This window comes from Euleptes europaea, chromosome 10, assembly GCF_029931775.1.
Source record: "Euleptes europaea isolate rEulEur1 chromosome 10, rEulEur1.hap1, whole genome shotgun sequence".
Classification (NCBI taxonomy): Eukaryota; Metazoa; Chordata; class Lepidosauria; order Squamata; family Sphaerodactylidae; genus Euleptes; species Euleptes europaea.
The window spans coordinates 77753524-77997316 of record NC_079321.1 but is presented as its reverse complement, the minus strand read 5'-3'; the positions used below and the strand labels follow the sequence as shown (position 1 = coordinate 77997316).

Here is a 243793-nt window from a genome sequence, read left to right as displayed (position 1 = left end):
ACAACAACTTTGTGAGGAAGATTAGGCTGAGTGTGCAGTCAGCAGTTGATTAAATGGGATCCAGGACCCTTGTCATATTTCATTTGACTCTTGCCCTCTGCAATTCCAATTACTAATCTTTGCACACTATATATTCTGTATATATTTGCAGTTTGTCCTGGGGTGAAAGGCTACGGTTTGTATTTTTGTTTGTGCTATTTGTGCAGTTAGATAGGATTGTAGAATGGATATCCTAACTCTGCCAGTCTAAAATCTGTTGCTTCTGAAATAATATGTATGCATATTGTTTTTATAGCATCTTCAGTGATCATGACGACTGAAGTTGGTTCAGAAACTAATGTAAAGGCGTCAGAGAAGCTGGAAACACCTGCAGTAAAGGAAGATGCTGGGGATGCACCAGAAAGTCCAAAGGAGCAGGAGTCTGAAATAGCAGAAGGTTCTCCTGTTCCTCAGAACCCACCTAGCCAAAGTAGCCCTAGACGTTCAAAGAAGGAAAAAGATCTGTCTGAAAGCAAGGGTATTTCTCGCTTCATCCCGCCTTGGCTTAAGAAACAAAAGTCATACAGCTTGACAGAACCCAAAGATGAAGATACAAAGAAACACTTGGCAGTAGCAGAGGAGGGTGAATGTCCTCTTCCAGGAGAAGCAGCTCAGCCTAAAGAAAAACTGGAAGACTTTACTGAGAATCGGCAAGAAGTGAAAGGGGATGACAAAGAAGATGAAAAAGATTCTGTTAGTAGTGCTGGAACACAGGTATATATTGGAAAGAAAAGTAAATGAATGAAAGCTTACCTACGGAGGATATTTAGTGGTTTCACTGGCGGTTGATTGTCATATTCTGTTTACACATAACTAAATCTGTAAAATGTGGATATGAGGCTACTGACATTCTGTGATTCTCAGTATTGTCAAGTGTATTAGGACTAGCAAGTAATGGGGTTTGGCTTATTGATTTGTGTGGGTTAGCAAAAGCTTTGCATGTTTTTGAAAGGCTTATAGCATTTGGGAGGGCACTGAAGGATCAGAAAGTACAGAAGCCAGTTAACAGTTCTTGTTGAATAAAAAACAAACACTAATTTGTAACAGTAGAAAAAAGAAAGAGTCCAGTAGCACCTTAAAGACTCTTGCTTTTTTCTACTGCTAGTGACAGACTAACATGGCTACCCATCGTGAACTAATTTAGAAGGCTTTGTTGAAAGCATCAAAGTAAGGATGCTTTATGTATAACTTTTTAAAAATAAAAATGGGTATTGTATATACACATAAACATAACCCTGTAGCTACTTATTAGTTCGTTTATTACCGGCTTTACAAATAAGTCCACAAAAAAGTACTAGTCTACAGGTCCACATATGCATTACAAAAATCCTGTAAACTTGTCTAACTGGGTTCTGAAATTTCAATTTTTTTACTGCCAGAAAGGGTTTGATTCACCAAGTGCAAATTACTCCCCCCCCCCCAAATCTACACATACAACTGTCTCGTCATCCATACCCAATCATAAGTAGGTTTACACATCATACATGGCTATATTGAACAGCTTCTTGGTTTAACTCTGGCCAGAATTGGTTTGATAGGCAATGATTATGCTCTTTTCTACTAGGTTATATAAATTCTAAGGTTTTATGAGGAGATATCTGTTTTTTGTTCTGAAATTTAAAACAAAAGTAATCATTATAAATAATAATGATTTTGATTTACCATGCTGTGGACAGCCTTACAATGCATTAACATACACTGTCTTGTACAGCCTGCGAAAGAAGGCAGTAAAGATACTGTTTCTGAAGAAAAGGAAAACAAACAAGGGACTGAAGAAGGCAAAATGGAGACCAAAGAAGTGCAGACAGCTGAAGTCAAAATTGAGAGGGCTGTTCAGAAAACTCCTAAGAAGATCAGAACTGTCCAGTGTAAAGTAGTACTATTGGATGGCACAGAATACAGCTGTGAACTTGAGGTGAGCCTGTCAGGATCCCTTTTCTGAAAAGAATGCAATTAGTACTGTATGCCTTTATAGAAATAGGAGTATATTTGTAATTTTTTATAATAGAGCATTCACAACACTATGGTTTATGACTAGTGAAGGATGTCATTTTAAAGCCATTTTTATTGCTACAATTAAGCTATTTGAATATACTCTGAACAGTAGTGTAACTATCAATATTGCCAGCACAACAGTATCTGCAAATGTATCTTCCCCTATTCTAACCTTCTCTTTTTCAGGTTATAAATAAGGTCCCATTTTTAAATCACTCTGTGCTTCCAAAGCTAGATATTACACGTCACAGGCGCAAGTTGAAGATCAGTGTTTTCTGAATGCAAGGCTGAGTTTGCTACCTCCTACATGCAGAGCCAGTGAACCAATAAGGATAGTCCACCCTCAGGGACTGATGGACCGTTATGGTTTCCAGCCCACTCTGGGGGAATTTTGAGAACCTCTGTAGTAATTCTTTGGAGATACTTGTAACCACATGAAATTACAGGCTGGCTGAGCCAACAAACAGGGACACTCCTTGACATCTTTTCCCAAGTCCTATGAGGAAAGGTTGAAGGAGCTGGGTATGTTTAGCCTGAAGAGAAGACTGAGAAGGGGATATGATAACCATCTTCAAGTACTTGAAAGGCTGTCATAGAGAGGATGGTGCCGAGTTGTTTTCTGTTGCCCCAGGAGGTCGGACCAGAACCAGCGGGTTGAAATTAAATCAAAACAGTTTCCGTCTTGACATTTGGAAGAATTTTCTAACAGAGCAGTTCCTCAGTGGAACAGGCTTCCTCGGGAGGTGGTAAGCTCTCCTTCCCTGGAGGTTTTTAAGAAGCGGTTAGATGGCCATTTGTCAGCAATGCTGATTCTGTGACCTTAGGCAGATGAGGAGAGGGAAGGCATCTTGGCCATCTTCTGGTCACTGGGCGTGTGGAGGTAGTTGTGAATGTACTGCACTGTGTAGGGGGTTGGACTAGATGACCCTGGTGGTCCTTTCCAACTCTACAATTCTATGATTCTATGATGTGGCAGGACCTATCCTCATGGTTTACCAGGGAGGCGGGGAGTGTGAAGTTGTCATTGGTGAAAGACTTGGGATGAATCAGACCATGCCATAGAGTCTGTCTGTAGGCTTATGAAGTGGCAGTGGGTGATACAGCATATGATGCTGGAGCAGTCTCCAAGGTTACCTGAGTGGCACATCTGCCCTTGATCAGTTTCAACCTGGCTTCAGCTTGGGCTTCAGCTTTGGGCTCAGAACTGGCTTTAACTGCAGCTCACTTATGAAACCCATGTTCAAGTTACTGCATTGACTGCCTGTTTGTTTCCGGGTTCAATTCAGGTTGCTGGTTATTACCTATGAAGTGTTTCATAGCCTAAGTTGTAAAGATACCCATGAACCATCTTTCCCAATATGCTCCTGCGGCAATAGCTTCAGTCATCAGGCAGTACTTAAAGCGCCATCATGTAGGCAGAGTCAATCTGCAGCCATCCACTCTAGATGCTTTTCAGGGGCAGTTCTTTTTTGGTAGAATAGCCTTCCTGTGCAGGTTTGCTCCATGTTAATATTTTGTCAGCAGCATAAGACCCCATTATTTAGATGGGCACTGTGCTTAGATTTTTGTTACTTAACAGAATTTAGTCATAAGGCAACTGCAGTTTAGGCACATATGCTAAAGTTGTGGCCTCTCATATGCAGATTAAGACCAGAAATCTTATTTTAGCTGTAAATCCCTACTTTTTGATCTTGTAGTACATTCTTAATCTTATAGGTAAGAAAATATTTTCACAGACTGTAATGTATCAGAATAAAAATGATTTGTTTGGAGTTAATTCCTAGAAGTGGTCCTGCTGGGCCCTGGTTATTAATGTTTTCCAGGTTCGTTAAAATTTTATTTAATGTCTGAGATGTGCAGGAGCCAGACAGTCCTGCATCAAAGAGATTTTCCTTCTAATTATGAACTGGATTGTGCTATGCTCATAAGTGCATCATTTTGTGCATGTAGAGGGTGGGACAGAATTACCTGAAAGAAGGGGTCTCCTCTTATTTTCTGTAGCATTTGTGCCTACAGAGGTTTTGGGTATTATGCAGCTGTTCTAAAGTGAAGAAGTATCCTTAAACAGCCAAGAAATCAGCTGTAAGCTTTTAAGCTTTAACTTTGTGCATCAAATCAAACATTTTGGGGGATAAAATATATTTTAGTCTATATGGTTTTGTTCCCATAATCTGCTAAAAAGGCTAGTATGCTAACTTAAAAATGATTTCTTCATAGATGGGAACCTTAATCATCCAGCTGAACTGTTCTGATCCCTAATGGTTCTGATATGAAGTGCAGTAAATTCAAGACACAGTTGAGGTTCTAGTAAGCTGAATATAAATGAACAAAGGCTCCTGATAAGGCTTGTAAACCTCCTAATTAAATTGTGAGGTGTCATGTTTGGTGAACTGCATTGCTGCAGCAGTTATCCTGGGATTCTGCTGTTACCTGTGAAGACCAAAGGGTCAAGTCTGTTGTGCATTGACTGCAGATTGAAATTATCAGTACAGTTAGCACATTCTCTAAGCATAGATGCGTTCCTGTGCTTTACTTCTCTCAGGCTGAGGCTTGTTAAGCAATCCCAAAAATCTGCAGTCTATACTGTCTTAGCTTTGCCTTTTTCTCTATTGCAATATGGGGCTGTTATGAGGGATTTTCAGAGGAAAGAAGTAAAAGTAATGTTGTCAGATTAGTATTAAATATTACTGGTTAGCATGAGTACTAAACATTATTTGTGTTTAATGCATGTTCGACCAAAGCTTTTATGCCTTATGAAAGGATCTTAAAATTCACAACCATATTAGTGTTTTTATTAATATGTAATGTTGTGTTACTGTGAATTGTATAGAAGAATATTGTCGTCTTTTTTGATCCATGTTATTAGTTCTTAGTTAGACGTAATGGAGGTAATGACTGAAAGATCAGACTTTCTAATATCTATTTCTTCGGTATTCTTATTCTTTTATACTTAGTCTTTTGTTTTATATACCGAATGAGAGAGAAACTGCTTTCCAAAAAGTTCGATTGGAGTTTTAAATTTTCTCCTTAGTCCCTTTACTTATTTTACCTCAGTAGAAATGAGACACCAGAGGCCTTTTCAAGTTAACAACCAGGTAACAGAGATTTATTAAACACTGTACAAGAGATAGACTTGCAGGGAAAATGGTAGGTAGGGAAGGCATAGAACCAGAGCTAATTTATAAGTTTTACTACAGAGAAGGCATAGATCTTAGATGGCTTAGTCAGAATTACAATTCTTAAATTAAGTTCCCAAATTCAGTTCACAGAACTTCCTATAGATGTTTCTATTCAGACTCTGCCACCTGGCTAACAGGGAAGTATGGAGATTATACAATCTCTCCCGCACCAGAAAACAAAGAAGTATGGAGATTTTTCTCAAATTGCTCTTCCAGTTCTCTATAAATCTGCCCCACTTTTGAGGCAGTAATACCTTACCAAAATCCCGTATCTGGAATATCTCCTTCCCAGAACCTGATCCCTTTCAATGACCTAAGAAAGGGTCCATTTCCTCCCAGTCTCTGCCTGTCACTCCACAGGAATTGTTTCATAACTGCTTAGGCAAATCTGAACCCTCAGGTTCCCAGAGTCAAAAACAGCTACTGAACATGCAGGTTACCAAAAACAGACTCTCTCCCTTTTTTCAGAAAAGAGACAATGAGCTCCTTAGCTCCACCCACTCCCTGCCATGTTTTTTCCCCTGAGCTTCTCTCAGAGATTTTTGTTCAGCCCAGCAGTCCTCCAGGTATGTTGGTCCCAAACCATATTGTGTTTTGAAGGTCAAAACCAGCACCTTGAAGATGGGCCAAGGCTAGAGTGATATGATTTCTATGACCCACTCCAGTCAGCGTCCTGGATGCACCCTTTTGTACCAATGGAAGTTTCTGAACACTTCTCAAGAGCTTCCCCATGTAGAGTGCATTGCAGTAATGTAATCCAGATATAACCAGGGCATGCACCTCAGTGACCAGATCTTTTCTGCCCAGGAAAAGTTGCAGTTGGTTAACCAGTCAAGGGTGGTAAAAGGCACTCCTGGCCACAGCTGCCACCTGCTAATTCAGCAGTACATGTGGTTTGAAGAGCACCCCTAAACTAATAGCTTGTTCATTCAAGAGGAGTGTGACCCTATCCAAAAAGGGTTAATTCCCGCGTCAGACCTTCCGCCCACCAATAGCACTTCTATCTGGTCAGGATGAAGCCTCAGTCTATTAGCCTGCATCCACTCCAAAACTGTCTCCAGGCACCATTTCATTATTAATGTAGCACTACAACAAATACAGAAAATGTTTTATTAAGTAAGCTTACAGCTGGCTCAATTATAATTTGGCAAATGACTATTCAAGCAAACAGTTTAGTCAATTAAGCTCCCATCAATTTTCAATACCTGTTTGACAAGTGCAATTGAAGTAGAAAAACAAATCTGCATTGTACATGTGGCCGCACTGCTGCTCTTTTACATGAAGCAGCCTTATATGAAGAAATAATTGGTATTGTCTGCTCCAATGATAACTCAGTGGCTCAGGAGTCACATATGGTTTTTTGACAATATAGGACCAGTCTCCTGTGTCCAGAAAGTGGGCAAGGCCAGTGAAGCTTGTGGTTTGTAGGCAATTCCCACCTTGAAGTAGCTGCCGTTGCATGAACCAGCAGTGGGGTCAACTTTGAGCCTCCTTGAGTTAGGGCCTGGTGCCAGGTATAGAAGTAAATGGCTCATCCTCTCCAGCAACTTTTGCCCTACTCCACAGCCTCTGCCCTTTCATCCCAGCACCTGGGAAGCTTTCAAGAGGAAAGCAAGCTGGCCACAGACGTGCAGTGGTGGTTTTATTCCCCCTTCACCATGGCTGTCCTCTGAGCACCTTGGCAATCTCACTCTGTCACCTGAGCTGCTGTGCCTGATTCTGAGAAGATAGAGCAAGAAGGCAGAGGGGTATGCTGGTTTCTTGTGAAGAGGGGCTTCACAATGCCACTGGCTGGCTCAGAGCAGGTCTCTGTAGTGGGAAGCCTGTACCCTTTATTCCCTTTGCTATATGTTTGCTCTCTCTCCATGGGGCAGAGTGGCTGTGGCCATCTTGCTCTTACCTGAGCTATGGGCCTCATGCTGGAAAGAAAACAAGATGATATGAAAGGAGGTAAAGGGAACACAGGAGCCAGAGGAGAGAGAAATTATTCCTACCAGTCAACAGTGGCTGAAATCAAAAGTTAGTAATTAACTCTACTCTGGAATGATCTCTCAGGGGAGATGAGGCAGACTTCCACCTTGCTTTTATGAGAAGCTGAAAAATTGTATAGTTTAACAAAGTATTTGGCATGGACTGAGCAGCTTTTTGGCACAGCATTAGAGTGTTGCTGGATGCTCGTTTATTGTGTTAAGTGTATTTTAGAATTATTGTATTGTGATTATGAGGTTATATACCATGGGTTCCAGTTGTACTGAAAGAAAGGTGGGTTTATAAATATTTTATATACATATTTCATAAACCTAGATAAATGAGATTCCCACATCTAGTATCCAAGATAGCATGATGTCCTCCATGACCTGCCTAACATGGGGCTCTTTAATCCTTGCTACTGCTTTTCGAAAACTAGACTTGAAGAGACTGGATTTCAACTGCTCAGCTTTGTCATATTCTGGTCTGGTTGAAATGCAAGTCCCTTTTCATTCAGGAGTCTTCACTGGAGGAGCTCTACAAGGTACCGTGTTGTCCGGCGTATAAGACGACTGGGCGTATAAGACGACCCCCAACTTTTCCAGTTAAAATATAGAGTTTGGGATATACTCCTCCGCAGCCGAGGCCCGCCCCTCGCGCGCTCCCTGCCGCCCCCCTTTGCTCGCCTTTTGCACAAGGGCCGGGAGCCGAGCCAGGCCGGGGGGAGGCGGCTCCTGTTCCTGGAAGAGCCCCCCCTGGGGAGTTGGTCACATTCTTGGCCGCGCTGTGAGAGCGGAGCCACACGCACCAACGCGCAGGTGGGGAGGGAGGCGGGGAGGGAGGGAGGCAGGGGGGGCCGAGGAGGAGGAGGAGCACGCAGCCTGCCCGCATTCGCTCAGCCCCGAACCACCCTCAGTCTGGGCTGGAGCGCGGCACAGCTGCAGTCGCGACGCCGGAGCGGGTGGGCAGGAGGCGGAGAAGGACGTGGGGAGAGCGGCCGCCCCGGCCAGCCAGCCGCCTGCCTGCCTGCCTTGCGCCGCCGCCAGAGCGCGGCCGAGCACTTCCCTCCGTGTGCCCCGGCGCGCCTGGCTCTGACTCCCAGCCGGGCAGCGAGCGCCCTCGCCGGGCTCGCCTCCCCTCCCTCCTCCGGCGGACATGGACAGAACGGAGATGGCTCCCCAGGCAGATTCTCCAGTCCGGCTCGGAAGTTTCAGCACCCGCCCTATAAGACAACACCTGGCGTATAAGACGACCCCCGACTTTTGAGAAGATTTTCCTGGGTTAAACAGTCATCTTATACGCCGGACAATAAGGTAACAGTGACAGCAAATTCAAGGCTGTCAGGTTGAGGAACTTGCTGTGGGAACTCTTCTGCCCAAGGTCCAAGAGGCTGGAACCATACATTGCTGAAGCTTCAAGCAGCATGACTCTTACACCCAAACCTTTACCTTGAATTAACTAAAGGATGTATGTATTTAAAGCAGATGCTTTGAATATATAAATTGATGCCATCTGAAAGGTACTTTACTTATACTTTAATGATACTGTTCATATGGCCAATTTGGCCCTCAACAATGTCACACTAAGATCAAAATTAAAAAGAAATATATATATATATATATATACACACGTGTGTGTGTGTGTGTGTGTGTAAGCTCTAGCCCTGCGGCAAACCATAAACAGATTCCAGCAGACGGCAAATCCACGAAAGCAGTTTTATTGGTTATCATCGACAGGTTTCAGAAGCCATATTCAAAAGGACACTAGTAAGGGGCAAAGGCAAGGTGCAGAGCATATATGGAAAGCAACAGGAGATAACTGGTAACCTAAGTAACCCCCTCCCAGAGGCAAGAAGGGCAATTCCTTGGCAATTCCCACAGTATGGGAATTTATGAAGACTAAACACAGATTGGCCTTGGACAGAACAGCACAACAGCACCTGGGAGCAGCACAACTGCACTACTGCATACCATCCTCCTGACATTCTTCCCCCCTAAAGACCCCCCTCACCCTCCCACCGTGGGTTTGTGAGGGTAGGCTGCATGAAATTCTTGTACTAAGCGGGGGGCGGAGACATCACAGGCACGCACCCATTCATCCTGGGCGGGACTAAAATGCTTCCAGCGGACCAGGTACTGTCTGTCCCAAGAGATCAGAAATGAAGGGGATGGGATAAGTATTTGTTTGGGTAACAGCACTGAGTTTTCGAAAGTCAATACACAAACGTAAATCTCCTGTTTTCTTACGTACGAAGAAACTGCACTACCGCATACCATCCTCCTGACAGTGTGTGTGTGTGTGTATATATATATATATAAACAGATATCTAGATAAACAATAAAAGAATTGTATTTTTTATCTTGATTGACTGATATAAACACTTGGCAACTGCCAATGTAGTATTAAAATCCACCCCTGTTAAAAGAACCCTCAAATTTTCCAATTCACTAGCAGATTCCCAGATAAAAGGCTTTATCTATCTGTCTCTTGCTTTGTTGAGCAGGTCACAACTAAACAAGGAATGCTGAAGAGTGTCTATTTGGCCAGAACCACATTGGCATACTCTCTCATAATACGGTACCCTATTTAGATGACCCATTAACTTTCCTGATGGAATGGCATTCAGCCAACATAAATAATCGTCTGTATCGCGAGATTGTCAGAAAATCAAAATACATTGGAAGAAATTGTGGCAAGTTTAGACCTAGGTATAAAAGTGAGCATACTGTATGTGCTCTTATTGTAGTACTTCCGAAATCCAGTTTTTGCAAGCAGCTCAGGATTGAAGAAAGGTCTGCTGATGACCCGCAATCTTTTAGGTCAGAAAAAGAGATTCCTAATGACTGGATGTGACGTTTAACCAGTTTACTCCATGAGGTCTGGTAGGAATCAACTTGAAGTACATGTAAATGTCCATTCTCCTCCGTGGAGAAATAAATCTTGACCCAGAGTCTAAAAGCCGTGGCCCAAATCCGAGCTTTGAGGGAACTAAGGCCCAATTCAGCACGCAGTGATACCCCGGCAATGCAGTTGGGAACACCAGTAATTTTAAGCAGAAAATAATTCAAAAGAGAATCAATAGTTTCTCCACAAGCTTCAACCCAGATGGATGCACCATATAAAAACTGTGATCTTACTTTACTGTTGAATTTAGTGATAGCAGCTGGAATGTATTGACCTCCTTTAGAGTAGAAGAAACGGATTATTGCCTTTATGGCAGTAGGTGCTTTGGTCCATGCATTTCTAATAAGGTTTGTCCAGAACATATTGGACTGGAAGTAAACCCCAAGATATTTGAACTGAGTGACCTGATCAGTAAGGTTGCCACTAACACGCCAAAGATATTTCTTTTGACGTGAGGACCTAGAGAACTGCATCACTTTGGATTTACTATAGTTTATAGCAGCAGTATTCTGCGAAAGAGCTCAGAAGTCGATGTAGACCCACTAGGGATCTAGAAAGTAGCAATGTGTCGTTCAGCATACAGTAGGATTGAGATAGGAGATTGTGCCAGTATAGGGGGATGGAACTGTTGGTTGTTTAATCTAGAGGCCATGTTACTAATGTAAAGATTGAACAATATGGGGGCCAGCAGACATCCCTGTCTTACTCCCCTCTGTATAGGGTAGGAATTGGACAGATGCCCTTCAGAAGTGCAGCGAACCTGGGCAGAAGAAGAAGAGTTGGTTTTTATATGCCGACTTTCTCTACCACTTAAGGCAGAATCAAACTGGCTTACAATCACCTTCCCTTCCCCTCCCCACAACGGACACCCTGTGAGGTAGGTGAGGCTGACAGAGCTCTTAGAGAGTTGTGAATAGGCCAGGGTCACCCAGCTGGCTTACTGTGTAGGAAAGGGGAAACCACTCAGACCCTGGCAGGCAGATATTGAATCCAAAACCATCCTGTTTGCTTATTCCTTTAAGGGAAGTAAATTGTTTGGGGACAGATTACATAAAATGCTAACTGACACCAAAGACAAAAGGCTCATGATGCAGACACAGACGGGACAACAGGCCTAATCAATCATTTCAGTCTTTTTGTTCATTCCACACCCTACCTCGCTTTCACCAGGAGCAAAGACAGCCTTCATGGCCAAACTCGAGAGTTTCCTTTCGACACTTCAACCATTTCAACTGTCCCTCTCAACCCCAACCAAAAAACACCAAACAGTGACGCCATGACCCTGATGGTGGGGGGGAAGACTGCAACAGTTCCTCCCACAGTGGGTCAGTTCCCATCTGGATGCCTGGGTCCTCCAACTCATACAACAGGGATACCTGAAAGAATTTCTTCACAACCCCCAAATCGATTTGTACCTTCTCCAAGGTCCCCGCACAAGAGCAGGCACCCCAGGACTATGGAAGCCATAAACCACCTGCATTGAATTGGAGCTGCATTGAATTGGCAGTCCCAACAGAGGAATGCTCCTCGGGGGTATATTCCATCCTGTTCACAGTCCACAAGAGGAACGGCAACTGGAGGGCCATCCTCGACTTAAAAGTTTGTCAGCAGGTGTCAGGAGCAGGCCATGAGGACAGTTGTTTTGCAGTTCTCTCCAAGGCCAGTCCGTGCCCCATGTTTAGTCTTCATAGAGTCCTTCATAGATTCCTTTCGTGTGCGAAATGCCAAGTACTCCTTCCTGCCACTGGGAGGGGGGTTGCCTAGGGTTACTGCTTATCTCCTTTTGCTTTTCCATATATGCCATGTGCCTTGCCTTAGCCCCTTACTAGTGTCATTCTGAATATGGCTTCTGTAACCTGTCGAATCTAATCAATAAAACTGCTTTCGTGGACTTGCCGTCTGCTGGAATCTGTTTATGGGTTTGCTGCAGGACTAGAGCTCACAGCAGGTTCATCCAGAAAAAACACTTTCGGATGGAGATCCTATGGTCCATAGTCGAGGCCCTTCGTCCCGGAACCCACATGACTTCCATAGACCTTACGGAGGCCTACCTCCGTATACCCATACATGTCTCATCACTGCTTTCTACGGTTTGCTACATGGATCTTCACATGCAGTTCAAGGCTCTTCTCTTCGGCCTGTCCTCAGCTCCAAGGGTGTTTACAAAGGTTCTGGTCACCGTAGTGGCATCGTTGAGAAGGGAGGGGATTCAAGTCCACTCCTACTTGGATGATATCCTCATTTGTGTCCCTTCTGCGCAGCTGTCCACCAAGCATACCAGAAGAGTCATTGCTATCTTGGAAGGCCATGGGTTCTTGATAAACAGAAGCAAAAGTTCACTTGTACCTCAACAAAGAATCCAGCATCTCGAAGTTATTATCAACTTGGTCACCAACATGCTGTTCCTTCCCGAGGACAAAGCTCTCAAGATCTCTTCCATGGCTAGCCAAACTTCCAAGTCACACATGATTCATCTCATGGTCCTCACAAGACTCAGGGACTAGTGATATCTTGTCCAGGAATCGTTCCATGGACTCAGTTTCAAGCCAGACCTCTTCAAAACCTTCTGCGACAACACCAAAGTTGCGTCACTTTCAAAATAGACAAGGTCATTCCATTGAACCCCAAGGTAAGAAAAAGTCTCATCTGGTGGGCCAACACTGTTTTATCTCAATTTCTTCGCCCAATAAGGATTAAAAAATGTGTAGGGCAGCCCTAAGCAATGCCATCTGGTTGTGCATCATAGAAGTCTATAGAGCAACGGGTCTAGCCATCCCGGTAGGCATCACTGCCCACTCCTTACATAGCGCAGTCCCCATGGATGCCTTTGACAAACATGCATCAGTGAAGGACATCTGTAAGGCTGCCACCTGGTCAACAGTATCAACATTCATTAGACATTATCGCATCGACTCTTATGCATCCGTTGATGTGGCATTCTTCTGAGCTTGTATTGCAGCATGTGGTGGAGGAGGATGAAGACTAGTCCCTCCTGAATAAACATGGCTCTTGGACATCCCAAGCTTTCAAGATGCCCTTCCTTCAGAGCGGGAATGGATCCTTGAATACTCATTGAGAAGGTCCTTTTTGCTCTGAAGTAGAAGGGCATCTTGCCCACCTGAGGATAATTAGTCTTCATAATCATGGATGGAAAAACCTGAATGCCTAATTATCTCAATAGATAATGCCTAAATATATTAAGTGTCTGACTTTATTAAGCATCATACTTTATTGCTGAAGTGGAACCAAAGATTTCATTGGCGTGGTCTCTGTGCAGCTCCACATGGGGAATGAACATGTGCAGGCCAGCCGCGGAGAATTTTATGCTGGAAAGCTTCCAGAAACTTTGTTCCGCTCGCTCCCCTCCCCCATCAACAGCTCTTCCTGCCCAAACAGTCATGTGATGGGGAGGGGCGAACGGCCGTCCCTCCAGTTCTGTATTCGCCACCACGAGAGATAGAATGTGTCTGGTGAGCTCTTGTGTTTTCTTCTGCTTTCTTCCTTCATGGAGAGCGGGATGGCACTTTTCAAAAAGTGTACATCCTGCAGGATAAAAATGTCTCAGATCGACGAGCACAGTGAGTGCATTTACTGCCTAGGAGAGGGGCATATAGCGGCTTCCTGCCAGCATTGCAGTTCACTTGCCCAGAGAGCTAGGCAGGATGGGGCCCTCAAGCTCAAGGCCCAGTTGTATGAACAATCCTTACGGCCTTTCCTCGAGGGCACATCTAAGAGGTCTTCCTCTACAACCTCTACAACCAATTTTAGTTCGAGTTGTAATCTGGTTGAATGGAATTCTCTTTTTATTAGAGCAGGGGTGTCAAATTCATTTGTTAGGAGGGCCGGATATGACATAAATGTCACTTGGTCAGGCTGAGTCATGTGTGCATAAATAAATACATACGAAAGAAAGGAGAGAAAGAAAGAAAGAAGGAAAGAAGGAAAGAAAGAAGGAAAGAAAGAAAGAAAAGGGAGAGAGGGAGAGAAAGAAAAGGAGGGAGGGAGAGAAAGAAAGAAAGACTGGGAAACGGCCTCCACCCCACCCCCGGCCACACCAGCAGCCTCGCGGCCTGGCACTACCCGGAAAAGGTCTCTCCCTCCACCCCCGGCCTCGCCAGTGGCCTCACAGCCCGGCATGACTGGGAAAGGGCCTCACCCCTGGGCGCGTCAGCGACCTCACGGCCCGGCGCAACCGGGCGAAAGCCTTCCCCAATCCCTCCCCAGCCACGCACGGGCCTCGGGAAGCCCAGAAAAGGCCGGGGGGAGGGGGACTAGGTGCCTTGGCTTCTCAGGCCGGATAAAAGCCCTCCGGGGGCCGAATCCGGCCCGCGGGCTGCATGCTTGACACCCCTGTATTAGAGGTTCTGTACTTCCAGCTTATTATTCAGAAAGAATGTCATGAAAATAGCAATACGGTGGTGCATCTTGCCTTTGAAAATCATGAGGATGTACAGTGCATCTTCTAGTTAATGTTGTTTTTGTGACCAGGATAATGCTGCTGTGTCACCCCTTCTCCACTCACACAGAGTGCCTACCATCCGCCACACCTCTCTCTCAAGTTCAGGGTTACAAGTAGGTTAGGCTGTCACGTGTCACTATCCTTCTTGTCTCTTTTAAAATCTCTAGAGAGCCATGCCTATTTCACCTCTCAGGTACTCTCTTTCAGAGACATCAACAGACATGGTAGCCCAACCCCCAGCCATCACTCAAACACTTCACTGAGTTATTGTGGTGAGGGCTCAAACACTGTTCTATTCACATGCTGCCACCATTTATTTGTAATAATATATAGAGACTGAGATATTAACTTGTGTGTGTTTCTTTCCCTGAGACTCAAATCCCATAGGGTTAAACAAATAAACAGTTAACTTTTATTTAAGGTTTGGATATAACCCTGAAGAAAGTATGGTAGAGGTTACAACATTTCTTTTCCCTTGAATTTTGGACTGTTTCCCTGTTCCAGCTTTTGGGATCATTTATTACAAATTGACTTTTTGTTCCAGTTTAGTTTTAAGAGGTTGTTTGCCTCAGCTTCACTGAAGCCTACTCTTTTCTCTCTAACGCTCTCCCTCAACACCCCTCTTAACTGCTATTTTCCAACTATCTCTCTCTGTGTAACATTCCGTCAGCTCTCATCGGTCGCTCTAAGGGAGAGGCAGAACCTAACCTGTCTGTCACATCTGTGGTGAAATTGCCCTAGAGCATCACAGGGCTGCAAATTTGTTGCACAAAAATATCTTGTTTTGCCTTGGCTGATTTTTTTCTTCCAAATTATGTGGTTACTATAGCAAGGCAATATCAAGATGTAGTTCTTAACACACATACTGGAAGAAGTGGGCTATCCTGCAGAAACAAGTGGATGGAAAATGTTTTTTAAAAAGTGTTTTAATTATACTTTCTACTGCACAGAAAAGCCTTGATACTTACGGGGTCTATATTTGAAAATATTCATTTGCAATACAGTTTAGTATATTCATAACAATAGATGATATACATTTGAATTTCCCCCCTCTGCGTATCTTATCATTTAGAAAATATATTGTATACACCGTTTCATAATCGACAATCAGAGGAAGATTCATTGTGTATGTGACATTACAATGTCTGAATAAATCACAGAAGGTAGAATTACCCTGACTTCTGGTAAAAATATAGGGTAAACTTGTCCATATCTCCCCTCCCCCCAACTTGGCTAGGCCTTGGGCATTCCTGCCTCTGGCAGTATTAACAGAAGTCTTGGAGAGCTGAGAACTGAACTGCTTTCTCTGCCAAGCCAACAGCTGCTAATTCATTTGTCCTCTGTCTACCTGCTGCCCACAGCTTTTTCCCCCATCCAGCCAAAGGCCCTTATGGCTGTACTCCCATCAGTCTTGTGAAATAGGAATAGATGGCCATATTTAGGGAGTTAATGGGATTTTGTTTTGTTTTGTTACTGCCAGACTAGAGAGCTGTTTGATTTTCAATAGAGTACAAGACATTTTCTCTCTCAACAAATATAAAAAATGTTTTGTAAGACATTGTTGAACTACGCCCTAATAAAACTGCACATTCTACTTATTCATCTAAAATGTCTGCATATATATTTGGGATGATGTAATTGTCCTGATGTAGAAAATGAGAAAAGATCTGAATAATTTTAAGGACTTTGTTTTGTGAGGATGTATTCAGTTCACTAAAGAATGTCATGTGACCTAAAGTGCTATCTAAATACTAGGGCTGTGTAAAGTAAATGAGTATTGCATTAGAGCCATTTTTCTACACAGAGGCACTGTTCTAATTAAATCTTTATAACAAAAGGCATTTCAAAGATGACTGCATGACCATATTTTATGCACGCCTGAACAGCTGAAGTGTATTGGCAGTGATATAAGAGTTTAATGATTTCATGCAGTTCATGAATATGACAGCACTTGCAACCCTAGGAAGAATTAAACATTCAAATATCATGGGAGGTGGGGTTTTTAGTCTGATCCTGGGGGACAGAGCTGCAGCCTTTATCTTTTTCTGGAGGTACCGTATCTGGCCCCTGTTGTTTTGAAAGCTGCATTGCAAGCAAAGTAACTGATGAAGCATTCCCCATCACTGAAGTCCCATGCCAGGCTCCAATGTTATATCATTGTCTATCAAGATATTTCAAAAGCTGGGGAATTGTTCTAGGACTTGAGAATTGTCCTAGAAGGTGGCAGTCTCACCGAGAAACAGCTGGATGGCAGCTGGTCGTTGCTGCTGTTGATCTTGCTGCAGTCCATATTTGTAAATTCATAATGTCTCTATTTAGATATTTACATCCCTTTTTCCTCCATAGGGTCCCAAAGTTTGATCTCCCCTCCTCTATTTCTGTGCTCACAAGAACCCTGTAAGGTGGACGAGGAAGAGTTTAGGATCAGGACTGAGCTTGTTGTTCTTCTGCTTTTGCTATGTTCTAGTCCCTCCCATCCCCTCCTCCTTAGATGGGTTTTTGTTAACCCTTTGGAAAAAGCAGGAGTATTGATTATTGGTATTTATTTTACTTGTTCTCTGGTTGTTTGCTAGTAAGTGCATACTGTTGTTTGTGTTTCAACTGATAAAAAGGATCTCATTCAAACTGTAAGAACTTGGATATAAATTGAGCAGTTCAGTCTTGTATGAATGTGCTTTGATTCTTTTTGAAGGAATAAACAATGTGCTTATTGTGTTGGGTAGTAGCATTGCATACCTTTCCCCCCTTCTTGTCCTTTGTATTTGTACAGTGTTACTCACAAATACTGCATAGTACATAGCTCACAGAGCATAGCAGGCTTGTTCAGTTATGCACTTTCTATCAGTGACTGCTAGGCACAATAACTTTAGTGTCACAAGAGCCTACACATAGGCAGTTGAAGGGGTTTCTGTGGAATTGCAGTGGCGTCTTCTGAAATCTGCATGATGAGCAATTTCAAAAATTCTTTTCAGCTACCAGGTTTTTAAAATGTCATGTTTTGGCTGCTTTACTAAATGCCACAAAGAGCAGAACAGGGATGTAGGATTTGCTTGGCAGTGTAGGGTAGCATGCGGTTTGTTGCAGTGTTTCAAAGCATTAACAAAAACTGCAAAAGCTAATCTCCCTACCCTTGATTATATATTGAGAGCAAGCTGTTCTTTGCTTTTATATTTTGTATGCTGCTGTTTGGAGCAACAAATTCTGTGCTAAATGTCTAGTACTCTGAAAATAGAATTTCTGCCTGCTTTTGATCATTGCCAGAAGAATTGCATGGAAATAACCAATTTGTGATGCAGAGGAAAGAATAAAGCTACTAAAATAATTTTAGTATTTGCCAACCTCATGATTTCAATTACCACAACCATTAAAAGTGCCTAAGTGTTTACAAAAAATGCTGTGCTTATATAGATTGCTATATATGTAGCTTCTGGAAATACCAAAAGTAAGAAGCAAGTAGAATGGTTTACTGGAAAACAAATATTTCTAGTAGGATGCTTTCATCTGAATTATTGTTATAAAACCGATAATCTGAGTCTGTTTAGAATACCACCAAATAGGTTGTGGGATCCAGGATGTCTTATCTGTGGATAAATATTCAGGCAATTTTATTTTATCCCCTCCAACCACACTATTATGTCTCTCCTATCAGAAATCCTAGTTCTAATGCCCCCCTGGTCATTTTGTCTACCTACTTTCTTACTTTTTGGGCTGCATGAACCACAGAAACATGGAATTCTTTCTATAATTATAGTATCTGTTGGTCGGCTTCCAGGTGGGCACTCTTGCTGCTTTATACAGTCAACCATTTTATTGCTTACATTTCACTTCAAATTGCCTCTTTTCAACCACACCAACTACACCAGCGTGGTGTAGTGGTTAAGAGTGGTGGATTGGAGCGGTGGACTCTAATCTGGAGAACCGGGTTTGATTTCCCACTTCTCCACATGTGCGGCGGAGGCTAATCTGGTGAACTGAATTTGTTTCCCCGCTCCTACACATGAAGCCAGCTGTATGACCTTGGGCTAGTCACTCTCTCAGCCCCACCTACCTCACTGTTGTGGGGAGGGGAAGTGATTGTAAGCAAGTTTATATGTCGACTCAAACCTTTCGACATATAAAAAACAACTTTTCTTCTTCATTTATCTACCACCTTTATAACCAATTCAAATGAATCACTGAATTTAGAAATGTCTCATTCCTTTTTATGATATTGCCTGTAAACATGCCCATGTATACCTAGAAGAACATGTACCGGAGTTGGGGCATGCATGTATGAAGGCCTCATTTGTACGCAAGAAAAACAAAACAAGGACCTCTAAACAGAAAAGCAAGTAATATGAATATTTTTCTTGAAGTGTTGCAATATAGCAGATGCTATATTTTTTTTGGAAGATGCCATTGACATCACAATTCTATTGAATTTGCCATAATTTAATAATTGATATATATGTTTTACCTCAGCTACTGTAAGACCTATAACAGAACACAAATGCAACTGTGCCAGCACTTTGGCTATTGTCTTTGTTTCTTCTCATATTTTGAAGGCATGAAGTTATTACTGAATAAGATATTAATTACCGTCAGTATCAAAATATCAGGACCTCACATTTTTTGTACAAATATTATTCATGTTCCTTTTGTTACGTTCTATTGTTGTTTTCTATGGATACATATTAATATTTATGCTTTTTTCTCTTTCATTGTTAATTTTAGTATTTACTTTATGTTAGATGGTTTATGTTAGATGGTTTTGTTACACACTCATTCATCACTGATATCTGTTACACAATTTATTTGATTACAAATATGTTTCATTTATATAATTATTCATATTATTATTTGCCTTTCTGTTTAGAGGTCCTTATTTTGTTTTTTCCAGTTTGGAGGGCCTGTTCCTTTTGTTTGGTTGCAAAGATAACAAGGCAACACCTCTTGAAATATTTATTTTTTGAAAGCTCCTTATCAAACAATGTGCATTGTGTATCCTTACCAAGTACCCTTGCTTTTATGTTCTTATTTTTTTAAAATAACTTGCTTTTGTCTCATACTGTGGGCACAATGTGGTAGTGGATTGCAAATATCGTTTAGTGTCATGTATTGAAAATGTAGCTGTTCAACAGTTCTTAATTTTATCCGCATATAACCTGTCGGTGATTGAATTTGAGAACAGACGTATCCCAATACTGTACAACATGATAACTGAATAATTTAAGACTTGCAATGAGGAGTTTTAGCAGGTTTTTTGCTTGGACTTTTCTAATAATGAAAAAGGACAACATGCTAAACAATTTTATTTTGTGTTAACAGGTTTAAAATATAAGAATTTCTAAATAAGTGTTACTAATTTTATTGCTGTTTTGATATAAAAACTTAAGTAAACTACCCTATTACTGATGGGTTTGTGTGTATGGGCTTAATTTCTAGAAAAAAGCTAAAGGCCAAGTGCTGTTTGACAAGGTGTGTGGACATCTCAATTTACTGGAAAAGGACTATTTTGGTTTGTTGTTTCAAGACTACTCTGATCAGAAGGTAAGTATTACATTTCTGTGGGATTTTCCATTTAAATTAGTTTGTAATTTTTATTAAGAAATGGGAGGTACATTTGTATTCCATTTTATACACAGTTTCAATCCTAATTCAGATTAAACTCCTGTACATAGCCTATTTGGAGGCTTATCTTGAATATGGTCATACCTTGAAATGAGCAGGGGCAAAAGGGGCAGCAAATAAAGGCTTCTCCCACAAATCCCTTTAGCTCCAAAGCATAAGCAAAGAACTCTTTGGCCCTGTCTTCAGTTGTTTTTCATGTTACAGATGCTTTGGCAAAGCATTTCATTATGTATCAGCTGTTGGGTTCTATTTGTCAGTGTCTTGACTCATAAGTAGAAATACAAAAAGAGGGGAGAATGCAAATGGAAAAGAACTTTACATTCTGTTTCTCATCTACAAATAGAAGATTCTGCATCACGTACAAATACTTCAAATATTATTGGTAGAATTGTTGATCTCATTAGGAGTGCCTTAACTGATTTTGCCCAAACTTAGTCCTTTATTTTCCTGCATTAGGGTGCCCTGTACTGAAGACTAATTACAGGATTTAGACCGGGGGACCATAAGTAGATAGACAAGACCAGAAAAAGATTAGAAGGGAAGAGTTTCTGCACGGAGAGCAGAGAAGGCAAAGACCTAATATTTATGAGACAGACATACTAGATAAGGGGTGTCGAATTAATTTGTTACAAGGGCTGGGTGTGACATAGATGTCACTTGGTTGGGCTGGGCCATTCCTCGCCAGCGCAGATCAGGAGCTGGGTGGTGATGGTTGCCTCAGCTGGTGAGCCAGCAGTGGGCTTGCTAGCCTAGATCCAGGGTTAGGGGTGGCTCCCTCGGCTGGCGAGACCACAGCAGGCTCGCCTGTCCAGATTGGGACTGTGGAGGTTGGCAAGACCGCAGTGGGCTACCCAGCCCAGATCAGTGGGCCACCTGGCCCAGATCAGGACTGGGAGGTGGTTGCCTTGGCTGGTGACCCCGCAGCAGGCTTGCCAGCCCAGATCGAGGGGTGGTGGTGGCTGCCTCTGTTGGCAAGCCTGCAGCAGGCTCCCCAGCCCACATCAAGAGTGGGCGGTGGCTGCCATGGGTGGCTCTCAAGGGCCTTTTGTTTGACACCCCTGCACTAGGTTGTATAGAATATTTCCAAAGCCAGATGAAGATCTCTGAAGTTATTGCCTCCATGAAGGCAGGGCAGCACTAGACCAGGACAAATACAAGGGAGAGTGAGACCCAATAAGCAAAATTCTGCTACGAGAATATCTACACACAAATTTCTTGCCTTTTTCCCAGCAAGTATTTCTGTACTTCAGAGGAATATGTAACTGTTTCAGCCTTATAACTTATCAACAGTTAGGTTTAACTTAAGCAGAATCTTGATTATAAATTGTGAGAAGTCCCAAACTGATACTTATATTGTGTAAGTACCCATTGTTAAGTCTCTGAGGAGGAGGGCATCTTCAGATTGGGTGATTTCCTTCACTTGCTCAGGGAGGCAGGAACTAGATCTTCACTTTCTGTCTCCTGAGGGAATCAACTTCCCTCCTTCCTCACAAAGGGAGAGCAGCTTCTATGCAGCTCTCTGCTGCCTGCAACTGCCTTTAGGAAACTTCCCTTTTTCACTATTTCTAACTCTATCCTATATATTTCTCCTTTCCTTTTGGACTTGTTTCCATTTGTCCCTTTTTCTGTCCATTTGTCCCTTTTTTCACTAGTTTTTTTTCTGTTTCTCATTGCCTCAATCGACTCACTAGTTCCTGCCAAAACAAGATGGCTGTCATGCAAAATGACCAGTACATTTCCCCAGAGGATTTGGATCCAGGCCTACTAGTGGCTATGCCGCAGCCCCTAGTAGAATCCTCTTGCAGCCACTCTAGCAGCCTTAAGGAAAAGGGAAAGGATGCGGGGGGGCACCAATAAAAGAAAGAAAGTCGGTTTCTACTTACAAAAAAGGCACGAAAAAGGCCCCACCTGTGGAACATTCTGCTGCTGCTTTCAGCAGTTCCCAGAGTGCTCCACAAAGCCTGCCTACAGCTAGTGCAGCTACAGCAGAGCAAGCCTCAGTCCAGCACGCCAGCTTGGAGACTGCTACGGCCAGTAATGTACAGAGTCTTTTAAGATCAGAGCTCACGAAGCTTGTGCAGAATGCTTCTGTAGAGGGGCTGCAGGCCATTCAGTTCTCTTCTCCAGCTCCTTCAGTGCATGGCTCTCAAGGGTTGTGCCCTGATCCCCCGCAGTTTGAGCCCAGGGAGGGAGGCTCCCCCTCAGAAGAAAACTTTCAGGGTGGAGAGAGGAATAGATGGCCCACCATCTATTGATGTGTTGAAGGCTGGCACCTTCTTGGCTGATTCCACTCTGAACACTATGTCATTTGCAGCTCAAACCATTCCACAGTCAGGAGGGCTCTGAGACTACGCACATGGCAGGTAGACCTGCGTTCTAAGTCTGTATTAATGGAGTACCCGTATTGGAGTTAGGCTCTTTGGTGACATGTTAGATGAGGTTTTGGTAGAAACCAATGACAAAAAGAAGGCTATGCCGAAGAACTTGCACAGAGAACAAAGGTTTCCCTTCTCCATCCTCCTTTTCGCTCCTTTCATGCGCTTCTCTGTTACAGGTCTGATCAGCAGAGGGGCCAATGGCCATCAAATAGAAGCTTCTTTCATCGAGGAGGCCATTTCTCTAGACCAGCTAATTTCTCGCAGTACCACTCTGAAAGAGCTGACAAGAACCCTTGTTCAGGAAAGGAGTGACTCCATGTTGCTACTGGTGGGAAGACTGAATCGTTTTGTCCATCGATGGGAGGCCTCCCATCCAGATCATTGGCTCCTTCAAATCGTCAAGCACAGGTTTTTTTTCCTCAAGAACCCCCCCCCCCTTCAGTTTATCATCTCTCCAGCCTCAGCAAACAGGGGCAAGCTCTTGAGAACCACTGCATCTTTTGGACATTCAAGCAATCAAAACTGGACCCATCAGAATGGTGTTTAGGTGTATATTTGGCATTTTTCACCTTGCCCAAAGGGAATGGAGATTGGCATGCCATCCAATCTGCCATCCGTGCCCAAAAGGAATGGAGATTGGCATGCCATCCTGGACCTGAAACATATAAACAGGCACATTCTCAGGATGGAAATGCTGTGCTCAGTCGCGGAGGCTCTAAGACCAGAAGCCTATCTCATGGTCATGACAGAGGCCCACCTCCATATTCCTATTCACCCACACCACCGGAGATTTCTGTGGTTCATATATCAAAATCAACATTTCCAGTTCCGAGCCCTTCCATTTGGCCTGGTCTCAGCACACAGTGTTTTTACGAAAGTCCTGGTGACACTGGTGGCCCTGGCCAGCAGGAGGGATGTACCTGGATGACTTGCTCATCTGTGCCCTATCCAAAGATCTGAGTCTGGCACACACAAAATGCTTCATACACCTGTTGGAGAGTCACGGCTTCCTGGTGAACTGGGACAAGAGCTTCCTCAAGCCCTTGCAGAAATTGCTGCACCTAGGAGTCTACATAAACACCATTTCAAACTCCCTCTACCTTCCAGAGGACAAGATCTATACAAAAAGCATCCTCAGTTCGGCTCATGGTCCTTACCAAGCTCCAGGGACTTATGATTTCTTTTGTTCCGACAGTGCCATGGGCCTGGTTCTGTGCGAGGCCCCTGTAGTGGTCCCTAAGGCCATTTCAGCAAGACATCCTGAGAAAAAGAGACAGAAAGCTGCTTCTTAACTCCTAAGTCCTCCTAAGCCTCAGTTGGTGGTCCCTTACTTCCAACCTCACCAAGGGTCTCCAATACATACATGACCCTCCAGCCCAACTCTTTACCGATGCCAGCCTATCGGGCTGGGGGGGGACACTCTCCAGGACCAACTAGCACAAGGTCTGTGGAGCTCTCAGGAAAAGATGCTGAACATCAATGCCCTGGAGATCAGGGCCATCCTGAAGGCTCTTCATCACTTCCATCTTCAACTCAAAGGAAAGCATCTCTTGATCAGGGCCAACAATGTAGCCACCAAGGCTCATGTCAACAAACAGGGCAGGGCGGTTCAAGATCATCCACCCTGCACAAGGAGGCCAAACTGGTTCTGAGTTGGGCGGAGTCCAGCCATCTGTCCATCTCGGCAGAGTACATCCAATGGGTACTGAATGTGCAAGGAGACTGGCTCAATCGCCAAAGCCTGGGCAAGTCTGAGTCGGCCTTATATCAGGAAGTTTTCTATCAAATAACACAGCGTGCAGGGAACCCAATAACAGATCTCTTTGCCTCGCCCATCAATCACCAGCTACCGCAGTTTTTTATACATTACCGACATTATATGGCGGAACAAATGGATGCCCTGGCCATCGGGACTTCTGTATGCCTTCCCTCCGTTCCCACTACTCCTGAGGGTCCTACAAAAAGTCTGGCTATTAAAGGCCACAGTCATTCTCATTGCTCCCGACTGGCCAAGACGCCCTTGGTTTCCGGCTCTAATGGAAATGTTGTTCAAGGACCCATGGAGGCTACCGGATCGTCACGATCTTTTACTCCAGGGACCAATTTGTCATCTGGATCCAGAGTGGTACAAACACCACCTGGTCATTGAAAGGGATCTTCTAGGATTTGGTTACAACTCCGATATAGCTGACACCATCCTGGCATCCCGCAGGCCTTCCACTCGTTGCATATACAACACCTCTTGGAAGGCTTTCGCCCACTGGTACCGTTGCAAGCAGGTGAACCCTTTCAAGCTGAAGGTTGTCAATCTGCTATGCTTCCTACAGCATGATAGGCGACAGGGTCTCAAGACCGCCATTCTCCACAGACAGTTGGCAGCTATACCCCTTGGTTCTGAGAGTTTCCGGTTTCACCATTTCCAAACACCCTCATGTTAAAGCCTTTTTGCGGGGTGTTAGCTTGACCTCACCAGTGGTGATCCACAGATTCCTACCTGGAGTCTTTACACAATGCTGACAGCCCTAAGTCTCCATTTGAGCCTCTGCAAGTGGTGGACCTAAGGCGGCTTAGAATGAAGACACTGTTCTTGACAGCAATTACTTCGGCATGCAGTCTCAGAATTTGGCACTCTATCCATAAGGTCTGGCCTCTGCATCTTCCATAGGGACAAGATGATCCTTTGACCAGACCCATCCTTCGTGCCAAAAGTCAACACGCGTTTCCATAGGGAACAGGAAATTGTTCAGCCATCCTTTTGTCCGCACCTATAACATGCTAGAGAGAGGGAATGGCACTCCTTGGATATAAGAAGAGCCCTCTGCATCTATATATAATGTACTGAGAGCATCAGGACCTCTGATTCCCTGTTTATCACCTTGATGGCCCCTGATAAGGGCAAGACCATGTCCGGGGTCACCATCAGTTATACCATCAGGCGCTGCATTGAACAGGCTTACAAGTCTAGTAACAGGCTTATACTCACTGGAGTCACGGCTCATTCGGTTAGGAGCGCAGCTACATCTACTGTATTCAATAATCAATTAACCAATGAGGAAATTTCCAAAGCTGCAATGTGGTCTTCCATTTCCACGTTCGTCTGTCACTATAAACTGAGTGTATATTCATCGGCGGACTCTGCCTTCAGACGAAGGGTGTTGCAGAGCATAGTGCAAGCGGAGGGCATCTTCCCCACCCAGTGTAGGAGAAGAACAAGATGAAGAGAATGTGGAAAGGAAGAAAGGTTATGTTAACCACGGAAATAATTTAATTTAAAAAAGTTTATAGGTAACAATGAAAGGCGTCAACACCAGTTTTAGAAATTTGGATAAGTTTAGGACTGTCATGGCCCAGCTGGGTCCAGGGGACACTGATGACTCCTTTGATGAAGAGTCAGCCAGCAACCCTGGCTTCTATACACAGCCAGCAGAGGAGGTGGCACAGGAAGAAGCAGCCACTGCGGGGCCCAACCCAGACCCGCAGCCAGGAACCAGCACAGTAACTCCTTAGCTCTCCAGCTCTGAGCCAGCTGCAGAAAGCCAGCTGCCTCTCTGCTCACCCCCCTCGTCACCAGAGCCTCAGGAACGGCAGAGGAAGTGAACACGTAGGACCTTGCAGGATTGGAGGAGAAGTGCTAGACTGGCAGCTAGGTACCGACCCAGCAGTGACAGTGGGGATGAGTGTTTGCAGGAGCAGGTCTGAGGTGGCTGGCAAGTGCATGGCATTACAGGCTGCCTGAGTGGCATGGTGTTGATAAGCAGCTGGAAAGGGCGAAGCTGTGTGGAAGCATCACATCTATCGACTCCTGACCTTGCTGTGAACTGTTTGCTCTGTCTGGACCTCGGCTTGAACCCTTGGATTTGGCTTTTGGATTACCTTTGGACTTGCCCCTGTGAGGTTTGAATCTGTTTGCTGTGTGTGTATTGGGGGGGCACAACAAGGACAGTTCATTCTGCCTACACATTCTGTTCTGCCTGTTTTCTTGTTCAGACTTTGTTGTCTTTCAGTGGTGTTGCACTGTATAGTCTGTTCTATGTGTTGGTTAATTTCATGTGGATCCTTCCTGTCTATGCTTAGAGTTTTTAGTGATCAGAAAGTATTAGAATTTAAGAGGTGGGAGGTTGATTCCTTCAGGAGTCAGAAAGTGAAGATCTAGTTCCTGCCTCCTTGAGCAAGTGAAGGAAATCACCCAATCTGAAGATGTCCCCTGTACCTCAGAGCAGAAGGAGCCTTCAGGGTAAGTAGTCCAAGGCTTGTTTCATGTGATGCCTAGATGGGCCTGAAAGAAACATGTCATGTCTGTGTTAGGCTGGTGGATTCCCATCCAGGTTTCACCTTTGCCTTCTCGTTCTGCCTTTGTTAAATTTAGAAGATAGGGACCAACTGGGTTTTTTTTTGTTTTGTTTTGTTTTGCTGTACAGTTCACCAATGCAAAATCCCCTCTCCCTCCCCCCCCTTTTAAAGTAAATTCTGACATTGGTTTGCTATGATTTGGCATGGTATCTCAGTTCAGTTAACATGTTTGTTAACCCACCTTGAGTCCTGAGATGCTTGGAAGACAGTCAGGTATATAAATATTTAAAAAAAAACAAATAAACATGTTTGTTTGGGGGGCCCTAAAATACGTAAGATAATCACATACCCCTTTTCATGCACTGAGCGGCTTCACTGGATAGTGATTAGTATGTTTATGTAGTCAAATAGGGGAGGCTCCCTCCCCACCTCACCTCCAGGATTTGCTCCGGCCGGGCCAGGTCGGCACACACTCTTCCATGCCGGGAGGTCAGCCCCCGGCCTCCTCCTGTTCCGCCAGCCCCGCCTCCCGGCGCGCTGCCAGCTCGTCCGGCCGCCTCCGCCCCCTCTTTCTCCCACCCCGATAAGTGGTGTTGTTTCCCCGGGGGTTGAGCTGCCCCAGGAGGACCGGGGGTGGCCGCGGGGTTGGGGCGCAGTCCCGAGGGCCGGCCCCAGGCCGCGGACTCGGGTTGGGCCGCTCCAGGAGGTCTGGGGGCGGCTGCGGGGTTGGGGCGCAGTCCCGAGGGCCGGCCCTAGGCCGTGGACTCGGGACAATCCCAAACTCTATATTTTAACTGTAAAAATGGGGGGTCGTCTTATACGCCCAGTCGTCTTGTACGCCGGAAAATACGGTAATTTCAGATCTTTTGCATATACTTGAGGTTTTCATGAAATATTTTAAATTCCTGTTAGATTTCCCCCCCCCCTGCTTCTTCATGTTCATACTGATTTTGTAATTAGAGGCTGATGAGCACATACTACTATATGCTCCAAAACAGATTTTACAGGCTGTCATTATTGCTGCTATTACTACCCCTTCTCCCCAGTATTAAAAAACTTAAGATAGAATTGGTTTTTTTTCCCCTCATCTTGGCACCAGCATGCTGTGATTCATTTTTTCCTGCTGTGGCCATTGCCTCCTCAGATTAAAATGCCACAAAACTCTGACCTGCAGTCCAGTAAGGGCTGAATGATGTGTTTTTCTCATTCTTGTACACTCATCACAAGCCACCCGTTTATGAGCCAGCTGTTGTGCTAGACTGCAGCTGCGGGGTGTAGAAACTGAATACTATGTTCTCTTTTACCAGAGAATTAGATTGGCTCACTAATTCAGCATTGGGATCCTAAGACATAGAGAGCTAACTGACCATTCTGTATAAAGGACCAGGGTGATAGATTTTGGGTTAAGCTTACATTTATTTAGTAGTTTTCTATTCATTGTTTCAGATGCTTTCACCATAAGTAAAAGCAGCCATGTTTTTGAATTGCTGGTGTTTACAGAGACTGTGAATATTTGCAGTTTTTAAAATGTGACTATGAATATACCTACATTTAATGTAGCTACATCATTATACAATTATTTAATTTCTAATTGAGTGAAGGAGTGCTTTCTGCATTCTGACAATGAAACATTGATATTGTATGGGGGGGGAAACTAATCCTCTGTGAACAAGTAGGTATCCTCTGCTTACTATGACTCTGCATAGATACTAAATAGAGCAGGCATATGAAATCTACAGGGTTCTGCCAGTTCTGACTGATAGAAAAGTAGACAGCCATCATATATTTACTCAGAGCTTGGGAAAAAATGCACACAATTTAGACATACAACATAGTGGACATAATTTGTTAGAATTGCTAAGTAGAATCCTATCAGTGGGTTGGTGCCAGTACTTTAAGCTATGCACTTACATCTCTGATAAAGTGAGAAATCACCAAATGAATACTACATTGATATCGTTAGAGAAGTTAGAGTTCTGTATTCATTTTCAGTCTTTCAAAGATGATTCTAAGAAAACAGGAAAACTGACTTTTTAGTGAAAAATGTGTGCAGTAGAAAGAAAGATGTAAAAGGGGTAGACATATAATAATTTATAACAATAATATGCCCTGATAAATTACGCTGATTTAATTGTATACAACTTTATATAAGATTCATGTTAAATGTTATGCACTCTTCCCCCTCCCCACAAGTAATCTTCTTTTTTCCTTTTTTTTTTTTAAAGAATTGGCTTGATCCGTTAAAGGAAATCAAGAGGCAAATTCGAAGTAAGTAGTTCTGTGTCTGAGTGTATGTTAAACCAGTCTTCAAATGAAAGTTGAATGTGGAAGGGGATCTTCTATCTTAGATTTGATTCTCACCAACAGGGAAGATCTGGTTGATGAGGTTAAAGTAGGCACTCTGGGTAGTAGTGACCATGTAATCTTGGAATTTACAATCTTGGGGAAAGGAAAAACTGTCTGTAGTCAGACATATATGTTGGACTATAGGAGAGCATATTTTAACAAACTTAAAATTATGCTGGGTAGAATCCCATGGTCAGAAATACTTAAGGAGTTCAAAAAGGGTGGGAGTTTCTTAAAAATGAAATACTGAAGGTGCAATCACAAACTATTCCAGTGAGAAGGAAAAATGGGAGGAGCCTAAAGAGGCCAGGGTGGCTCCATAAACAGCTTTTTAAAGAGTTGAGAAATAAAAAAGACTCCTTTAGGAAGTGGAAGGAGGGCCTTATAACCAAAGTGTCACCTCTGGATCACCAGCTAAATCCCACAAACGATATATTACGACCACCCGAGCAGAGCGACGACTAGCCTTTTGCGGCTGGCGAGAGCCGATCACCCCAGCAATATTCCACAAGACGTTGGGGATTACCCGGCCGAGGAAGACCTCGGTGATTGGATTACAAACTTTCAAGGGCCTCAATCCGGACAGACCGGGGGGGCCACGGACGAAATCCAACGTCTGCAGGATCGAAACCAGGCGTTGGAGGAGCAAATGGCCCAGATGCGTGACCAAATGTGGTGGACGTGATGTGGTGGGTGTTTGGCAAGTTGCAACGGGCACGGCCTCCCACACCAGTCCGACCAGGGCAACCAGGCCAACAAGCTCCGCCGCTACCAGGCTAACCAGCCCCGCCGCTGCCAGGGCAACCAGGCCTACCGGGAGCCCCATTACCGGGACAACTTGCTCGGCTGCCGCCTAGGCAACTAGGCGCACCACCGCCGGGACAGCCTGCCCCGGGGCTACCCGGCATGCCCGTACCGCAACCGATACCACGTCCCTATGCTCAGCACAGAGATCAGCGAATAACTTTTGATTGTTCGGTGGAGGGGTTACAGTGTTTCTTACATCAAGTGGACAGCTTCATGAGGGAACAAGGGTCCACCTTTCGCACAGAGGACAGCCGGGTCAGATATGTGTCGTCCCTGCTGGAGGGAGCAGCGGCGGAGTGGATGATTCAACAATTTGACTTGTGGACCCGATCCATCCTGACTTTAAAAGACTTCATGCAGGCGCTGCGGAGACGCTTTGAGGATCCTTTCCGGGGTGAGAAGGCGAAAGCGACCATTCTCCAACTACGCCAAGGCACCAGTTCCATCAGGGAATTTGCCAGTGAATTTCAATGACTCGCTAGCAAATTAGCGGACTGGAGCGAGGCCACACAGATATAATGTTTCCGGGAAGCACTGAATCCCGAAACCTTGTACTGGGGGTTCATGCAAGCAGACCCACCTACCCTCGAAGAGTGGATTCTGCTTGCGCAAGACGCAGAACTAAGGAAACCTAATCTTGTAGGGAGCTTAGGCTAGCGAGAGATGCTAAACCCAACAAAAAAGGGTTATTTTCCTATGTACAGAGTAAGAATAAGGACAAGATAAGCCCATTGTGGGGACTGGAAAGGGAAATTGTAACAGGAGATGAAGAGAGGGCAGAACTGCTCAATTCCTACTTTTCCTCAGTCTTTTCTTGCGTGGGTGCTCAACATGGCATAAACAGAACACATTATGAGGAAAGGGATTTGCAGCCGAGGATTGGCATTGGGGTAGTGCACAAATAACTAGTTTCTTTAAATGAAACAAAGTCCTCAGGGCCAGATGAATTGCATCCAAGGGTACTCAAAGAACTTGCAGATGTAGTTTCTGAGCCTCTCTCCATTATTTTTGAGAATTCTTGGAGAACAGGTGAGGTGCCAGCAGATTGGAGGCGGGCAAATGTTGTCCTCAACTTCAAGAAGGAGAAAAAGGAGGATCCGGGTAACTACTGACCCATCAGCTTGACTTCAGCACTGGGAAAAGTTTTTGAACAAATCAGCCAGTCAGTCCTTGAGCATTTAGAAAGGCTGGATCTGATCACTAAGAGCCAGCACGGGTTTCTCAAGAACAAGTCATGTCAGACTAATCTTGTCTCCTTTTTTGAGAAAGCTACTACCTTGCTGGATCAGGGAAATGCTGTAGACATAGTTTATTTTGATTTCAGCAAGGTTTTTGATAAGGTTCCACATAGTATTCTTGTTGACAAATTGGGAAAATGTGATTTAGATCCTATTACTGTTAGGTGGATCTGTAATTGGTTGACAGATGGCACCCAAAGAGTGCTTGTTAATGGTTCCTCATCCACTTGGAGAGGAGTGACTAGTGGAGTGCCTCAGGGATCTGTCCTGGGCCCTGAGTTGTTCAACATCTTTATAAATGATATGGATGAAGGAATAGAGGGGATCCTTATTAAATTTGCAGATACTAAATTGGGAGAATTAGCAAATACAGTAGAAGACAGGGCCAGGATACAGGATGATCTAGACTGGCTGGGGAATTGGGCTAAAACTAATAAAATGCACTTCAACAAAGATAAATGTAAAGTTCTGCATTTAGGTAGGGAAAATCAAATGCATAATTATAGGATGGGGGAGACTTGTCTGAACAGTAGTGTGTGTGAAAAGGATCTTGGGGTCTTAGTAGACCAAACACTGAACATGAGTCAGCAGTGTGATGCTGTAGCTAAAAAGGCAAATGGGATCTTGGGCTGTATCAACAGAAGTATAGTGTCCATATCACACGAAGTGATGGTATCGCTTTACTCTGCTCTGGTTAGACCTCACCTAGAGTACTGTGTTCAGTTTTGGGAACCACAATTTAAGAAAGATGTAGACAAGCTGGAACATGTCCAGAGGAGGGCAACAAAGCTGGTGTGGGGTCTGGAGACCAAGTCCTATGAGGAAAGGTTGAAGGAGCTGGGTATGTTTAGCTTGAAGAGGCGAAGACTGAGAGAGGATATGATAACCATCTTCAAGTACTTGAAAGGCTGTCATATAGAGGAGGGTGCCAAGTTGTTTTCTGTTGCCCCAGAACAGGGGTCGCAAAAGCGCGGCTCCCGAGCCTCAAGTGGCTCTTTGAGCCCCTGAGTGCAGCTCTTCCTACGTGCGGAAGCAGCGCCCTAGGCCGGCCGAAGCAGCGGGAGGGTCTCCGAGAGAGGAAGGAGTGGCCCTTCCTCCTTCTCGCCCCAGCGCCCTGCCCGCCTCCCACCATTGCGGCGGCGGCCGGAGAACGACAAGAGTCCCTTAGCTGCCACCCCCCGTCTTTTCTTGCCACCTGGCTGCGCGCCTTGGTTTGGCAGAGAGGGGGCTCCTCCCTCCTTCTCTCCTCCTTCCTTCTCTCCACCGTGAGGAGTGAGGCGTGGCTGTCCGGTCCTCGTTTCGGCCGCCGCTGCCTTCCCTCCTCTGTCTCTATGGGCGACCGGAGCTGGGCGACCTCTCATCCCCCCACCTCCTCCTCCTCCTGTTGGCTCCGCCTGGCCCCGGGCGGGGAAGGCGACAATGCTTCCTGGGCCAGGACCGAGCTCGCTTCGCCCTCCCCGCGCCTCAGACTGAGATTTTGGAGCCAGTCCGGCGCATCGCCTTCCCGCCCCCCACGCAGGCCGCGTCTTGCCCGGCCGGGATCTTGTGGGGGAACTTCCAGGGCGGGGGCGGATTTCGCGCCTTAATCACCGGCCCACTTGGAAGGGGTAAACTCTCCTCCTCGCCGCCTTCCTCCTCGTCACCCTCAGGCGGCTCCCAAAAGTCCAGCTCCAGGCTGCCTTTCTTCCCCAGTTCCTTCCTTCTCTTTCCTTTCCCAGTTCCTTTCTTTCTGTCCCTCCCCCACTCTTCCTTCCTTCTATCCTTCCTCCCTTTCATCCTTTCTTCTCCAGTTCCTTCCTTCTCTTTCCTTTCCCAGTTCCTTCCTTCCTCTTTCTTTCTCTCTGTCCCTCCCCCCACTCTTCCTTCCTTCCTTCCTTCCTTCCTTCCTTCCTTCCTTCCTTCCTTCCCTCCCTCCCTCCCTCTCTCCCTCCCTCCCTCCCTTCCTTCCTTCCTTCCTTCCTTCCTTCCTCCCTCCCTCCCTCCCTCCCTCCCTCCCTCCCTTTCATCCTTTCTTCCCCAGTTCCTTCCTTCTCTTTCCTTTCCCAGTTCCTTCCTTCCTTCCTCTTTCTTTCTCCATCCCTCCCCCTTTCTTTCTTCCTTCTTTCCTTTCCCAGTTCCTTCCTTCCTTTCTCCATTCCTCCGCTCTCTCTCCCTCTACTAGCGTTTGCTGTTCTTTCCCTTTTCAGTTCTACATATTCATGCAAACAATCTTTTTCAAGCATGAACCTTATCAAGAGTAAATTGAGAAGTCATCTTATTGATGAGAACCTGGAATCATGCCTAAAATTAAAAACAACAACATACAGACCTGATTTACCCAAACTTTCCAAGGAGATGCAAGGCCATTGTTCACATTAAGTGTTTGTCAGTCATTGTCATGATTTAATTTTATGGATACCTTACTTACAATTTAATTTTTATCAATAAATAAGATCATTATTAAGTATGATATAAAGTTTTATTCAGTGTACCTATAGTTTAATTAAGACTTAAAACTTTAATTAAAGTTTATTAAGTTAATAAACGGTGTACCTACCTATATAGTTTAAGTTTAAGAAATTTGGCTCTCAAAAGAAATCTCAATGGTTGTACTGTTGATATTTGGCTCTCTTGACTATTGAGGTTGCCTCTCTTGACTATTGATTCTATGACCTTAAGCAGATGATGAGAGGAAGGGCATCATGGCCATCTTCTGGGCATGGTGTAGGGGTCACTGGTGGGGCAGAGTTTGTTGTGGATTTCCTGCATTGTGCAGGGGGTTGGACTAGATGACTCTGGTGGTCCCTTCCAGCTCTGTGATTCTATGATTCTATAGAAGAAAACTGATCTTGCTGATTCATGAGTAGTAGTATACTTCTGCTCCAGCCATAAGACTAGTTATTGATTATCAGCCCATTCCGAGTTGACTGCGTACGGAGACGGCAGGGAAGATGCACAGCTGTGCCTCCTCCTAAGCCGTTTCTTTTTTTAAAAAGAAGTTTTGCGGCTTTTTTCTGTTTAACCGGGGCCTTTCTCCCCATAGGGAACAGTGAGGCTGCGCCTGCTAAAAAGCAGGCTCAGCACTGTGGTTCCCGGCACCGGCATACCGGGCCGAACCAGGATAGGAAGCCACCTAACCGGCTCCTCCCCCTGCCCCTCCCCTGGAACACCCCCTGCACCTGCGCGGCCACTCTACGCTGTGGCCTGCGCCACAGAGAGGCCACACTGGCAGAGGAGCGAGGCGCAGTCCTGTGGTGCTCAGCCACCAGCGTAAGTGCGTGTAAATCAGTGATTACACACACTTACGCTGGCGGCGAGGTCACGCCGCCTCCTAAGAGGTTTCGGCCAGAAACCTTAGGAATGTGCAGTTAGAAACTGTGTTGATCATATTTATCTGTAGTGGACAGAAGCACTGTTGTATGTATTGGATTTCAACCAGCGATCTGTTAAGCAGAAAGCATTGTCAAATATTTGCTGTATTCTCCTCCCCCCATCAATTCCATCTCACCCCAAAAAGTTGGTTCCTGGGGATGAGAGTCCTAACAGCCATATGGGTTTTTCAGGGCCTCAGTGAGGAGGGGCAAAGGAACAAAATCACCTCCCTTGAGTTACACTTTGCTTGCAGACAAGATAAGTTATTTTATACTCTTCCCCCTCACCGCAGCCCCGAACCCACGTGGGTCATGCAACCCCAGAAATCAGCTATTCAAAACGAATCAGCTGTTCAGACGGGCAGGAGCCAGGTGCGGCGCCGACCTTGAGCGGCGCAGGAGAGTTGGGCAGCCCCGCCCCGGGAGGAAACAACACGAAGTGTGCAGGGGAGCGGCGCAGAGGCGGCAGGGCGCGAGGGTGCGGCAGCGCGGCTCCGACGCTCAGCTGTAGAGCTGCAGATCAGCGGAGAGGTGGGCAGGCCTGACTCGGGCGCGGCCGCGCAGGCACCTTGCAGGGGCTGCGTCCTGAGCCACCGGGGAAAGGGGAGGCTGATTGGCCCTGGCCGAGAGGCGGGGCAGCGCAAAGGGGGGCGGGGACGGAGGGAGGGAGATAAAACCAGCCAAGGGAGCTGAGGCCGAAGAGGAGGAGAGTCAGAGGTCCTGTCGCTGGAGACCGACAGCAGTGTGGCCCTGGCGTCTTCTGAGGGAGAGGGTGACTCAAACTCTCCCTCAGAATGGTCTGAGGCCGAGGAGGCTCCCTTGGCTCAACCCTTCCAGCTCTCTGAAGAGAAGAAAGTGGTTCCCCCTGAAGCGGCCAGCCCTACAACTATAACCACATACCAAACGCATTTCGGCCTATGGGGCCTTCATCAGTGGTTAATTAAAACCCTTTGTAAACCTGCACACATTTACAGAAATACATTAATAAATACAAATACAAACACAAACAGTTCAAACCCAACCAGGCATGTGTATATGTTGTAAATTCTATTCTCAATTACTCAAACATCTGGTATAATAGGTTCTTGTTGGAATACTGGTTAGTATAAGTCTCTCAAATACTATGTGTGCAGGTATCAACCTAGTAAACTGCTTTTCACATCTTCTCTGAGTTCATTTCACAATTCTAAGAGCTACTGGAGTACATTCAGGCAGTATCAATGTGAAATACCTGTACCTCACACTTAAGAGAGATGCTAGCGTTCAAAGTCAACAACACTGACTTTAACAGACTGACCCAATATAGGGCACCTTCATGCATCCAACAAATAAACAGTTCATGAAGAACAGGAAGAATAGTTTTATGAAAAAAAGATGTTTGTGGCATTCACAAAATATGCTTGATATTTATTTTTTAAAAATCTCCTAGACATAAGACCTTGGGAGAGTTAGTACCATTTTAGCCACACTTAAAGATAGAAAAATACATTGCCTTTATGCACATCTTCCTCTTAAACTTGGGCAATATATCCTTTGCACAAACTTCTTCAGTATCCTCGTGGCAGGATCAATATGTGGTGCATCATCTGACAAATGGCAACACACCCCTTCTAGTGAGCTATGCCTAACTGAGGATGGGAAGTAGCAGGATTCATTCTTGACCATCTGTTCTCAGGCCCCATACTTGCTTTTATGAGGTCCTTTTGTTTTAGTATAATATTGGAATAAAACACACTTTTAAGAAATAAATAAATGATGCCCTACAAAAAGTAAAAATATTTCTGAGCCACTCCATCTCACACGATATTCATTATATTGTCGAAGGCTTTCACGGTCAGAGTTCATTGGTTCTTGTAGGTTATCTGGGCTGTGTGACCGTGGTCTTGGTATTTTCTTTTCTGACATTTCGCCAGCAGCTGTGGCAGGCATCTGAAGGACAGTGTCTCTCAGTGTTAAGTGTGTAGGAAGAGTAATATATAGTCAGAAGGGGGTTGGGTTTGAGCTGAGTCATTGTCCTGCAAAAAGTATCAAAGGTAATGTGCTAATCATTGTCCTGTAAGTATCAAGATAATGTGCTAATGAGGGTGTGGTATATTAATATGGAACCATTGTATCCTGAAATGATCTGTTAACATGTGGAGTCCAAAGCTAATCCGCATGGCTATTGTGGACTGTAGTCTTTGTTAGTCTGGAGGTTTTCAGGACAGGAAGCCAAGCCTTATTCATTCTTAAACTCTCTTCTTTCCTGTTAAAGTTGTGCTGCTGATTATGAATTTCAATGGCTTCTCTGTGCAATCTGACAAAATAGTTGGTAGAATTTTCCAGTATTTCAGTGTCTTGGAATAAGACCCTGTGTCCGGTTTGGGTCAGTCCATGTTCAGCCACTGCTGATTTCTCAGGTTGTTATTTTCATTTTCTCTAAAAGAACTCTAGGGATGATCTTAGGCAGATCATGAGAGGGAGAGCAGGAAAGGTTGTGTCAGTGTTTGGCCCTCGTGGCCCTTTCTTACATGCCCAGGGTAATGCTGATTGCCACTTTCTGGTCAGGAAGCAGTTTTCCTCCAGGCCAGATTGGCCAGAGATCCTGGAGGATTTTTTTGGCTATCTTGGGCATGGAGAAGGTGTCACTGGTGGTGTGTGTGTGTGTGGGGGGGGGGAGGTAGTTGTGAATTTCCTGCATTGTGCAGGAGGTTGGACTAGATGACCCTGGAAGTCCCTTCCAACTCCATGATTCTGTGATATTTTCCTGGTTGACATAAGGAACTAGAGGAAAAATAAAATTCTTCAACCTTTGTGCAAATTTGCATAAATTACTACTTGCAGTCATGAATAAGAAAGAAAGTGGTAGGGCCATGAAGTGCTGTGCTTTGTCCTATGAAAGTCTTAGTTGGCGGCGACTCTGGCTTCTGACCAACAGAGGCACAAGCCAATGTTTATAAGCATAAGAATTCGAAGCAGGGAATTCTCAGACTTTCAGGGATAAGAGTTTTAATTTGTATCCCACTCCCCACACTGTTTCCTCTTTCCTTGTGGCAGCCACCCTATTGTGAGGGTCTCTGTCTTTGTGTCTCTGCTTTCCATCACCTGCGGTGTTATCAGTGAACTCGTAAAAGCAGTTCACACCTTCTGGTCTCAGGCGCCAGGCCTGATGGCCCATGTATCTTCCCCCCCGCTGTTCTTCCTGCCAGTACTCCCTCAGGCCGGTGCGGCCTTGGAAGTGTGATAGCCGCACCAGACTTCCTGGGATCCGTCTGATGTTTTGTATTATGCCAAGCTTGTAACTTCCCATAACAATAAGTGTGAACCCCAGTGCCCCAGTGCCCTGGAGTCAATATATTCTGTAAACCCGTATAGCCCCTCACTTGCAACTTTCTACCTGTGCCTGTCTCATCTCCTGAAGGCTTCAATAAATCTATTGTTTCTGTATCAACGTCTGAGCAACTGATTTGGAGAAGCAACCTCAGAGAGGGGGATCTCTCACATTAAGTTGCAAGTCCTTGCCTCTCGGACTGCAGCTGTACCGCTTTGGACAGAATGTCAGCCGACGAGGACACCACCCCTAACCCCGATGCCCCCAAGGAACCGGACGAGCCGGAGAAGCCGGACCCGAAGGAGGAGGGAGCCAAGCCAAAGAAACCGAAGGGTCGCGCCCCCGACCAAGATCGGGACGGACGTCCCCGGGGGCTTACTTATTGGCTGGACTCTCCCAAGGGCTGGTCGCTCTCGCGGACTGCGGCGAAGGATCGCCGGTTGGCCTTCCCCAGCACGGGACTCGAAGGGGACCCGGCCCGCAAAGAGGCCCTCATGGAGGAAGAACGAAAGCAGTGGCAGGAAGACCGCCGGGCTATGCAGGAGCAGATGGAGATCATGCAACGCGTAATGGGTGAGATGGCCACGACCCTAGATGCGCTGAAGTTGCAACCTCCAGCCGGTGCTCCCCCAGACGGGGCGCCGGTAGTTCCGCCCGCAACCCCTGCCCCCCCGGCCCGTCGGGACCTGAAAGTCACGTATGACGGGTCGGGAGACCAGTTGACCTTTTTTATGGTCCAAGTAGACATTTTTATGCGGGAACAAGGCCGAACCTTCGTTTCTGAGGAGTCCCGGGTGCAGTACGTGGCTTCCTTACTGCAAGGGGAGGCGGCTGCCTGGATGGTGTTGCAGTATGAACTCCGCTCGCCGGTGCTGCGAACCCTGGACGAGTTCATGGTAGCACTCCGAAACCGTTTTGAGGACCCGACTCTGGGTGAGCGGGCTAAAGCCTCCCTGATGCAACTGCGCCAAGGGACTAAGTCGGTGGCGCAGTATGCAAGTGAGTTCCAGTCACTGGCTAGCCGAATTCTGGACTGGAGTGAAGCTACCTTGGTACAATGTTTCAGGGAGGGTCTCAACCCAGACCTCCAACATTGGGCCTTCATGCAAGGGAACCCCCCGGATGTGGAAGGTTGGGTTCGCCATGCTGCTGACATCGAGAATCGCAAACAACTCCTGAACTTGTCCAAGCAACGGCTTGGGCGAGACCCCAGGCCCCGAGGTGACCGTGGCCGGGAACTCCGGCAAGGGGGTGGCGGGGGTCTCTCGGCCGCGGAACGCCGCAAGCGGTTCGAGGCCGGCGTCTGCCTGATCTGCGGGGGAAAGGGTCACTTTGCATCGCAATGCCCCTCTCGCTCAGGCCGTCCGACCCCCCCCCGCCAAACCCAGGCCGAGCCGACGAAACCGGCCGCCGACAGCCAGCCTCGCCGCAGAAGTGGACCACTGAGCCGGCGCTCCGGCGCACCCTCCGCTCTCCACGCGCGCCCCCAGGATGGGGCATCCGACTCTACGGTCCCATCGGGGTCCCGGATTACAAATACCGTCTTTGATTCGGACGGCTCCCCGGAAGCCACCACCCCGTCCCCCTCTTCCAGCGAGGAGGAAGAGTGGGAACAGCCGGCAAAAAACGCCGTCGGTCTGCTGTAGAGGGGGCTCCGCAGCAGACCGTCCCTATCGTTGTGCAAGGAGCTCCACCGATGGTAAGCGCCCAAGAGGACAATGTATTTGTGCGTGTTCATCTGTCCCTACCCAAAGGGGGTCCCCCGTTAGGGGTCCCCGCGTTGGTCGACTCGGGGTGTGCCCGCACCATGATAAATGAGGAAACTGCCAAGAAGTTGGGTGTCCGGCGCAAGCGGCTTCCGGGACCCCTCCGTTTTTCCCAAATGGACGGGAGTGACTTTAAACGGGGCCCTGTGACCCACAGAACTGCAGCCGTGATTATGTCCGTGGGGGAACATTGGGAACGGTTGTATTTCACCATCGCCCCTATTGTAACCCCTGTGGTGTTAGGGATGAACTGGTTAAGGGGACACAATCCCTCCATTGATTGGGTTAAACGGGTGCTTTCCTTCCCCGAAAACCCCTGTGGGTTGCATGACAAGGAACGGGTACTCAGAACTCCAGCCGCCGCACTGGTAGGGTCCCCCGCCCCAGTCTCTCCTCAATTACCCTCTGAGTACTCGCAGTTTACTGATGTTTTCGATGTTAGAGAGTGCGACGAACTGCCTCCCCACAGAGAAACGGACTGTGCCATCGAGATTGTAGGGGAAGGCAAACTGTCTAAGGGAAAGGTTTACCCCATGAGCCCTAGTGAAAAGACTGTATTGCGAGACTATCTGGATGTCAATCTGGCGAGGGGTTTCATACGCCCCTCCAAGGCTCCTTATTCAGCCCCAGCTTTCTTTGTAAAGAAAAAGACGGGAGATTTAAGACTGTGTATTGACTTTCGCAGACTGAACGCAGTCACCCAGTCTAATGCTTACCCCCTCCCTCTTATTCCTGACCTTCTAGCACAATTAAAGGAGGGCCGAATCTTCACCAAACTGGACTTGGTAGAAGCCTACCACCGCATTCGCATCAAAGAAGGAGACGAACCCAAAACGGCCTTTTCCAGTTGTTTTGGGATGTTTGAGTACCTGGTCATGCCGTTCGGACTTTCGGGGGCTCCGAGTGTCTTTATGCAATTAATTAATGAAGTTTTGCATGATTTACTGTTTCGGGGGGTGGTGGTATTTCTCGATGACATTCTTATTTACTCTGAGACCATGGAAGAACATGTGCGCCTAGTGCGAGAAGTGCTCCAGCGGCTGCGGGAGCACAAACTGTATGCTAAGGTGTCCAAGTGTGAATTCCACCAACCTTCTATTACATTTCTGGGGTATGTGATTTCCCACCAAGGGTTGGAAATGGACCCCGCCAAGGTCCAGGCGGTGCGGGACTGGGAAACCCCCACTACCCGCCGCCAACTTCAACAGTTTTTGGGGTTTGCCAACTTTTACCGGAATTTCATTCCCAACTTTGCCCAAGTTGCGCTTCCCCTCACTGCCCTGTTGCGTACCAAGGACAGGGGGGCTAGCGCCGCACTCCCCTCAGCCCGTCTGCAATGGTCTCCCCAGTGCCAGCAAGCTTTTGAACGTTTAAAGCTACTTTTTTCATCCGAACCCGTTTTGGCTCACCCGGATTGCACCAAGCCCTTCGTGGTGCAGGTGGATGCCTCGGATGTAGCCATGGGCGGGGCCCTATTGCAGAGGGATGAGGGGGGACGGTTGAGGCCATGCGCCTACTTCTCCAAGAAGTTTTCCCAGTCCGAAATCAACTGGGCCATTTGGGAGAAGGAGGCAGCAGCGGTCAAACATGCCCTTACCATATGGAGACACTTCTTAGAGGGGGCCGAGCTGCCGTTCGAAGTGTGCACAGATCACAAGAATCTTGAGGCTCTCAAGGGAGCTAGAAAACTCAATGCCAAACAAATTCGGTGGGCCCAATTTTTTGCAAAATTCCGGTTCACCCTCAAACATGTCCCTGGCAAAGAAAATGCCCTAGCTGATGCTTTGTCACGACTTCCCCAGTATCGCAACGATTTCGATCGCCCCGTCGACTCCCTGTTCACTCCCGAACAGCGAGGGGAAGTCCCTGGCTTGGCCGTCACCACCCGATCCCAAGCCCGCCAACCGGAGACCCCCCCTACGCTCAAAGGTATCCCGGAAGCATTCCAACAGCGACTCCGGGACGCCTCCTTACAGGAGGAGGAGCACCATCTCCTCCCCACTGGCTTGGAACGAACCAACACTTGGTGGGTGCAAGGGGGGAAACTATATGTCCCATCTTCCCTTCGCAAAGAAGTATTGGGACTTGTACATGGGGCCAGGCTAGCGGGTCATTTTGGTTTCATAAAAACGCTTCACCTGGTTCGAAGGCAATTCTGGTGGCCCGGTATGAGATCTGATGTAGAGTTGTATGTGCGCAGCTGCCCCACCTGCGCCACAGCCAAGAAACGGATGGGAAAACCCCCGGGGCTTCTCAAACCGCTTGAGAACCCCTCCCGTCCCTGGGAAGTCATCGCCATGGATTTTATCACCGACCTACCTCCAAGTCGGGGGAAAACGGTTCTCTGGGTTATCACAGACCTCTTTTCCAAACAGGTTCATTTCGTTCCATGTGCAGGTCTTCCTTCAGCCCAGGGCTTAGCTAAACTGTTCATCACGCACGTCCTCAGGCTACACTCGATCCCGAGGAAGGTCCTCTCCGACCGGGGGGTCCAGTTTGTTGCCAAATTCTGGCGGGCTTTCCTAAAGTTAATGGGAGTGGAGGAACAGGGCCTTTCTTCCGCCTATCACCCCCAAACGGATGGTCAAACGGAACGAGTAAATGCGGTAGTAGAATGTTATTTGCGTTGCTATGTAAATTTCCACCAGGACGACTGGGTCGACCTGCTGCCATTTGCCGAATATGCGTACAACAATGCGCCTCATTCCTCTACCGGCTTTAGTCCCTTCCAAGTTATATACGGGACGGATTTTGGCCCTTTCGGTTCTGCCCCCGTCTCGCCAGAGCTCCAGTCTACCCCTGATCTTCAGGAGTGGATTCAGGTGGTTAAATCCACCTGGCCATGGTTGCTCAAAAATCTGGAAAGGGCAAAAAGCAAGTACAAGGAACAAGCAGACAAACACCGGTCTCCGGGATGGGAACTCAAGGTGGGGGAGCAAGTCTATCTGTCCACCAAAAACCTCCGCTCTCTTCGCCCCTGCAAAAAACTGAGCGACCGTTATGTAGGACCTTTCCCCATTACCAGAGTAATCAACGAGGTTACCGTGGAACTGAGTCTCCCTAAGACTCTCAAGGGAGTTCATCCAGTCTTCCATATAAGCCTCCTCAAACCTTATGTAGCAGCTCCCCAGTTCCACCCCCCTCCCGCTCATGAGATTCCTACCGTAGTAGGAGGGGATACCCATTTGGAAATATCCAAGGTTTTAGATTCCAAATGGAAGAAAGGGAAACTGTTTTACTTTGTTCGCTGGAAAAACCTTGGCTCCGCTCATGACGAATGGGTGGCCGCACCCCACATGGCAGCTCCTCGCTTGGTCCGAGAATTCCACCTCGCTTATCCCGATAAGCCTCGTCCTCTCGGAGGGGGGCCTTAAGGGGGGCAGAATGTGAGGGTCTCTGTCTTTGTGTCTCTGCTTTCCATCACCTGCGGTGTTATCAGTGAACTCGTAAAAGCAGTTCACACCTTCTGGTCTCAGGCGCCAGGCCTGATGGCCCATGTATCTTCCCCCCCGCTGTTCTTCCTGCCAGTACTCCCTCAGGCCGGTGCGGCCTTGGAAGTGTGATAGCCGCACCAGACTTCCTGGGATCCGTCTGATGTTTTGTATTATGCCAAGCTTGTAACTTCCCATAACAATAAGTGTGAACCCCAGTGCCCCAGTGCCCTGGAGTCAATATATTCTGTAAACCCGTATAGCCCCTCACTTGCAACTTTCTACCTGTGCCTGTCTCATCTCCTGAAGGCTTCAATAAATCTATTGTTTCTGTATCAACGTCTGAGCAACTGATTTGGAGAAGCAACCTCAGAGAGGGGGATCTCTCACACCTATCCTCTCCCCATTCCTTGCTTCCTACTCACCAACCAACCTTTCTTTTACCTGCCCCCCGACTTCAGCTTTATTTATTTATGACTGCATCATTTATTATTTATTACTTCACTTAAACCCCACCATTCTCTTCAGTGGGGACCCAAAGCAGTTTACATAATTCTCTTCTCCTCCACTTTTCCGTCACACCAACCCTGTGAGGTAATAGATTATTAGGCTGTGGAAGTGGCTGGCCCAAGGTCACCCAGCAAGATTTGATGGTAGAGTAGGAAATTTAACCTGGGTTTCTTAGATCCTAGTCCAGTAGTCGAACCACTACAACACAGTGGTTTTCAGCTTTCTCTCCTTTCTCCTGCCTTGCACCCTGGGAAAAGTCTGGCCAAGATGCAAAAGTAATTTGGTAGCAAGTTGTGTGTTGGCCACTTCCAGGCTGGACTGAATTGCACAAGTTGTGTGGAGACTGCTCGTGGACCCAGTCATCTGCTAGACTCTGTTGTACCTTGGTGAGTTGCACAAATTGCATAGCAAGCAGTCCATAGTTGCCACTGGGACTAGCCCCATTTAGTGTTCGCTCCTAGGCAGGAGGAAGTGGGGCAGGGGTGGTCTGGGAGGCTAGAATAGCCCTGGAAAGATCACTCTCCCTGCCTTTTACTGACAGAAACCAAGGTTTGAAAGCTGGTAATGTTGTTGTTTAGCAACCCCCACAATGGCTCTTCGAGGGCATTCATTTCTTAAAGGTACAGGCAACCATTATTTTTAACTGCTTCATTAGTATGTGTACCTTAATATTTTGGTGGTGACTGCACGAAACTTTATTGCTGGGTTCACGGGATCTACATGGATTAAAAGCCATGAGGTTTCCATGGGGAAGAGGAAGGGGGCAAAATAGATCTCTCCTGTCTCTTGTATAGGCAGAGTTCCTATAACAGAAGACACAAAATGGATTGATTGTCCCTTCCCCCTCCCCACAGCAGCTTCCTGACCTGTGTGGCTATTATTTCATACAATTCCTGTGACACCCCCCCTCCCAAATACATTTTCCCAGGGTTGGAAATGGATGCTGGAGGGAGGGGAGAGCCAGGAAGACCAGAGAATCTTTCAAGGTTCTTGTGCTGGTTCTACCCATTGTATAGTACTTTCCCTACAACTTTAGTTAAGTATGATTGCTCATGCTTTTCTCATTAAACTTTACAATTGCAGATTTACCCTGGCTATTCACCTTTAATGTGAAATTCTATCCACCTGATCCTTCACTTTTAACAGAAGACATTACCCGGTATGTTTTCAATCATATGTATTTTTTTCTGAATTGTATTTATTTTTGACATCGTGGAAGAATCTCTGGAGTTTTACATCACTTGAGAAGGATATGAATCAAGGCTTGAACTTGTAAAACATTTAAGCATTTCAATCCTGGGAGTGAGAAGGATATCATGACCAAGAGGCACAGATTTTCACAACTAGTTCATAACCTATATTTATAATATTTATGTTTTAACAGTAACATATCTTGAGTCTGGATTCCAAGATATCTTTCTTGGGCCTGAAAGTTAAAGTAGCAAGTAAAACTGCATTGCAAAGGACTTCTTTAGATGAATTTAATGGATTACCGTATATACCCGTGTATAAGCCGACCCGCGTATAAGCCGAGGTGCCTAATTTCTCCCCAAAAATGGGGAAAAATTAGGCAACCGCGTATAAGCCGAGAGTCGGCTTATAACCCCTCCCTCCCCCCACAGGCTTACCTGGGCTCCCGGCAGCAAGCTGCGGGGCCTGGCGGCGGCGGTGGCGCAGCCCGGCAGGGGCCGGGGCAGCCTCCCTGCAGCCGCAGGAGGCCGCCCCAGGCCGCTCTCGGCGGGGAGAAGCAGCGGCGCGGCCGGGCAGGGGCTGGGGCAGCCTCCCTGCAGCCTCAGGAGGCCGCCCCAGGCCGCTGTCGGCGGGGAGAAGCTGCGGCGCGGCTGGGCGGGGGCCAGGGCCACCTCCCTGCAGCCGCAGGAGGCCGCCCCAGGCCGCTCTCGGCCGCGAGAAGTGGCGGCAGGGCCGGGGCCGCCTCCCTGCAGCCGCAGGAGGCCGCTCTCGGCGGGGAGAAGCAGCGGTGCGGCCGGGCGGGGGCCGGGGCAGCCTCCCTGCAGACGCAGGAGGCCGCCCCAGGCTGCTCTCGGCAGTAGGAAGTGGCGCGCGCCCAGCGGCGGCGGCAGTAAGTTCCCTCCTCCCTCCTCCCTCCCCCCCTTCTCCCCTACCCTACCGTATTGACCCGCGTATAAGCCGAGTTCGGCTTTTTCAGCCCTTTTTTGGGGCTGAAAAACTCGGCTTATACGCGAGTATATACGGTATTGTTGATAATTGAGGAAAGGTTTTAGGGGAAAAGAAAAAAAATAGGATCACCTGAAAAATAACTTTTCAGACAACATGGGGCATGAAGGATGAGGAACATGTACCCTGGGTTGTTTTTTTTAAAATGCTTTCAACAAATGAGATGTATTTTGACATGAGCTAAGATATCACACACAGTGATTTGCCTTGATCAGATTCATATCTGTATTTCTATACATGTCTGGAGAATCTTGAGCTAGAACCGCTGTATTGTCCACTGCTACTTCGAGGAAATAACTCCTTTTGACTTTGATCAGGGGCTTTTATTCTTATGGCTAAAGTATTTAGTTGAAATTATTTTAAATTATTAAGTGAATTAGAAGAGTAGTGCTGGCAGACTGTCTTCCTTTCTTATGTCTCAGTTTGCCAGTATTTGGAATTTATTAGATTCAGTAGCAACACTGATTTGTTTTTTCATAAGAATGATGCATTGACATGCGGCTAAATAATAAAGGATGTTGCAAGAACACTGCCAAATGCAAGGCAGAGGATATAGTTTTGTTTCCATACCAGCTGTACATCTGTTTCCAGGCACAATTTAGATTGCCTATTCTTTTGTTGTCAACCACCTCAAGCATATCTGGAGAGGTGGCATAAAAAATTCCTAAATAAATAAATAACCTGTTCTACTTTGCTATTTCACAAGTGTATTATTTATTCAGTCAGCCTCTCATAATATGAAAATTTTATTTTCAAATGGTTGAAAGCCATATTTTAAAATAATTTAAACGTAACATTTTTAAGCTGTTCTATATCCTGACTTGAATATTATATAAAGTAATACACAATATAAGAACGGCCTATATCCAAGTGCATTTTTACTTTTGGCCTGAAAGTAAGCATATTTGTGCTAGAACAATTCATCAAAGGTATATTAATATCTCATAAAGCTCCTCTTTCTTTCAGGTACTTTCTGTGCTTACAGCTTCGTCAGGATATTGCTTCTGGCCGCTTACCATGTTCTTTTGTGACTCATGCTCTGCTTGGTTCATATACTCTGCAAGCTGAACTAGGTGACTATGATACAGAGGAGCACAACAGTGATTACATTGCGGAATTCCAGTTTGCACCCAACCAGACAAAAGAGATGGAGGAGAAAGTAGTAGAGTTGCACAACACACACAGGTATGTTACTTCTTGAGGTCTGAGTTATGTTTCCCCTGTTAGCACCATGTAGTAGAGGACAGTGGGTGGAAATCTTAATAGCTAGAATGCCTTTTCTATTTCTTTTCACCCTGGATTTAGAAAACTTGGGAAAGCTAGGACTGAAAGAGCTTGTTCTTTGTTAAAGACTCAGTAGACCTCTCTTTTAAAAGTCAGCCAAAGGCGGGTCCATTTATTTAGCCAATAAAAATAGCAATGAACACTTTGGATAGAGAGGTTTAGATAGAACTTAAACACAATAACAGCAAGTGATTATTTGCTGTCAAGATGAACTTTTGTAACTGTGGTTGCAAGGCATCTTCAGTGCAGTTCTAAGCAGAGTTAGGCCCTTCTAAGTCCATTGAGGTCAACGGGCTGTAACTCTGCATAGGATTGCACTATAATGCATTTTCGTAGGTTTTTTTTAAAGAAAATTTACTTTGACTTAGAGGTAATAGTCAGTGGGTTTTATGCACAGTGGGTTTTATGCACTTCCGTTGGGATCAAACTCAGGTTTGGACTGCAGTACTGCAGCTTATCACTCTGCGCCACGGGGCTCTTCTTTGTTCTATAACAGGACATGAAATTTATTCATGTTTCCACATCAAGGGCTTTATGGATAAGTTCCAGAGGCAATCTCTAGCAAAGCATTATGTCAGAGAGCATATTATGGTAACACCTATGCATCTTTTGGAAATGAGAGGATAGATGCCAGGTAAGGATTTCCATAAAAGTAGAAGCTTGCCATCTGCTGGATGTTTGCCAACACATGATGTAATAGAAACAAGCTTTCAAGATCCTTGTTCTGTTACTTATTTAATAAAATATTTATGTACCTGCATATTTTGGGATATAAATCTAATAACTATAATAAATACATATATTACATCATTAAATACCTCCTCAGAGCACAAGGCTCGTGAGATATCAAGATAGCATTAAACCTGGCATTCCGCAGGTGAGGTGTGACCACGAAAAAGGCCCTTTTTCTTACGGCCACCCACCTGTGACATCCAGAAATGGCAACATTTACAATGCAGATCTGAACATTTAAGCAGCTTCGTCTAGGAAGAATGGGTAATTATGTTGGTTCAAGAGACTTACTTGCCTTATTGTATAGATGTGTCAGATACTAAGGACTTGGATCTTTGAGCTGTTTCTGTATTAGTTACTGAATATGTATGACTATGTTCTAGTATTATTAAGATTTGTATCTAACTATGTATTGCTAATCAATTTCTAAGCATAAATTGAGATTTAAGAGATTTAAGAGTTAAGAGATTTCCCACAGAATTAGTAGCTCTTAGCCAGGATTGAACACTAAAGCACCTTGTTACTTAGTACTAGATGCTTGGGATAAGCTGGATAGCCATTACTGTTGTGCCTTTCAAAGATATCTGACTTGCTACTGTTGGAAAAATAATCCTTGACTACATGGACTTTGCTTTGGTCCAACAAGGCATTTCTTATGATGGCATACATACTGATTTTCCCCTTTTGACTTTTATTTCTTCTTTCAATACTTCCAGAGGCTTGACACCAGCACAGGCAGATTCCCAGTTCTTAGAAAATGCGAAAAGGCTTTCTATGTATGGAGTAGATTTACATCATGCCAAGGTATTGGCCTTTGCTTCTATAGGAGATATATGCTAGACATAAGTACTCCAAAATTCCTTTTGCACTATTCTTAGGATGATGTTTGTGAGACAAAGAAGCTAGTATTGGGATGGAAAAGTGGCACCAGTATGTAATGTAGTCCCTCCACACCATTGTTTTTTTTTTTTTTTTTTTTTTTGCATTCAGTTAGATGGTAGAGCATCAGTTGCTGGGGAAGGGGGAAATAGTGATTACCTACTACTAGGTAATAAAAGAACAGAGATAACCATGTCCTCTGTGTAAATACACTGAATCTGGTGCTGGAATGAGAGGGAAGAATGCAAGTCATGCACATCAAGTAACTTGCAGTACTTCTGGGTGGGCTGTGAGTAGATTTTTCTGAAAGTTCAGCATATATAAATTAAAATGTATGTTTACTTGGCAGAATGCTTTACATTTTTTCTGTGCTGCTGGCATAACAATCATTTTGCTGTTCTTGTTATAAAATATATAGTGCAAGTGGTCGACTTGAAGAGTCACAATTTGTAATGATATTTTGGTTCCAGTAGTGTGTTCTAATTGTAGTGCCTCACACTAGATTCCTGCTAGAAATGATTGAATTATAGTAAACGATCTGTGATCTGATAATTGATTATCCAGAATGCTCAGTTAATCACCATCACCCCAGAAGTAGCGTTGAAGGGTGAGGTTTAGGAAGGACAGGGACCTCAGTGGGGTACAATGCCATAGAGTCCACCCTCCAAAGCAGCCATTTTCTCCAGGGGAATTGATCTATATACTCTGGAGATAAATTGTAATTCTGGGAGATCTCCAGGCCTCACCTGGAGGTTGACCGTCCTTCCCAGAAGGCAAGCTCCTCACCCTTAGCTACCATACTCAGTCTTTGGGTTAGGCTTGCATGCAACGTACTCCACTGCCAGCTGATGTCAGGTACCTCCTTCCCTTTCAGACTGCTGGAGCCAGTTCTGCCAGAGGGCTGCCTGTTTTGTAAGACTGCTTGCTCTGTTTCTTAGTGGGAAAGATTCCACCAGGTGTGGGGCTGTTGTCATAGCATTTCCAAAACTTTTAATGATTTGGATTAAACATTGCAGAAGCATAAACAGACTTAAAGCAGTTCCAGTTGTGCAACACCTAGTGCTTTCACCTGTATATATTGTCTTGCTTAGAAAAGGGTTGCCCGATGTCTTGCACAAATGAAAATGTAAGTGGGAATACAATAGTTGCACCTAGCGTAAACAGCTATCATGTTATTTCCCCCCCCCCTTTTTGTATTTCTGCTTGTGCAAGAGCTTTAGTATAGGTAGAATTTTTGTGCTTGTTCTAAATTTCAGTTGTGGTTTCATTTCATGTTTGTTATTTCAGCATCATTTTTGTTGGTATTTCTGCTTCTACTCTTGAAGCCCTCCCTTTTATTTTGTTGCTCTGCTAATTTTCCCTGAGCGGATAGGTGGGTACATAAATATTTTAAATAAATAAGAGTAAAATAAATGCTTCTGAACTCCTATGACAAATTACTATTACGATTACCTTTATAGGATTCTGAAGGTGTGGACATCATGCTTGGCGTGTGTGCCAATGGGTTGCTTATTTACAAGGACAGACTCCGAATAAACCGTTTTGCCTGGCCCAAAATTTTGAAGATCTCTTATAAACGCAGCAATTTCTACATTAAAGTTAGGCCAACTGAGGTAAGCATTTGTCTGCCTGAACGCAAAGCTTAGAAGTTCCAACTTACACTGCTCTGCCTCTGCATGGAGGTATTGACCCACTTGAATTGATAAAGAAGGTTGAGAGACTCCTGGCAAAGGCTGCCATTCAGGTTGGCCCTCCCTCTGGATCACAATACGGTTTTTACTCCACATACAGGATACATGATGATCTTGACAGGCTGGAGAATTGGGCTTGAACTAATAAAATGCATTTCAACAGAGATAAATGTAAAGTTCTGCATTTAGGTAGGAAAAATCAAATGCATAATTATAGGATGGGGAAGATTTGTCTGAGCAGTAGTGTGTGCGAAAAGGATCTTGGGGTCTTAGTAGACCAAACACTGAACATGAGACAGCAGTGTGATGCGATAGCTAAAAAGGCAAATGCAGTCTTGGGCTGCATTAACAGAAGTATAGTGTCCAGATCACATGAAGTGATGGTATCGCTTAACTCTGCTCTGGTTAGACCTCGCCTAGAGTATTGTGTTCAGTTTTGGGCACCACAATTTAAGAAGGATGTAGATAAGCTGGAACGTGTCCAGAGAAGGGCAACAAAGATGGTGAGGGGTCTGGAGACCAAGTCCTTTGAAAAAAGGTTGAAGGAGCTGGGTATGTTTAGCTTGAAAAGGAGAAGACTGAGATGGGATATGATAACCATCTTCAAGTACTTGAAGGGCTGTCATATAGAGTATGGTGCCGAGTTGTTTTCTGTTGCCCCAGAACCAATGGGTTAAAATTAAATCAAAATAATTTCCATCTAGACATTAGGAAGAATTTTCTAACAGACCGGTTCCTCAGTGGAACAGGCTTCCTCGGGAGGTGGTAAGCTCTCCTTCCCTGGAGGTTTTTAAGCAGAGGCTAGAGGGCCATCTGTCAGCAATGCTGATTCTATGAACTTCGGCAGTTCATGGGAGGGGGGGCATCTTGGCCATCTTCTGGACACTGGGTGTGTGGGGGGGAGGCAGTTGTGATTTTCCTGCATTGTGCATGGGGTTGGACTAGATGACCCTGGTGGTCCCTTCCAACTCTATGATTCTATATGATTCTACTTTTTGGTGGACAAAAAGGGAGGTGGTAAACATCCCATATTGGACCTTAGGGCGCTTAATAAGTTCATGCACATTAGAAAATTTAGAATGTTGTCCTTAGTAGAGGTTTTACCCCTACTTTCAGGCCACATGTGGTTTGCAGTGCTAGACCTGAAAGATGCCTACTTCCATGTAGCGATGCAGAGGGTGCAGGAAATTTCCCAGATTTACCTACAGGCTGACTGAATCAACGGAGAGAGAGGAGACACTTGGTGTGGAGAAAGGGTTGTGACCACTTACTTGATTTATTGGCACTGAGTCAAATAAGCGTTGACCCTGACGGCCCTCGCCATCAGATATCCAGCAAGATCAGCGGGCAAAATAGATGCTCTTTGTGCAATAATTACATGGTTTTTTGAAAATATTTGAAATAGTATGAAGGTTCTGCCTGTAGAACTGCTTGAATGTGGGGAAAAAATAAACAACCAATACTATATCAGGTAACAAACGCTGCAAAAATATTACATTGTTACTGCTACATCTCCTTGTTGTCCAGGGAGAGTAGTAGTTACCATGTGTAATTCAGGTGGTACAGTTATTGTAGAAATACACAAACCTTTGAGTTTGACTTAAGAAGTAAGGCGTTCTGTATGCTGCATTAATTAAAATACTTGCACTTTTAAAGTTGGTATTTTATTTATTTAGAAAAAAATTGTGCCACTATTCCATGAACCTGCCTGAGAAAGCTTACAATATTAAAATAATAAAAATAAATATTAAAAGATATTAATTAAAATCCAGCATAAATCCCAGCCCAGCATAAAATAATAGACAATAAAAACAGACTATTGACAGCTTAAAATAAGCTTCCAGACTGAAATAGTGTTTTTTAAAAAATAAACCCCTTAATCAAAGCCTTGGTAGGCAGCAGTGTTTGGCCTGGCATTTGAAAGAAAGCAATGTAGGGGGACAGGCAAGCCTCAAGGGGAAGGCATTCCATAATAGATGTGCCACTACTAAAAACGCCCTGTCTTTGGTTGCCACCCACCTCACCTCTGAAGGCAGAAGCACAAAGAACAGGTCTTGAGAGGCAGATCTTAACTGGTAGGCCAATAGCATGACTTTCAGACAACGTGTTAACTTTTGGTATATCAAATCTTTCCAGCTGGAACAGTTTGAGAGTACTATTGGGTTCAAGCTGCCAAATCATCGGGCTGCGAAGAGATTATGGAAGGTTTGTGTGGAGCATCATACTTTTTATAGGTAAAAGTTTGTATTTTTAATTGTATATGAGGTCCCCATATATTTCCCCTGCAGGGAGGAAAGTAGGGTTAGGGGGGAAATTCTGGTCATAGAAGTATTAGACCGATTAAGCATTTTCTCAGCCCTACTGTTGCAATGATCAGATTTGTGGTTTCCTGTGCATTGCATTGTTTAAAAAACAAAAACAAACCAAAAGTCTGCTCATGTGTCTTACATGATTGCCTAGTTTGGCCTAAAAAAATCTATGTACAGAAACACATGTTCTGAGTTACTCCCATTGTTCTAGGGTATCCTGTTCCCTTGTATTTTAAATTCAACTCTCAATGTGCTACCGTTAAGCATACACAATTTTTTTTTAAAAACCTTTCAAAGCATTGGGGTGAGGAAGAATTCTGTAGGAGAATGGCTGTGTGTGCATTTTCTTTTGTCTTGTTTTCAAAGAATTCAAATTAGGCAACTTGAAATTGTTTTAGACTGTGAGTTTATGCACCCTTGAAATAACCATGTGTAACCAGCAAGAAAAACTGTGCAGACAAGCAAAGAAGTGACTAGGAATACTGAAACATTGCTGGAAAGGTGACCTGATCATGTGCAGAGATTTTTTTGTGCTGGGCCTTAAATAGCTCTGATATACACATCCATACTAATAGCCCCTCCAATCATACTTGGCCTGTAGAACAAATTGTCCTCCTCAGTTTCCATAGCAGCCTCCTAAAGTTGGGAATGACAAAAAACCATTACTGTGCAATGATATAATGTTAACTTTGCCAATGAGGAGTCAAGACAGTATAAAAGTCTGAATTTTGAAGTTAAGACTTCATAGATTATACTTTCCTTGCTGGTCCAGCTCTCTCCACGTAATCTGGAAAGCGCTGTAACAGTGCTGCTTTGGTGCGCAAAATGTCAGTGCTGTCTGCTTCATTTCTAGTCAGGGGAATGGACGAGGGGTAAAATGGGAGCTTAAGCTGTCCACCAGCTGACTATTTGGGATCAGTCTCAAGCAGGTCAGGCAACTGGTGGGGCTTTCAGCAAGCCTGCAGACATGTTGATACCACACTGGCTCTAGCCTCACTGCAGCCTTATAGAGGGTGTTTCCCTGCAGGTGAGCCTGGTCCCACATCAAACTCCTCTCCACAAGCTGAGTCAGCTCCTTTGCTGATGAGGAGTTTCCTCCAGCATTCCCTCAGCGGAGGGGAGACCTCAGGCTGCCAAACACACATTCCTGAGCCTGGTTCAACCTCAGCCCTTTGCCTTCTCTGCTCCTGGGGGGCCTTGAGGAGACCGTGGTGGATATGGCAGTGGGCGGCCCATGCTGGAACCTTCTGGCTTGAGGGCCCTGCTGGATCAGAGGGCGATAATGAAGACATCTTCCTACGCTAAACCAGGATGGTCCATGGCATACAGCCATTGAAGTCGAACAGAAGCCATATCATATCTATGCATTTCTAGACCAAGCATGTCAGGCATAAAATACACTCAGAATCAGGGTGTAGACTGTAGATGAATGACCAGGTCACCAGTTAGCAGTATGCTGTAACCAGTAATGTTAGTAAACCAATACCAAATACATTTTGAATATAATACTCTGATTATGTGTGTAGCACAGTTTATTGGTTCTTAAAATGTTTTAGATCCTGTCTACTTTAATATAGTGGGTATTTTTTTGTAGTATTGAAATAACAGAATATGGTGACTTTGTTCTTGTGTTTCAAGACTGTTATCGCCGGAACAGCCTCCAAAGGCCAAGTTCCTGACATTGGGTTCAAAGTTCCATTACAGTGGACGTACACAAGCACAGACACGCCAGGCTAGCAACCTCATAGACAGACCTGCTCCTTACTTTGAACGCACCTCAAGCAAACGTATCTCCAGGAGTCTTGATGGTGGTAAGACAAAACCAATTCCCTTATTGTTTGCTACTTGAAGCACCAACCCTATAATACTTGAGTTAGGTAGGAATGCTATTCAGTAGCATCCCACTCTTACTTCTGGTTATTTTAATTATATAACTTGATAACTGTTCAGTCAATCAGTAAGCAAATTACAACATTTGAATGATAGCATTTGAATCTGACAACAGAGATTCCTACTAAAACAAAGTTATTCATTCAGTCAGCAAGCTGATTACAAAATGTGATAACCTTTGAGTCTGGCAGGAAAGAGTCCTAGTAAAGCAACATAATGCAGTGGCGTTGAAATTGAAGAAATGGAGGGGGGGAAACGCATTATCCCTAACAGAGGTCAGCTGCGAAGCTGATACATTACACCATAGCTCTACAAGGATTACCTCCTGAACAACTCTGATTTGCACACTTTGCAAAATGATTGCTAATAGCCTCAGGCACACCGTTCCATAAGGTGGGAGGTATCACACAGAATGTGCGTAAATTGGCAGTTGCCAATTTTACTTTTTTGCAGGGTATCACCTTCAGAAGGCTTTGTTCTGATGGATGAAGTCACAGCTGAACATAGCAGGAGAGGTGGTCCCACAGGTGCGTGGGCCTAATGCCATTAAGGTTTTGTAGGCAACAGAACCTTTAATTGAACCTGGTAACTGGTTGGTAATTGGTAGAGTATCCGGAGATTGGGAGCAGTATGCATATTCCACCTAGCACTCAGTAGTAGTCCGGTCACAGCATTCTGTACTAACTGGAGTGGCAATAGTAAAACATTTTATAATGTTTACATGTCTTTTTGTTAGGTTCTATGAATATCTTTTCTTGCAGTACTCATTCTTCCTTTCTCTGCCCGTTAACGCACTAGCAACTTAGCTCGCAAATTACACGCATCCAGTACACAAGTATCCACAACGCCTTTAAATTCCTGTTCCCACCGCGCCTCCTTTTCTCCGCTGGACTTGAAAATCCCCAGACCGGCACGCTCCACGCATGCCCAGTCAGTGCTCCAAGCAAGGACTGCAATTGGTACAGCGTGAGTAAGGGAGGCAGGGGGAGTGCGGGGGTTGGCTGGCAGCAGGAAGTGGGCTGATACCAGGAAGAGGATCGAACACAGTTTGCATGTTCCCATTGTAAGGCACCGGGTGTGGAGGGCGCTTAATTTTTTTAATTCGCCGTATAAGCGGATACGCTTAACGCAGCGAAATTGCGCTCTAGAGACGCCCTCGGAATCCTTCGGGTGAGTTGCAGTGGGAACATGCAAGGAAAGCCCGCGGAAGCTGGCGCCCCAAATGGTAAGTGCAGACACGGCCTCTCTGTGTCCCTCTGCAGTTCTGATTACCTCTCACACAATAATAATCTTTAGAAGAGGAGGTGTAAGCTACTAGCTTGCATATTGACTTGCTTCTCTGTTTTTTTGGTTTCCTTTAACCAGAGTTTGATCTCATACCTGAATCAGGCAATTATGGCTAGCACAGAGATGTGACTTTCTAGACATTTTGAAGCATTTTTTTCTAGGAAAAAAAAACTGGAGAAGGAATCGAAGTGTTCCCCACAGCATATTCTGGTTATTGGACACCTTTAGTTGGCAATAACAGAACATGATGTCTGAACTGGACCTCTCCTGAAATGGCAGTTTATCAGGGATAGAGAATGCCAGAAATGCATTTTTCATTGTTCAACTTTTCCCACCTTATCCCATGTCTCACTTACCTTTCTGGCTCTAATATAGACTTTACACCAAACTCATTCTTCTAAATCACAAAGGAGCTAAAGCAATTAACAGATCTCTTTCCCATTCCATAAAATTTTGAACTCCTTCACAATAGAGATATTTCATAGAATCATAGAGTTGGAAGGGACCACCAGGGTCATCAAGTCCAACCCCCTGCACAATGCAGAAAATTCACAATTACCTCCCCCCCACACCTAGTGACCCTCTCATCATCTGCCTAAGGTCAAAGAATCAGCATTGCTGACAGATGGCCATCTAACCTCTTCTTAAAAACCTCCAGGGAAGGAGAGCTTACCACCTCCCAAGGAAGCCTGTTCCACTGAGGAACCGCTCTAACTGTTAGAAAATTCATCCTAATGTCTACACGGAAACTCTTTTGATTTAATTTCAACCTGTTGGTTCTGGTCCGACCTTCTGGGGCAACAGAAAACAACTCGGCACCATCCTCAATATGACAGCCCCTCAAGTACTTGAAGGTGGTTATCATATCCTCTCTCAGTCTTCTCCTCTTCAGGCTAAACATACCCAGCTCCTTCAACCTTTCCTCAAAGGACTTGGTCTCCAGACCCCTCACCATCTTTGTTGCCCTCCTCTGGACACGTTCCAGCGTGTCTACATCTTTTTTAAATTGTGGTGTCCAAAACTGAACACAGTACTCTAGTTGAGGTCTAACCAGAGCGGAGTAAAGCGATACCATCACTTCGCATGATCTGGACACTATACTTCTGTTGATGCAGCCCAAGACTGCACTCGCCTTTTTAGCTACCGCATCACACTGCTGACTCATGTTCAGTGTTTGGTCTACTAAGAACCCAAGATCCTTTTCACACACACTACTGCTCAGACAAGTCTCCCCCATCCTATAATTATGCATTTGATTTTTCCTACCTAAATGCAGAACTTTACATTTGTCTTTGTTGAAGTGCATTTTATTAGTTTTAGCCCACTTCTCCAGCCTGTCAAGATCATCCTGCATCTTGGCTCTGTCTTCTACCGTATTTGCTACCCCTCCCAATTTAGTATCATCTGCAAACTTAATAAGCATCCCCTCTATTCCTTCATCCCAATCATTTATAAAGATGTTGAACAACACAGGGCCCAGCACAGATCCCTGAGGAACTCCACTGGTCACTTTTCTCCAAGTGGATGAGGAACTATTAACTAGCACTTTTTGAGTACGATCTGTCAACCAGTTGCAGATCCACCTAACAATAATAGGATCTAAACCACATTTTCCCAGTTTGTCAACAAGAATACTATGTGGAACCTTATCAAAAGCCTTACTGAAATCTAGATAAACTGTGTCTACAGCATTCCCCTGATCCAGCAAGGTAGTAACTTTCTCAAAAAAGGAAATAAGATTAGTCTGACATGACTTATTCTTGAGAAACCCTTGCTGGCTCTTAGTGATCAGATCCAGCCTTTCTAAATGCTCAAGGACTGTGATGATTTGTTCAAACACCTTTCCTGGTATAGAAGTCAAGCTGATGGGTCGGTAGTTACCTGGATCCTCCTTTTTCCCCTTCTTGAAGATGAGGACAACATTTGCCTGCCTCCAGTCTTCTGGTACCTCACCTGTTTGCCAGGACTTTTCAAAAATAATGGACAGAGGTTCAGAAATTACATCTGCAAGTTCTTTGAATACGCTTGGATGCAATTCATCTGGCCCGGAGGACTTTGTTTCATTTAAAGAAACCAGGTGTTTGTGCACTACCCCAATGCCAATTCTAGGCTGCAAATCCCTTCCCTCATCACATGTTCTGTTTATGTTGAGCACCACTTCCCTCACGAGTAAAGACTGAGGAAAAGTAGGAATTGAGGAGTTCTGCCCTCTCTTCATCTCCTGTTACAATTTCACTTTCCGGTCCACACAATGGGCTTATCTTGTCTTTGTTATTACTCCTACTCTGTACATAGGAAAAGAACCCTTTTTTGTTGCGTTTAGCATCTCTCGCTAGCCTAAGTTCATACTGAGCTTTAGCTTTCCTAACACTCTCCCTACAAGCACTAGTTATTTGTTTATATTCCTCTTTGGTTATAAGGCCCTTCTTCCACTTCCTAAATGAGTCTTTTTTATTTCTCAACTCTTTAAAAAGCTGTTTATGGAGCCACCCTGACCTCTTTAGGCTCCTCCCATTTTTCTTTCTAATAGGAATGGTTTGGGATTGCACCTTCAGTATTTCATTTTTAAGAAACGCCCACCCTTCTTGAACTCCCTTTTTAAGTATTTCCGACCATGGGATTCTACCTAGCATAAGGTTAAGTTTGTTAAAATTTGCTCTTCTAAAGGCCAACCTATATGTCTGACTACGTACAGGTTTTCCTTTCCCCAAGATTGTAAATTCCAAGAGTACGTGGTCACTACTACCCAGGGTGCCCACTACTTTAACCTCATCGACCAGTTCTTCCCTGTTTGTGAGAATCAAATCTAAGATAGCAGACCTCCTTGTTTCCCTGTCCACCTTCTGGAATAGGAAGTTGTCAGCCAGCTTTATGTTGCAGCTTCTAATGGATCTGCCCATGGACTCTGAGAGCAAACAGATTTTTATATAGGATCTGAAGCATTGTTGTCCTGTGTTGCTGATGAACTACTCCTACTCATCAACCTGTGGGGACTTACTTGCCTGGAAAATGTTGCTACATGAAAATTATAATGTAGGGATTATAATATACAGAGTATGCCTTCTTTTATACATAAAACTGAGTTGTGGATTGTTTTTAAGAAGGCTTAATATGGTGTTTTGAATTACAGTATGTTTTGACATAGGCTTTTTAGAGTAGAGTAAGTTAAATTTCTCAAACTTCATATATGAACTTATTTATAAACAATACAGGCAGTTAACCTATAAAGATTATTAAGGCATGCTGGAACAGGAGCAGCTACAAGACCATTAAATGTGTGTAGAAGTACAAAATTCTGGATAGTTCTTTGTTTGAAGTGCATTCTAACATTTGAACTGTTTATACATACGTAACTTTAGGGACCTTTAATTCCAGTGTCTGTCTCTAAGCCCCTTCCCCTATGAGCATTATAAGAATATTACCAGTATCAAACTGTTAATACTGGGTATGTGAACAACGTATTAGGAATATTTTACATCTTCTGCATGCTATAATATGCATTAATTGTTTAGTTGGTAATACCTAGGAGACCAAGTTGGATTAGCAAGGCACATTTCCTTCAGATATGCTGTTTAAAAATATAACTTTACTTTGCCTTGCTTAACCCTTCCCCCCCACCCCAAATATTTTATTTGGCATATCAAGACCCCCCCACCCGTTGCTATCCTTATTGAAACCAGAATCTTGTAGAACCTTCTAATACGATGCTGAGTGAAATAAATCTCTTTATTGTAGCTCCAGTAGGTATCACAGACCAGAGCCTACTTAAGGACTTCTGTGGTGCTAGGAGTTTTGAAGCTGCTGGACAGTCCAAATTAAAAGATGGAGAAAGTAGAGATGAGGATGGAGCCATAGCCAAATTGCCACAGTTTGATGATGGAAAGGTATGTTGACTGATTCTAACTATGTTTTCTTGCTGTAGTAAATAGTAGAATTTTTAAATGTATTTGAGATTTATTCAAACCAGAGTGTCACATGAGTTGTAGGAAAGCTGCATTATGGCTTTAATTTGTATTTTGTAGTGCTTACCTTACACAGTAATCTGCCTATCTATGGACTTTGAATAAACTGATAGAGAGAAACTGGGGAGGAGGTATGTTGCACTGGTCTGTACCTTCACTACAGAGTACGTTACCTGGAAATGCATTTCCCTAGAGTGGAATCAGAGCTCTCTGGTTGAACAGAGCACTAGCTAAACAGAGAGCATGAACCGTGCTGCTAACAGTTTTCTCAGTAATCTGTCCTGGCACTCAGCTTTGCTTAGAAACCTTTTGCACTTGTAAAAGAGGGGATCAAATAAGCAATCCATGCTTAATTAATTACCATGTTTCGTTCTCTTTATACCTACATGTACATTCTATTATAGATAATTATTTGAAGAAGCACAAAATTAGATGTGACATGTTTATTAGTTTTCACAGTTAACTTACTTCAAACATAAGCTATGCATTATAGAATGGATATATAGAACAAGTGCAGCTTGAAATCTGGACATTCAAATTTGTTTCCAGTTAGAGTAGTAAGACTACGTTTTAGCATTCTGTCACATAAAGGACATGGAACCAGTTCTTTATGCTTCTTTTTGTAAGTTGTTGGTAGCATCTTAAGCTGTTTTTATTTTAAGCCAATTTGAACAATGAGTAAGTTATATAAGAATGGAGTTTAAGTAAATTTAAGTTGTAGTCTGTTAAATAGTCTCCTCTTGAATTGAATCATCTGTATAGTGAATTCTTGTACTTTTTCCATTTGATATTACTTGCTATTTGATAAATAGAAAATGTCTAATTAACCTGAGAATCTGTTTTTTCCTGCTATTTTGTAAGTAATGACCTTGAGGGGGGGTCTCAACTCCTAAGGAGGAATGAGATGAAAGCTATAGCCAGATTGTTTGACCTCCTGTACTGCGGTCTTTCCTGCCCACCTTCTGCAAAAGCTTTGAAATCTGTGTGTTTCCATCTGTTGTGACGTTACCAGTCCCAAAGTAAAGAGCACTTTGCCAAATGTTTGGATTTTATGTTGGCTGATTTTGAAAATACTTGGAGGCTTTTGAATGTTTATGGCATCCATACTGTAATAGCAGTCCTATCCCTGCTTTTGAATAACTGTGCCCACTAACAGTTTCTCCTATTTTCCCTTTCTTGTGTATTCCTTCTGCCCACAAACGTACACTCATGTCATGGTCTCATCTGAATCTGTGGTTGGACTATTTTCTATTTCTCCAGCCTGCATATGTGCATCTACAATCCCTCCCCACTTACTCTGTTTCATCTTGTCTCCCAAACCTTACCCACTATAAAATGAAATGGCAATGTTTTCAGACATTTCTAGGAAGGACTATCTTGGTAGACCTGTACATTCTCCCTCAGACAGTGTGAACTGCAGTCCCATGGGGGAAAAATCCTAGTCTATGGCAGAAACAAAGGAAAGCCCCATACTGCCTTGAAACCCATGAGTCTCTTGGTGACTGGCCATCTTCTTCCTCTTGTGATAGAGACAGGAATGCCTAAAAATAGTTGTTGCAAAAAACCAGTTCCTGTCCAGCTTTCCATGTAGTTTGAGCAAAGGTTTTTCTTTTAATTTCCCTTCACTGCTCGGTAAGGATGGTTGCATTCATTTTCCTAGCCTTCCAGTGATTTGCATCTCATTCCTGATCTTCAGCATTATGTCCCTATTACTTCTCCCTCATTCATCCCTTCATTTCTAGCCATCTTTGTACTGCTTCTATCACTTTACAATCTATTCCTTTTTCACTCAAATTGTACCTTCCTGTCACTCTGTCCCTTTGCTACCTGGAGCCTAAGGCAACTGCACTGAATGCCTCTAATGACACTAAAGACAAAGCTGAAGAACAGGAAGTGTGTAATTTTGTTGCCTAAATGCCACTTGCATGTCAATTTGCTTTTCAGTACTAAGACGTTAATTCAGTCTTGCAGACTTCTAGCTCAAGGCCATTGATTCCCTGTTTTTTAAACTGCCATTGATGTACATTTCTGCATAAATACTCTAGTGTTTTTAAAAATAATACATCTACTAGATACTGTACTCAAAGAGGCTATAGAGCATACGAACGCCGTGTTAGGGCCATGTGGGTTCCACCCATTGATTCCTGTACAGTATAGGACCACTGGAAGGTGTCACATAAAGCCATGTTTGTGTGAACTGGCATTTTCATAGGAGAGCTGTATTTTTGACTGTAAACGCTACCATTGTGGCAGTTTGTTAAAAAGCTACAGTGATCTCTCAAATTATTGGCTGTGGCCTCTGCACGTAGGTCGTGTTTCTTACAAACATGTCTCTTTGTAAGCCCACACGTTTGGTCCTTGTACTCCTGAATGTAATCAGCATGGGCTGCCAGATACATCAGCCCTTCTTTAGACACAATACTTAACATAGCGTTCCTGTGTCTTTTGGTCCTTCTTTCCCAATACAAAAAACATTATAGCATTGATGTAACCATTTAAAATGCAAGTCTGTTTTTGTTTAGAATTTGACTTTTGGGGCGTTTTTTGTTTGGGAATGAGGATAATTATGATTTTTTTAAGCTTTCAATGCTCTTAACCACTGCTTAAGTAGAAAGTTTTAAAGTATAGGCAAGTTCATCTTGTATGAGCAATATCTGGATTTAAAAAACCATTAGAATCATAGAATCATAGAGTTGGAAGGGACCACCAGGGTCATCCAGTCCAACCCCCTGCACAATGCAGGAAATTAACAACTACCTCCCCCCACATCCCCAGTGAGTCCAACCCTCCCCCTGCCATGCAGGATCCCACAATCAAAGCACTCCCGACAGATGGCCATCTAGCCTCTGCTTAAAGACCTCCAAAGACGGGGACTCTACCACCCTCCGAGGCAGTACATTCCACCATCGAACAGCCCTCACCGTCAGAAAGTTCTTCCTAATGTTTAGGTGGAATTGCTTTTCTATTAGTTTAAATCAATTACTCCATGTCCTAGTCTCTGGAGCAACAGAGAACAAGCTAGTTCCCTCATCAACATGACAGCCCTTCAAATATTTAAACATGGCTATCATGTCACCCCTCACCTTCTCGTCTCCAAACTAAACAAACCCAACGCCCTAAGTCTCCTCATAGGGCATAGATTCCAGACCTTTGACCATTCTGGTTGCCCTCCTCTGGACACGCTCCAACTTGTCAACATCCTTCTTAAATTGTGGAGCCCAAAACTGGACACAGTATTCCAAGTGAGGTCTGACCAATGCAAGTATAGGCAAATTTAAAGGAATGTTACTTCATTAAACCATTTTGATTTTGTTGTAAATGCTGGCTCTTCTCTGTATGTCAAGCCCAATATAGTGTAAAAGATTTTGCCTTGAACTTAAGTCAAAATTTAAAGCTGAAAAGTGTGGTCTTTTATATATGAAACTATGTTATGATGCAGCTGCTTATAGTTCTTAATATGAGATTTACACTTATATCTTCAATGTTACTGGTTACCTGAATTTATGAATTTACTGGTTTCCTTCATTTACAAACAACCAGTGAAGAAATCCTAAAGTGATGTAAACAAACACTGCCTATAACCTGGGACCAAGGCAACCTGCTACCAGTCATGTGCACTGAGTCTGATGCATCAATGCTCTGACTCAGTACAGGGTAGACTGATGTTCAGTTCATGTATACCAAAAACTGCTCCAACTATTTCCGCAGTGCTACAGGTAGAAGACGTCTGGGGTTTAATAACTTGAGTTGTGTCTGAGGCCAAAACAATGAAGGTTCGTGAACAGAGCACATTGTTTGCTGTATTTCAAAACAAAGTCTCTGTGTTGCTCCAGTAGCTTCCATTAATGGATATTTTCTTTTGCTGACCTTTGGGTGGTGCCTTTATCTAGACGGAGACAGAAGAGGAAGAAATTCCGAAGAAGGTTGATGATATTTTCAATTTATATCTAGTTGCTGCTGCCTGCCATCATCAGTGTGTGGAGCTTCTGTAGCTTGCTTGGATAGTGGTCAGCCCTATATTTAAATCATTATTTCTTAGTTTTAAACTCTCTGGTTGGTTGCTGATCATGCTTTTTGTTTTGTTTTTGTCTTTTTTGTGTGTGCTGAATTTCACAGACATATCCCTTGAAAGTAGATGGGGAAAATATTTATGTCAGACATAGCAATTTAATGTTGGAGGTTTGTATGATATCAGGTGGTGCTTTCTTCTCTCATGGGCTGCCAGGCTGCATGAGATGGGGAGGTCACTTGCAGGCTGTTCTAGGCACAGTGCATGAAATGCATGGGAATGTTGATCTTGAACATGCATGTTGGAAAGCTTAAATCACTCTATAAATAAGTAGTTTTTAAGTGTGCAGCTGTGAGAACATTTTAAAGTGGCAAGCGGGAATTATAGCCCTGTTTAGATGTCAACATTTCCATCAATCTGGGCAATAAGTTGCTATAATTTTGCGAATGCGCTACCTATAAAATATATTTGACACATGTTGCACCCAGTGTCTCCTTTACATTTCCGACATGTGTCTGGAATTGTGTTTCGGTGAAGTTCTGAGATCTCTTCCTGAAAATGTTTTGGGCAATACTTCCTAAGGAGCTAAATCTAATCCAGTATTGAAATAACGATGCTTCCATGTGGCTACAACCTTTTTGTTAGTCCTTAGGATACCACGTGTGGTTTGAGAAGTGATTTTGATGAAAAACGTAGCTTTTTTAACACTGTGTAACCCAAAATTCTCTCAGTAATTTTAATTTAACAATTATAATATAACTATAAAAAACTAACACGGTTTATTATCCAAGAGATGAGCGTTGTCATCCAAATTGGGCTTATTCCCATTGTCAGATGAGATTGTTTCATAATTACTTGTATACATGCAACAATATGAAGATCTGCAGATTTTTCAGTAACTTTACTAATATTTCTGTTGCTTTTTGGCAGCTTCTGGTAACTGAATATTTATTTTGTATAATTTTACTAAATAACTGTAAAATGTATTGCATAATACTGCTTTGATGAATCCAAGAAATGTGCCTGGTGTCAACCCAATGCTACTTATGAAAATACTATATGGATCCAAGCACTGATAAATGTCTCTCAATTGGTTGAATTTCCATCAGAGACTTCCACTAAAATCACTGTTCTTTTTCAAAGCTTTTGTATTTACATTTGTGTGCAGAAATATATGACTAGAAGCCCTTAGACCACTGGTTCCCAACCGGGGGTCCATGGACCCCCAGGGGTCCGTGAGAACTAAATTAAGGTCCGCGAAACAAAGTTATAAACCCATAATAAATTAATCTTTTCAATTAAAAGTTTTCTATTATAAAAACATATTCAAATATTATTCTAAGTTTAATGTTTAACTAACAGTTATGATTAAAATTTATTTTCAAATTCTCAGAATTTTTATTTTGAACCTTTGGGTCCCTGCACCGAACAAAAAAGTCCTAGTGGTCCCTGGTCAAAAAAAGGTTGGGAACCACTGCCTTAGACAAAGCTTTGCTTGATAAAAAGACAAAGCTTTGCTTGATAAAAAGCCAAGAACACAATATACCATTCCCACTGTTTCCCTTCCTCTTCCCCCACTACCTGTGATTCAGCTGCAAGTCTTGTCCACAGCATAATACTATATAAGATCAATACTGAAAGCTGGCTCACAACATGATTAAATTAGCTGAGAAATTTGGAATCATTGTGGCCGATAAATTAGTCTCAGGATAGCTTCTGACTTCAGCATGTAGGTGCACACCCGTGGTGCTAGGGATAGCATGTATTTTATTTCATTTGTTTGTTTAGTTAATGTGTATTTAGATGCAAAGATGCAAAGGGTTACTATATGGCATTTAAAAGTAGCTTCAAACTTCATCCTGCACAGAGTGCTGTAGCTCAGAAGATGGTAGATGCATGCCTGAATACTCCTACTGTCTCTATTTTCTTAGATAAATTATTTTTTAAAAAAACTGCAGCATTTACTGTTCTTGAGAAGCTGTACATACATGGCATCTGTACCGTATAATCATTCTTTCTGCTGAAATTATTAATATCCAGAAACAGGACAGATGTGGCTCTTCCTGCTGAATATTCTGTAAAGCATTACTCATAGAATCATAGAGTTGGAAGGGACCACCAGGGTCATCTAGTCCAACCCCCTGCACAATGCAGGAAATTCACAACAACCTCCCCCACACATACCCAGTGACCCCTACGCCATGCCCAGAAGATGGCTAAGATGCCCTCCCTCTCATGAACTGCCTAAGGTCATAGAATCAGCATTGCTGACAGATGACCATCTAGCCTCTGCTTAAAAACCTCCAGGGAAGGAGCACTTACCACCTCCTGAGGAAGTCTGTTCCACTGAGGAACCGCTCTAACTGTTAGAATATTCGTCCTAATGTCTAGACGGAAACTCTTTTGATTTAATTTCAACCCGTTGGTTCTAGTCCAACCTTCTCGGGAAACAGAAAAAAACCCAGCACCATCCTCTATATGACAGCCCTTCAAGTACTTGAAGATGGTTATCATATCCCCTCTCAGTCTTCTCTTCAGGCTAAACATACCCAGCTCCTTCAACCTTTCCTCATAGGACTTGGTCTCCAGACCCCTCACCATCTTTGTTGCCCTCCTCTGGAGATGTTCCAGCTTATCTACATCCTTCTTAAATTGTGGTGCCCCAAACTGAACACAATACTCTAGGTGAGGTCTAACCAGAGCAGAGTAAAGCGATACCATCACTTCACGTGATCTGGACACTATACTTCTGTTAATGCAGCCCAAAACTGCATTTGCCTTTTTAGTTACCGCATCACACTGCTGTCTCATGTTCAGTGTTTGGTCTACTAAGACCCCAAGATCCTTTTCGCACACACTACTGCTCAGACAAGTCTCCCCCATCCTATAATTATGCATTTGATTTTTCCTACCTAAATGCAAAACTTTACATTTATCTCGGTTGAAATGCATTTTATTGGTTTTAGCCCAAGTCTCCAGCCTGTCAAGATCATTCTGTATCCTGGCTCTGTCTTATATCATATTGGCTACCCTCCCAATTTAGTATCATCTGCAAATTTAATAAGCATCCCCTCTATTCCTTCATCCAAATCATGTATAAAGATATTGAACAACACAGGGCCCAGGACAGATCCCTGAGGCACTCCACTAGCCACTCCTCTCCCAAGTGGTTGAGGAACCATTAACTAGCACTCTTTGGGTGCGATCTGTCAACCAGTTACAGATCCATCTAACAGTAATAGGATCTAAATCACATTTTCCCAATTTGTCAACAAGAATATTATGGGGAACCTTATCAAAAACCTTACTGAAATTTAAATAAACTATGTCTACTGCATTCCCCTGATGCAGCAAGGTAGTAACTTTCTCAAAAAAGGAGATAAGATTAGTCTGGCATGACTTGTTCTTGAGAAACCTGTGCTGGCTGTTAGTAATCAGATCCATGCTTTCTAAATGCTCAAGGACTGACTGTTTGATGATTTGTTCGAACACTTTTCCTGGTATAGAAGTCAAGCTGATGGGTTGGTAGTTACCTGGATCCTCCTTTTTCCCCTTCTTGAAGATGGGAACAACATTTGCCCACCTCCAGTCTTCTGGCTTCTCACCTGTTCTCCAAGAATTCTCAAAAATAATGGTAAGAGGCTCAGAAATTGCATCTGCAAATTCTTTGAGTACCCTTGGATGCAATTCATCTGGCCCTGAGGACTTTGTTTCATTTAAAAAAAACTAAGTGTTTGTACACTACCCCAATGCCAATCCTAGGCTGCAAATCCCTTCCCTCATCATGTGTTCTGTTTATGCCATGTTGAGCACCGCTTCCCTCGCAAGAAAAGACTGAGGAAAAGTAGGAATTGAGCAGTTCTGCTCTCCATCTCCTGTTACAATTTCACTTTCCGGTCCCCACAGTGGGCTTAACATGTCCTTGTTCTTATTCTTACTCTGTACATAGGAAAAGAACCCTTTTTTGTTGTGTTTAGCATTTCTCACTAGCCTAAGCTCATACTGAGCTTTAGCTTTCCTAATTCTCTCCCTACAAGCACTAGTTGTTTTTTTATATTCCTCTTTGGTTATAAGGCCCTCCTTCCACTTCCTAAATGAAACTTTTTTATTTCTCAACTCTTTAAAAAGCTGTTTATGGAGCCACCCTAGCGTCTTTAGGAATGGTTTGTGATTGCGCCTTCAGTATTTCATTTTTAAGAAACTCCCACCCTTCTTGAACTCTCTTCTCTTTAAGTATTTGTGACCATGGGATTCTACCCAGCATAAGTTTAAGCTTGTTAACATTTGCTTTCCTAAAGTCCAACCTATATGTCTGACTACGTACAGTTTTTCCTTTCCCCAAGATTGTAAATTCCAAAATTACATAGTCACTACTACCCAGAGTGCCTACTACTTTAACCTCATCAACCAGTTCTTCCCTGTTGGTGAAAATCAGGTCTAAGATAGCAGATCCCCTTGTTTTCCTGTCCACTTTCTGGAATATGAATTTGTCAGCAAGACAAGTCAGGAATTTATTGTACTTTGCATTTTTTGCAGAGTTGGATTTCCAACAGATATCCTGGTAATTAAAATCTCCCATGACCACCATGTCCCGTTTGTAATCTGGTCTTGGAGTGTCTCTTCCCACACCAGTTTAATGCTGCCATGCACTTCTATAGAGAAAGCAAAGTGGTCCATTGATGAAGGAGTTAAAAAGCAAAGTCTGCCTGTCCCCCCAGCACAAGGTGACGTGGCCTTCAATGAAAGATAACCTAAACTCTACATGTTCTTCTTCTAGCATAATAATGATAGCTGGTTTTTGCTAGTATAGTTGTAAAAATTAGCAAGTACTCTGACTTGCTGACATAGCAAGGACTATAAAAATAGTCTAAATAAACAATAATAAACAATATCAACAATAACAATGTGCTAATGCACATGTTGTACATGTACATAATAACAATAAATAAACAATAATCACTCTAATCTCTAGCCCCAACCTTCCCTTAAAAATTAGAGTAAACAGCATCACTTCTTGGCTGAGGGCTTCAGTAGTGCTTGTGCCATTCTTCTACAGCCTCACTAAAAGCGTCAGTCAGTGTTGATATAAAATCTCCCATACTCCAGTGATTTCTTCAGTTGTTTCATCTTACGGCAAATTACATGCAGACAGTAAGAAACCTATGTAGGGAATGTAAAATGTGGCACAGCACCTTCTTGTGGTTGTTGAAAGCACCGTTCTGTTCTTCATACATTTTATCATAGGCATTAGAAATTCACTTTAGTCCTTGCCATGTACCGTAATGTTGTGAAAGATCTTAAAATAGATGTGTGTATGCCTAATTGCTATGCTGATAAATAATGAGAACATTTATTTCTGAGTCACTTCTTAGTTAAATCACCCTGTCATTTAGACATCACAAATATATTTTTCAAAACATAATCAACATGATAAGGACAAAACCAGTCTATTTCTTTGCTTGAGAAACAAGTATATTTCATCACTCCTAATCAGAAACCTAAAATCGACTCTGGAAATGCCAGGCACCTTTAATGGATTATAATAGAGAAATTAAGTTGGTTTGTGTTTGTCATGTTTTGTCCTACTCTTTTGACATTACATATTGCTAGGACATGGATAAGAGCCAGGATGAATTACTGAAGCATCAGGCTAGCATTAGTGAACTCAAGCGCAATTTTATGGAATCCACACCTGAGCCACGCCCCAGTGAATGGGAAAAGCGTCGTATCACACCTCTGTCTCTACAGAAACAAGGGGTATGTCACTGGAAACCCTTGTCAGCATGCATAGCTAGTAATGTTGAGAAAAAATAAAAATATATGTTGTATTCTAGTATTATTAATAAGGAAGATATTGGCTATTGCTTTGCTGCTAATATGAATCGTGCTTAATACTCATTAATATTATGAGTGGCTGTCTGTTTGCAAATACTGTACTTCAAAGTAACTTTACTTTTTAGAGTAAGAAAGCCAACACTGAAGGAAGCTAAGGTGATACCATTGTAGAGGGTTACCGTAGGTTCTAGGTTAAGTAATTTCATTTTCTCACAGTTTACAGGGAATGAGTGTTCACAGATGATGTGTAGAAATCCAGAATGAAACATGCAGGGCTGCATTTCCCACAGGATTTTCCTAATGCTGATTTTCATGTATAAGAGTAGGCTACAAAACCACAGATATCAAGCTACTCCTGGTGATCTTACTGAGGCTTGTTTTAAAAATTAGCATATTTTAAATGTTCAGTACTATTGACAAGCCATTCAGTGATATGTGTATAGACACATAATATACATTATACATAGATTATGTCTGGCATAAAGGATGGCCAATACAGACTTGGTTCTTTAGACATTTTAAATACATGCCATTGAGTTATATTCAGTAGCAAATATCTACTTACCTTCATGTGTGTGTGATTTTGCCATCAAGTCATAGCTGACTAATGGCAACCCTGTAAGGTTCTCAAGGCAAGAGACGTTCAGAGGTGGTTTACCATTGTCTGCCTCTGTGTGGGCTGGGAGAGTTCTGAGAGAACTGTGACTGGCCCAAGGTCACTCAGCAGGCTTCATGTGGAGGAGTGGGGAATTAAACCTGGTTCTCCAGATTAGAGTCCGCCACTCTTAACCACTACACCACGTTGGCTCTACTTACCATTATGCACACTTAGAAACCATGACCACATGGCACATTGCTTCACCTATGACAATGTACAAGATATGTCATACACTTTGGCATTCAAAAAGTATACAGAATGCCCCTGAATATGCCAGTAAAGCTAATGTTTTACTGAGCAGCTATTTCTCACTATACAGAAATCACTGCATGATATATTGTGTATGTGCTGTAGTGATGTCAACTTTCAATACAAAGGTACCCATAAATGCATGATACCTTGATCTTTTAACATTGTGTATGTGGTTGTAGTGATTTGGACTTCAAGTACAAAGGTACACATACATTCATGCCCATTTTACGGAAGGGTTGGATATTCTGCGCTCAGTTGTATTTTGCTTTCATGTTTCTTGTTAATCTGCTTGCTTCTTTTATTCCCTCCTAATTTCTTTTGGTTTGAAAAAAATTACAAAACACAATTTACAAAAAAGATACATAAAAGGAAATTTGGGAATGAGAGTGGGCTTCAAGGATCATGAGTCACCAGTGGAACACAAGTGAAATGAGGCTACCTGAAGTCTGCGTCTTTTGTTTATGCACTTGTTGTGAGGGTTTTGGCTCTGTGTCTGTTACATTAGCTTTGATAAACGTTGCCAAACTGCTGTTTTTAACCTTAAATTTTACAATACTTATTTCACAAACTATTTGATTGATAATAGAATCATAAAACTGATACTCAAGTTAAAACTTTAAATTTCCTTGAATGACTACCAGCATCTGTTGAAACCATTTTCGCAATGCTGAAAAACCAGGGTCTTTCTAATTGTTGAGTTGCAGATGGTATCCAACTGCTGATGCTTTAACTCTTTTCATTGGATGCGATGTTAAACTTAAAAGGGCTCAGTCTGGTATTTAAAATGTCAACAGTGTTGCTAAATCAGATGTGACAACTGAAGATTTACTCTGGGTAGTGGCTACTTGCATGCTTGCCTCCCCCCCCCCCATCTTAGAGCCCGAAAACAGATATGTTTGCTTTGAATCTTCTCAGTTTAAGGTTATCCAACATTTATTCAGATATGTTCAAACCCCATTAGACAGCCCAGTATAAAATTTAGTGCCTCCAGGTCTTCTTTCTTCTGTGTGGGAGCTATGAGGTGAAACATCTTTTTCTAAGAGCCATGGATCTCAACAGCCAATTGCCAGTGTCCTCTTAATTTTATAGTAAGAAAGAATCTCATGTTTCCAGTGTGATGGAAGAAATGCTGCTATGAATAATAGTGATGCTCTTTAGAGGTTATTCCAAGGCATAATTAGCTTTGAGGCTTTCATATTGTATCTAAGCTAGACTTTATCCTTCTAGTCTTTTTCTGATTTATCAGACAGCTTTAGGTCTTTAAACCTACTTATGCTACTGGAAATGTATTGTAATTAACATTATAATGATTTCTTACTAGCGAGTAGAGATGTGGAGGCCCGGGGGGGGGGGGTGGAGAGACAGAAACATTCTGGGGGCTAGGGAGTGTTTTTTCCAATGTTTTCTCTTTTTTCGAGTGGAGAAATAGGAAATTTTGGGGAGTACTTAAAAAAGCCTCCTATGAAATATTTTCTCGATTAAAATGAGTGGAATGTTTTTAAAGACAAAGTGGGCATGGTATAGACATAGAAAAAAGAAGGGGGAGAAACCTCTCACAGAAGACAGAAAAAAATGTGCTAAGCATCAGAGGTTGCAAGGCTAAGCAGTGGACTATGATCTGGAGAACCGGGTAGGGTGACCTTAAGCTAGTCACACTTTCTCAGCCCCACCTACCTCACAGGGTGTCTGTTGTGGGGAGGGGAAGGGTAGGTGATTGTAAGCCGGTTTGATTCTTCCTTAAGTGGTAGAGAAAGTCGGCATATAAAAACCAACTCTTCTTCTTATAAGCAAACAGTTGCTGCCATTGAGCCATGATTGCAGTTTTCTCTCAAATATTGGGTAAATTGCAATTTTACTAGTAGAAAACTAAGGCATTTATAAATTCCATAAATATATGAAATATTGCAGTTTTATACTGCATTTTATGTTGTTAAAGCAATAAAGTTAGTTTAGGTTCGATACAGTAAGTATTGCCTGTATTTCAATTTCCTTCAAAACATTCATTTTTTTCCTGTGACTTAAAAAATTCTGGAAATTTTACATCTCTACTAGTGAGGTGTAGTACTTCTGTGCTTTTCTTTATACTGTGACAGGTGGTCACATTGTTGATTTATGTTCCTACTTAGGATGAGAGAGAAAAATCAAATGACATTAAGGCCAGAAAATTGCCCTGAGGTGTCTTTTGTCAAAAGCTCAGTTGCCCTGAAGTTGATTTAGTTCTCCTAGTAGTCATCAAGCATTGACAGTGTATCTTTCTAGTTTGACCACAATTTTGTCCTTTAAAGCCGTGGGAGGAAAACAGCTTTGTGGGGGAAATTAAAAAGTTGGGGGAAATTAAAAAATACACAATGCTTGCTTGCTTATCAAATGTAAGCTTATGTTGCTGTTTTAACAACGTGTAATGCATCATTTATAACTTAGCATATAAAATTGAACTATATGGCTTATTTATAAAATTTAAAAGTATACAGGCCTTATCGTTTTCTTGAAGAAAAATTGCTTATACACACAATGTTAAAGGAAGACAGAGAGAGCTGCAACTTACCACATATATCTTAATTTTTTGCCATCTGAGAGCCAGGAAAAAGTAAAAGTTGAAAATAACGAACACAATTTTTGTAGTAACTAAAAAAAGTATTTGAACAGACCATTTCATGCAGTGATATGCTAGCAGCATATTTGGATATCAGGTTAAACTTTATAACATTAAAAACATTAAACTACTCAGTAGTGTATATTAATTGTGGATTAGATGAGTCACATTTTAAACAAGTACATGCTGGGAAATATTGCATATTTATACAGTGTACACATTAATTGTTCTGTAATTCTGTAGATAGTCTTACACAAAAATATCTCATCAACATCTTTCTCAGCACTTCCCAAAACATCCATTTTTTTGTCACAAAATATTAAGAAAAGTCAGTGGGTGCACCCTGGGTCTTCACATTTCTAGTAGAGACTATACTAATGCTAGAGATCAGTTCACTTCATATGCACTTCATATGCTAACCTGTGCAACATTCTTTGTGACAGAAATCCTAGAGAACAGGTGTAGGATCAATGCCTGTTTCTTAGCAGGCAAATAATTGGCAGAAGGTTCCTTCAGGAATAATCATACGATTGGCAGTTTGAGTCTAAGAATGCTTGTTCTAGTACATCCTACATAGTGTTATGGACGGATCACAGATCAATCGAACAAAGGCAGCTAATAGCAAGCAGTTTATTCAGGATACATGACCGCAGTTCATGGAGAGAAAGCACAAGGTGCTGTCTCTGAAGTCTGTGATGCAGCACAGCTCAATTTATAGTCCCGACGCAGCATGTTCCCTCTCTCCCTCTTTGGCCAATGAAAGGCCACACAAAGAGGTTACATTCTACCTATCACAACGCTTGTTCAGTTTTTCTGCCTGGATACAGGATGGCTCCATTTCACTTACATGTAAACTTCACAACTTAAAATGGTGTTGTCTCATTAAACTTATCTAACATAACATGGTGGCGTTTTTACAGCCAATACTCATAACTTTCTATGTAATTTCAAAATGTCATTTCTTCCATATCAATCCCCCATTTCTTTTATTTACACTTGTTTTGGAATTACACTTTACTTCCTTTCATCCAAATCAACCCATATTATCCCATTTTCACCAAAGTGTTTAACTTTCCCTTCTTTCAGCATCATTTGTCTCACTCTTGGTTTTGAGATTGTTCCACACAGGGATGGGATACATTGAATATAACAACATATCATAACTCCAATCACACTCAACCCCAATACTATCATGAATAGTGATTTCAACCAACCCCAAGGGATCCATCCAGTAATCCAATTCCACGGATCCCACTCTTGGTCTGGGTTGTTATTTTGTTCATGCATTACCTGCGCTACTTGCCGGATTTTGTATATGTCGGTTTCTATCTCCCCACTTTCGTTTAGCCAATGACAACAGGTAGAATTGATGTAAACACATAACCCTCCTTGTAAAGCTAACATCCTATCTAAAGCAACTCTGTGTTGAAAAACTACTTGAGCCAGACTTTGAACCTCTGTCTGGACTGCTTGTAAACTTGCCATTGTAGTGTTAGCCAATATCTCAATCTCACCTGAAATATTCTTTAGCTAGTTTACATTCCAGGCCACCCCTAGCCCTGGAATGGTAATGGCCCAAAACCTTGACCACTCAGACAAATAACGTCGGTACCTCCGAAGAGCCTGTTCAGGTTGTTGGTGAGAATGTAAGGTGAAACCTGGGGCTACATGGGCTAAAGTACAGGTCCCTTCCCAAAAAGGGGGTAATAGTTTCCCTGCCCAATCCCCACAAACCCAATAAATGCCCTGAGGCATTCCTCCAACCCAAGACTTACTTCCTAATGATTGGTTTCTGCTCCATAATGTGGTTGTCAGTATAGAAAATGGTTTATTCCCTCCTAGTCCCATAAAACTGTATAAGGTAGGGGCTTGACTTGAATTATGATGGATTACCTGAGGTATAAAATCTATGGTTGTAGTATTAGTCCAGGTAAAATTACAGTTTTCCCATTTTATTGTCAGTTTACAGTTGGGGTACTTTCCTACCAGTAAGGGATGTGGTTTAGTAAAGTTTTCACAACTCCCTACAATACTTTGGAAACAAACAGCAGCTTTTGGCCATTGTCGGTTGGTGGGGGTCCAAACTTGGTTCTTTAACATAGGCAGATGTTTACTAACGCCATGAGTATAAATACATACCTTTGTTCTATTCCAATCTCTAGGAGACGGGATCTGTTGCAAAATAAGGATAACCTTGGGGAGCATGGGAGATTGTGATTCCACAGATCCAGCATTGGGTTTTGTTAGCAGCTCTAGCTACAATATTTCCTTCTTTCAAGTATGTATTGTTTGTCCACCCCCCTAGTACAGGATGAAATAAAGTCAGTAAGGCAAAGCAATTGACCACCAAAGAACTCATACTGCTGAGTGTCAGTACTCCATACCCAAGGGTTCTTATCTCTTTCCTCATTTTCGCAAGGATCAGCAATGCACTTGACACACCACTGGTTATGCTAAAAATAGGGCTGTTTTCACTTCTCAGGGGATGTTCCTCTGAGACTGTCAGAAACCCTTGACAATGTTCTCAAATTCGAACTATAGGATCTAGCAACTCTTTCTGGAAATAATATTTAACTTTAACCTTCTTCTATTTGGTAGGATCTTAGTAGCAAAAAGTTACTTTTCCCAAAAGGACCTGTTTATCCCACCCACTATATACTTTCAAACTTTCCCTTTATAGAACTGGCAAAAAGATCCGGACCACTTTAATTGAGGTCCACAGAGAAACTGTAAAGGCTTTTCAAATTATAAAGCAAATCTGCAGTATCGGGCCCTTCCGTCCCAATTGGGGTCGTTGTCTTGATTATAGCTTTGCAGCTGCAAGGCAAATATTAAGTTCTTTTACTGATGCAGGGTGAATTTAAAGGGTTGCCAAGGTTTCCTTCAGCTCTCCAGGGTATCTGGTCTAATTCTGGTGGAGCCGGGACCACCTTGACCCTTGTATGGTGAGTCCAACCTCCTTCAGCTGTGCGGACAATGGTTTCAGCAAAACCTGGCAAGGCCCGTTCCAACTTGGCTGTGGAGGCTCGGTTTTCTACTGTTTTAGTAGCACCCAGCTACCAGATTGAATTGAATGGTGCAGCAAGTCTTGTTTTCTGCAAGCAAGCAAAATAGAGAACAGTGACAGCACATACCTTCTCAAAAAGATATCTTTTAGCTCATGTATGCCCTCTTGTGGCTTTTCAGGGGCAATGTCCCAAGTAGAATAACCATATAACATTTCAAATGGTGATAATCCGATTCCTGTCCTGGGCTTGGTTCTAACACTAAACAAAGCTAAGGGGAGAACTTTTGTCCATGGGAGGTGACTATCAATCATAAGTTTCTTTAGTGTTCCTTTAAGGGTTTGATTCATTCTCTCCACCTGCCCTGAACTCTGTGGGTGCCATGGGGTGGGTAGTTTCCAAGAGATTCCCAACTCTTTCATCACCCCTTGGAGTACCTTCCCAGTAAAATGTGTTTCGCGATCTGAATTCAAATGTTCAATTAACCCGAACCTCGGTATCACATGTTCCAAAAGAATTTTCGCGACCGTGGATGCAGTGGCTCGAGAGACTGGAAAAGATTCCGGCCATCCGGTCAGTTGATCAACTAGGACTAAGCAATATTTTAACCTTCCCACCTGTGGGAACTCTATAAAGTCTACTTGTAAACTTTGAAAAGGCCTGGTGGCGAGGGGGTGACCTCCAGTCGGGGTGTGGTTTCCCCCTCTCTTATTTACCTTCTGGCAAGTGACACAGTTTGAAGTGATTGGTTTTGCTATAGTCCATACTCCAGACCCTACATACTTGACTAGAAATGCTTCCACCAATGCTTCAGCTCCCCAGTGACCTCCCTCATGCAGCAATTTAAACACTTCCCTCACCAGTCCTTTAGGCAGCCAGCATCTCCCATCAGGTAGAACTAGCTGGCCATCCTTTTCTACTGCCCCCTGCTGGGTTGCTTTTTTTAATTCTCTCTGTGTATATTAAATAAGGCCTGTGGGCAGCCTAGGCAGGCATAAGGGAGTCTCCTCAATCAAGGATCTGGGACGAGCTCCCAAAATTTGTAGGAAAAATCCTTTTACAGACATATATCCACCGCCACCTCTTTCTCTGTACCATGAATTCATTGTTCCTCTCCTGATACCTCTTCCCCTGAAACTGTCTGGATACCTTCCTTGCCCACTATCCCTCATTTGCCAATCTCTCTTATCTACTTTCTTAACTGTCTGAACCATCAAACCAACCTTCCTTTTCTCTTTCTCTCCGTCCCTTCTGACCATCACTTTCTGGGCCTCTGTTACTAGTTCTGTAATTGATTTATTTTCCCACCCCTCTATCTTCTGCAACTTCCTTTTAATATCTGGGTATGATTTAGCCATAAATTGGAGTTTAAGGGTGGATTGATTCTTGGCTGCCTCTGGATCTAATCCAGTATAGCGGCGCATATTAACCTTTAGGCGCTCTAGAAACTCTGAGGGGGTTTCTTCCTTTTTCTGACAGTTTTCAAAAGATTCTTGTAGGTTATCCGGGCTGTGTAACCGTGGTCTTGGTATTTTCTTTCCTGACGTTTCGCCAGCAGCTGTGGCAGGCATCTTCAGAGGAGTAACACTGAAGGACAGTGTCTCTCAGTGTCAAGTGTGTAGGGAAAGTAATATATAGTCAGAAAGGGGTTGGGTTTGAGCTGAATCATTGTCCTGCAAAAAAATATCAAAGGTAATGTGCTAATCATTGTCCTGTAAGTATCAAGATAATGTGCTAATGAGGGTGTGGTATGTTAATATGGAACCATTGTATCCTGAAGTGATCTGTTAATGTGTGAAATCCAAAGCTAATCTGCATGACTATTGTTGACTGTAGTCTTTGTTAGTCTGGAGGTTTTCAGGACAGGAAGCCAAGCCTTATTCATTCTTAAACTCTCTTCTTTTCTGTTAAAGTTGTGCTGATGTTTATGAATTTCAATGGCTTCTCTGTGCAATCTGACAAAATAGTTGGTAGAATTGTCCAGTCTTTCAGTGTCTTGGAATAAGACCCTGTGTCCTGTTTGTGTCAGTCTATTTTCAGCCACTGCTGATTTCTCAGGTTGGCCAAGTCTGCAGTATCTTCCATGTTCTTTTATCCTTGTTTGTATGCCGTGTTTTGTTGTCCCGATGTAAACTTCTCCACAGCTGCAAGGTATACGATATACTCCTGCAGAGGTGAGGGGGTCTCTTTTGTCTTTTGCCGATTTTTGGTTTTCAAAAGCTTTAGTAACATTGGTGATTTTGGGGACCAATTTCACAAATCCTTTAAAAAGTAGTTCCCTATAATCTTCTAAATGTTTCCTTCCTTCTGGGGTCTGAGAATCTCAATCGGCTGGCATTGCAAAGAGAACTTGGGCCTCTGCATCTGCTGGAGTACGAGCCACTCCTGCAGGCCCTCTTTCTTGCCAAATTTTCCGGGCCTGTTCTACTGCTCCGTTAACATCTTCATTGTTTGTAAGTTGCCGACAGATATGCAGCAATTCAGTTACAGTATATATCTGAGGGCCAAGGAGTCCATCGAGATCGTTGGTAAATTTCTCAGGGTCATCTTGTAGTTTAGGTAATTGGGCCTTCATTCCCCGGATGTCAACTGATGTTAGAGGGACTTCCACATAACCAATAGCTCCCTGTCCCTGGGGAACCTGCCTTAGAGGGACTAAGACTTCTGACCCTGATTGAAGGGATTGGGGTCTTTTCTCTAATGATAAAAAGTTTTTTCTTAAGCCTCCTCCGAGCACTTGGGTATTCAGTCCCCCAGTACTTTTCACGCTGTTTTAAATCTTCTACTTCTTTTCTGAGTGTTTGGTAAGAGCTTTCACCCTGACCTCCTCCTACAGCCTCTGATGTTTTATCCTTCTCTCCATCACTATCCTCCTCCTCTTTCTTCTCCAGCACTTGTCTTCCTCTTGTTTCTCCCCTCTTAGGATCACCCTTTGATGGTGGTGGTGGAGTGGGGGCTCTGCTGTCATCTCCCCTCGGTAGATTTTGACCTCCTTCCCCTCCTTCAGTATAAGGAGGAGGTAAGTGGTCTAGGGGATCCCACTGAGATTTCTCCCCGGTAGGGGCAGAGGGGGGGATTGTTTCAGAGCCATGCATAGGCTGTTCTTTTTTGATTTATTTCCCGAAGACCGGGATCCACAAAACTCTAGAGCAAAATGAGACCAAACTAAGGCATAGGCCACTCCCTCCTTAGCTGCCTCACCACCTGTTTCCCTCAAAATTCTATCAACCTCCCGACATAAGGAATAATTATACGACCCTTCCTTGGGCCACCTCATGTCACCTGATAGACCTAACAGGGGCCAGTCCTGTGTACATAAGCGAACCATTGTCTCCCATGACAAACCTTTGGTTCCTGGCTGGGTATCCCAAGCCTTCCATAGCCCACCCACTGGACTTCCTTCGGGAATCGCTACCTGTCTGGCCACAGGCGGGGCATCCCCCTCACGTCCCGTTTTCCTAGACGTCTTATTTCCCATTATTCCTATTCCCTTGTTATGAGTGTGTGTGTTCTAACTTGACCAAGATACTCACCAATGAGTCTAGAAGTCCCGATTCTCCCACCGAGGATGAAACTGGTTGCTACTGCTGTTTCAATAGGGTTCTTGGATTCCCAGTCACGAAGGTGAAATGAGGGACCAGGGCCAATTGAAAAACAACCGGGGCACCCCCCTGATCTCCAAGCCACGTTCCTTGACTAAGGTTCCAACAGAGGTTAGGACCTCTGATCCCAAAAGGGACAATATCTCACTTCTGACACCAAGTTTGTTATGGACGGATCACAGATCAGTTGAACAAAGGCAGCTAATAGCAAGCAGTTTATTCAGGATACATGACCTCAGTTCATGGAGAGAAAGCACAAGGTGCTGTCTCTGAAGTCTGTGACGCAGCACAGCTCAATTTATAGTCCCGACGCAGCATGTTCCCTCTCTCCCTCTTTGGCCAATGAAAGGCCACGCAAAGAGGTTAACATTCTACCTATCACGATGCTTGTTCAGTTTTTCTGCCTGGATACAGGATGGCCCCATTTCACTTACATGTAAACTTCACAACTTAAAATGGCGTTGTCTCATTAAACTTATCTAACATAACATGGTGGCGTTTTTACAGCCAATACCCATAACTTTCTATGTAATTTCAAAATGTCCTTTCTTCCATATCAATATGGTTAGAGTAAGACGATAAATTTCCAGGTAAATCCTCTTTTCCAGGACTTACAGAGCAAGGAACAGTGTTTTGGTACTAGCAGGCATAATAATATTATAGGGAAGGTAAAATAGTTTATATCCCTACTATTTTTGTGCATCCTTTTGGTTCTGTTGAAAGCCAGGGCACATTTGAGTTTGATAGAATTCCCTGGAACATTTTATCTTACTGTGTTAACTTACTAAATAAAAAAATGTTGGATATAATTCATTCTCTTTATTCATTGTAACTCCTTAGAGTTGCTACTTGTGAAAACTGGCTATATCTTTATCTGAACTAGAGATAACTGTAAAAGATTCTGGTTCTCAACTATTTTCTCTCATTACTTATTTATATCATTTATAGTCTGCCAGTCTGCCTGTCTTAACTGGGACTCAAAGCAGATTACATCGAATAAGTCAATAGAATCAACAGGATAGGATGTTCAATAGACGATGTAACAGGATTTGGCTTGTAGAAATCTGGAACCAACCAGATGTCAGAAATAGTGGTGAATCAAAGTATAATTATTAACAAGTTACTTTAAAGATTCAAAAATTACGTAGGAGGGACCTACATACAGCAACAGATAGTATGAACTATTCACAGTAGTATAGTGTACAGTCCCTAACCCTTTATCCCAAGTTTTTTTGTGAACCTTTTATAATACAGCCTTACTTCCTGTGCAAAAAGCCCACTTGAATATTCCAGTTTTGCATAGTTTGTAGAAAGCCAGGAGAGGGGGAGCCTTCCTGACATCTTCAGGCAGGCCATTACAGAAGGTGGGGGCCACAATGGAGAAGTCACGTGTACAGGTGTTGGTTGATTTTGCCCTTTTGCAGGTTGGCACCTGCTGAAGGCCCTACGCAGATGAGCAGAGCTCTTGTGGTGAGGCATATGGGGGGAGGTGGTCCCACAGATATGAGAGATCAGGGCCATGGTGGGCTTTGTATATGATAGCCAATACCTTAAACTGAGCCCAGTAATTGATGGGCAACCAACGACATAATTGTTTTGTAAACTTCTTATGAAAATGCTTAATGCCTTTCTAGCTGTGTGTTTGCTTTTGATGTGTGTACATTGGTCATATAGAAAACTTGTTACCCATACCCCTCTTTCTCCCTATGATGGACATTGGGTTGGACTCAGCAGTCCACCTGGGATTGGACTCAGCAATCCAATCATGGATTCTTCCCACCAGCAGCCCCATCTGGGCCCAGGAAGGTTGAAACCCAGAGGGGTCAGGGCAGACAATCTGGGTGCCCACCAGTGGCTCAACAGAGCTCATTGAGGAGGAGGCTGCTGGGGTGAGTCCCTCTCACGGCCACTTCACTGCCACACGGTGGTTGGCTGACCAGGCACCTTGACCTGGGGAGACCCTCCATGAGCGAAGAGGCCAACGAGGGGGGTGACAGCTCTGTCCTTTGCCCTGCAGGGTTGGGAGTTGCCCGTCTGTGGGTCCCCCAGCAGTAGCCCGGGGCTGCACCCACTTGAGGCATGCCGTTTGTTTCTGCTCAGCTGGCTCCTCCGGTCCTGGCCCGTCCAGAGTGCAGTGGCTTGACTGCCGATGAGGGCCCCTCGGTCAGACCTCACTCTGCCTGGTCAGACCAGGAGAACATGCCCCCACCCCCCAGGGCAGAGGCAGGAGAGGGACCAGCAAGGTGAGGGCAGGGTTGGGGTGGGGGGGGCTGGAGACCCCCTGAAGCACTGTGGTCTTGCAGGAGCGGCGACTGGTCTCGACGGAGAGAGCCCTGGCCCTTGCAGGCAGGAAGCACGCCTCGTCCATCTGAGGCCATCACCAGGGTGGGCGGCCCTTGCAGGGCCTCAGGTACGCCTGGGGGCCAACAAGGGAGGTGATGTGGCTCCGCTCCCTTTCCCTGGAAGGCGCATCTGCCAGAGCTTGCTAGACAGCGCCCCATATTTCCACCACAATTGTCCTTCACAAAACAACTCATGGTCCCCCCAGACATCTCCCCACCCCCGACCTTTTGACGGCCCTGGCTGGGCTTGGGCTGCGCTGCAGCGGCCCAGTGCCGCCGCCACCCTGCACCTCACCCTCTCCCTTCCATTTTCGCTTCTGTTTTCCTTGACCGCGCATGCTGCGGCCAAGCTCCTTAGGAGGCCTCCTAGCTACGCCATTGCCGCACCTCTCCCTTACGCTGCACAGCGCCTGCGGCCTCAGGAATGCACTGAAAGTCACTCTTATAATGACTTAGGTCATCTTGTCGGTAGAATTTTGCTACCAAATAAGTGGCCATCTGTCTTACTTTTTCCTCTTTCCCCCTTTTTTCACTTGTCTATGCATACATGTACATACAAACACATTCTTAAATACATTAGCTATCTCAGTGTAAGATACACTACACTACATGCTCTTAATTTTTATGGCAGACTCATAAAAATATGTCAAATGCTGCTAAAATGAGGCAAAATTATCACTATCATATGTGACCTACTTTTATTTAACTTGGTAGAAAGTAGGTAGTTAGCCTTTGTTCAGCAGTCAGGATGGAACATTATGGAGGCATTCTAGAGCTACTATATTAGTGTTTGAGTTAGAATTTCTTTCCAGGAGGAAGTTGTTTAATATTACTATGATGGTAGTAATTTGGTTGTAGAACTTCCACTGCCTTTAAAATAAGTATCTCAAAATAAAGAAGTATGCTGTCATCTTCAGAAATTTTTTAAAAAAACAAAGTATCTTTAGAAGATAATTGCTGTATGCATACAGCACCCCATTTAAAAAGCTTACTTATGTTTTGTTCCCGAGGGGGTGAGTTCAAGGTACTACCATGTTTCCCCGAAAATAAGACACTGTCTTATATTTATTTTTCCTCAAGAAGACACACTATGGCTTACTTTCAGCGGATGTCTTATTTTTATTAAGTATGGTACAACAATCTACATTTATTCAAAGATAGTTAAGTCGTCTTCTTCTGGAACATCATCATAACTCTCCAAACCCGGAATTCCATCCTGAATTTCTTGCGACTCCATTTCCTTTAGAACCATTAGCCCCAATCTTTTATGTTGAGCAATAGAGCTCTCATTAAATGAGCAGCTCTTATCCATGTAACCTGCTCGGAGTGCATTGGCAACAACACTGTCAGTGATTTTATCCCATGAATTCTTCACCCAAATCACGACCTCTTGCAGGCTAGGTTTCACAAAGTTTCCACGCTGATTTCTTGTCAGTCTATGTTCAATCTAGTCGTTAATTTCCATAGCAATCATGTTGCAAAGTTGGTATTTGGAAAAAGTCAATGCCATCAACAAAGGTCTTGAATGCAAGTGCTCGCTTAATAACTTCAGTATCTTCCAACTTAACCAGTGTTGTTGATTTTCTGATAGACAGTTCATATCGCTGAAGGAAGCCATCCAGCCAGTGTTGTGATGCTTTGAATTCTGGGGATATTTCGAATTGTGGTGCCATTGCAAGGGCAAATGCTTGAATATCAGCCCTGCGCACAACCAAAGCCTTTGCTCTCCTGTCAGCAATTTATTCACTGATCATGTCTTCCAGCTCAGGAAATAAAGGTTGCCGACCTGAACCACACTTGCGCTTCTTAGCATTTCTCTGTCCACCTGTAGACTGAGGTTATCGTATTGTGCCCGCCATTTTTGGACCATTCGGATATCCAACTTCTTCTCTTTGCAGAAAGCTGTAAGATTCTTGCCCTGGGAGTCCTCCATAATTCCTTTCTTGTACTCAACAGAATAACTCTTTCTTTTTGCACTCATCTTGTCTGGGGGTACAGATACTCAGGAAAAGCAGAGATACCTTAGGACAGCAAAGCTGATGTGTAAGGGCTGGCTTATTTATCAGGGATCCAGTGAGAACTGGGTCCAATCTGCACAGTGGAGCTGGGATGATCTCTCTGGGCTCAGTAGCAGACTGCTTGCTGAAGCTTTTCCCCTATCCCCTGGTGTTAGTGTGGGATGAGAGAGACCACAGACTGTTGCTGGTTGGTGCTGGGGGAGAGAGCTTTACTTTTTCCCCCTGAGGACACACAATACCTAAAGCACAGCGTCCTGCTCCTCACTACACTGAGGAGACTTCTACTTTCACTTTCACTCCCTCTGTGCCCTGGTGCAGAGGGAGCCTCCCGGCCGGGCCAGCAGAGCTCCGTCGCGGCTGGCACCAAATCGAACTGGGCAGGGAATGGCCTTCCGGGAGGCAAGGCCCTTGGCCTTCCTCGCGGACCGGCGACCAGCTGAACAACGGGCGGGCCCGGCCCGGGAATGGGCATGGCAGGGGAAAACGGGCGGGGATACAGGACAAGTGGTCTGAGGCTGAGGAAACTCTCCAGGAACAGCGAACTGGCGGGAAGTCTTGGTACACTGCATAGCCACGCCTATCACTATGTCTTATTTTCGGGGTATGGCTTATATTGCGCAAATGCTTAGAAATCCTGCTACGGCTTATTTTATGGGTATGTCTTATTTTCGGGGAAACACGGTAGAAGACATTATGTATTGAAGCATACTGAAATAACTTTATGCAGCTGTTAATAGTGATTTGTTTTTAATTTAGTTGCTTGAGGAATTCGGGGTCACATGAGTATTAGAGGCTTGCTGATGTTGTTGCTTAAGAAAAGCAGTCTTAGAGGGGGTTGATTAGGCGGTTAATCTATTTCTGCCCCAAATTGCTTCCCCTTTCACCACATTGTAGTTTAAAATTTTAACCTCTACAATCTGAATTTTGTACCAGTGTTAGTTAAAAGCCATTGAGGAAGAGAAAGTAGACTAGTGTATGCGTTTACATGTAATACAGAATTATCCTGAAGTAAACCTATGAAGTTAAGTAGAATTAAGCTTAAATATGCTGTCTAGGTGCCCCTTCTTTTCAGAACGTAATTATACATGTGAAATATCACTAAGAGGCGATTGTTAACCTAGTTTTAACAGCTGTGTATGGAATAAATTTTGAGCTTTAATGTAGCTTTAGTTTAAAATCTGACATAAAAGAAGTAAAATGAGCAAGAATTGTAATCTCAAATATTTGTGAGTGGTTACATCTTTCTGGCGTAAGTAGAATGTGAGCTGTAGAGAAACACATTTGTATGTACTCTTTTATGTTTTTTCCATACCTTTGTGTCTGTTGTTTCCTTTCTTGCCTGATATTTCCTTTCTTTTGTAGGTCACTGCTGTTTTGTCTTCTGCTGTTAATTTGTTGCTTCCATTTTCTAACTTGTCTAGAGCCTAGAAGAGGAGATAGCAGCAATTTTATTTAGTAAAGCGAGTTTTTCCACTAGCATGAAAACTGCCTTCACTTCAGCTACCTCGTGGACAGCAGAGGGCACTGTTGTGAAAGATAATGTACCTTCTGAAAAGCTTTCTGCCTCTCCCTTCTCTCAGCTGCTGCCAGAGGTGCTTTTCCACATTTTACATTTTTCAGCATAAAACCATGGAGAGAGGGACATTCCTTAAATGTCAAATAATATATGCATTATATAGGCTGAAATTAGGACAAAGGAAAAATAAGAAAAAATGCAGGCCTGATTTAAAGTTTCATGATAACTCTGATGTTCAGAAAGAGCTCCTGATAGAGCTTCCTATCTTCATCTCCTCAGTGCTGGAAGCAGGGTCCACACAGTCAATGGGGATGGATAGCTAGACTGCATACAAATATTAATTGTACTGTTCAGTGTTCTCAACAGAAAGTGGAAAAGTTAGGTATAAAACTTTTATTTGAAAAGTGAAAAGCACAATAAAACCCTTCTCCCCATAAGCTTAGATGCTTTTTAGATGCAGACTTTTAAAAACAATGCAGTTGTGAACTTACTTTCAGACATCTGTCAACCAAAGCTGAACTGAATCTTACACTCCAGTTGGTGAACCCCAAATTAAGTCACAGATGCTATGCTGAGTTTAATTAAAGATGTTAAAGTTCTCCCATAGCGTCACTTTTGCATGAGTGTGCAATTTATGGATCTTCCCTGACTTCCCCTCCAGCTCTCCCCCCACCCCATGCTGCAGTGCATTTTGTCTGACACATTACAAACAATTTTCAGAGGACTGATGTGGGAGAAGGAAAAGTGAAGATGTGCTTCCACGAGTATCTTCAACTTTTTCTTCTGTAAGGTTCGAAACTAAGTATTTTATTAGAACGAAACCTTGTGAACCACCTAAAGGACAAATTTAAATGGTGACATTTTTGCTTCTATATGACTTCACTCCCATGAACTATAAACAGAGCTCTGCCTGCAGCATATTTCTTTTCTGCCCCCCTGCTGCAGCCCCCTGAAAAGCAGCTCCTGAGGGTTAGGGAATCACATGAAAACACACATAGAGCTGCCTTGTAGAAGAAGAGTTGGCTTTTATTTGCCAACTTACTCTACCACCTAAGAAAGAATCAAACTGGTTTACAATCACCTTCCCTTTCCCTCCTCACAACAGACACCCTGTGAGGTTGGTGGGACTGAGAGAGCTCTAAGAGAGCTGTGATTAGCCCAAGGTCACCCAGCTGGCTTCATGTGTAGGAGTGGGGAAACCAACCCGGTTCACCAAATTAGCATCCGCCACTCATGTGGAGGAGTGGGGAATTCAACCTAGTTCTCCAGATTAGAGTCCACCACTCCAAACCACCATTCTTAACCACTACACCATGCTGGCTCTGTCAGACTATTGGTCTGTCAAGGCCAACGTTTTCTACTGGCAGTGGCTTTCCAGGATCGAATGTAGAGGTCTTCCATATCAGATGTTACCTAATCATTAAACTGGAGCCCTAAGGGATTGCACCGGGCCGTCTGCATGCAAAGCATATGCTGTCCCACAGAGCCTTTCTCTAGTCTTTGAGAACAGCGTGGGGCACAGCATAGGAGGCTGTAATTCAAGGAGGGAAATAAGCAGAAATAACTCTCCTTGTGTGTGCAAATGTGTCTTCTTTTAGTGCCAGGGACAGTAAATTTGATTGACTTCATTGTTTTGATGTACTATCCATTGGATATTGGCCTTAAGTAGCCCTTTTCAATATTTATTACAAATAGTAATTAAAAAAATAGATTGCTTTTAAGGAAAATAGAATATTTGTTTTGGTGTCCAGCCTGCACTGTATCCAAGACTGAGGGCAAGTGGAGACAGGTACAGATAAAATTTTAAAAATGAGAATAAACGTTACAATTTTATAATTTAATATGGCCACAAAATGCCAACCTACATTTTAAAAAATTGTGAGAATTGTTGTCTTTTGGTGAGCCCTGAGAAGCAGTGAACTTGCAGATCTCTGCCCCCAAAATATCATGTTTATTTTCAGTGTGCCTTGCTGTGCACTTTATTTGTGCTGCTTTAACATACTGCTTTATACATTTCTGAGTGTGCAGTCCGTCTCGCTGTGCTGCTTGTAAAATGATAAAATCAAATGTCTCAGCAAGTATAGACTCTGTTATTCATGTATGTCTTGGTTGCTTTTCATTTCACAGAAATTTGCTCCCAAGACAGAAGGGCCTCTCACTGGAACTGGCAGGACTATTAAGGTTCTACTATTTTGCCATGGCCCATTGAGCTTTCACATTTCAGAATCTTCATTCTTCTTTCCTTTCTTTTTTTCATTTAACCATCCCAGTCATCTTTGTTCTTCATGTGACTTGTGCCATCCATCACATAATTTTATGTTCATTGTTTTATTTATTCATATGTTCTATTTCTTGTGTTTCCTCATCCATTTGTTTTGTGCAGAGTTCACATGAGACTCTGAATGTAGTGGAGAAGAAGCAGGCAGAGGTTGGGATAGAAGAGACAGTAGTCACAGATGATACCCAAAGGGGAAAAATACAAGTGGTCTCTGATGGTGTCGGATCTCAGAAGATGAAGCGTCTCTCTAAAAAGGATTCGTCATCCTTGTCATCAGACAGCAGCAGTAGTGAAAGTGAAGATGAAGTAGAATATCAGCCGCATCATCGAATGATTCAGGAAGTCATAAAAGAAGAGCTAGAAGAGAATGAAGATGTCAAAGAGGAAGAAGAACACAAGACACAAACAGAGTATCCAGAAATTTCACAAGAGGTCAGCCAGGTTAAAGCAAAAATTGAGCACCCACAAGCAACAGAAGCTTTGGTCCAGATAAAAGATGTACCCACAAAGACATTGGGAGAGAGAAATGTAATAAAATTGAATGAGCAAGGCCTAAAAGAAGAGAGGGAGGAAGAACAGCTCAAACTAAATGGAGAGGCATCACGTATTGACATTGATGTATCACCACAAATAATTTGTTGCTCCGAGGTAAATGGTAGAAGAGGAGGGGACACTAGACAAGGCTAGGTTGGATATCTCTGCCTTTCTTCTTCTCTGTCCAGGTTTTAACAAAAATTCAGAACTGAAGGTGGGAAGAACTGGACTACAGTAAAATTCTACTTCGCATCTTGTCTTCTGAATTTTTTGGTGAATCTAATGAAACTCACTCCTGGGATTGTACCACCATCTTATTTACTTTTTTATGTTTTGCTTTTGTTTGCTTGTGTCAATGTGTTTGTCTTGTCCTGTCTATTTTGTTAGTATTTATTCAAAAGTAACTTGCAGTTGCAATTATGAAGTAATATATATTGTACATGAGATGATAAGTAGCCAAGATGCATGAGTTTAAATCCTATGCCTCTTTTCCTCTTAAAGAGCCTATCAGCAGATAGGTTTATAGTCCATGTAGGTTTCCCAACCCCTAGCCTTGCTTTTTCAATGCTCACTACTGGCTACTGGAGGAAGGATATGTCAGCAAAGATCCACCTCCAGTAGCACTTTCCACCTGTGCTGCATAGGATCTCAATCATTTTCATTATGTTTTTTCTTAAAACTCACTGATTTCTTTTTAACTTTTCCCTAGATACTTTATGAAATTGTCACCTAGATCCTAATTCAACATAATTGCGTCTCTCAGCATTATATACAGAAGAAGCTCCCTAGCTAGAAAGTGGCAGAAGGGTATAGTTTCAGTCATAGTTGTGTAACCTACCTAGAAGAACTGTAGCATTAGCTAAGTTCTTCTGCCTTAATCTTCAGCATTCAGGATGTGTTTGTTCTGTTTTAATCTTCCAAGCAAATGATCATTCTTTTAAAGACCACAATTTAAAGTATATGATGTTTTGGTTCTTCAGAACATTGCTTTTGTTGGCCTCTTTCAGATACATAGGAACAGGTTTTCCTTGACTGACCTAATTTCAGAAATGCCAAATGTGATGATATATTGAAGAACCTAAGAAGTAATATTGGTTCAAATCTTCTTAAGAATGGTTTTGCATGTGACATTTCTAGTGGCTGTAAGATTTTTATTATATAGCTACTCAAACCATAAACTTTGAGCAGCTATAATTTCTTTAGTGTTTATTACAGATACATGTAATGATGAGCTGTGGCTCCCCATTGTGGGTATATATCATCACAACATTGAACAGCTTTTTTAATGTAAATCTTGGATTCAGATAACAAGGAGCTGTGATTGGGTTTGACTGCCATCCCCATTAATGTGAGTGTATACCTGCTTTAAAAAGCATATGGCTCCCTACCACATCTGTATACAGTGGTTTAAAAAGCTAGTTTCATGTTGAGATTTATTAGCCATTCTAATGTACCAACAGAACTGAAGTTCAGAGGCAGCTTGAAAAATCTAGTAGGGTGATTTCATGTTTTATAGTCAGAATATTGAAAGGTTTGTGTGTTTGATAGCCTGCTAGATGCCATATGTTTTACCTGTATGACCTTTAAATTCATAGCCTTCTGTCTTTTTGAACACTAGCCTCCAGTGGTTAAAACTGAGATGGTGACCATTTCAGATGCTTCGCAAAGAACTGAAATCTCCACTAAGGAAGTACCAATTGTTCAGACAGAGACTAAAACGATCACATATGAATCTCCCCAGGTACAGATGTTGTACTATTTAAAATACTATTTTAGGTTAAATCTTGGGCTAGGCTTCGTTCAAGAAACCAGGTTATCACACTGCTTTGAAAAAATATTTCCTACAGTTACATTACTAGGACTACAAAATTACAGATTTACCTTTACTTTTATGAATTTTAATGAGATGCCATATTGATCTCAGCTATCTCAAATGAGTAATTTAGAGCACATTAACGCTATTGTGAATCTTAAGTTGTTGCTTAAAGTTGGACTTGGTTTGTTCTTTTAGTAAACACTGAGTGTTGCCTTTTTCAATTATCTAGTTTGATGGTGGTAGTGATGCCGGTGTGCTGCTGAGTGCACAGACGATCACAGCAGAATCTGTTTCTACAACTACAACCACACACATCACTAAGGTAAATGAACCAGAATAACTTATGCCATTTTTCCCTCTTACTTTATAAATTGATTTAAAAGTGTGCATTTTATTGTATGTTGCTGAAATTTTTTGAAGCTCACAATTTTGTAATTGTATACTTCTCCAGCTCCTTGATCTTTGATTAGGTTTGACAAGGGAGGTTTGCAGTTAATGTATGTTTCCTTTTCGCCCCCATATAATGCCGTTTGTGCCTTGGTGTGATACTTTCAGCTCCAGTGTTTAATGTAAAGGAATTCTGAGCTGGGGTCCCCAACATGGTAACTGTTTGTTTTAAAAAGCATCTCATTAAGCAGAGCTTCTTCCTAAAATGTTGAAGAGTTACTATTAGAATTACACATACCCTCACTCCTTGACAATTAGTGGTTGGCTTCATCTCCTGTGACAGCCATTTTGTAGTTGTGCCCACCACGCTGTGTCAGAATTCCAGCAAAGCCTCAAAATGGTTGGAGACCCCTGTTATAGATGATATACTGCAGATGATGTTTCTCTGTCACCCCAGTGTTTGAATTATCTACTTTCAGAATGTGGTTTTAGTGCCTCAGTTGCTGGTATTTCTCTCCCCCCCACCCATGTAGCAGATGACTTAATTGTTAGTCTTTCTGAACAATAAGCACTAGTAACAGTGGAGATGGTGGGAGAGTTTTGTACTTTTTCCTGTGTTACAGGTATTTGACTTCTTGAAGACTTAATAGCTTTTTTGGGCACTGGTTGCATATATTTGGTATAATACATCGCTGGAATTTTTCCCCACCTGCTTCTCTTAGCATATTTATTTATTTGATTTGTATCCTGCCCCTCCCCAACCAAGGCCAGGCTCCGGGCGGCTTGCAACTTTCACAATAACAATAATACACATTCGATTTAAAAACAATAACATAATAATAGCATCCTGTTAAAACTTTAGCAATCTAAAAATTACAGTTTCACAATCCGCAGGCACTGTTCAGGGTTTATTGGAATTCTGTTAATCGAACAGAATAATACAATAATTTGAGCATCTTTTATAAGGAAAACCCTGTTTGGAAACACTTTTCGATGTGCTGTCTAATCCTTTCTACTACCAATTGTGAAAGAAAGCATGCAGAGGAGAAAGATATCCTCCCGCTGAAGAGTTGCTAAAGATCTGGGCAAAGAAGCCAGAGTCAGACTTTAGCAGCTACCATTTCCTGGGAGTGTAGTTAGATCAGAAGTTAAGGCTACTCTGTTTCTTCACCTTTTTGTTTAACTCCTTTTTTACTTGTGATATTAGAGTCCTCATTTGAATATGCTGACTTGAGCTCACCTAATACATGCAAACCATTCAGGACTGCTGGTCTGCATGCTGACTCCCACTAGCAAAGCTGTTCATTTCTGTGTGTGTGTGTGTGTGTTTCTGTATTCACTGTGGGGGTGAGCTGCTTCAGGAGTTTTCTGTATTCACTGGGGGGAGAGCTGCTTCAAGAGTTTTGAATTAAGGAAGCAGCACTGCAGGAAGCTGCCATCTGAACAAAGACCTGCACTGAGCCTCTGACCATCTTTTCCCCTGGAGTGCAGTTTAGGACAAAATGGAGCCTTGTTGAGGAGCAGTTATAGATGAATAGAGTGAGTGATGGGCCTGTAGCAGAAGCGACATTCAAAGAGGTGTTGGGGAAATTGGGGTGGTGGATATACTAAACTTGGGATATGAAACAGTATGTGACTTGTGTTTATTTAGAACATTTATATGCTGCTTTTCCAGAGACCTTTAGCTTAATCAGGCACCTTCTTGCTCCATTTGATAGTATACTGATGGGTTGAACTTTCCTTATTGATTACCATTATTACCAAAGTAGAGGTTGGACATGACACTTCTGTAAAACCGCAGTCCTCCCACAGCAAAATTAAATGCAATGGAACAGCTATAAAATTGTACCTTTTTTTTCTTGTGAAACCTTTAGACAGTGAAAGGTGGCGTGTCAGAAACCAGAATTGAAAAACGGATTGTGATCACTGGAGATGCAGACCTTGACCATGATCAGGTAAAAGAATGATCGGCTGAGGGGAGACATGATAGAGGTCTTTAAAATTATGCATGGTTTGGAGAGAGTGGGAAAAACCTCTCCCTCTCCCATAATACTAGAACATGGCGTCATCTGCTAAAGCTGGAGGGTGAGAGATTCAAAACAGATAAAAGGAAGTATTTTTCCACACAACGCATAGTTAAATTGTGGAACTCCCTGCCCCAGGATGTGGTGATGGCTGCCAGCTTGGAGGGCTTTAAGAGGGGAGTGGACATATTCATGGAGGAGAGGGGTATTCATGGCTATTAGTTAGAATGGTCATTCTGCATACCTACTCTCTAGTATCAGAGGAGCATGCCTATTATTTTGGGTGCTGTGGAACAAAGGCAGGATGGTGCTGCTGCAGTCGTCTTGTTTGTGGCTTCCTGGAGGCCCCTGGTTGGCCACTGTGTGAACAGACTGCTGGACTTGATGGGCCTTGGTCTGATCCAGCAGGGCCTTTCTTATGTTCTATGTTCTAATAAACGTTAGCCCTTTTCAGGTTGTAAAACTCTTAAGAAAATGAGCTGTGCTAGAGAATGTCTTTGGTTAATTTGCATAACATTTCATTTACAGACAGATTGCAAAAACCTACAAAATCATTTACAATCACTAAATTATTTTAATTATTTACTGCCTTTTTATTTTGTGGTGCCATTCTACAGCATGGGATTAAAATTTATGTTTTAATTCTAATGTACCAAGAACTACAAATAAACTTAAATTCATATTTTGATGTCACTGTAGTAAGAGGCTCATAACAAGTTCAGTCTCTCCTGTGTGTGTGTAAAGTGCCTTCAAGTCGCACCTGACTTGAACCCCTTTTTGGGGTTTTCATGGCAAGAGACTATCAGAGGTGGTTTGCCAGGTCCTTCCTCTGCACAGCAACCCTGGTATTCCTTGGTGGTCTCCCATCCAAATACTAACCAGGGCTGACCCTGCTTAGCTTCTGAGATCTGACGAGATCAGGCTAGCCTGGGCCATCCAGGTCAGGGCATCAGTCTCTCCTAGAAGCCTGAAATTAAACGGCAGAGCTGCTTTAGCATTAGGCGTAAGAGCAGTTTGTCCTGGCACATCCTCAGTACATCTGGGGGATTTGAAAAGGTCAGACAATATCTTTGATATGATAAAACTCATAGTTCTCCATAATGCTAGGCTAGGGTTATATGAACATTTTGAATCCCTAAAATAAACTTTTTCAGAATCCATCATTTTAATGCAAGTTCTTTGCTTCATTTAATGGATGTCTAATATATTTACTTATGTACAATGTGCTCATATTTAATCCAGCATTCATGTCCAGCATTCAGAATCTCTGATGATCCTTAACCCCCAAACTACACTTCACTAGAATAAAATACTTTTATTTGCCTTTAAGACTTGTGTGTGTTAAGTGCCGTCAAGTCACTTTCAACTCATGCTGACCCTAGGAATTAAAGACTCCAAAATGTCCTATCATTAAAAGCCTTGTTCAGGTCTTGCAAACTGAATGCTGGGGCTTCCTTTATAGAGTCAATCCATTTCATGTTGGGGCTTCCTCTTTTCCTGCTGCCTTCGACTTCCTAGCATTATTGCTTTTTCCAATGTGTCTTGTCTTCTCATAATATGACCACAGTACGATAGCCTCTGTTTAGTTATTTTAGCTTCTAGGGACAGTTCAAGCTTGATTTGATCTAGAACCCACTGATTTGTCTTTTTGGCAGTCCATGGTATCCATAAAACTGTCCTCCAACACCACCTTTCAAAGGAATCTACTTTCTTCCTGTCAGCTTTCTTCATGACCTAAACACCTATATTTTGCATAATTAGGAAGAAACAAAATATTGTCAAAGGCTTTCACTGTCAGAGTTCATTGGTTCTTGTAGGTTATCCGGGCTGTGTGACCGTGGTCTTGGTATTTTCTTTCCTGACGTTTCGCCAGCAGCTGTGGCCGGCATCTTCAGAGGAGTAACACTGAAGGACAGTGTCTCTCAGTGTCAAGTGTGTAGGAAGAGTAATATATAGTCAGAAAGGGGTTGGGTTTGAGCTGAATCATTGTTCTGCAAAAAGTATCAAAGGTAATGTGCTAATCATTGTCCTGTAAGTATCAAGATAATGTGCTAATGAAGGTGTGGTATGTTAATATGGAACCATTGTATCCTGAAGTGATCTGTTAATGTGTGAAATCCAAAGCTACTCCGCATGGCTATTGTGGACTGTAGTCTTTGTTCGTCTGGAGGTTTTCAGGACAGGAAGCCAAGCCTTATTCATTCTTAAACTCTCTTCTTTTCTGTTAAAGTTAAAGTTGTGCTGATGTTTATGAATTTCAACAGCTTCTCTGCAATCTGACAAAATAGTTGGTAGAATTGTCCAGTCTTTCAGTGTCTTGGAATAAGACCCTGTGTCCTGTTTGTGTCAGTCCATGTTCAGCCACTGCTGATTTCTCAGGTTGGCCAAGTCTGCAGTATCTTTCATATTCTCTCTCTGAGGATCAGAGGACATCTTATAAGTGTGTGTTTCCGTTCCTATGCTCAGGGATAGGCAGGTTCTTCAATTTTTTTAAACTTCCTGTCCCATGCCGGAAACGCCCTCCCAGTTCTATTCCTGCCTCAGAGGGAAGAGCAGCTTCATAGCGAGCTCAGCTACGCTTTAAAATTTAAAACCTTTTTCCTACCTTCACCAGTCTTTCCTCTGCTGACCCAGACGATCCTAGTTCTAGTCTGTGTCCCCCCGACCGTCTTCGTCTTACCCCGATCTTTCCTTTTGTGCCTATCCATTTGTTCCCCTCACGGAGGAAAATGACGGCAAGCGAGGAGTTGTCCGGAGAGGAGCTCCTGTCGGGAGACGAGGCGGTCTCTACTGAGCTCCTGCCTTCCCGCCGTAACAAAACGACGGGAGCGAATGAAGGAAAAGCAAAGCTGCAGCAAGGGCTTGCTGCGGCAGCGGCAACAACGCGGCACAAGCGAAAGCAAGCGGACGCTGAGGGAGAGAACAGCAGCGTGAAACAACCGCGCACAGACAAAATGGCCGCCGAACCTCCCCGTTCATCCCTAGAAGGTGATGAGGGTGAGAGAGATCAACCGGCCCGTGATGTCGGCTCCACGGGAAGCTCTGCTACGGGCGTCGAATCTGGTACAGTGCAATCCTCTCTTTCCCTTTTAACGGTGGGGGGGGGGCAAGTGATGCACAGGGCTCTGCGCGAGGAATTTGCCCTGCTGGGCGAGATGTCTTCCAGGGGCCCATCCAGTTCCAGGGCCTCTTCTCCCTCCAGAAGCTCAGTGCAGTTAGAGCCTCCAGCCCAAGGTCCCAGCTCTGCCTGGCCAACTAAGGCGGCTAGAAAGGCAAACCCATCTCACCTTTCTAAAACCACTTCTCAGGATCCTTCTTCTGAGGAGGACAGAGAAGAAGGGGAATTCTCATCTGAAGACGAGAGGGAAGAGGGAGAGCAAGGCCAGGACCCTCATCCACGCTTATTTGCGGGGGAGGATTATCAAGCCTTCCTGTGTAAAGTTATGTCAGCCCTGGACCTTCATGAGGATGAAGACACCGAGGCTATTAAGTGCAAGGCTAAATTCAGGGGCTCAAAGGAGTTTTTTACTAGATTGCAATCCAAGTCTTGTTCAGTTCCCTTTCCAGAATTTTTTGAGGACCTGGTTAGATCAGAATGGCAAAAACCAATGTCTAGTAAACAAATATCAGCCTCTGTTAAGAAACTGTATGCTTTGGAACCTCGGGCCATGTCACTATTGCAGGTGCCTTTGGTGGAAGCCCCTGTAATGGATCTCCAGTCCTCAGGCCTAATTTCAGAGGATGGAGCAGGCAGCATTAAAGATCCTCTGGATAGGAAGATTGATTATGCTGCTAAGAAGGCACACGAAGCTGCCGCCCTATCCATCCAGGCATCAGCTACATCTGCTCTAGTGGCAAGGGCCAGCATCATGTGGATCAGGAAAATTATTGAATTACTTCCTCCAGGCAATAAAAGAATTTTGGATGGCCTTAAACGCCTTTTAAAGGCCTCCAATTTCATGGCTGATGCCATGCTGGATTCCTTGTCCTTCTCAACCAGGTCCTTAGCGGCGTCCTCTGCAGTCAGGAGGGCTGCTTGGATCAGATCCTGGTCAGCTGACTGTGGTTCAAAGGCTATACTCCTCAGATACCCGTTTAAAGGTCAGCGATTATTCGGACCAAAACTAGATGACATCCTTGTGGAAACCAAGGACAAGAAAAAGGCCTTGCCCAAGTACATTAAGAAGGAGGGGAAGCCATCCTTCTCGCACTCCTTTCGTCCCTTTCGAACATCCCACTTCATGGAACATCCCAGACCAGATGGAAGAAGAACCTCTTGGAATTCCGGATGGGGTTCCTTTAAGAGGGGACCCAGATTTGGCAGGGGCAGTCAGTTTAGTGGACAGGGAATGGACAAATCTGCAAGATTTGGAGACAAACAGGGAAAACAATGACTCCAGTTTGCCTCCTGTGGGGGGGCGTCTACACCTCTTCGTCAACAACAGACAAATGGTCACGTCAACTGATCTGCCAAGGTTACAGAATAGAATTTCAAAAAATTTCCCCAAATCGCTTTCTGATTTCTCCTGTGTCGCGCAATCAAGAGAAAGCGCTGCTGACGCAAAGGGCCATCCAACACTTGTTGGACATCCAAGCCATAGAACATGTTCCAGAATTGGAGCGGCACACCGGGGTTTACTCCTTCTTTTTCACAGTGCCAAAAAGAAACGGAGACTGGAGAGCCATTCTGGATCTAAAATTCCTCAATCGCTTTGTCCACAAAAAACATTTCAGTATGGAAACTCTCCGGTCCATAGTGGAAGCCCTTCGTCCACAAGCGTACCTGACATCCTTAGATTTGACGGAAGCGTATCTGCACATCATGATATACCCGTCCCATCGCCAGTACCTTCGCTTCACTCACAGCAAGCTACACCTACAATTCCGAGCATTACCCTTCGGAGTAACTTCAGCTCTGAGAGTCTTCTCCAAGGTCCTCGTCAACCTTGTCGCGATTCTGAGAGAACAGGGGATTCACATCTTCCCTAACTCGGCGACATCTTGGTGAGTGCCCCATCGGAATGGATAGCAAGACAGCACACGGAGATGGTCATCACAACACTGACCCAACACGGCTTCATTGTCAACATGGCCAAGAGCCTTACCACACCTTCACAGATGATTCATCATCTAGGCGCAATAATAGACACGGTGCAGAACAAATTGTTTCTCCCAAGGGACAAAATGACTATTTTACAGACCTTATCCAAGACTACCAGAGCGTCAAAATCAGCGGGCCTTTCGACCTTGATCAGACTCCAAGGACTCATGGTGGCCTGCATAGACCTGGTCCCAGGGACACGACTACACATGAGGGTCCTTCAATGGTTCTTAAAACCATTCCAAATGCAAATAATTCAGAAAAAGAATCCGCGACTTCTACTTACACCGCAAGTCAAGGACAGTCTTCTGTGGTGGACCAAGAAGACCAACTTGTCCAGAGGTCTACCCTACATTACGGACTCATCGGTTCAGCTATTCACAGATGCCAGTCTGCGGGGTTGGGGGGCCATCCCACAGAACCATTTCGCCCAGGTCCAGTGGTCTCGGTCAGAAACTCACTTGCACATCAACAAGCTGGAGTTGAGGGCTGTTCACAAAGCCCTCCTCAAATTCCAATCACTAATCAAAGGTCAGCATATTTTGGTGAGAACAGACAGCGTATCCACCAAAGCTCATCTAAACAAACAAGGAGGGTCTCGTTCCTCCTCCCTCCACGCAAAATCCTTAAGAATCCTCAATTGGGTGGAAAAGCATCTCGCCTCCCTAAAAGCAGAACACATCCAGGGTGTTCTAAACCAACAAGCCGACTGGCTGAGCAGGCGAAGGAGAGTGGGCCTTGAACAGGGATGTTTTTCATCTCGTCCACATGAGATTCGGAAGTCCGACAGTGGATCTTTTCGCCACATCACAGAACCGAAGCTCAGAAGGTTCTTCTCAAGGTTCTTGGACCCCGAGGCAGAGGGAGTGGATGCCCTGGAGTCTCCTTGGCCGAAGGAGAAGCTCTACGCCTTTCCACCGCTTCCGATATTACCCAAAGTTCTCAGGAAGATTCGGAAGGAAATGGCCCATGTGGTTTTGATCGCGCCCCATTGGCCCAGGCGTCCTTGATTCCCGGCTCTAAAAGACCTATCTACCCGACAACCATGGGAATTACCGGTAACAGAGGACCTTCTACATCAAGGGCCCATCTTACATCCGGACCCAGCGTGGCTAAAACTGACCGCCTGGGACTTGAAAGGCAATGGATGTTGAACCTGGGGTATTCCACTGAGGTGGTAGCGACTATGCTGGAGGCTAGAAAATTATCAACCAAATTTTATCAACCAAACGGACTTATAATTTTACGTGGAAAGCCTTCATCCATTGGTGTGACAGGAAACATCTGGATCCACTAAATATTTCAACGGCAAGCCTACTTCATTTCCTACAGGACAGCCTGAATCAACACTTAAAAGCATCCACTTTACATCGTCAGGTGGCAGCCATAGCCACTGTAATTATGCACCTTGACGGATACGTCACCACCCGTCATCCACACATCGTCACATTCCTAAAGGGGGTCTCCTACTTGTCGCCTCCGACGCTACATAGATTTCCCACATGGCTCTTAAATGTGGTGTTGAAGGCCTTGACACAGTCACCCTTCGAGCCATTAAGGGACGTACCCTTGTCCTTTCTGCGCATAAAGGTACTCTTCTTGGTTGCGGTGACTTCTGCCAGAAGAGTTTCGGAATTGAGGGCTCTATCATCAAGAGACAGCCTCTGTGTTTTTCACGCAGACAAAGTTGTTCTTCGTCCGGACCCAACCTTCATACCAAAAGTGAATACCACCTTTCACAAACAGCAAGAGCTGGTTTTACCATCTTTCTGTCCAAATCCGAGTCACCCAAGGCATACCTTAGATGTTAGAAGAGCATTGAGAATTTATCCTTCAGACGATCGGAGGCGCTCTTCATATCCATATCTCCTCCAAACAAGGGTCTCAAAATGTCAAACCCTTCAATAAGCAGATGTATCAAGCAATGTATACAACTCTGTTATCAACACGCGTGCATCCCCTGTCCACAGGGAATAACAGCCCACTCGGTGCAAAGTGCATCTACCTTTGCGGCCTTTGACACTCAAGCTTCGGTGGAAGAGATATGTAAAGCAGCTACTTGGACGACCTCGTCTACCCTCGTTAGGCACTACAGAATCGACTCTTACTCCTCTGCAGATGCCTCGTTTGGAAGGAGAGTGCTTCAGCAGGTGGCGAATGATGCTTGACCCCACCCAGAAGTAACAGCTCTTGAACATCCCGCTTAATAGATGTCCTCTGATCCTCAGAGAGAGAACGGAGCCTTGGCTTACCTATGAGGGCTCCTTCTTCTCTGAGGGAAGAGGACATCTTGCCCGCCCAGGGCAAAGACACAGCGCCGGTCAAGCACCAAGAGAAATAAATCGAAGCAGTTCGCCACTGCAGCCATTCACTCCTTACCTGATGTTCTCCCCCGAGTTTATAACATTTCATGTTGTAATTGTTGATCCCAGTTATGCAATCGTTAATCAACCTTGTCAGCGTCGGTTTTTTGGACGCTTGTTCCCTGTATTGCATGTATATGTTTTATTTGTTTTTTCTGTCCTCTTATTCTACTATGGAAGTCCTCGAACTGGGAGGGCGTTTCCAGCGTGGGACAGGAAGTTTAAAAAAATTGAAGAACCTGCCTATCCGTGAGCATAGGAACGGAAACACCCGCTTATAAGATGTCCTCTTCCCTCAGAGAAGAAGGAGCCCTCACAGGTAAGCCAAGGCTCCGTTCTTTTATCCTTGTTTGTTTGGTGCGTTACGGATTTGTTTTACGGATGATACCCTTGTCATCCGTAAAACAAACTTTCAGTTAAGTCACAAGGTCTACCGGAAACCAACTCACACAGATCGCAACTTACACAAAAACTCCAACCACCCACCCCCCCGACAGAAAAGAGGAATAATCAAAACATTAATGGACCGTGCAAGATGGATCTGTGAACCACAGTTTCTCAAGGAAGAAATTAATCATCTAAATCACACACTGCTAGCAAACGGCTATTCCAGAAATGAAATCAGAAGGGCCATTAAACCAAACAAAAATCAGAAAACTCAGGAAAAACAGTCTCCCATAGGAAAGGTATTATTGCCATTTATTAAAGGAGTCACTGATAGGATGGAGAAACTTGAAAAAACATAACCTACAAACAGTGTTTAAACCCACCAAGAAAATACAACAGATGCTACGATCAGCAAAAGACAAAAGATACCCCCTAACCTCTGCAGGAGTATATCGTATACCTTGCAGTTGCGGACAAGTTTACATCAGGACCACAAAACACAGCATACAAACAAGGATAAAAGAACATGAAAGATACTGCAGACTTGGCCAGCCTGAGAAATCAGCAGTGGCTGAACATAGACTAACACAAACAGGACACAGGGTCTTATTCCAAGACACTGAAAGACTGGACAATTCTACCAACTATTTTATCAGATTGCACAGAGAAGCCATTGAAATTCATAAACATCAGCACAACTTTAACAGAAAAGAAGAGAGTTTAAGAATGAATAAGTCTTGGCTTCCTGTCCTGAAAACCTCCAAACTAACAAAGACTACAGTCCACAATAGCCATGCAGGTTAGCTTTGGATTTCACACATTAACAGATCACTTCAGGATACAATGGTTCCATATTAACATACCACACCCTCATTAGCACATTATCTTGATACTTACAGGACAATGATTAGCACATTACCTTTGATACTTTTTGCAGGACAGTGATTCAGCTCAAACCCAACCCCTTTCTGACTATATATTACTCTTCCTACACACTTGGCACTGAGAGACACTGATCTTCAGTGTTACTCCTCTGAAGATGCCTGCCACAGCTGCTGGCGAAACGTCAGGAAAGAAAATACCAAGACCACGGTCACACAGCCCGGATAACCTACAAGAACCTAGGAAGAAACAGTTATACAGTTTGTATACTCCAATTATTCTTAATTGTACAATCCAAACAATAAGTTTTACTTCTCTGAATTCAAAAAATCAACTTCTTTGAATTTAAAAATGCTAATAACTTGGAGGCTGAATTCAGTAGAGCTGTCAGCAGAAAGGTGCCAGAAGAAGTAGATTTTTGCCACATCTCCCCAGCAACTCCTTCCAATTTTGCCTCCGAAAGCTGTATGTTCCACATGGACTAACACCTCCCAAGAAAGATTTGCTTTACATGTAACTCCTAACTACTTAAATTGATTTGCTTGCTCCATAGACTGACCTACTACTGAGCATTAATGTTTCCTCATCTGTCATTTTTTACTAAATAGAAGGATCTTTGACTTAGAAATGTTAATAGTTACACATGCACTAACAGCTACAACAACAAATCACATTCCTCTTTCCACACAGGTCCTGCAACTTTGGGGTTTGAAAGGACTGTGTGAGGGGAAGGGAGTGTAACAATAGTCCTCACTAGGGCTGTTGAAAAAAAGTTCGGGATAATTCGGATTCGGGTTTAAATGGCCTTCCCCCCCCCCCCAGCGAATTTTGAATTCCCCTATATCGGTATAGGTAGGAATTCAGCTTTAAATTTGGGATTCCCGAAAAATCCGGCCATTTAAAGCCATTAAACCACTTTTGTGGCTTTTCGCGGCTCCTGGGGGGCATTTTTGCAGGTAGAGGTCCCAAAATTTCAGGGTAGCTTGAAGGGACTTTCCTAGCAAGAACCCCCAAGTTTGGTGAAGATTGGGTTAGGGGGTCCAAAGTTATGGGGTCTGGAAGGGGTCACCCCCTTCCCCCATAGGAATGCATGGAGCCGGCTCCAATTCATTCCTATGGGGGAAGGGGACGACCCCTTCCACACCCCATAACATCGGGGGCCCTGACCCAATCTTAACCAAACTTGGGGGTTCTTGCTAGGAGAGTCCCTTCAAGCTACCCTGAAAATTTGGGACCTCTGCCTGCAAAAACACCCCCCTCCCGGGAGCTGTGCAAAACCTTTTTCTATGCTTCCCTATTTTGGGAACATTTCCTACTTTGTTTCACACCGTGACCCCTGACCCAATCTTCAGGGCTATTTTGTAGCCCTGTTCTAACACTCTCCCATCTGGCTGAGAGAGTTTCCAGCGTGGGAGAAAGAGCTACAATCTTCCTCCCGCAGGCACAGAATTGGATCACTGTTTTCCGGTTTGGGGGAATTAGTCCCCCTTTTCCCCTCGGACCTCCTGGTGTTGGAAGGGACGTGAAAATCAGGAAGAACATTTTTGGTCCTGCCTGAAACGTGGCAGGGTATAGCTAGAATGAAAAGGCTGTTAGAAACTCTTTGTCTCCTTTCTGTAAGGCCTGGGCATAATGCGTTTTTTGTCTTTTGTGTCTGTTAGCATTGTATTCAGCCTATCTCCAAATAATTTTCCACCCTGCAGTGGGTAGGCTAGAAGGAGAGATTTAGATTTAACGTCAGCCGGCCGAGCCTTTAACCAGAGAGCCCTGCAGATGGCAGCATTGGCCGCAACAGACCTGGCTGAGAAGGAAAGGGCATTGAGGGAGGCATCCGCTAGGAGGGATGATGCCTTGAAAACTCGGTCTACTCCCTCTATAACTCTGTGATCTGCTCCCACCAGTAATTGGGACAGCTTTTTTGACCCAGCAATAGATTCTCTGGCAATAATGGCAGTCATGATGCTGGCCTGTAGGGTTAGGGTGGAAGCTTCCTGGATCTTCCTGGAAATAAGTTCCATCTTTCTGTTGTGCTGATTCCTAATGGATCCCACCCCGTCCTCAGATAAAAGATCTGATGACTGTAGGGCCGCCACTGGAGCATCCACTACCAGAAGCTTAAAAAGCTCTTTGGCTGAGGAGGACATGTATAATTTTTTAATTGCTGCAGGGATCTGCCTGTTATAGTGGGCTTGTCCCACTCAATTCTAATAAGCTGCTCAAAATACTCTGGTGGGGTACTTTTTTATTTTTCTCATTGACCCTAGGGAAATAAGCCTGTGTCCCTTTAGGCCAGATCTGAGGTTTGGGTTCCTTCACCGATTCAGCCTCATCACTAAGTTCAAGGGCTATGAGAGCTTTTGACAAGAGGGATTGGTAATCATCTGGAGCAAACAGCCTGGGTTGATTTTCTTTCTCTACAGGGAAGTCTTCCACATCAGATATGCATTCACCCTCCTCCCTAACACTGTCCTCAGAAGAATATACTGAGGCCTGATCAATCATAGAGGTATGGGAAGCTTGGGTTAATGTAGTCTTCATGGCAGCTTTAGTAGGCCATGGACTAGCTCCCTCTGTATGGCTGGAGCATGGGTCTGTTGTGGGCTCAGCCACATAAAAAGGGTCAAAATATATCTTTCATAAATATGTCTTTCATTTCCACCTTCAGCATCCCCCCAAGGTAGATCTGTCCGAAAGAGTTGGCAAATTAAAACATGGTTTGTGTATAACATCTGATGTCTGGAAGTTCAGGGCAGAAAGCCAGCAGAGAGATGTTCAGTTCTGGGAAGAAAGCCATCTTTTAACTTCTTAGTATAAACATGAGATTAGAAGCCGCGGACGGATTTTTCTTTTTAAAACGAGAGCAGTGGGGGTGCAGTGGCAAAGTTTCTCATCTTTAGAGACACCTTTGATTCCTTGCAATGTAATAATTAATGAATAGTAAGTAAGAATATTATTGTTTTGTGTTTAGTTTATCAAGCATACAATGTTTAACACTTTGAAGAGACATTAATCAGCATTGGGAACATACCTAGGGGACAAATATCTTTTAATCTCTTGTTAATCTACTTCATCTCAGACAGGGATTACAGAGGATGAAAAGATTAGGAATGTATGCTTTTTGGGAAGAAAGATGTTCTCATCTGTACATCTCATGTACCTGTTACATATCATGTTTGTAAATGATATAATGAAACTAGACTTTCAAAAAGGTATAAAAGCAGAAAAGAAATATGAGGAGGGGAGCTTCTTTGCTAGACATTTTGTCTGGACAAGAAGTGCTCCAGTCTGGGTTTGTAAAATCCTATATTACAACTCTGTAAAAGGTATTTTATTCAGATCTGATAGAGTTTTTTTATGTAACCCAGCTTGTTTCGTATATTTCATTGTTCCTGTTTTTCATTTATTTTTCTGAAGCTTTGTCAATAAAAAGAACTTTAACCAGTTCAATTAAGTTGTATCTCTGCCTGAGGTGGTTACGTTAAATAAGATAGCATTTTTCCCTAGGGAGAGATAAATTCTATAATCATAACCACTAAGCACGGTAGCAGATCAGCTCCAGGAATTCCTGGAATATTCCAAGAACCTTAGCCTCACCCATTTCTGAGCAAGAATAAGGCCTCAGAACTATCCATTTGGCAGTCCATAGTTAGTGACACCAATCGCTTCCCAAGCATAATGTAAAGCATGCTTTGCCCTAGAAGTTTGCATAGATAGAATTTACTTGGTGAGATATTTTTTCCAGGCTGATGCATTACATATCTCTGTTGCATCCGTTGAATCCCTGATGATATTATTTTACATATCAAAAGAAGGAAGTACACAGTTGAAATAGGTGATGGTGTACTTACATTTTTCAAAACCATCTTTCAGTTGTTTGCTGTCTCTGAGCTCTTTGCCACTCTAGCCACTTGTTCATTGTGAGATTTATTCTGATTATTAATTTTTATATTATTATTAAAAAATATTAAAATTATTATATTATTCTGACTATTAATTTTTATATTATCAACTGACAAAATTCTCTCCTGGCCTTTGGCATCCAATTATGTAATGGTTCTAGGATTCAAAACTGCATGCATTGTAGTAGGCTTTTTCCAGCGAGGGCGATGCTGAGCTGGTTTATGTATCTTCTCCTGGATTAGTAAACCAGGCAAAAGAATAGTATTTTCTGGAACACAGGCATAATGCGACAAAGAAGAACACAGTTCTTGAACTAAGGCTAGTTGTTCATCTGTAGACAATCCAGTATCATCAGATGTCAAAGGAGATAAAGGAGAAGCCCCATATAGAAATTCATAAGCTGATTTAACATGTGGGGAGCTTTTATATGAATTTAACTCAAACATCACAAAAGGAATTAACTTGGCCCATCTCTTTGGTCTTCCAAGCAGGAGCTTAGTCAAAGCACATTTCACCTCTGCATTTTTTCTCAACCTTTCCACAACTCTGGAGGTGATAAACGGCACTGTATTCCAACGTTATGCCCAAGGATTTTGTCCAGTCACGAAACTGACCTATAGTAAATGATGGGGCTCTGTCCATGTGCAAAGTTTTTGGAATAGCAATACTTACAAAGGAATTGAGTACTCTGATGGTTACTTCTACTGCTTGGGTCCTAGTGGGAAATAACCAAGTAAATCCTGTGCAGCTGTCAACTAAAACCAAAATATTAACCATTCCTTCTGAAGGTGATAGAGGCCCAATATGATCCATGAATACTTTTTCAAAAGGTATACTAGAACGTTGTTCAATATAAGGAACTTGTACAGTATTAGTGCTATTAACAACTTCACAAGCAGAACATTGTCTTAAAACAGAAACAACATCCTTTTTCATATTAAGGTAAAGGTAAAGGTCCCCTGTGCAAGCACCGGGTCATTCCTGACCCATGGGATGACGTCACATCCCGACGTTTTCTAGGCAGACTTTGTTTACAAGGTGTTTTGCCAGTGCCTTCCCCAGTCTGTAAGCCCTTGGTCCGTAGAATCCCCAAAAGCAACAACCCAGGCAGGTGATCCTAAGGCAAGTTGACTTTATTGGAAATCATGCAGGTAAACAGAGCTTGCATAAAACTAAGCCAGGAATGGCTGGCTGGTTCAAATCAGTAACATATATTGGCATAGCAGATAGTGTAGGTTGGCATGGCAACCCCTTCTCCCATGGGAGAAGAGCAAGAAGGAATGTCCGAGATAAAATGTCGGTTAGATCAACAATCCTTGGCTGAGAAGAGCAAAGCAAAGCAGCTGTGAGAAGTTGCGAGAAATTCAAAACAACCCAGAGAGTCGAGAAGCGTCGAGAGCAGGCCCGCTCCTGACACAGTCATCTTTCCTTTACCCCCAGCAAGCTGGGTACTCATTTTACCAACCTTGGAAGGATGAGTCAATCTTGAGCCAGCTACCTGAAACCTACTTCCATTGGGATCGAACTCAGGTCGTGAGCAGAGCTTGGACTGCAGTACTGCAGCTTACCACTCTGCACCACGGGGCTCTTTTCTCTCTCTTTCATATTAGGCCATCAATAGTTTTTTTTTTAAACATGCTAATGTGGCATCTCTGCCCCCATGAATTCTCCCTAGCCCAGAATGAGCTATCTGCATAAGCTTAGCACGTCTAGCACATGGTGGAAGTATAAATTTACCATCAGGCTTGGTAACAATTACTTCACCTTGTTCATTTCTTACATGTGAATATTTTACAAGATATCCAGGTGGGTTAGGCCTGGAAGAATCAAGGCATTAAATCAGATCTGTGTCAAAAATTGGTATGGTATGGGTAACAGTATTTATGAAATAGCTAGCTTGTTAGGCTGAATTATCAGCCAAAATATTTCCCATTGTGTGAAGGGAACTGCCACATGGTTTGTGCCAGGGCTCAAAAATCATGTGGATTTCGGGGTGGTTCTGAACAATTTGCGCAATAATTTTCCATTTCCATATATGCATTGGAGAGCTGCCTGAGTGGGAGGGGGAAGGGAAGGCCTGGTGTGGCTGAGGACCCAGGGAGTAATGTCTTTGGGTGGCAAAGGCCTGGCTGAACATGGCCGCCACATCGTCCAGGGTTGCTGCTCTCCCTCCCACCGCAACGCCCAGGAGGTACATTACCCTCAGACGTCTTCTGATTTGAAACGGAGCTGAAGGCCTGTGGCTCTTCCTCAAGGCCCTGAGAGGTGGGGAGGCTGCGTGAGGCTGCTGCCGCGGCAGCACCAAAAGTATTTTTCAGGGGCCACAGCTTTTTGGTGGCCTTTTTATTGCGGCCGCCATGATGACTCTTCTCTGAGGCCTTCTTAGGTATCGGCCAATCCTTAGCCAACTCCACGGGCAGCTCTTGCCTCTCCAAAAGACCACCGAGGCGACAGACAAGGGGCTCTGCAGTAACCGAAGCTCCTGATGATCGCGACATGTGATCGTATTCAGCTTCCAATAACATGTCGTCCTCCTTACGGTCACGTGAAGTGGCGGTTAATATGCTTGCATAGATAAGTTAGGAAAAAGAGGTAGGAAAGGAGACTGGGGGGGGGGACAGTTTTTTAAAAAAAATAGTAAAGTTGAGATATATATAGAATACAGAAAAGGTAGCAGACAGTATTCTGTTAAGAGAGGTTGAAGAAAAAAGGATTTCCCTAATCTAGCTAAAACTCAGACAGCAGAGCTCTGCTGACTACATGCACTCCCCAGCAAGGCAGGAGGGAAACTGGAAGCTCAGGCTATTCCCGCCCAGAAGACAGGAAGTTAAAAGATTAGTCCTGCCTCCCCTAGCAATGGGCGTGAATAACCCAAGCTGCAAGATGCCCTTCCTTTAGAGCGGGAACAGTGTTAAGCTCTTCACCCAAAACTGGTGCTTAAATCCCTGCCCTCCAGTTGAAAGATACCACCACTTTGTGCCTACTGTGAATGGAGGAGACAGTTGCCTCGACTCCTTTTTTTCTTCAGCTTTTCCTCTCCTCTATCTTTAGCTTTAGGGGGGAAACAAGACAAGTTTTCTGATTTTGGGTCATTGTCCTCATTTGAGTTCTCTATATTTCCCCTTTCACTAATGCCACAGATGACACAGTAGCCTTTGCTGAGTTTTCAGAGCCAGACTCCCAGAAAACAGACATGGTTTCCCTTCTTCCAGGCTGCTCACTTCCTCTTCCTACCACCTCATCCAGACCCCCTGCAGTAGAATTAAGGCTGGATACAGCATTACAATCTCACAGGATTTGACCTAGCCTCTATTCATCTTTGCTGTTCAAGAGGTCATTCTCAACTCGCCAAAACCTATGAGGATGTCTTATGAGGCTAGACTGAAGATGTTCTCTGTTTACACTCCCACGTCTCAGTCCTGTATATAATCAGTTCTGTATATAATCAGTTCTGTATATAATCAATTACATTTTATACTTCCAGAGATCTGGGCTAGGGTTTTCCTCACTAAAGGACACTTGGCACCTCTCTCTGCTTTCCAGAATCACATCCACTGCTGTCTTCCAGCCATTTGGTGCTTGAATGATTAAAATCCTCCAGTTAAACTCCATGAGGGAGAATGAGGGTTTTTTTGTTCACCTTGATGTATTCAAACCCCATCCAGTCTGACTTGTTACCTTCAAAACTGCATTTTTGGTTTCTGTCAAATTATTTTTGCAGGACAATGAACTGTGTATTTGGCTGAAGGATAATTTTGTTTTGGTGGAAATTAGTCATTCTTTGCCCAGACCGTAGCTTCTTTTCTAGACTCATGTCCTCTTTCTGTCTCCTTCAGAAGGTTATATTGTCCATGTTCCTTCCACAGGCCCAAGATAAGGCTGAGATAACTTTTCATATTCTGGACATCAAAAAAGTGTTTTTGGTCTATCCTGCTGGCAGTATTGACCACAATCTGTTCCTTTGCTAAAGAGACCCTCAAACAGGGGTTTCAACAGTTGGCAAAATTGATAGCCTCTACCATCTTCTTATGCTACTTTTGTTCTTATTATTGGCAAAGCAACCTCTTACACACTCTCCAGGATGCATTTTATGGGAGCAATGGCCATTTCCTCAGCATTCTCAAAGGGCTTTAAGAAATCTGTAGAGCTGCCACTTATTGCCTCAAGTTTTTATGCTCTGAAAACCAAATGCTAGTTTTGGCCACACTGTTCTTCATATAGTCTTCTCCTAAAGACTTCCCAGTACCCATCTCTAAGTAAATCAGTTTACTGATATCCCATATTTGGGACTGCACAGAGACCATGAAGAAGAAAACCAGGTGGCTTACCTGTAATGAATGTTCAGCTGGTCATCCTTGCAAACATACAACCATCCTTTGTTTCCTGCTGTTGGCCTCTCATTTCTTATTGTCTACTAGTAGAGGTCTGGTGGAACTGAGCAGAAACTGAGCTTGCCACGCCCTTTGGACCAGGTGTAGTGTGATGGTAGTGTGATGGTATCTTTTCTAAAGGATGGACTTTAAATGCCAGTTTTTTGCATAGGGCTCTAGAATTTTCCAGAGGAGTTCCTGTGCTGGCAAAGGTTAACTGGCATCTTATGATACTTCCTATATAAAATGTACGTGTGTGTAAAGTGCCGTCAAGTCGCAGCCGACTTATGGCGACCCCTTTTTTGGGGTTTTCATGGCAAGAGACTAACAGAGGTGGTTTGCCAGTGCCTTCCTCTGCACAGCAACCCTGGACTTCCTTGGTGGTCTCCCATCCAATTACTAACCAGGGCTGACCCTGCTTAGCTTCTGAGATCTGACGAGATCAGGCTAGCCTGGGCCATCCAGGTCAGGGCAAAATGTACATAGCAAAGTTCAAATTAAGAGCTAGCATACACAAGAATGTTTTTGTAGCCACACAGAGAAATATCACAAACATTCATCTTACAATGATACATGAACAAATTATACAGAAGAATTTAAAGAAATGTCAGTATGGCAGAGGGGGCTTGTGCATGCACCTGTGGAGGCTACATAAGAGAGTTAGAGGGTAAGACTTCTTGAATTCTGCTGGATTCTCAATATATTTAGATTGAAGACACAACCCAGTCCAGTCATACTGATGGACAAAGAATACAGTTTGTAAAAATATAAAATGTATACCAGTGCTCATGAAATGGAAAGCCTTTCCTAGATCCTGCATCTGGAAAGTTGTTCAGAACATGGATCAGAGAAAAGGAGGTTTTTACATGTATGCAGACAAGTAATTATCTCATGTATTACAAAACGTGACATGAAAAGAGATGCTTTAACCCAAAGCCTTTAAAGTTTCAGTTTTTAAAATTGTTTAGGATAAAACTTCTGCATTTTGATCCTAAATATGCAAATCCACATAAAGCTTCCAATATGTAAATGATTGTCCAAACTAGCTTTACACCTCCAAACTTACATTGTAAGTTTGTGTCAGATAGGGCTTCTGACAGCTCCGTTCCCAAACAAGATAGTTTCCCCACAAACAAGATGGAGTTCTCCATGCACTCCTTCCCCCCACCCCCGGTTTGCACACGAGCTCCTGCCAGGGATTTACAATTGTATTGGGACCCGCCCGTGTAAATCTCCAATCTGATATCGGGTCCCGCGCACAAAACCTAGAGCTCGGCCATCTCCTCCAGTGATTGCTCATAATTGTTTCTGTTTCAGTTTTACTTAAGTCGTTACCGGCAGGAAACGACTGCATTGTCTCTTTGTTCCTGTAACTCTATTGTATCAGCCCTATATATGTATCCACACTCCCCCTGTCATGTATTCCAGCCTTGCTCGTCTCCTTACTGAAATCACTGTCTTTCGGAATAAATCCTTGAATCGCTGCTCTGTCTGGATTTGAGTTCTATTGCCTGAAATGCCGTGCATTTGCGGAAGCCTGACAGTTTGCTGCTGATTGTTTTATTTATTCGTTTAGATATTTATACCCTGCTTTCTCCCCTGTGGGAACCCAAAGCATCTTACAACGTAATTCTCCCCTCTTCCCTTTTATCCTCACAATAACAACCCTGTGATGCATGCTAGGCTGAGAGAGCATGACTGGCCCAAGGCCACACAGGAAACATCCATGACAGGGCAGGGATTTGAGCCAGTGGTCTTCCAGATCGTAGATTGACAGCTACACCACCATGACTTTAGTAGCCGATCAACATACCATCTTCCATTTGCTTAGTTTTTCTTCCCGGACAAAAATGACCCAATCAGTAAAGTACTGCCCAGTTGAATTGTAACCAAACCAATTTGATTTTAATACCGGCAGTTATTCAACCAGTTCTTTTCAATACTTATGTAGGCATTGGCACAAGCCATTAAAGAAGTTAAAGAGCAGCACCCTGACATGTCTGTAACCAGAGTAGTGGTGCATAAGGAAACGGAGATGGCCGAAGAAGGAGACTAAGGTAAGAGCCTCAAGTATTCATACAGCCCAAAAGGGATAATTAAGAGGATTAATCTTTCTGCATATATACTGGAGGTTGATGTGAAGCAGCTGAAAATCCATTTAAATTTACTTGTGGTCAGGATTGTTTAATCTTTTGTGATTCTACTTGGCAATTTCTCTTCTAGTTTTTGAATGCCTCTACTTTGGGTCATTTTGAGCATTTTAAAATAAAAGAAATGCAAGCTGTGGAAGACGGGCAGTGGGTGGAATCTGATACATTCAGGACATAACTCGTGAAGAGACCAAAGTACAAGAGCCATGCAGCTTCCTACAGAATATAGTTCCTGAATAGTCAAAAGGCTCCCTAAGGCCCAGGGGGGTGGGACAGAAACATATCCCCCTTTTCCCTTTGAAGTGAGTAAAATGCTTTTTAAGGGATGGCTTTTATTCACTAACATGTATAGCATGATAAAGACTGGGGGCTTTTTTTTTCTTTTTACAATTTTTCCATTGATAAAACTGGAAACTTTTGAGGATTAGGGGGGAAAAAATCAAATATGTATTTTCTTTTGGAATGAGTGAAATGTTTTAGGATAGTATGGATGCAGCTGTTTGCAGTTCTCCCTTTATTATTGGATGTATATGTAATTCTTCTTGCAGAATAATTTTTTTTAGCATATGCTTGGCATAATTATGGTATTTAAGTTATAAATTATGATTTTTATTTTGTTAAAGCAACAGAATAGATTTAGGTTTGATAGCAAATTATTGCATATATTTTGATTTTTTCACAAAGTTTTCATTTTTTCCATGGGTTTAAAATTTGCAGTATTTGTACATTTCTAGTAAGGACCATATACCTCTCATATTGGACGACCCTGGAGGTAGGGAAATCCAATCCACCAACCCCGTCTTCAGTGCTGAGTGTGCATTGCCATGAAAAATTGCTTCCCATGATGCCAGGCCTTGATCGAAAGTCTGTGAGCCATAGCACCCCAATTTGTAATGATAGTGTGCTAGAAGGTATTTGTAATTAATTTGGAGTTCACAGTTGTAAAACTTAATCAGAAAGCTAACTGTTTTACAAAGAAATTTTCAGTATGGAAACCACACACATACTCCCTCCTCACAGTCTAAAGAAGGTGCGGTTCAGTTCTTGAACATAGTCTCCTGGAAAACGGTAGAACTAGGACATTGTTCTGGAAACAATAAGCTTGATGTGTTTCTAAACACAAGGGGAAGGTAGCATTGTGAGTGTGACCTGAAAAAGGTGGTTCTTGGAAAGAAAAATTAAATACCGTTTTAAGAGGTCAACAGGGTTTAAAAAAAAAACACTAATGTCAAACTTTACTTCTTCCCTCTTAGAATTATGAAGAGTTATTCACAAATGAGAAGAACTTTGATCATTCCAAGTTGGTATCTGTTTCACTGTTTCTCTAAATTCACGAAGGCTGGCAACAACAAATAGACTTCTCCGCAATGAACTACCAACACCAAACTGGTCCTTTACCATTTACTACTTTATTTTTATAATCACTTCTTAACATTCTTGGCTTTTTTATGAGGGTTAGAGATTTATTATTTTTTGCACAACTCCCTGCCATTTTTATATAACTGATCTCTTGATTGCATGAAAGTGAACAAAAATATTTAGTAAACACTGTTCACTCAAGCAAGTGTAAAATGCAGGAAAGACAGAATCTTTGACTAATTTAGATATAATCTTTTCAGAAAGTTTCAAATAGAACCTCTTACTGGAATAATTTACAGAGGGTTTTTTCCAGATTATTCAGGTAAATAAAATGTGTCAAATAATATAAAAAGTACACTGTTTTTTATTTAAAAAATTAAGCTTTCCTATATCCTGGGGAAGTAAATTAATAATTTCACCTGGACTTAAGTGAATTTTTATAAAAACTCCTTATAACTTTGTCTGTACTGAGGGTCTCCCACTTTCTATGGGGAACTGGTGCTGGTATTTCTACTGAGTGAGCACTGTTCTAGTAACCTTTTCCTGCACTGCCTTGCCATTGTTCATCTCTTCCTTCGTGGACACTTCGTAGTCTGCAACATTCCAGATAAAGTTGGAAGGACTTGCTCTCTTCCCTTCCAGCAGAGATAATCCAGGCAGCTTTAAAACCTTAGTGCTTTTCTCTCAACATGTTAAATGTCAAACACTTCCATTCTGTAATACACATGCGGAATGCTTGTGTTATATTAAAACTCATTGTCTGCATGTTACAACTAACACTTCTGTTAAGCAGTTATGCCTGTTTCAGATAGTTTTCCTGATCACCTGTATGGGTTCTAAGGACATGGTAGAACCAGAGGTATATGCTTGAGGCCACTCTTAAAGGTAGTATGAGAACCATCTCTGTGTGATGAGGCTGCCGGTGAGGAAGTCTGTATGAAAGCCTCTTTCTACTCCTGTTCACCGTGTGTATAGTTATTGCCATATTAAATTTTGAAGCAGTTTCAGGTTGTATTAAGTGATGTTTTGCTTTCTGTAATACTATTATAAAATAAAGTTTGTTTATTCTCTAAATGTTTGTCTGACGTTCTTCTTGCCAAAAATGAATATTGGCAGGACAATGCTATTTAAATGTGTCATGTGTGACCATTGCAGTTTCTCGGGGAAGTCTTCTGGTATCGCTGTTGTTAAATGTGTATTATCAGTACTGCTTGGTCCTGTTTAACCCAATACCATTGACATAGTAAGAGGCCTCCAGATCACAGGGTAATTTTTTTTCTAGCAAAGGAATATATATCCATTTAAACAGGACAAAGATCTAAAAGGGAAGTCAGCCTTGCGTGAACATAGGAAACTGCTATGTATCCAATTAAATTCACTTTGCAAAAGAGTCTAACTGGATCAAAGGTTCTTCAAATAGCTTTTGAGAAACAGAGGTCCTGGTTAGCTAACAACAGCTGAGTGACACAGAGAGCAATACAAAGCAACTCTACTCAAAGTAAGCCTCATATTATTCAATAGGGCTGACTCCTAGGCAAGTGTTCTTAGTCACTGGTTGAAATCCTACATTTTTAGCTCTCTTTGTATAGTTTTTTAAATTATGATATATAAGTATTAAAACATAGGCTTATAAATCTACATCCAAATCTCTGGAGAGAGAATGTTTGCTATATTCTCAGTGTATCTTTAAAAAGTTTGAATGTACAAACACACATCCTTGAATCTCCCTCTCATAACTTTTATCTCACCATATTTTTATTACATTTCTGATTGGGAAAAGTCTTTTTAACGGAACAAACAAAAACAGATGTGTGTTCTAAACTGAGAACAACACGTGCCTCCTTTTCAATGAAAACAATTCTAAAAGGTAGGATGCTGCTTGCAAGGCACAGGATAGCCACATGGTGGGTCTCCTTTTTCCTTTAAAACATTAAAAGCAAATCATAATTGAGGAAGATTAGGAGGGGAGAAGTATTCTCTTGCCATCAGTGGTGGTACGAGTAGGTCCCTGTTGGGGATAGACAACCACGTGGCATGCATGATCTTAATAATAATTCACCAGGAACTGCTAGTCCAGTGTAATTACTAGCTTCCCAGCAAGGGAAATGTTATCTTTCAAAATGGGTAGAGATGGCTGACGAAAAGCAAGGCCCATATTATTTGTCTCCATTTCCTTCCGATATTTTACAAGTAGGTGCATTGCTTGAAGTTAAAATTCTCAATCAGTTCTGGAAAACTATTTTCTTGCTATTCTTACAAGGAAGTTTTTTAAAAGTATTTTAAATTGACGTCATCCAGTTCATTGCATAGCTGTTGACCAAACTGGCAAGTTTTTGTTTTCCTTGTTTTTGTATAATAGCAAATTGTTGGTAAATTTGTGAAATTTACCAACAGGTATTCAGCCTGTCTCTGGAAGTGAAGTCCTCTAAAAATCACTTTCTTTTGGTTGATCTTAGTTTCCTTTCAGCGTTCTTCAATCTCTTGTATTGGGTGTAGTAATTGATGACCGCAGTTGCAGGGTTACAGGCTAGGGCAAGTTCCTTATTCACTGAAAAAAGGATACAAGCAGGGTATTAATTTACAGCAGTATAACTGAAAAGATCAGCCTGAGCTAGGCTGGCTTGGAGATGGTCACTGGATGGTTTGCTTTTTTGTACAACACTTACAGTGCATTCCTAAAGAGAGTTACTCTAAGCCCATTCATTTCAATGGGCTTAGACTGGAGTAAGTCTCCTCAGGAATGCACTGTTAATGAGAAATTTGTCAGTTCATACTACGTTGTTGCCACATAACCATAAAATAAATGTTCCAATATGTTCATGACAGGCAATACCACAAAATTCAAGTGTGCATCTTGAGGAATGGGATGAATGGAGACAGTACATGACTGAGGAAGACCAGTCCTCCTTTCCAAGGATTTGGTGCATCCCGCAGCGGTGGATGATATAGATTGGTTAAAATTCCTTTTTTAAAGGCATCCAACATTTACGAGATACCTAGTAAATGGCTTCCAAGTAAAGCAGAAAATGAGATAGACCATTTCTGAATATTACCATTAATAACAGTGCTATATTTTCCTTCCTTTCAAGTCCTTTCACCTAATGTTACATGCCTATCTGAAAGAGAGAGAGAGGCTGATCCTAACTTAAACACCAGCAGCTATGAACTAGTAGTAGTAATCGATGGTAAAATTCTGAAACAGATCCCTGTCTTGATTTGCAAATCAAAAAAACGCAAGATCCTGCACAAAAATTCTACCTGTGCTTAGATCTCTTGAACAAGCAGAAATGCTAGGAAAAGACCACAGTAGCTGCTTGTGCTAAATCATATTTATTTTATCCCACTTGCATTTCCATTTGCGCATGCTCTTTGCAACCAATTTCTGGGCTCTATAATAGCACTAGGTGTGGCACAGAATCTTGCACAAGTAGAACTGCGCAAAGTCCGCATAGGTTTCTGCATGTGAATCACTGGATCAAGCCTATGTCATGCCAGAAAACTAGAAGTAAACTAATGATGGGAGAAAGACTTTAGAAAATCTTGTTGATTCAATTTTGGCACAAACCCAAAAATACACTTATCTTTTTAAAAAGTGTGATTCTAGTTGAGTAGAAAAGAACAAGAGTGCAGTAGCACCTTAAAGATTAACAAAATTTCTGGTAGGGTACAAGCTTTCATGAGTCACAGCTCACTTCAGATAACTGGTATCTTGCTCTTTTCTACTGCTACAGACAGACTAACATGGCTACTCATCGTGATCAAGTCAAGGAGTGTGAGTAGGTTAAAGCAGTGGTGAAGGGTAGCCGTAAATTTTATGCAACAAAATCGGAGCACATTATATCAAAGTTGCAGCAGGCTTGGCCTGGTCTGTAAATCCATTACCATGAAGAAAATGTGGAAGTTCTAATTATATATTAATGCTTGATATTGTTTATGCAAATTTAATTTCCTGTAATCTGTATGGGATGTCTGAGGCACAAGTATGCGACAGAAAAGATTTCATGATGAGACACCTGAAGAATCATGTTCTATCGTCTTTAAAAATGAACCAGAGTCTTCATTCATATGGAATATACTTAATGCAACTTTGTGCAATGTTATTTGTGCATGGGCACACTGATTTAAAGCAACCAATAACTTTCATTTTAAATTCTGAAAGCATACTGCACTAGATTCTGAGAAACTGGAAAAACTTCTTAAAGCCTATTTCATGTCCTACAGATCTAAGATTTTTCCATGTGAAATGCTGCATCTGGGGGTCAAAAAGTGTCCAATTACTCAAAAAAGGCTTTAGCTGCCCACGCTTATGTTGTGAAATGACTCTGCAGCTAATTTTCAGTGAAGTGTGAAAAGCCTATCAGGCCTTGGGAGGGGGTGGTGGTTGCACATTGACAGCAGATAATGAAGTTTCAGCCACCTAGTATTCAAATTACATAAGCACAAGTGCACTTAGGTTGCCTTGCTGTTTGGATGCAAACTTGCAAGAGAAATTGAGTTACATTTGACCAGCTTTCCATTGGTATAAAGGGAAAGAGGCAATCTCACCAGCTTCCCTTCTGCACAGCAGTGTTTCCTTCAATGCACATTGTGTACAATATTCATTAATCAACTTATTTAAAAGTGTACAGCATTTTTACAACCAATGGTTAGAATCCTATAGCCTTTTCTCTGGTAGGAACACACTCCTGCTTTCCCCTTCTTCCATCTGCCCCCTATGACCTCTGAAAGGGTATTGTCAGGAGATGCTTGTAGACATAAAGTCACATTGGGCTGCAATGAGCAGGGGGACTGGGCAAGATCACCGGGGGGAGGGTCAACCCAGAGCAACTCACCAACACCCATTCTCCTTCCCCAGGAGGGGAAAGAAAATCATTTTGCAGAGCCAATCCATCTGTGCTTTTCACTCTTTAATCACACTTGTGATTAAAAAACCACAACCAATAAGAAAAAGAACTACTGCAAATCATTGAAGACACAAGGCAAGTGACAGTTATGATCACCATCTCCTCCAAAAGCTATGTGGTAACTCTGAAGTTGATGAAAAAATGACTGGTAAGGAAATCAGTTTTGCTCAACCTAGGCTTGGAACCTTTAAGATCAGAGTTGTTCTAAAAGCCCAGGATATCAGTTGCCCAAAAACATTATCAATGCCTCATATGTAAGAAAGGGTAGGAATCCAAAGAGGGATGAATGAAATGCAATATGCACAATAATTACAATAAATTATATTATGATCGGACAACAGTTCAAAGCTGCCTATCTGCCCCCAATCCGAGCTTGATAGAAGGGGTCAAAAATTGACCCTGCATGCTTAGGAAAGTGAATGAGAAAAAAAGAGAAGCATGTTCTTTTCTAGAATAACTCGGGTCAGTGATTCTTATTTGAAATCCCTCAACTAGGCATTCTTAGAGACACCCAAATAACCAATTCCCATGTACATTTAACAAGACAGGAACACAACACAGGAAGTTACCCTGTGCCCAAGAGGATAATGAAAACAGCCCTCTGTCTGAGAATGATTCAGACAACCCATTCCTGGATTCTCAGGCATGTGTGCCTATCTCCAACTCAAGCTATATGTTGAATTCCCCCCCACAAAAAAAACAAGATTTGTAGTGTAGCCTGTGATACTGAAACTTAAAATTAGAAGTAATATTAAGACTGACTCCACAGCATCAACTGGAAAATAAATGCATAGTTAGGAGCATCTTCTATCTTTGTTTACTACGAAGTAACAGTTCTGTACATGCAGCAAAGCTATTCATCCTTTAAAGCGGGTGTCAAACATAATGCCTGGCGGTGGGATCCGGCCCCTTGAGAGCTCTTATCCGGCCCAAGAGCCAGCCGAGGTAGCCACCCCCACCTCTTGATCTGGGCTGGCGAGGCATGGCCCGGCCCAACCAAGTGACATTTATGTCATATCCAGCCCTCGTAACAATTGAGCTCGTCACCCCTGCTTTGAAACATCACTGCCCGAAGCAGCTGTGCACCAATGCAAGGGGTTAGTCTCCATCAGTGAAAAATCTACCTGTTCTGCTCCATAGCTATGATTTTGTGCAATTTAGACTATCTTGTCAAGGGACATTCAGGTAACCTGGAGAGGTAATATAGCCATTTAATATCAAAGGCAAATCTATACAACTTTATATTGGCTTTAAAACCACTGAAAGCTTTAAAAACAGTAAGGAAATGAATAAAATTGGTCCTGTAGCAATACTGTATCTCTGCATATTATGATTGCATTAGCAACACATGGCATGTATTATCAAGCAAGCCACTACCAGGAAGGCTAAATGTATTTTTAGTTGGGCTCTGCCGAGGCCGGTGCGTTTACAATTATCTCAATCGGCACTAAGGCAGTGTGGGATTAAGCAACTGTTTCAAAGGAGCTGGAGAAAAGCTTGAATTGATTGTGTTCTTTCTTCGGTGCCCAAACGACTGCATGGGTTTAATTCTTCAATAAATTCAAAGCAAGTCTATGTTATCACTGGCTTTGCCTCCCTGCCCACTCTTCCATGTTTCCTGTGTAGTCTTTGACTCACCTTCTATTAGCTTGATCCTGAGGTAGGCAAGCAACAGCAGCAGAAGCAAAGTCACCGGCAGGAAAATTCCCATGAAAAGAAACCATCCAGGCAGCATAGTCACAAAGACCATCAAAGTGTAGCCCATAGTAGGACGCAGTCTTTGCAGAGGCCCCTAAGAGAAAGAGTAGCTTGTTTTCCATTTAGCTTTCCTTGCTCCTGCAACATGGCCTTTGTTCAGCTCATATTAACTCCTTTCCTTTTGGACTTTGCCTTGTTTATACAAGTCTGTGATTTCTAATAAGAGGGGCTGTGAGTTACAGAGTTACTCAGCTACAAAGTTCAAAAATGCTTATTGGAATTACCAAGACTTGTCCCCAACTGTCACTTATTGTGAGTAGAAGTATCCCCCGCCCCTCCCCCCATGAGAAATGCATTTGGATGCTCCCTCCAACTCTGTCATTATGTTTTAAACCAGATTTTAAAAAAACTTTCCCCTCCTGTCTTAAGGCAGAATGCACAAAACGTAGAGGAAGTTATTGCTGCAGAATGCTTAACCGGTTCCAAAAACTGGAGGTTAGTTTTAGCATTGCAAACCTGGGAGATTAAGTAGCTAAGTGTTTAAGGTTTGATGGTGGAAGAGGTAAGGTGTATTAGTATGATATCTGTTCTGAATATCTATTTAAAAAATAATTATTATAGGTCCATACTGGAACTGCAGCATATGTTCTGGAAATTAAAACTTTTTTTTTTCTAAGTTAAATATTTTGTTAGATGGGTGCAAACATACAAGGGAAAGGGGGTATCAGAGAAATGAAGTAGTTGACAGAGACAGTGTGCTTTATCGATATTGGTTTCATTTATAATTGTACACTTTGAGAGCAAACAGTCCTATCTTTGAGCAGCGAAGCTCTTTCCCGAACACTCTGTCTCCACAGCCATTAAGCTAAAGTCTTACACTTATGGTGCATTTTAATTGACACAATGTAATGTATAGCAATAATGATATATCCGAACACAGCATGCAGTCAGATGTCCCATAGTGGTTCCAAATGTCACTTCTCAGCCTGGTTGTTTGGAAGAGTTTATCATATGGTGACTCACTACAAAATAGACACTTTGTTTCCTAAGAACACCTCCTACATAATCATTTTATTGAGCAAGTGAACTGTTATCAAGTTGTCTGCAGCCTGTAATCTGCTATAAATATGGGAAACTGTTGAGGACTTCAGGGATTTTTGGACAAGAACTATGCTGACAAACCCCATAGCTAGCTATTGCTTATAAAACAGTTGGCTGTTTCCTTGTTGATTGTACCCAGAATGTGAAAAAGTGTCTGTTTTGTAATCTTCAATATCTATGGGCACTGAGGGTAGAAATCTGAGGATGAGTTGTGAACAAGAGCCAGTAACCAGAGTGATTTTTAAAAATCCAGTGCTCCTCCCTCATATGTTTTTCCCACTTCTATTTTCTGTTGTCCTAGGATGTTTTTTAAATGATTATTTTTACCCCATCAATAGGCACAGTGTTCTTACACAATGAAAGAAGAGATTACAATTAAAATTTCAGACCAAGAAGAAAACAAAAGGTAGAGATAAACAAAAAAGAATAGGCATAATCTGTATATCTATTTCTCAACATGGCCCCATCAATGGATATTTGCCTGTCCGTGGCTCCAGTCTCCAGATAAAGCAAATCTTTCTACAAACTTGAGAAAAGCCCTAGGTTTGCAGAAAAATCTGAAATCTTAAAAAGCAAAAACCCGGGAGGGTTAAAGGTCCCCCCAATAATAGAAGTAGCCATTGCTAGGCAACCACTACATTGCCAATTGAAAACTTTGTTTCTGTTAGTAATACGTAGGGGGGGGGAGCAGGGGCCGTTTCCAGGGTTGTTTGGGCCTTTGAGGAAGGGCTCATTGGGGCCAGGTCTGCCAGCAACCACCAAATGACTGCATGCTATGTGAGTCTCCCAGGCCCAGCGACTTACTACTTGTTCAACAGCAGCCACCACACAAAAGCTAGTGTGATATAATGGTTAGAGTGTCAGACTAGGATCTAGGAGATCCAGGTTTGAATCCCCACTCCGCCATGGAAGCTTGCTGGGTGACCTTGGGCCAGTCTCATACTCAGCCTAAACCGATGCACAGGGTTGTTGTGAAGATAAATTGGAAGAGAATGCTGGAAGCTGCTTTGGGTCCACTTTCTGGAGAAAGGCATGTTGTGTTGTGGTGAATAATAAATATAGCTGAATTGGATGCAGGTAAAAGGTAAGTTAGTTGGTGGGTGGGAAGAAGAGAAGGAAGCAAGGATGAGGATGTGGAGGCTGCCAGGAGGAGGGAAAGAAGAAATAGTGTGGGGAAAGGGATACAGGGAAACTGAGGTCCCCCTCACAAGACCTTGCTGGTTCCCCACCAAACAACTGAGCATGACTTGGCCGCTGGTACTGCATAACTCAGCCAGGCTTTTCCCAGGGAGAGGCAGCCAGGGGTTGCGATGGAAGGAAAACTGAAGATAGGAGGAGAGATAAAGGAAGGTTGGCTGGGGGTGGGAAGGAAAGAAGGAAGTAGGGAAAGGGGAGAGGCTATGGGGCTTACAGGGAAGAGAAAGAGGAAATAGTGGAGGAAGGGAAAATGAGATACCTCCTCACTGGTCCTTGTGGGTGCCCCACTTGTTATATCTAATTTTGAAGTGGGCTTTAAAGTGTAGGTCCTAAAAGTCCATGCAATGAAAACAGGATGGGTTTTTTTCCCCTAAAAATCTGAGGGAAGTCCCAAGTGTGCATAAAAATCTGAAATCTTTTTTAAAAATACATTTAAAGCTCAATCTCCCTGTGTATAGAAGAAGCAGTGTCAGTAGCTTTAAGAAATGGTGGCTACTGAGATCTCAGTGGTCATTTTGAGGGTTACTAGGCACAAAAATATTTCCAAGTTTCCAAGTCTTAGTCTCTATCAGGCAAATGCTGGGGGAGCAGGAATCGACAGGCCAGACCAGTCCTGGAAAGGGCGCTGCTCTCTCCCCTGCATATCCCCTCATGGATGGAACACTTTCCAGGGCCAGTGGCAACAACTGGGCAACTTGCTACCGCACGCATGACTTATGTGGGTGACTTGCTACAACACCATTGACATAAATCACCTGGGAACAGCGGTGGTCACTGAGTGACTCACTGCCATGCAATTCACCCAGGCAACTCATTATTGCTTAACTTACATGATTTGCCCAGTCCTGGCAGCAGCCACACTACTACTTACATAGGCAAGTTGCTACCATTCAACTTACACAACATGGCTGGGCCCATTGGCTGACACCAAATTACACACTTGGCAATTTGGTTCCACACAATTTATGTGACATTGCCCAGTAAAGCAGCAGCCATCATACAATTTGCTTGGGTGACTTGTTACTTCATGATTTCAGCAATTTGGCCAGAGTTACCACAGGGAGAGCCTGCCAAGGAAAAGAAGGAAAGAAAGATGATACTTGAGGGCACAGATAAAGGTATGTTAGGTTGGAAGGCGAGAAAGAAGCAGGGAAAGGGGAGAGGCTATAGGGTCTGCCAGGAGGAGTAACAGAGGAGTAGTAAGATATACACCCCTTCCTTTCAACTTCTGTTCTTATCTGATTGTGCAAAGTGACAGGTTGAGAGAAAGAGAGCAGAGCTCCATTTTGATGAGCGTTTTCATATTGCTTGATATAAGCTTCATATAAACAGTGATCGGAAAGGGGAGGGACTAGCATTTATTAGCAGAGAGTTCTGTTTCTCTAAGTGGCAGTTAGGGTGTGGCATTTTTATGAGAGTATGTAGGGAGCTGATAACACACAAGCGTGAGGTGGGGGCTTTGTGAGGAAGGAGGGATCCCTGCTTATCTGTTTCAATTACTCATTCTTATGCTCACCTTTAATTAGGAGAGAGACTAAGAGGTTTTTAAAGGCTTCTCACCCAAGCTGTGTTCTAAGGAGCCAAAATGGGTACTGAATTGCAGCACCTGGACCCCCAGAAAGGGGCAAACAGGCCTCCCCCCCCCCGTGGTTGTTTTGGCTTGAGAAAGCAGTGCCAGAGAGAAGCCCCTCCTACCCCTGCAGAATGCTTGTTGTGAGCAGAAGCAGGCTCTATAGCTCTTGGGAACAAAAGTCCCCTGATATTTATGCATCTCACAAGTCAATTTGGGGGACCCTCGACCCAACCTGGATCACATGTAACACTTAGTTTTAACTGCTATGACTGATCTGGGTCCCCAGGGCATTTGCTTAGGTAACTCATTTAGGTAACCCAAAGGAGGGCAACCAAAATGGTCAAAGGTCTGGAATCCATGCCCTATGAGGAGAGACTTAAGGAGCTGGGTTTGTTTAGTCTGGAGGAGAGAAGGTTAAGGGGTGACATGATAGCCATGTTTAAATATTTGAAGGGATGTCATGTTGATGAGGGAACTAGCTTGTTCTCTGTTGCTCCAGAGACTAGGACCGGAGTAATGGATTTAAACTAAGAGAAAAGCGATTCCACCTAAACATTAGGAAGAACTTTCTGACGGTGAGGGCTGTTCGATGGTGGAATGCACTGCCTTGGAGGGTGGTGGAGTCCCCGTCTTTGGAGGTCTTTAAGCAGAGGCTGGATGGCCATCTGTCGGGAGCACTTTGATTGTGGGATCCTGCATGGCAGGAGGTTGGACTGGATGGCCCTTGGGGTCTCTTCCAACCTTGTGAATGTCAGGCTGTCTGTAAACACCTTGCTTCGCCTTGACTTCAAGGCTGTTTTCTGGCGCAGCTGCCAATTGCTTTGCTTAGCTTAGCTTCCCAGGGTCTGAGGTCCATGGGAGCTTGGTATTTCCAGACTGCCTCTGTAATCATGATGTGGCTGTAGTTCTGTGTCTGTAATTCTCCATATAACCAAGTGTACCCCCATCCCCCTTCGTTCCTGCCTTTTGGTCTCTAAGCTCTGCATACCTGTTACCAATAAACCAAATCTTTTGGACTTTTTTCTCTTGATGTGGCTGTTGGACTTCAGTGAACACAAGTGCTTACATTAAGGCAGGAACCACTCTCTCTTTTCACCTGCCAGGCTAGAGCCCCGGAGGGTTCGCCTGGCACTCGGATAGGAGCTGGGACGGTGCTCTCCGAGTTACCTACCCGTGGCTGGAGCCGCGTGCGGTTCGCCCAGGACCCGGGTGGGAGCAGGATCGCTCCCCAGGTGGTGGGTTCCTGCCCGGAGCCCTGGAAGGCTCCCATCCTTGGTTCCTTCCATTGGGGACGGCGGACGACGACCCCGACCTAGCACGGGACGTTTTAGCCGAGATACATCGTACGGACGCAGAAGTTAATCGCCTGACTGGACTTGTTCGGGCTCAGTGGCGTTCTCTAGCCGCGACAGTTCCCTGGACGTCCGAAGTCGCGGATACCAGCGCCCGCCAAGACCTCCACACCTTAGACTGGTTGGTGGAGGACGCTCGATTGGCGGCGGAGGATTTACAGCTGCTAACTAGCTTGTTGGCGGGACTAACCTCCAGTAACACGCAGTTGGATCAGGCAGGGGTCCCAACCCGTCCTCCTGCAACGCCAGACATGGCTACTCCAGCTGCGCCGGATCCCCAGCTTTGCCAAGCGGAGGCAAATGCGGTGGCAACACAGGTGGCAGCGCTCTTCCAGGGCAAGACCTCGGCCACGATTTCTGTGGCTGAAATCAAAAAGCATCTGACCCCTGACTTCGGTGCTGGTGCGGCGGCCTTGGCGGTGCAGATCCAGCCGATGCTGGATCTTACCGACCCCTCTGAACTCCTCTTGACATTGGAACTGGAAGCTCTCCCACTGGTTACCACAGCCCTCGCTGCTAAGCTTGAGGCTGACCAGGCCTTGGCTGAACGCAAGAGGGCTGAAGATCAGGCGCGGGCACCGGCGGATGCCACGGCCAAGGCTCGGGCTGAACAGGAGGAGAAGGAATGTTTGGCTGCCGAATGGGCGCGATTCGGCACATGCCCTCGAAACACCGGGGGCTATGGATTTCCCTTGTTCTCCCCGACTTTCGTCCCGTCTCGCAGCGTCCAACGCGCCCGTAGGTTTGCGGGAACTTTATCCGATGTACCGGATGATTCCGACGAGGAGGACCTATACGGTGGGGAATCACTCTGGGCTACTAACCTACGGGCCAGCCAATCCCGCCGCACTGGCGGTGCCGGCGATGATGTGTTTCTGTTGCGCAGCCAGAATCGGGACCTTATGGAACAGGTGTCGTGCTTACAAGACCAACTGCCCCTAGTACTCCATGACAACGACCAGTTACAATGGGCCCAAACCGTGCCCGTTGCCCCAGCTCCAGCTACGCCGCAGCAGCCACCACAGCAACCACCACAACAGCCGCCACAGCAGCCAGCTGCGCCAGTGGTTCCTCCTGGCGGAGGACCCGTTGTGCCTGGCGGAGGTCCCATTGCGCCTGGCGGAGGTCCCATTGTGCCAGGAGTCCCTGCCCTACCGTTGCTACCGGGTGCACCAGGAGTACCAGAGGCACCAATTCCTGGACACCCACCTGCACCCCCAATCCCATGGAGGCAACCCAAGTTGAAGATTTCTTATGACGGTTCGGTTGAGACTCTGCCCCGATTCTTGCATCATGTAGATAGTTACATGAGGGAGCAAAGACAATTCTTCCCTACCGAGGATAGCTGTGTCCGTTTCGTTGCCTCCCTGCTAACGGAGAAAGCGGCCGACTGGATGATTCTCCAGTTCGATACACGGTCCCGCTCCATTAGCTCCCTCAACAATTTTATGTTTGCCTTGAGGAGGCGCTTTGAGTATCCCTTCATGGGAGAGAGAGCCAAAGCGGAACTTTTGCAACTCAGGCAAGGCTCCTCTCCGGTTCAGGAATACGCGGATTAATTCCAGCGACTCGCGAGTAAAGTAGTGCACTGGCAGGAAGCTACCCTTATCCACTACTTCTGAGAAGCTTTGCACCTGGACATTCTGAACTGGTCTTATATGCGAGGCGATCCAGATACCCTTGAGGATTGGATTTTACTGGCAGAGGAAGTAGAAAGCCACCGGCGATTCATTTCCCTAGTCCGAAATCGGACCAAAGAGAGGGGCAGTCAGAAACCTCCCCCCAAACCTTCGGCTCCCAGCCCGCGGAGACCAACCCGGCTCCCTCTGGATCATGAGTCCCGATTCCAAAGGGGAGCCTTTCTCGTTTGCGGTATTATGGGCCACTTTGCAGCGGCTTGTCCTCAACATCCAGAACTCGCTTGACCAGGCGCACCGCCCCGAGCTCGGGGACGACCTCAACGCAGAGGCACCGTGGCCACCCGCAGCGCAGCGCCGGGACGACCCACACCCTCTGCACTTCATGTCGGGGAACAATCCAGTCTCCCTGCACCTATTGACCCCACAGGGTCCTGGATTACAAGTGCCCCATTGGGGGACAGCTCTCCTTCTTCAGACGAGGACCGTCACTGGGATTCCCCAGCTCTTAACCTGGAATCTCCTCTTGACCTGTCAAAAACGGACACGGTCTGTGGTGAGTGGAGAATCCCCGCAGACCCCTGCAGCTCCTTCTGCAAAACCCAAGGCTCCTGTTATGGTGAGTGAAGTCGAAAATACTGTGTATGTGGACGTAGTGTTACAACATTATAAAAAGGGCCCCCAGTTACGTGTCAAAGCACTCACAGATTCCAGCTGCGGCCGCTCTTTAATCAACGAGGCCACTTTCGCAGCTCTTCAAGTCAAGTCCGAGAATCTACCGGCTCCCGTCCAATTCGCCCAAATGGACGGCAGTCACTTTAAAGGGGGTCCGGTCGACCGTCGCACACGGGGAGTAGCGATGGGCATTGGTTCTCATTGGGAGCAGATAGACTTTACCATAGCTCCTATCCGATACAAGGTCATTCTGAGAATCAACTGGCTCAAGGGGGACGGTCCCTCCATAGACTGGAAGGCTGATACTATTACGTTTATCGACCCTGTTTGTAAACAGCATCGACATGAGGTCGCGGTAGTCCTTCCACCCGCCTCGGCCTTAGCCTCCGATGCCCTGCCGTCAACCCAAGTACCCAATGAATACTGAGAATTTGAGGATGTTTTTGATGTGAAAGAATGCGATGCATTGCCCCCCCACCGCAGAACGGACTGTGTGATTGAAGTGGTGGGAGACTGCAAACTTTCTAAAAGTAAAATTTACTCTATGAGCGTTTCCGAGCGCGCCGTACTGCGAGACTTTCTGGATAAAAATCTTGCTCGAGGGTTCATTCGGCCATCAACCGCTCCCAACTCAGCCCCCACTTTCTTTGTCCATAAGAAGACGGGTGACTTGCGCTTGTGCATTGACTTTCGAAAACTCAACGCAGTCATCCAAACTAGCACCTACCCCATCCCGCTGATCTCGGATATCTTGGGACAACTTAAGGAGGGGCACATTTTCACCAAACTGGACTTGGTCGAAGCTTATTACCGAGTCCGGATTCATGACGGAGACAAACCCCTCACAGCCTTCTCTAGCTGCTTCAGAATGTATGAATTTCTGGTGATGCCTTTTGGATTAAAAGGGGCCCCGGGGGTCTTCATGCAGCTCATTAACGAGGTCCTCCATGATTTGTTATATCGGGGCCTGGTGATCTCGATGATATCCTTATTTACTCTAATTCCATGGATGAGCATGTTGCTCTGGTCAAGGAAGTGTTACAGAGTCTCAGAGACAATTAACTCTATGCTAAGGTGTCTAAGTGTGAATTCCACTTATTAACTTTATTGAAAACAAGAAACAATTAACTTTATTGGGTTACATAGTTTCACACCAGGGCCTCACCATGGACCCTGCTAAGATACAATCTGTGCTCAATTGGGCTCCTCCCTCCACCCACAAGCAGGTGCAGCAGTTTCTCGGCTTTGCCAATTTTTACCGTGGTTTCATTCCCAACTTTGCTCAAGTGGCACTGCCACTCACCGACCTCTTGAAAACCAAGGGTAAGGAGGTCTCTGCCACATTGCCCACCGCTAAGATTCATTGGACAAATCAGTGTCAGACTGCCTTGGGTTGAATTGTTACCTTTTGCTGAATACGCTTATAACAATGCTGTACATCAATCTACTGGTTTCAATCCTTTTTATGCTGTGTATGGTCAGGATTTCAGTCCCGTTGGCCGGGTTGATGTTTCTGGGGAGGAGGGGGGTGCGGATGTGGAGTCTTGGGTCCAAGCTGTCCACACCACTTGGCCCTGGCTGGTCAAGAACTTGGAAAGAGCCAAATGGAAATACAAAACTCAAGCGGATAAGCATCGCTCCCCCAGCCCAGACTTTAAAGTAGGAGACTTGGTTTACCTCTCCACCAAGAATCTACGGTCTACCTGCCCGTGTGGCAAACTCAGTGCCACGTTTGTGGGTCCGTATCCTGTTGCTCGAATAATCAACCCAGTAACCGTGGAACTGACCCTCCCTAAGACTTTGAGGCGCGTACACCCTGTATTCCATGTCAGCCTCCTGAAACCTCATGTCGCCGCCCCAAACTGGCATCCCAAACCGCCTCCTGAGCAGCTGGTGATGGTGGGGGGGGGAAGGAGCATTTTGAAGTTGCCAAGATCCTGGATTCCCGCTTACATCACGGTTCTCTTCAATACCTTGTTCGCTGGAAGCACTTCCCTCCTGCCTATGACGAGTGGGTACACTCCCGCGATGTGTCCGCCCCCCGTTTGGTGCGCGCATTCCATCATGCCTACCTCGACAAACCAACCCCTCGATGTGGGAGGAGGCCTTGAGGAAAGCAGAATGTCAGGCTGTCTGTAAACACCTCGCTTCGCCTTGACTTCAAGGCTGTTTTCTGGCACGGCTGCCAATTGCTTTGCTCAGCTTAGCTTCCCAGGGTCTGAGGTCCGTGGGAACTTGGTATTTCCAGACTGCCTCTGTAATCATGATGTGACTGTAGCTCTGTGTCTGTAATTCTCCATATAACCAAGTGTACCCCCATCCCCCTTCGTTCCTGCCTTTTGGTCTCTAAGCTCTGCATACCTGTTACCAATAAATCAACTCTTTTGGACTTTTGTCTCTTGATGTGGCTGTTGGACTTCAGCGAACACAAGTGCTTACAGTGAACTTGTGAACTGAAGCCTCATACTGATGGTACTATGTGGATGCATCTACTGCTGTGATGGACTTTGCATCTTAAATGGAGGGTTAACATTTTAAGGAGGAGACTGAGCTATTTTGTAGGGATCAGCATATTCTGACAGCTGTGGACCTTTGAAGTATGGCCTTTCACCCCTGTGAGCTCTAGTCCCATGATAATCACATAAACAGACATCCACAGACAAGCAGTCCAAAGAGAATTGATTTATTGGAAAATCCGCAGGTTAACAGAAGCTAAGAATCAAATGGACACTAATGAAAACTATAAGCACAGTACAGGGCATATATGGAAGAGCATAGGGCAACTCGGGGTAGATGTGGATGCCATGGCAACCCCCCTCCCAGGAGCTGTCAGGGAGGTAGGATTCTACTGGCATTCCCACAGAGTTCAGTCTAAACACGTTGTTTGTAGGGCTAGAGCTGGCCTTGGCCAGCAGCTGGAGAAAACCACAACATTCCTTTCTCAGGCTATGCCTGACAACCCCACATTTTTCTCCTCAAGGTCACTGTACTTGACCTATCTTGCAGGGTCAGTGTTCATCTCTCAGGGCTAATAAGATGCTAAAGAACAAACTAGCTGACTCCCAGCTAAGGACAGTCGAACCAGTGGCCAAGCAAAAAGATGCCCACTCTTACTTTCCATTGGTCTAGCTAAGGAGGATTGTCACAGAGCCATGAAATTACATATGCGCGGGGACAAAGCAGTGGATGAATACATTTTTCGTCCCAAAACATCAAGTTTCCTCCCCTCTTTATCCACAGGGGAGGAGTATGTGCCGCCTTTAAAGGCAGAAGGCAGAGCATCTGTAATTGTCAGAAGCATACATCTAGTAGACAATGCAATAGTAAACATGCTTGCTCTGCATAATTAGCAATCAGTTTGCACAATCTGCAAATTGACTAGTCAGAATTTGAGGAAACTGGAAAATGGCAACCCTACTTACATTGTTTGCATAAGCATACATTTCAAACAAGACTCAGCACCAGAAGCTGCTCTAGGAACCAGCTCCAAGGTATGTAAAACAGATAGTATATGAGGGTTCTTCTGAACATGTTCAGAGTAGATCACCCATTGAGCAATCACTCAGTGTGGTGGCAGGATTGCATCAGAATATGAAAGCAAGAGTCCAGTAGCACCTTAAAGACTAACAAAATGGTATCTGAAGAAGTTAGCTGTGGTTCACGAAAGCTCATACCCTGCCAGAAATCTTGTTAGTCTTTAAGGTGCTTTTTTCTACTGCTACAGACAGACTAACATGGCTACCCATTGTGATCTATCAGAAGATGAGACATCCAAGCAAGCTTGAGCACTTCTTGTTTGAGACATAAACCAAGGATCTATAGCAGATGAGTGTTGGTGTTTTTCAAAAAATATTGGGATATATGTTAATGGTTCATATTCTGAAGACAAGGCAGTGGATACCAAGAGGGAGAAAGCAGAAAATGCCTGTGTAAATGATGTGACATTTTTAGCTTTTATGGTAGAACTAGAGGAGGGAGAGAAATGTTGTTTGATCCACAAGTGTGTAGAGTGATTTATTATTGGCCTCATGAAGCTCAGTGAGAGTAAACAAGTGAGAATGATACCAGGTGTTAGAAAGGTACTTGGATAATAATCAAAATATACCACCCTATTAGTGTGACACTGACAAGCCAGTCTGTGAGTCAGCCAAGTGACAGATGAGATGACATTCTGCATTGTTTAGTGGACAGTCTGTGCTATCCAAACTGAGATTTGTCCTCTTAAATTTGACTTCTGCCTTAACAATAACATTTATTTCAGTTGTGGGGGTGGGGGTGGTGGAAATTTTTGCAGCCCTGTGTACTGGTAACTAGACAGTTCCATCCGTTCATTTGTGATATGCTGTTGGCAGTTGCTGAAATAAATGAGGGATGTAGTGAAGAAGTAGGATACACTATGAGAGTGGATTAAGTTTAAAATGCATATGCTGCAGAAAAAAGCCTCTGCTGTTTTTATACAGGGATAGTATGTGTGTTTAGGTCCTTCCCAGTCCTAACCTTAGTACAGATCTGTGAGGTCAGGATGCTGTACCCTGTGTAAAAGGCGCTAGTTGTCTGGTGTAATATCTTTCTATTGTGTGGGTATGCTGGCCCCGCTATTCCCCTGATAGGCATCATGGATTACCAGGAGATCAATGTAGAAACTAGTTGATTCGCTTGCCCTGAAGGAGCATGGCTGAGGACTTATTGGTCAGTTACTTTATACATTTATTTTTATATATTTATTTATTAGATTTGTTAGTTGCTGCTCACGCAAAGGGTCTCATGGAGACTTACAACACTTATACATCATATTTCAAAAATCTTTAAAAAATATAAAAACCAACAAAATAAGATAATACATAAAAATTAAGATAAATGACTCAGCGCCATACCGTTATCAACCAAAGGCCAACCTGAACAATCCAGCCTTGCAAGTCCTGCAGAAACTAATCACGTCTTCCAGGGCAATGGGTGTTATCAGGGAGCGCATTCCACACAGGACAGGGGCCATCACGGAGAAAGCCCTTTCCCTGGTAACCACTAATTGAACCATCCTGGGGCCAGGCACCTGCAAGAGGCTCCAAGAGGATTATCAAAGAGGGCACTGAGGGGTGTAACAGAAGAGGTGGCCCCATAGGTATAAGGGCCCTGGACCCTAGCAGGCTTTTAAAGTTCACACCAGCACCTTGAATTGGATCCAGAAACTAATCAGTAGCCAGTGCAGCTGCGACAAAATTGGGGAAATATGAGCGGACTATAATGTTCTGGTCAGCAGCCTGGCAGTCATGAATTGCAGTAGTCCAATCTGAAGGTGACCATTGCATGGATCAGTGTGGCAAGGTCTGACTGAGACAAATAGGGAGCCAGTTGGTGAAAAAATGCTGACTGTGCTACCATGGAAAGTTGTTTATCCAATGATAGTTAAGATCTAGATACGCTAGGAGGCTGTTTCCAGACCCTCCTTTGTATTTGCTATGGCTGTAATGTCTAGAATGGCTCGCAAAGTATAGCCTTTGACTCTGAAGGTAGGTTTTCAGTGAATTTGAACTCATTTGTTTCAGGACTTCCAACACAACCATGAAAAAAACACATCAAGAATGCAACTTGGCTTTATAGTTACTCCCACAATGTGTCAGTTCATCTGCTTCAGGAAAACAGGTCATCTCCAGGGCCAATCCTACCATTAGGCAAGATGAGATGTCTCATCTCAGGAAGCAATTTTTGGAATCTCATTAAAGGCTCCAAGTTGTCAATTACCTTGTTATATGTTTACCACCAAGGAGAACGCCATGTGGAATTTCTGCCTCAGGCATCACAATGTCTTGGGCAGTCTCTGGATATGCTGTCCAAATGCGGATTGAATATTAATATGCAAGCATCTGTATCCCTCTCTGCTCAGATTGTAACTCTCAAACCCTAATTCCTGTTTCCGCAAAGAAGTGAGAGTGGTAAACTGTGAGTTATGGCCAAGACGGCGTATCAGCAGTTCGCCACAGTGAGTGAAATCTCTTCCGTCACTTATGCATTGCAGGTGTAATGTGACATGAAATAAAAATGGAATTTAGCACGCATCATAGCCTGCCAGTCATTTCATGTGAATAATAATTACCTCTATTTCACCCCTAAGTGCTACAACTCTGCATGATAATGAGGTTCTGCCATCTGCCTGCTCAGTGTAATTCTTCCCTTTTTTGCCTGACAGGAGAGAGGTACTTAGAGCTTAATATTACCCTTGTTAAGGGGATTTATCCATAGGTTTCCACAGTACCCTTGATCTTAGTGACAAACAATAGTATGGATTCCCTTTGTACCTGCAATCCATGTTTCTATGCTTACATTGGTTGAGTAATGTCATTTTCTCCAGAAGCAAAAATTAACCTAAAACATTTTTAGGAAATTTGGAAAAATATTTGGAAACATATATTTCCGCATTTCTTATTAAAAATGTTTTAGGTTAACTTTTGCTTCTGGTGGTATTACGTTACTCAGTAATATAAGCCAAGAAATATGGATTGCAGTTACAAAGAGAATCTAAACTCTTGTTTGCCAGTTCTAGAGTGATATTTCTGGAGTGGTTTCAACTATGGCTACCACCTGTTTATAATGTTTATGGAATATTATTTGGCGGGGGGACTCTATTGATAAGAAGTAAAATGTTATGGATGATGGAGTATGTTTTAGTTATGCTAAGCTAGTTAATGTAAGTCAGAGGCAGGAAACTGCAATTTTGCAAGGTAGTTAACACCTATCATGGAAAAAAATTTCTTTGGAAAGAAGAGACAGTGGCCTTTTATGCAGGGACGTTTCCCTGCAGTCACCGCCCCCACCGCTTCGGGGCTTCCTTTTGATTATGCTTGCCTTTTCCGCCCGATGAGGTCGCCTCGCTCTCCCCACGCGTTTTCCAGATGCTGCTTTAGTCAGAATCTGGAAAATGTGGGGGGGGGGGGGGAGCAAGGCAACCTCAGACAGGCGGAAAAGGAGAAGAAGAGTTGGTTTTTATATGCCAACTTTCTCTTCCACTTAAGGAAGAATCAAACCGGCTTACAATCACCTTCCCTTCCCCTCTCCACAACAGACACCCTATGAGGTAGGTGGGGATAAGAGAGTGTGACTAGCCCAAGGTCACCCGGCTGACTTCATGTGGAGGAGTGGGGAAAGAAATCCAGTTCACTAGATTAGCTCCGCCGCTCATGTGGAGGAGTGGGGAATCAAACCCAGTTCTCCAGATCAGAGTCCACCACTCCAAACCCCCACTCTTAACCACTACACCACACTGGCTCCCAGGCATGCATAATCAAAAGGAAGCCCCGAAGCAGTCGGCGAGGGTGACTGCTGGGAAACGTTCCTGCATGAAAGGCCAGTGTGATTCCCCTTAATGAATCCAAAGTCAGTTTTGAAGGTCTTTGGCTGAAGGTTTTGGGAGTTGCAAGGATATGCTAATCAGCAATAAAATGTAGCGACACTTTCTGTTGGATCCTGGTTATGCCTGTAGAAGGCATTTTGTTGTGCTGTCCCAGAGGGTTGTGGTGAGAAATGCTTTCTTAAATTAGTCAGGGGCATCTTCCAGACAGCCTTAATGTTACAAGTTAATTTCCCTATGTTACCATTCCCCCCCCCCCATTTCCACATAGCTTTGTTAGCAATCCCTTGCTGTCCCCCCCTTTCTAAAACCTGTTGTCTGCTGATCTTTTTTAATTAAATGGCTTGATTTTTGTTTTTCAGCAGTCTGAAATGCTGATGCCATTTTGCAGTGCTCTGCCCAGCTTGCAATTTTGGGCAGGGTGGGGGTGGTGATTCCTTTTTCAAAAGATTTGTGTACCCGTGTTCCAGCAATCCAGCATTAGACCACGCATGCACTGAATGAATCTTCATGGGCAGTCAGAAGCCCTGAAACAAGCAGCCACCCATTGCTTTGGTATCTCGTGGTACATTCCCTAGAGCACGTTTGAGCACCATGGCTGGGTGCCATTTTTACATTCTGTGTGTGGTCCAGGTGGGTGAGCCAGGGCAGGAGTGAGAGAGCTGGCAGCCCAACAAGCCCCTTGCAGGTGAGCGAGCTGAGGTGGTGGTGAGGGAGCCCACAGCCCAACAAACTCCAGATGAGCAGGCGAACCAAGACTGCAACACCAATCTCCTCTGGCCAAAAAGGTGCCTGTATGATGTGCGGTCCCCCCCTCACAACACTTTCTGTGAACAAAATTGGGGCACACTAATTATGAAGGAGCATAAGGACAGCAACACTGTAAGGGTGCTTTGAAGAACGTCAACAATAACCATCCCAAGCAATATTCCCCTAGCCCTGCTATTGGCCATAATTATAGCTATGCTGAATTCTTTAGCTACTGTCCATAATTCAAAAAGGGAAGGAAGGGCAGCCCAATCAATCAAAACAACCAGTCTAATGTGGGAAAGCTTCTAACCAATCAAAAGGACAGGCATGTAGGCAAGGTATGATTTGCCAGCGGGCTTTGGGGGCAGTAACTGCATAAGCTAATGAGGACCAACGGGTGCATTAAATTTCCCTTTTGTTCCAGTGCAACAGTGGAAGGGCAGAAAAAAAGAAAAAGAAAGAAAAAACAACAACAAAAACACTGAAAAAAAGTCTGTAAACAGAAGTATGACATACACACACATAAAAACAGGCAGTGTGGAATGATTGCCCCAATCATGCTATCACTAGAGGTGTCCTGGAGACAGGAAAATCCAGATCAGGTCTGTAGTCTGAAATATGCGAGGATACCCCTGTAAGGAGTTGAGCCAGGATGTCTGTGCTAAGTCAAAGGTACCCACAGAGTCCCCGAGAAACACAATATACTTCCTGTCTAGGTCTGCAGTGCCAATGAGTACTAAGTAAAACTCCAGTCTAGTTGCATCGTTTGTCTTCTTGCACTGGCATTCAGTATGCTGCTGGGAAGCCATATCTCACATTTTTTCTCCACTGTCTTGAAATGCTCTGAAGTGATTTCCACAAAGCCCAGGCTGCTATTTAGGCCAGGCTCCTGGAACTTGTACTTTTTCTAGTCAACAAGGAATCTTTCTGTGTGCCTCGGAAGGATCCCACCCTTATAACCAGGGTTAAGTATCACGAAGAGAAGGCCATGCAGAAGGTATGTAACCAAATGGTGGTTTTGTTGTAACTACAAAGGTACATCAAGAGGAAACCCTTAAAATGAAGTGGTGGCTACTAAGAGCTGAACTGGGAAGAGGCTGAATTCTTGCACATCCTCGTATGGCAAGGAACATCCTAGTATGCCAATACTATTGCACATCCTAGTATGGAATACAATCCTAGTATGCAATACAATTGAACATTCTAGTATGGCCAATACACTACAAATTTTATTTGAAGTTGCTCCTTTAGATTCCATAAGAAGGACTCGTTTGACTAGCATGTGGGTTCGGGGGGGTGCTTATCTGCCTTGCCAACATCCACATCAAGAGACAAAAGTCCAAAAGAGTTCGTTTATTGGTAACAGTTATGCAGAGCTTAGAGACCAAAAGGCAGGAACGGAGGGGGATGGGGGTACACTTGGTTATATGGTGAATTACAGACACAGAACTACAGTCACATCATGATTACAGAGGCAGTCTGGAAATACCAAGCTCCCACGGACCTCAGACCCTGGGAAGCTAAGCTGAGCAAAGCAATTGGCAGTCGCGCCAGAAAACAGCTTTGAAGTCAAGGCGAAGCAAGGTGTTTACAGACAGCCTGACAGCCAGAGCATGGAAAGGGTGTGTGTGTGTGTGTGTGTGTGTGTGTGTAAATGAATCTCTGAGTGATGCATACACTCTGAAAGCTGTTAAGTATTCAGGCAAATGTAATCGAAATTTAATTCAAAGTGGACACACTAGTAAGCAGCTTGGAAACTAGCTGCATTTTAATCAGGTATTAAACATCATGGAATATACCCATGTGTGGTTATGGCTTTGAATGGAAACACAAATGCCAACAGGTCACAGAATGAGGGATCAAAATTAAAACTACTGAGGGGCAGAGGTTTCCTGATAGAAAACCTAACCTAATGTTACTGTGCAGGTTAGTCATGTTGTTTGTCTCCACAAAACATTTTAGAACAGTCTGTGGAACTTCAGGGACTTCTTTAAAAAAAAATTTTTTTTATTATTTTTAATAATATCAAATCAATATGTATTATATTTATTTAAAAAGATATAAGCATTACTAATTTAATCAATACAAAAAAAAAGAGAAAATTTTTTTTTACTTCCCCACCATCCTCCTCTATCCGTTTATACTCTTAGTACTTCCCTTTGCATATATTTTCTAATTTAAATCATAATCCTGGGATTATATAATTTACTTCAACGTTTAAAAACTAATAATAATATGCTTATATAAACCTGTACATTCAAATTAATTCAAATCCTTGGATATTTGCTAAGTTAAATTCTTTTCCACAGTACATTCTCCATGCCTCCCATTCCCCCACAAATCCCCCGTTGTCCTTTTGATTTATTAATGCTGTCAATTTAGCCATTTCTGCTAGTTCCATCATTTTATTTATCCAGTCCATCTTGTCCGGTACTTTGGACATTTTCCATTTTGCTGCATACACCAATCTTGCTGCTGTGGTGGCATATACTACAAAAGATCTCTGAGTTATTATAGTATCTGGTACAATACTTAGCAACCTCATTTCCGGTGTTTTAGGGATGTTATGCTGTAAAATCAATCTACATTCGTTATAGATCATATCCCAAAGTTTTTTGCTTTTTCACATGTCCACCAAATATGGTGGAAGGAGCCAACTTCACTTTGACATTGCCAACATTTTGACGACATAGTTCCATACATTTTTGCTAATTTTTTTGGAGTCAAATACCATCTGTATATCATCTTATAAATGTTTTCCCTTAATGATTGTGAAAGCAAAAGCTTCATATCCTTAGACCACAACTTTTCCCATCTATTCATTATACTGAAAACAACGATCCCTGCATTGATAAGTACCGCCTATGTGCAGGGTGCATAGCCAAATGGAAATAAGCATCTTGCAAGTCCACAGTGGCAAACCATAGGTCGCCTGATAGGAGAGGTAGCACGTCCTTCAGGGATAACATCCTAAATTTTGAGACAATAAGAAACTTATTCAATGCCCTAAGGTCGAGAATTGGCCTCCACCCTTCTTCCGTACAAGAAAGTACTTGGAGTAAAACCCCAAGTCTACCATGGGGGAGGTAACCTGTGATACTGCACCCTTCGCTAACAGTTTAGTAATCTATTGTCGAAGGCTTTCACGGTCAGAGTTCATTGGTTCTTGTAGGTTATCCGGGCTGTGTAACCGTGGTCTTGGAATTTTCCAAGACCACGGTTACACAGCCCGGATAACCTACAAGAACCAGTTTAGTAATCTCCTCCTCCAAAAGGGGGGATGCAGACACAGGACTGGGTGGAGCAGAGGAACAAGGAGGCAAAGAATGGAAATGCAACCGGTAACCAAACTTTATTATAGATCTTGTCCAAACATCGTCAGTGATATCAGCCCACTGATCATAGAAAATAGGACAACCTGTCCAAAAAGGTAGGATTAGGCTCTAGTCAGGTCATATTTTTAGACCGTGCCTGAGAATCCCTAGGAGACTGGCCTCCCTGACGCCCTCTGCATCTGAAGCCTCCCCTTCTCCCCTGATTGTAGGGGGCTTAAGGGGCCTTATAAGCCTGAGCAGCTGAGTATGGTTGATACCTATACGGCTTATTATAGTTAGAGGAATGACGGAGAAAATACCTCTGGTGGAAAGCTCCTGTAGGTTGGGCTGTCACGCCCAATGATTTGGCATTCTGCTTATTTTTCCTAATCCTATCAAGGATCGAATCAGTCTCCTCGCTAAAAAGGAATTCGCCCTCGAAGGGCAGGTCTTCTATTCTCACTTTCGTATCTGCCGGAAGCGTAGAACTACGGAGCCAGGCACGCCTCCTAAGCACCACTGCCGAGGCCATTGAGCGACAGGCACTGTCAGCGGCGTGTCGTGCAGCATCTAGTTGCTGGCGACCCAGCTGGGAACCTTCAGTGAAAGTGCTCTGAGCGAGAGGTTTTTTATCCTCTGGAAGGTACTCTAAGTACTGAGAAACCCGATCCCAAAGAAAAATCTGGTAACGCCCCATTATAGCCATGAAATTACATATGCGCAGGGACAAAGCAGTGGATGAATACATTTTTCATCCCAAAACATCAAGTTTCCTCCCCTCTTTATCCATGGGGGAGGAGTGTGTGCCGCCTTTAAAGGCAGAAGGCAGAGCATCCGTAACGATGGAATTAGGAATGGGATGCTGCGACAAAAATTCCGACCCCTCTGGTATAACTTTATATAGAGCCTCCACCCTTTTGGTTGAAGCCCTCATAGTGGAGGGGCGAGACCACGCCGATAAGGCAATGTCCTAGAGCCCTTGAATAAAAGGGAGTGCAATAGGTCCCGAGTCAGAGGTGTACAGAACTCCCAGGATCGGATCCGTCAAGCGGGAATCAGGCTGGGAGTACGGGATATCAAGGGCCTTTTCTATTCTCATGAGCTGACCTGAGTACATCCTCCAGTCCAGAAAAGGGGAGAGAGGCTCCGAATCCCCGACAATGTCGTCAGGGGAAGGGATTGAAGACTCCTCGACGTCAATCTCCGAGGCAGAGCAGTAGATCCCTGCGCACAGATGCATCGGTGGCAAGGCAGCTTGCATTCTAGGCAGCGGGGGCAGCTCTATCTGGGTCCTCTATCGATGCCGAAGAGCGACTGAAATGATGACGCTGACGGTAGGTTATTGGATAGGAAGCTTCCCAATATGCAGGAGGAGGCATGTAGGGGTTTGGAAAATATGGCCATTGGGGCAACATTGGAGCTGGCACTAACCCTCGATGAGGGGCTTTTAGCTGAGCTTCCCTCCCTGCCAACTCCGAAGGGTACCGCTGGAAAGGATCCGGCTCCGAAGATAAAGATCTCGCCCGCCGAAATGGGGACGGCATTCTGGATGGGATGAGCAGCTCATACTGCAACCCGGAGACCGAAGCCAAGCCCTCCCCCGGGGAAGCAGACTTATGGCGTCAAGCCAGTCCAGGACTCCGCCCTCGGCTCCGATGCTTAGAAAGCCTCGGGGGCGATGGCGACTCTCGGCGCCGAGAGGCTTAAGGCTTCGGAGAAGCAGCGCACTTCGGGGACCTCTGCCAGTGCTTAGAAGCACTGTGAACATTTCTTGAATAAGGCCATTATAGACGAGTAGGCTCTCCTACAACGGCCCAGTAGCTCTGTGGTAATCTCGTCAGAGCTCATGAAGCTGTGTCCTAACTCCACGGCGGCGAAGAAAGAACTGAGGGAGGAGCGCCCCTCCCCCCTTGTCATGTGATCAGTGAGCGGGGAAAAAGCCTGTGCTCGGGGCTGGACGAGGGGGGGGAGCGCTCCAAGTATTTTGAAGCTTCTAGGAGCTTTTCAGAACGTCTCCGCAGCCGGCCTGCGCCTGCGCAGTCCCATGCGGGACTGCACAGAAGACAAGCAGATTAACTTTCCCAATCTCTATGCTAACAACCCATAGAGATATGAGAAATTCCTAGGGTTGTGCAAAACCATGACATCAATTCCAGGTCTGTGTGATGCTCACCCCAGCTCCACCCCAAAAACCTTCTGCTGGAGGAGGGGGGGGACCTGGCAACCCTAACTGTAGCTAAGGCCCAGACTATGTGTTATATTAAACATGTCTCAATGGGGACTTTCAGCAGGGCACCAGCTATGAGTTCCCTTTGGCAACTTAATTTAGAAACTGCACAGGGGCTCAATTCTGGTCAGGACTGTGATGCCAGGAGAGGGGGGGGCCTCCTGCCTTTCTCCAAGCCATTTTCCTGACCTGGGGTCAGGAAATTGCCTCATTGGGAGGCTGCACGTTCAAACAGTACATTTGCAGCCCCTTGACAAGGCAAATAATGTCCCTCGGGGCCATTTCAGGTCAGGAAAATGGCAGGAGCTTCTCCTTCCCCCACACCATGGTCCCAATCTAAATTGGGTCCCTACAATGCATCTAAACTGAGTTGTCATGGGAAATTTGCAGCTGCTGTATAGCTACGTCCCTGTGGAGATTACACGTAAAACATAATGTATAGTTTGGGCCTAAAATAAACCTCCCCCAGGTTTCAATTCTTTCTCCTCTGCTACGGTTTTCCCAAGTAGCAAACTGACAGCATGTTGCTTGTCGAAACAATGTACAGGCGTAGCAACAGACCTGAACAAACTTGCATTTGAAAGACCTTTGAGAAATCACCAGACAATTGTGTCTTACAAAGCACAGCTTCCCCTAGGACTTGTGTTTAAAAAAGCAAGAACAAGAGGAAGCAAGCTTCCATTTTCAAGCAACGGTTCCTACTTCCCCACAAATCAAAACAGATACAATCATTCCTTAGAACAGATAATCGTTCCTTTTAAACAACAAAGTTTCTGGATGAAACTCACATTCTCTTTTAGTGTCTGATAGAGAGAAAAGCTGCTCTATAGAAAAACATGCTACCATGAATCGTTTCTATGGAAACAGTGCAACCTTTTACTATCTCTTGCATTGCTACAATCACCTCAGAGATGGGACTACTTAATATTTCTGATATTATTTAGTGATTTAGTGATTTATAACCCGCCCTCCCCGGCCGAAGCTGGCTCAGAGCAGGTAACATCATATAAAAACATCACTACACCAACAATAAGAATCTAAATTATTCCTGCGGTAAAGAAGCACTTGAAATATATGTTGGCATTATACACATATGACTGTCTTGGCTATCCCAATGAATTCTAGGAATTGTATTTTGATGAGGGTGGTAAGACTGTTAAAGATTCCTGATCATCCAGAACTACAGTCCCTGGGTTTCCCTTTGAGTAGGCACAGACACAGGTTTGCCAGTTGCCAGCCCAAAGCAAGGAAAAAACTGTCCTTGGCCCTAAACCTCCACCATTGATAATTTGATGAGTGAGAGAAAAATGGAAAACGCTACAGAGATTGTGGGAATCTCTAGAGTATCACCCAGAAATGGCATCATATTTGCCCAACCTCCACCCAAAAGTAACATCTCATCCTGTGTTTTAGAGGATATCTGTGTTGGTCTGCATTAGAATGGTTAGATTTGAGTCCAATAGCACCTTTGAGCAGGGTTGCCAGGTACCCCCTTGCAACCAGCAAAAGAGGGGGAGGGTCTTACCAGGTGCAAAATGAGGCCCGGGCCTCGACATCAGTGTGATGATATTGCTTCCAGAAGTCATCATGTCGCCAGTTATGAGGGAGGTGCTCTAGTATTCGGACAAAAACGTAGAAGCTGTTTTTTGGCATAAAGTTTTGCCCAAATACCAAAGGGTCTCCCTCACTGTTGGCGACACGATGGTGTCACTTCCAGAAGTGGTGTCATCAACAGGGTTCCCAGTCTCCAGCTACTGAATAATGATGAACAGGTGGGAGTCAGGTACTAAATGTACAAGACCAACAAAATATAAAATGGTACCCAACTATTGGTATAAACTTATATTCAGGACTCACAATGTGTTTGTATATCAATATGAATTCAATAGTAGCCGAGGTACATATTATTTTGTAATGCAAGTCTTACAAAATGACCCTTTATAATATAGACTAAATATAAAATAATTCTTTTATACAGTGCTTCTTTATATCTCATATTCTGCAAATTGTTTTCTTCATGTAGCAGCCAAATTCTGTGCTGTTAACAAGCTCCTAGGTTTCACTTGTTTCATAGGGGTTAACTTCCTCAGAACATTCTCAAACTTCCAAGCTTCTTTCTAACAAAATTACAATAACAAATCAAATACTTTTAAAACTTATTCTCCAAATTATTCAGTACTCTATATATTTCTGAACAGTATATATTAGTACATACATAGAGTTCTTCAGATCCTTATATAATGTTTTTATCGGTAAATTATAATTCAAATAAAATTTTATCAAAAATATTCTATGTTGAATTATCTTTACCTTAGCCTATGCTGTTTTGTTCTCTTGATGAGTTACCAACACATAATCACCTTCACTGATGTTAACATTTCCAAACAGGAGTATTCTAATAGACCTACAAAGTGTTCAGATTGTTTGCAAAACAATTAAATACTTAGAAAGGGATGTTCTGTTCTGCTTCAATGACATACAGGTGTAACCATTCAGTATATCTTTACTCACAAGTATTTTACTTTAATCACAAGTAACTAGATAAATCCCAGGTTGTATTTAGACCCCTAGGATGTAAACTATTCCATTTAAAGATAAGTCTTGCTTCTTGTTGCGGTAAATGTTTCTGGGCATTTTTACTTTTACTGTCCAATTTATATAGAATTTGAAAAATAATATCTTCCTCAGTATGATTATGATCCATAAAATGTTGCACTAAGGGGGCTTCTCTAATTTGGTTCTCAATTCTAGAAATTGTTCTAATATGTGCGTCTTAATGACTCGAGTATTTTATTACAGGGACAAAAATTATATAAAAACTCTTTGTGTATTGCAGTTTGCAAAGAAAGAAACAGGTTGTTTTAAAGATAACTGGATGCTTAACCTCTTTTGCTTCTAACATATATTTATAAGCTTTACATTGTCCACATTTATATATTCCTTTTAGAATTGGTCTAGGTTTCCAAGGTTTTTTAAGGATATCCTCAGACAGTCCTCAAGACAACAGAGAAACAGGGACTATTACTCTCACCAAATCAAGGTACTATTTTTAGAACAAGAGATAATTAAACAAATTCCTGTTTCTTGACTTCCAGAGAACAGCAAAGGACTCATATCTTCACTATTGCATTATTTTTAATGGACTGAAGAGGCCATCCTGATATCTCTTGGAGTTTGACCTTGAAAGAACAAGGTTCCAAAAAGGGAAAGGAAGCTATTTGTCAGTCCACAGTAGCCATATATGAGCTCCCAGAGGCTGCGCAAGATGGGCCTATTAAATCATTACATTCACATAGCTGTCTTATACCTAGTGTCTCTGAAATGAAAACCTCAGGTGAAAGAGTAATGAGCACATGGATCTAAAACAATATCAAACTGCCCACCACACAGAATCACAAGAATGCTTGCCCCACTTCTTTCAGGGGCAGAAAGTTGAATTCTTAATGAGAAGTTTGTGCTGGAAGAAGGGAACACTTCTCTGCACTCTTGTTCTCATCAAAATTGAGAGGCTTTTTGCCCCACAAGTAAAAAAAAATAAAAATAACGGCGCTTGTATTGTTTCTTCCAAAAGACAAAAAGGAGCTTAGAAGAGGTGGTTTTGAAAGAGATAACCCCGTCCACCACCACCCTCTATACAAATGTCCAATCTAAAAAGTGTTACATAGGACAAACAGTTGAGTCTGTATGCAAAAAGAACAAACAGATGCAAAATCTGACATTAAACATTGCAGTATTTAGAAACATTTCAATCTCCCATGACATTCTGTTGATCCACACTTGCCTGTGGCAGAGAAGTTTGGGAGGATAGGGCAGACACTGCAGTTAAACCAGTCTCTTTAGGAGACAAGGGAATAGACGAAGTAGAGGAGGCTTTATACTCTCGCAGACGTTGAACAGTATTTTCCAATCTGTCGATAACATCCTGCTATTTCATGGGTAAAAGATTCCCAAAGGTAAGGAAATAAGAGTCATCCTTAAAATCACACTTCCCCGGTAGCATCATATCCTTTGGCATTACAGACTGAGCTGGGGGCAGAGAAACTAAATTAGGGTTAAGAGGAGCACTTAATGACAGTTGAGGAGGAACAAAAGTATCCATTAAGGACATGACTTTGCCTGTCTCCATTGGAACATCCTGCTTTCTGTCTGTTGGTATCGTGGAGCTCAGACCAGTAACAGAAGCTTTCCTTCTCCCATAAAACTTTAAAAGCGGTTGGATCACTCTTGAGAGCTGGATTCCAAATTTGGCCAAAAGCTGTCTCTGATGCATAGGTTTTACTGGAATGCTTGAGTTCTCGAAAGACAAAATTAATCTTTTCCCCATAGAGGAAAAAGGGAGGTGCTCAGCCTTTACTAAATCAATGGATTTCTTGTCAAGTTTCAGAATAGAGGCCAATGATTGTAAAATAGAGTTTCTACTCTCCCACCTGGCAAAATTAACAGGCCTTGTTGCTATAGAGAGAGTAATCCTTTTACTCAATAGTACTCTCCTGGAACAGACGGGATCAGCTCTAGCAGTATCGCTCCCTGTAGCTGCAGGAGGGATTGTAGTTGAGTTTAACATCAGAGGACAGCTTCCCCCCGCACTCACTAAGGGTTTGCTTGAGTTTGACGGGTCTTCGCTAATCAGCAGCCGCTCCTCAAGTGATTGCAGCCTGTCAAGTATCTTATTCAAGTAGTCCCAAATTTTGGAAACTGTTTCAGCTGTTAATATACTATGTTCAGCAATTAGCTTCACAAGGTCGGCTCTTGTCAAGTGCCCAAAGGAGTCATCAACAGAAACCTTGGGAGAGAGAGAAGCAGTAGAAGAAGGTATGTTTTCACTGACTTCCTCTGCTACCGACAGTAAATTAGTCTCTGCCTGCAGCTGTAGAGAAGGTGAAGGAGAGTGAGCAATGCCCTGATGTTCCAACACCTCATATCTATTGTTGGAACAAGGAATAAGATAGTCCCCATCAACTTCAAAGTTGTTAGCAAGAAAATCCGTTATAAAAATATTGTCGAAGGCTTTCACGGTCAGAGTTCATTGGTTCCTGTCATTTCACGGTCATTGAGTTCATTGGTTCACTGAAAGACACTGTCCTTCAGTGTTACTCCACTGAAGATGCCGGCCACAGCTGCTGGCGAAACGTCAGGAAAGAAAATACCAAGACCACGGTTACACAGCCCGGATAACCTACGAGAACCAACAAAATCCGTTATCTTCAGTTGTTCAGAACCTCGGGGGGGAGGGGAGTCAGGTGAATCAGCAGCTAAACATCTCCTATTTCTCTTTCTCCTGTTCGACATAGCAAGATATAATTAGCAGCTGCTAACTCCAAGCCTTTTCCACAGTATGAACTCCCACCTTTCAGGTATAAAACTATAAAATTTGCCCACTTAACAGAAAGAAAAAACCAGCTCTTATCTCAAGCAGCAGACACTCGCCTCCTCCCGGCGGCCATTTTTTTTCCAGTACTCCAAAATTTTGTCCTGTTCAGTTAATGTTGATCTGATTTCTTGGATCTTGTGGAACAGATCTCTTGTTCTTCCTTTTTTGTTGTTCTTTTCTATTTTTTTACACTGGTTATTATAATAGTTCTCTTTGTCTCTAAGTACGAGTGGATTTTATTGGATTTATACCCCGCCCTTTCCCTACCAAGGGAGGGCTCAGGGCAGCTCCCATCCAAAAATGGCCATCATAATATTACATTAGTTAATATACAGGCCCTGTGGAATTGCGATGATGCTCATTTGATTGCGATGAGTCTCATTTGGCAGAGCGTTCCACCAGGTCGGGGCCAGAGCCAAAACGGCTCTGGTTCTAGTCAAGGACTGCCAGATATTTCTCGGGCCGGGGACCACTAGTAAATTGGCATTTGATGAGTGTAAAGCTCTTTGAGGGGCATACCAGGACAGCAGTCCTTTTTTCCAGGCTCTGACCTTTCGACAAGTGAAGTCCACCTTGCTCTCAGGGAGGAAATCAAACACGGCGCACTCCCTGCAGGTGACTGGAAACGGGCCCTGAGCATTCATCGTCACCTTCCAAGTGGACTCCTTCACCCTAGAATTACCTTGGTGTACACGCCAGCAGCTCTCTTTCCTGCTCCTGCTCCCCGGACAGCTGGACGGGATCTGCCAGTGGCAAGAAGGAGCCTTACACAGTTCAAAGCTCAACCAGATGAGGGCAGGACCAGCAATCAGCCCAAACAGACCCTCCTCACTCAGCAACAATCATTTCGTCAGCCAGCCACAATCAGTACTCCAGCAGCTCTCGTTCTCACTAAGAGGAACCCAGGAGACTTGGGTCCAAATCCACACTCAGCCATGTAACTCACTGGGTGCCCTGAGCCAGTCACTCTCTCTAAACTTATCACACCTCACAAAGTTGATGTGAGGATAAAGTGGAGACAAGGAGTACTACATAAGGACTCCTTGGAGGAAGGAATAGATAGATAGACTGCTGTCTCTATCATAAGGCTTTCACAAGCTGTTTACAAAATTTATGAGCAACATAAAAATGCATCCTATACAAAATACTAATGCTATAACACATTAGAGAATTTCTGTTATTTGCTGTGCGCTCTAGTCATCTGAGCAATAAGAGCAAACTAAGGCCAAAGTGAAAGCTTAAGCATAGCTCACTGTGTGCTTTGGAAACTATTTGCTTTTAATTAAGGACAGCCATATGCACTACCAGAAGCATCGTCTGTCAGGCAACAACATTCTCAGCAGATGGGATGACAGAGAAAGAATAAATATTATTATGAGGAGAGGCATAATGACTGCACATCCTATTAAGAATAGAAGGGGAGGGGAACAACAGCATGAGAAAGTAAATAGCTGCAGTTCATTTCCACATTATTTCCAAGAGCAAAGCTATGAGGTCTGCACTACCAGCTTGGTAGGACTAAGCATTTGCTGTTCTTCGGTACAAGGGACACAGCAGCAGGCAAGGGAACACACTGAAATCTTGTAGGAAAAGGCTAGAAGGCATATTTACTTGTTAGGTTTAAGGAACATCAAGGTGTTCGTTTGTTAGACTTCAATGAACTACAGAACCAATAGATGTACATATGAGACTGGCAGAGTGCTTTCCTCAGAAGACAGCCAGATCCTAGCCATTACTCCATCCTCGTTAGCAAGCATCAAGAGCTCACTCACTCCTGAAATTTGCCTCCGTTAATTGCTGCTTCCCGCAGAGATTACTCCAGGATATGATGGAAAGAGAATCAAAACAAAACACAGTTATGACTCTGTAGAAATTGATTATGTTGCTCTGGTCATGGTTTAGGTAGAACAGATTAAATCGAATGTGAGAGATCCCCCTCTCTGAGTTTGCTTCTCCAAATCAGTTGCTCAGACGTTGATACAGAAACAATAGATTTATTGAAGCCTTCAGGAGATGAGACAGGCACAGGTAGAAAGTTGCAAGTGAGGGGCTATACGGGTTTACAGAATATATTGACTCCAGGGCACTGGGGCACTGGGGTTCACACTTATTGTTATGGGAAGTTACAAGCTTGGCATAATACAAAACATCAGACGGATCCCAGGAAGTCTGGTGCGGCTATCACACTTCCAAGGCCGCACCGGCCTGAGGGAGTACTGGCAGGAAGAACAGCGGGGGGGAAGATACATGGGCCATCAGGCCTGGCGCCTGAGACCAGAAGGTGTGAACTGCTTTTACGAGTTCACTGATAACACCGCAGGTGATGGAAAGCAGAGACACAAAGACAGAGACCCTCACATTCTGCCCCCCTTAAGGCCCCCCTCCGAGAGGACGAGGCTTATCGGGATAAGCGAGGTGGAATTCTCGGACCAAGCGAGGAGCTGCCATGTGGGGTGCGGCCACCCATTCGTCATGAGCGGAGCCAAGGTTTTTCCAGCGAACAAAGTAAAACAGTTTCCCTTTCTTCCATTTGGAATCTAAAACCTTGGATATTTCCAAATGGGTATCCCCTCCTACTACGGTAGGAATCTCATGAGCGGGAGGGGGGTGGAACTGGGGAGCTGCTACATAAGGTTTGAGGAGGCTTATATGGAAGACTGGATGAACTCCCTTGAGAGTCTTAGGGAGACTCAGTTCCACGGTAACCTCGTTGATTACTCTGGTAATGGGGAAAGGTCCTACATAACGGTCGCTCAGTTTTTTGCAGGGGCGAAGAGAGCGGAGGTTTTTGGTGGACAGATAGACTTGCTCCCCCACCTTGAGTTCCCATCCCGGAGACCGGTGTTTGTCTGCTTGTTCCTTGTACTTGCTTTTTGCCCTTTCCAGATTTTTGAGCAACCATGGCCAGGTGGATTTAACCACCTGAATCCACTCCTGAAGATCAGGGGTAGACTGGAGCTCTGGCGAGACGGGGGCAGAACCGAAAGGGCCAAAATCCGTCCCGTATATAACTTGGAAGGGACTAAAGCCGGTAGAGGAATGAGGCGCATTGTTGTACGCATATTCGGCAAATGGCAGCAGGTCGACCCAGTCGTCCTGGTGGAAATTTACATAGCAACGCAAATAACATTCTACTACCGCATTTACTCGTTCCGTTTGACCATCCGTTTGGGGGTGATAGGCGGAAGAAAGGCCCTGTTCCTCCACTCCCATTAACTTTAGGAAAGCCCGCCAGAATTTGGCAACAAACTGGACCCCCCGGTCGGAGAGGACCTTCCTCGGGATCGAGTGTAGCCTGAGGACGTGCGTGATGAACAGTTTAGCTAAGCCCTGGGCTGAAGGAAGACCTGCACATGGAACGAAATGAACCTGTTTGGAAAAGAGGTCTGTGATAACCCAGAGAACCGTTTTCCCCCGACTTGGAGGTAGGTCGGTGATAAAATCCATGGCGATGACTTCCCAGGGACGGGAGGGGTTCTCAAGCGGTTTGAGAAGCCCCGGGGGTTTTCCCATCCGTTTCTTGGCTGTGGCGCAGGTGGGGCAGCTGCGCACATACAACTCTACATCAGATCTCATACCGGGCCACCAGAATTGCCTTCGAACCAGGTGAAGCGTTTTTATGAAACCAAAATGACCCGCTAGCCTGGCCCCGTGTACAAGTCCCAATACTTCTTTGCGAAGGGAAGATGGGACATATAGTTTCCCCCCTTGCACCCACCAAGTGTTGGTTCGTTCCAAGCCAGTGGGGAGGAGATGGTGCTCCTCCTCCTGTAAGGAGGCGTCCCGGAGTCGCTGTTGGAATGCTTCCGGGATACCTTTGAGCGTAGGGGGGGTCTCCGGTTGGCGGGCTTGGGATCGGGTGGTGACGGCCAAGCCAGGGACTTCCCCTCGCTGTTCGGGAGTGAACAGGGAGTCGACGGGGCGATCGAAATCGTTGCGATACTGGGGAAGTCGTGACAAAGCATCAGCTAGGGCATTTTCTTTGCCAGGGACATGTTTGAGGGTGAACCGGAATTTTGCAAAAAATTGGGCCCACCGAATTTGTTTGGCATTGAGTTTTCTAGCTCCCTTGAGAGCCTCAAGATTCTTGTGATCTGTGCACACTTCGAACGGCAGCTCGGCCCCCTCCAAGAAGTGTCTCCATATGGTAAGGGCATGTTTGACCGCTGCTGCCTCCTTCTCCCAAATGGCCCAGTTGATTTCGGACTGGGAAAACTTCTTGGAGAAGTAGGCGCATGGCCTCAACCGTCCCCCCTCATCCCTCTGCAATAGGGCCCCGCCCATGGCTACATCCGAGGCATCCACCTGCACCACGAAGGGCTTGGTGCAATCCGGGTGAGCCAAAACGGGTTCGGATGAAAAAAGTAGCTTTAAACGTTCAAAAGCTTGCTGGCACTGGGGAGACCATTGCAGACGGGCTGAGGGGAGTGCGGCGCTAGCCCCCCTGTCCTTGGTACGCAACAGGGCAGTGAGGGGAAGCGCAACTTGGGCAAAGTTGGGAATGAAATTCCGGTAAAAGTTGGCAAACCCCAAAAACTGTTGAAGTTGGCGGCGGGTAGTGGGGGTTTCCCAGTCCCGCACCGCCTGGACCTTGGCGGGGTCCATTTCCAACCCTTGGTGGGAAATCACATACCCCAGAAATGTAATAGAAGGTTGGTGGAATTCACACTTGGACACCTTAGCATACAGTTTGTGCTCCCGCAGCCGCTGGAGCACTTCTCGCACTAGGCGCACATGTTCTTCCATGGTCTCAGAGTAAATAAGAATGTCATCGAGAAATACCACCACCCCCCGAAACAGTAAATCATGCAAAACTTCATTAATTAATTGCATAAAGACACTCGGAGCCCCCGAAAGTCCGAACGGCATGACCAGGTACTCAAACATCCCAAAACAACTGGAAAAGGCCGTTTTGGGTTCGTCTCCTTCTTTGATGCGAATGCGGTGGTAGGCTTCTACCAAGTCCAGTTTGGTGAAGATTCGGCCCTCCTTTAATTGTGCTAGAAGGTCAGGAATAAGAGGGAGGGGGTAAGCATTAGACTGGGTGACTGCGTTCAGTCTGCGAAAGTCGATACACAGTCTTAAATCTCCCGTCTTTTTCTTTACAAAGAAAGCTGGGGCTGAATAAGGAGCCTTGGAGGGGCGTATGAAACCCCTCGCCAGATTGACATCCAGATAGTCTCGCAATACAGTCTTTTCACTAGGGCTCATGGGGTAAACCTTTCCCTTAGACAGTTTGCCTTCCCCTACAATCTCGATGGCACAGTCCGTTTCTCTGTGGGGAGGCAGTTCGTCGCACTCTCTAACATCGAAAACATCAGTAAACTGCGAGTACTCAGAGGGTAATTGAGGAGAGACTGGGGCGGGGGACCCTACCAGTGCGGCGGCTGGAGTTCTGAGTACCCGTTCCTTGTCATGCAACCCACAGGGGTTTTCGGGGAAGGAAAGCACCCGTTTAACCCAATCAATGGAGGGATTGTGTCCCCTTAACCAGTTCATCCCTAACACCACAGGGGTTACAATAGGGGCGATGGTGAAATACAACCGTTCCCAATGTTCCCCCACGGACATAATCACGGCTGCAGTTCTGTGGGTCACAGGGCCCCGTTTAAAGTCACTCCCGTCCATTTGGGAAAAACGGAGGGGTCCCGGAAGCCGCTTGCGCCGGACACCCAACTTCTTGGCAGTTTCCTCATTTATCATGGTGCGGGCACACCCCGAGTCGACCAACGCGGGGACCTCTAACGGGGGACCCCCTTTGGGTAGGGACAGATGAACACGCACAAATACATTGTCCTCTTGGGCGCTTACCATCGGTGGAGCTCCTTGCACAACGATAGGGACGGTCTGCTGCGGAGCCCCCTCTACAGCAGACCGACGGCGTTTTTTGCCGGCTGTTCCCACTCCTCCTCCTCGCTGGAAGAGGGGGACGGGGTGGTGGCTTCCGGGGAGCCGTCCGAATCAAAGATGGTATTTGTAATCCGGGACCCCGATGGGACCGTAGAGTCGGATGCCCCATCCTGGGGGCGCGCGTGGAGAGCGGAGGGTGCGCCGGAGCGCCGGCTCAGTGGTCCACTTCTGCGGCGAGGCTGGCTGTCGGCGGCCGGTTTCGTCGGCTCGGCCTGGGTTTGGCGGGGGGGGGTCGGACGGCCTGAGCGAGAGGGGCATTGCGATGCAAAGTGACCCTTTCCCCCGCAGATCAGGCAGACGCCGGCCTCGAACCGCTTGCGGCGTTCCGCGGCCGAGAGACCCCCGCCACCCCCTTGCCGGAGTTCCCGGCCACGGTCACCTCGGGGCCTGGGGTCTCGCCCAAGCCGTTGTTTGGACAAGTTCAGGAGTTGTTTGCGATTCTCGATGTCAGCAGCATGGCGAACCCAACCTTCCACATCCGGGGGGTTCCCTTGCATGAAGGCCCAATGTTGGAGGTCTGGGTTGAGACCCTCCCTGAAACATTGTACCAAGGTAGCTTCACTCCAGTCCAGAATTCGGCTAGCCAGTGACTGGAACTCACTTGCATACTGCGCCACCGACTTAGTCCCTTGGCGCAGTTGCATCAGGGAGGCTTTAGCCCGCTCACCCAGAGTCGGGTCCTCAAAACGGTTTCGGAGTGCTACCATGAACTCGTCCAGGGTTCGCAGCACCGGCGAGCGGAGTTCATACTGCAACACCATCCAGGCAGCCGCCTCCCCTTGCAGTAAGGAAGCCACGTACTGCACCCGGGACTCCTCAGAAACGAAGGTTCGGCCTTGTTCCCGCATAAAAATGTCTACTTGGACCATAAAAAAGGTCAACTGGTCTCCCGACCCGTCATACGTGACTTTCAGGTCCCGACGGGCCGGGGGGGCAGGGGTTGCGGGCGGAACTACCGGCGCCCCGTCTGGGGGAGCACCGGCTGGAGGTTGCAACTTCAGCGCATCTAGGGTCGTGGCCATCTCACCCATTACGCGTTGCATGATCTCCATCTGCTCCTGCATAGCCCGGCGGTCTTCCTGCCACTGCTTTCGTTCTTCCTCCATGAGGGCCTCTTTGCGGGCCGGGTCCCCTTCGAGTCCCGTGCTGGGGAAGGCCAACCGGCGATCCTTCGCCGCAGTCCGCGAGAGCGACCAGCCCTTGGGAGAGTCCAGCCAATAAGTAAGCCCCCGGGGACGTCCGTCCCCATCTTGGTCGGGTGCGCGACCCTTCGGTTTCTTTGGCTTGGCTCCCTCCTCCTTCGGGTCCGGCTTCTCCGGCTCGTCCGGTTCCTTGGGGGCATCGGGGTTAGGGGTGGTGTCCTCGTCGGCTGACATTCTGTCCAAAGCGGTACAGCTGCAGTCCGAGAGGCAGTGACTTGCAACTTAATGTGAGAGATCCCCCTCTCTGAGTTTGCTTCTCCAAATCAGTTGCTCAGACGTTGATACAGAAACAATAGATTTATTGAAGCCTTCAGGAGATGAGACAGGCACAGGTAGAAAGTTGCAAGTGAGGGGCTATACGGGTTTACAGAATATATTGACTCCAGGGCACTGGGGCACTGGGGTTCACACTTATTGTTATGGGAAGTTACAAGCTTGGCATAATACAAAACATCAGACGGATCCCAGGAAGTCTGGTGCGGCTATCACACTTCCAAGGCCGCACCGGCCTGAGGGAGTACTGGCAGGAAGAACAGCGGGGGGGAAGATACATGGGCCATCAGGCCTGGCGCCTGAGACCAGAAGGTGTGAACTGCTTTTACGAGTTCACTGATAACACCGCAGGTGATGGAAAGCAGAGACACAAAGACAGAGACCCTCACATTGAAATCATCTGAGGTCAATCTACTATACTGACTGGACCCTCTTCTGCCCACATATTTTGAACAATCATGTGCTAAGATACTCCTGGCTATATTCTTTTCCCTGCAATTACATTCCCTGTACAACACTCACAACTGTAGCCACTGCAAGTATCTTCCTCACATTGTTGTTGTTTTCCCATTATGGCTCTTCACATAAAAATATTTAATAAGTTGTAATTCCAAAACACTGGTGAAGGATTGTATGGCAATACATCAATAATAAATTGCCTGCCCATAGAAAATGTGAAAGTAGGGATTATAAACACCTCTTATCATCTCTCAGTGGGCGGGACATGTCAGAAATTGCAGGCAGGCTTGTGAGTGTGTGGTGTGACTGGGAGTGGGCGGGGCCACGTGTTCCAGCTGCTGGCAGTGTGTGTGTGTGTCTGTGTGTGTGCGTGGCCATAGCTCTCTGTACATGAGGGGGAAGATGGCTGGGAGGTTTCCCCAGTCGGTGGGGTTGTAGAGCACTTCTGAGTGGTTATTTTAACCCATGCCACCTCCAGCCAGGAGATTACCCAAACATGATTTAGCTGGGTATTCTAAGGGGGGGTATATCTAGAGGAGAGGGCACGATTTTAAAAGCAGTCTGGTTCTCTCTTTCTGTCTTGGGGGCTGAAAAAATAGCAAGCAGGCTTGGCACAGAAAAAAACAGGACTTTAGGCTGCCTGTTCTGTAAGGGGGCTCTGAAACACTCTATTGCGTAAAGCACACTCTGTGCCCTAAACACAGGGTGCTCAAAAACCCCTCAAGCATGTAAAAAACAACATGTTTGGGTAATCTCCTGGCTGGAGGTGGCATGGGTTAAAATAACCACTCAGATGTGCTCTACAACCCCACCGACTGGGGAAACCCCAATGGAGCCCCAATGCCTGGTGGCAAAGCCTGAAAAAAGCTCCATCGCACTGGCTTAGTTTTACAACACAGAGAGAAAACATGCAATCTCTTGGATGTATTAATGCATTCTCTATTGGGACTGCAGGACCCCACATCCAGATTAGCTAATGTCCTCTGGGCACATTTGTGGGTGGGGGGCCTGAAAAGTAGCTGTCCCTTTGTATGCATTGTTGGATGGTGTGTATTGCTTGGTGCTTGCTTGGTGTGTGAGCATCACACACCCATCAGCCAGTCTCCAGCAGAGACTGGGCCAAATGCTCAAGAACTGTAAGTCTCACTTAGCTAGTGACCTTTTCTGTGTTCATTTACTTTTGTAGTCCGCATGGTGGGACTGTCTTGTATTTACTCATGAGTTTGGTGTCTTGTAATAAAGTTGTTTTAGTAAAGAAGCATTGCCTGGAGCCCATGTCTGATACTGCTCGCCAAATGCTACTGAGTTAACCCCTGAGCGACTGTTCCTCTGGACAGTGGTTAAGTAGCAGGGGGAAGCCTTCAGCAAGGAGGGGTATCAAATGAGTGATGGCAAGCTGTGTATGTGTGTCCCATCAAGTCACAGATGACCTATGGTGACCCTGTAGGATTTTCAAGGCAAGAGACATGCAGAGGTGGTTTGCCATTGCTTGCCTCCACAGAGAGAGTTCTGAGAGAACTGTGACTGGGTGAGAAATTTATTTGCATGAGGCCATAGGCCTTCACAAAACATCATCCACAAAGTAATACAATATTTAAAAAAGACAAGTACAAGAAAATAAAATCTAGTAGGGTTAACATGGATACGAAGCACCAAAAACAACATCATTTGTGGGATTCTGCTCTTGAGCTAACTATCTTATTTTCCTTGCTGCCAGAGCAAACAATGATGTTCTATGAGAAATATACTCATTGGAGTCAGTCAGCAAGAATATTATTTTCTCCTTTTCTGAGTGGAGGTTTGTACCCACTAGTAGCCCATCCAGAAACTTAGTCCTGGGCTGTGCATAGAGTGGGCAATGGAGTAAATAATGGGGTAAATCCTCCTGCACATAGGTATTGCAGATACACAAGCGTTGATCCTTGAGGATTTGTTTGTACCGCCCAACTAAAACAGCCTTTGGCATGGTTTCAAAGCGTAGAGCAGAAAACGCTGCTCTAAGGTTATGATTTGAAATCTTAGCCAGATAGTGGGCTCTAAGGTGGTCACTTTTAAGTAATTTGAACCATGGTGCAGACTGTGCCTTCTGAATTAATGCCCTGTCAAACAGGGCATCACACCTAAAGACCCAGGGGATTAACGCATGGGCAGAATGTTCTTGGTTCACTCCTCCCTTATCTCACAATATTTTAATCCGAGACTGGATAGTCAAACGCATGACGCCAGTCCATCCCACTATAAGTCCAAAGCAAGTAGCTGCTGGAGGCTCCCTGTGCGATTGAGCCACCCATATAATGTGGGATAGTAGGGGAGTGACCGCCGTGTCATTGCCCAAGGATTGGCTGAGGGGTTATCCAATCAAAGGCCGATTCTCCCCCTTTTTTTTCTTGGGACACCAGCATTCCAGTATACTATTGTGACGGTGTTAAGTACCCCCCCCTACAGGGCTGGTTGTGGGGGTCTGTCTGGCCTGGAGAGGGTCGGGGCTTGAGGCGCCTCTTCAGCCTCAGACCAGTCCGAGGGAGAGTCTGAGCTTTCCTCTCCCTCGGAGGCTACCCGGGTGGCTCTATGCTTAGCCAGCCTGGGTCACAGCCTACTTCCTACCTGGCTACAGCTCTCCTCTGGCCTTTTATACTTTTCAGGCCAGAGAAGCTCCTCCCCTTCCACCCTCTGCCCTCCCCCCGGAAGTCCATAAAAGGAGCTCTCCTTCCCTGTCACGTCACTTCCCTTCCTAGCCAGCAGCGCGGATCGCACCTGCCCTGCCCTTGCTCACCCGCAGCTCAGCTGTTTGTCGGGGCTGGGAGCTTGAATGAAAGGAGGTTAGTAGAGGGATAGTCATGTGATTACACGCACGCCGGCATTCCGGTAAGGTAGCGAAATTTAAAAAAAGTAGCGGTTTAGCACTGAAAAGATCGCTAGAAAACAGGGATTGCTTAACCCGTTTTTTTGTGTGCTTAATTTCGCCTAAGGTGGGTCCAATGCGCAGCTCTTGGACGGTCATGCATTTAGACCACGGGAATTCGCTACTTTTAAGGCACAAAGGCGAGACAAATTGGCCATGCGTTAAACCCCCCAGTCTCTTAATTGTGTTTTCGCTGCTGAAAGTCTTAGAAGGTCATTGGGGATAGAGTACTAGTTAATAGTTTGTTTATAAAACCTGATGGTGCTGGATCCCTTGAGAGCATAATATCAAAGGACAGTTTGCTAAACGAGTTTGATCTGTCCACTCTATTTTTAAAAAATAGTTTTAGAACCTCAAGATGGATGCGGGCCTTAAGAGATGGTAAGCCTGTTTCAGCTCTCATCAGAGCAGTTGGAGTACCCTTGGAAGGACCAGGATACGCCTCAGGAATGAATTTTGAATTGTTTCTATATTTGCAATATTGTCCTCTATCCATCCCCAAACGTCTGCTCCATATAGGAGGTGAGCAATGACCTTACTTTTAAATAATTTTATGGCTGGCTCTATGAGGTGACCTCCCCTAGTGTAATAAAACCTCAGGATGGAGCCCGTGATCCTCGTTGCAAAGGACTTTATAGATGCCAGGTGGTAATTCCAGTTTAGGTTCTCTCTGAATTTTAGGCCATTTAAAGGAGCTGCTCTGCTTAATTGGATTTCCAAGTATACTCCATAGGGAGGTTTTAGCCTTTTTTCTAAAAACCACCACTTTTGTTTTTTCATAGTTTATATCAAGGGCCTCCTCCTGTGACTGGCCCAAGGTCACCCAGCAGGAGTGGGGAATCTAACTTGGTTCTCCAGATTAGAGTCCGCCACTTTTAACCACTATGCCACACTGGCCCTACCAAAGGAGAATTCCAAATCCATCCTAATGGGGGAATTGTGTGTGTGTGTGTAAAGTGCCGTCAAGTCGCAGCCGACTTTCTTCTTGCCAGCCTCTTCAGTGCTAGCTTTCTATGTACAGGAAAGTGTTTTATTTTTTTAAAATGGTCAGTTTACTCACATGAAGCTGCCTTAAACTGAATCAGACCATTGGTCCATCAAGGTCAGTACTATCTACTCATGACAAAAGCAAACATTGTCAAGCAGCATGCAAAGGATCGTTCTTTCTTGCTATCTCATTTGCTGATTTCTTTAAAGGAATCTCAGAAATTATATCATTGATGCTTAAGCAAAGTGTGTAGGGTCAAAGACCTCAAGTCATAAGGCATAAACAAACCCAAGCCACTTCCGAAGCCTTCTTCCCAGATCCCTGCCCACCATCCTGCAGTAAAGTATCTGATGAGCTAACATGCAGTTCTTCCAGGAACCTTATATGCAATGCTAGTTAGCCACAGAATAGATCTGTCAGACTCTACAACCCCAAACATAAAAGCAAAATAGTTTGCCAAGCCTCTGAAAGACAATTGCCCCAGCCCAGCAACAATTTGCTCACATAAACAGGCTTAAAAATACATATCACTTGTTGGATAAGGGAGATGGGAGAGGGAGGTTGGATTAGCATTCAAATATGTGTCACATAGCCAAGCTTTCATTTTAGTGTTCACTGCCATCCATTTGTTGGATATAAATGCTTTTCTTACCATGCAAGGAGAGATTTAACATGGCATATATTCCCATTTATTGTAAAGTGTTATTTCTCCCATTTACTTTCACAGGCTTAAAAAAACTAAACAAGAAAAGTATTGTCGAAGGCTTTCACGGTCAGAGTTCATTGGTTCTTGTGGGTTATCCGGGCTGTGTGACCGTGGTCTTGGTATTTTCTTTCCTGACGTTTCGCCAGCAGCTGTGGCAGGCATCTTCAGAGGAGTAACACTGAAGGACAGTGTCTCTCAGTGTCAAGGGTGTAGGAAGAGTAATATATAGTTAGAAAGGGGTTGGGTTGAGCTGAATCATTGTCCTGCAAAAAGTATCAAAGGTAATGTGCTAATCATTGTCCTGTAAGTATCAAGATAATGTGCTAATGAGGGTGTGGTATGTTAATATGGAACCATTGTATCCTGAAGTGATCTGTTAATGTGTGAAATCCAAAGCTAATCTGCATGGCTATTGTTGACTGTAGTCTTTGTTCGTCTGGAGGTTTTCAGGACAGGAAGCCAAGCCTTATTCATTCTTAAACTCTCTTCTTTTCTGTTAAAGTTGTGCTGATGTTTATGAATTTCAATGGCTTCTCTGTGCAATCTGACAAAATAATTGGTAGAATTGTCCAGTCTTTCAGTGTCTTGGAATAAGATCCTGTGTCCTGTTTGTGTCAGTCCATGTTCAGCCACTGCTTATTTCTCAGGTTGGCCAAGTCTGCAGTATCTTTCATGTTCTTTTATCCTTGTTTGTATGCTGCATTTTGTTGCCCCGATGTAAACTTGTCCACAGCTGCAAGGTATACGATATACTCCTGCAGAGGTGAGGGGGTCTCTTTTGTCTTTTGCTGATCATTAGGGCTGTTGAATTAAAAAAAATTCAGTATAGTTCGGATTCGGCCGAATTCAGCCCATTTAGATTCGGGATATGCCGAAGTCCGAACTCCCCCACTTCGGAGCCGTTCAATTCGGCGGGAATTCAAAGTTCGGAAAAAAATTCGGCCGAATAAAGCCATTAAAAACACAATCGCGCCTTTCCGCGGCTCTGGGGGGTGCATTTTTGGGGTTAGAGGTCCCAAACTTTCGGCAGAGCTTCAAAGGACGTTTATTGAAAGACTCCCCAAGTTTTGTAAAGATTGGGTCAGGGGGGGCTGAGATATGGGCCCTGAAAGGGGTCCCCCCACCCTTAATGTGCATCTCTCAGGAGAGCTTGCCGCCCACGCACAAAGCTCCCAGCCCCAACAACAGCTGAGAAATTTGCAAAGCAACTGCAAAACAACATAACCTTCTTAAACAACACCTTTGCAACACACAACTGAAACCTCAAACCAGGGAGCGAGAGACTCGAGGGGGAACACACACCCCAGGCAGAACTGATGAAAGCCCCCTTTGGCTTCCCCCCCACCCACAGAAACTGCTCCCTCCCCACACACACACAGACTCTGCTTTCCCCCACACACACACACATACACAGGAGAAAAATTATAGATTAAAGCCCCCAAAGGGGTCTTACTGTGGCTGTCTTCTGTTCCATCAAGAGGGGCTGAAGAGGACTTGTAATCCAAGATGATTCCAATTAGGCACGGGACGTTTTGCTCTGGAGAAGATGCACAGGATCTGCTGATCCATTCATCCCAATAGGGAAAAGGGGAAAGGGGAAAGGGGAAAGGGGAAAGCCCATATCTCGGGACCCCCTGACCCAATGTTCACAAAACTTGGGGGGTATCTTAAGAACACTGGTATGAAACTCCGCTCAAAGATTGGGATCTGCACCCCCAAAAATGCGCCCCCTGCAGCCAAGGAAAGAGAAAAGGGGGGGAGGCGATATTTCTGCCCCCACTGAACCCATCTTTACAAAACTTGGGTAGTATCTTAAGAATAATTGACTGAAGCTATGCTAAAAGTTTGGGGGCTATATCCCCAAAAAAGCGCCCCCTGCAGCCACATAAATGGGAAAAGGGGGGAGGGAAAAGGGGGAGAGCCCATATCTCGAGACCCCCTGACCCAATGTTTACAAAACTTGGGGGGTATCTTAAGAACACTGGTCTGAAACTCCGCTCAAAGTTTGGGGTCTGTACCCCCAAAAATGCGCCCCCTGCAGCCATGGAAAGAAAAAGGGGGGAGCCCATATCTCAGGACCCCCTGAGCCAATGTTTACAAAACTTGGGGGGTATCTTAAGAAGCTTCATCTGAAGCTCCAGTGAAAGTTTTGTGTCTGTACCCAAAAAAATACACCCCCTGCAGCCACAGAAAGGAGCGAATGTGCACAAGCACCCCCCCACACACACGAGGATTTCGCTCTCTCTCTCTCTCTCTCTCTCCCTGGCCGGGCCGCACATCAGCTGATTCCTCCAGTACTCAATCCTGACTGATTGGCCAGAAGAAGACCCAGCTTGGCCACCGATTGGCCGGGGGAGGAGAATGCTGCTTACTGACGGTTATGCTGCTTACTGACGGCCCCGAATTTGCCGAATTTATTCGTGAACTCCCGAACTCGCTGAATTCGGCCCCCCCGGTTGCCCACCATTTTTGAGTTCGGTTTGTCCCAAACTAAAAACCACCGAATCAGGGGAAATTCGGCTGATTTTCAGTTCGGGCCGAACCGAATCAACAGCCCTACTGATCATAGCATCTGTTGTATTTTCTTGGTGGGTTTAAACAGTTAGGTCACAAGGTCTACCGGAAACCAACTCACACAGATCACTACTTACACAAAAACTCAAACCCCCACCCCCGACAGAAAAGAGGAATAATCAAAACATTAATGGACCTTGCAAGATGGATCTGTGAACCACAGTTTCTCAAGGAAGAAACTAATCATCTAAATCACGCACTGCTAACAAACGGCTATTCCAGAAATGAAATCAGAAGGGCCATTAAACCAAACAAAAATCAGAAAACTCAGGAAAAACAGTCTCCCATAGGAAAGGTATTCTTGCCATTTATTAAAGGAGTCACTGATAGGATGGAGAAACTTTTGAAAAAACATAACCTACAAACAGTGTTTAAACAGTTTGCATCTGCAATGCATGGGAGTGTCAGATCCATCTTAGTCCTTCCATTTTTTTTTTTTTTTGCTTTTCCTTTTAGAGGCAGTTATGGCAAAAAAGTAGAAGCTTCTTTGTTCACTGAAATAGAAATCTGTGCCAGATATATTGTGATGAAAGTACGTTTATCTCCCAAATCCCAAGAACTCATAAACTTTTAGAGTCCATTCCAAGATTGAATTGTTGCAAAAGACCTTTCTTTTCATGAAGGAGAAAATGAGCAATGACAAACAAAAAGAACAGATGCACAGGAGCAAGTGTCAGGAGATCTACTTTACTTTTTAAATTAAAGATTTTTATCAAAACTGTCTCAGACTAAGGTGTGAGAAAGTGTAAGATTTCAGGGCAGACAAGTACAAAGGTAGTATTTCTGATGCATCTCTAATGATCTCTCTAGGTTCTTTTAACTCATATCCTTTAAAAAAAACTGTACCCATTCTGATTTTTAAATGCCCTAATCTATTGTGTCAATAGTTTGTGCAACATCATTACACTTCATATGACACAGGAAGAATGAAATGTTTGCTATATTAAGCAAGTGTGAAGAAGGGATGTGTCTCCAAACATGCAATGGGCACATGCCACAGATCCCTGACAAGTGCCCCAAAGCGGGTCAGAGCACACAGCTTGTTGTCTTCACACAGTGGGAGGAAAGCATCACTAACAAAGCTGCTGTACAGGAATTCTTCCCAGCTTGTGTCTCATTTAACTGGATTATATAAACAGAAAGATTTCTTTAAGGGGAAAAAAAGGAAAAACAAACAGATCAATGAAAAAGCAAAAATGCAACCACAATAAGAGTTAGCAATTCCCCTCAAGCTCTCATTAAGCCTTACCATATGCACAACACCTTACAGTGCTCTTTGGTGCCAATCAGAATAGAGAATGAAGCAGCAGCTCAAAAGAAGTTTCAAAGCATTACCTTTCTCTCATTCCGCTCTAAGGTCGTGCAAAAAAAAAAATTCAGTAGATTTCAGGTTCGGGTTTATTGGGCCTGATTTTTTTTTTGGTAAACCTGGAAAATGCCGAATACCCATACTGGTAAACGAAGTACCATATTTTACCGCCTAATCGTTGCCACCGAATAATCATTGCACCCTGCTTTTTCAGTCAAAAAATTGGTTTATAACCTTTCATTGCGTAATTGTCGCATGATATAATTCTGTTTGTCATGCCACTTAAAAGGTAAACAGTGCAGCAATGTATTCACCAGTGGCATATGGATACACATTTATCTCTTGTGCACTGCGAACCACGAGCCTAGAATTCTCAGCTCACGTGCATTGTCAGTATATTTCCAAAAGTTGACTTGCGTGGTTTGTTTAGAGCTCTGCAGTAGTAACTCAACCCAATGAAGAGCCATAGGTGCAAGGGGAGCAGGCAGGCAGGCCAAGCTGCCATGATTAAATCACGTTGTCCCAAGTCTTGAGAGCTCCACAGCGATCTGGGACTCTCCCTGGAGCCTCCGTTGTCCATGGCCGCTGCAGACCTGCCCACGCTGCAAATGCCAAAGCACGAGGACTTGCCTCGTCAACAGCACTTTTGCACTAACTGCAGATCATCAACTGTATCTATGAAAACCAGTGGTTATGAGAAATTACGGTGCATGGTAATGCTTGCCGTTACAGCTGATGGAAGGAAGTTACCAGCTTACATAATTTTCAAGAGGAAAACAATGCCTAAGGGAATACAATTTTCCCATGGAATTCATGTACGAGTGGAACCAAAGGTTTGGATGGACTTAGAACTCATGGTGGACTGGATTAAAACTGTATGGAACAGAAGACCGGGTGCACTACTGAAACTGCTGGCTCTGCTCATTTTAGATAGTTTCAAAGTCACACCGTGGACAAAGTGAAGCAACTTCTCCATGAAAATAAGACGCAAAAGGTAGTCATTCCCAGTGGCCTGACATCTATCTTGCAGCTACTGGATGTACGTATGTGTAAACAAATCCTTTAAAGACCACTTGCACCACTTCTACAATGAATGGATGATGAATGGTGATCGCCAAGTGACGCCCACTGGAAATATTAAGCACCCGTCCTTGGAACTGATATGCACATGGGTAATTAAGAGTTGGGACCTTATACCTCACGAAACAGTCATCAAAAGCTTCAAAAAGACAGGAATTTCGAATGCACTAGATCTGTGTTGGCGAACCTATGGCATGCGTGCCTAGGGCACGAGCGGAGCCCTCGCGTCTGCCTAGGGCTGTGCCATGTTGCCATGGTGCGGTGCTCCTTCTCCCCAAGCCCATGCTCCCCAAGCCTGCGCTGGCGCCCTCCCTCTCCTTGCACCGGGGCAAGCCCCTCCCTCTCTCTCAGCTGAGCTGCAGCCGCTGCTTTGTTGGGGGCCCCGCCCGTCTTCAGTTTGGACAGGGAGGCTGTGGCCGAGCACCTTGCCAGGCCCCCCTTCTCTCAGCTGAGCTACAGGGCTTTGTGGGGGCCCCACCCATCTTCAGTTTGGATGGAGAGCTCAGCTGTTTGTCGGGGCCTCGCCCATCTTCAGTTTGGGGCCCCTGTCCATCTTCAGTTTCTTCCATTCTGCTTTCCTAGGTAGGTATTACCACATTGATTGCTCTGCCTTTTTTCTTTTTATCCCTGCTTACTCTGTCAGCTTCTCATCATCCCTTACCATCCAACTGACTCTCTTCACCCCATTCCAACTGCCTTTTCAAACATCAGCATTGTTTTTTTCCCCTTACAGAATGTTAAGTGCCGTGCTGACTCACCTATATATCTAATTCTGAACTTGGTCCCAGGGTGCAGCTGTTTTAAAAAGGCCCTTTACAGAGACAACAAGATACTAACTTCTCAGCTGAACCCTCTCCGCCACACCAGGTACAATTATCTCCTAGCAAGGAAAGAAGACAGAAAAAGATTTGTCTACCAGGAACAATAGCCACCCAGTTGGGGAGGACATTTTTAATTGGGAAAATGAAGAAAGTTAATATCCTCCCAGCCCAGTGCGGTCTGGCCCTATGGCTGCATTTTAGGGTGAAAAAACCATGTGGAGATCTAGTAATGGATCTTCAACCTAATGTGTGGTTTGGCCTTTAGTCCTCTTGGTTTCAGTCTGAGAGCTAAATAGAAGAAAATACTTTTCTCCCCTTGAAATCTATGGAATTCAGAAGTACTTGAGGAGCTGGGGGTGGGGACATGGTTCAACGGTAGAACACCTGCTTTGCAGTGAGTAGACAGTACTGACCTTGATAGACAAAGGTCCATGAAACTTCAGGTGTCCCATGTGGCTGGTACTACAGTGGCTTTGTTCTCAGACGTGGGCCATATCTTTGACCCTCCTGTCATGCCAGGATGTATCTCTGTCTGTCTACCTAGCTTCCCCCAAGCCTCATTTCTAGAAGAAATTTCCAACTCTATGATTCTATGATCATAGAGGAGTCTTCCTTGCCCTTTGCCAGCCCAGCTTTAAGCCTCTTATTTATGCAAATTCCCCAAGAAGGGAATATCAATCAAAATATGTGAATGTATGAGTTGTTTTTTCTAAACTAAAACCTCAGTATTCATATTGGGGTTTGGGGTCCAGTTCCTGTAAAGGGATCCCCAATACTTAACTTTCTGCTACCAATTCAGAGGGAATGGATCTTTCCTCTTGAACTATAGAGAATTGGAGATCACACACACGCACAAAAGACACAAAGCATTTGTCTTTGTAATAAACAATCTTTACTCTAACTCAGGGTAGGGTAAAATATCACTGGGATACAAAACAAATAATCCTGTCTACATTCTATGTTTCCTATACTTGCCAAAAGCCTTTGGCAAGGCACTAAGCTTACTTATGAGTAGGCATCCTTAGCGAAAGGAGAGCCTCTCATTATCCTGCCTGGTTAGCAGTCGAAGCAAAAGTGTACAACTGCTTTCTCTTCTAACAAAGAGTTAAACATGCAAAATAGTTGTATACGTGACCCTTAAGCACGATTGCAATGGCCACCACAAACTGGCCATTTGGTCAGTTACAATATTAACCCTTAACTGTCTGACATGTAACAAAGCTCGCTATCTAATACCCAACAATTCAGGTTAAATTGCTGTATTGGTACTTGGCGATAAATAAGTGGGTTTTGGGTTGCAGTTTGGGCACTCGGTCTCTAAAAGGTTCGCCATCACTGCACTAGATGGATATGAAGATGACGCACTGGCAGGGTGACGAAGAAGTAAACACATCTGATATGAGTGGCGCTGAGGACAGTGCATCAGATAACAAAACCAATTATAGTGGCGCAGAATCTTCTGACACAGATTAAATTTTGTAAGTCTATACTTCGCAATACTGTAGTAAATTTTCTCAAGTGTAATATTTTGACTATAATGCACAAATGCACAATTAATGTGTTAACTTAATTTTTCAGACCAGAAAAATGTTCACAAAACTGCCATGAAGAATTTATGTGCATTGATTTGGACTATTCAATTTTACCGTATATTCTTGCACCAAAGACATAGTAATAAATGATTTTTAAATAATACTGGCACAATTTTTTTAAAAAAACTTTCACATAATGGTTGCACCCTACTTTTTTGCAAAAGAAATTGGCATAAAACCTGTAACAATTATGCAGTGAAAGATGGTATTTGGCTTTATTTCTGGGTTTACTGAAAAATTCAGGTCCATTATAGTCTATAGGGGGGAAATTTCAAAGCTCGTGTGTGGGTGTTTTCAGAGGTAGAGCTCCCAAATTTTGAAGGGGCTCCCAAAGTTTGAAGGGGCTCTCCTTGCATGGATCTCAAAGATTGGTGAAGATTGGGTCAGCAGGTCCAATTATATGGGGTCCCAAAGGGGTCACCCCCTCGTCCATAGAAATGCAAGGTAAAGTTTACAATGTTTTCCTATAGGGAATGGGGACTACCCCTTTGGGACCCCATAAAATTGGACCCCTAACCCAATCTTCGCCAAACTTAGGGGTTCATGCAAGGAGAGTCCCTTCAAGCTACCCTGAAAATTTCGGTACTCTACCTCCAACCCCCCCCCCCCAGGAGCTTTGAAAAGAATTTTCCATCGACTACAATGGCCCTATTTCATATGTGCTTGGAATTGGCAAGCCAACTTTCTTATCATTGGTTTCAATGGGCCCATGCAAAGCAATGGGAGGACGTGTCCAAGTTCCAGTGGAAAAGCAGAGAGGTATGTGAGTAAGCACAGGCCAATGCCTCCCTCCCCCATAAACTGACGCAAGCCCTACACAACCAGACCCCAACCCAATCCAGCAGCTTGCTTGCCTCTGTGGGAGTGTTATTCCTGCTGTTTTACCAGTTGCCAACTTTGGCTGGAGTTAAGTGGGTCAGCGTGAGTCTCTCTGCCTGACCTGTGCTTCTCCTTTGTTTGGGATTTGCCTGTTCTGGTTCAGGAGGGGGGGGTTACCTGTTCTGGTTGGGGTGGGCTTGCTTGCCTCTGTGGGAGTGTTATTCCTGCTGTTTTTACTGGGGAAAAACCTCCCATTGGTTTTCTATGGTGGGAGTTAAGACTTACTCTTCTTTTAACACCTAGCCTGAGAATTACCGGTAGGTCAGTCTAATTAACCTCCCCTCTTTTTCCCCAAGATTGGGTTGCATGGAGGGTTTTTTTTGCACTTTGGAGTTTTTTTGAACAGCTCCTGGGGGGGCATTTTTGGAGGTAGAGGTCCCAAACTTTCAGGGTAGCTTGAGGGGATCCATCCTTTCTAAATGCTCAAGGACTGACTGTTTGATGATTTGTTCGAAAACCTTTCCCAGTATAGAAGTCAAGCTAATGGGTTGGTAGTTATCTGGATCCTCCTTTTCCCCCTTCTTGAAGATGGGGACAACATTTGCCCGCCTCCAATCTTTTGGCATCTCACCTGTTCTCCAAGACTTCTCAAAAATAATGGACAGGCTCAGAAATTACATCTGCAAGTTCTTTGAGCTGGCAGCCAGGAGAGAGGGAGGAGGACTTGAGGTTGGGGCTGCTGGGTCATGCCTTCCTGAAGGCCACTCCACCACCACACACCGTCTGGATGACCAGCCAGGTCGGCCTGGAGGAGGCAGGTGGGTAGCCTGATTGGGGGGGGGGGGTTCACTGATCTGTCCCTTGCCCATTTTTCTTTCTTTTTTTAACTGGTTTTGTTATGGCCCCATAGTTGGGGTCTTTTTGAGGTAAGGGTCGTGTAATTGGAGCCAAATTGGTCTGACCAACCAGGCTGACCTGCACTTTAAAGACGGGGCTCACCCAGTCCCGTCCAGAAGGATACACCCTCCAACTAAAAAACACCCACTTCTACAGCTGCTTATTGGGCTTCTGAAGAAGACTCCTCATCCGCGCAGATGAACAATCTCCTTCTCAAGAGCTGCCTTGCTCATGACTTCGGCTGGCTCCGATATCTCCCCCGCCCCCACACACAAAAACTGCTGTCAAACTGAAGGTCACCCCGAGTAGAGGCTTCATTTCCCTGCACCATGACCATCTCTTGAAATCAGATTTTTGATGACGATAATAAAGGACTGTTCACAGGATGTCATTTGCCACCTAAAGAATTGTTTCCATGCCTTTTCTTTCTTTTTCTTTTTTTTGCATTTAAGCCCTTTTCCTCAGTTTGGAAGCTAATATGCTGGACATCATGCAATGAGCCTCAGATATGAACAGAGCCCAAAGACTTTCAGGCGCCACCCTGCTAATTGGCTCTTTCCACCAGTCCTCATCAAAGCAAACTTCTGAACCTGAAAACTGATGGACAGCACAACTTGCAAATGCCTGGAGGATGGGGCGACCCTTTTGCTGGCCCATAAAATTGGACACCCTATCCCAAAGTTCACTAAACTTTGGTAACTATCTAAGGAGAGTCCCTTGCAGCCACGCTGCAAATTTGGTGACTCTACCTCCAAAAATACCCCTACAGGAGCTTCAGAAAAAGTCCCCATAGAGTATAATGGGCCCAAATCTTTTTGGTAAACCCGGAAATAATCCAAATACACATATTTACCAGTAAGGGTATTTGGTTTATTCTGGGTTTACTGAAAAAAATCGGGCCCAATAAACCCGAACCCGAAATTTACCAATTTTTTTTTGCACGACCATACTCCCACTGAATGTGCTATTTGTTGCATGCATGGGATTATGAACTATACAGTCCTGTAGTAAATTACAGCAGTTAAGACAAGCACATAAAAAAGAAAGGTTCCAGTATTTGCTCATGAGCACTTTACTGTCCAGAGTGTTTCACACATTAGGGAGAATGTTGATGAAGGTCTGGCATGCTTATCAGTCACCCCTCCCTCCTTCCTGGTTATCATCCCATACTGAGAAAGAGAAATGCCTCAAGAGCAGGGCTTGAGCTTGTTTTTAATGTCAGAAAAAGAATAGGAGGAAAGGGAAGAAAGTGGCACAACCTTTGGCAAAGCAATCTTGCAGCATCTTGAACTCCTCATTAGTAAAATGCAAAGTGAAATGTGCCTCTCAGGGGTGTTGCAAACTTAATTAGCTCAGAAAGGGGTAACACTGCAAGGCTTAATTTAGAAATGCTCTTTGTAAAGTGCACAGAGACCTCACAAATGCATGCTATAGCTATTATACAGTGCTTTGCTTTTAAAATCACAAGCAACACCATCAAAATGTTGCCGAACACAGCGCTTTCTTGTGATTGTAGTTTATTACCCAGGAACCCCAGAGCATGGCCTCCCTTTGATGATCCACTGCCAACATCTCAACGGCTGCAGGTGATCAGTGGGACAAAAATCAGCAGGAGTTAGATGACAAAAAGGAAATGGTCTGAGACAAAACTGTTACAAGCCACTGATTGCCTAGTCTTCTAAGCCACAACACTATCTAGAAGTTAAGTTTATAAAAAGAGGGCCAAGGCTCAGTCTTTCCTGGATACCACATCTACCAACTTATAAAGCCCTGCCCAAATGAAATGGCTCCTCAGTGGTACATGACCAAGAGTATTCCATTGCAAGGTCACGTGTTCTAAGAAGGATGCCTGATATGGAAAACAATTTGAGCTTTGGTGCAAATTAAGCTACCTGCTGAACACTTTTAAAAGCAGTGACATTTGTCCCACTCCTGATAGGCAAAAGTACTTAATGAATAGTTGCGGGGGGGACCCTAGGGATGTGGAGACTGTATAACCACCTTGACCTTAAGAGCTGCCAATTAACATATTTTGCTTTTATTAGAAGTCAGGGGTGTAGACTTTCCAATTTCCCGGGGGGGGGGGCTGGGGCTGGGCAAGGGGCATTGCTATGACATTATAGGGAGGAGCCAGTGACATCACAGGGAGAAGCCATGGGGGATTTAGGGAGGGGCTCCCCAGAAATTTATAGGGGTTCAACAAATGATCTTCAGACAGCTGAAATACAACTTCAACTTTTAATTAACAATGCAAACTGTTTGTTTACATTTTTTAAATTACAGTAAAATCAAATATTCTCCCTTGCAATATCCAAAAACTGATATCTGTGGTCTCATCAACAATTACATTGTAATAAACAGCTGCTTTAATCTCTCTCACTAGTGTACGTAGCCATGATCTCAAGCATTTCATTCACAATGGTAGATGAAATCCATTTGTAGATTGTACGATTCAACTATGATTTCAGCTGTGGAATATCTGTAGCACATAGAAGCAAGAGCTTCTTCAAGTTTGACTCTTCCTCGTCATGGCGGCATATTGCAATGTCCTGACAGGCAAGGCTGATGGTGATGCTAAAATTATCAGCAGTGCCTTTCTACCATCTCACATTTGCTTCTGCTGACCTTCTGAAAACTTGCTCTGTACATTTACTCCTGCTTTAGCAGAGGCTATAGCTTGGACAGCTGCACGGTGCAAGTTAGAATTCTGATGGGGCTGATATATAAACAGTGACTTCTTCCAGTATGAGAAGCCATTTTGAACAAAAGTTTCATGTGCATCTTTGTCTCTTGATGAGTTTGGAAGGGGAACTTTCATGTCATTTGCTGCTAAGTGACAGATGTCACAATATGCCTTTTCAATTGCCACATCATGAGAGAGCTATTCATAGGTTCTTTTTGAAGTACCTTGGTACTGTTGGCCTGGCTTTTGCTTCTCATTAGAAGCTCTATTCTCTGAAGAGGAAAGTGTCACAATCCAGAATTGGTTGTATGTCATTAATAATAATACGTTGGACTGGTTTGAGTTGTGAGCTGTATGTGACCACCAGAGGCGTTCTATTGTCATTTTCGTTAGATTTGTCTTGTAGCAAGCTGTGCCTGGGTATCATTCTGGCCTTTCCAGAATCTTTTTTTACCATATCAGCATGGTAACATTGTTGAAAATAACATTACCATAACATTGTTGAAAATATTCGCTGTAGCTATGTCAAGTAAGTATCTGAGGGGTTGGAGTAGATACGACTATAGCGTAGGGCTTGGCTATAAATGGACTGTTTGATATGGTTGGGATGGTACCTGGAGGCATGTAGATACGTTCACCAATCTGACAGTTTCCAGTATAATGTGGTGCTTGTGCGTCCCTCACGTATCCGTACTGTGGTGTCCAGGAAGTTTATTTCTTGTTCAAAGAAATTCATAGTTAGATTGATTGTGGGGTGGAAGTTGTGGAAAGCCTGGTGAAATCTTTTGAGGGCTTCTTTACCATGAGTCCAGACAAAGAAAATGTCATCAATTAATCTCAAGTAAAGGAGAGGTGCCAATGGGTAGGAGTTCACAAAACATTGTTTTAATCCGCCATGAAAATATTAGCATACTGTGGAGCCATGCGAGTGCCCACGGTTGTACCTTTGATTTGAAGGTATAACTCCTCACCAAACCTGAAGTAGTTGTGGGTGACAACAAACCTGCAGAGTCCAGTGGCAACATCCTCTGTTTAGGCCATAGGAACAGGTCTTTTAAGGCAATGTATAAATACTTAATAAACACACAAATACATACTAGCAAACAAAACAAAACCCCAAAGATTCATGGAAATTGTAATATGATACAACAGAAAGATAGGACAGGACTGTGCTTCAGCTGCCATTGTAACTGAGCTCCTCATGTAGGCACTGGCTGCCAAGGGAGGTTCAGCCCCCCTGACCAACTTTGGGGGGCTCAAGGCCCTCAACCCACTCATAGCTTATACCTATGCCAACAATTGAGCAAGAAGGCCTTTTTTTGCCTTGAAATATCAACCTTCAGGTGAGAAGGCTCAGTGAGCACACTAAGTGATTCTCACTCAGTGGGTTGCACAAAGCCACATTCACAACATGATGAGGGAAGAGAGTTGCAGCCTAGAATGGGCACTGGAGTAGTGCACAAATACCTAGTTTCTTTAAATGAAACAAAATCCTCAGGGCCAGATGAATTGCATCCAAGGATACTTAAAGAACTTGCAGGTGTAATTTCTGAGCCTCTGTCCATTATTTTTGAGAATTCTTGGAGAACAGGTGAGGTGCCAGAAGACTGGAGGCAGGCAAATGTTGTCCCCATCTTCAAGAAGGGGAAAAAGGAGGATCCGGGTAACGTCCGACCCATCAGTTTGACAACTATACCGGGAAACGTTTTTGAACAAATAATCAGTCAGTCCTTGAGCATTTAGAAGGGATGAATCTGATTACTAAGAGATGACAGATTCCATCCAAGAAGAATCTTTTGAAGAAGAACCTACAGTTTTAGAAAGTGAAGTGAAAGCTGCACTGAGAGCAATTAGGAAAAACAAATCACCTGGAGTAGATGGGATATCAATAGAGCTATTCCAAGCCACAGAAATTGAATCTATCAAAATCTTTTTTTTAATAAATTTTTTATTGAATTTTATAACAGAAAAAAATAAAAATAAAAAATTAACAATTATTATAACAACAACAACAAAAGAATATAATAAACAAAAATAACAATAAAAAACCAGGAGAATCTATATATATTCATCAATACAATTTAAAGATATCGTTATTAAATCTTATAAGATACCCTCTTTCCCACCACCCACCACCTTATGTGACCCTTCACCTGACTTCCGCAGAAGTGTCTGACAGTTTTAAACTTATTTGTTACTAATAAAATGTAAAGATATTAAAAAAGACTAATTTCTATAACTCACTAAGTAACTTAGTGAAATCCGTTTTTGCCAGTTTGTCCCAATATGTGGTGGCCTTTTTCCACATATTTTTTAATTCTTCCATATCCTTTCCATGAAGGAATTCCGTTAATTTGGCCATCCTCATATAAGTCCATAGTTTCTCTCTCCAGTCATTTATTAAAGGTTTATTTGCTTGTTTCCAAATTTTTGCGATTACAATTCTTGCAGCAGCAAAACTATATTGACAAATAATTCTGTCATTATTATTCAAATTTCCTTGTGGGATTCCCAATAAACAAAATGCCGGCTTTCTTTTTACACTAATATTAATCAAATTATTAGTTTCTCTGACAACTTTTATCCAATTTTTTAAAAAAAAAATTCATGTCCACCATGCATGCATAAAGGTACCTCTTTCCTTTCCACATTTCCAGCATAAATCCTTCTCCCCTTTCATTTTAGCTATCATCACAGGTGTTATATACCATCTGTAAAGTTTCCCAGATATCCAAATCTATATTAAATCCTAATTCCCTCATCCATTTTACCATTACTGGTTTGATTCTTTCCTGTTTTAAATTAATTTAAATTAATAATTTAATTTTTGGTGGGCGGGCATGCAGATAGATGTGGACTCTTTCATCCGCAGCTGCCCCATCTGTGCAGCGGCCGAACGGGCACAGGGAAAACCGCCCGGACTCTTGCAACCGTTAGAGACCCCCTCTAAGCCTTGGGAGATGATTGCAATGGACTTCATGACGGATCTATCCCCTAGTGGGGGAAAGACTGTACTTTGGGTGATTACTGATCTGTTTTCAAAACAGGTGCATCTTGTGCCCTGCGCAGGTATCCCTTCTGCCCTGAAACTGGCCCGCTTCTTTGTGTCACATGTCTTCCGTCTCCATTCTTTCCCGCACAAGGAGGTAACGGACAGGGGTTCAAATTTTGTGGCCAAATTCTGGAAAGCTTTCCTCAAACTGGTTGGAGTGGAACAAGGACTATCTAGTGCATTCCATCCCCAAACGGATGGTCAAACCGAACGGGTAAATGCGGTCTTGGAACGTTATTTGCGCTGTTATGTCAATTACCATCAGGATGACTGGGTAAACCTGTTGCCTTTTGCCAAATATGCTTACAATAATGCAGTTCACCAATCCACAGGGTTCAGCCCGTTTCACATTGTTCATGGTAAAGAGTTTAATCCTGTGAGCCATGTCGATGTGTCTGAGGAGGAGGGGGGCTGATGTGGCTGAATGGGTGCATTCCACTCAAACAACCTGGCCATGGCTGGCTAAAAATTTGGAGTGAGCCCAACAAAAGTACAAAGCTCAGGCTGACAAACATCACTCCCCCGATAAGGAATACAGGGTGGGGGATCTCGTCTATCTGTCCACCGAGAATCTACGATCCGCCCGTGTGATAAACTCAGTGCCAAGTACATAGGTCCCTTCCCCATTTCCCGGGTTATCAATCCAGTGACTCCTTGCCCAAGTCTCTACGGAGAATTCATCCTGTGTTCCATATCAGTCTATTAAAACCGTACGTTCCTTCCCAAAGATGGCATCCTGAGCTGAAACCCAAAGTGCCTGAAATGGTGGGTGGGGAGAGAACATTTTGAAGTGGCTAAGATACTGGATTCCCGCTTTCGCTACGGGGCCCTTCAATACCTGGTTTGCTGGAAACATTGTGGTCCCGCCCAAGATGAATGGGTGCGTGCCCGTGACGTCTCCACCCCCCGCCTGGTGCAAGAATTCCATTCCGCCTACCCTCACAAACCCTCGGGGAAGGGTGAGGGGGGTCTTTAGGGGGGCAGAATGTCAGGAGCAGGCCATGAAGACAGTTCATGGTTGCGCTCCCAGGTGTTGTTTTGCAGTTCTCTCCAAGGCCAAATTAGATCACCACTCCGTGCCCCGTGTTTAGACTTCATGGATTCCTTCAGTGTGGGAATTGCCATGTACTCCTTCCTGCCACTGGGAGGGGGGTTGCCAGGGTTACTGGTTATCTCTTATTGCTTTGTATATATGCCAAATGCTTTCCCTTAGTCCCTCACTAGTAACATCTTGAAAGTGACTTCCGTAACCTGTCGTGCTTAATCAATAAAACTGCTTTCGTGGACTTGCTGTCTGCTGGAGTCTGTTTATGGGTTTGCTGCAGGACTAGAGCTTACACAGGGACATCTCCATTCTGACCTTGGTAATCTCCTAAAACTGCCTTCTAGGATCACCGAGGGCAGGGCAGAACTTCTAGCAAGCGAAAAAGCCCTACCTTGTTTGTTCATTTCCAGATATGAAAGATATTCTGCTGGCGTTAACACATACCTATTATTGTCTGGGGCCCAAAACGCCGGAGAATTCACAAACTCATTTTGACGTTCAATGTCAAAAAGCCTCTGCCTGATTAATTTCTTTGCTTGATTGATGTTAAGCTCTAACAGAGAGTGGGTGGAGAATCCTAGGCTTGTAACTCTCCTTTCAGGCTGTTGCCACCATTCGGGTTTAAAATCATCACCAAGGAGCAAAGGGAAAAGGCCTTCAGTTGCACCTAACATTTTCAGCCAAAGATACATGGAGGAAAGACCAATCCTAGCCTCTATCTTTAACATCCCAGTTTCCAGGTGTACCCAAGAGTTCAATGCACATGGTGGTACTTGAAGTATTGCTCTAAGGAATTTGGCTTGGACCCGCTCCAGTGGAGCACAGCTGGACCTAGAAGATCCCAATAAGGTTCCATATAGCATCTAGGTCAAAGACTTTGCCTTGAACAAACTTAGGGCAGCTGGGATAAAATAGGCTCCCCTTGTGGGGTAAAATTTTATTATATTGTAGGATGATCTTTCAGCTACATTCTCTTCCTGCCTGTGGTGTTCCGTTTTTAGTCCGTTCGATTGGAAAGTCACCCCTAGGTATCTGATGGACTTTTCCTGTTCAATTCTCTTCCCACTTATATACCAGGCCCCATTTTTACGATATTTACCAAAAGCGATCACCTTAGTTTTATATCGTTTCTTACAAGCGATTCCCTGGTACAGTAGTCAGCTAAGCTGGCTAGAGTTCTTCTCATGCCCACTGGGGTCCTCGAGAGGATTACCACATCATCTGCATACAGGAGAAGTGGAATGTTTTGCTGGGGCAGTTTGGGTGGATGGAAGGCATCAGAATTCATACGGTCTGCCAGGTTGTTGATGTAAAAAATGAAAAGCATAGGAGCCAGCAAGCAGCCTTGCCTGATTCCCTTGAATGTTTCGATGGCTTCAGTAAGATGCCCATTTCTATTGCATCTTATTTTTATTACTGTCTGCTCATGTAGAGCACGAATTAGGAAGAGGAACCTCTTATCAATGGTGGTTGTTTCAAGTTTTGCCCACAGCCAGGACCTCAAGATGGAATCGAAAGCTGCCTTAAAGTCCACAAAGGTGGCATATAGCGAGGTCAGCTTCTTGGAGCTATATTTCTCAATTAGATGTTGGAGGATTAGGCATTGCTCGATCGTACCTCTACCCTCCCTGAACCCGGCCTGTGCCTGGACTATAACCTTCTCCTGGTCGAACCAAGCAACTAGTTTGTCCAGAAGAAGTCTGGCATACAGTTTGCCCATCACACTTAAGAGGCTAATCGGCCTGTAGTTTGCAGGGTTGTCTCTCCTCCCTTTTTAAAAGAATGGTACAACCACCGCCATCCCCCAGTCTTTGGGAATGCAGCCAGTAGCATCAATGAATGTAAACAAGGCTGCCAAGAAAGGGGCCCACCAATCTACCTGATCTTTATTGAACTCAGGGGGAATCCCATCCTCTCCTGGACCCTTCCCCTTCTTTAAACATCCTACATGGTCTCGAATCTCTGCTGGGGAGACAGGTGGCCACTTTGGCAAGTCTTCTAAGGCCGCTGCTTGTGTAGCCGGCAGCTGTTCCTCCCCTGTACAGGGTATGATGGGACATCTACTTTCTTCAGTAAACTTTGGGCCTGTTCTCAGTTAGTGCTGACAGACATCTTCTCCCTCAGGTTTACGCACTAGTCATTCAAAACCAGAACCCCAGCAGAAGCTGCAGAAGCACGTTCACAAAGTAAAGCAGAGACCTTTACCAAGATTAATAAAACATTACTTCAGGTATTGATATTTAAGAGAGCAATTGTGAAAAAAGGAGCTCCTAACAAGATGTTCACCTTCTGAGGCAGGTTTTCATAGAAGAAAGGGGGGGGGATAGGGAGAAGAGAGTGCCTTTGTTCTGAAGAGAAAAAGTAAAACAAAATAATCAATCAGGATTCTCCAGTCTATCCACAGAGTATTGAAGCATTGTAGGGTGATTTCATTCAGAAGTGATAGGCAATGTATGAAAACTAAGCAGACACTTTGAGGTTTGGGCTGACACCTGCTCTCACTGTGTGTGTGTGTGTGTGTGTGTGTGTGTGTGTGTGTCAGCAGAAGTCTGTTAGCATTAAAACAAGTCACGGGGTGCTTTAAGGACTTATGGAACACAGTCTGAGTCATGCAATCAACTTAGAAGTCCCTGAAGTTTTAAGGGACCGGTTTACACTACAATAGATATTCAGAAAGAATTTGTTTCTTTTTACACTAAACTGTATCAAAAAGATATGATTTCAGAAAAAAAAGATGACTCAGTATTTGAAATCAGTAAACATCAATGGGTTGACCTCTGAACAACAAAATGTGTTGGATGCACCTATAACTACAACAGAACTGGAAGATGCAATAACTAAACAAAAAATTGATAAAACCCCTGGCCCAGATGGAATTACAGCATTGTTTTTTAAGACATTCAAAGAAGATTTAAAGAATCCTTTCCTGAAGGTTTGTAACACAATGTTGGATACGGGACTCTCTCCAGAAACTTGGTCTCATGCTTTCATTTCTTTTTATTTGGAGACAATTCCTTGAGGGTTCCAGAGTCCCCTTTGAGGTCTGGACCGATCACAAAAACCTAGAGGCACTCACTGGGGCCCGTAAACTGTCTGCGAAACAACTACGCTGGGCTGACTTCTTCGCTCAATTCCGTTTTGTGCTCAAGCATGTCCCCGGTAAACAAAATATACTAGCGGATGCTCTATCACGACTTCCCCAGTATCCTGCCAAGGTAGACCGCCCCACCGAGTCGCTCTTCTCCCCTGCACACAGAGGAGTGCTCCCTACACTGGCAGTCCAAACCAGGTCCCAGACCCAACTCCGCTCCCATTCTGAACCGGTCAACATGAACGCTCGAGGGGGGGAGACCACCACTCCTCCGGCACCGTCCACTCCTCCGGCACCCGGAAACCAGAACGAGCCACCTGGGCAACCCCCTCCTCGCCTTCGGACACTTCTCCCACTCAGCCCGACCAGGTCCCGCCTACCCCTCAGGGTAAGATGGATCTGCCAGACTTCCTGTAGAGCGTTTGGTCCGAGCGCCATTGTTTCCTGGGGGCTCCCAGGAGACACCAAGAGTCGTTTAGATTTGGAGTGCAAAAAGCACTCCAACTTGGTCCTAAATAGTGGATCGGGAAGCAGGAAATTCCCCTGCAGTCTTCAAGAGCGGTTTGGACTCCCATATTCTCTGAGAGAGCTTTTATTAAGCCTCTCGTAGAGTTGGAAGTTGTCCCCGCCGGCACATAGGGGCTACCATTGCCATGGACGACTCTTTGGATTATAGGCTTTGACCTCCTCTATACATTAACATCAAATAATCTATGAAAAGAACAAGAAGCCTCACCTTTGGAAGTCAGAGTGAGTAAAAAGACACTTTTTGCCTTTATCTTGATTGAGAAGACCTGAATGACGATAAAAACACCTATGAAAACCGGCGACTCCCTGCCCAGCATAACGAGACTTTTAAAATAAACAAATGCCATTAAATGAACTGACTAAGACCTTATCAACTTGATCAGTGAGTAGACGCAATAAAAGGGACTTTTGAATGACTTTACAACTACCAATTAAATGCTTTGAGGGGAGGGAGGGAGATGAAAACCTCCCCCCCCCCACTTCCGGCTCTCTTTGATTCAATGTCCAGCCACGTCGCCTCTTAAGACCGGAAGATAATAAGAAGGGCTTTGTTACCATCGAAAAGACAGGGCAGATTGGAAGACTTGAAGTGAATCTCCCCGGTGTAACCATCAAATCGTTCCTAACACTTAATCACCGAGAGGAGACGACGCAGGGTCTATGATACTGCAGTTTCCTGTCTACTTTCTTTTCTTTATCTGTGCTGCTTTGAAGCGTAATTGAGGATATCTTGACAATTACAAAGCCTGCTTCTATATAAGAATACAAGCAAATATGTCAAACAAGAGGATGGAAGAGATGCTACTCAAACAAATGGACATGTTTGCAGTGCAACAAGATTTAGTCTTTGAAAAACAACAAGCGCTCTCACATCAAGTATTTCAACTAGCTGAGGTGATGAATATCCTTTTTAAACCAATTAATGGAAAAGTGGACACAATTATTGAGGAGATCCACGATATGAAGACCCAAGATATGACAACAATTATGTCAATGGAAAAAAAGGATTCTACTAAGGAGATGACGATTGAATGCTATGTGGAAATGATGATAAAATCTGGAAAAAATGACAATGAATTAGAACAATTTATTTTTAAAGAGGTAGCTGCAAGTGACCAGCTGGCAATGAGAGAGAGCAACATGAGAGAACTCAATACCTCTACAATCTACTTGTCTGAGTTACTGCTGACAGGAGGAACATTATTATCCCAAGAAAACACTTCCTGGCAGCCAGTGATGGAGGGAGACATGACAAAGGATTTTACCAAGAAGCTGCTGGAAATTTTAACAAGAAGCCAATGGATACAATCACTGGGATCTTCTTTTACATTTTCAGAGGCCAGAATTGTAGCTACTATATTGAAAAACGGGGGGTGGGGATTGGGAAATAAAGAAGGACTGGCAGATCCCCTCCCAAAACAAGATAATGGCTAAAATGATGCTTATTGTTGGGGTGTAAGGGAGCCACGGTGGATTTACTTTGATGAATTTCTAATGGAAAAATTTGTTTATGTACTGATCTAATCCCTTTATTATAGAATAATAGAATGTTATATAGAGACAATGATGATAATATTATAACTAGGTAGGACTTGAAATTGCTTATAGAAGTAGTATAGATAGCTTAAAGCAAGTCTGTATGAGAGAAAATAAGGATTAGAAATTAATTTGAAATGCAAAAGTGTTAACCAGTAGAATTAGTGACTGAAGAAGATGCGGAGAAGTCACATATAGCAGATAGCATTGAATATTATAGATAACATATTCTCAGTAATAGCAATGAACTTTTTTTGTTACAAGAAGTTACAACTGAATATATTGTTGAGATATGTTTATTTTTGTTGAATTGTAGAAAATAATAAAAATAATTTTAAAAAAAAGGGTAAGATGGATCTGCCTATTTCTTTCCTAGACTCTCCGTTCCCACTGCCAAGCGGAACTCTCTGCTCACATACTTCCCCCTTCTCTGCTAGAATGGGGGGGTTGTTGGTACAGAGACGCAAAACTGTATGTGCCTACGGGGTTACGAAGAGAAGTCCTGCAACTAGCCCATGGAGCCAAAACCGCGGGGCACTTTGGATTTCTGAAAACGCTCCACTTATTACGCAGGCAATTTTGGTGGGTGGGCATGCGTGCCGATGTAGACTCGTTCATCTGCAGTTGCCCAGTCTGTGCCACTGTCAAACGATCCCAAGGGAAGCCCCCTGGTCTATGGCAACCTTTAGAAGTCCCTTCTAGACCCTGTGAGGTAATTGCTATGGATTTCATGACTGATCTCCCTCTCAGTGAGGGAAAGACTGTTTTGTGGGTTATAACCGACTTGTTCTCTAAACAGGTACATCTCGTTCCGTGCGCTGGTATTCCCTCCGCCCCAAAGCTGGCCCGCCTCTTTGTGTCACATGTCTTCTGACTACATTCATTTCCGCGCAAGATTGTGAACAACCGCGGAAGTAGTTATGTTGCAAAATTTTGGAAGGCTTTCCTCAAACTGGTCGGGGTGGAACAGGGTCTCTCTTTCCACCCCCAGACTGATGGGCAAACTGAACGTGTTAATGCAGTATTGGAATGTTACCTCCGTTGCTATGTGAATTATCACCAAGATGATTGGGTTGGGTTGTTGCCTTTTGCTGAGTATGCTTATAACAATGCTGTACATCAATCCACAGGTTTCAGCCCGTTTCAGACTGTATATGGCCAGGACTTTAGTCCTATTGGCTATGTCGATGTTTCAGGGGAGGAGGGTGGCAAAGAGGTGGCAGCTTGGGTGAATGCAATTCATACCACCTGGCCCTGGCTAGTGAAAAATCTTGAATGAGCTAAACGCAAATACAAAGCTCAAGCTGACAAACACCGGTCTCCTAGCCTAGACTATAAAGTGGGCGACTTAGTCTACCTGTCCACCAAAAACCTCCGGTCCACCCGTCCATGTAATAAACTCAGTGCCAAATATGTGGGTCCCTATCCTGTTTCTCGGATCATTAACCCGGTGACCGTGGAGCTGTCCCTCCCAAAGACTCTGAGATGCATCCATCCAGTTTTCCATGTGAGCCTCTTGAAATCTCATGTTGCCTCCCCGGAATGGCATCCCGTCCCGCTTCCGGAGCAGCTGGTAATGGTGGGTGGGGAGGAGCATTTTGAAGTTGCTATGATCCTGGACTCCCGTATTCGTCACGGCTCCCTCCAGTATCTGGTTCGTTGGAAGCACTTCCCCCCTGCCTATGACGAATGAGTTCGTTCACACAATGTCTCCGCCCCTTGCCTGGTGCACACCTTTCATACCGCCTACCCCCACAAGCCAGTCCCCTTGCTGGACGGGAGGGGGCCCTGAGGGGAGCAGAATGTCAGGCCTGCTCTCTGCGTTTATGGATAGTTTGGTTTCTCACAGATACTCTGGTCTACTCAAGGACTGTTTTCCTAATGACTGCATTCCTCTCTGGCTTTGAAGCTTGTGAGAGCCTGGCCCGTTGAACTGAGGGGTTACCATGCCAACCTGGGCTATCTAGATATGACCTGTTTCTCCATATATATTGCTGTATGTCCCTTTTGCCCCATTCCTGCCTTTTTTACCTTTGCAAGCTCTGAATACCTGTATGATTTCCATTAGTCAACTCTTCTTCGGATCACCTGTCTGCGAGTGTTGCTTGTGGGAGTGCATTGGGAACAAGTGCTTACACCACCTCAAATGGAAACGCTTTGTCGTTTGGGCCACACAGAAACACATTTGCCCCTTTTCTTGTCCCCCATGGACATGTTCAGTTATCTCCTGCTTTTAAAAGATACAGGTCTAGCTACTACATCTATCAAGGTCCACTTGGCGGCCCTGTCTTACTATCATGACCCCGTTGGTATTTTTACCCTGTTTTCTGCCCCTGACTCTAAACGATTCTTGAAAGGGCTGTTCAATTTATATCCTACTGTTAAGAAGCCTTTGGATTGCTGGAGTTTGTCCCTTGTTTTATCTTTTTTTATCTCATAAACCATTTGAACCAATGACCACGTGTGATATTTCTTTTGTTACCTATAAGGCTGCATTTTTAGTAGCCATCACCTCTGCTAGGAGGGTGGGGGAACTGGCAGCGCTTCAGTGCGATGCCCCATTTACATGATTCCATCCCGACAAGGTCATTCTGCGGCCTAGTCTACAATTTCGACCAAAGGTTGTCACACCTTTTCACATGTCACAGGACATAGTTTTACCCATTTTTTACCCAGAATCGTCATCCCCCGCCGAACAAACCTTGCACACACTGGATGTTCGTAGAGCACTTTTGTTTTATTTGGATCGGATTAAGTCCTTCTGTAAGGACAGGTCACTGTTCCTTTGCTTTAAGGGCCCTTGTAAGGGGAGGGCGGCCTCATCCCAATCCATTTCTAGGTGGGTAGTCACTGCCATTAGATTGGCCTATGCCTATGCCTCTGCACATGTGGACTGCCCTCTGCCTGTCAAAGCTCATTCCACCAGGGCACAGGCTTCCTCGGCTGCTTTTCTCGGCAGGGTGGATCTTCTGGATGTCTGCAAAGCTGCCACGTGGTCCACCCCGTCTACGTTCCTGTGACACTACTCGATCGATGTTGACTCCAGGAGCGATGCAGCTGTGGGGAGAGCGGTGTTACAGTCATTGTTCCGGTGAGGAGCCCACGCCCTCCTCCAAGGTAATTGAGCTTGTAAGATTAAGGTGGTTGGCAGTACCATTCCTGAAAGGATGATCTCACTAGCACCTGATTCATAATGGCTGCTAGTTTATGCTAACTCAGTGCTCACACAGGAGTGAATAGGAACCAAAGAATAATACTTGACCAAAGAATAATACTTATAAAGATGCATGGGGTATTGCCATCATATATATGTGTGCAGAATATGGTATTGTGCTAGATGCTAACCCTTATACCCCGGGCTTAGCATCTTTATAAGTGTGAATATGCGGACTGAATATAAAAGCATTTATTTCCAATACTAATCATTCCCATCTTACCCTGGAAATATTGCACTGGGAGGAAAATGGGGATGGGGGGGGGAGAGAAGAAACTGAAACAATCATTCTACTGTGGCCAGAACAAAAGCAACAAAAGCCTCCTCCATAACAACAGAAACAAAAGAGACTGGCTGGAGAATGGGTCGCTTCTTTGCAGGCTTTAAACACCATGCTTGACATCCTGATCCCTTTTTTTAAAAAGAAGAGGAACGATCCAAAATTACTCCAAGTGCATTTATTTTTTTTAAAAAGGCTCAGAAAATGGCCATTGGAGGGAAAGGGGAGGGGACATAGGCTACTAGGGCTGTCAATTCGGTTTGTCCTGAACTGAAAAATTGCCAATTTCCCCCCGATTCAGCGGTTTCCAGTTCGGGACGAACCGAATTCCGAAAAAGGTGGGAAATGGGGGAGCTGAATCCCCCGACTTCGGGGTGTTTGGCAAATAAATTCGGCAAATTCGGGGTTCGGCACAGCAGCATAACCGTCAGGCTCCCCCCCCACACGCCTTCACGGGGCAGATCTGTTCCCCCCCGCGCGCCTTCAGGGAAGCCCAGTGAAGGCGATCAGGGGGGGAAATGGATCTGCGCCTCCCAGCTGTTAGGTGCAGATCTGTTTAAAGCCCCCCCCCGCGTGTAAGCACTTGTTCCCGATGCACTCTCACAAGCAACACTCATAGACAGGTAATCCAAAGAAGAGTTGACTTTAATGGAGATCATACAGGTATACCGAGCTTGCAACGATAAAAAAAGGCAGGAATGGGGCAAAAGGGACATACAGCAGACTATATGGACATACAGCAGACTATATGGAGTAACAGGAGCACAGGTTGGCATGGAAACCCCTCAGTCCAACGGGCCAGACTCCCACGAGCTTCAAAGCCAGAGAGGAATGCAGTTGTTAGGAAAACAATCCTTGAGCAAAGCAGAGTATCTGTGAGAAACCAAAATTATCCCTAAACACAGAGAGCAGGCCTGACACTTCAGGGAAGCCCCGTGAAGGCGCGCACGGGGGGGGGAACAGATCTGCGCCTCCCAGCTGTTAGGCACAGATCTATTTAAAGGGCCCCTCGTGCGCCTTCAGGGAAGCCCTGTGAAGGCGCGTGGGGGGCCCTTTAAACAGATCTGCGCCTCCCAGCTGTTAGGCATAGATATGTTTAAAGAGCCCCCCATGTGCCTTCATGGAAGCCCCGTGAAGGCACACGGGGCGGCTGAATTTCCCCCCGAACTCCGGATCTCGGGCCAAATTTCATGGATCCGAAGCGGGGGCGTTCGGACTTCAGCATGGCCTGAATTTAAAAGGGCCAAATTTTGCCAAAGCCGAACTGTACTGAATTTTTTTTCAACAGCCCTATAGGCTAGGCGACTTCCGGTTGGGCAAGATGGCAGAGTGACCGCACCTCACAGGAGCGGGAGTGAAAAATACCTGTTTTGTTGCTAAAACCTCTATACTTTAGCCCTGGGTCAGAAGATTTTCTTCACGAAACCCAACTCTCAAGAGAGATGAGGAACGTCGCTACCCAAAAAGGGCTTTGGATGTACCAGCAGGCATTTTCAGGCAAGTCCTGTATAGCTCCGACCTCCCAATCGACTACCCCCCAGCTTTCCCCCCCTTCCTTTTCCCTTCCCCAACAACAATACCCTCTTCTTTGCACATAGAAATTTAACACATCCAAATATTAGATTGATAAGAATTCCACTAACTTTTTTCTTTTGATTTTGCCGAGGAACCAGCCAGCTGTGTGAGAACGGCAACACTGACTCTTAAGAAGGCACGAGGGTCTTGGAAGCCAGCGACGAGAGAGGGTGGCAGTGCTGACTCCCGAGGAGGAAACATAGCCCCGGAGGCCGACAGAGTGAGAGGGGGCAGCAGCGCTGACTCCAGAGGAGGAGACAAGGTCCCGGATGCCGGTGGCTTGAAAGAGGGCGATGGCGCTTTCTCCAGAGGAGGAGACGAGGCCTCGGAGGCCCGCGGTGTGAGACAGGGCAGCGGTGCTGACTCCTGAGGAGGAGACGAGGCCCTGGAGGTTGGCGACATGACAGGGCGGCGGCTCTGACTCTAGAGGAGGTGGCACTTAGTGACGAGGACTGGTGAGGTCGGCCTGTAGAAGTTTGTGGCGGCAGAGGTTTCTGGTGATGTTAACCGGTACTTCTTAAAACTACAACTCCCAAGAGTCCTTGTGACTATTCCAGACGAGCTTAATACAGTGCTCCGGAGGCATAAGGAACTTAACTATAATTAACTGGGGAAATCTGATTGGGATAAATAATGCAGACAAAGCATAGAAGGGCTGCTATAATAATTAAGTGTGCTTATGATAATAATCTACCTATAACATTTATTGAATTTAAACATGTAATTCTTTTTCCTTTCTTTGTCTGTTTGTGTAAAAATCAAAGTGGTCCTATTAAATTAATTGCCACAATTAATATAAGTGATCTGATATAAACAACAACTAATTACTTGAATGAGATTAACTACTAATTAAACTAAAATACCAATATTTTACATAGTAACTGTGTATGTCCGGTCCTTATAAAGAACTACAAACTAGAAGAAAAACATATAGATATAATCTAATGAAAAAAAAACAGAAAAACAGATAAAACGAGCAATCCGACCCCAAGAAGGAGTTTGGAAGAGGAGGAAAAGGAAGAAGAAATAGATAGCTCGGAAGAGACTGCAAGCTACCAACAGCAACAAAAGAAATTTAACAAAGCTCCAGTTAATATGGAGAGAGCATTGGAAAAACTGGCCACTCAACTGACGGCCTTAACAACTCAATTAACGGGAACAGAACAAAGACTAGAGGCAAAAGTGGATTAATTAAATAACAAGATGGACAAGGTAAATAAAGAGTTAGAAAGGTTGACTAAAGAATGCAACTCAGTCAGAATGGATGTGCTTACTGTACAGATGGAAATGAAGACAGTTAAACAAGAACTGGTTACAGGACTCCAGGATATTAAACAAAAAATAGAGGAGAACACAAAGGACATATTAGACAATAGAGAAGACGTAAAGAGAATTAAAGAAAGACAAACAAAGACAGAGAAAACAACTAGAGCATAATGCTTGGAAAGAGGAAATGGAAAACAGAATAGCCACAACAGAAATGCAAGTAAGAGAAAATAACCTTCGCTTTCAAAAAATCTCAGAAGACATGCCGCAAGATAGCTTAGAAGAAGATATGACTCAGCTGCTTGCTACATACCTTGAGATTGAAGAGGAAGCTATTGACATCAGAGAAATTTACCGGGTCAATTCTAAATATGCATCTTTAAAAAAACTGCCAACAGAAATTCTAATAAAATTCACGGACAAAATAATAAAAGAGGATATACTGAATAAGCAAAGAGAAGAACCATTAATATACAAAGGAATAGAAATACAGATCTTCCCGGACCTGCCTTTTTCAGTTAGGAAAAAAAGGTGTGATTTTGATTCCTTACGCAAGTTACTACGTGAACGGGAGATACGGTATAGATGGGTTGGACCGTACTTTCTAAGTGTTCCACTCCCCTCTGGTAGAATATTGATAAGAACTATACAAGATGCCTACGATCTAGAAGAAGAACTCAAAATGAGGAATAAGAAAACAGACGCTAGAGCTGGTAGATCAGGCTCACCACGGAACATGGACAAGAACTCTACTGCAGATCAAGAAGGTCTAATGGATGAGGCAGCAGCTTACAAGTAAAAATAACATGATGGAAGGCCTAGAAATATTATCTATTAATATAAATGGCCTGAATACAGCACAAAAAAGAAGACCTTTCATGCGCTTTCTAAATATAAAGCAAATATAATATGTCTTCAAGAAATGCACATAAAAAGAAAATATAATCATCTATTAAATAATAAACGACTTGGATCAGTGTATACATCTTCAGCGTCTGAAAAAAAAGAGGTATAGCAATATACATTAAGGATCCCACCATTAAAGTTTTGGAAGTAATGAAAGACACAAAAGGTAGACAGCTAATACTTAAACTACAACTCCCAACAGGAGAAAAAAATATTAACCTCCATTTACGCACCATTGACATCAAAAGAAGAATTCTTCACAGAGCTTTTTACAACATTAGAACAACTGGAACATGAGATTATTATTATTTGGGACATGAATGGAGTTCTGGACGTTAAACTGGACAGATCCAAAAATCAAAAAAGTGGCAAGCTACCAAGAAGTGTAAAACTAAATATGCAGCATCTTAATTTGCAGGACATCTGGAGAATTAAGAATCCAAATGTTAAAGATTATACATTCTATTTGGATAGGCACCGGACTTTCTCAAGAATTGACATGTATTGGACTTCGACTACCTTGGTGAAAAATTTAGAATATGTCAAAATACTACCTCAGATTTTGTCAGGTCATAATCTTATAGCAATAAAATGGCAGAAACAGAAAAAGGCAATATTTAGATGGAGACTAAATGATACCCTTCTAAATAAAGAGACAGACCTTAATAAGGGCCGTGAAGAACTTAAGGAATTTCTGCAGAGGAATGAAACACCAGGAATGAGTCAAGCAACGATCTGGGACTGCTTGAAGGCCTATATGAAAGGTATCTTTATTTCAATAAACTCAAAAAATAAAAAAGAAAGGGAAAAACTTCTAACAGATCTCCAAACTAATCTTGCACAGTTAGGAAAAACCCACCAACAAACAAATAGCAAGAAAACCTTAAAATAACTTAAAAAGACAAGACATGAAATTGATTTACTTTTTACAGAGGAGATGGCAAAAAAATTAAAATTCATAAAACAGAAGCACTTTGCACATGCAAACAAGCCGGGCAAGTACTTGGCATCTATGATGAAAACAGAAAAACAGAAAAGAGCAATAGTCGCAGCAAAATTAAAAGGGCAGATAACACACAAAGAAGATGAAATAGCACAGTGCTTCCTGGAATATTTTAAAGACCTTTACAAAAAGAAGATACAAAACGAACAAACGGAAGAAATAAAAAGATATATTCAACAGAATCATCTAAACCATCTTTCCAAGGAAGATATAACTTTCTTAAATCAAGAAATTACAATAGAAGAAGTAAAACAGGCAATTAAGAAATTAAAGAGTGGGAAGACTCCGGGGACGGATGGTCTTACAGCTATATACTATAAATTATTTACAGAAGAAATGGCCCCAACATTAGTAAAAGTGATGAATGAAATATATAAGAAAAATAAGGTGCCAGATACCTGGAAAGAAGCATATATAACTCTAATCCCAAAAGATGGAACAGATCCAACATTACCTTCCTCGTATAGGCCAATATCTCTCCTTAACACAGTTTGTAAAATATTTACAACAATAATCGCACAAAGACTGCTAGCTGAGGCAGATACGTTGATTAATCCAGACCAGACAGGCTTTATACCCAAATGACATATGGCAGATAATATCAGATTTCTAATCAACGCGAGAGAATTAGTAAAACATAGAAAAGAAAAAATGGCCTTTATTTTTGTTGATGCGGAGAAAGCCTTTGATAACATTTCGTGGAATTTTACAAGACAAGTAATCTATAGCATAAGCAATGAAGGTAATCTATTTCATTGGATATCTAGCATATACACAGAACAACAGGCGAAGCTCATAATAAACAGCACTCTGACAAAAGATATCAAAATAGAAAAAGGGACCAGGCAAGGATGTCCATTGTCCCCACTACTATTTAATCTAACACTTGAAGTATTAGCAAATAAAATTAGAGCAAATCAGAACATAACTGGTTTACGTGTACAAGGAGAAGAATTTAAAATAAGAGCCTATGCAGATGATGTCTTATTAACAATTACACAACCAGAAACAAGTATTAAAGAACTTATGAATGATATTCAAATATATGGAGGATTGGCAGGCTACAAACTTAACACAACCAAAACAAAAATTTTCTTAGAACACGCAACTAAAGAAGAGGAATCAGAGATAATGACTATCTCAGGATGTACAATATCAACCAAACCGATAAAATATTTGGGAATAACTTTCCCCCCCAAAAAATCAAGATGTATTCATCCACAACTATCAAGTGGTCTGGAGTAAGATTGAACATGATCTTCAAAATTGGACCAAGTTGAAGGTATCTTGGTTGGGCAGAATAGCCACAGTTAAAATGAACATACTTCCAAGATTCAACTTCTTATTTCAAACAATTCCCATCAAAATCCCAGACAAGACTTTAAAATTCTGGCAACGAAAAATCAACGGTTTTGTATGGGATAAAAAACGTCCCCGAATAAAATTTAAAATTATGACTGATGAAAAGAAAAGAGGGGGCATGTCACTTCCAAATTTAACAATATATCATCAAGCGGCAACCTTGGTATGGACTAAATATTGGATTATGCTGACCAACGACAGGACCACTAAACTAGAGCTGGCAGGCTTACAAGGTGGAGCGCATTACTTACTATGGGGGAAAAATTGGAGGAAGAGTCTAGAAGAAATGGGAGGCCATCCAACTGTAGAAAATATGGTGGCAGTATGGCGGAAACTGAAATCAAGGTTAAGTTCTGATGGTCATTACTGACGGCGCCCTTTAATGTTTATGGTTCCGTAACAGACAGGAAAAAATATGGGACAATACAATATCAGGACCTGGTAAAAACAGATGGCACTCTCAAGACACTATCAGAGATACAAGCTAACTATCCACAGATGCCCTGGCTAACATACCATCAACTAATCTCAAGATTTAAAGAGGACTGCTGGATTAGGGGAGTACTAAAAGAAAAAACAGACTTTGAACAGATGATAAGCCAACAGAACATCTACTAGGCAAAATATATAAGCTACTACTGACACACGATACAGAAGATGAACAAGTAAAGTCATGTCAAATCAAATGGATGGAAAACCTTAATGAGATAATAACAACAGACGAATGGGAACAGCTATTTCGTAGAAATCTTAAATTCACCCTCTGCCAAGGGATTCAAGAGAATTGGTTGAAAATGTTACATAGGTTGTACATAACGCCGAGCAATATCCAGAATATGAACAGTTCGATGTCTGGTTTGTGTTGGAAGTGTCATAAAGCTAGAGGCACCTTTTATCACTGTTGGTGGACATGTACATCAGTCCAAAACATTTGGACGAAAATACATAAGAACATAGAAATTATCATCGGTCAACCTATAATATATGATCCTAAACTATTCCTCCTAAACAAAACACCAGACGAAAGCGATAAAGACCAACAGATCATATTAAAATACTTAATTACAGCAGCAAGAATAGTGTTAGCATCACTCTGGAAAACAGATAAAATACCAAAAATCGAAACTTGGATTGATAAAGCTTATGAATATATAACAATGGCACACCTAACAGAAATATTACAAAAAGACACATAAAGAGCAAATAAAGACAAATGGAATTCCTTCTATGAATATATTAAAACTAAAAAATAACAACAAAATTTAATCATAAGAAAATTAAGTTGACGATCAAATCTATTTTGTTAATAAATGACTGTAATATTGAACCTTATAAGGGGGTAGAATTATGCATTTTTTTAATGTTAAATATTGTTTAACCGATGTTTCCCTGTTACCTTTTCTTTTCCCCTGTATCCTTATTTAACACTGAAAACTAATAAAAACATTTATAAAAAAACACAGCCTTATAGGCTACACAGTGGGTGTGGATGGCAGAGGGGCAGAGACATAATCAGCTACTTAAAGCTATCTGCACCTCAGGGGAAGCCGTCTGGGAAATGGAAAAAGGAAAAAGATCGCCTTATAAGCATTTCTGGAAACCACGTGGATTAAGTGACAGCGAAACGGTTCCCCCACCAAAGGGAGGGGGGAAGGTGCGATCATGAATCAACAAAACATCTCAACAAATGTTTCAAACAGTGAGTGTGTTAGCCCTTTGGTATGAACATCCTCACTTAAGTGGCTTATGGCAAACTTCCCTCAGTGGCTTATGGCAAACTTCCCTGGCAGTAATTTGGGGACAATATTTATTTAGATATTTTCTGTGCCACTTCTCCAGATATTGTGCTTAAGGTGGTTTACAAAGTAAAACATAAATAAAAAAGTCGTTAGCCCAGGAGGGAGGGAGGGAGGGAGGAAGGAAAGAAGGAAAGAAGGAAAGAAGGAAAGAAGGAAAGAAGGAAAGAAGGAAAGAAGGAAAGAAAATGATGGGCAGCCCATTCCAGAGGGGGGATTGGATATCCAGTGGCCGGGAATGGTGCAGCTGTGCCACCTCCTCAGAGGCTTCCCAGCTGCAAAACAAAAAGAAAAAAGGGGGGAAATGGATATGGCAAAAAAATCCCCCATAGAAAAGAATGGGGCTGCGCCACCAAAAAAAGGTGGTGTAGCAACACTGCAGCGGCAAGGGGAGTTCCCAGGCTGAAAGGGGTCTGGAAACTGACTAATGTCAGCTCTGTGGGAAGTATAGAATTTCAGTTTATTTTGATTTAATCTTAGCATGTTAGTCATTCACAAGATATGAAGAATATAAGAGCACAGAAAAATATTATTCTAGGAAGAGACAAGTTTATATCATTTTATATTTGTAAGGTGTAGTTATTTATATAAGCCAGTAGGGAGCAGTATTTCCTAACAAAAGTTTATTTCAGCTAAGGCTTTTGTTTGAATTTGAGCAGGTGTTTCTTAATCTTAAGACTGTGTCTAGTGCAGAAAGGTACAAAAAAATAACTGAGCTCATATGGACGTATCACGGGATGGTGAGCTCGTCGTGGGTTGAGCTCAGGGGAGGGGGCATATCATACTGCCCCCTGAAATCTGAGAGGACAAAGAACTTTGGAACTGTATAAAAGTGAAAGGAGGCATGACATCTATAGAAGAGTTTCATTTTCTGGTCATGAGACAAGCTTTTCTCTTTTGCTGGCAAAATAAAATAATTTTTTTCCCCTCTTGCTTCTTAACCTGACGTTGTCCTTGTTCTTGGTGGGTCTGTGCCATTGAATAGATGCTTTTTGCATCTAACAGCTCTGCCTCAGGAACACCCCTGGAATGCCCCTTCTCCCCCATGCCAGCACAGGTTTTCCCTTCCGGGAATACCCTGCCAGAGTGGCTGCTCTTGCAGCGGAGACTGGCACAGTTCTGCCACTCCTCAGTGCCAGCAAGTTTGCCCCCGTGCTGGCATAGGTGCCCCTTTGTGCTGTGTTAAAGGGGCACGGATGCTGGTGTGGGCTCATGCCAGCTCCTAAGGAGTTTTGCCTTCCCCTGCAGGATTGCAGCCTTAATGGAGAGAATGTTAAAGTAAATGATGGATGTCTGGATGTCTTGCCTTATTTCAGCTTCATCCTTCCATATGAGTAGCACATACATGAGGAAAATGAAAGCATTATAATTCTGCACAATATACAATGGAATAATATTCACAACATTTGACCCTGTTGCCATATTCCCAACTAACAGCTCCAAAGTCCATAACCCATAAGTGTCATTTCTCGGCCTAACCTACCTCACAGGGTTACTGTGAGGATAGAATGGAAGAACAGTGTAAGCTGCTTTGGGTTCCCATTGGGGAGAAAGATGGGGTACAAATGAAGTAATAACACAATACATAATACATCCTGTAGTAAACAGCTGAGCTTCTGTGACATCACAGTGAAGCGCGGCATACGGAAAGATCACCGTTCTTCTGGCTCTTCTGACAGTTGTTGGCTTGATACAACAATAGGCCTAAGGCCTATTGGCCAAGCCTACTCACGTGGTGGTTGTGAGGTTAAAGTATGGAGAGGATTATGTATGCCACCCTGAGCTACTTGCAGAATGGACAGAGTAAAAATGTAATAAATAAAAATCCTCTCGAGTGCTGAGGGTGACATCAGTGAGCACACACTGAACTGAATGTTAAAGTCAATTGCTAACTTTTGCTCAATTATACTATTCAAATATTGAGTGCATGCTCTTTGCTTTTTTGGTGTTGATTGAGTGGTTCCAGAACCAATTAAACCGAGTAGCACATACTTCAGTACAAGAACCTAGTGAGGCCCAGCTGTCATGTCATTAAGCGACGTCTGGCTTGTTATAGTCGCAACAATTTTTACCTTCAATCCTGGTCTTTGAGCATTGGTAAATACTAGAAAAGGAGAACAGGGGGAAAATTACTTGCGCTGGTAGAAAGCTCAGGAAATCCATTTTCCAAGGATCTGTAACAGTAATCCTAAAAGCTTCTGTATCTTGGGCTACTCTCAGGAATTTTTGGTCATAAAATTCTGCCTACTGTTCTTTGCAATGGGTATTTGTAGAGTTTAAAATAATGGATGATCGTGAGATAAAATTCCAGGCATTTCAATGTGGAAAAATTCAGGGAAGCCCAGGGCTGTGTAATGTGACAAAATGTTCTCACGTCACACAATATTTGCATTATCACAAAGTGGGGCTCATAATGAGGGGCTGGCATTCTGGAGGCTTATTATCACTTTTGTTGTTCTTTTAAACTGTTTATTGTATTCATTTATTATTTGTTTTACTGCTGATTTTGTGAGCTATTTTGGACAGGAAATGGAGGATATAAATAGTCTGATAAACTGACAAACATGCCTAACTCAAGATGGCCATTTATTTGTTATTAACAAGTGGAACAGGATGAAAAATAAAAGAACGATAACAAAGATGTACAAAGTATTTTTTAATTTTTTTTTAATGATTCCAGGCTTGGGTTGGTGGGATGAAAAGCAGAATAGTCATACAAGCATTACCTGAGAGCATAAGGCAAACCAGGCCTGCATAATTTATCACACTCCAACACTGGCCATGAGCTGAGAATCCCGGAGAGGTACCAAAACTGGGCTATTTATCAACCTCCTTGCTGGTGTCCACTGTAGGTCTGCATTCAGCTTAGTGGATCGCAGGCTGTGCATTGGCCTGAACTAAACAATTCAGATAGCAATCAGGGAACAGACTATTTGATACATTTTGTATGCAGCTGCCCTAGCATACATACAAGTGCAAGGACATATGCTGAGAAATGTTTGGAAGTATCTACAAACTTTTGAAACAGTTGCAAGGTTTTGTCGAAGGCTTTCATGGTCAGAGTTCATTGGTTCTTGTAGGTTATCCCGGCTGTGTAACCGTGGTCTTGGAATTGCAAGGTTGTTTGCTATCTCTTGTGGACTAATAGGAATAAAGTTACATATTGGAATGACAAATATACTATCTTAAAAGCTTTCAGCACTGTTATAAATAATTCACACGTGCCCCTCTGGTGCCCTACAAAATGGCCTCTGCATGTGCGCAAATACAGATATACCCTGTCAAGCCTGAGCCCTCTCCAGGGACCCCAGAGCTTGTAATGGGACCGAGTGGAGGCCAAAAAACCCAAAAGAAACCACAGCCTTTTAAAATGCTGAAAAAGTTCAAAATGCTGAAAAGTTCAAAATAATTGATTAAAACACAGGTTACAATAAATAACAAAGTCTAACTTAATCAGAATACTTACTAGCTGTTACTTAGCAGGCATTCTAACTCCCTGCTTAAGCTGGTTCTGTTCTCAGCCCCTACATGCTGGGAAGCCTTGCGTAACATAAGTTGCAGAATAACGGTGTTCCAAGCAGAAGTAAAGCATATGGATAACAAAAGGCAAGTAAGCGAAGTGGCCACCATAATGCCTAACTGCAATTATAGATTTCTAAACCTGGGTCAGATGACCCTTCTCTCCCAAACAAGGCACTAGCCAGGGAGAAACTCCTAGATGGATCTGACCGGTTCTGACCAACACTCTTCTCACACACAGAGGAATGATCTCATCTCCTCTACCAACTTCTCACAGTTGCATGGAGCGGAAGAAGTAGTTGAGTTAATTCAACACATAAAACTAAGGAAAGCCCCCGGCCTGGATGCTCTGGGCCCTGAAGTACTTAAAACAGATCCCAATTGGTGGGCCCCTGTATTGGCTCAATTACTTGGGTGGATAGAACTGGCATTATGCCAGAGGCATGGACTAAAGCAATACTGGTGCCCATACATAAAAAGGGAGACTATATGATTCCAGTTAACTTTAGACCCATCAGACTCTTCTCGATTGTAGGGAAACTCTACACCAAACATCTATTGAATAAACTCTTAGCTTGGATGGCAGAACATAAGATTCTAGGCCCCAAACAAGTGGGTTTCTGCCAGGGGAAATCCACTTTAGACCACCAAGTCCTAAATAGAGCTGCTAATAAAACATGCTCCCCATCAAATTTAGGGGTATCTTTTGACTTTTATCAGCCCTCCCCATACTTATCTCACCTGTGTGATCCTTCTCAGCGTAGAGCCATTTATCTGGCCAGATTTAATGTTTTGCCATCTGCGCTACTCGAAGGAAGATTTCGGAAAATCCCCCTGTCTGACACAATTGTATTGAAACGGTTGCTCATGTCTTATTTTATTGTAGCTTCTACACAGAACCTCGTAATGACCTTTTAAGCCCCCTGTTGGTTAATAGACAGAATATCTCAGATTCTTTTAACGTTTCTTATTTATTGAACAATTGTTCGCCCCAAATATTGGAGACGGTGGCACAGTTTTTTAAGTTTGTTTTAAAAGCCTGCCAAACAGTTAATTAGATGGCAGTATCAACAAACAATGCCATTTGATGTAAGGGCACTTTTTAAAATCTCCATTCCTTTTGTACCCTTCTGTATTGTTTTTATGCCAATAAAGGAATGATGATGATGAGTTGCATGGAGCAGTCCAATTAAGCTGGAATTTCGGTGTTCTTGAACATCTATTTCATTGTCTCAAGTGCAGACTGTTAGATTTCTGTGAACGGAGCTCTGGAAAATAACTACAGCTAACACTTAGCATTTCCAAATGGAGAGCTAACTTTGGTCAAGCATGTAAAATAAACCTTTCTGTCTTGACATACCCATATGTGTGTAAGTAAATAGCTGTCAAGTTGCAGCCAAGTTATGGCGATCCCATAGAGTTTTCAAGGCAAGACGGTAGGTGAGATGATTTGCCATTGCCTTCTAGAATCTGCAGCAACTTGATGACAACACACACACAAAGGGCTAATAAACCATTGTAGTAAATGAAACCACTGCTTTAGATGGCAGTTCTCTCCTATAGATACCTTTCTTCTTTCCCAACGTAACTGAAACACCCCTCCCTCCAAATACACATTTTGCAAGGCTTCCTGCACTTAGTCATCTCAGTTAATTAAAGCAAAGATTCCTGGGATTTTTTGCCCCCTAGTGCTTGGTATCTTTCTGTTCATCATACATTTTGTTGTATTAGTTTAATCTTCTAGGCTTTGTTTTGCTTGCTGGATTAATAGCACTGAAGAACCATAATGGAATCCAGCAGTGACAATAATTATGGCTTCTGTGATAATGCTTTGCTCAAATTTCTGATTTTGAATAATTCATTTCCCTTATAAATGTAATTAATTGTTCATGTAATTATGTCCTTAAAAACTCCTAGTAGGAAATAAATTAATAAGACACACAAAGTTATGATTTCATACATTAAAATTAAGCATTTTCTATCCCCACTGGGTGGTCTAAGTTTTTCATCATGATTTCATTGAACATTAATGTTATTAATAGTTCACCTAATTAATAATGAAATTTGACCTTTTCACTCAGTAAGCATTGTTATTCTATGTATGACTCCAAATCCATCATAGAGCATACACTGTTGATTTGAATCGTTTGAGCAAGTCCAACTCTGTGTTGAACCATGGTTTTTCTTTTGAGGTGCTGCTCTGTTGAGGTGCTGTTCTTTAAAGTGGACTGACACATTCTTCATTAAAAGAGCTGACCAGTTTTTAAAAAGCAAATAATTAGGGTTGCCAACCTCCAGGTGATGGGTACAAGAGCAACACAACTATAGTATAGGGTGCAAAAATAATCTATTCAAAAGCTACCAATTCTCAATATGTCACAAAGTGATGAACAATCTAAACAATCAATCCTATACATATATACTGTAAGTTCATCTTCATAGATAGATATAATAGATATCTATTAGATAGATGCAATAGATAGATATTACATAGATGTAATAGATATCTTCATAGATGTAATGTTGAAGTAATACTTTTTACAGAAGAAAGGGGGATATGGCCATTTCAAAATTCTTCAGTAAATTGGTTCTTGTAGGTTATCCGGGCTGTGTAACCGTGGTCTTGGAATTTTCTTTCCTGACGTTTCGCCAGCAACTGTGGCAGGCATCTTCAGAGTAGTAACACTGAAGGACAGTGTCTCTCAGTGTCAAGGGTGTAGGAAGAGTAATATATAGTCAGAAAGGGGTTGGGTTTGAGCTGAGTATTGTCCTGCAAAAGTATTGTCCTGTAAGTATCAAGATAATGTGCTAATGAGGGTATGGTATGTTAATATGGAACCATTGTATCCTGAAGTGATCTGTTAATTTGTGTAATCCAAAACTAATCTGTATGGCTATTGTTGAATGTTGTCTTTGTCTGGAGGTTTTTCAGGGCAGGAAGCCAAGCCTTATTCATTCTTAAACTCTCCTCTTTTCTGTTAAAGTTGTGCTGATGTTTATGAATTTCAATGGCTTCTCTGTGCAATCTGACAAAATAGTTGGTAGAATTGTCCAGTCTTTCAGTGTCTTGGAATAAGACCCTGTGTCCTGTTTGTGTCAGTCCATGTTCAGCCACTGCTGATTTCTCAGGTTGGCCAAGTCTGCAGTATCTTTCATGTTCTTTTATCCTTGTTTGTATGCTGCGTTTTGTGGTCCCGATGTAAACTTCTCCACAGCTGCAAGGTATACGATATACTCCTGCAGAGGTGAGGGGGTCTCTTTTGTCTTTTGCTGATCGTAGCATTTGTTGTATTTTCTTGGTGGGTTTAAACACTGTTTGTAGGTTATGTTTTTTCAAAAGTTTCTCCATCCTATCAGTGACTCCTTTAATAAATGGCAAGAATACCTTTCCTATGGGAGACTGTTTTTCTTGAGTTTTCTGATTTTTGTTTGGTTCAATGGCCCTTCTGATTTCATTCTTGGAGTAGCCGTTTGCTAGCAGTGCGTGATTTAGATGGTTAGTTTCTTCCTTGAGAAACTGTGGTTCACAGATCCGTCTTGCACGGTCCATTAATGTTTTGATTATTCCTCTTTTCTGTCGGGGGTGGTGGTTGGAGTTTTTGTGTAAGTAGCGATCTGTGTGAGTTGGTTTCCGGTAGACCTTGTGACCTAACTGAAGGTTTGATTTACGGATGACAAGGGTATCAAGAAATGGGAGTTTACCCTCAATTTCCTTTTCCATGGTAAACTGAATGTTTGGATGGATATTATTAAGATGGTTTAGAAAGTCCATTAATTTTTCTTCACCATGGCTCCAAATGGTAAATGTATCATCTACGAACCTGAACCAGACTGTAGGTTTGTAAGGTGCTGATTCTAATGCTGTCTTTTCAAAATATTCCATGTAAAAGTTTGCTATTACTGGACTGAGTGGACTTCCCATAGCTACTCCATCAATCTGTTCATAAAATTCTTGATCCCATAGGAAATAACTTGTTGTCAAACAATGGTGAAATAAGGCTGTTATATCTTCTGGAAAAATCTGGTTAATCAATGAGATTGTGTCTTTAACTGGAACCTTGGTAAAGAGGGATACAACATCAAAACTGATTAATATATCCTTCGGATTGAGTCTTAACGGACTGATTTTGTTGATGAAGTGAGTTGAATCTTTGATGTAAGAAGTGGTTTTTCCAATGTGGTCCTGTAGGAGGGTGGTCAAATATTTAGCTAATTCATATGTTGGGGAACCAATGGCACTCACGATGGGTCGGAGTGGAACGGAATCCTTATGAATTTTAGGTAGTCCATATAATCGTGGTGGTTGTGCTTCAGTCTTGCATAGTTTTCTGTGTGTGTCGGGATGAAGAGTGGAATTCTTGATCAGAATGCTAGTTTTCCTGGTAATTTTGCAAGTTGGATCTCGTTTTAGTTTTTTGTATGTGGCAGGGTCCAGAAGTTCCTCAATCTTCTTTTTGTATTCTTCTGTTTTCATGATCACTGTGGCATTGCCTTTGTCAGCTGGTAGAATAATGATTTCTGGATCTGCATTGAGGGTCTTGATGGCGTTTCTCTCCTTGCGTGTTATATTGCTAGCAGGGGGCTTTGCTTTTCGTAGAATTCTTGCTGTCTCTCCTCTTATTTCCTCAGCATCTTCTTCAGGTAGATTACGAATGGCAGATTCTACATTTGCAATGATGTCTTCCACTGGAATTTGGGTGGGAGTGACTGCAAAGTTTCCTCCCTTAGCTAAGATGGAAGTTTCTTCAGGTGAGAGTTGTCGGTCTGTCAGATTGAAGATAATCCGTTTGTTGTCAAGTTTTGGACTGTTCTGTCTTCTTTCCTGTAATTTGTTAAACTTTTGCTTCTGTCTGGAAGTATGGCTGGTTAACCCCTGTTCCATTTTTCTGTAGGTGAGATTATCAATCTTGTCCCAATCATGGCTTCTCATTTTGTGGCTAGTATTGATATGTAAGGAAAACAACTCCTTGTCTGTGGCAGCAAGTTCTCTGCGGGTAGTGTGAATTCTCTCTCGTAAGAGAGCCCGTTCTAGATGGTCATAAGGAATGTGATGCCTTACCCCCCCACCGGGCCTCAGACTGTGCGATTGAAGTGGTAAAGGACTGCACATTAACCAAGAGTAAGATTTACCCTATGAGCGCTTCCGAGCGCACTGTCCTCCGGGACTTTTTGGACAAAAACCTCGCCAGAGGGTTCATTCGCCCTTCGAATGCCCCAAACTCGGCCCCCACGTTTTTCGTCCGGAAAAAAGAGGGCGACCTTCGCCTGTGCATTGACTTCAGAAAGCTCAATGCGGTTACCCAGACCAATGCCTATCCTATCCCATTAATATCCGATATTTTGGGACAATTACAGGAAGGCCGTGTGTTCTCTAAATTAGACTTGGTGGAAGCTTACTACCGAGTCCGTATCCGCGAAGGGGATGAGCACCTCACTGCCTTCTCTAGCTGTTTCGGAATGTATGAATTCCTTGTGATGCCGTTCGGATTAAAAGGGGCTCCGGGGGTCTTCATGCAACTCATCAATGAAATCCTACATGACCTTCTATATCGTGGGGTGGTGGTCTACTTAGATGATATTCTCATTTATTCGAAAACTATGGACGAGCATGTGGCTCTGGTCAGGGAAGTTCTGCAACGCCTGCGTAACCATCAACTTTTCGCAAAACTTGCTAAGTGCGAATTTCACCAAAGCAAACTCACGTTTTTGGGATACATCATCTCCCACCAAGGTCTTTGCATGGACCCCGCCAAAGTCCAAGCCGTCCTCGATTGGACTCCCCCCACCAACCGGAAGCAAGTCCAGCAGTTTCTGGGATTTGCAAACTTCTATCGAGGATTCATCCCTAACTTCGCCCAGGTGGCTCTACCCATTACGGACCTACTGAAAACTAAGGGAAAAGTAAGCTCGGCTGCCTTGCCCTCCGCGAAAATCCTATGGACTGAGCAATGCCAAGCCGCCTTTCTAGCCCTCAAACGCCTCTTCACTTCGGAGCCGGTGCTACAGCACCCAGACCCAAATCAAATGTTCATTGTGCAAGTCGATGCTTCCGATGTAGCCATGGGAGGGGCTCTCCTCCAGCAAGGACCGGATGGTCTTCTTCACCCTTGCGCTTACTTTTCAAAAAAATTTGCGCACGCTCAATTAAACTGGCCCATCTGGGAGAAAGAGGCCTCAGCAGTTCATCATGCACTGACTCTATGGCGACAATTCTTGGAGGGGTCTAAAGTCCCCTTTGAGGTTTGGACCGATCACAAAAATTTAGCTGCCCTCACGGGGTCCCATAAGCTATCGGCGAAACAACAACGGTGGGCGGAGTTCTTTGCGCAGTTCCGTTTCACCCTGAAGCACGTCCCTGGGAAACAGAACGTTCTTGCGGATGCCCTCTCCCGTTTACCACAATATCCGGTAAAACTCGAAAGACCCACCAACTCTCTGTTCACCCCTATGCAACGTGGGGCTCTACCTATGCTGGCTGTACAAACTCGATCCCAGCATCAACACACCTTACCCAACGTACAAGCTCCGCCAGCTCAACCGGCTGCCCAGCCGCCACCACAACAAACCGGAGTTCCCGCCCTTCCTACCCCTCCGACCGCCCAGCCGCCTGCAGTCTGCGCGCCGCCGCACGTAAGCACTAGCCCCATAACTGTTTCTAAGATCTCCATGGCCGACGGGGGGGCCCCCTCCAAAATCCCCATTTCCGAGTCCTTTTTAACTGTCCTTCGGGATCAGTGCCTTTTAGAACGTTCCGCTCATACCCTACCTCCTGGTGTTTTGGAACAAGGAGGATCCTGGTACAAGGACTCGAAATTATATGTCCCCAAGGCTCTCCGAAAGGACGTTTTACATTTAGCCCATGGAGCCAAAACAGCTGGGCACTTTGGGTTCCTGAAAACCCTTCACTTATTGCGCAGACAGTTCTGGTGGGGGGGAATGCGTTCCGACATTGACTCCTTCATCCGCAGCTGTCCCGTTTGTGCCGCTGCGAAACGATCGCAGGGCAAACCCCCGGGACTGCTACAACCTCTTGAAACGCCCAGCAAACCTTGGGAAGTGATTGCTATGGACTTCATGACTGATCTCCCTCTCAGTGGGGGTAAAACTGTATTGTGGGTTGTTACTGATTTGTTTTCTAAGCAAATACATTTGATTCCATGCGCAGGAATCCCCTCTGCTCAGAAACTGGCCCGCCTCTTCGTGACGCATATCTTTCGTTTACATTCGTTTCCGCGTAAGATAATTTGTGACCGCGGCAGTGGTTTCGTTTCTAAGTTTTGGAAAGCTTTCCTCAAGTTGGTGGGAGTGGAACAAGGGTTGTCTAGTGCATACCATCCTCAAACTGATGGTCAAACTGAACGTGTCAATGCTGTACTTGAATGTTATTTACGCTGTTATGTTAACTACCACCAGGATAACTGGGTAGAACTGTTACCTTTAGCAGAATATGCCTACAATAATGCCATGCATCAATCCACAGGTTTTAGCCCATTTTTTGCTGTGTATGGACAAGATTTCAGTCCCATCGCTCCTACAGATGATATAGAGGGGGAGGGGAACCCCGACATTGCCTCCTGGGCACACGCCCTCCGTACCACTTGGCCCTGGCTCGTTAGCAACCTCGACCGAGCCAAACGTAAATACAAAGCACAAGCTGACAAACATCGCTCCCCCGGGGGTGATCTGCAAGTGGGTACTTTGGTTTACCTTTCCACCAAAAATCTCCGTTCCACCCAACCGTGCCATAAGCTCAGTGCCAAATACATTGGCCCTTTCCCCATCACCCGGGTCATAAACCCTGTCACGGTGGAACTGGCTCTCCCCAAGTCCTTGAGGCGTGTGCATCCTGTTTTCCACATTAGCCTCCTCAAACCCCATGTTGCTTCTCCACGATGGCATCCGGACCCACCTCCTGCGCAACCCATCATGGTGGGGGGGGAGGAACACTTCGAAGTCTCCAAGATCCTTCACTCCCGTGTTCACCATGGCAACCTGCAATATTTGGTCCGTTGGAAACATTTCCCCCCTGCCTATGACGAATGGGTACATGCACGGGATGTCTCCGCCCCCGACCTCGTCGACGCCTTTCACATTGCTTACCCAGATCGGCCAGCCCCCTTGCGAACTGGGAGGGGGCCTTGAGGGGAGCAGAATGTCAGGCTGCTATCTCGGTTTCGTTATTGCCTCTGTCTCTGCGTTGTATTGTCTGCCCCCCAAGGTCGCATACCTAGGCCTGGGAACCCAGCTCCTGAGAAACTGTATTCAGCCTGTACGTGTAATCTCCCGCCTTCCCTGCCTTATAATATCTCCCAGCTAGTGAGCCTCTCATAGCTGTCATTTTATTCGTTTGCACTGTATGCCTAATTGACCAGTAAAAGCCATCTGTTTGGACTCTATATGACTTTGTGGTGATTTCTGGTTCTGTGGGCCAAGGGCTGACAGTTTCAATTAAAGGGGCCATGGAGCTGTTACAAAAAACAAGATGTCATTTCCAGATTCAATCTGTATGGCGTAATGGTATTAAGAAGGTGGATGAAACATGATTCCTTCTGCCTTAATATTCTTTCCTTATCACATCGATCAAATCTCCTTCCTACGAGGTGCCGGATGACAAAAACGGTCCTGAGGCAGCAGACCTGTAAGAGTTAAAAATTGAGAAATATTATTAAAACTCCAAAATCAGAGGGCCTCTGGAGAGATATATTTAGAAGTTAAAGACAGACAAAAGAGAATTCACGAAGAGATAACTATACAATACTGTTGTTCATCTCAAGGCTGGCCAACAGACAGAGGCGCCTGGGTGGCTGGGATGTCAAGGGAGGGAAAGATTAATTGTAACTAGATAAAAAATACCAGGTGCACTAACAATAACCCTTAACAAGTATTAGCTAGACCAATGAAATTATTTTTATATTTCTGTAAACCAATGATTTTCCTTATGTTGTAACCCAATAAAACTATTCTGATTTGTATTATAAACCAATGAAATCATCCCCTAGAACTCTGAGCCAATGACAAGTTATTATGTAATATGCGTAGTTAGAATATTATAATGAGCTAATTAAAAGGTTATAAAAGTCTAAACACACTTATGTCCAGTGCTCCGGGCTCCATTTTGAAAAGCTTCTAAGGGCTAGAGTCTGGAGACTCAAACAGCTGTTTGAAATAAAAAAAAACCTGACTTCAGAAAACTGGCTTTGAGTCTTTGTGTTTGAAATCCAACTCCTAAATTCTTCTATAACATCTGGGGGTTCGTCCGGGATTTTTTAGCCTGGGCGGGAGATGGATTGATCAAACGCAAATGAGATTTGCATCTCTCAGGGTCGTTGGTCGGCTGGGGAGCCTGCGTGCTTTTGGATTCCTCTTCAGGGCGCCTCTCAATTATTTTAAATTGTGGGAGAGTTGTCCTTAAGTGCCTGGACTCTTGCTGGCTGCTCCAACGCCTTCCTCAACTCTGCATAAGCCTCTGGAAGTCAGTCCTGCTTTATTGGTGGAAAAATAATAAGAGGAAGAACACAGAAGACAGGTGGAGTATGAACAGACCTGGTTTTTAGTTTAAGTCCTCCATTTAATTAAAGGACTGGAGAGACCTGATCAGTCTCTCGTTTTTCCTTAGTACGTCAGAAAATGGTTGCTGACCGAAAATGGAAAAGCTCTGGGTGTGGTATCTGAGGTATACTCTGTGTAAAGTTGGGTGTATGTGCGCACAGTTGTAAGAGAATTAGGCCTCTCAGGCTCTCAGCCTGAAAAAGCCACCGCTCTGCGTTTGCTCAAAGTGCTGGAATTGCTTGAGCAAGCTGTCAGCGAAGGAGAGGAGAGAGATTCCTCTTTTCCCTCCCTCTTTCTCACTCTCATCTTCTGGGGCAGGACCTGACAGTGTATGGAGGGGGGTAGGGGGTGAAATGTTGCTGGGACATTGAAGATCCTTTTGTTATTTAAATGCTGTCCTGCTGAAGTTAGTTGCAGTCATTAAGTTTTATTGCGCTTCTTTGAAGGAACTGGTTTCTCCCACTAGCCAGCCAGCTAAAAAGTAAAGTTTTTCCCCTCTTGCCAGATTCCGAAGAGCTTGTAAAATCACTAATCTAAATAGCTTTTGTTTTTATTTTTTTCTTCTGGGGAAACAGGTTATTTTATGTTTTTCAAAATATCTGTATGTTGTCCTGAAAGTGTTTTATTCTCTAAGGTGTAAACAACTAGACTGTGTTCAAGGTTTTGCTCTCTCTCTTTCTTTTTTCTTTGAAAAGCCTCGGTTTCTGTGGGGCTGTTTGTAAATTCAGCAGACTTTCTCAAGCATAAACAGGTTTCTTTTATGGATCAGTCTCTCTTTTTCCTTCTTTCCCTCCTTTTTCCTAAAACCTGTTAGGAGAGAGGCTCATGAATGTTTTAAATTTTGCCTGTTTATTTCCCTTATTGTAAAAAACCTTGTCTTTTGGCTGCATATGTAAATTACTGGAGCGGGAAGCAAAAAGAGGGGGGGCAGGCAGATGCTTTTGACTAACCCTTCCTTTTAAAAATTATATCCAGTCATAGCAGTGAGTCATTTATATTGCTAGGAGGTCTTGTGAGTATTCTTTGGTTTGAAAATAGAGGCTAAGTGTGTTAAAAAAAGGAGAGAAAAAAACTTCTGTTTGAATTTTAAACTGCAAACTGGGTGCAGTATTAAGTATTAATTAAAAATTTCTGTTAAAGTGCCTGTTGAGTTGTCTCAGATTAAAAAAAATAGGGGGGCCAAAAATCTAAAAATAAATTGCCACTTGAATGGGTTTTAGATAATTTTAATAAGGTTTACAAAAATTATCCTGATTGTAATCCCAAAATTCTTAAGGTTCTTTGTGAAACAAACTGGCTGGCACTTGATGCCGATTGGCCTTCAGGGGGAAGTTTTGACCTTGTCTTGGTGCGAAAAATTTATCATGTGGTGATTAAAGGGGGGCAACTTTATTCTAAGCAAATTTCTTATATTGAGGGTTGGAATGCTCTGGTAATTGGAAAAATCCCCAGGTCTGCCCAAAGGGGTCATGAACAACAATGTTGCATCCTGGTACTTAAAACTCCACCCCACAAGCTGAATAAGAAAAAGCTCATAAACTTTTTATTCAGTCTTGTCTGTTTGCCTTGCCTGTAAAGAGATTATCTCTTAGCTGTGGGTAAACTAATATAGCAAAGGGTAAAAAGGGGAAGAACTAAGCAACTGGCTGATGTGACGCACCTTTGCCTGAAATTCTGGAGGGCTGCTGCCGGTCTGAGTAAACGGTGCAGACTTTGGTGGACCAGGGGTCTAATTCAGTGTGGGGCAGCTTCATGTGTTTATGCGCATATAGAATCTTAAGGTGACAAGAGGCTACAGTTTAAAAGCTGAAAAAGGAGTCTGTTTGTGACAGGCTGTTGTGGTTTAATAAATTCTGGTATAAGAAATTCTTGAAAGCGGGTTTCAGGAAGTGTGACTGTATATTTGATTTTAAGTGAGGGTTCGAGGACGTGAAGGGAGCTGGGCCTGGTTGGATATGTGAGAAAACAGTTGGAATTTGGTGTAGTGATGTGGAGTTGATAAAGGGATTTGGTGCAGGGGTGTAGAGCAGATGAAAGGATTTTGCATGTGATAAGAAAGAAGAAAGGGCTGGTTATTAGATGAAAGAAAAGGATGTTTTGTGTATAAAGGGTCAAAGAAAAGTATAGTGGAATAAAAATTTTTTTAAACTGGTTGATTAAAACAGGCTCAGTTTTATAGAGCTGTTAAAGGTTTATTATTATACAGTTTTTTATATTCAAAACGTTACAAAGCAAGATTAAATGCAATTTTGCATTTAAAAAAAAAGAGTGAACTTACAACGAATGGCCATGTTGAAACTGCACTCTATTTATAAGATTTATTTAAAAAGGGGGGGGGGATATGTTCATCTACCAGTCCTGAAGTATAAAATGCCAGCAGTCTTGGCTTAGCCGAGTTTTTAGCCCTTCCTCTGGTTAAGCTCTTTCTGAATGCACAAGCGTGCCAAACATTGCAGTCACCCAGTATTTAAAGGCAGGTTTCCCATTTTGGTTACAGCTTACCAGTTTGCAAAAAAGTCTGCTATCAATTGTGCCTTCCCTCCTTCCTGGTATAAACGCAATTCCATGATTCTAATGATTTCAGGAAATAAAAATTCTGTTCGGGGATTTGATGGATGACCTCTGAGTACAAAGCTCTTTGGGGTTAAAACTCTAGCTGCCGCTTCTTTTGTCCTGTATATATCAAAGTTATATTAAAAAAAACTGTTCTGAAAAAGTTTAACAAGTTTATTCTTGGGCCAATTCTGTTTAAGTGCCCCATTCTGTTATAACATAAATAATCTCTAAAAATTACTGACTAATTATCAAAGGCTGTTGGGTCAAAAAAATCCCCGCTTTACTCTGAAAAACCTATAAGACCCCCAACCCAGCCACCTTGCTCCCAGTGTCTGAAAGGGAACCAACCCATGACTGTCTAAAAGTATACTGATGGTAATAATTTTTGTGTAAAAAAAACCTTTACAAGTTAAAATATGCAATAATAACGTAAGCCCAAGTAATTTTCACCAGGGCCCTGTTGCTGACTGCAGACCTCATACTGATGCTGATTCCAAGTATGTTTTCCTAGTCCTATGCCCACAGTGTAATAAACATTTGTCTTGTTTTAATGGTTATATTAATTTTAATATAAAAGTGGTTGTATACATGGTGTCTTTTATTTCTTAAACAGGTACCCACAGTATGCAAAATATGTTTAAAGTTAAAAATATAATATGTCTGTTTTTTATATAAAGTACTGCATAAAAGAAGGCAAAATCTATCTACCTCATATGTAAACTCTGAGTTTACCTCATATATAAATTCTGGGTCTAAAAATGTTTGTTAATGTACAAATAATAACTGAATTGTTTTAAAATTTTATTTTTAGGAAAAAACTGGATCCTGAATCAAAAACAACATCACAAAAAAACCATCGTATGTTTAGTGCAAAAACTATACAAAATTAAAATAATTTCATTCAATTTCCAATACCCGAAGTATACAGTTCAGGTACTGTAAATGTTGCAGTTAATCGTGGGGTCTCTGCCAAAAACAATGATCTCTCTGCAAAAATGTTTGTCCTGAAAAATGTGGTTTTCAGTACCTAATCGGGTATATTATTTCTCACTGTTGTAAACAATGTCTGTTCTAACTGTGCTTCTTCATTGCAGAAAGTTTAAATGTTCCTAAGGGCCTATGTTCTAAGATCCTATTCTTAATGGATCTAGTACTAGATCCGACAAGATACGCAGAGTAAGAGATTTTGAGAGTCAAAGTTACCTTCGTCAGATTCAAAAGAAAGCTTAGATTCGAAAGCTCATACCCTGAAAATCTTGTTGGTCTCTAATGTGCTCCTGGCTTTTCTGCTGCAGACCAACATGGCTCACCCTCTGAAACTTAATCTGAATCTTAGTGTAAAATATGAAGGCTTTCCTGTCAGAGTAATGATTTCTCTGGTGTTGCAGGAGGATTAAGCGGCAGACTAATGCCCCTCGTTCTTCTGCGTCAACCAAATTCCTTTTGAAGTATTTTACTTTGCTTTATTTCAAGCAGAAGGCTCATTTTCGCACAGTTGCATGGCAAGATCCAGATTTAATATAAACAAGAGAATGAAATGACACAGCCAAAAACAAGCTTGTCAGTTTATATCTGTCTTTTGGATTTTTAATTATGCAGTCCATCACAGTTGACAGGTTGTAACCTGGAGAATCAGTTAATATGCACAATGGCACAAAAAACACTGAAAATGTCAAAACATGGTATAGTTATAGAGACACACTGGAGTCACTGAGTTTGAATGATACGTTTGGGAGGAGAATGAATCTATAACAAACCATCTAGTGTGTAAATATATATTTTACAAAGCCCAGAGAAGGAAGAGGAGGAGAATGGAAGAGGGAAAGAACATCCAGAACACACTGACATGCGACTGAAGTCAATGTTTTACTTTAATTATTCATTTATAGCCTACCTTTCTCACTGAGACTCAGGGTAGATTACAAAGACAGTGAAGCAAAAGCAAAGTGATGAATGCAGTAAACATTGCAATACACTATAATCCTATTCCCTTACAGAAGTGTTCTCTTGAGCTGTTCCATCTTACTGCACACCGTTATACAAATGCTCTCCTGAACATTTTTGTTTTGCACATTGTGCAAAATGATAGAAGTGTGGGGGCTTTTCTGATCTCCTCAGGTAGGCTATTCCACACAGTGGGAGCCCCAACAGAGAATGTATGTGTACAAGCTGTTGTCTGCCTTACTAATTTATAGGATAGGGCTATCAGAAGGTTTTGCTCAGATTAGTGAAGCTCATGGATTGGCCATGTCACGGTAGGGAGCCATCTTCCTGGCTAAATGAAAATGGAAGGATGCTTTTTCTTTTCTTTTTTTGCAGCTTCATTAGCTTGCTTTTCCAGCAATAATGCTGGATCCACTATAACCCCCCCCCAGGCTCTTTACAAAGTAATCTGGACCCCATCAATAGTGGGCAGCATTATTGAAATCCTTCAAGACCCCAACTTTCCCAACCAGCATCTCCATCTTGTCAGGATTCAGTGTGTTCATCATTACCCACAGCAGTCAGAAAAATATTATTGAGTAAATATTATTATGCCCTGACCTGGATGGCCCAGGCTAGCCTAATCTCGTCAGATCTCAGAAGCTAAGCAGGGTCAGCCCTGGTTAGTATTTGGATGGGAGACCACCAAGAAAGTCCAGGGTTGCTGTGCAGAGGAAGGCACTGGCAAACCACCTCTGTTAGTCTCTTGCCTTGAAAACCTCATAAGGGGTCGCCATAAGTCGGCTGCGACTTGATGACACTTTACACACACACAAATATTATTATCCTTGTTCAGGAATAGATCATAGAAATACAATTTTGTTTAAATTCCATGTCACAAGACATTTTCCAGCACAATCAATAGAAAGAATGCCTGTTTTGATGTTTTTTTCTCTTTTTTTAACTACTCAGAACATATGGGGATGAATGCACATATATTCTTCTAGGATTATAGAAATAAATGAGCTCCTATTTCTGGGCTCTTATAAATTCCTAAACAAACTAATTACCTGTGCTGGGAAAGTGTAGGCTAAAACAAAGAAAACAGCATGCAGGCCAAATAATTGTAATGTATTAAACAATTCTAACAACTATCTATGCCTATCTGTATACTAATTCCTATAATGTACCCCTATGATTATGTCTATACATATAATACAAACAATATGAACAATACAACAGCAATATAAACAATACAACTATGTTGTCCAGTCCAACCTCCCAAGGGGGGAGGAAAATCCGTTGTCTTGGCCAAGTCTCTTATGCGCCAAATTAGAATGAGCTCTGTGCATCGAACTGACTCTTATGGTATGAATAAATGTCTGTATTCAATTTTGGACCATGCACAAAACTGGCGCTGAGCTGGCACTGTGGTAATTGCCTGATATGTCCAAGGCACTAGTGAAGCTGCCCGCACCGACTGGTGCCGTAGCAAACTGCTAATGCCTTCCAAGCCGATCCACAATGGCCACTCTTCAACCAACTCGTGTCAATTAAACATTGAAAAGGGTGGCAAATTCCACCATGATAGCTCCCCAAGCCAGTAGCTCCCCGAGCTGACAGGAATCTGGTAATATTAGCCTGTTTCGCAATTCTTCTTCAAAGGATAATTGGCGCATTGTTGAAAACGTTCCCTTCTTAACTGCGACAGTGATTCTTGTGTTCCAAAGGTACCTTTCTGGGCTCTTATAAATTCCTGGCAGCTCAGAACTGCAAGTTCATAGTCACTGTTTCCATAACAGATGTTAAGAGAGGAGTGTCTGAATTCCCACTTCTGTAGAAATTTCAAATACCTTACCCTCGGGTCATTATGAGGCAGAGAGGGGGACTGCATTCCTTACATCAGAGTTTTGGGGCATGTGCATGAGTTTCATGTTCTGACTGAGTAAACAGCAAACAGCTACAAAGAATTAACAGGGTGCTCTGGATACCAAACACAAACACTAACCTATCCTCTAGTTAGAATGTACTTACGTCAATAGGGCTTTTTCCTGGCCGGGAATTAAGGGTGGGATAGAAATCCAAGAAAATAAATAAATAAAATAAATGATCTGTTTTGGGTAATTATCTGAGGAGGAGGAGGAGGCTTGTTCCAAAATATACCTGTTGATCTACTTTCTCCAACTCCTCCTGAGTTATTCTAAGTCTAAATGATAGTTCAGAAGAATTGTTAAGTTTACTTAGGGCTTTTTGTTTAAAGTCTCTGGTGGCAAAATACTGAGGACAGTATATTTGGTTGTTCAGGCAGGTGGAATTGGAAAGACACATAACCTCACAAGTGGTGGTAGCATGGAGAATAAAGAGATAAAGCAAGGGTGTCAAGAATAAGGACCGTGGCCACATCCAGCCCTTTGAACACTGTTATCCAGCCTGTGAGCCAAAGCAGCCCCCCTTGCCCCCTCCCAATCTGGGCTGCAGACTTGGTTTGCCTCTGCAGATGCTGCTTGCCAGTTGGGACCTCCAAGTGGAGGTCCAAGCCTGCAGGCTGTGGAGATCCAGAAGGCAGGGGCTGAGATAGATATGGGGAAAATTATCGGGCCAGGTGAAGAATGAAAAATCCACTCTAGCCACTATGGATGCCTGTTTGTCCATGGAAAGCATAGGATCAAGCCAGACCCCCAAACTCTTCATGGAGCCCACAGTAGAATGCTGGGCTGTCGAGTGACTGGAATGACAAAATCCCTACAGCCAGAGTGCTTCCCAGCCACATGACCTCTGTATTTGCAGGATTAAACTTCAGCCAGCTACCCCTTAGCCATTCCACCACAACATCCAGGCATTGGGCCAAGAAGGAGATATCTGCTTCTGGTTGCTTATCAAGCAGGAGGTAGAGCTGGGTGTCATCAGCGTACTGGTGGCATCCAACCCCAAACCTCCTGACAACATCCACTAGAGGGTGTGTGTGTGTGTACACCTTCTGATCTCCACTACCTACGGGCATTAACCTTTTCCCCAATGACTACCCTCATTGAGTGTCCTTGGAGGAAGGAGGCAATCCACTGTAAAGTGAAGCTTTAGCCCAGTGAGGCTAAATGGTCACCTGTGCTGAACGCTGCTCACAGATCCAATAAAATCAGCAGTGCACACCCGTTCTTATCTTTGGAGGGGAGCTGTACAGGCTATTTAGTCCAACCCCCTGCTCAATGCAGATCAGCCGCCCTAGAGCATCTCTGATAAGTGTTTGTCCAGCTGCTGCTTAAAGACTGCAGTTGAGGGGGCATCACCTCCCTAGGTAGCCGATTCCACTGTTGAAGGTGGAATCCACTATTTTAAAAGTGTGGATTTGACAGGTATTAAGCTGAAATGTTATTTGGAAAAAGTATTGTAATCAATATGCATAATATTTTGTTCAGTTATGGTTACCTGATGTTAGGATTAAAACCACAGACGCTTTTCAGACCATGTCATTTCCCATAGTGTCTTTCATTCTTCCTCCTCAGGTGAATACCCTTGATAAGTATAATTGTGATTGGCAAAGGTGCTCCAAATCATGGAATGCATTGAGAAGCCTGAAAGGTAGGCAGCTTACTAATTTCTCCTGGCTCACAACACTGAGTGTCTGAATGCAGATAATTTGTATGAATGGTACAATTGATTTTAGCCGCTCATTCAATCCTTGTGACAATTAATGTGAGTAAGGAATGCACCTGTCGACTCCAAGAAATTAAACATACTTTTTAAAATGCCCAATGATTTGAAAAGATTTTACTTGACAGTGTGATACATGTACATTTCCCCCCATCTCTTACCTTCAGTAATGCTTCCTGCAGCATCAGTTGCCCACACAGTCCACTCAGTAGTATATTTATATCTGTCTATAATTTATACTGAAATCCTTCTGAGAACCCAAATAAATTAACTGTGCAGCAAATCAATGGCCTATACTACAACAATATACACATCATTGTCAATACTACTAGATAGATGTTCTGACAAAACAAAGCAGAAGCTTACATCAGAGTCTATGATAGATAGATAGATAGATAGATAGATAGATAGATAGATAGATAGATAGATAGATAGATAGATAGATAGTTTATTTGCAGCCCTTGGCCAGATAAGCAGAGTCTAAGGATTATTTTAAATCTGAAGCATCAGAATCAACAGGCCACTTAAGAATAACACCTTCTTGGTAGCTGGAATTATCCTAATGACAGTAAATGGCAATGATTGCTGCTTAATTAACATAAGCACTACTTAAAGAGAATATATTAAAATGGTGCAGATATTGAGTGATGCTTTACCAGGTGTGAAATTTTGAACTCTGAAATTGCAATTAAGTTTAAAGCTTAAATGAAAAAAGTGATCAGCAAGTGGATAGAACACCAAGCAACTATTTGTATTGTTAAATAATATTTATTATTTTCTGTGGGGGACCACAGGGTAGGTTTTCTGGATGACAACCAACTAGCACTTGATGGAATTCACCTTTCAAGGTTGGGGAAGAATGTTTTTGGAAGAAACCTGGAGAGTTTAATCAAGACGGCTTTAAACTAATACTACAAGAGAAAGGAGACGACCAATGTAGGAATATAAATGAAGGAGAGCAAACAGCAGAAACCCACCTGGGAGGGATGGGTCTAAAGAAGACGAGGGTGCAGGGCTTCACGTGTCTATGTACCAATGCCCAAAGCTGGGGAGATAAGAAGGAAGAGCTTGAGCTAATGTCAGGCTTCAGCAAAACACACCTCAGCTGTTTGGCCGAGAGCCTCCTCTGCCCCAAGATGGCCTCGAGGTTCCAGTCGTCCGTCCAAACCTCGAACGGCACCGACGCCCCTTCTAAGAACTGGCTCCAAACCGTGAGGGCATGTTTGATAACCATGGCCTCCTTCTCCCCAATCGGCCAGTTGAGCTCGGCCCCAGAGAACGTCTTGGAAAAGTAGGCACAGGGTCTGAGCCTCCCCTGAGCATCCTTCTGCAGGAGCGCTCCCCCCATTGCTTTGTCAGAAGCGTCTACTTGCAGGACGAAAGGCTGAGAACAGTCGGGATGAGCTAAAACGGGCATAGTCGTGAACCGGCTTTTAAGCAAGTTGAATGCTGCCTGGCAGCGGTCGTTCCACGCTACCTGATAGTTAGTGGCCGTGGCCACCTGACCCCTCCCCTTGGTCTTAAGAAGGGCTATCTTGGCAAAATCCAGGATGAAACCCCGGTAGAAATTTGCGTAGCCCAGAAATTGTTGAACCTGTTTGCTGGTCCGGGGAGGTTCCCAATCCCGGACCGCCTGGACCTTCTTGGGGTCCATAATCAACCTGTTGGGAGACACCACAAACCCAAGAAAAGTAAGTTCATCTTGGTTAAAGGCACACTTGGACAGTAGCAAGTCACAGTCCTTCCCCTCAAAGACTTCGCAAAGTCCTGATATTCCGTGGGTAGCGTTGCGGGAATTGCTGTCGCGGCAGTCACCCTCCCCCCATCGGGCATGTCCTCCCTGCAATGCCACCTGCATTGGGGGGATTCAAACACTACTTGATGCTGTGCCCAGTCGATGCTGGGATTGTGACCCGCCAACCAGTTGCTTCCCAGAACCACCAGGTAAGCGATCCCAGGGGCTATGGTGAGGCTGATTTGCTCCCAGTGGTCCCCCACCCCTAGCAACACAGGGTCAGAGCGCAAGTGAACGGGGCCCCCCTGGAGGTCCCTCCCATCCATTTGATGGAAGCGCAGGGGCTGGTCCAACTCCACCGCCCCCAACAGTAAACGGTCAAACACTTCTTGATCTATCAAAGTTCTGGAGCAACCAGAGTCCAAAATACCCACTACTGCAACTGGATCCCCTCCCTGGGGATTCTTTAACACCACAGGTATCAAGAGAGTCTCCCCCTGGTCACTCACCCAGGTTGGAACCGGCTTGGTTTCTTGTGCGGTAGCCTCCTGTGCCGGTTCACTCACAAGAAGCTTCCTTCGTTTTTTGACGGTGAGACATCTCTGGAACAGCAGCGATGTTCACACGGGACAGGCTCCAGGTCCGCGCTTAAAGCCGCTGTTCCACGCCGGGTGGGTGTTCCCTCCATCCTTTCAGGGCCGGAACTTGGTAGCCGGTCTGAGCTTTCTTGTCTGTCGCCTGCCTGGGCAATCCGCTGGTGCACTTGGCTGCGAAGTGTCCCAACCTTCCGCAACGTAGACAGGACCCCTCTCTGAAGCGGCGCACTCTCTCGTCTGGGAACCTGCCTCGATTCCCTTCGCCTCCGTGTATCTCCGTCGCAGTGTTCCCCTTGGTCGGGCCTCTGGAGGGGGGTTCCTTCCCCGGGTGATCCTTGGCGAACTGCAGGGTCAGCTTGCAGTGTTCTACTTGCCCTGCCAGTCAGATCCAGCCCTCCACAGTGTCAGGGTCTCCCAGCGTCAGGCAGCAGTCCAACACTTCCCAGCGCAGCCCCTCGCGGAAGTGTTGGTCCTTGGTGGCTTCGCTCCACTCTCGCACTTTGCACGCCAGGGACTGGAATTCCTGGGCATATTCTAGCACAGACTGGGACCCCTGCCTCAATCTGCGCATAGCAATCTTGGCTCTCTCTGCCCGGTGAGGGTCCTCAAACCGGCTGTGCAGGGCTTCCAGGAAATCATCGAGGGAGCGCAAAAGTCCAGGGTTAACTTCTGTTGCTGCCACTGCCCACTCTACTGCCCCCTTCTTTAGAAGCCCGATGGCGTACCGCACCCGGGCTTCTTTGGAAGGAAAAGTCTCACCCTGACTGTTCATGAAGCCAGAAAGTTGCAGTAGAAAGTGGGGTAACTGGGCGCAGGTCCCATCAAAGGAAATCTGCAGGTCCCAGGCGACTGTGCGTGGAGAATGAACGGGGAGGGTAGTTGCAGCGTCAATGGACGATCAGAGTAGGGCTGTTGAATTAAAAAAAAATCGGTATAGTTCGGATTCGGCTGAATTCGGCCCGTTTAGATTTGGGATATGCCGAAGTCCGAACTCCCCCGCTTCGGGTCCGTGCAATTCGGCGGGAATTCAAAGTTTAGGGAAAAAATTCGGCCAAATAAAGCCATTAAAAACACAACAGTGCCTTTCCGCGGCTCTGGGGGGGCATTTTGGGGGGTAGAGGTCCAAAACTTTCAGCAGAGCTTCAAAGGACGTTTCTTGAAAGACCCCCCAAGTTTTGTAAAGATTGGGTCAGGGGGGGCTGAGATATGGGCCCCGAAAGGGGTCCCCCACCCTTAATGTGCATGTTTGAGCAGAGCTTGCCACCCACGCACAAAGTTCCCAGCCCCGACAAACAGCTGAGAAGTTTGCAAAGCATTGCAACACAACTGCAAAGCAACACGACAGCAACACCTTTGCAACTGTGCAAAGCAACACCTGACACCTGGGAGTTTGCAAACCATGGAAAGGGACAGAGGCAGCTAGCTATGCATAATGAGCAGGAGGGGTGGAATTTCCCCTTTTGCATGGGACTCCAAATGCATTCTTTAAGTCACCATTTGAAAACCAGTTTTGAGCAAGCATCCAAATAGACCTAACCGCTCTTATGAATGAGGGAAAACCTGAAGACACACAACTGAAACCCCCCTCAAACCAGGGAGAGAGAGACTTGACGGGCAACACACACCCCAGGCAGAACTGGCAAAAGCCCCCTTTGGCTTCCCCACCCACCCACAGAAACTGCTCCCTCCCCACAGGATGGAAAGGATCAACAACAGCAGCAGGAGGAGGGACAGCTCGAGCAGCAGACCCTGCTTAGTGCCAGCACCTGCGGTCACCTGTGCAGTTGGGGCAGTACCAGAGGCCCCCTTGATAAAGAGCCCTGCATGGATTCTTCATCACACCACTCCAGCCAGAGGCAGGGCTGGTAGATGGCTGCTCTGGAGCTGGTCTCTGCTCAGGTGGGGGGGGGAACTGTAACCCTCCCCTCCACCCCTCTAGTTTTCTTCTTCGCTTTGCCCCCAGGGCCCTTCTGAGCTGCATCCCTGCCACTTATTGTTCCCCTGGGCCAAACTCTGGCTATCTGTAAAGGCCTAGCTACCTTTCCTGTATTATGATCAGTCCCTGCCCTGAAAACTTTTTATGAATCCTCCCCAAAAACTGAGGTTTTTTTTGTAAAAAAAACACACAAAGGACCTAACCTAACCTTGAGTTAATAATTCGTTTGTTTGTTTTTTACAACTTTGTGGTGATGAGTTCCTGGTCTATACCTGTCCAAGTTTAACCTCTCACACTGTCCTGGAGATGGAATTAGGAAACTTTTTTAAAATGGGAAGTAACTGAGGAAGCGATATTAAACCCTATCTAACTGGCTCCGCCACTGAATTTCCAAGGAACCAGGAGGAGTTGTTTCTTCAAAGAACTGCTTCCCTAACCATGGAACTGTAACTGTAACCTCAGCCAGACTCAATATTGTCCAGGAGAGCCTACCAATTACTTTTTAAGCTATTTATTTGGAAATCAATATCCTTCACTCCTTTTAAGGTCTAACAGAAGACTAATTGGCAAGAAACTACAGTCCTACAGCTATGGTTTACATTTGAGGAAAATGTAACCCAATGAGTTCCTAAGGCCCTTATTAAAGCTAGTAGTGTCTTGGCTGGCTAAACAGTAAACCTTCCAAGAGAATATACTAGACTCAATAAATCCATCAAAACCTTATGCAGACCAAAGAACACAAGAAGACACCAAATTGCCACAAAAACCCTCTCTCTAAAGGCAACAATGATGACAACAACAAAGCAGGGGTTTTTTCAGGGATCATGTATTCGGCTTTGGGCAGACCCCCAGGCTTGGGCGTTCAATAAAAACCAAAGTCCGAATATTGCCAAAATGGCTAATTTCAGGTTTATTTTCAGTTTGGGTTTATTGATATGTACAACCCTACAGGAGACAGTTGATGAACCAAATGCAGCTCACAGAAGTTACTACTGGACACTGAGCCAACCTGTTTTTCAAACAGCAAGGATGGGTCCATGAGCACCCCCCATCCCTTAACCTCCTCTGAAAAAGCCAATTCATTCTGTCCATGAGAAGTGGATCCAGAGTATCAGCCTTCCTGACCAACATTACATGTGGATTCAACTTCAGCTTGTTCTGCCTCAGCCTCAGACCATGACCTCAAAGCACAGGTTCAGAACAAAGACTGATGTATTCAGAGGCCTTGTCAATGAAATAGGGAATTGGGTGTCCTCGGCATCAACACACACACACACACACACCACACACCAGTTGCTATTACACCTTTGGTGGAAACCTTTTTTTGTGTCCAATCACAAAGAGAAGACCAAAACCACTGAAGGAATGTGCCCTTAACACCAACTCCATATTCTAACTAATAGATAAGAATGGAGCGATCACTGTGACAAAGGACACTGAAAGAGCTAACAGTGTCAATGGGGAAGGCTTTCCCCTGTCCAGGTTTAAGCAAAAACCATTAGTACAACTAAAACCATCTTGGTACCAAACCAGGCCTGAAACAAGGCTGAATTGAGTCCAGGGCAAATGTGCAATCCAGGAACACCTGTTGCTGCACCACCACTACACCTACCTACCCCAGAAAACATAAATTGGACACTACCCTATAATTGGCCACCTCATCCTTAGGCAGTGAAAGATTTTTAATCAGAGATCTAAAAACTACTTCCTTCAAAGGTTTAGAGTGAGCCCCTCAGTCAATGATGCATTAATTATTACCAGCAATTCTAATACTTTTTCCAAACATGATTTTAAATGCTAGGATGGACATGGATCAAGAGCACAAGGGGTGGCTGTCACATTCCCAAGAATTCTGTCAGCATCCATAGGCAAGTTCAGTCTGAAAATACCGATAACATTAGAGGAGGAAGTAGAAGAGTTGGTTTTTATCTGCCGACTTTCTCTACCACTTAAGGAAGAATCAAACCAGTTTACGATCACCTTCCCTTCCCCTCCCCACAAAAGACACCCTGTGAGATAGGTGGGGCTGAGAGAGCTCTAAAAGAGCTGTGACTAGCTCAAGGTCACCCATCTGGCTTACTGTGTAGGAAAGGGAAAACCAACCTGGTTCACCAGATTAGCAAACTGCTGCTCATGTGGAGGAGTGGGGAATCAAACCCGGATCTCCAGATCAGAGTCCACCACTCCAAACTACCACTCTTAACCACTACACCACACAGGTGGCTTCTGACACCTCAGGTACCAGATCTGCTCTTAACTTGTCCTCCAAGTTGGAATGGATGACAGAGATTTTTTGTCAAAAAAGAACCTCACAAAAACATGACAACTAGGGGCCAAATTAACACCACTGACAGGCTTAGGTGTTACCAAGTCACAAACCATTTTAAACAATTGAGAGGAATGGGATTCTGCTGACACAATGGTAGTGAAGAAGAAAGCCTTCTTTGCCCTCTCCACTGCCACCTCACAGGCTTGCAAATGGGCTCTGTGGCATCTTCTGTCTGATTCATCCTGAGTCTTCAGCCAGTGTCGCTATCTTTCAATTCAGCTCCTATCCCCATAGCTCCCTGGAAAATCACAGAACTTCGAGACTATCAGAGCATGGAAGAGTACACCAAAGGGCAAATGGGGAGGAGGGTTAGTAATAGTTAGTAAGGGGACATCAAAAGAAACAAAAAATCTTTACCCACTGGCAGGAAACAATGACAGAGACAGGCAACTCTCCTGGAGGTTCCCCCCCCCCAAAGTTTCAGTTATTTGCTCCTGTGCTTCTTCCATTATTTATAATGTCTCTTCAAAGCTCCAATGGGCTTACAATGATTAATGCACTTAAGCCTATGTATTTTCCCACAAAGATCAATCATTTATAAACTATTGTACAGTAGTTCCCCAAACTAAAATTTGTCCCCTGTACCTGTGTACAAAATGCAAAGCTATCTGTCATGAGGACCTATGATGAATAGCTGAACCAAAAAAATGTGTTCCTTATGATTGATCTTCGTGGATACTTTAATTAGGAATCTATATTGTGGAGTCTACATTATGAAATGCTTTTTGAATAAGAATTTCTTTCTGGTTTAATAAGGAAAGATAACAGAAGCATTATCTAGAAATACTCTTGAGCTGAAATTAGTTCAGGATTTCTTGAGGTTGTGATTTGAAAGCTAATCAAATGATGGTTAATTACATTAGCATAGTGTCCAGGCTCTGAACCAGAAAAGCTGGATATGGCAGCCCCTGTCTAGGAACTCAGACTTGATTGCATTTGTCATTCTTAAAAGCCTGTAAAATGTAACTGTGTGAATATTAAGCAAAGTAAGAAATTCTTTAACAAAACGATAGAGATGTTTTCATGCCAATATAATCATATGTGTTTGGAGACCATAAATAAAAAGCTAGCAGTAACAAGATACATGGTTGTTCAGTATGGTGTCACAGTTGGAATGTTGTACTAGGGCCTGGGAGAGTGGGATTCAAATCTTCACTTAGCCATGAAACTCATTGTGTGATCTTGGATCAGCCATTTTCTCTCATGGGACTTTTTTGAGGTTCAGATGGAGGCTACATATGCTACCCTGAACTTCTTGGAAGAATGGTGGGATAACCATTTTAAAAGCTGGGGCTGGTGTGGCAACCAGAATGCTGGACTCCGGCCAGAGAGACTTGGGCTTAAATAACTATTCAACCATGAAACTCACCAGTTGACCTATCTCAGTCCAGCCTCTCTCAGGATTGCTGTGACAGTCAAATGATGAAGGAAGAATCCTTTGTGTGCCACCTTGAGCTTCTTGGAAGAAGAGTGTGAAAGGCAGATATTAGGGATGTGCAAGTCAAAAAAATCAGTTTTTTAAAAACCCGGATATTAGAGAGCCGAAAAATATTGGTATTCTTAGTTTCCTGGGTTTTGAATACTGGTTTGGTATTCAGATCTTGGTTTTGGGGGGATTCTGACATTTTTCATCTCCATTATTCCCTATAGGGAAACTTTTCGGGGGCTGAAGGGATTGTTTTTAAAACTACTGATAAGATATTTTTGGATCTATATTTGGCTCAGTTATATCCAAATGCACATCCCTAGCAGATATTCACACCTATCTGAAAGACAGATACTCACTCCTACCCAGAACTGCTTACAACACAAACAGTAGAGGGTTTCCCAATATATTAGAGTGTGCATAATTTTATCAAATATATCCAATACTAAATTAGGGGTGAAAACTGGGGGTTGTGTTTATATTGCAAATTAACATTTGGAGGCATCTGCAGCTAATCCAACTGTAAAATGCTCATTATTGGACCAGTGAATTAATTCACTAGAAAATATTGTTTAACTAAGAGAAAGGGTAGCTGGTACATAATGAGAAACTTCCTTTTGTTGAAGAACATTTCCTGTCTGTCTAGAAAAACTTGCTAAGAGCATATTTTCATCTTATTTCCAATCAAAGCTTCAGTGTTGCTATTAAAAGTCAATTGCAAAAGTACCATTGAGTTGGATGGTAGCACAAAACAGTCTCCCTTGGCGTCAGCTCAGTAGCACATAGGTCATGTGGAGCGTGATCAGACGGACAAAATTTCAAAATGTCAGGAAGGATTTGAATGTTATAAATGTTCTCCAAGCCCATTCTACATCAGAACCCTGTTGCTAAGGAAGCAGCAGAAAGCTGTGTATGAAAGCTATGGCTGCTAGACATTTCCCTCTGATCAATGTGATTCGCATGGATGAGGGCTCATATGAACAGATTATTAAAACTGTCAGAACAGCTCCAAACTGCCTGTGGCAGCTATGCCTGGGAAGTATGAAAAAGACTAAAACTTTATTAACACCTCCACAGTTTTCTCTAATGGAAGAGTTCTGGGTTGTATTTGATAAGACAGTAATTAGATCCAATCAGAGGCAAATGTTACTTTCAGAGAACTGGTAATTTCCAGTAATGGATTCCTTTCCAGATAATAAGGAGCATCGTTGCAGCTTTCAGAGGGATAGTGATGAGATATTCAGCAGAGTCCAAGACCCACTGTTATTGTCCCGAGACGGGACAACCTGCCACTGTCTCGGGCTTGATGCCACCCCTCACTTACCTGCCTGAGGCCAGGGAAATCAGGCTGACGATGCTGGGGTGCAGCCGAGGCCAGGAAGTAGGGGCAGTGACCTTATCAACCCTGGGAGGAGCAGGGGTTGCCGGGGAGGCAGTCAAATAACTGCTGCAGCAGGGACAAGGGAGATGAGGCGGTGCGCAGGCTGCCAGCCGCAGCAGGGCTAAGGCAGTGGATCTGTGCAACTGCAACTCCACTCAGCAGCTGATGAGCAGAGCACATGCTGTGTCACAGGCCAGTAGCAGGCCACGGAGGCGAACATGAAGGGAAGCCGGGAACCCAAGCCAGGTCCCTTTATGGGCTTTAGGGGGTGGGACCAGGGATGGAGTGAGGCGGGATCTCAGAGCCAGCAGCTCTATAAAGGCAGCCTAAGCATGGAGGCTGGGGAGGAGCAGCAGCAGGCTGTTGGGGCAAGGCTGGGACCCACAAACCACATCCACCCCCTAGTCCTGCAGACAGGGGAAATGAAAGAGGAGCCAATGGACACTTCAGCCCCATTCTGAGACTGAGGAAGTGCAGACTCTGAGCGTGGCTAGGCCATCATGGGGCACCAGGGCAAGAACAGGAAGGATGCTACCTCACATTGTGGTGGAGAATGCGGGCACTAGAGCTCCTGTGAGGAGGCCCCCGCCCCACCTCCCTAAACCTCCAGGTGGGACGGTGACCCAGATTTCCACATCTCATATGGCAGCAATGAGCAAAACAGATCATCTGGACGCTTAGCTCCCCATGGAGCCCAACGAACAAAACCCAGCCATCCCGATGGATTTTGCCAAATTTGGCCAATGGATGGAAGAATATCAGGGCTATCTAATGAGAGAGATGGCCCGCCAACACCAACAGGCTCAAGAGACATTATTAAAGGGTGTGTGCCAAGTGCTGGAAGTCAGTAGAGGTGGGGCTGGCCCAAGCTCCTCGGACCCCACTCTCAGCGGGGGGAAGATACTTGCCATTCCCTTGCCTAAATGAAGGCTGGATGATGAAATTGATGGTTTCTTAGAGGCATTTGAGCAGATGGCAGAGGCTGCAGGGTGACAACAAGACAGATGGGCCTTTATAATAGGCCCCTATCTCACAGGAGAAGCTCAAGCTGCTTTAAAAGCCTTACCAAAAGAAGATGAAGCCATTTATGATTGCCTGAAGGCCTCAATCTGGCATTCCTCAGGTTCCGGCTGCCATTCTTTCCATTCTTTGAGGACATTTACATAGAGATGTTTCCGATGGTGGGCTGGAGGACCACACTGGACCTCGTATGAGCAAGGTCCAAGGGCCTGTACTACTTCAAGTGTGTCAGAGGGTGACCTGCCGTGGCAGTTGGGACCTTCCAGACAGGAAATCCCATGAATTGATGAAACCCTGACAGAAGGACAGAAGGCACAGCTGCACAACATGCTCCAAATGCTCCTATGTTCTCTTCAATGCCAGGCCAGACAAATAGGGTTGAAAACGCCATCTGTACCCCACTCCATAAAGTGGCCCGCACCCTGTGGCAACTGATACCCCATAAACGGTGGAAAGTCATCAATGAGGAAGTAGAAAGAATGCTCAATATGGGGGTGATTGAACTATCATGGAACGAGTGGCATAGTCTGGAGGTACTGGTACCCAAATCTAATGGCAGTGTCAGATTCAGTGTAGATCATTGGGAAGTTAATAAAATAGCCCAATTCGATGCTTACCCCATGCCAAGGGAAGATGTATTAGTGGGCCAACTAGGAGTGGCTCAGTATTTATCCTCCATTGACCTAATAAAGGGTTACTGGCAGGTGCCCATGCAGAGTCAAGACAAATAGAAGATGTCTTTTGCTACTCCCACAGGGCTAAATCAGTTCCGCATCATGCCTTTCAGATTGCATGGGGTGATGGCCACATTTCAACAATGGGTTGATAAAGGGTTGGCCCAATATCAAGAATATGCCATGGCCTATGTAGACAACATTCTTGTCTTTAGCCCCAATTGGGCCTCGCACCTACACCTACAGGCTCTGCATGCTGCTGGACTCAAGGCGAACCTGGGGAAGAGTCCTTACACATGAACACATGAAACTGCCTTATACTGAATCAGACCCTTGGTCCATCAAAGTCAGTATTGTCTACTCAAACCAGCAGTGGTTCTCCAGGGTCTCAGGTAGAGATCTTTCACATCACCTACTTGCCTAGTTCCTTTAACTGGAGCTGCCGGGGATTGAACCTGGGACCTTTTGCATGCCAAGCAGATGCTCTACTACTGAGCCACAGCTCTGGTCCCACAAACCAAGGAGCACCTATGACGCTTCTTAGGCTTTGTAGGCTAACAGCAAGTTTATTCCACAATTGGCCAGACTTACTGGGCCTCTTACAGACTGTCTCAAAAAGGATCAGCCTAACCAGGTCCTATAAATGCCTGACCATATGAAAGTATTTCAGGACCTCAAGCAGGCACTGTCCCACGATCCAGTCCTCCTGAATCCAGACTTCACTCAACCTTTTGTTGGACATACCGATGCTTCCAGGTTGGGATTAGGGGCAGTCCTGGCCCAAGAATATAACAGGAACATCCAGTCCTCTTCCTAAACTGCAAGTTGCAGCCTGCAGAATGCAACTTCGCCACTGTAGAGAAGGAAGCCTTGGCAGTGAAATGGGCAGTCCGAGCCCTCCAGTATTACCTTAAGAACAACCCATTCACCCTGGTTACAGACCATGAGCCCCACCTGTGGATGGTGTGAATGAAACCCCTCCCCCCACAGTGCCTGAGTACTTAGGTGGTATCTCTCTTTGCTCCCTTTCAGTTTTGTTGTATGACACCGACTGGGGGCCCAACACGGCAACGCAGATTACATGTCCCGCATATTTGAAGACCTGTCGCTAGATGACCAGCACACTCTAAGGAAAGGGATGTGTCCTGAGACGGGGCAATCTGCCACTGTCTCAGGCTCGGCACCGCCCCTCACTTACCTGCCCAAGGCCAGGGAAATCAGGCCAATAATTCCAGGGTGCAGCCGAGGCTGGGACGAAGATGCTGCCGCTGGTCGGCCCTTCAGAGCGGAGGACTGTTGGCAAATTGGCTGAGGACTGGTAAAACAATTATTAATCTGGGTTTATCCCCTCAGGCACTCCTGAAAAGTGGGTATGATTGTGGGAAAGACATTATTCGTCAGAGAGTTGAAGACATTGAATGCCAAGCAGACCTTTCCAGAGTCCCAAATTTTAAATGCCAGCCGAGCATAAAATACATGGTCGCTCCAGCAGCCTATCTAACTAAAACAGAATCTAACAGTAGAAGAGCATTTACTCTGGCAAGATGCACGGCACTTCCTTCTGCTGTGTTGGTAGGGAGATTTCAAAAGATTCCATACTCAGAAAGATTATGTTCATGCTCGTTGGGGGAGGTGGAAACAACCAAGCATATTATTCTGAGATGCCCACATCACTAGGAGGCTTGATGGCTTTCTGGGCGAATCAGATGAAACTAAATTGGAAAACTTATTCAGCCCATTCCTGAGAATGGGGATGAAAGTGTATAGGAGACGGCGTGACCTGGCCGCCAGCGTAAATACGTGTAATACCATAGCTGGCACACAGAGACATATGGAGAAAGATTTCCTTTAGCTAGGAGGAATCAGGCAGATAGCCTGATCTATCTCCTTACCAGAAAATATAAAAACAGAAATGCATTTGTAAATAAGTGTATTCACATGAGTAGGTAAATGGACCTTTTCTTTCCAACTCGTCCTTCTGCTTGAATATATAATATGATTTATTTGTTTTTAGTCTTGAGTCAGATTAGAGTTGCTAACCTCCAGTTGGGACCTGGAGTTCTCCCAGAATTACAACTCATCTCCAGATGAACACAGATCAGTTCTCCTGGAGAAAATGACTATGGCTTTATACCCCACTGAGGTCCCTCCACTCCCCAAACTCTCCCAGGAGCCACCTCCAAATCTCAAAGAAATTCCCTAAATTAGATGCAGCTGCTAAATTCCTAAAGCAGGCAGCAGACCCTTTGGTATAGTACAGTGATGGCGAACCTTTTAGAGACCGAGTGCCCAAACTGCAACCGAAAACCCACTTCTTTATCGCCGAGTGCCAATGCGGCAATTTAACCTGAATACCACCCCCAGAGGGGGCCCAGAGGGAGAGGCTAGGGTTGCCAAGTTCCTCTTCGCCATGAGTGGGAGGTTTTTGGGGTGGTGCCTGAGGAGGGCGGGGTTTGGGGAAGGACTTCAGTGCCATAGAGTCCAATTGCCAAAGTGGCAATTTTTTCCAGGGGAACTGATCTCTATTGGTTGGAGATCATTTGTAATAGCAGGAGATCTCCAGCTAGTACCTGGAGATTGGCAACTAATTCCTTAGTGTTTTCTCTCTACATATCAAGACAAATGGAAAGGTGTTTGGAGGATGGCTTGTGGGCACTTCAAAGGTGGAATAGGACTGCACGCCCCTCCGCCCACACAGACCCAGAGGGCACCGGAGAGTCTGGGGGCCACCGCCAATGATGTCGGAGGTTCCCCACCCCTGGGCTACAGCCTCCCCCATCCAGGGCGGGGCAGAGCCGGAAAGGCCAGCAGCTTGGAGGAACCGCGCGTGCCGGCAGAGAGGGCTACGCATGCCGGAAGTGGCACGCATGCCATAGGTTCGCCAACACGGGTATAGTATGTGTGCTTTAGTGCCTCCTAGTTTCTACTTGTGTAGCACAATAACTACAGTCATAAACTGCATTCTTCATTGTATAAATATGGGTTAATGGGTCTGTGTTAGTTCACTGGGGTTAGACTTGACCTTTAAGAACCACTAATCCTGACATTTAATAGTTCTAATTTCAGTACTGGTTAATAAGATATAATCTGTTTATCATCATGGCCCATAAGACTGCAGCCCCTGAATTCTGACTCACAGGTATTTTATGAGTCATCATGTTTGTAGCTGCAAACTAGGAACACCAGTGTCCGATATTTACAGAAAAATACAAGGGAGGCTTGTAGAAATGAAAGTACATTTGGGGTATGATTTTACAATACTTCCTTTTTATAAAATCCAGCCAACTGAAACATATTTCTTGATCTTAGGAGACTCCTTATCCTGCTAGAAACAGAACATGATAATATCCCCCTGACAGCTAGAAAACCTTGGTGGTTTGAAAAACTGTTTTTTAAAGTTCAAGAAAATGATATTAACATTTTCCCTTTAGCACCACAAGTGCCCAGAACATCCATTTATGGTGTTTGGTATTGTCAAATAAACCAGATCCTCGTGGAAAATTTATTCTCAAAAACCTGAAACCAAAAAGCTTCATTGCACATGGACTCTAGTAGTTTACTAAAAGTGCAATTCTAAAGAGAGTTACTCCGGTCTAAGTCCATTGAAATGAATGGGCTTAGACTGGAATAACTTTCTTTAGGATTGCACTGTTAGGCACGTTCACACATTCTTAGCCCATTTTATTACTGTGATTAGCTTGTGCTGTTGGCTCAGCATCACATATCCTGTCATGGCTACGCTTTTGCTCCTCAATCCATAGGTCATCTTTAAGGAGTGTATTATGGTTCTGCAACCCTTACGAGTGCAAAACCCACTGCATTTTATCTGTTGCAGGATTTGGGGCAATTACTTCCACTTGAGATCCAGTATGGAGCAATGAACGAGGACTTCGGTGAAGAAAAGATTAAGACCTCATGTGTCCGCCACCTTGAGAAAAGGTAGAAAGGGGGTCCAAATATCACAAATAAATAATACTCTTTTGAGCCTTTCCTGCCCCTCTTTCACCTCCATTTTCCCCTTCAGTTCAGCATGCAGGTACTTAAAAACAAAAGGCCGCCTTGTGGCACCTTATGGCAACAGTTTTATTGTGGTTATAAATCTCTGTCACCTAGAGCTCATCAGATGCAATGGATACTAGTCCCTAAAAAGCTTTGATACAATAAATTGGCTGGGCATCAAGAGACCATAAAACTCTGCTTTGCTCTTGCTGCAAATATCTCTCTAGAATTTATATGCACCTTAGCAGGTGTTTGTGGTTTGTGTGCTCAATTATTTTTAAAAGGTACTGGGATATATGTTGGGTTTCATCAGTTAATATCATGTCTCCCAGTGGAGGGAGTGTTGGCAAAGGTAGATGCAGGTGGGGACTAAAAATGTTGGCAAAGGTAGATGCAGGTGGGGACTATTTTGCCTCTCATATCTAGACTCTTAAACAACAGAACTATCTTGAGATTAGATGCTGTCAGAACTTGGAGAAGGTGATCTCCTTTTCCTCACTTCAGCTAAAGGAATAGGACAGGCGTGTTTATGTGGAAAGAACAGTCTGAGTTTGGAAGAAAGACAGGGCAGCTGAATGAGGGTGCTTCTACTTTAGCTGTTTAGTCTGGAATAGACATTGGTTTGTTCTTTTTTAACAGGGAAATCGTATAATATCAAGAACAATCTGTTGCAAGCTGGTATATTCTGTGATATTTTCCCATCATTTTAAAAAGACCCGATTTGTGGTGACTCTTTTACTTCAAATGCAATTGTAGAACCAGCTGTCCATGTGTGGACTGACACAAGGAACTGATCTCTGTCATCTGGAGATCAGTTGTAATTCCGGGTGATCTCTAGCCCTCATCTGGAGGTTGACAACCCTAGTTTCCCTGGAGGAAATGGCTGCTTTGCTGGGTAGAGTCTGTGGCATTATACCCTTCTGAGGCCCCTCCCCCCTTCAAACTCCACTCTCCCCAGGCTTCATCCCTCAAATCTCCAGAAAATTTCCAGCCTGGAGTTGGAAACCCTGTCTCCTTCCCACCCATGAGCCAGCCTATCTTTCCAAACCTGAAGCTGGCAATCCTAGGCCTGGCCCCAGTAAGTCTTCCCTCAAAAGCCAAAATAAGCCTGCCTCCCCCCCCCCACTTTTACTCACAGAAACTGAAGCCTGTAATGATGGTCTAGCAACAGCCACTGAGGGAATCTGTAGCATAAAGCTATAGGCACTCCTTTTATCATTTTTGGCTTTTTAAACGCCCCCAATGTTTTGTTTTGTTTTTTTATTTCAGATTTTTCTACAAACCTGGGGCCCCTTTCAGGTTTGTAGAAAGATCTGTCTTGCCTGTTGACAGTTCCAGTCACCGGATTTAAGAATCCAAAGATTTGATTAACTTCACTATTAGAATATATGATGATTTTATATATATATAACAATTAAACAGAACCTACAAACACATACAAAAATACACAAACAGGAAGGAGAGCTAATAAGTTAATGAGTGAATGCCAAACAAAACAAAACAAGTCTTCACCTGCTGGCAGAAAAGAACGGTCTTTTATGCACGGTCAGTATGTACCTGGCTCATCCCTCTCTTGTCTCACACTTTTATATCCCGAGATTGGAAAACCTTATGCATGGTGTGGCTTGCTTGTTGTGAAGAAAGTCCTGGGTGTCTCAGGAGCAATGCATAATTATAAGCAGATATCAGGCACCGTCTGAGTCCCCGCTCTTTGAAATGCTGCATTGTCATTCCCAGTAGTGCTTAATCTGACAAAAACACACAAAATGGAGTACTGAATTGTATCCACAAAAGGAAAATGATTCTCAGTTGCACACACACACACACTTGCTGAACAGATGGTATTTGGAGGGGGGAGTTCTCTGTTCATCCCTGAGTCTGTGAATTGCACAAAAGAAAAGGGGAGGGGAGATTCTCCACTGCACACAAACACTTGCTGAAACTGACTAAAAAAGATGCCTCCTTCTCTGGGCAACCTCTGCATTTTTTCTTCTTCCACTCTGATATAATATCGATATATCATCAAATCAACCAAAATACTAATCAAAATCGCAGAGAGGCAGTGGAGCCTAGGATCATGCCCTTGCTCACACACGCCCCCCCCCCCATGGGTAATTCCTCACCCAAATGCAGGGGGAGAGCGAACACATGATCCTAGCCTCCACTACTTCTCTCTGCAATTCAATTGCTCAGTGGGGTGGTAGGATGGGGTAAGATCTACCCCAGTACCATTAGTGACAGTATTTTGCATTCAGTAATCCAAATCGGAAAATGATGACGATTGTAGATCTTTCCCACATTCTACTCCGTTCCAGCACTCCTTTCCAACTCTGGGAAATTTTATTCCTGGGGTCATGGGAACTGCATGGAGTGATAGTGATGTGGATAGGTGGACTTCAGTGAAGAGGGGGAAGGGGGTGAAATCATTCCCTTCTTCCATCAGTCCAAAACCACAGATGCAAGAGATAGGAAGGACAATTTTGTTCCCTTCCCTCTCCCCATAGACCAACATAGCCATTAGTCCTTGCAGGTTCCACAACCCTAGGAATAAATTTTCCCAGGATCAACAAGGATTGCTAGGGGAAGGGGGATGTGACTTCCAGAACCTTCCACTGATGGAACACCAGATCCAATGCATTTTACAGAATTAACAACATGACCTGTAGTGCCTATTGGATGAATAACATTCAATGTGCAGTAGATTTGCCACTGACATTCCTTAGAACTCTGACCTAATATTGGGCATTCAACCATGCTAAATTCTGTTCTGAAATTTTAGAATGATAAACCGAAATAAGTTATTGCCAACTCCATCTTCATAAATAACCACATGCTGTATTAATTCTCACACCCACTTTTTTTTTTTTACTGAACCATCTGTGTCCTCATGATTTATAAAACTTCTAATGCTGAACCAGCTTATGGAAGAACTGTAAAGTAAAACTAGGCCCAAAGTTATTTCCTAGCTCCATACAAACCTATTTATGTGTTATGACCTTTATCAGGAATTTATGTGTTATGACCTTTATCAGGAAATAAATTTGAGTTCTCCCTCTGATAGGTTCTCTGATGTGGTCTCAACAGTGAGGTTGAAACTTTGAAGCTCACTCCAAGGTGCTAGGATTGTTTTTCTCTGTTAATACAGCAGCATCAGGCTAAAGCTTTCCTTTTCAAAAGAGGCTTGGGTAGCCAGTTGTATTCTGATTCTAGTGGTTCTTCTTTCTTTGTTGGCTTCTCTATCTTTTTTGACTTTACTAGTTTGAAGCTGTTTTTGTCTGTCTATCTGCCTGTATGTATGTATGTATTTTAACTGACAGTGGGTAGCCGTGTTAGTCTGTTTGCAGTAGTCAAAAAGGGCAAGAGTCCAGTAGCACCTTAAAGACTAACAAAAATATTTTCTGGTAGGGTATGAGCTTTCGTGAGCCACAGCTCACTTCTTCAGATACAGTGTAGCAGTCTCTGACATGATCATGGTATCTTGTGAACATGTGCAGAATTAATTCCATATAGAGCTTAAACACATCATGCAAACTGAGCCACTATAGAGGATTGTGTAATGTATAAATGAAAGTCTGTGTCATGCTGACAGGCTAGCTCTGTGTCATGCTGACAGGCTAGCTCAAGGTTAGCTCTATCAAAGCTAACTACTAAAGTTACCCTGATCTGTCCTTGAAGGGGCAGAGCTGAGCACCTTCCCTTGAAGGGGCAGCGTGAAGCACTTTCTCTTATCTGTCCATAAAGTGTGCGAAAGTCACCTTTCTGACTCAGCTGCCAGATGTCAGGATCTCAAAGGCCTTTTCAAGGTCTCAATAGCTGGAACTGTGCTATTGAGGCATTACAGTTCTCTTAAGATAAGAGTAATATGCTTTCTTGCCTTCTGAAGGCTATGCAGCCGACCAAAATGTAAACAATGACACTTTGCAAATGACAAATGTAAACAATAATTGTGTTTCATGAGTTATATAGTTAAATGTTGTGCTACAGATTTCTAAGTAGTCTCATTTAATGTGTATAGTCCTAACGAAGAGGATGGTATAGAAATTAAATATGTAACGTGATCATGTACCTCAGAAATGAGTATTTATACTTTAGGCACAGAGGAATGAAAGGGAAGGATGTCCATATTTGGACAATAAGATATCAGAGGACAGGAGCAGATGCCACTAAGCTCCTGGTATCTGATAAGAGAGAATAAAGGTACCCTTTTGAAGGATAAGGAAGAGGGGATAAAGGAACACTCTTAATGGGTCTAGAAACAGCATAAATACAGCTGCAGAACAGCTAGCACTTTAAGAGTGTTATGACTGACAGACTGCAGCTGTCTGGAATGACACTTCTCCATCTCAAAAGGCTTGAGATGTAAAACATTGAAACTCTGTCCTTGCGTGGACAGCAGTTCTCAGAGATATCTTGAAGTATCAAGATCTGGATATTTCAACATATCTTACTTACAGTCTTCTTGTGAGACTGCTCTATTCCTAGAAGAGGATAGAGACCCTTAGAATTCCTATTCTTTGAATAGAAATCTAAGTGCAGTGATCTTTCCATGTATTGGAACACTGAGAGTCCATCAGATTTATGGATTCTTACAAACTAAGCCTATTTGGCTTACCAATGCTAAGAAGCATCCTGAATGCAGGGCTAATAGCTAGACCTCTGAGATTGTGTCAGAACGTCCTCTACTTAACAGAGGGACTTCTGAACCTCCTCAGAGCAAGAGACCAGAAATGTTCCTGAAGGGAAAGGAGACTTTCTGTACTCTGTGAGATATAAACAATGCACATACACAGATTGGCACAGTCAAAGAGACTGTAAACAGCTTTAAGCTAACACATAGTATTTATATATTCAGCATTGCTGTCTAAAACTAGAAAGAGCATGCATAGCATGTACATACACAATGCCTGATCTTAATGATGATCAGTTAAGAATGTTAATAGAAGTCTTTAAAGGATTCAAATACAGATACTCTGGGATAACTTCATATGTTCTCATAGAGCTTAGACTCTTAAAGGACTCCAGATGACACAGATGACACAGCAAGGTATAGTGTGTCTTCTGTACAGAAATGTTATGATGTTTTGAATGATTTAAGTTAGGATGTTTCTAACCAAATCTTTCTTCAAAGAATTAACCATATTTTGACAGGATTTCTGTAACCTTATATTCTGAATGAAGGTGCATTGCACTAAGGATACTTTATGAGTATATTCTGACTAAAATACTCCTTTATGGAGGCATAGAGAATGTGAATGATTACTTGCTACATAAACATGTTTAAGACTAATGATGTCTATCCTTATATGATATTTTAAGGCTTTGCAACCAAAAAGCATATATTATATAATGTAAATAAATGTGTTTTTATTTACTTCTACTCTTGTCCATTATTATAAATTTATTGGCGTGTTCAAGAGATGTCCTAGGAACAATAACAAGTTTCTAGGAACCGTTGATTCCGGTCTAGTGGTGTCTCGCTGAATAAGATAACATATCCCTTCTCAGGAAGGGGTCCTTTCTAAGAGTGTAGGCACTTAACGGCCCGAACCGCGACAACAGCTAGAAAGTGAATCCATCGGTCTTTAAGTAGAGGAACAGTATGTAAATGTGAATAGCAGGCATGATGGGATTAGGTGTGATATGCAGAAGAGTCTGTGATGTCCAGGGGAGAGATGGGTGTGGAGAAATCAGCATTGGTAATGGGCCATGAATGCAAGGTCTTTATTCAGCCCAGGTAAATGCATTGACTTTAGTTTGAATATCAACTGTAATTCAGCAGTTTCTCTTTCCAATCTCCCTTTAAAATTCCTTTGTAAGAGAACTGCTACTCTTAAATCTGCAACAGAATGTCCTGGAAGGTTGAAATGTTCACCCACCCACATTGGACAAACAGTCTCTTAGACAAAGATTAAATGGACATAAGTCTGACATCAGAAACCACAATATTCAAAAACCAGTGGGTGAACATTTCAACCTTCCAGGACATTCTGTTGCAGATTTAAGAGTAGCAGTTCTCTTACAAAGGAATTTTAAAGGGAGATTGGAAAGAGAAACTGCTGAATTACAGTTGATATTCAAACTAAAGTCAATGCATTTACCTGGGCTGAATAAAGACCTTGCATTCATGGCCCATTACCAATGCTGATTTCTCCACACCCATCTCTCCCCTGGACATCACAGACTCTTCTGCATATCACACCTAATCCCATCAAGCCTGCTATTCACATTTACATACTGTTCCTCTACTTAAAGACCGATGTATCTGAAGAAGAAGTGAGCTGTGGCTCACGAAAGCTCATACCCTACCAGAAAATATTTTTGTTAGTCTTTAAGGTGCTACTGGACTCTTGCCCTTTTTGACTACTGTATTTTAACTGGTATCGCTTACTTTAATTTATTAAGATTTTTACCTTGGGGTTTTTACAAAGTTGAAATATGGGATATAAATGTTTAGGTAATAAATATATTTGATCTCTCAGTCTAGGATTAGAAAACCCATAATGCTATGCAACCTCAAAGAAAGCAAGCATACACAAAAACATCTAGCAACATAATATTTTATGAATTGGAAGATGGCTGGGACCAGATACATTTTTAAAATGAGAGCCATGGAAATTCATTCCTTCATAGCTGGAGAAAGAAAACTATAAACATAATTATAATGACAAGTTATAACTTTGCAGATGACACCAGATTATTCATGATGGTGAGATTGAAAGCAGATTGTGAAGTGTTTCAAAAGGATCTCCAAAATGAGTGAATGGGTGTCAAAGTAGCAAATTAGGTTCAGTGTAAGTGACGAACACTGGCACAAAAATTCTTAATGTATGCTGATGTTTGAAATGTCAGCCAATGACTGATTAGGAAAGAAGGCTGTGGATAGCCTGATGAAAATGGATAGCTTGATGGAAATGCCAACTTAGTGTGCGTTTGCAGCAAAAAGGAAAATTTTATGCCAGCAGTTATTAGGAAAGGGGCTGAAAACAAAATATCATAATGCCCTTGTTAGACGTCTACAGTGCCACTGCATTTGGAACATAGTGTACAGTTCTGATTGCTGTCTCTCAAAAAGGGTAGTATAGCTTTGAAAAAGGTGCAGTGAAAGGCACCAAAAAGGATCAAGGAGTTAGAGTATCCTCCATATGAGGAAAGGCTAAGGGATAGGGATTTTTAGATACGAAAAGACACCTCAGTAAACATAGTAGAGGTTTATAAAATTATGTATGGTGTGGAGCAAGTAGATTGAAAGAACATTTTCTTTCACTCCTATGATACTAGAACCTGCAGGCACCCAGTATGTTGATGCATAGTAGATTCATGACAGACAAAAGGAAAAAAACAACTGTCCACTCAAAGAAAATGGTGGAATTTACTGCCACAGGATAGCCATTTGAAAAGGGATTAGACACATTCATGAAGGATCATTCCATCAATGGCTGTTAGTCATGTTGATGAAAGTGGAACTTGCTTGTTCAGAGGCAGAACCATCCTGAATGCCAGTGCTGGAAGCAACATCTGGGGAATGCCCTGCTTTTAGGCCTTTGGGGGGCATTTGGCTGGCTACTGTATGAAAGAGTGTGTTGGCCTAGATGGACCACTGCTCTGATCTAGCACGGGTACTCTTGTATTATTATGCCTTCCCCTTTACCAGCGCATCCTGTGGAAATACGTGTTCCTCCAAAATACTTTTGATATAAACAATTTTCTTCTTAAGATATAATATGATTTTATGTTTTGTTCAGGCCTAACAACATCTGGTGAGTCCTCTTGTTGGTCCTGCTGCTTAAATTGGCAAACAAAGCAACTGCAATTGGAAAAGGCCCCAAGCTTCAAAGGTTTGTGTGTATTTGCTGCTACCTTCTCTTGTTCAACTCTACAGGAGAGCAAAGAAAGTTTAATTTACTTTTCTTGGTATAGCAGGGAAACCTTTCTTGAAGGTCAGCTCTTGCCCTCCATCTGATTCGACCCTACCTGAAATGTTTATTCACTCTCTGTTCATTCACTCCTAGCCTTTAAGAAGTCTCTGTGATTTTTTTTTTGCTATTGATTGGCACTCTTATTTATCTTGAACACATTCTTCAAGATGTTTGAAAGGATTGACAATGAACAACGGTATTTCTTGTGTGATGTTATCGTAGGTGGGATTGATTATGGAATTTCGAACCAGAATGTTCACTTGTGTCTTATTTTCTTATTTCACACCCTCTTCCTCTTTTATTACTTCCACTGACATACTAGTCTGCCACAGAGGCAGTGTGCATAAATGGTGAGACCTTAAAAAATGCAAAAACTGTGCTTGTGGTGAACTCCTGTATGGGGTAGTCAGGCTTTGATACCAGATCACTATGCCTTTAACAGTAACATGATATGAAGTGGGTAAGCAGATGAAGACTTTTCTCCTACTAATTCTTATGCCAGGAAGAATTTCCCCAGCTAAGTTTATATGTACCGGGCTACTATTAAAGGTACAAAGTGGAGGCAGCAAATACAGTGACAACCTCACAAAACATCTTATCAGTCAAGGAGAAAAAATTGAAGGGATATCAGGAGAGCTAGAGGAGACCTGTACATTTTCCCCCCGGGATTTTTGTGGGATAGAAATTCATTTAAATTCTAAACTTAAAATAATAACTGTTAAACATGTTTTATACCAAAGAAATGTAAATAGGGAGGCTAATGCACAACTCCTTAAAATGAGATTGACAGATCCCAAATTCCAAAATTGGTAACATTTTGTTTGTACATTTTTTTATATTTCTATACTGCTTTTCCTTGTTGCTAAAAGCAGACCATAATAACTTTTAACACTCTTTTGGATGAATGAGCTAATTTCTGGTTTCTGAAGTACATTTTCCTTGCTATCAGCTCTAGCCACAAGTTCTTACTCTTGAGACATGAACTGACCTTTTCCTTTTATTTTTTGTTGTCAAGTATTACCTTTTCTCAATATGAGTGAGCTTATCTACCATTTTTTTTATTACACGAGACAAAGGTGAACATAGTGTCTACTCAAAATTAAACAGAATGCCATAATCCAGCCCTCCAGATAGAAGAATCTGAAACCTTTTTAAATTTTATATATAGAAAATTTATAAAATATAAGTACAATAATTAAATACCATAGAGTAAGACATCAATATTAGTCTCATTATTGAACTAGTTCTATATATTTCAATAATGAAATATAATTATTGAAATTATATAATTTCATTAGTGAACTAAAGCTCTGTATATTAATCCATCTATCTGGACACACATTGGTATCTCTAATAAACCAATGCAAAACTGCTTTCTTTGCAAATGTGACCCTATGTGCCACTCCCAGTGGAAGAGTGTCTCTCTTCACTGGTTTGAGTCATGTTGTGCGATCCCTGGGTTAGTGGTCATGCACAGATAACCTGCTTAAAGGCTGTCCATTTCAAGTCTGTTCCCATGACTCAGAAGTAATCCCTGATCCCTATCATGTTGGGATGCACACTGTTAGCCGAAATGCTCTATTAATATGGAGAATTAGCTTAAGCAGTCGGTAACTATGTATTTATAAAGCAGGGTCGCACTCAACTATACCATAATCCATTTAATGAGACCTTGAATAAAGACAGACAATGGATTCCAAATTAAATAGTGTTTATGTCTTTTTCATTCAAATCAATGATGCATACAATCATACAGAGAAATCTAGGAAAATTCAAAAAGAGAGGAGTACAGGTACAGTTGCCAACGTGGCAGGAGATCGATGATTGGGATATATTTACCCTCCACATGCGGTGTTGTCCAAATTCACGTAGACTAAGACAGATTGAAAAGTAAAAGCCGAGATGGGGGCAGGGGTTCCCGTAGACTTGACCAGCAAGGCAGGAGGGAGCGTGTTCAGGCTGCGCAAAACCAAACCAACAGAGTAATGGCAAAGGTGCCAGGAAAGGCCTAAGGTGACATAATGGACTGGGGGCATCCCAGATATACTGTTTTTCTGGGGGCGGGGAGAGGGGATTCACCCCTCCTAGGTTCTCAGGTGACAAAAGGTGACAAAAGGATTAAGCTGTGGCTACCGGGGTGGGGTAATGAGAATTTGGAAATCTATTCTAATTCCAATGGCTTTTGCGACCCGAGAGGAACCGGGAGATTTCTGCTGTCAAGATTAACATTCTGGAACAATGGGTGCGATCTGTGCAAACGTCCTGGGATCGCTGCTGCATAGCTGGAGGAACGACTCATCTTGATATCAGGATCGCTGTTGACGGCCCATTAAGCTGTGGATGTTGCAAGAGGGGGTGTTTGGCACTGACTACGTGACTGTCTGCTTTCCATGACATGGCTGCGGCTGGAACAGAGGTTGTACAGGAACATGGCTTTTCTCAGGTTCACTGGAGGCTGCCCTTGCATCTGCTTCTTAGCTGCTAGCTGCACGGCGCTCGCAAGAGTGGCCGAGTCCGTTAGAACAGAGTGCACAGCGACCGTCCCGTAGCGTTTGGGGCGGGCTCGCGGCTAGAACAGTAGTCGAGTGCCTGCATAGAGGGTTGCCAGGTCCAGTCCGGGAGGTTTGTGCAGGCCCGTATGCTATCAACACTGTCATTCCTTCTCAGTGAGTGGGAGGTAGTCTGAAAGGGAATCCAGGCTTCACATCAACTTCTTAGAAGTGAGAGCTATAAGGCTTGCCTTGAGTTCTTTTGCAACACTGGTGCGAGGTAAGCAGATGCAGATAGCAGCAGACAAAACCACTGCAAAATTTGACATTAACAAGCAGGGGGGGCAGGAGGCCCCTCGCCCTGAGCTCAGAGGCTTCTCTCGCATTTGGAATTGGGCTATTCCAAGAAGAGTATCTCTGAATAATATTCGTATCTCAAACATTGTCATGTTGGGATCATGTCCACAATTAAACATGCATATGCCAGGCGTGAGGCCCCATGCCCCTTCTCGCTGAAGGCCACTTCTTCGGTGTTGGTGTTGGGAAAGGTCATCTCTGTGGTATGTAGGGTGGTGAATTTTGTCCATGCCATCATTGAATTTCATAAAAGACTATTAGCTGTTAATTCATGGAACAAGGATTCTGTTGGGAAAGCAGTGTTGCAGAGTTTATTCTGCAGATCGGCTCACACCCTCCTCTTTTACCATCAGGTAAGCTTGCTGTTCTCCCAATGTGGGAATTCACAAGAAGCCTTGAAGATGAAAACAGTGCTGTACTTACCTGTAACTGTTGTTCATTGAGTGGTCTTCTGTGCATGCACACATCCCTCCCCTGCTGTCCCATGGCTGTCAGTTTTTGTTTCACAGCGGCAAGGGAAGGAGCACTTCTGCCTTTGGTCATGTGTCAGTTTTGGCGGGAAGAGCCAGCATGATCCGGAGGGGAGGGCGGTACTCCTAGTGCTTTAAAAAGGGCTAGAAAGCTGAAAAGATTTTACCTCTGTGGCTGGCCCATACATGTGCAGACCCATGAGTGCCTGCACAGAAGACTACTCAATGAACAACAGTTACAGGTAACCACAAATTTGTTTTAGGTATATGTCCATTTTGAGAATATGGGGGAGTTTCAGTAGGGAGTTTCAACAAGCTCTCAAAAATGCTCATTTGGTGAAAAGATCTTTTAAACGTTGTTTACAGAGGGAAGAGGGTGGAGGAACAGAGTTGTTCCCCACAAACATATGGTTTTCAGGGCAATGACAAAGCCTGCACGCATGGATCCCTGGTTCCTAGACCATTCTTTTCAGGCATTGGAAACACATATGCTGCAATGTCTTGTGTTGCTTTTCTCTGGTTGTACACCCCATAATTAGAGCTCTATCTAGCTCAGTTTTATGCACTCTGACTAGAAGCAGTCTCAAACCAAACTAGGTCTACCTGTGAGCCGATGGAGTAGTGCATAGGACTGAATCTGGGTACTTCTGTGTGAAAAGCACGTGCTCTTCCCTGATCAGGGCATCTGTTTTTTCCTCATAACACTTTCTCTGTAGTTAAATGATCTCTCCTATTCTATGGAATGCACAGTGATCATTATGGCTGGAAAGCCTACAGGTCTGTACATTGTTTTTGCTACTGAAGAGTATATAAGCCATTTAAATGAATGCAGCACTTTTAGGGATCTGATATAATAGTTAAGTTAAATTTATAGCATCCTAAAGCGTGAAGTATCAGATAATGAATGAAGCATGAAACAACATGATATATTTCTTTCATTTAAGTAATTTCAACAGTGTTCCCTGATGACAGTTTTTGTTTCTGAAGTATTAAGGATATCCCCAGAAGAAAAAAGAAATGCAGCTGTTAGTCTCATTGAACTGTTATGTTATCCTGCACAATTTCTTTCATGTGAAAAACCTTTGCCAGATTTCACATTCTTTGTTTTTTTAAACATCCTCCAGCAGGCATTGTTCCAAAGCAGAGCTGATTAATGCTTTTAAAAGGTCAACACGATTCTCTTTCCAGCCTGTCATGTTATTGTTAATATTATCTGACTTTTGCGAAAGATTAGTTAGGCTATGCTGTGCAAAGATCCAAGCAATGACGCTCAAAGGCTGTTAGAAACCACTTTTTAAAAAATACAACATTGATTACCTTGAACAAAAAAGAAATTGACCTCCTAAAATCTCTGAGAAAAATAGTGCTACATTATAACTGCATGCAGTTATAATTGTGTATGATTTGTTCCATGCTGAGGGCATTGGGGAGTGATTGGGAAATACAGGCCTATAGGTTCATGTTGGAGATGAAAACAATAACAATTAGAAAATGATGAATCCCTGTGTCTGTGGCAGATAACAGTTGATCTAGAATTTAAATCCACCTGTATGTGTTGTATTGAAAAACCCACTAGCTCTATGGGATCAATATGTAAAGTGTTGTGTGTATGTTTGTGTGTGTGTGTGTGTGCTTTTAAACAAAACTAAAGCATACTGGTGAAGGGAACTAACTGTAATTCCACCCTCTCCAGCTTATCTCATTGTGTTCTGTTGTTTGAAGCATATATATTCTCTCCTGGCCAAGCTCTAAAAGTGGAAGTTAACCATGATAGGGAAAAATATTGAAAGAAACTCAGGGGTATGAACTCTGGAGTGAGAGGTACAGTTCCTAAGAATTTAATATTAGCTGGGGGTGGGGGAGAGAATTATGTATGAAAACAGGTTTACTATAGAACCCATGCAAAACAATTGGTTTGATTTCCTAATACAACTAGCTTAAATTCTGATATCAACCATGCAATCCTAAGAACACTACGCTCTAGACTTTGGTAGGGTTTTGAGTTGACTAGTTTAGGATTGTACTCTAACAGTGCATTCCTGAGGGCGCAGGCGCTCTGCGGCAGTGGAGCGAGGCGCAGCAATGGCACAGCCAGGAGGCCTCTTAAGGGGCCTCGCGGCAGTGTGCACCACAAAGAAAAAGTAAAAAGTAAAAAAAGAAGGGCGAGGATGAGGAACGGTGAGGTGGTGCCGGAATGCTGCGGCACAGCCTGAGCCCAGCCAGGCCCAGCAGAGTCAGCAGGGCAACTTCCGGGGGAGGGACTTCGGTTGGGGGAGGCGGGGCATGGAATGGGGATAGGAGGGGCAGGCTGTGAGATGGGATGGCCCCCTCAGGGGGAGGAATGCAGGGGAAGGGTGGGGGGCCGAAAGGGATGCAGGGAGAGCAGGGCGGGAGAAGAAGGGCAGGCGATCACCCGGAGGGACTGGGAGAATGGCAAATGGACACAGGGCTGCCATGAATCGGGACACAGGGCTGCCGAACCCTGAGGGCTCGGACACAGGATGTCACGGATCAGGAGCGCCACCTTCGCGGGTCCCCACAACCCTCCAAGTTACACCCAAGCACCACTCTTTCCCTTAACAAAAGCTCCAGATTGGGTTGGGGGCTGGCAGCGACACCCTCCCACACACACCGAAAGAAGGCAACTTTCAGGTGCGCCATCCGGGGGATCGGTCCCATCCACGGCAGCAGGAGGACGGGGGCTGGGGGGGGCCCAGCAGGAATGGGCCGACCCTCTCCCAATGGGCAGTCGCGTGCTCTGTCTTTACACCATTTAAAATGTTGTCCCCCTGAAGAGGTAGGAGGGGAAAGGGTAGTGGGAGGGGGAAAACATAGCTATCATCCGCACATGTGGGCAACTGCAAGAGCGGACGTAATTCCGCTGGACTAGCTGGATCCTTGCAGCCACCAGGGCGAGACACGGGAACGGTGCATCTTCACAGACGGTAAAATGAGTACCCAGCTTGCTGAGGGTAAAGTATAGATGACCGGGGAAGGCAACGGCAAACCATCCTGTACACATAGTCTGCCTAGGGAACGTCGTGATGTGATGTCACCCCATGGGTCAGTAATGACCTGATACTTGCACAGAGGACTACCTTTACCTTTTTATGTCTCCATTGATCTCCTTTCCTGTTATATGGAAAGGGGGACCAAAATATTGACTTTCCATTTATATATGTGTACAGCAAGGGGGAATATATTTTCATCCTGCTGTGGTGTGGACAGTGTGTATGTGTGTGTGTGTGGGGGGGAGATAATGTCTCAGTAATCTTCAGTCTCATTTTTCTCATGAAAGTCATATTTAGGAAACAAGATGAAAGGTAAAGTGGCAGCAATCAGAAACACTTTATATAAAATGTGACTCTGGTTCACACTACTATTGCTTCTCTTTGTGCAGAGTCAGAACTGCTGCATATACATTTGTGATACAAGAGCTGGATTTGGCAGAAGCATCATAGCTCACTGAGTAATTGGATTAGTGCACGAATTAAAGGTGTTAACCGTTATTAATAGTGGCTGTGTAATATAGTCTCTGCCAGCAGTATGAGTCTCCAGAGTCACTGAAAGAGAAATTAAAGTGGGCTTACCATATGGCTGCATATAACTTTATAAATAACGTGAAGAAAAATGTGCAGCTCAACTCAAGTTAATAGAACATTTGGAGATATGACCTAGTTTTTCATGTGTATGAGCTATTTTTGCTGGGTAGTGGATCTGAAGATCTGACACACATACACATACACACATATATTGTAATTTTCATGACAGAAGGATGGGAAGAAACTGATAATTACTTATTCTAACACCACATAGTTTCTTATCTCCACAAATCTGTTAATATTGATGCTTAATCTCTCTTACCATTTGTACTAAAAGAACAGAGAGTAGGTAACAGAACCAGCATTTTTTAAAAGATGGCCAGACCCAGACCCGCTTATCTTACAGTCATGGATGCCCCAAACATCCCCCCCCCTGGATATGAAACAGATGTGGGGTGGGATAATGGACTAATGAATATTGAGCTAAATCCCAACTTCACAATTTTATGAGTTGGTTCACACATTATATTCTAATCTTTTGATCAAGTGGTACCTTGCAAGTGTGTATCAGTGTAGCCTAGGAATGGGAAATTACTGGAGAGGCTGGGGTTTGGGAGGGGAGGGCCTCAGTGGGGTATAATACCATACAATCCACCCTCCAAAACAGCCATTTTCTCCTGGGGAACTGATCTTTGTCATATGGGAATCTGTTGTCATTCTGGAGGATGGTAACATGAGGGTAGCTATCAATGATCAAATACCACAGATACAACTTTCACAGCGCCTCAGATCACCCTGTTCCAATTAGTCAGTTTACATATTCAGCTCAGCTGTGACCATACAGGCATGAGTAAATTGATCTGGTGAAACCTGTTTAATAGTCAAAAAGAGAAATTAGCCATTTGAGTAGATGTTGCCCTAAATTTTTATCTAGAAAACAAATTACTTTTATCTAGAAAATAACAGATATATCTAATAACCTTTAAGAAGAGGTGGCAAAATCCACATGCCCACTTTTCCAGAAACAGGCTGAAAATGAGGCTCCCTAAAGAAAAATACTGGATGGTTTATTCCTTTTTAATAGTACCACCTTCTGTTGCTATGGAAACAGCCCATCTTGTATGTTGTTTGCAAGACATGGATTCGGCCCTTATTAAAATATAACAGCTGCCTGCATTTGGGCATAGCCCGTTATTAAAATCCCCGAATAAGATAAATAATATTTACGCATCAGATTTGCCCATAATTACTAGTTATGAGGGATCCCAAAATTCTTGTGGGTTAATGTTTCCCCAACCAGTTAGTGTGTTATTGTTTCAAGAATATGGTTAAGAAATTATTGACATTTCAAAGGCTTTGTGACCAAAAGTCACAAATTGTATGTTATAATTTAAGCCATGCATATTTGAGCATGCTCTTCCATGGAATTTGAATATTTTGGCTCTAATTCTCAGTGCCCCGTTTAGAAATGGTGAATATGCAAAATTGTTAGATGATTTTTAAGATGCATAAAATCATGGATTCCAT

At 43.7% G+C, this 243793-nt stretch overlaps 1 protein-coding gene across 5 annotated transcripts; it reads left to right on the top strand.

Annotated features, from left to right (window-relative positions):
- Positions 1-309: 309 nt before the first annotated feature.
- Positions 310-113220, top strand: EPB41L2 (erythrocyte membrane protein band 4.1 like 2). Of its 5 annotated transcripts, XM_056856948.1 has the most exons (22): positions 310-732; positions 1751-1954; positions 19969-20073; positions 29048-29090; positions 44664-44739; positions 46743-46961; positions 48509-48596; positions 50132-50284; positions 52499-52596; positions 54310-54482; positions 59584-59732; positions 63701-63733; positions 63927-63989; positions 69430-69576; positions 85546-85716; positions 87768-87821; positions 88024-88566; positions 90071-90193; positions 90498-90590; positions 92530-92610; positions 111634-111739; positions 113086-113220. In XM_056856948.1, exons 1-21 carry the CDS (start codon positions 310-312, stop codon positions 111736-111738), a joined length of 3144 nt encoding a protein of 1047 aa, XP_056712926.1. In that variant the 3' UTR covers position 111739; positions 113086-113220. The 5 variants fall into 5 exon arrangements, with proteins under 5 accessions (XP_056712926.1, XP_056712921.1, XP_056712923.1 ...); XM_056856943.1 differs by lacking the exons at positions 310-732; positions 63701-63733; positions 85546-85716; positions 87768-87821 and having other exon boundaries at positions 1752-1954; XM_056856945.1 differs by lacking the exons at positions 310-732; positions 63927-63989; positions 85546-85716; positions 87768-87821 and having other exon boundaries at positions 1752-1954.
- The last annotated feature ends 130573 nt before the right edge of the window (positions 113221-243793 follow it).

Coding starts and splice junctions, on each gene's coding strand:
- EPB41L2 (XM_056856948.1), top strand. CDS start 310: ATGACGACTGAAGTTGGTTCAGAAACTAATGTAAAGGCGTCAGAGAAG. Junction 88,567..90,070: donor AAATAATTTGTTGCTCCGAG/GTAAATGGTAGA, acceptor TTTGAACACTAG/CCTCCAGTGGTTAAAACTGA. Junction 90,591..92,529: donor CAACCACACACATCACTAAG/GTAAATGAACCA, acceptor TGAAACCTTTAG/ACAGTGAAAGGTGGCGTGTC.